This window comes from Dipteris shenzhenensis, chromosome 29, assembly GCF_047967505.1.
Source record: "Dipteris shenzhenensis isolate YYH24624 ecotype China chromosome 29, Dip_SZ_1.0, whole genome shotgun sequence".
Taxonomy (NCBI): Eukaryota; Viridiplantae; Streptophyta; class Polypodiopsida; order Gleicheniales; family Dipteridaceae; genus Dipteris; species Dipteris shenzhenensis.
Window position 1 is genome coordinate 34,626,682 of NC_141624.1, and position 241,403 is coordinate 34,868,084.

General features: G+C 45.1%; 2 protein-coding genes across 3 annotated transcripts; one reads left to right on the forward strand and one right to left on the reverse strand.

Annotated features, from left to right (window-relative positions):
• The first annotated feature begins 3,989 nt into the window (after positions 1-3,989).
• Positions 3,990-205,514, forward strand: LOC147882753 (uncharacterized). The gene is given in 20 exon segments (XM_087400494.1): positions 3,990-4,163; positions 6,484-6,599; positions 14,024-14,087; positions 29,657-29,757; positions 55,445-55,585; positions 78,455-78,557; positions 78,799-78,817; positions 79,265-79,497; positions 100,734-100,841; positions 101,016-101,363; positions 141,450-141,769; positions 141,971-144,312; positions 144,427-144,482; positions 162,616-162,678; positions 162,833-162,898; positions 174,823-174,972; positions 175,228-175,299; positions 175,428-175,496; positions 176,247-176,341; positions 205,360-205,514. Coding segments are annotated over 20 exon segments (4,746 nt in total). The 3' UTR covers positions 205,466-205,514.
• An 8,875-nt stretch (positions 205,515-214,389) lies between these two features.
• LOC147882754 (uncharacterized) lies at positions 214,390-215,422 on the reverse strand. 2 transcript variants are annotated; one of them, XM_087401037.1, is made up of 3 exons: positions 215,031-215,422; positions 214,841-214,947; positions 214,390-214,700 (listed from the first exon to the last, which is right to left on the reverse strand). In XM_087401037.1, exons 1-3 carry the CDS (start codon positions 215,128-215,130, stop codon positions 214,470-214,472), a joined length of 438 nt encoding a protein of 145 aa, XP_087257163.1. In that variant the 5' UTR covers positions 215,131-215,422; the 3' UTR covers positions 214,390-214,469. The 2 variants fall into 2 exon arrangements, with proteins under 2 accessions (XP_087257163.1, XP_087257162.1); XM_087401036.1 differs by having other exon boundaries at positions 214,390-214,703.
• Between the last annotated feature and the right edge of the window lie 25,981 nt (positions 215,423-241,403).

The following is a 241,403-nucleotide window of genomic DNA, read 5'->3' on the forward strand; positions in this document are numbered from 1 at the left end:
TATGGTGGAACACTATGTTTCAAGATGCACACGCTTGATATGTTGAATGCAATGAATAGGCAGGATTCTCACACAGCTTCACATGCTTGGTGTATTGAATGTGATGTCTACCTCCCATAGCTACATATGCTATTGCAACCAAGCCATGGGAAGCATTCTAGAGATACGGCTTGGCCTATATTGGGCAATTTGAGAATGTGGCTTAGTATACACAAAATGAGTACATTATTGTTGCCACAAAGTATGCTACAAAGTCGGCAAAGGATAAAGGTTTACGGAGTAACTTGGCTCATAGCACATCCAAGTTCCCTTAGGATCTATTTTCAAGGATTCATACAGCAACTCTGTAACCTTCACCATTTTCGATACATTCTTCAATGTCGAAGCTCTATTTTGTGTATCCCATTTGATAGCACAAGCAATCACCCCTGTAAGTTCGATATCCCATTTATGCGACAATCCATCTACATTCTAAAAACACAGTCACAAAACTCCTTGTTGTGACAAGATGCCTCTTGTCAATCTTGATGGGAATATTATGGGACCTCTTGCTCACCACTGGAAGGGAGAGCCACCACTTGAGTTGAACGTGATCAAATAAACCAGAAACATGTACTTACTTACTCCCTAGAGGAGCTCTCATCCACCATCCTTTCCCTAGAGGCATAGAATTGGCCAATTTTGCTAGCACAAAACTCCTACCCTTTTCTTTTTTTATTCCAAGAAAATCCACTCAAACCATCTAGATCTATTTCAACATAATCCACCAATTCTCAGGATAGTCTCAAATCCTCCCACTCGTCTACCTCAGAGGAGGATAAATTTATCTTCGCATGAGACCTATCTCCGTCATATTCCAGTCATCCCTTAGTAACATTTGCAAGATCTTATCTTTTAGGAATTTCAAACAGTCACCCTGCTCCTTAGACTCATTTGGGGCATACACACATAGGACATTGAACACAAAACTAAAGAGAGAAACTTTTATTGCTTCTTGTAGTAGATGGCCCCTCTCTTTACACACGAAACACATATCTGCAACGCAAACTTGCTTGGTATGAACCAACCCATTCAACAATTTCATATCCATATAGTTAGGCATTTCTTGGGCTTGATCCCACAGGATCAAAAGAAGCCCTTTTGATGTCAAAAGAAGCCCTCAAAGACTAGGCATGAACAAAAGCTTACCTAGAGTGCGTGCAAGATACTCCAAGTCATCCCCTAGTCACATTGGGAAAGACCACCTAAACCGAACTCTCATGGAATGAAAATTCGTCAATACTGAAAGAACAATGCTGTGGTAGCAAAATTTTATCAATAGTGAAATTGGAATGCCATGGTATGACCAACACCACTACACCAACGAACATGAGAGAACACCTCACAAGCTCATTGCAAATAGCTTCCAAAACATAGCACAATAAAAAGAAACTCTTGCCTAAGAAACGGGCCTCATAACCATTAGAAGGCAGCTCACACAAGCTCATACTAGAACTCAAGCAAGTTCTCAAGCTCGTCGACCGAAGGCACCCCATAGTGAAGAACAAGTAACCCCCCCAATCCCCCTCCACGGCGCCCATCACCAACTTCCCCAACTCCGGCCGAACATGTCCATTGGAACCTCATAATAGAATGAGTGCTTCCTACCCATCTACCTCCAACCTTTCCGATTAGCCTCTTGAGCTCTCCCACAAATATCTGCATGCAGTAAGGCGTGAGCCCCCCTCATCCGATATCTGAGAGGAACTTCTGCAAATGAGGCGAATGACATGAAGGTTGCCTTGCCTTAGACATCTTCTTCTTGTCAAACTTCCCAGCTACCACTTGAACACCCTATTCCTTCTAATCAAGGCTGTCATACATTAGAAGAGCCCACATGCATGCCTCAAAGGCAGAACCTACACTTTCCTCGTAGCAACGAGGACAACTCCACCAATTAGAGCAAGGCCATCAGTACTACCCTCCCTAGAAAACTTATGCATGCACTCAATGAACCAGAGAGCTCAATGGAGTAGCCCTGCCCAAGGGCCCTCCTCATTTCAAACCCATGTTAATAAATCTTAAACCCAAAAATCTTAATTCAAGAAAATACTATAAGAAGGCCTTGAAGACTTAAAAAAGATGTCTTTATTAAAGAGAGCAAGCATTTATTAGTACATGGAGGACATAATATAAAGAAAAAACAAGAAGAGCGCTACTACTGATCATGTCTTTAGTAGAACATACATAATTGTGTCTATATGTGCATCAAAGACACATGTTGATTGAGACTCCATTTGAGCCATTCAATCACTCCACATTCGTTTGTGGAAAGTCAATTTGCCCCATCCATGTATTTGCAACCTCTCCAGCTCGAGCTCACACTGCAAGTTGTCATGATCTATCTTTAATTATGTATGTGCATACTACAACTGATCATGGGCATGAACCAAGTCATCATCATGAACCATTCATTGGCTTTCTAACTACTCTGTTAGGGACCTACATTCTGTAGCCATAGCAGGTCACCCTCTGCCCTGCGTAAATTGTCTATCTATTCCTTGAAAATAATATCACCTCCTCCCGATATCTAGCCTATAGACACACATGAGCTCATATAGGCGATCTTCCATGGGTGTCTTGCTTCTAAAGTGCATGTTGGGTGCTAAGGCCCTTTACACACCAAGCAAACTATTTTTTAAAGAGCATAGGCAGTTTTTTAAAGAATGATCTCCATAAATGGTGATTTAAAACACACAATTTAATTAATTTTTTTAAAACTTACACATGGAAATTCACAAGGAGTTTGAATACTTCACTATAGCACTGCCTCCTTACTAAGGAGGCAATGCTAATAAATAAAGTAAACCATGGTAAGAGGTCGCCCCCATACCCCCCTAAATGAGTTAGGGGGGTAGCATTGGATGGAGCCATCCCCATAGCTAGTGATTCGCGGTGCTACACCATCTTCTAAAAGTGGTTTGGGGGGTGCTCAGGGATACCCCAAACCTCCATTGTCAATGCCGCCCTTAGCCCTCACATCCAGTACAGGTTAGTCGGCACAGCTCACACACAATTTGCCCATCACATGCAGGGGGTGCACAGTCTCAACGTACAGTCTGCCTATTCACAGGCAAGGGCAGCAGCTTCAGTCTATCTGACAACACCTTGCACAAGATGGTGGGCATCCTAGCAAGAGGGGTTATGGGGGCGGCCTCTAAGAGGCTAGGTTCACACAAACTAGCAGCAAAGGAGCTTTGATGGAGGAGTGTCGTCATTGTGCGGTGTTCACACAGCATCGACAATAGCTCCTGGAGAGAGTGTGGACCATCAAATGGTGGTACTAGTGGTCTTGCAGACCATCAAATGGTGCAGACCATCACATGGTGGTACTACTAGGACAACTGTCCCGCCGTGAAAGGCCGTTTACACCAGCTCTGCATTCATGAGAACGTCAGCGCAACTAACTGCTCCAGTTCACTGGATCAACTGACCGTTGGAACAGGGTCCCCAACGCTTGCACAAGCAGCATCTACGCATAGATCAAGATCAATCAGCTTCTTCTCTCCAACAAAATGCTGGTTTTCCAAAGGATCGCGGCCAGATTTCTTTGCAGCACCTATCGAACCTGCAGTATAAAGAATCGAGGTTTCTCAATCGCAGAAGTGCAACCAATTGGAATGCTTTGAAGAGCCCGTGCGTAGGGTGCAATGTCGGAGGGCAGTCCGCATTTTCATTCTGATACATGCATAGGCAGTTACTGTTGCAGGAAATTCATCCCTTGGCCTTTGACAGGCTGAGAGCAGAAGCATTTTTCCATGCATAACCGCAGTGATGCGCCGAGATTGCCAGTGAAGACAGAACTTTCTGTGAATAGGTTTTTTGAGGTTGCGTGATCCTCGATTCTTGTTACACTTGGCGAATGATCGCGCGCTTACAGTTTAAAAAAGATGTACGCAGCGCTTGAGCAGCCGCACTTGACCGAGAAACGTTCGGCAAGCTGTTTGACAATGTCGAAAATCATTCCGCTGAACAGAGTTGGAAATAGAGAGAGGTATAAGGACCATAATAAAGAGAATGAAGAAGGGCAGCTTGCAGGCTTTGCGTCTCGACTTCAAGGCTCTCCTCAAAGACCTGAACATTTGAGTGACGTTGAAGACTATACCACCGCGGGGCATCCTGCTGTTAGTTCTTGTTCCTCCCGTCTTTCATTGTTATGCTATCATGTTTATCTTCGATAGTGCAATAAGGACCTATAAAATTTGACAAGCGGGTATGGTGGCATTAAGTAGGCTTGCTGGTGTCTCTTGTTCTCTGTGGTCAAGCTGAGCGAGAGAAATAGCTCAACGCTCTTTGCTTCGGTTTCACAGCTTCCAGGCGCGTTCAATTTTTAAATGAGCCCAAAGGCATCGTTTATCGTATATATGTGTGCCAATGCGATAATAGAAGATAGTAAGCAAGGAATCTTAAACCTCTTTTGCTAGGTTTGTACTTCCGTGCAATAGCTGATCTCAGTTTCAAAGGCGAAATCCACGAATGTCAGGGGACGTTGAGGTCGACGAGTCTCAGCCAACTGATACAAGGGGAATGCATTTCAGAAGAGATTTTTGACAGAGGATCACCCAACCAAAATACGTTAAGAAATCCAATAAGTGGTCACAGTTCCAAATTAAAGGAGATTGACATAGTTCCAATAAGTGATCATAGCTCCAAATTAAAAGAGATTGAGAAAATCACACAATCAGAATGAATTGTTGCCAAAGTGAAATACAACAGAGCAGGGAGCAAACAATATACACACACGCACATTGAGGCAGATGTGATAAGTTGGATTATGCTAGGCACGGCGGAACCAGCTGCTAAGTCAGCTGCATGTGCATGAGAAGGCTTCAATGGTGCACCTGACTAAGGCCTAAATAAGTAGATCAGCCAAAATAACAGAAGTGGGGAATGACAGAAGTCGGGTAGTAAGCATGGTAGATATGTCCATTGTCAAGTGCCCAAAAATTAACCCCTTCGGCCTTGACTCTCCATCCAGCCAAACTGAGATCAAGAGCTTGCCTGTCTTTGGCAAATCAGGGGGAAAGCAAAGTTCATGCTTGGTCCTCTCTCCATACAGAATCCATAGGCTAGTCTTGCAACTGAAGTTCAAACAACCTGGGTGTCCAATCTTCCGCACTTGTAGCCGCAAACATAAAACTGCAACTAATCTTACCTTGCAGCCTCGGATACTGTAAAAACCTTAAGGACATGCAGATATTTCTATGGAACCTGGATGTAATCTCATTCTTTACGGTTGGCCATATATTTGGATACCACTGTATCCAGAAAGCTATGTCGTCTATTGATGCATGATTGTGTAGGTGGAACTCTTACATGCATTCCCTAAGGCACTGCTGGACAGCTGAGTTGCAGCTCCCTCGCTGTCACCCCTCCTCCCTGCTACTATCCCTCCCCGCTGCCACCCACTTCTCTCCCCTCCCTCTCCTTCCCCACTACTGCCTCCCCCCCCCTACCTCTCCGCCTCCCCCCTTCCGCCTCCCCTCTTTTGTCTCTTCCTCTGGTGCCCCTCCCCTTCTGCCTCCCCTCTGCCATCTCCTCCCCTTCCACCTTCCCTTTCTGCCTTCCCTCTGCTGTCTCCTCCCTGCCCTTGCGCTCTGCTTCTCTCCCCTCCCCCTCCCCCCTTCCACCTCTCCCCACTGCTACCTCTCCCCCCCGCCCCCCCCCCCCCCCCCCCCTCCCCTCTCCTTTCCCTGAGCCTCTCTCCCATCCCAGCCCCTCCCATTGTGCCTCCATCCCTATCTACTTCCCTTACCCTCCCTCCCTCCCTTCCTCTCTCGCTCCCCTCCCTCGGCCCCTTTACCTCCACCCCCCTCTTTCATCCTAGTCTTCAATTTCAAGTTCTTAAATTTGTTTGTGTCGGCCTTCCATCTTCGTTTGGCGGTTGAGTATCCATTAAACCGATCCTCGTCCCCTTCCACTGGCTGCATGGACACATATATTTCTAAAAAGTAGTTGCATTAGCTACCTCCCTCTTCGCATGCATCCATAGGTCCCAGCCCTCCAGGACACTAGATACGCATTGCCTTGCCTTGAGACCTCACCCCCCGCCTTTCTAATGTTCGTTTATTGGGGCGAGGTTTCTTTCAGGTGGTTTTTTATTCTCTTGGCGTTGCGAGTATAGAGCTCAAGGCTAGCCCTTTGACGCTTGGTTTCAAGAAAAAAATTCTCTCACCTTCTCACTAGGCTTTGATATGGAGGAGGGTTGATGGGTCACTTAGATGGAAGGAACACTCGGTAAACACTTCTTCTCTACTCTTGGCCCACTCGGTAAACACTTCTTCTCTACTCTTGGCCCAAGACATGGTAGAGAAAGTGTTTCTCAACTACTTGACTCTGATGGGATTTTACAATCGAATCCTCATGCCATCTTACGTATTGTTTCTGATTTTTGTGCCTCCCTTCTTTTTGCTTCTGATTTTTGTGCCTCCCTTCTTTTTGTAGATCTTAGCACACTTGCCAGAGATGATGCCAGACATGGAATTCGGCAGGCTATTCGAACAAGTGAAACCAGATATGAGAGTCTTACTTGATGCACCTTTTATCAATTTGGAATTTAGGTCTGCACTTAAGTATCTGAGCTTAGATGGGTTGACATCCAATCTTATTCATGATACGGAGATGGCCTTTTTTATAACATTTTTTCATTTGGGAGGCTTCGGAATGGGCTATGCTGAGTGGCCAAGGATTAGCCATTCTCCACTTGGATTTTGAGAAAGCTTATGATAGAGTACATTGGGAGTTCTTGGAGGGTACCCTTCTACGCTTTGGTTTCTCAGATGCTTGGACCAGAGGGGTCTCTTCACTATACAAATCAGCCCACAGCCAAGTGTTTATCAGAGGAGTCAAAACAAAGAGGGTATTAGAATTTAGGCATCTCATGAGTGAGGGCTTCTATGTGGATGTGCCTCCTCTCGAAAGGAGCTCTCTTGTTGTCTTGTCTTTTGTGGTTCCGCATGTGCAATGTTTGAATGGAAGCCCACCAGAGCTTCTTTTTTTTTTTTTTCCAAGAAAAAGACTTCTATTAAGTAAGAGAAAAAACCCGCGAGAGCAAGCTCAAAGCGGAATACATCATGAAATCATAAGGATAAATAAAAAAACCCCTGAGAGTGAGGTGGAAAACAACCAAGGCTGAGGCTGAAAGTGCCACCTCAACCCTGTAGTAGTTTCAGAGAAGAAAGGAGAATCCTTCCATTCCCTGAAGAAAGAAGCCCTCCTAGCTGAGGCTGCACGGGAGTCTCCCTGCATACCTGTCCATACGGCCATCAAAGTATGTACGGTGTCTGTCCAGATACTAGCCAATGTGTGCGAGGGATGAACCTGAGTACCCTCCAAAGCCTCTGTGCATCTGGCTCTCCAGATATGCCAAGATGCTATGCTCGCTAGAATCTCCCAAGAAGTATCACAGAGGCATCAGAAACCCCAATCTACTCTGTCATAAGCTTTTTCAAAATCCAAAAGTAGAATGGCAAGATTCTGGCCACTCTGCATGGCCCACTCTGAAGCTTCCCAGAAAGAAAAAATGTTATAAAAAATGCTTCTGCCATGCACAAATTCCGTATGAGTGTCATGAATAAGATCAGGGAGAAGTGGCTGCAATTGGAGGCTGATAGCCTTGGCCAGAATCTTGTAACAAGTCCCCAGAAGTGTGATAGGCCTCCACTGGGACACTAAATTTCTGCTACCTCCTTTTGGGATAAGGTGGATGAGACCCTCTGTAAGCGACCCAGGCATCTCGCCAGAGTCCCAAATGGCCTGCAGGGCTGAAGTAATATAGTCTCCAATCATATCCCAAAATGCAATGAAAAAGACGGGGTGAGGCCATCTGAACCTGGGCACTTGCCCTTGTGAAGGGCTGAAAGTGCAGTCCTGAACTCTGTGTTGGTGAAAGGTGCATCGAGTAGAACATGCATACCCGGATTCACCAACACAGGGATGCTCTGCCAAATAGCCTGTCTAGCATCCTCTCTATCATGTGTCTCAGGATCAGCAGTAAGAAGGGTGGCATAGAAATCTGAAGCTATGCGTAAGACATCATCAGGCTCTATTTGTAAAACCCCATGTGAGTCAATAAGCTGGGATACACTCTCTCTACTATGTCTAGGGCCAAGAGTAGAGAAAAAGTGTTTATTGACTCTACCACCCATCTGAATCCAGAAGGACTCCCGTGCATGAAAGGCATACTCTGCTCTCTGATCAAGCAATAACTACAGATGAGCCCTTGCTGCAGCAAGGCGCTCCTGAATTCAAGCATCTGAAGGCCGTTTCTGCTCTTTCCTCTGCAAAGTTGCCGACTGCTGGCAAACACCAATCTCACGTCTGAGAATATCTCGTCTCCTGGTACAAGCAACTGAGCGGTAGAAGTCGCTAATACCAGAAAGGGCAGCGGCTACATGTGATGGATATGGCTGCCCACCCTAGACATGAGCAACCCATATCTGCAGGGCTACCTCTGTAAGGTCCTCCTTTGTGTAAAAGGCATCTGGAATCCTGATGCTGGCAGACCGGCCTCTCAAGTGAGGCTCTGAGATAGCCAGCACAACAGGAAAGTGGTCTGAAGTGGAAACCCCAGCAGCAATGCATACCGATCCACCTCTGTCTAGTGCCCAGTCATCTACATAGAATCTGTCAATGCGTGCATGAATAGGCATCTGCTGCCTCCTGTTCGACCAAGAGAACAGGAGGGACTGTGGCTGAATAAGAAAGGCATCATCACACCAAGTATCTCTGCCACAGAAGTGAAAAAGGAAGGCATCCCAAGCTGCTCTCTCCAAAGAGTGAAGTCCGCCTTCTCTACCCCCTTTTTTGTCTGACGGTAACTCAACCAAGTTAAAGTCACCTCCAATCACCCATGAATCCACAATGGGGGCCCAGGAGAGCAAAGTCTTCCACATAAGTACACGTTCCCCTCTAATGTTGGAGGCATACAGGTTAAGGAAACCAACCTTACGCCCTCCAATCAAAAGAATAATCCACTAAGCTCTAGAGGGAATAATGACTCCGTGTCCAACAACTAAGGGGAGAACCGACTGCGAAACTGAAATAGAAGTGCCTCCCCTGGTGCCCAAGGCAGGCGACCAAAAAGTATGGCCAGAAAGCAACTTGCCTGACTTGGCACAATCTCTAGAATCCAGCTTGTGCTCTTGAATAAATAAGATATCAATGGAACCCCCAGTAACACCTGGATGAAGCTGATCCCAGATCAGCTGTCTACGGAGGCGATGTGGGATGCCACCTAGGCCCTGTATGTTTCAACTAATAATCCTCATCGACGGGAGGATGTAGAGTGGAACACCTTACCTGACCTAGTGGCGGAAACAAACCCCTCAACAGGGGAAGACCTCCTGCTCGAGGAGGGAGGGATGGAACCAAGTGGTGGAAAATCAACAGGGGAAAGAACCCTGGCACCTGAAGAAGAAGCCTTGTCAACAGGAAACCCAATCACTGGCCCCCCAAAAGTAGCGGGCACAAACTCCTTCTTTGGGAAATCTGAACCATCTGCCAGGGCTGAAAACGAGTTCCTGTGGAGCAAGCCAGACACCGAAGTGCGAAGGATTCCTTGTGAGGGAAGAGGATCAATAGTGTAAGCTATCCCCTTCCCCCTATCCAAGGGAGGAAGTGAGGAATGCTCTCTATCCTGTGTCTGCCTAGCCGCGGAGACCTCTACTACCTCAAGAAGAGCATCTGGCACCGCTGGATCTAGGGAAGAAGCTGCAACCGGGGAGGAGGTCGAAGATTCAGCGTCTCGGACTGTGCAAGGTGAGACTGGAGGGACAGCTCGAGGTGAAGCAGAGTCCACTAAAGTACCCTCGTGAACTAAAGGAGGGATCTGTACACGTGCCGAAACCCACTGGAGAGCGTCGCGTGCCCCTGAGGTAGGTGGGGGTCGAGGAGCAGGTGATGGACTTGTACCACCCCCCTGTCGAGGCCGAGGAGCAGGTGCTAGACCTGTACCACCACCAACCTGAGGAGGACTGCCAAGCGAAGGTCGAGGAGCAGGTGCTGGACCTGTACCACCCCTCTGTCGAGGCCGAGGAGCAAGTGCTGGACCTATACCACCCCCCTGTCCCCCCTGTCGAGGCCATGAGGCGGTAGCTGTACCAGAGGGCTTCTTGGGCCTTTTCTTCTTCTTGGGGCAATCCCTGGCAAAGTGTCCAATGGTCCTGCATATCCTGCACTGGTCCTATTTGCGTGAAATCTCTACTCTCTGGCGAAAAAAGGAACCATCTGGGCGCTAGATCATAACATGATCCATCTTGAGGCTAGGATCCTTACAGAGGACCCTAACTCTAGGTACCCCATCAGCCTTGGTTGCCTCTGCTGCAGTCAATGGCAACCCAGGGAGGGGTGGGATCTCAGCAACTGCGCCAAAATGCTCCCCAATAACAGAAAGAAGTCGATGGTAAACTTGGGGAAGCCCGGGGAATCTGATGAAGAGCGAAAAGATTTCCTTATCTGCCTCCACTGGGTCGAAACCAATATGAAAGGCTTCAAAGAAGATCTTCCTGTGTCCCAGGTGTAAAAACTCAGCCTTGAGCACAGTGCTCGCAGCCTCTGGAGTGTCAAAAACAACCTGGAAAAAACCTCGTCCCAGAAGACGAACATCTAACAATCGTGGAGTGAGGTCTGGGGGGAGAGCCGCAAGCATCCAGTCTCTCGCTTGGGATCTGGAGGGGTGAGACCCGAAGATGCGTGCTAGCAACGTGGTAGAGCATTCAATCTCTACATCCTTCTTGAGCTGCTGCAACTCGTCTTTAGAAAAGGTAATAGTTTTCACGGCTGGTGGAGGTGGAGTAGGATTGGCTGACGGAGTATCCATCGCCAATCGAGGTGAGGAGGCTGACTCTAACAATTTGGAGGCTCCTTCCGCTCCAAAAAAAAAAGCTGCGAGAGAAAGGGGGGTAGAAAAAAGGGAAAGGTGGTGAGGAGGGAGCGGGAGGAAGGGGCGAGAAGGGGAGGGGTAAAGGGGAGAGGCTGAGAGGCTGAAGGGGAGAGGGGCAGGCTGAGAGGGAGGGAGGGGGCAGGCTAGGAATAGGAAAGGGAGAGGAAGGAGATGCAGGAAGGGGGCGGGCTGAGGGGCTGGGAGGGGGAGGGCTGAGAGGGAGAGGAGAGGGAGAGGAAGGAGAGGGAGGGGCAGGGAGGGGGCGAGGAGCAGGCTGAGAGGGGGAGGAGAGGGAGCGAGGAGTGAAGGGAAGGGGGAGGAGAGGGAGAGGAGGGGGCGGGCTGAGAGGCAGAGAGGGGGCGGAGAGGCAGGGAGGGGGCGGGGGAGCAGGCAGGGAGGGGGCGGAGAGGCAGGGAGGGGGCGGGGGAGCAAGGGGCAGGCTGAGAGGCAGGGAGGGGGCGGGGGAGCAGGCAGGGAGGGGGCGGGGGAGCAGGGGGCAGGCTGAGAGGCTGGGAGGGGGCGGGGGAGCAGGCAGGGAGGGGGCGGAGAGGCAGAGAGGGGGCGGGGGAGCAGGCAGGGAGGGGGCAGAGAGGCAGGGAGGGCGCGGGGGAGCAGGCAGGAGGAGGGGGCGGGGGAGCAGACTGAGAGGGGGAGGAGAGGGACGGGCTGAGGGAGAGGGTGCAGCAAGGGAGCGGGAAGGAGCAGCAGCTCAGGCTTCAGATCGTTTTCTCTCTCATTGGTTTCCCCACCAGAGCTTCTCATTGAGAGAATTTCAGATTTCTATAGTCTTGAAAAAATATTTGGAGGAGACTTTGGAAGTCCCTCAGGGATAGAGAAACCACTATTTCTTTGCTTTCTAGTCATGGAGGAATTGCAATGAATCTATGGAGATCCAGGTCTGGATCAGCCCCTACTTGCCCTCACTGCATTTTTGCTAAGGATTTAATTCAACATTGTTTATGGGATTGCAGATACCAAAAGTTAATATGGAAGGGGACCGGTAGACTTTTCAGTACTTTTGTTCCCCTCCCCTTCTTCGTGACCTAGGGCTCAATGGCTTGGCTTTCTCTTTTGGGGCCTCAGCTTTTTATGAGGTGCATAGCTCCTCTTGGGCTCCTTCGGTTCAATGACGCTTAGTTCATTCATGCTCTGTAGATGATGTTTCCCCTTCTCATTACATACCTGTACATGATACTTTTGGGGAGATTTTAACAAGCATTTCAGCATGGCATGTATGGGGATTCAGGCACAAAGTCATTTGATGGCTCCTAGGTCCACCCTTCTCATACTTTGGCAGAGACATTGTACACACTTCGATGGCCATTTGGTTAAGCATACCACGTGAACTATCTTCCTCGGGGAGTGAGATGGCTCCCCTTTTTTCTTGCAATCCATCACAGGGGTGGCATTTTCAGACTCGAACTTGGTGCTTCATCAGCTCTTCTTGATGGATAGACATGCGGAATTTTGTTTTCCATGCTATGCACTTTCGCCATGATCATTGCTCTTGTGCTTTTTTCATACTTAATAGATGTCTTTTTATTGAAAAAAAAAAAAAAGATATGTCCGATCCAGAGGCAAATGAAGAAACATGTGGAGTGGGAGAGTACCACTCTAGCTCTAGGAACAGAAAGGAAAAATGGAAGGCATAATGGAAAATGGAAAATGGAAAGAAAGTACAAGTGTAAGGCAATAACTAGAATATTCACATGTAGATAAAGCTTGATGTTGATTGATATAAATGACTCAAGACAAGTACAACACTATATAGTATGACACTAGACTCTAGAAAGCCATAGTGTATATGGGATAACTCCCAATATGACACGTGGCATGTCTTGGACTCACTAGACTCTAAAACACCCCCTAGACACCTAGTACACTCATTTTTGACTCACTTTGGCTTCATATTTCAACACCCCCCATGAAGGCAAGGTGAGAGAAGAGAGGAGAGAAGTCACACCCATGACAACATCCAACTATTAGCCTATGCAATCTCAGAGGCAAGCGTGCATGGCTTAGAGGCTAGTGAGCATGGTACAACAGACTCAAAGGCTCATCTAGCATGGCTCAGAGGCCCAACATGCATGGATGCAAAAGATTAAGAGCATGGCTGAGAGGCTAGAGAGCATGGCACAACAGGCAGAAGTCACACCCATGACAACATCCAACTATTAGCCTATGCAATCTCAGAGGCAAGCGTGCATGGCTTAGAGGCTAGTGAGCATGGTACAACAGACTCAAAGGCTCATCTAGCATGGCTCAGAGGCCCAACATGCATGGATGCAAAAGATTAAGAGCATGGCTGAGAGGCTAGAGAGCATGGCACAACAGGCTCAGAGGCTCTACCAAGCATGGCTCAAAGGCTCAACAATGGAGAACTCATCAATAGAAGGACTCCTTTCAATACATCCCCCCATGGCTTCATAACATGAAGTGGTAGGAAGCCACACACAAATAAACAGGAAAACTAATACATATTTTTAAGAGGACTATCCAAGGCAGAGTACCTTTAGACTCAACACACATAATATATTTGCATTCATTTTGGGGGACTACCTAAGGCAGAGTACCCTAAAAAATACATCAAGCTGTAGTAATAAATAAAGAATAAATCTCTTAAGAGTTAGAGCTGTCCTCCAAGTAGCCACTGCTCTTGTGTGCACATTGATGCATGTCGATGAAGGTGTTGATGAAGTCCTTGGCAAGGATACCCCAAAATATGTGTCGATGAAGTCCATGGGGTAGCTACATGGAGCGGCCACGGCGTGACTCTCAAAATGTCGGAGTGAGAGTCACCGATGTTGGAGTAGAAGCTCAAACTTGAGCAATTATGCCCAAGAGGGGCAAAATTCCCAAATGAATGTACTAAAGGGTGATGAAATTACAAGAATTTGGCGGAATCCCTAAAGGAATTACATGCAAGGGATTGGAAATTTCAGAAAAGCCCTAAATAGGAAATTACGGTTTCTACCAGAAAATAGAGCCTATGGCAGCAACGCAGGAGAAATATGTCGACCAAGAAAGAGGTGGCTCCTTCAAGAAATGCGACAGATCTTCATGGAGCTGGGCGGTTGGTGCTAAGGCGGCATGTCGTTGAAGAACACGTTCACGCGCAAATGGTGACTCCAGGAGAAAAGGCCACCCCTCCGCAGATCAATTACTCGTAGGTGTCTACCAACAAATAGGTGCTACAATTCTTCATGTATGGCTGCGTAATATATTCAGGAGCTGGTCCAAATTGCTAAGCATAGCTTGTTGTAGACACAAGGCCCTGCTTGAAGGTTTATGGCTTGCATAATTGTTACAGAAGTTTGAAGAACATTGCCTTGTCTCCTTCAACTCCAGCCCAATGTTGATGAAGATCGTGGGCAACAGGTCGGTGGAGCATCATCTTCCATTGGAGAGGCTAAGGGATGGAAGTGGAGAGAGGACCTTCAAAGGAGGAGGAGAGAAGAAAGCTTCATGGCCTCCCTCTTACCTCATCCTCTTGGAGGTGGCTCTGATACCAAATGAAGAAACATGTGGAGTGGGAGACTACCACTCTAGCTCTAGGAACGGAAAGGAAAAATGGAAGGCATAATGGAAAATGGAAAATGGAAAGAAAGTACAAGGCAATAACGAGAATACTCACATGTAGATAAAACTTGATGTTGACTGATATAAATGACTCAAGACAAGTACAACACTATATAGTGTGACACTAGACTCTAGAAAGCCATAGTGTATATGGGATAACTCCCAATATGACACCCCCTAGACACCTAGTACACTCATTTTTGACTCACTTTGGCTTCATATTCCAACAGCAAATATATTAGGCTACTAACTAATTGCCTACTATTAGTAAGCCTACATGTAAGCAAGCCCATAGATGGGACAAAAAGTCTGTTACATTAAAATATGCTTTTAGAGAAATAAACAGAAGGGTCTACTTGTTTATACAAGTACCTCCTATCTCGCTGTTACTAAGGATAGAGAAGCATTCCAAATAGACTTCTTAATGTTTTAAACTTTGCAAATACAATATAAATAATTGGCTTGGCAAGACATGGATTTGACAAACTAGATTTGGCTTTTTGATTTTTCCTCTTAGGATTTGAAAGAGATAACTAGAGTGGATGGCATAGTTTCATTGTTAGAGTAGAAAAATATTAATGAAGGGGGAAAGGGGCTATTTTAGACACCCTTTAGAGACCTTTTAGGTGGGAAATGTGGAGGGACTATATAAGTCTCTATCCACCACTCATTGTACACTTTTGATGTGACATCTAATCCTATCTACTCCCTCCTTCTTCCTCCTACATGTTGCCTACACTCTCTCTCCCAATCTTTCTCTATCTCTCTCTTTCCCTTACCCTTCTCTCTCTCTTCCTCTCCCTCTACTCCCGTTCCTCACCTCTCACTCCTTCACCCCCTTCCTCTCTCTCCCTCCTACCAATTTTCCTTCCTCCAATCTGAAGGCACACGGTGGAGAGGGAGAGAGAGAGAGGGTAGGCTAGGGGGAGAGGAAGTGATACTCAAAGAGAGACATAATGGAATGGAAATGAAATGACTAGAGCAATGAACCAAAATGAAAGTACTCACATGTAGACCAAAGAGCTTGTAGCTTGATACTTGATTGATTTGACACTAGACAAGTATAGCTCTTATATAAGAGCACACACACACATATGAACACCTATGCATATGGGATAACTCCCGATATGACACGTGGCATCCATAGGACTCACTAGACTAGAACTCACACTAGAACACACTAGAATACACCAAACTGACTCAACTTGGCTTCATATTCTAACATCCCCCCATGAAGGCAAGGTAAGAGACTACAGGAATGGAACCAAGGACAGAACATGACCATGACAAGACTACTAAACTGTGCAATGTCTGAACTAGACATGGCTCCCATGCCAACTCAGAGGCAGAGGCTGAATTCTAAGCATGGTTCAAAGGTCGGACTGAGCATTCATATGGCTTTTACATCCCAAACATGACTCAGAGGCTCATGTCTTAGCATGGATGCATGAACAACTCCGAGGTCTAGAAGACCAATGCACCAACATCCTGGAACTCATATGCCAGGCCTGATAACTAGACCCTATCAATGCCAATACATGGCTCCCACAGCATATCCCCCTCTTGACTCCAAGGACTAACTAGAAACATGGAGTCACACACCATAAAAGAAATACATCATTTTAGGAGGACAATCAAAGGTAGAGGATCTTTATTGACTCAACACACATTATTTATTGCATTCATTTTTGGGAAACATCCTGAGGCAGAGTACCCAAATATTCCTAACCATTATCTATCACTTCAGATAGATCATGTAAAACAATAGATATAGCTCGTTGGTCAGATCCAGTAGACATAGCGTGAAGCTTTTTGAACTTGGCTTTGATCTCCGTGGTGGAAGCAGTGAGGTCAAAGTGATGGAGCAATCTATTGTCCAACCTCACACCGATACAGGCAAGTGCTTTCTCCTAAGATGAAGTGACTTCTCTAGGAGGATGAGGTTCCATGGTATCAACCTTGAAGTAGCTAATTAAGCAGGCTGAAAATAATAACCAGCTTGCAATAGCAATTGGAAAGGCAATAGCAGGAGCAATGGCGCGTAGGCAGCTGCAAATGGTTTCGAGGGCAAAAGAGCAGCTGCAAGTGAGCGGCAGAGAGGGCAAAGGTAGCAGAGAATACAAGTTCTAGCAGAGTCAGGAGCAAGTTTTTGTTAGGAAATGGAGTCAATTTGAGTGACTTTTAGTGTGTTTCTATTGAGTTCTAGAGTAGCACTATACTACTTTATATCCTAGAGTGCCACGTGTCACTATGGGTCTTATTAGGAGTGGTCATGTAAGTACTTTTCTTTGGTTGTACATTTCTTTCTAGCATTCATTCATTTCTTTCCTAGTCATGCTTTTCTACTTTCCTTTCCATTCCATGTCTTGCATCTTCATATGGTATCAGAGCTAACTTCCAAGAGGTTGAGGACATTGAAGCCTCTCTCCCTCATTCCCCTTGGAGGGCTGCTTTCTCTATTCCACTTTGAGCTCCACTCCTTCTCCACCCGAGCCTCACCAACAATGGCTTCATCAAGCAAAGAAGGTGACTGTTCAGTTCGTGATGACTGAAGCTCGTGCTGCTCCATTGCCTCTACTCAGTCTGCTCCATTGCCTCTGCTCAGCCTGCTTCATTCCCCTCTGTTCTGCCCGCCATCCTGCTACTTCTCTGCCCGCCATTCCACACTGCTCAGCCCACTTCATTTCACACTGCTCAGCCCGTTCAATTTCCTCTGTTCTGCCCGTCATTCTGCCGTCTGATCTGCCCACCATTCTGCCGCCTCTCTGCCCGCCATCACACCAGCAGCAACTCCATCTACTGTCAGCTGCCTGTCACCCGTTCTATAGCAAACATTCATCTACTATCAACTGCCCGTCGCCCATTCTATAGCAGCAAACATTTGAGCTCTTCTAGCTGTCCTGTAGAGCTACCTGCCATTCACAAGCTTGTATATTCATAATGGGTTCACTATCTGCAAGTTCCTTGCTAGTGGACAAGTTCACGGGGGAAGGATTCCAAATGAAGGTCCAACTCCTTCTCATGAAGGAGAATGGTTGGTATGCCATTGAAGATGATGAAGATATTGCTACATCAATGGAGTCTTCAACACACAAGATTTGGAAGCAACACAACTCGAGAGCCATCGCAATCATCGGGCTTTGCCTAGATGATTCTTTGACTCATCACATCAACTTCAAGTCGACGGCCAAGGAGATTTGGGCACGCCTCGAGAATATATTTGGTAACAAAATCACCAACTCCAAGGTTTTTTTGAAAATGCAATTTTATAAGTTGAAAATGGAAGCGTGCAATACCTTGAGTGCACATATAGCAAAAATTCAATCTTTAGTTCAACAACTCTCAAACTTGAAGTGTGCCCCGGATGACGAGGACAAAATGTTGTCCTCATGACGAGTATGGAAGGGATCTCTCGCTTTGAGAATGCCCTTAAAGTACTTCGAATTGCATCGAGTACCTTCGAAGATATGGTGTCTCTTCTTCTTGAAAAGGATCGCCGCAACAAAGAATCTTTATCCTACTTATCGGATACTACACAGGCTCTTGCCTCCACCAGCAAATGGAGACCTAGGCCATTGCCTCCACCAACACGAGGAAAGACATTCAAACCGTTTAAGTGCACATATTGCAACAAGCTTGGTCATACGGAGGACAGGTGCTACTAGAAGCTTGCCCAACAACAATCGAAGGATCATGCCGGTTGGGTGGCATCCGCTACTAGTGATGATGCAGACAAAGGTGACCATCCGACATAGGATCATGCTCTCACTGCTCAAATCCGACATGTGTGTCTCCAACATCTAGAGGATGATGGAGATGATGATTCATTTGCTTTCTGAGCATTATATGTGTGGGTACTCTGCCCTGGCGGTGTTTCTAAAAAATGAATAATGTGTGTTGAGTCAATAAAGGTACTCTGCCTTGGATAGTCCTCCTAAAATGTTGTATTTCTTTTCTATTTTTGGTGTGTGGCTCCATGTTCCTCATTAGTCTTTGGAGCCAGGAGGGGATGCACTGTGGAAGCCATATGTTTTGGCTTTGATAGGTCTATTTGTTGGTGCATTGGTCTCCTAGATCTCTGAGTTGATCATGCATCCATGCATGATGAGCCTCTGAGCCATGGTAGAGGAGTATTTTTATGTTATGCTCACAAGCCTCTGAGCCATGCTCACTTGCCTCTGAGATTGTGTGGGAACCATGTCTAGTTCTAGATCGGCATGCACAGTTTTGATGACTGTCATTATCATGACTTTGGTTCCATACCTATAGTCCCTCAGCTTTCCTCCATGGGGGGGCGTTAGGAAGTGACTTTTAGTGTGTTTCTAATGAGTTCTAGAGTAGTACTATACTACTTTATATCCTAGAGTGCCACGTGTCACTATGGTTCTTAACTACCCCTTCAGCTCCAAATGCCTTGCCTAAAGCAGCGCCATTAGCCCGTACAACAGGCCGTACTATCTCGGGACTGTTGCCTACTCTTGCTGCGTCGTACAGACTGCACAACCTGCCGTACAGTCCGTACAGGCTGTACGGACTGTTCCATACAGTATGGACAGTTCCAGCCTGCCCGTACTGATGTGACACACCCGCCATTGCTTCTTCAACCCGTAAGCAACCACTTCATTCTGCCTGCAGCACACCATCCTCCCGAATCACTACCCGAGTTAGTGACACTACGCCATTTTCAGCTGCTTATAGCCTCGATTGCTATGCCATCTAATTCCGTCTACCACTGCTGCTCCTGCCCTCGAAATACATGCCAAAACTGAAGATGCAAGACATGGAATGGAAAGGAAAGTAGAAAAGCATGACTAGGCAAACATAAAGAAATGAATGAATGCTAGAAAGAAATGTACAACCAAAGAAAAGTACTTACATGACCAAGAAAGGATTGAGGCTTGATGATGTGACATGAGAAAGTAGATTGCCTTTATAGGATAGGCACACTCACACTCTAAGTGTCAAGTGTATATGGGATGATGGCGAGGAACCATGGCGAGGCTAAGGAACAGCTGATGGCGAGGCATTTCGGACTGAAGAAGGGGTAGTTGATGGTGGCGAGGTGGATCAGCTCCAAATCAGCTCTCGAGGTGAGGCTAAGGATTGGGAAACTCTACCTTGGAGGAGAGGGTAGCTTCCATTTGCAGGCTTCTCTCATCCTCTAGGTAGAGCAAGAAGGGGAAGATAGGAAGGGAGGCTCTGATACCACATGAAGGCACATGGTGGAGAGGGAGAGAGAGAGAGAGGGTAGGCTAGGGAGAGAGGAAGTGATACTCAAAGAGAGACATAATGAAATGGAAATGAAATGACTAGAGCAATGAACCAAAATGAAAGTACTCACATGTAGACCAAAGAGCTTGTAGCTTGATACTTGATTAATTTGACACTAGACAAGTACAGCTCTTATATAGGAGCACACACTTTTTTTTTTTTTTGATGACACGTGGCATCCATAGGACACACTAGACTAGAACTCACACTTAAACACACTAGAGCACACCAAACTAACTCAAACAATCTACCCCTGCCTGCTGTAGGAAATGGAGTCAAGATGAGTCAGTTTGGTATGTTTCTAGTGTGAGTTCTGGTCTAGTGTGTTCTATGGATGCCACGTGTCACATTGTGAGTTATCCCATATGCATATGTGTGTGTGTGCTCTATATAAGAGTTGTACTCGTCTAGTGTCAAATCAATCAAGTATCAAGCCTATAAGCTCTTTGGTCTACATGTGAGTACTTTCATCCGTTCATTGCTTAGTCATTGCATTTCCATTTCATTATGTCTTTCTTTGAGTATCATTATCTCTCTCCTTATCCTACCCTCTCTCTCTTCCTTCTCCACCATGTGCCTTCATGTGATATCAGAGCCTTCTTTCCTACCTTCCCTTTCTCCTTGCTCTACCTAGAGGATGAGAAAAGCCCGCAAATGGAAGCTCCTCTCTCCTCCAAGGTAGATTCTCCCTTCCCTTAGCCTTGCCATTGTTCCTTGCCATCAGCTACCCTTTCAGCCCGGTCCTATGCCTCGCCATCAGCTGCCCGTATAGCCAGTTGTACAGGCCGTACAAGTTGTACTTATTGTTCCAGCCATACAGCAGAGTAGTGTGTGTTCTAGTGTGAGTTCTAGTCTCGTGTGTCCTATGGATGCCACGTGTTACATTCGGAGTTATCCCATATGCATTGGTGTTTATATGTGTGTGTGTGCTTTGTATAAGAGTTGTACTTGTCTAGTGTCAAATCAATCGAGTATCAAGCCTACAAGCTCTTTGGTCTACATGTGAGTACTTTCATTTTTTCATTGCTTAGTCATTTCATTATGTCTTTCTTTGAGTATCATTATCTCTCTCCCTAGCCTATCCTCTCTCTCCTCCTTCTCCACCATGTGCCTTCACTTGCTTCCCTACATTGGTATTAGAGCTCCTTCCTAGGGCCCTGTGCCTTCTTTCCCTATACTTATTCTCATTCTCAGTGTCGTCTACCGGACTCCATGCAAGCAGAAGCACTTCAGCATCAAGCAAGGACAACGCAGACCAACTGCAAGATAGGGAAACACAGTATCGACGATCGACTTCAACATCAACTGAAAATCTGAGCGTGGAATGTAAACACTTGATGGCTTCATAGAAGACACGCACAAATCCACGTCAATTGCCCGTATGCAACAACCAGGTGGCTCCCCGGACTGCACTTGTCGTTACCCGTACGGCATGGAGATAGTATGACCGGGTAGTTTTTTTAGACCACTGGCTCTCATTTAGTAGAGGCACAGCTTTAGCAGTTGCGAGATGGAGCAGATAGTTGCACTCATATCTGCAAGAGATCCTTGAGAGGACCACAGACTTCTATTGGTACTTGTTCCAATCCGAAGAGTAGTCCCCCAGGTTCCAGTAGTCCTAGAGGAACATGGGCTTAAATCCCGAAAGTGGTCTCTTAGAGTATGAGTAAGCAAGTGTAGGTGCCTTTCATCGACGAGGAGCTTTTGGAGGTCCTCAAAGCCCTTCCTTCTAAGAAGTGCTTGGGAAAGGGGGGTGGGGGGGATGGATTGACAATGGCTGTCTTCAGGAAAGTTCAGGTGCTTCTGGGATCACATTTCAGCAAACCAGCAGCATAAGCCGCTCCCATTAGATTCCCTCTGACTCGAGATGCTCTATTGACCATCTCACGCAGAGGCAGTATAAGCCACTCCTATCCCCAATCCGTTGACAATGTGCTGTCGTGGAGCTACGCCCATGACCTGCATCATAGACGCTGGCGCTGTTTGTGGATTTCCACCGCCCGGTGCCACTATTCAGCAACTAAACAATCCCCAATTTATGGGGCAATCTAACAGCTCACAGGCCAACCAAAAGGCCAGCCATCTCAGCCAAACAAGTGGCCAAAAAGACCAGCTGGTCTGGCCGACCAGTTGGCCAACCAGCTGGCAGGTCCACCGACCAGCTGGCCGACCAGCTGGCAGGCCCACCGACCAGCTGGCCGACCAGCTAGGTCTGGCCTATAAAAGGCATCTGCCCCCACACTCCTTCTGACAGGACATGACCTGCAGCTGTTCCTCTTCTCCTCCATGCTTTGCTGCAGCCCCGCCTGCTCCACTCCTACCTCTTCTCTTCAGTTCTGCTCCTCTCTGCCTCACATTCCTGCCTCCTGGCTGCTCCAGCCTCTCCTCCAGATCTGCCTCACATTCCTGCCTCCTGGCTGCTCCATTCTCTCCTCCAGATCTGCCCTAACTTCTGCTCCTCTGCTCCAGATCTGCTCCTCTGCTTCAGCTCTGTCCCTTCTGCCCAGATCTGTCCCATCCTGCTCCAGATCTGCTCCTCTGCTTCAGCTCTGTCCCTTCTGCTCCAGATCTGTCCCATCCTGCTCTAGATCTGCTCCTCTGCTCTTGCCACCCCTGCCACAGATCTGCTCCTTTTCTTCACCATGTTGTTATTCAGATAGCCTGAAGGTTCCTTCCTCAGAGCATGCTGGTTTTCAGCCATTTCCTAGGGCAGCTCTAGCCCTTCATCTTCTTCTCATCATCGAGCTACACAGAGGACTGCGTTTCGCTCCCTCTGTTGCTATCTTTTCTACAGTTTCTCTACATGGAATCATCTTTCTGATTCACCTCAGCCATGGTCCTTGAGACACGATAGCTTGAGGTTCTTGTATTCAGTTTTTCATATTACCGACAGGCACTATGTTTTCTGAGTTCCGTTCTTCAGTTGTGTCTGAGTATTGTCTACTTTTGATCGCTCCACTACAAACCCTATCGTTTCTCTATATGGTATCAGAGCCATGGTGAGCTAAAGACCCTAGATCTCTGGTGATCTAAAGATCCTGCTTCTTCATGGAGGCCATAGGTACGGGGAGCATCACTCCTATGAACTTATCAGTTTCCTCTTCATTCCGCTGCGCACTAAGGGAGAGAACTCCATCTTCTACTCCCATCCCTCCCTCCCTACCAGAATTCCCTCTTCTACTCCCATCCCTCCCTCCCTTTCAGAACTCCATCTTCTACACCCATCCCTCCCTCCCTTTTCGGTTTTAGGCTTGACACTTCCCATTCCTTCGAACAAGGAGGTCATGATCCTTCACCTCTACCAGATCTCCATCGACATCGACTTCCAGGATCTACAAGTTCTCCCTACGCAGGACCCTTTCTGTTCAGATGTGTCTTGATGACTATTGTTTCGAATTCTTCTACATTCATGGAGGCGGGGATAGACTCCTCTCTCCCGGGTTCAAGATCGGGCACACACTGGATCACTGTTCAGCTACCACCTCTTCCTTTGGTGAAATCCTACCATCTCTGGATTATCAGTGCTGCTTCGACATATTTTTTACCTTTGCTTTTCCCTCCACCTTTCGGCGTTGAGAGGGGGTGGCTTATTCTCTCAAGCTTCACAGTGTTCTTATTTCTATCTGGTATCATACGTGTAACTTCGACACTTGAGGAAGTGAACAATTCCCTTGCAAGGGCACTGCTCTTGTGACACTTCTATTGGGCATTTCACAGGGATAGCCAGCACCACCATCGACATCCCTACACGAAGCTCCAAGCACACAATGTTTGCCCCTCCAAATTGGCAATTGAGAGGGGGTATTCCACAACTAAACAATCCCCAATTTATGGGGCAATCTAACAGCTCACAGGCCAGCCATCTCAGCTAAACAAGTGGCCAAAAAGACCATCTGGTCTGGCCGACCAGTTGGCCAACCAGCTGGCAGGTCCACCGACCAGCTGGCCGACCAGCTGGCAGGCCCACCGACTAGCTGGCCGACCAACTATAAAAGGCATCTGCCCCCACACTCCTTCTAACAGGACAGGACCTGCAGCTGTTCCTCTTCTCCTCCATGCTTTGCTGCAGCCCCGCCTGCTCCACTCCTACCTCTTCTCTTCAGATCTACTCCTCTCTGCCTCACGTTCCTGCCTCCTGGCTGCTCCATCCTCTCCTCCAGATCTGCCTCACATTCCTGCCTCCTGGCTGCTCCATTCTCTCCTCCAAATCTGCCCTAACTTCTGCTCCTCTGCTCCAGATCTGCTCTTCTGCTTCAGCTCTGTCCCTTCTGCCCCAGATCTGTCCCATCCTGCTCCAGATCTGCTCCTCTGCTCCTTCTGCTCCAGATCTGCCACCCCTGCTATAGATCTGCTCCTTTTCTTCATCATGTTGCTATTCCAGATAGCCTGAAGGTTCCTTCCTCAGAGCATGCTGGTTTTCAGCCATTTCCTAGGGCAGCTCTAGCGCTTCATCTTCTTCTCATCATCGAGCTACACGGAGGACTGCATTTCGCTTCCTCTGCTGCTATCTTTTCTACAGTTTCTCTACATGGAATCATCTTTCTGATTCACCTCAACCACGGTCCTTGAGACACGACAGCTTGAGGTTCTTGTATTCAGTTTTTCATATTACCGACAGGCACTATGTTTTCTGAGTTCCGTTCTTCAGTTGTGTCTGAGTATTGTCTACTTTTTGATCGCTCCACTGCAAACCCTATCGTTTCTCTATAGCCACCCCACCCTACAATCCTTAGCTTTCCTAGGTTAGACTAAGGGGGGTTTAGTAGGTTGGGTTAGGTTTAGTTAGTTTGGGACTAGGCTAGGTGAGTGTTAACTAGGGTTAAAGGTTGGGTTAGGTTGTCCTAAGTCAATGTCCTAACATTCTTAGGTTAATGCTATACTAACAATCCTAGGCGACTTAGGATCACTCCTTTTAAAAAAAATAAAGGGAGCCTTTTCACAGCCTCTTTTGAAGGCCTTCCACAGTCCCAATTGGGCTCATTTGGGCCCCGTTTCGAAGCATTGGCCTTTTTGTGGTTCTACACACTATATTAGGAAAAGCCACACATTCGAGCTTTCTCTCTCTCCCATGATAGTCACCATGGCACCCAAGCTTGCCCCTCGTGATATACAGTAATGAGGCTGCTCAGTATGAGCAAGTGCCTACCATAGTGGGTGCATCCACTGGTGGTATGGAAGTTCCTACCACTCAGCCCCTCTCTCTCGCATCTCGAGAAGTGCAGGCAATAGAAGCATAGTTTTTGGATGCCCTTGCTTCTATGCTCCAAGGTGCTTTCCACCAAATAGGACAGCCATTCAGCCAGCAGCTTACACTGCCATGGCTATGCAGGATACCGCTCTTGCCCAAATGGGACAGCAGAGTGGTCAGCAGATCACATCTGCCATTGCTATGCAGGATAAGGGTAAGCAGTCTGCACCCCAACATGGGGATGGGGTGATGATTAGTTTCCAAGACAACGCAGAGGGTTTATGGCTGATGCACACCATGCCTATGCTTTCTAGACCATTGCATGTACCCTAGCATGGAGATTATACTGATTTGCGTGATGCCTTTTCTGTGCCGCAGAGCACTTTCTTGACGGATTCCGGGCCACCTTTTGGCTCACTATTTTCTGCTTCTACACAGGCTGAGCCGTCTATACTAAGCCGACCTTCAGGTATGCATCCATTCAGTACTGCACCAGTGAGTATGCCTGGCTCTGGTTTTGGATTGCAGGGTAGCTGGGAGTGAGTTTAGTCCTCTTCTCAGGCTTTTACTGCACCATCTTTTGAGAGGGATGCCTTTGGGAGGCAAACTCAGCTAGGGGTGCATGCTTCTATGGCTTTGACAATTAACACTTTTAGCCAACACAGCCCGTGCATCAGACGGGTGGTGTTACTATGCAGCAAAATGTTGAAAATGGGCAGCAAGTGACCACGGATGATATGCTTTCAAATGCCTTACGCCCTTACTGGGCTTTGCATGAGGATTTGCATGATGAGATGCCTTTTTGCCAGTATGTGATGTTGGAATATGATGCCAAAGTGAGTCAAAAATGTGTGTTCTAGTGTGAGTTCTAGTCTAGTGTGTCCTATGGATGCCACGTGTCATATTGGGAGTTATCCCATATGCATAGGTGTTCATATGTGTGTGTGTGTGTTCTTATATAAGAGCTGTACTTGTCTAGAGTCAAATCAATCAAGTATCAAGCTACAAGCTCTTTGGTCTACATGTGAGTACTCTCATTTTTGTTCATTGCTCTAGTCATTTCATTTCCATTTCATTATGTCTCTTTTTGACTATCACTTCCTCTCTCCCTAGCCTACCCTCTCTCTCTTTCTCTCTCTCCTTCATGTGAGTCGTAAGCATGAGGATGCTCGATATTTTGGTGGGTACAACAAGAACTATGCAACCATGGACGTGAAGGATAAGCTCTCAGTCCATAAGTTTAAAGGAAACACTCGCACTCCCAATGTAGTTGGAGGAGTCGTTCACGAAGCTGGAAGACTATTTCCACTTCTACCCCAAGCCTGATGAGGAGCACATCATCTTTGCAGGTATGCATATGCAGGATTATGCTCACACATGCTGTCAGTTTCTGAGGGATTCACCTCAAAGGCCAACCATATGGAGGGGTTTTAAAGAATTAATGGTCACTATGTTCGTATCCCCACTCATCTTGGATCAGTACTTGGTGGAGTTCTATGCATTGTTGCAAACCGGTACGGTCCAAGAGTACTTGCAGCGCTTCTGGAGGCTTTCCTTGTTTGTACAAGACGTATCTAAAAAAGGGAGGCTGCTGCTTTTCATCCATGGATTGAGTCCTTCCCTAGCTGCAGATGTGAAGGGACATAACCCTCAGACTATTGAGAGGGCAGCCCGGCTTGCAGACGTATTTGAGCCAAAGTATGCTAGCAAGTATAAGAATGTAATGGGCAGCATGAATGGTACTGCATATGAGGTTGAGAACAAGCCTAAGTTGGGGATTGGAATGATAAAACATTCGCAGCAGCACCATTTCCATGGTTTCCTATTATTGCCCTACTCCAAGCCATACAGACAATCAGATGTCAAGCCAGGAGTCAAGCATACTGCTCGAAATGAAAAAGCAGTATACCAGGGCCATAATGGACAGTAGGAAGAAAGCAAACCTGTGCTTTAAGTGTGGGGAGAAATGGACCCCTGAGCATCGGGATGTGTAAGATGCAGAACACTGGTTCAGCCAAGTTAGCATGACCATTGAACTCTCTGATGATGAGGATTTGGTTGATGCCACAGATTCCTTGGATGCCTCTCATGATGAGACGGCGAGAACACATGCGGATGAGGCTCCTAACACTGGAACCACAAAGGGGACTGATTTTCCTTTTGATTCGGGTGGTGGCCTATATCTTTTCTTGTGGAGCATTAGGTTGCTATGCCTTTTCCTGCATGTGAGGATGCTAGTGGTAATGCTTCTGCGGACAAACAGGAAATTCATTGGGATGCCCAGCCAACACTCTATGCCATCTCTCATCATGGTTTGATGGGTGCCAAAAGTGTTGAACTGAAAGTGATGATTAATGGCAGGACTGTTCATGTGTTGGTGGACAGTGGTAGCACTCACAGTTGAGAGTAGAGGTGGCAAATGGACAGCATATCATCAGCAGATATGGTTGCCAAGATGTAAGGATCAAGTTCTCTAATGAATATGAATTTGCAGGTGATCTCTTGGCATTGGATACGGGCCTAATAGATGCTGTCTTGGGCTGTGTTTGGTTGAAATCATTGGGCAAAATTAGCATGGACTTAAATGCTTTGTCTTTGTCACTCAGCTCCGTGCCTTCTTCACTACAAAAAAGTTGAATCATGAATCCGAGCATATTTTGGATATAAGAAAAGAGAGGATAAAGAAACCAATTGCTGGGAATGGAATACGTCATACATCAATCCAAAATCCACATGGTAGTGACAATAGCACGTGTCACGCTCCTGAGAGCATCGCACAAACCAACATCACAAAACTGGAGCGTGCTCTAAACTCTCTTTGGCACTAGAGTTCAGAATTCAAAGATTATGCTCAAAGGAGAGATTTTTGCTCTTCAAATGGGTGAAGGTGAGTCATTGGCAACACATTTGAACCATATGCAAGAAATCATGAAGCAAATGCAAGGTCTTGGAGTTCGAGTGGGTGATGAGGATGCTAAGGCAATCTTGTTAACAAGCCTTCCATCGGAGTGCAACAAACCGGTCACCATCCTGAGGGTAAACTTTGACTCCTTGAACTTTCATGATGTTGTAGCAATGTTACTAAGTGACGAAAGGAGAGTGGAGATGAGTTTTGTAGGCAAAGGGGAGCAAGCATTTGCAGTCAAAGGAAAAGGGAAGATGAAGGACAGGAGGAAAGAAGATCAACTGCAAGTATTGTGGATGAGAAGGCCATGAAGAGAAGAACTTCTATAAGAAGGCTTATGATGATTAAAACGGCATTGGAAGTAGTTCAAAGGTGTGCTTGATTGAGGACAATAAATCAAATGAGCATGTAGCTGGAAGGAGTTCCAGTGATCGACTTGGATGAGTGCTATGCATTAAGCTCGTGATGAGCTTACAATTTTGGTTTGTTTCACTCGACAGTCTAGTAGCTTTCTTTTTGTCATTTAGTCGTTCTTCCCTACTCAGTTCAAGGGGGGAATGTTAGCTTTCTTGGATAGTTTAGGTGAACCTCGTAGGGGGGAGGACATGCAATGATATGTGGCAGCTCTACATGCAAATATTCAACGTGGTTTTTGAGCAAGGCAGTTCTAGAAGACTTCTCTTCTCTCCTCCGAATTTTCAGCAGATGCTCCTGACATGGATATCATGAGAGTCTTCTGGAACTTGTGGAGGTGCTTGACCTCTGGCGTTTGGTGGCTCGTGACCCTTGGCAGCTATCTGGCGAGTTCATACGCTGGCTCCATCACCTCATGGCAGTTAGCTGATCTATATATGTGGCAACTTCTTCAGACAATAGTTTGATTCTGTGTGACTCCTTTTGTAATAATCTTCTCATAGCTGCTTGTGTAGCAGCTCTTGATAGTGCATGTGTCGTAGCTAGCTCGTGTGTAGCAGCAAGCTCTCGAATAGCCTTGTGTCGGCTTCATTTAGAATTCCGTGAGGCCTTTGTGGCTGAGTGTCTTATTGTCATCTGAGTCCTTGTCAGCTGCAACAGGCCCAGTAGGGGTGAGCAGCCAACAGTCATGTCCTATCTGATCATCAGTCAGGTCTATTTCTTTTATATAATTTGCTCGTCATTTTATGTGTTCACTGTGTGTAACGCTCATCTCTGAAAGCCCTAAAATCTAACAGACTTAATGTAAGGCATGATGTAGCAAACGAGATGGGTCAAGCGGAGATCAAATAGAAATTTTACGGACTGATAGTCTTGGCAAACTGCCCTGGTTTTGGCCATTTGTGTATAGGGACCTAAGGGGTGCCTGGAATGGCTAAATAGTCATAGAGGTCCCACTCAAGAATTATATAGGAAGACACGCATGTAATAGATTTTGTCACAGTGTTTAGTTTTAGACTGTTTCCTTTGGGCTTCCTTTAGCATTACCTGGTCGTCTTCACCTTGTGCGTTGATTCAGGTTATCTTCACATCACCAGGAGCTACCAGACTGTAAGGAAATCTAGGTGTTCCATTCATCCAAAATGATACCCACATGTTTGATGATTCTTTTTGCCATCAAAATGTGCTTCATACTTTCCCCTTGTTATGAAATAGGAAATGAAGTATTCTTTGCAAGGTTTTTAAGTCAGACAGATGGAATGAACTATCGTAGTACATGTTTTTCTGCATTAAGTACTGGCTGCAATTTTCATGCATTAAGAATTAGAATGCTAGTGAAAGGAATGGTGAGTAAATGTTCATTGTCTTGTTATTTCAGTCCTTTCTTCCTGAGATAGTGACCAGCTCCAAACAAAGCAACAGATCTGGCATCGTGAGCAAAATCCAACAGAGCCCAGCACAAGTGCCACAATTTTGGACGTGAGAATTTGTATTCACCACCTAATCCCGGTTATTTATTCATTCAAACTTCCATTTCTAAAATTTTCATTGTGACTCATATCTATTTGTTGATATTCACATTCTGCTTAATAGTCCTGTCTGTTGATGCTATTATGCAATATCCAAAATTGCAACATAGTTCAGGTAAATCAAGAAACAAGTCTATGGATGATGGACCTTTGCTGTTGCAGTAGGCTATGATTAGGTCCTTTGAAACTGGAGGCATGGAAAAGGTAAGCTGGGGAATCAAGTAAATAGCAATGCAAGGGACGGGAGCATCTCAACAGGTTTCAGAAGAGTGCTCCTGCACATGAGAGCCCACCTGAGAACGGGTCTTTCAAGTCGTGCTCTCTGGGTCTCTGGTCACCGGACAAAAAAATCAGTGATTGTCCTCCAACTGGGCTCTGATGGTCCCTCATGGGCTCCTCTACACTTACAAAAGCTGATCTCTATCCCTGGGACTCGAGAATGAAGATAACCGCATGTTTTCTTTTTTTTGGGTGGAATAACCGCATGTTGTTGATTAGGGTGTGCCAAGAAATCTCTGGGTGGCGGCTGAAACCACTCTGAATAGATAGTGGTGCCATTCGCAGATCTCATAGTGTACAGGGCATTTGAATGCAAAATTGTGATCCTCTATCTCGGTCTCCTATGTATCACATAAAATGCATAACGGTCTCTTGCATGAATGCCCTCTCACCGTCCTGTGTATTTGGAACTGCCCAAGCGAGATCCTCAGTGCATGCGGGGATGGAACCTGAGTCTTGCCTGTGGTTCCGTAAACTCCTCCTCTAAGATCCCTAAGTAGTGATCTCTGTAGAAGCTGAGTTTTATCGAAAGCTCCTAAGCTACAATAAATCATCTCGGATGACTTGGTTTACCTCTCCTGAGGTGCAAGCCAAGTCGTGTATATGTGAATCTGCAATAAATCTTATCTGATGACCTAGTTCACCTCACAAGCCCCTATCACTTCATACAAGCACTCTTTCTTGGATGTGGGAAGAATACATGACCTCATCATCTATAATGGTCTGGAAGGATGGTCACTTGCTTTTTCTCACCAACCATCCCCTGACCTTTCACAACTACTTGGCCCCACCTCTTGTGCACTATTCACCAACCACTGATGACATTAGACATACAGCCCTGAAGCTACCTAATGGCCAAGCCCAATGTCATGATGGGCTATGTGCTGAATACACTGCATATGGACTTAGTACCCTAACCGCGATTTTGGCAAAGCTTTAAATGAAGCATCTACATTGGTTTTCCCCACACCTGAACCCTTAACCATCAAATGTTTTATTACTGCTTTCTGCCTAGCTCTGTTACCTCAAGGGTAATAGGAAGTAGATGTTTTATGAACAACTTTCATCTGGGCGACAAACTCGGAGATAACTTCATTCAAGAAATGGGAGCCACAGTCACTCATCAATTCCACCGGACACCCAAACCTCGATATGATCTGATTGTATAAAAGGGTGGCCACCACTTGAGCACTGCAGGTCTTCACCGCCTTGGCCTCGACCCACTTGGTGCCATAGTCTGTCGCAATCAGAGTATATTGATTTCCTCGTCTTGTGGTAGGAGAGATGGGTCCGACAAAATCCAAATCCCATCTATAGAAAGGTGGCACTGGGCTGAAGGGTTTGAGGGGAGATACGCACGCTGGGGAGATACCTAGCCCGCATAATATTTCTAGAAATAGCTTCAAGAGCCATATGACCACACCCTATACCAGTAGGAGCCTCCTCAAGAATGGATTGAGTTTCGTGGGGAAGGACGCAGCACTGCAAGATGTGGTCTCTTCCCAGCATGTAGAGCTGTTTTGTAATCAATTTGAGAGGTGCGGCTTGAATGAGCCGTTTTCTTTTCTTTGTAAGAGTCATCCCTAGTGTAAATTTGCCTATGGATACTAATTGAATGGTGTCAACATACCAAGGCGAGAAGCAATCGACTCAAACAAGCACTCATCCTTTAATGATTGAATTTCAAAAAGGCCCATATGGCTATCAAAGTGTGAACCGTATCAGTCCAAATACCCATGAACACCTGTGATGGGTGTATTTGGGTGCGATCCAAGGCCTCAGTACATTTGGCTCTCCAAATGTGCCAAGAGGAAATGCTAGCCAAAATCTCCCAAGAGGTGTCCATTGAAACATGAGAAGCTCTGAAGGGAGTAAGTGGTACATCCTGAAGAGAGCAGGGCTATATCACCTGCCGGCGGACCGAGAGTGCCCAAGAAGAAGGCTCACCCTCATAAAACACCTGGGGCCCAGTAAGGGATAACCATGTGACCGAGCCTCAAGTCATGAGGAAAGGGGAAGTGTGAAAGATGCTGAGTATCCGAGCAACCCCTTTCCAAACAGTCCTCGCCTGACTGCAGTCCCAAAGGCAATGTCGCACTGACTCCTCTGCAGAATGACATCGAGGACAAGTGGGATCAGCCCCAAATCGTGATCTCCACAGGTTCACTGCAATCCCTCCATGAATAGAAAGCCAAAAGAAAAGAGTGATCTTTCTATTTCTGAGGGATTTCCAGAGCCTCCTCCAGAAATTTCTACGCAAATCTGTGGTACAGCCCCTATCCATATGACTCTCGCATGCCTGCAATCCGATAAGCAATGATGAACCGACTCCTTTGCTTACGAGCACCTAGGACAAGTGGAGTCTATCCCAAACCTAGACCTCCTCCTGTTCACTGCAATCCCTCCATGAATAGAAAGGAAAAAAAATAAAGTAATCTTTCTATTTCTTCAGTATTGCTAGATCTCTAATAGACTCTCTGTAAATCAGCAAAAACCTGATAACTCTCCCAATGAGAGGCTCTGGAAGGTCTCCAACCGTTACAACTAATCTGGAATCTCCATGCATTATTGACCGTGTAACAAAAAAAAGGGAGACTCTTCTCTTGGTTCCCTGTAACAATCCATTCCCACTCTCTAGGGTCCCATTGAAAATACTTTATGGGGACTCCTTCATAGCCGAGATAGAGAGATGAGGGCTCCGATCTATATGCCAAGCAGAGTCCTTGTCCTGTTCCACAAAGCCTATGATCCTAACAGGCTGAAAAGGCATGCCCAAAAGAATATCATCTGGAAAAATAGACAGCTTGCCACTTGATTGTACATCAAAGACCAAGGCGTCCTCCTGTGTTCCCAAAAAAGCAATGACCTAAAGAGGAATACTTGTCCTCGAAAAAGCCCCCATCCAATGTTAACAAACCACATGCATGTCATCTGTATCTACAGAATCATGGGGTAAGGCTGCATCTATCTGAAGTATCATCCCTGTACTTCCTCTGAGGTGACTGAAGAAATGTTGTTGATGATCTTTTGGAAGCCTTTTGAAGGCTTACCAAGAACCTACAGATGCTACAGAGCCTCTCTCCCACTTGGATCACTGCATATAATGAGACAAAGCCTCTACCATGCTCATAAAGTATACTATCATTCCACATGATAAGCTGCGTGTGAATCTCTTTGAGAGAGGAGGGAGGAACTCTTTGAAAGGTATTTTCGAAGCGTGGCCAAGCTTTCAGAATAGTGACCATAAGTGGGGAGGAAGGAGATTTGAGATGGGATGAACTGAAAATCCATCTCTGGTGCTGTCCATCTAGTCTCCACCCGAGGAGGGGTTGCAAGTCTGAATGCAATGAATATTTTTTTTTCCCAAGGCTCATCCCTAGGCGTAAAACCTCTAACCACAAACTTGTAGGCCATTCAAGATTGGTCCACAGATGAAGTTTGGTTGCCCTTAGGATCCACATCCTTGGAAATAGATATGGTCACGGGAAAAGCACAGCACCGACCCATCGAACTAGGTGAAGAGGATTTTGAAGAGCAAGCTGGAATGGAAGAGGAGCGTTGGGCTCTTGGGGGCTAGCCCATTGCAGATGACCAAGATGGAGGAGAGGAAGCACAAATGGTGGAGGGTTTTGAAAGCTTGACCTACTTGAAGTTCATCTTAGATTGGATGGGCACCTTGGGCTCCTTATCTGTTAACAGGGTGGAACTCAGTTCTCCAGATCATGGTGGTGACCAGCCTCCAAGTGAGAGGGACCAGCAAGCAGCAAGCCCTACTACATCTTTGACCCTTGGTCCAGGTGAGCTCGCCAATCACACGATGCCCTTTGGTCTCTGCAACAATCCTCACATGTATCAGCGGATGGTTCGTGCAACTACAGGGGAGGTTGATGCTGAGATCACCAACGTCGCTAGAGCTGATGGGCAGGAAGGTCAAAGGTTGACACACAACATGCATATCACTAACCCTCAAGAGCTAGGTCCAATGTCCACACACGACATGGGAAGCACCAGCCATCAGGGAGGCCACTTCACAATCACTACAGCAGAGCAGACTCACGATACTAATAGTACAATGGAGATCAGTGACAGTGAGGCAGATGATCTAGAGAGTACTAGTTGGGTGGATGATTATGCAGATCAGTTTGATCGAGAAGCCGAACCTGCCAACATCATGACTAATGTTGACCAGAGACCAATGGTGTGGCCACTCCCTCCTCCAAGGACACACAGCACTTTCAGGCATGATGTTGATGTTGGAGATGGCCGGAGCCCCGAGGAAGGAAAGCACCTACGGGGAGTAGTTCACATACGCACTACAGTCAAAGCTTTCTCGAGTGCTGCTGCTCCCTGCTCCCTCCTGCTGCCCTCCTCACTGCTCCCTCCCTCCCCTCCTTGCTGCTTCCTCCCTCCCCCCTACCCTCATCTCCCCTCCTTCTCTTCCACTGCTGCAGCCCCCCCTGCGCGCTGCCTCCTCCTCCCTATGCGCTGCCTCCCCCTTGCGCACTATTGCCTCCCCTCTGTGCGCTGCCTCCCCCCTACGCGCTGCCTCCTCCCTCCCCTCCCCCTTGCCTGCTGCTCCCCCCTGCGCTGCTGCAGCACCCCCCCCGCTGCCTCCCCCTTGCGCGCTACCTCCTCCCCTCTGTGCGCTGCCTCCCCCCTGCGCTGCTGCCAGCCCCCCCCTGCGCTGCTTCAGCCCCTCCTCGCTGCTGCCAGCCCCTCCCCCTCCCTCTCCTCCACTCCTCCTCTCCTCTTTCCTCCCCTCCTCTTCCTTCTTCCTCTCCCTTTGTTGCCCCTCTTCTTCCTCTCCTCTACTTGCTGACTCCTCCTCTCCTTGCTCCTTCCTCTCTCTCTCTCCTTCCTTTCACCCTCTCCCCTCATCTGGAGTACCCCTATTTTTGTTAGGGGTCTCCTGGGCTTCAAGAAAGTGGACGGAGTTCTTTTTTTGGTTTTGAATCGGCCTTTCCCACCTTGATTGACGAATGGGTTCCCATTCAGTCAATCCGTTACCGCCCACACCGGCCGCGAGAACCGTCATTTTCTCAAAAGACGAGCTGCAGCAGCTGCAAAAGGATTTGGAGCATGAGTGTTCCACGACTATCTTCGCACACATCCATGTCTCCCACCCCTCCAGGTCACAAGCTAGAGATTGGATGCTTGCAGGGGATGTAGGTCTAGGGTAGCGTAAGGGCCGTGCAAAGTTTCATCCCCAATAGATAAGTCCACATGCCTATTTGGTCAGTACGTGCTCCATTTTTCATAGGGAGTCACTAGTATTGAGTGCATGCAAAAATGTACGCATTATACCTTCTACCTGGCACATACTAGATCGATTGGCAACCAAATCTTGCATGGAAGGTAGCCTAAGAGTTGTGCAAAGTTTCATGCCCAACAGATAATTCCACATGCCTATTTGGCCAGTACTTGCACCATTTTTGATACGTAGTCACTAGCTGTAGACTTTCTCCAGGAGCTCGCCCCCCACTTTAAGGATGTTCGTTTATTGGGACAAGGTTTCTTTCAAGTGTGCCTAGATTCCCCGGACGTCACGAGAGACTTGCTACAGGCTGGTTTTCTTTTTCTAGGCTTCAGGAGGATTTCCCTTTCAACTGGGCTTTGACCCAATTGAAGAGGACAAGCAGGGAGTTTCTGTTTTCATCAGATTCCCTGGTCTTCCCTCAGTTTATCACCGGCTACTTTCAGTTATTAGCGAGAGGTTTGGTGTGGTAGTAGAGATCCCCCCTCTTCCTGGCGAACCCTCTTCGGTTGCTAAGGCGGTCAGGATGGATGGGGTACCTAGGGTAGGGTCATTGTCTAGGACCCCAATATTTCAGATGACCACATCATGCTACAGCGACCCGATGGGTCCTTCTTCCGCCAGAGATTTGAGGTTGCAGGTCGGCAGGACCAGTGCAGGATTTGCAGATCCTCGGGGCACTTCACCAGAGATTGCCCAAAGAAGAAAAAGAGGCCCAGAAAGCAACCAGCTCGTATTAGCTTACAACAGAGAGCTAGAGCAGGACCTATTGCTCCACAAGCATTGCCTTAGACACGGGCTCCCCTCCCTCCTAGGGCTACCCGAGTCCCTTCTACACCTCGCACCTTCTCTGGCCCACGGTGGGTTCCGGCCGCGGTTAGGCCCTCTACTTCAGATCACACATCCACCGCTTCGGAGGCTACCTCCTTGGAGCCTCGGGAGGAGACTAGTGTTCAGGAGCCTTGTTCGAACCCATCCCTGGATCCGGTAGGAATCCTTCGTACACCCTCCTCAGGACTAGCTCAGTGGAACTCCTTTTCCGCTTTGGAGGACCTCTCTGAACTCCCAGATGATGATTTTGTACCTTCTACTTTCGGAGAGCCAATTATCGGCATCCCTTGTGAGAGATCCTTCTCTCTTTCACCTGTGGACTTTCCTCCCCTTGGACCTCATGTGTATGGCAAGAGGTCAGCTCTGGCGGAGGGTTCTTTTTTTGCCACCAGGTCGGGTAAGGTATTCCAACCCGCTTCCTCCCGCCGATGAGGATAGCCAGTTGGAATATACAGGGATTGGGCGGCATCCCTCATTGCTGTCGCAGATAGCTGATCAGGAATCAGCTCCATCTAGGTGTTTTAGGTGGTTCCCTAGACATCCTTTTTCTTCAGGAACTTTTTGGCTCCAAGTCAGGTAAGCTGCTTTCAGGCCAGACTTTTGGCTTCCTGCCTTGGGAAACAGAGGAGGTACATGCATATCAGTTCTAGATTCTATTCTCCCTCTGATCATTGGACACAGCACCATAACCCTCTCCAAGGCCCAGTGGGTTTTACTTCTGATTGACGGACGTAAGGTTGGTTTTCTCAACCTCTATGCTCCGAACAACAGAGGGGACCGTGTTCTGTTCTGAAAAGAGTTGCTGTCGTGGGCTGACATTGCAGATTCATGGATTATTGGAGGTGACTTCAACTTGGTTGAGGCACCTTCTGATAAGCAAGGGGGCAGAGAAGCTGGTATTCATTCCCTCGAGAGAGCACCTTGGGATGCCTTCTTATTCAAGTTCAGTGGCAGAGATGTTTGGTCAGATGATGCATTTCATATTCAGTCTCAGTCACTTTTGTTTTCATGGTCGAACCATAGGGTGCATATGCCTATCCATGCTCGGATTGACAGATTCTATGTGGATGACTGGGCTCTTGATAGAGGGGGGACAGTTTGCATTGCACCTGGTGTTTCCACTTCCGAACATTTTCTAGTAGTTTTGTCCATCTTAGAGGCCCATCTGAGAGGACGGTCTCACAGTATCAGGATCCTCGATGCCTTATACACGGATGAGACTCTCACAGAGGCAGTCTTGGAGATCTGGGTTTCTCACATGCAGGGGGGGTGGCCGGTCCTTCACATGTGGCCACAGCACTTGCCAGTATCAACAACTTTTATCACTCCGTTGCTAGTGCTCGGTGAGGTGAGGTACTCAGGTGGGACGTTGGTAGCGGCCGGCAGTGGGTAGCCTTGCAGAGGGAGGAGCAGAGACGACCATCAGATGCTTGGATACAGGAGCACCTTGCTGCGGCAAGGGCTCACTTGCAGACATTGCTTGATCAGAGAGCAGAGCCTTCCATGCATGGGAGTCATTTTGGATACAGATGGGAGGGAGAGTCAATAAACACTTTATCTCTACACTTAGTCCCAGATATAGTAGAGAGAGTGTGAGGTAGCTTATTGACTCTGACGGCATTTTGCAGTCTCCTCCAAATACCGTCTTGCACTTAGCGACAGCTTTCTATCCTCCCTCCTTTCCGCAGATCGTGACACATAGGCCAGAGATGTGGCTAGAGAGGAAGTTTGGCAGAGTTTACGTGTGTTGGTCTCACCAGAGATGATATGCTTACTTGATGCACACAGAATTCAAGTCTGCCCTCTCCGCCCTTCATAAGGGAAAATGCCCTGGTTCCGATGGTATTACTCCTACTTTCTTTATAGCCTTTTGGGATATGATAGGTGATCCTATTACTTCAGCCCTACAGGGCATTTGGGACTCGGTTGAGATGCCTGACTCACTGACCGACGAGGGACTCATACACCTTATCCCGAAAGGTGGCAACATGAATTTTCTATCCCATTGGAGACCCATCACTCTGTTGGGCACTTTATACAAAATCCTTGCCAAGGCGATCAGCATCCGATTGCAGCCCCTTCTTTCAGATCTCATCCATGATACTCATACAAGATTTGTGCATGGCAGGAGCATATTTGACAATATCTTTTCCTTTTGGGAAGCCACTGAGTGGGCTATGCAGAGTGGGCAGAGGCTAGCAGTTCTACTCCTGGACTTTGAGAAAGCCAATGACAGAGTAGATTGGGGCTTTCTTGAGGGCTCTCTTCTACGTTTTGGTTTTTCAGATGCTTGGATTAGAGGGGTGGCCTCCCTTTATAGATCAGTTCACAGCCAGGTTCTGATTGGAGGGGTAAGGGGTGACAGATTTCAGATTTCCAGATCAGTTCGTCAGGGATGCCCTTTAGCCCCCTTCCTCTTTCTTTTTGTGGCAGAAGCTATGAGTATCTTCCTTAGATCTCAGGCTGAGCTTTTTGGGTTGAGATTGCCCTTAAGACAGGAGCTGGAGCTTCTTGACTGTGAGTTGGCTGATGACACTGCTATTTTTATCGAGGCCTCTTCGTAGTCACTTGATTCTTTCCGGACAGCCTTGAATATTTTTTGCTCAGCTACAGGGGCACACATTAACTGGCATAAATCCTTCGGCTTTTGGATCAGTGATGAGGAAAGTCCAGACTGGGGAGTTGACCTTGGCTTTTCCTAGATTCAGAGGGGTGTTCGTGTCAGATATCTGGGATGCCAAGTAGGGTTGGGCATCTCTCCAGCACATCAGTTTGCCCCAGTACTAGAAAGTACAAGGAAAAAGCTACTTTTTTGGAGCTCAGCCAACTCGACCATGCCTCTAGAGTTGCGGTAGTGAACCAAGTTCTTTTGGCCACCGCCTGGTTTGTGTGTTCTTACTGGTGCCGGTCTAGGGATTGCATCACTCAGCTCATTAGACCAGTCAGGAATTTTTTATGGAGTGGACTTGATGGCACAGCATATGTTGTAGCGAGGGTGGCCTTGGAGACCATTATTCTCCCTACATCTGAAGGGGGCCTTAACATCATTGACCCGGACTTGCAGTGCAGGGCATTGCTTTGTAAGGTGGTGGTGAGGGGACTCATGCCTGGGCAGGAACCTTGGAAGGATTTCTTTTTTGGACGCATTCAGGCTTGCACACCAACCTTGGGAGATGATTGGGTGGACAGTCCAAGGTGGATCTTTACTTCAGCCCCTCTCAGATCTCCTGCCTCTACTTTCATGTCTGCCATCTTGAAAGCTTGGGGGAGCTTCAAGAACACTCTTCGAAGGGTTCCGCCCTCTACCCTCGAAGAGATTGATAGGCAGCCGGTCATTTGGAATGATAGTATACTTGATGAGCATGACAGACCACTGGGCACTTCCCATTACATGCAGTGTCTAGATGGGAGAGAGGCCCCTCCTACATAGTAGGTACTTGGAAGGCATTTATCAGGCTACCTGAGGATCAGAGACTGCAGTTCGTGAGTCACCTCAGAGGGGTAGCACACAGGGTTCAACAGATAGATGCAGCCATCCGAGTGGAATGGGCAGTTGAGTTTCCTATTACTTCCACCACTTGGATGGGAGCTTTTTCGAGGACAGCAGTTCCTCTACAGGTGATCGCTCTTCGAGGTCTCGGAGAAGATGCACTGGTCTTTGACGTTGGGGATGGAGGTATACTCTCTAGATCCACGGATGATATTCTTCTAGAGGTTGCCTTTCAGCCTGTCAGGATTGCTGGTTTTGTGGACCATGGAGCGGGCTTGGAGTGGTACTTAGACCCCGACCCTCTGCTTTTAGCCTTGGGATCTTGGAGGTTATGGTTGTATGGAGGTGCACCTATCAGGTGCTTGCAGTGGGACCTAGGAGAGTGGGAGTGGATAGATCATAGCCACCGAGAGAGGGGAATTTCCTTTTTTCGTTTCACGGTTGGTAATGCCAGGAGATTTCAGCTGAACAGTAGGGGTTGGGTTCCCTCCAGAGCCCCCCATTGGGACGGCTTCTTCATCACTGCAGATTTGCGTAGGAATTTCTGGAGGAGGCTCTGGAAATCCCTCAGAAATAAAAAGATCACTCTTTTCTTTTGGCTTTCTATTCATGGAGGGATTGCAGTGAACCTATGGAGATCACGTTTTGGGGCTGATCCCACTTGCCCTCGCTATCATTCTGTAGAGGAGTCAATGCGACATTGCCTTTGGACTGCAGTCAGGCGAGGACTATTTGGAAAGGTGTTGCGAGGATACTCAGCATTTTTCATACTTCCCCTTTCTTCATGACTTGGGGCTCGGTCGCTTGGTTATCCCTTACTGGGCCCTCGGTGTTTTATGAGGGTGAGCCTTCTTCTTGGGCACTCTCGGTCCGCTGGCAGGTGATAGAGCCCTGCTCTCTTCAAGATGTACCACTTACTCCCTTCAGGGCTTCTCATGCTTCAGTGGACACCTCTTGGGAGATCTTGGCTAGCATTTCCTCTTGGCATTGGAGAGCCAGATGTACAGAGGCCTTGGATGGCACCAGATACCCTTCACAGGTGCTCACGGGTATTTGGACTGACACGGTTCACACTTTGATAGCCATTTGGGCTAGCATGCAGGGCCCTTCACGGGCAACCTCTTCTAGAAGGATTGTTTTTCTTCGAGTTTGGAAGGGTTCTCCCTTTTTCTCGGAGGTCTCTACTGGATTGAGATGGCACTATCAGCCCCAATTCTTTCTTTTCGGCTCTTGAGCTTTTCATGCATTGCATGTTGTATCCGGTATGGAGCCTGCTCTAATGGTTTTCTTTAATACTTAATAGAAGTCTCTTTTTGGGGAAAAAAAAAAAAAGCTTTCTCGAGTACCCAACAGACACACCTTGCACTAGAGTCAAAGCTTTCTCGAGTACCCAGCAGACACACCTTGCATCCGAAGAAGAAGATGTTAGGGACCTTACCTTGCTTGACTTGTACCTTTCTGAAGCCGACCTCAATATGACAGAAGATGTTCCAGGAACCACGTATGAAGTGGAAGGCGAGGTGGAAGGCTTACCATACTGTGGGATGCTCAAGCAAGCACAAAAGGGCAAAAAGAAGTCCTCTACTAACGCCTCTTCTACATCTCAACCAGTCCCGGAGACCACATCAGCATCATTCCTTCCATCCTGGTTGAGGGAAGTAAGCGGGGACTTCTCCCTCGAAGACACTCCCGCACATGCAAGGTTGGGGGAAGGAGCAACCGGCCACCCCACATCCACAAGTGTTCCCCAGGTAGATCAGGCACGTGATTGGCCGTACCTCAACATCGGGATTGAGGATGACCCATGACATTTGAAGGTAGCAAGATGGGTCTGGGAGCATGAGTATCTTCTTGCTACTTTAACTAATTTTTTCAAGGAATATGTCGACGTATTTGCTTGGTCCTACAAAGATTTAAAGGGAGTCCCGACTGAGTTCATGGAGCACCGCATCGACCTATGCCCAGAGGCAGACCCCGTGATCAAAGGCCCTTACCGCATGAATCCTAATTATGGCAAGGCGGTCCAAGGTGACATCCACAAAATGGAACAAGCTGGGTTAATATATCCCGTGGACTACTCTGAGTGGGTCAGTGGAATTGTAATCGTGCCCAAAAGGGAGACGGACAAGCTTCGGGTCTGTGTGGACTATCGCATTTTGAATGCGGCCACAAGGCAAGATAGGTCCCTCCTCCCCTTCACTAATAGGGTGCTGGAGACAGTGGCTGGTCATGCTTTGTACTTCTTCATGGATGGGTACAGTGGGTACAACCAAGTTTGGGTCTGAGAACAAGATCAGTTGAAGACCATCTTTATCACCCGATGGGGAACGTATGCCTACAGGATGATGCCTTTTGGTCTTCGCAATGCCCCGGCAACATGTCAGCGGCTCATCAACAAACTCTTCCAAGAGAATATTGGAAGGTTTCTTGAGGTATTCTTGGACGATTTTTCGGCTTTCAATGGTAAGAACGCCTCTCACCTAGACCCTGCTGTGCAAACTGATCACATCAATAAGTTGAGATGGGTTTTTGACAAGTGCAGGGAAGCTCTCTTGTGCTTGAATCCTGACAAATGCTTTTTCCTAGCATTGAGAGGGGTTCTCTTAGGTCACATTGTGTAGGCCAAGGGTATGACCACAGACCCAGCTAAGATGGAGGTGATTCTGACCTTGCCCATTCCTCACATGCCTCACGAGGTCAAGTCCTTTTTAGGACATGTGGGTTATTATCGTAGATTCATCCGGTTCTATGCCGACATAGCAGTAGCACTGACAAAACTCCTCCACTAGGAACAATCCTTCCTATGGTCCACACCTCAGCAATTGACATTCGAAAATCACAAGGACCGTTTAGTGAAGGCACCGATCCTACGGTAACCCCAATGGGATACCATTTTTCATGTCCATGTCGATGCAAGTGGGGCGGCCATTGGTGCAATATTAGCTCAACCGGATGCGGAGCACAAACTGGACCTGCCTGTTTACTTTGCCCGTAGACAACTCAACTGTGCAGAATGCAACTTTAGTACCACGGAGCGTGAGGGCCTAGGCATGGTTTATGCCATGACAAAGTACCGGCACTACCTCTTGGGCAGTAAGTTTATTATCATCACTGATCATCAAGCTCTCAAGTACTTGCTGAACAAGCCAACACTTGGGGGTGGATTAAGCAGGTGGATACTTCTTTTTCAAGAATTCGACTTTGACATTGTCGTGAGGAGAGGGGAGGATGTTTGCACCAAACTGCAGATCATTTGTCACGGATCTCTTCAAGTGAAGCACCAACAAGAGTGGAGGATGAATTGCCAGACGCGGGCCTCTCCGAGGTGACAGTGACAAAGGATGATTGCTTGTAAGCAATGGAGTCCATTCCACCGTGGTATGCAAACATTGTACAGTTGTTGTCCACGGGTGAGTTTCCTAAAAGGCTAACCCCATCCCAAAAGAGAAAACATATCATTCAAACTGCCCCCTTTCAAATTGATTGCTGGACAGTTGTACAAGCTAGGTAAAGACCATATCCTTCGGTGGTGCGTGCTCCCTCATGAAACACAGGACATCTTGATGAGGCTCACTCAAGCATGGGGGGTGGTCATATGGCCCTAGAGGCCACTGCTCAGAAGATAATGCGAGTTGGATTGTGGTGGCCGAAGTTGTTCCAAGACTGCTATGCTCATGTGCGCAATTGTGACTCATGTCAATGAGCTAGTCTACCCAACGTGAGTACCTTCCCCTAAAGCCATTCAGCCCTGTGCCCCCTTTCTATAGATGGGGTTTGGACTTTGTTGGACCCATCTCTCCTGCCACTCGAAGAGGGAACAAGTACGCCTTGATTGCCACAGACTATAGCACCAAATGGGTTGAGGCCAAGGCTGCAAAGGCATGCACCGCTCAAGTGGTAGCTACTTTTCTTTATGATCACATCATCTCAAGGTTTGGATGTCCTATAGAATTGATGAGCGATCGAGGCACCCACTTCCTAAATGATGTCATTGCTGACATCACCACCCAAATGCAAATAATTCACAAGACATCTAGTTCATATTACCCTCGCGCCAATGGCTTGGCTGAGAGCTCCAATAAGACCATGTGTCGTATCATGACACGGTTGTGTCTTAATTCTCTTGAGGATTGGGATATTTTGCTCCCCGCAGCTCTTTTTGCTTACAGGACCGCATATAAGGCCAGCACAGGCTATTCACCATTTCAATTGGTTTACGGCCTGGAGGCGGTTATGCCTTATGAATTTCATATGAAGACTACTAGGGTCATTGCTGAGATGGATGACAACTTGGAGGCCTGCACCCTTAAACGGCTGGGGATCTTGAAGCCTTAGAAGAGCACCGACGAGAGGCCGTCCTTGCACAGGAAGTTTGGCAAAATAGACAGCGGGCGTGGCGGCATGATAGGAACCTCCGTCATCATGAGTTTAAAGTGGGTGATTTTGTTCTCTTGTATTCCAGCAAGTTTTTGAAGCGTAAACCTAAATTTGTTAGCGGGTGGACTAGAACTTACTTCATCTCCAAACATCTGCCTAGTGGCGGTGTGTACTTGGCCACTTTGCACGGTATGGTGCTACCAACTCTAGTGAATGGTTCTAGAGTGAAGAAGTATCAGCCTTCGTAAACTCTTCTGGAGGAGTTTGTATATACTCTTTTTAAATAAACAAAGAAAAACAAAAGTTTGGCTGCTCACTTTGGCTTTCTGTAGGTTTCACTCTGTCCTCTTTCACTACATTTTTTCAGGCATTTCTTCCCTTCATGGAATGTCATGGGGTGTAGGCGGGTTCCCTTTAAAGCTTCACAAGAGGTTTGTAGCAGGTGAAGGTATGTTTTACTTACTTCATGTTTACAAGACTTGGGTCATATGTTATATCACGACTCAATCACTTGGAACAAGGATGCATGCCTTGGGACATATGTTATATCATGACTCAATCCCTTGGGACAAGGTTACAAGACTTGGAACAAGCATCACTTGGACAAGGATACAACATGATGCAAGTCAACCAAAAACTTGTGCAATGTCGCATATCTACACTCAAAGACAGATGGGGTGTGGTAGTATCAACACTTACTCACTTTTCTCACTTTCTCTCTCTAGATGCACTCTCTCTCTCTAGAGACCTTTTTCTCACTCTCTCTCTAGATACACACTCTCTCTAAACACACTCTCTATAGAACTTTTTATCACTTTCTCTCTCTAGACACACACTCTCTCTAGACGCACTTTTGTCTAGAGAAATTTTCCCATTTTCTTTCTCTAGACACATCTTCTCTCTCTAGATGCACTCTCTCTCTAGAGACCTTTTTCTCACTTTTTCTCTCTAGACGTACTCTCTCTAGACACACTTTATCTAGAGCACTTTTCTCACTTTCTCTCTCTAAATGCACCCTCTCTCTAGACTCACCCTCTCTCCACAAGCCAACCTAGTGCATAGCCATCTTCTCTCTCCTCTCTCTCTTGGTGCACAACCACCTTCTCTCTCCTGTGCACAACCAACTTCTCTCTCTTGGTGGTACAAAAGACCTTCTCTCTCCTTCTCTCTCCTAGTGGTACAAAAGACCTTCTGTCTCCTGCTGCAGAAGGTCCTTCTCTCTCCTGCCTACATAAGAACCTTCTCTCTCTTGGTGGTACACAGGACCTTCTCTCTCATGCTCTCTCTCTTGTTGCAGAAGGACCTTCTCTCTCCTGGTGGTACAAAAGACCTCTCTCCTGTTGTAGAAGGTCCTTCTCTCTCTTGTCTGCAGAAGGACCTTCTCTCTCTTGGTGGTACAAAAGACCTTCTCTCTCTAGTTGCAGAAGGTCCTTCTCTCTCCTACCTGCAGAAGGACCTTCTCTCTCCTGGTGGTACAAAAGACCTTCTCTCTCCTGTGTGCAGAAGGACCTTCTCTCTGCTGTTGCTCCAGAAGAACCTTCTCTCTTTGCTGCTAAAGGACCTTCTCTCTCTTGGTGGTACAAAGGACCTTCTCTCTCTACTGCTAAAGGATCTTTTCTCTCCTAGTGGTACAAAAGGTCTTTTCTCTCTCGTGTTGCAGAAGGTCCTTCTCTCTCCTACCTGCAGAAGGTCCTTCTCTCTCCTGCCTACAGAAGGACCTTCTCTCTCCTGTTGTTGGAGATGGGCCTTATCTCTCCTAGTGGTGCAGAAGGCCATTCTCTCTCCTGGTGGTGCAGAAGGCCATTCTCTCTCCTGGTGGTGCAAAAGGCCATTCTCTTTCCTAGTGCAGTAGGACCTCTTCTCTATGTGTGTGCAAACAACCTTCTCTCTCTCCTGTGATTCAAAACAACTTTCTCTCTCCTAAGTGAAAAGGACACGCCATGTTCTTTAGCTTTGGTGGAGGAAGGAACAAGGGGGCTCGATGTCCTCTAGCTTCGGTGGTGAAGTGAACAAGGAGGCTCGGTGTCCTTTAGCTTTGGTGGTGAAGCGAACAAGGAGGCTTGGTGTCCTTTAGCTTCGGTGGTGAAGCAAACAAGGAGGCTTGGTGTCCTCTAGCTTCAGGGGTGAAGGGACAAGGAGGCTCGGTGTCCTCTAGCTTCGGTGAAAGATGGACAAAGAGGTTCGGTATACTCTAGGCTTGGTGGTGGATGCAAGAGGTCAAGTCATGTCCTCTAGCTTTGGTGGTGAGAAGCGGTTCCTTTGACTCCCTCTAACAATCACCTCTCTCTTCCAAGTACTCTCTCTCTCCATCCCATCACCTCTCTCCTTCCCCACCCCATCACCTCTCTCTATCATCATGCCTCTCTCTCCACTCCTCCCCCTCCTTCACCCCCCTTGGCATCAGCTATTGTTAGCAGCCCTTGCTTTTTGGGCTGCCCATCTCCCTAGCGGATGTTTTTCTTTCCATTCATCGCAACTTTCTCCCCCTCCTCCGCCAAAGGACTCTCCTCTACAGCTGTAGCCCCCTCTTTCCTCTCCTTCAGCTTCCCCTCACCTCCTACTCTCACTGCCTCCTTCTCATCTACAGCCCCTACCTCCTGTGCCTCTCTCCCTACAGCCCTCCCCCTCTCCCCCTTCTCCCTGCTCACACAGCCCCCTGTGCCATCTCTCCCTACAGCCCCTACCCCCTTGCGCCATCTCTCCCTAACCCCCTACGCATCTATCCCTAGAGCTCGCCCCCCCCCTTGCGCCATCTCTCCCTACCCCCTACTCCATCTCTTCCTACAGTCCCTACCCCCTACGCCTCTATCCCTAGAGGTCCCCCCCCTTGCGCCATCTCCCTACCCCCTACTCCATCTCTTCCTACTATCCCTACCCCCCTACGCCTCTATCCTTATAGCTTTCCCCCCCTTGCGCCATCTCTCCCCCCAGCCCCTACCCTCCCTACGCCCTTCCTCCGTACAGCCTCCAGTCATCCCTCTGGCTACAATCACTCCCCCCCTCCTATGCCATCAGTCCTCCCCCCTGCAAACAACCCCCCTCCTCCTGTGGAGGATTGCCAAAAGGCGAGCGACAAAAAGCGAGCAAGCCAAAAAAAGCGAGCAATAAAAAACAATAAAAGATTTATAAATCCCCCATTTCAGTAGCAAAAAATAATAACTTATTCAAAAGTCCATATGTTTCCTCAATGATAGAAGGTTAAATATGCATATAACTTTCCGAGCCACTAACACTAATTTCACATCATCCATGAGATAGTTTGTATGTTCAATTTCCAATTCATTGTTTGTATTGAAGACAAACCCTACAGTAATTGCAATCAAGTTCTCTCTTTCCACTAGAGTAATTGAGATCATCAATGCAACCTTCCACACAGGTGGGGTGTTTCCAAGGGCTCCTTACATGGATTAGTCTAGATTCCATGCATATGTAAATGCTTAGCTTTTTTAACTCTGTTCACTCTTGGAATGAAACCCATGTTTCTTTGTTATTGGAAAACTATCCTTCCCTAATGATTTATTCTTAGCTCCCACTAATCTAATCAATGCAACAAAGTAACCACAAATTCATATTTTGGTGCATTAAATTTTACTAGATGGTGCACAAAGACATGATAATCATCTAAAGTACGCCTTGCCATTCGATTTGATATGTAACACGACCCTGTTTGGACCTGTAAATCAAAAGATACAAGGATGTGAAAATGCCCTCTTTTGGGCAGGGAGCGCGTTAATGCGCTCCCTGTTTCGGCCCAAAAGAGGGCATTTTCACATCCTTGTATTTTTGCAAGATGTCAACATATGATTTTTTTGGCCCAAAAGATGAGTTTTCAACATCCCTACATCTTTTTATTGTCAAATATAAATGGCATAATGTTACATATCAAATCAAATGACAAGGCATGATTTACATCAATATCATGCCTTTTTGCACCATCTAAAAAAATTGTGTGCATCAGAATATGAATTTTGTGAGATTCTGTCCAATTTTTTGCACCAAGTTTAAAGCAAGGTTTCCCATAATGGGGAGCGAGAAGACGCTATCTATTTTGGCAAAAAAAAAGCCAAAATTTAACATCCTCTACCTTTTAATTGCACTCTGGGGATCACTCTTCATAAACCCATAAAGCATGTGCAAGCAAGCATGTATTAAAAATTACCCCTATTCTTGCAATTTACATTTTCTCATGTAAATGGTTGAACCCATGTATGTGTTTACATTTTAAAATATCTACATATATAAATTACATTAAGTTGCTATTTTATAAATCCCCTCATGCACACAAACAACATGTAAGTCCCCCCACTAAAAAATACCCCTTAATGCATAAAAGTGGTATGTTACATGTTTATGAGTGATCCCCTAGGATAATTGCCAAACCCAAATGGGGTCATGTTACAATAGTCCTTAACTTTAGACTACTCAATTTCAAGAAATGTGACACAACTACTCTTTTGAATACTTTATACTTCAAGCAATTATTTTATAAAAAACTTAAATTCTTTCTTTGCTTGCTTGATTTTCCAATCACTTCAAATAATTGTCGCTCGCTTTTTTGGGCTTGCTCGCTTTTTCTCGCTCGCTCTATTGACTGCTTCCCTCCTGTGCAATCACTTCCCCCCCCCCCTCTTGCAAACAGTCCCCCCTACTGTGCAATCACCCCCTCAGCAATCAGCCCCCGCAATTACTCCCCCCTCCTGCGCAATCACTCCCCCCCTCTTGAGTGGCGGGGGAACTGTTATAACGAGATCATGCAAGACTAGCTATGTCCAGCACTTAGTCAGGGGATGACACAAGTCATGGCGATGATGTGGTCACAAGGATGACACAAGTACATGGTCACCATATGGCATAGTCACATGGGGACATAGTCATCAGGAGGACATATCACCCAGGCACATGGTCATGCGTCAAGGGTCTTCATGTTGCACAGTCATGCTCTGCCAACCTCTGCAGACCTGACTCATTGGTGGCATAGATGTTCATCTGGCGGTGCTTTGTCAGATATAGGGTGTAGATACAGGGTGGCTGCAGGCAGTGCATATGGAGTAGTTACAACACCGACTCGGCGCAAGCTGGCCATTGAGGAGACATGAAGAGACTCAGTGGCGGGATGGCTAAGGATGAGGGGACAGCCAATAGGAGAGAGGGAGGGGATTTCCCATCCGGAAGGCGAGGGTGAAGAGGGGAGATGAGGGGGAGTCATTCAGCATTGTACGGGGATTGAGAATGAGAAGGAGAGAGGTAGAGCTACGAGCTCACCTGTTGCGTTGTTATGGTGTATTGCTACTGTTGCATTGTTGTGGATGAGTGATCTTTGATCTCTGTTCGGAGAGGCTAGTGTATGAGAATCTCTTCATTCTATGATACACACTTGTTCGCTTTGTGCTCTTGTCTACCGCTTCCTCCATTGTGCTCTTGTCTATCGCTTTCTCCGTTATCTGTTATTACTGTTGTTCCTTCATCTCCTTTCTGGGTTTGTTCTTCCTGTTTTTTTCTAGTACTCAACAGTACTCAGCACTCCGTAGCATCTTCGACTAGTGTTATGTCATAGGTTCACGCATTACGCAGTGTAGTGCAGCTGAGGTAGTGCAGCTGAGGTAGAGTTGTGACATAGGTCTACGCATCACCCACTTCACGCTCCTCACATCAGTGACCTTAGGCCTCCAGTAGCGGACCCCCCCCTCAGACAAGCCATTATGCATGGCCCAGTCAGAAGCCTCCCAAAATGAGAAGATGTTATCGAAGATGCTCCTGCCATGCACAAATCCCGTTTGCGTATCATGTATAAGATCTGGAAGAAAAGGTTGCAGACGTAGCATGATTGCTTTTGCTAAGATTTTGTACAAAGTACCCAATAGAGTGATTGGTCTCCACTGAGACACTAAATTCCTGCATCCCCCTTTTAGGATAAGATGAATGAGGCCCTCCGTAAGTGAGTCTGGCATCTCACTCGAGTCCCAAACGCCCTGCAGGGCTGAGGTAATGTGATCCCCAATCTGATCCCAAAATGAAATAAAGAAAGAGAGTGTAAGCCCATCTGAACCAGGACACTTGCCCTTGTGAAGGACAGAGAGAGCAGACCTAAACTCTATGTTGGTGAATGGTGCATCAAGTGAGACTATCATATCTCCAGTCACCAACATAGGTAAGTGCTGCCAAATAACAACTAGAGCATCATCTGTAGCCTGTGTCAGGATCTGCTGTAAGAAGGGAGGCATAGAAATATGTGGCTACCTGCTGCAAGACGGCATTTGGATGTGTCTGTAAAACTCCGTCTGAGTCAACAAGTTGTGAAACGCTCTCCTTGCTACATTTGGGACCAAGAGTAGAGAGGATCTTACCTCTCCTGATACGAGAAACTGAATGATAAAAGACACTAATATCCGATAGGGCTGCAATTATATTTGATGGAAAAAGCTGCCCATCATGCATGTGAGATACCCAAGTCCGCAACACTGCCTTTGTGAGGCCCTCCTTTGCATAGAAGGCATCTAGAATCTTGATACTGGCAGACGACTCCTCACATGAGGATCTGAAACAAACAGAACATTTGGAAAGTGATATGAAGTGGACACCCCAGGTGTAATGCATACTATCCCACCTCTATCTAGAGCCCAATCCTCCACATAAATTCGTCAATCCGTTCGTGGATAGGCATCTGCAACCTCCTATTCGACCAAGAAAACAAGAGTGACGATGGCTGATTGAGTGTAAAAAGCATCATCATGCCAGGCATCTCTGCCATTGTACTGAAAAAGGAAGGCATCCCAGGCTGCTCTCTCTAGGGAGTGAATACCACCTTTCCTACCTCCTCTTTTGTCTGTGGGCATTTCAAACTTGTTGGAATTACCCCCAATGATCCAAGACTCTGCAATGCATGACCAAGAAAGCAGCTCCTTCCATAGAAGGACACGGTCCCCTCTTGAATTGGGGGCATAAAGGTTTAAGAAACCAACCTTTTGCCCACCAATCAAAAGAATGATCCAATGAGCTCTAGAGGGAACTATGATCCCATGTTCAACCACCAAGGGTAGCACCGAAGAAGAAACAGAAATGGAAGTATCTCTCTTGGTGCCCAAGGTGGGTGACCAAAAGGTATAACCTGAAAGAAGCTTACCCGACTTGGCACAATTCTTGACCTCCAGTTTGTGTTCTTGAATCATGAGAATATCAATGGGTCCCCCAGTAACACCTGGATGAAGTTGGTTACGAATCAGCTGCCTACGGAGGCGGTGAGGTATACCTCCGAGGCCCTGAACATTCCAACTGACAATCCTCATCGTCGAGAGGAAGAGGCGGCATGAAAAACTCTACTCGACCTGGTAACGAGATATCCCTCTCCTGGGAAAAATTCCTCCTATCAAGAGGAGGGAAGTCACCTGGGGAAAGCACTCCCACACCTACAAAAGGGGAAGCTCTATCCACGGTGATTAGAACAAGGTGCTTCCCAAGGGTGCAAACTCCTCCTCTAATTCAAACTCTACCATGTCTGCCAAAACTGCAAAAGAATTCCTGAATGATGCTCCTGGTGCGGGTGTGCGGAGGATCCCTGCGGGAGTAGAAGCGATAATCCCCTTGCCTCTATCAAGAGGTAAAGAAGTAGGAGAAAGAGAGAAAGGGGGCTGCTGATGGAGCTCGGCCAAAAAAGTAGCATTAGCTTGGAGTAAGGCACGGGTCTTAGCAACAACTTGCTCCATAGGAGAAAACTCCTTCACATGAACATATGAAGGGACAGGAGCAAGCTCATCAGCACAAGGAACTAGGACAAGAATATCTCATGTCTCTGTAAGGAGGGTCCATGGCGCCATCAATAGCAGTCTCCTGAGGTGAAACTAACTCAACAACTCTGACTGGCACCCAACGGGGGACGACTGGAACAGGACATGCTGAAGGTCCCATTCGCGCTGTAAATGAAGGTCCAAGACGAGAGGCTGTAGCCAATGGTCCTGAGCGAGAGGTTGAAGGTCCAGCAGCGTGAGAAGTGGTAGGATGTGAGGTAGATCTTGAAGTAGGTCCAGTCGAGGTGGTGCTATGAGGCACTACACCCGTGGACCTTTTAGGCCTTTTCTTTTTTCTCTTCCTTGGGCAATCTTTGGCAAGGTATCCAGGGGTCCTACAAATCCTACACTGATCCTATCTCCCAGCGATCTCAACTCTGTCCCTGAAGAATGAGCCATGTGGATGCTGGAGCATGATGTGGTCATCTGTAATGTTCGGTTTTGACTGCCTCTGCTATCGAAGAAGGCATCCCAGGCAGGGGAGATCTCGGTGACCATCCCAAAAGCGGCTCCAATGGAAGATAAGAGTCGATGGTACACTTGAGGGAGGCCGGGGAATCTGAGGAAGAGTGAAAACGTCTAGCCATCCTCCTCCACAGTGTCAAAACCCAACGAGAAAGGTGTCAAGAAAATTCTCCTGGAGCTCAGTGCCAAAGGACTGGCCTAAAGCACTATACCTGCTACATCTGGGGAATCAAAAACAACTTGAAAGAAGCCTCGACCAAGAAGACGAACATCTGTGAGGTGCCCTGTGAGGCCTCCAGGTAAAGCGGTGAGCATCCAGTCCCTGGCTTGTAACCTGGAAGGATGGGACCCATGGATGCGAGCAAAGAGCGATGTCAAGCTCTCCTGCTCTATATCTTTTCGGAGCTGTTGCAACTCATCTTTTGAGAATGTAATGGTTTTTGCAGCCGGTGGAAGCAGGCAAGGATTGGATGAAGGAAAAGCCATCATCAATTGGGGTGGAAATGCCGACTTGAACACTGTTGAGCTCCTTCCGACTGAAACATTTGTTAGGATAGAGAAGAGGGTGAAGGCAGAGGGAGAGGCTAGGAGAAAGAAAGGGGGGGGGGGAGGGCGGAAAGGAGAGGGGCTGAGGGAGGGGGGAGGAGAGAGGCAGAGGTCCGGCCATCCTCCTCCACAAGGTCAAAACCCAACGAGAAAGGTGTCAAGAAAATTCTCTTGGAGCTCAGTGCCAAAAGACTGGCCTGAAGCACTATACCTACTGCATTCGGGGAATCAAAAACAATGTGAAAGAAACCTCGCCCAAGCAGACGAACATCTGTGAGGTGCCTTGCGAGGTCTTTAGGTAAAGTGGCGAGCATCCAGTCCTTGGCTTGTAACCTGGAAGGATGGGATCGGATGCGAGCAAAGAGCAATGTCAAGCTCTCCTCCTCTGTATCTTTTCGGAGCTGCTGCAACTTGTCTTTTGAGAATGTGATGGTTTTTGCAGCCGGTGGAAGCAGGCGAGGATTGGCTGAAGGCAAAGCCATCATCAATTGGGGTGGAAACGCTGACTCGAATATTGTTGAGCTCTGTCCGACTAAAACATTTGTTAGGATAGAGAAGAGGGTGAAGGCAGAGGGAAAGGCTAGGAGAAAGAAAGGGGGGGGGGGGGAGGGCGGAAAGGAGAGGGGCTGAGGGAGAGGGGAGGAGAGAGGCAGAGGTCTGAAGGAGAGGGGCTGAGGGGAGGAGTGAGGCAGAGGGAGGGGCTGAGACAGAAGGGGAGGAGTGAGGCAGAGGCTGAAGGAAGGGGCTGAAGAGGTACGAGAGGCAGGGAAGGGAGGGGGGGGAGGAGAGCGAGGGTAGGGGCTGAGGGGGCAGGGGTAGGGGGCAGGGGGATAGAGGCTGAAGGCGCGGGGGAAGGGGGTGGGGGTGGATGGCAGGGGAGGGGGCTGAGGGTACAGGGGTAGGGGCAGGGGTAGAGAGCGGAGGAAGGGGGCTGAAGGGGCGGGGGAAGAGGGCGGGGGAAGGGGCTTGAAGGGCGGGGGTAGGAAGGCAAGGAGGGGGCTGAGGGAGGAGGGAGAGGGGAGGCAGGGAGGGGGCTGAAGGGAGGGAGGAGAGAGGGGCGGGGAGGGAGGGAGGGAGAGGCTGAGAGGGGGCAGCAAGGGGAGCTGGGGAGCAGCAGCAGCTCATCGGGAAGTACCGGTTGCTTTTGACTGGGTCATTTTGAAGACTAGCCTTGGAGTGAGATGGTGCCAATGGAGAGGCTATGAGAGCGAGGGTAGGGGCTGAGGGGGCAGGGGGCAGGGGGATAGAGGCTGAAGGCGCGGGGGAAGGGGGTGGGGGTGGATGGCAGGGGAGGGGGCTGAGGGTACAGGGGTAGGGGCAGGGGTAGAGAGCGGAGGAAGGGGGCTGAAGGGGCGGGGGAAGAGGGCGGGGGAAGGGGCTTGAAGGGCGGGGGTAGGAAGGCAAGGAGGGGGCTGAGGGAGGAGGGAGAGGGGAGGCAGGGAGGGGGCTGAAGGGAGGGAGGAGAGAGGGGCGGGGAGGGAGGGAGGGAGAGGCTGAGAGGGGGCAGCAAGGGGAGCTGGGGAGCAGCAGCAGCTCATCGGGAAGTACTGGTTGCTTTTGACTGGGTCATTTTGAAGAGTAGCCTTGGAGTGAGATGGTGCCAATGGAGAGGCTATGAGAGCCTACCACTGCGAGCTTGCATGCAATGGTGGTGATGATTTTTGGCTATGATCGTTGACAAGTTGATGACAAATCATCCAATCACCTGAGGCAAGTGGGTTGTCAATAATACAAAGTCGAAAGGACTACTTTAGAACTCGATTGTTTAAGCACCATGACCCCTTTCGAATGCTCGAATGGTCATGTCAGATGACTACTGAACCATGCTTGATTTGGGTCAAACTGATGTCGATAGATCGCTTGTGGTGAACTAAAATTTTTAAGTGTTGTCGATGATGGACTGGTGAGTTGGGACCTTTTCCCCCTAGAACTCCTTTGATTGAAAGAATTTTTGGTGATTAGAATGGTGGTGGCCATACTATTCACAAACTTTTCAATATGGAATGGTCCAGTTGAGAAAGGTGTAGGAAAATAACATGATCCTAAAATGGGTAATCAGAAGCAGGGAAAGTGCAGAAAGCTAAAAGAGAGATAAGGTTGACAAACTTTTCAATATGGAATGGTCCAGTTGAGAAAGGTGTAGGAGAATAACATGATCCTAAAATGGGTAATCAGAAGCAGGGAAAGTGGAGAAAGCTAAAAGAGAGATAAGGTTGACAAGATGGAAATAAATAGCCCCAAAAAAAAAAAAAAAGTTTTGGTCCCCAACGAGATTATAGTTACTAAAAGAGAGTATTCAGCAAGGAAGATTTGAAGTGGGAAATGAGTGGAGTATAATATCTAGTCTTGTTGTTCATACATGGGAATATATATGCCAAATAAAACTTTTATAGCCATTTTTGGGGGATTAAAGTTTTGGAATTATTTGAAGTGCAGACGTGTAGAGTTTTATGTAGTCTTGTTGTTCCTACCTTGCAATATATATGCCAAACAAATCTTTTATAGCCATTTTTTGGGAGTTAAAGTTTTGGATTTTTTTTGTTCTTCAACATGCTTGTGTATTTCTAGAACGTCCTATAATGTGTGTAAATCAGACAATGTACTATTTATTCAGATATGGAGCTGGGCATGGAGGATCAGTGGAGCACTGGAAGAAGCTGGCAAGGAAGGCTGAACTTGAAATGCATTTAGAACAAGAACAGCATCGTTCTGATCGGGAAAAAGATCTTGATTCTATCCATCGGCTCAGATGCAGGTGATTACTTCTCTAATTCTCTCTTAATATTTATGCTGTTCTATGAAAAAATTATCCGTGGATTGTATCATCTTTAAAATTCTAGTCTTAGAATTAGAATTTATCATTGCAAATTCATGCTCGCATGTACAAGATCAATAATGTTTTTTTAACAAGTGGACTGCCAATGGTGGAAATCAAGTACAAAAACTGCTAACACATATACCAACACCTTCAGCGAACAACCACTAGGGTAAGGTACCAAATCTTAGATTACTGCACCGTTGAAGTAGACTACTACTCTTCTGCTATGTGCTCCTCTGTAGGCTTCAGTAGCTGCTCAAAGGTACATGCCTACATCCTCTAGGAGACCAAAAGGAGATGCACATAAGGGATCTTTGTCTGCTGTAATCCCTAGAGCGCTCTGAATTTCTGGGACTTCTACTCCTGTGTCTGAAGCTATATAGCAGCCTTGCAAAAAGAGCCTGCACATAAAGCTCACATTGTTTTGCATCCTTTGTACGCAGTCACCATAGCAAGCATGAGAGAAAGAAAGAAAGAAAGAAAGTGTATTATTGTCCACTAAAGGCCAAAATGGGCCCATGGGACATCAAGAACTCTGCATACAAGATAGCACAAAATCAACGTGCCACAAAGAAGAGGCATCGTCGAATATCATCTAAGTGCTACGTAATACAATGCAAGTGAAAGTACATAATGTCAAATCTGAGCCTAAATACAAAGTAAACTAGATGCAAGGAAACCGCCCCTGGGTGCAAAATGGGGGGATGAGTACAATATGCCAATGCAAAGATACAAGTCTAGGTGTCACGGAGTTTGAGAACCAAAATAATACTGGAAATCCTGTCCATCGACTCTGCCTCCTGCTATGAGAGTACAAATCTGAGCAAAGGTGAGGTGAGCGGCTGGTGGGGCGAGATCTCCATGAGTAAGTCTCCTCCGAAAAGCTGCCATCATCCTGGATCGTCTGGAGATGAAGCGACGAGTATGTCCCCTATGTAACAAGATCCTGCGGCGTCTCCAAACCATCTCATATGTACATCCACAGGGTGGAGGCATGTGTCCTGTGTGAGCTCTGACCTCCTCATGCTCCTCCTGGTCTCTGTCCTCTGGTATAGCGTGTGCCTGAGCTCTATCAGGCTGGGCTCTATCACGCTCTGGTCTGTGCTGATGGTCTCTGAGGTAGTCTCGTCGAAGCATAGTGGCCTCCCTGACATAAAGAGCTAGGCAATGCTGATCCTCGTAGTCCATCACTCGTGAGAGAGGTCCAAAGCCATCCGTGAAGAGACAGTGGAATCTACCTCCGAGCTCATAATACAGCGGGCATCTGCAAATGAAGTGCTCCTCTGACTCCACCTCTCCCATGGTGCAACAAGGGCAGATCCTGGTCTCTCGGCCTGGTCGCCGTCCATCCTCCATGCGTCGCATCCTACCAGCCTCTATCTCGAGCTGATGCGAAGAGACTCTAAGCTGGCCAAGGGCAATCCTCAGTGAGTGGGACATGTGGATACCTGTATAGCCTGGTGGAATGACAAATCCATCCTCTGAGATCCGAAGGAAGTGGTCACGATATGTGGCCATCTTCGTCGGAAGCTGCGTGGGATAAATCCAAGTGCGATACGTATGAAGCTGCAGCAAGTCTGCTCTCGTGACCTGGCTAAGCTCGTGGCGAGTCAACTCGAGATGAGGGGCATCTATGCTGTATCGGAAGGGAGGCAGTCTATCCATGTCTAGTCCAAGAGATGTGAGCCACCTAGTGAGTCTGAAGTACCAGCAGTATCGGGCCCCAGATCGTGCCAACTCCATAGAAGATGCAAGTGCTAACCATGGCAACCGAGCTCTGCCTGCTGCTGAGTCTCCAAACTCCCTAACCCTATGCAAATACATGACCGACTGAAACGCTGCATCCAATGCAAGGGGAGTAGCTCCAAACTCTGCTAGCATGATCTCGTGCGGAACTGTAGCCTTGGCCCTAATGAGCCGAGAGAACATGATGATCTGTAACCTCTCTACTCGTCTCCAATCTGCAGCGCCGAGGTCTCCTGCCCAGAAAGGAGCTGCATACATCGCAGCTGGTCTCACCAATGTATCAAAAAGCAAGGATTTCGTATCGGGATGCTGAAAGTGGGACTGAAAACACTGACGCTCAAGATGAGCCAACGAAGCATACCCTTTACTAATCCTATCTCGTGCTGCATATGTCATGGTGAAAACCGGTCCCCTGAAAACTGCCCCCAAATAAGTGTACTCTCTAACAAGCTCAATGGGCTGTCCGTCATATGTGAAGCAAAACTCATCCGTGCTATAAATACGATCAGAGGTGTTGAAAACCATAACCTTGGTCTTGCCAAGGTTTACGGTCAACCCCCTGTCCTGGCAAAACCTGTGGAGTGCCTCAATATGTGCCTGGAGGCCCTGAGCAGTAGAGGAAATGAGAACCACATCGTCCGCATACAGGAGGATAGGAATGGAGGATCCTGAGAGAGTAGAGCCCACACCGCCTGTCATCTGTATAAACATCTCTAGCTCATCAATATATAATCCAAAGAGAGTAGGAGAGAGCGGGCAACCCTGCTTCACCCCAATCGTGCTACATACCTCCTCTGAGAGCCCTCACGTGTCCGAACCCGACCAGTGACCCTCTCATACAAAGCCATGATAGCCCACTGTATCTCTCCACTGAAGCCCATCTGGCGAATCCTCTGAAACAATCTGAATCGCGGAACTGTGTCAAATGCCTTCCTGAAGTCCACGAGGCAACAATAAAGCCGTTGCCTTCGTGACTTCGCCTCCTCTACCAGTGCCCTGAGTGTGAGGATGTGGTCAAGTGTCGAATGATCCCTGCGAAATCCAGCCTGCCCTCTGGCTCTGAGTCCTGTCATCTCGGCATGGTCATTTATACAGCTTTCCAAAACTGATGCATAGATCTTGGCCATAACGTGGCCAATCATGATGGTCCTGTGATTCGACGGCTCCATAGGGTCCCCCGACTTGTGGATATGTACTATGGTATTGCCTAACCAGGACTGTGGTAGGCCTGTACAAACAGACTCATTGAAGAGACGGGAAAGAACAAAATCTAAGGCATCAATCCCATGGATTACATACTCCGCTTGCAATCCATCATGATCCTTAGCTCTCCCGTTCTTCAATCGGTGGACTGCTGCACGGACACTCTCTGGTGTGAAGAGACTAGATGAAGCTGGCCTAGGGGAATGGGATAAATCGATGGCTGGCTGATCTGGAACATCGTATAGAGCTGAAGTGTATGCAGACCAAACACGTGGATCTGTGAGGGGGCTCTGAGACTTCGAGCGGAGGAATTTTCTCCAGAATTCCTTGGAGTCACAGCTGAAAAGCAAGCTTCTCAGCTCCTCCTCATTCCGGGCTAGAAATTGGCGTTTCTTGCGCCTAACCAACCACTTGTAGTCTCTCTTGGTTTCGGCAAGGAGGGGAGACTTCTCCTTGGTCTCAAGGTGAAGTTTCCTGTGGAGTTCCTTACACTCCTCGTCATACCAACCGTTGCAAGGAACAAGACCAACCGGTGGGGGACTAGACGAATGACATGTGGCAGGGAACGACATGTGAGCGGCAGAAACGAGTGAAGTATGTACAAGTTCCCACAGGTCCTGCGTGGATGGTAGAGCATCTAATAGATGAGGACGGAGTAGGCAGCTGAGGTTCTGGCTATACACATCATCGAACTGGTGGTCGAAATGAACCTCGTAATAGGGTTGGCGGTCATGATAACGAGGGGGGGGTGGGTCATGGGAGACATTAGTCAAAGTAAAGTGGATGAGTGCATGGTCGGTAGAGGGCATGAAGGGGCTAACAGTAAGGCTATGGATGGAAGGGACTAGAGACGGGGGACCTATGATGTAGTCGATCACGCTAGTACCACGCCCAGAAGCAGAAGAGAATGTAGGCATGGAAGACTGTGGCCACCTTGACAAGCCGTTATAAATGACCATACTGTGCGAGGTGAGGAGCTCCAGTAACTGACGTCCCTGATCTGTGGGCTGTACTGTGCAGTCTGATGAAGTCCGACAGAGGCTATCATCGTGAAATGCTGGGAGTATGACCGGATCCTCCATGTAGTCATAAGTGAGGGCCTGTCTGTCTGAGGTCCTCGCGTTGAAGTCTCCTAAAAGGATGACTTCTCCGCGATGTGAAAAATCTGCAATGTCCGCTGAGAGATCCTCAAATATGGACTGGCCTGGTCTAGTGGAAGAATAGATCGACTGCGCCGGGGGGAAGTAGCAAACTGCAATAAAAAGATCTCGCTGAGGGGCTCTGCGGCAAATGCGTACCCACAAGAATCGGGCATGTGAATCCGCTCTCTCCACTGTGATGATCCGATCGAGATGCTCTCTGTACAAAATGGCCACTCCTCCAGATCCTCTCACTCCAAATGTTCGGGTGTGCTGCCTGAAGGCAGATCTCCATGTATACCCTGTCACTCGTGGCAAAGGTCTCTCTGGACTCTCGTGTGTCTCCGTGAAAAAGATGATATCTCTCCCAAAGAATGCCCCCCGTAGATTGCCTGGCTGTGCTGTAAAAGAACCATTGCAGTTCCATACAGCGATGCGTAGACTATCTGACGGGTGGTGTGTCCCATGGGCCCTGTCCCATCAAGCGGTCGTAGCAGGAGGTGGAGGTGGAGAGAGAGAGAGAGAGAGAGAGAGAGAGAGAGAGAGAGAGAGGGAGAAAGAAAGAAAGAAAGAAATTTTATTAGAGTCTTCGGAAGACCGATGGGTCTATGAGACTGAAAGAAAACCTGATACAAATCACAGTAAGGGTGGAGCTACTGAAACGAGCATCATCACCCGTGCCGAATCCTACGAAAGAAAGAGAGAAAGTTTATTAAAGTCTTTGAAAGACCGATGGGTCTATGAGACTGCAAAATCCTGATACAAACAAGCTGTGTGGGTGGAGCTACTAAACGAGCATCCACTCCAATGCAGAATGCAAAATGATAAGTGCTGAGTGTAACAGTGCTACATAGTCATGTCAGAATGATGATTATCTACACAACACTAACATCCTCATCATCAGAGCATCAAGGTGGATGAGGTAATGGGGGCATAAAGTCAAAGATAGAGTGCTGGCGGCTGCCCGCGTGGTCCTGTGTCGCCTCCTGGTCGTAGCTCTGCGTCTGCAAGGGCTATTGTAATCCCTATCGGGGGAGCCCCAAGGAAGGAATATCCACGAGTGTAATCTGTGCATCCATCCTTTGTTTGAGCGTCGTGTTGTTGTCTCTATGTCACGATCATGAAGGGGTCTCGTGGTATGGGAGTCCACATGGTCTGGCTGGAAGATATTACTGATCGAGCTCTGAGTAGTCTATCAAGGAGGTATGCTCTTGTGTCCATGATCGAAGTAGATGCCCCCGGTGTCTGACTGCCTCGTGAATGAATGCGGCTAGGCTTCTCTGGTCTTGAAAGGAGAGAAAGCGGGACAATATCCCAGAACTATCTCTGAAGAGGCAATAGAAGCGTCCTCAAATCTCATAGTATACAAGCCATCTGAAAATGAAATGCTCCTTAGACTCAATCTCCTATATGTCACATAATGTGCATAAGCGCCTCTCCCTAGGCAAATTCTCAGCCCTGAGGTGGTTTTGAGACATAAAAAATTCTATGCTTGCTTTGTAGACTTTTAATAGGCCTTCGAAACTGTTCCATGATCCCGCCTGATCAAAAGGTTACAAGAGATGCAGATTTCAGAGAGAATGATTTGGGGGGTGATGAGCCTATATAAGTCCATTAGAGGGAGAGTTTGCACCCCTGGAGGTCTATTGGATTGAGTTGAGAGCACGATCAGGGTGAGGCAAGGATGGCTCCTCTCAAAATGACTCTTTTCAGGTTCTACATTGATGAGATCACATCTTTTATAGACCATCTCAGAGGCGAGGGATCACTATTGGCTGACCTGATGATACCGATACTACTATATGTGGACAACATAGTCCACAACAGAGGGACTTTAGAGACATTTGGAGGCCCTAGAGGAGTTTTGAAGAGAGAGACACCTGACAGTCAACCTTGAGAAAACCAAGATTATGATCTTCAATACCTCACACGCAGTTCTTCACCGACATAGCTTCACTTACCGAGGTGAGCCAGTGGAGATAGCGCAGTCTTACACATATCTTGGGGCATTATTTATGGGGCCAATTTTCATGATGACCCATGCAGCCATGCATGACTCACATGAGGGTGGGCTGCCTTGGCCTGACTAGAGAGGCAGTGCTTCCAGGTGCATTTCGAGGATTGACCGAAGAAGGGTTGTCTTTTCAACACCCTAGTGAGGCTGACTGACATGCATTTAACACCTTTTTGGGAGAGTGATCTTCTGGTGGCAAAGTGCGGGAGATTTGAGCGACTACAGGAGACTATGCGATCTAGGATGATTCGGAGTATAGGTGGAGTTCGCCATGACACCTCTCCAGGATGATGCCATTTTTCAGATAGTGACATTCCTCCACAGAGTTTGAGCCCTACCCCAGTGGAGATTACAGAGGCTGGCACTAGAGTCAACCAAGTGACTAGCAGCAAGTAGGGAGAAAGTTTTGTTCGATATGATGGGGGTCAATCTCACCTATGAGACGTCTTGGTGAGTGGGAAAAGCAGAGACACATATGAGACCACTAGTGATGAAGCTCAGGACTGCTATGGACAGATCTACCCTCATGAGTACGAGGGCCACTTTGAAAGCAACTAGGATCTATTTAGATGATGACCTTACTCTCCTACAACAAGAGCATAGGAGGGAGGCAATGGTGCCCGTTGTGTGAAGATTTTTGAAAACCCCAAACTCGTCTGAACATATGTACATGTGTGATGTTCAACCTGTGTGTGTGCTTGCTGGCGTTCAATCAGATTTTGTGTGAGCAACCTTTGAGCACTTCATGGTGTCTAGGGACGGGATGGTGTTCATCATATGTGGATGGTCAGTGGGCAATCAAATGCTAATGACTGATGGCATGCAATTGTGTGCACATAGTCAATGAATATGTGCTTAAGTGCCTTGGTGTGTGATTTGAAGGAAAGAGTGGGAGAGTGGTGAAAAAGCAAAAGGTGACGTGGCCATAATCAAAAAAGCATGCATACAGGTGGCTACGTGAGGAGGAAGAGCAAGCTTCTTGACGACGAGCTGGCATGCTACGTGATGGTTGCTTCTAGAGGGAAGAGGATTCAATGCGACTCGATTAAGAGGGGTAAGACGCTGAACAAAAAGGGGGAGGAGTATCCGACGAGATGGCAAGCAGCTGTCGTGGGAGCTCCTTCGATAACTAGAAAGGAGGATCTCAGACGACAGGGAGAGCACTGAGGGGAGGATACGTGAGCTTGGTAAGCTCTGTGAATGAGAGGAGGACAGCTCTGAAGGGGAGAGCTTTTAAAGTTCGAGGCTCGAGAGCTTGAATGTGGCCTGGGAAGGATGGCGCAAGGAGACGTGAGGTCAGGGAGTATCTTGAGAGACTGGGGGCTCTGGAATCCTACTGAGGGAGGCTTTGGACTGAAGGGAAGGATCCGGGAGAGTGGAGCGTGCATCGCGAGACTGTAGCTGGGGGATAGATGCGATGGAGTGCAGGGAAGATAGTGGGTGATAGGAGACCGCGGATCTCTGAGAAGAAAGGCTGAAGGAACAGATGGTTGCTTGTGGGAGCATCAAGAGCATTGAAAAGGTGGCAAAAGGAGAGTTTTGGAGAAGGAACGAGGTCGCGTACGCAGACGGGCAGCGAAAGGAGAGCTTGGGGGAAGGGATGGGACGAAAAAGGAGTTGAGGAGCAGCTGCTAGTGTAGAAGATGGGTGACGAAGGGAGAGGACAAGAGGCCGAGGAGGTCGACGATGACCGGTGTGGAGGGCTCTTGGTCATCGGAGGTTCGTGGGTGGCGTAGGTGAGGTGTTTGAGCTGCAAGCTTGGAGGACTGTGCGTTCTAGGAGTTTCTTGCAAGAGATGGCGACTCTGTTGTGCAGAGTTGGAGGACCTTGGAAAAGGCAGCGAACTTCGTAGGGGGGTTTCCTTCGAAGTGCATGGATTGGAAGCTTGGTTGGAGGAGGATGGTCGTCGCTACAACTATCTCCGCGAATTTCTGGTGAGCAAGAGAAGTTCCCAGTGAGTGGAAGGTCGTGTGAGTAGGAAGCTAAAACCGGTACGTGAAGGTCTACGTACGTGACGGGATGAGGAATTTCGACTGCATGCTTGGCATAGATGGATTCCAGGTGCTTCGTGATGACAAGCTCTGTGGTACAGTGAGCGCTTATTGGAGTCTTGTGGAGACCTTGGCTGTTAAGAGCTCGATGATGGCGAACTGTGATGCTTGAACTTAGCTCACCTCAGTTTTAAGGATACCGATGGTACTATGGGTAATAAAAGGCTTGTAGTTACAGTCCAAAGGTGCAGTGCTTGTGTGTCTATTGGTGTGGGTTCTCTTACAGGGTGGAAGTTTGAGCATACACGGCTGTTAGTTACTTGAGGACAAAGAGATCCGGAGTTGTTCGTCATGGACTTTGTCAAGAAAATGTGAGCATGGTTGTTATGCAATCCTGAAGTTGCCATTTTCTGGAGTTTTATGGTTCATGGGCCATCTATGTTCCTGAGCTTGAGCTCAGTCAGTAGGAGCTTGTGATGGGCTGTGTATTCCACTGGGTTTCTTTCTGAGGTCGACTGGTTCCCGAAGAATGTAACCAGAGTGTGAGTTGTGTCTCGAAGTGTGTAGAGAAAAGGATGCTGAATGAATGCCTTTAGCCTTGTGATAGTGTTGTTCGGGTGTTTTGAACGTGGATGAGAGTGGCTGTGAAGGCGGGTTAGGCTCTACTCTTTTTGTCCATCCACGTTTTGGTGCCTCCACGGAGGAAGTTCACTTCAGTTTACAAGATTGGAGGAGCAGGTGTTTCGAGACGTGTTGCAAGCAATGGGGAGAAATCCACACATGAGAGTGATACAGTGTGAGTGGTGTGGAAAATGTGGTCACAGGAAGGACAGATGTATAGAAGTCCAGCTACGTGTGATCCAACTCCGAGCTAGAGTGCAGAGAGCTTTGAAAGTGCTTGCCCGTAGGAAAAAGAATGCTCTTCAGATGTAGAGTGAGCTTCTTCAGTAGTGTATTTGTTTTGTTGCCTTCGAGTTTTGTTGTGGTTGAGAAAGCCAGGGTGTGTGACAGTTGAAAGATTGTGAGGATGGCAGAGGACTTTCCAGAGTTTTGGGGGATGCCATATGAGAATGCAGTGAGATTCTTGGAAAAAATGGAATTCACAGCACTTATGAAGGATAGGGCAACCCCTCAGATTTTGTTTCAGATCATGAATTATTGTTTGCAGGGAGATGCAAAAGCATGGTTGCAGACTCAAGTGGCTGCCTTCAAGACTGTTCATCCTCAGCAGCAAAATCCGGAGTATACAGTGGTGAGAGCAGCTTTTCTTGCACGGTTTGCACAATTCAGGAGCCCTAATGAAGTATGGAAGGAGTTGTGCAAAATTCAGCAAAAGGATAGTCAGGATGTGGATCAGTATCTGATAGAGTTTGGTAGACTGTGGAGTCTATGGTGTGAGGCTTTAATTCCTGAAGTACCCCCGCAAATGATAAAGAGAGACCGGTTTGTGGCTGGTCTGGAGCCTTCACTCCGTCTGAAGGTGGAGATGAAGAATATTGATAGTTTTGAGGATGCAGTCAGAGTGGCTAGAGAGAAAGAATGGAAGGTCAAGAGACTGAGGCAGCTTGGTATGCAAGAGGAGCCTAAAACCCTGGTCAGTAGGCCAGAAATGATTAAGGCATATGCAGAGAGAGAGCCGGTGTCTATTCCTATGCAGGATGATTCCCTGAAAAAGGAATTGCATGAAGCTGTGGAGCTGATGAAAACATTCAGCCTAAATTGGGTAGAGATTGCAGGAAGAAGCAGAGGTCAAAATAACAGCGGAGACGCTATGGATGGAGGAGAAGGAAGTTCAGCTGGTGCAAGGAGAGTACCAGATTATGTGATGAGCTGTAGACTGGAATTGGAAGAGGAACTTGAGGAGACAGTCACAGATGAAGAGATAGATTTTTTGAGTGAGACAGAGGAAGAGAGCATCTCATCAGAGGAAGAAAGTCAGTTGTCTTCACTGTTGAAGAAGCCGGATGTCGATGATGTAAGGGAGCTGGATATCATTACACTTATGAGTGGAGGCTTGTCAGTTGCTATGGAGGAGGGTGTTGCTCAGCTAGATCTGTGCGAGGTGGTAGAAGAGAGCCCGAGAGAAGGGGTTGCTACCATAGATGGCAGAAATGTTGAGAGCCCATTAAAGGCAGCTAAGGATAAGTCTATGTGTGTAGATGATGATCATGCTCCAGTGTTGAGTGGTGATGATATGCCTATGATGGCTGAATGCAATCAGTTTGTGGTTGACACTGTGATTGTGCATATCGAAGAAGATGAGATTTCAGGTTTAGCAAATGAGGAAGAGAGGTGTGAAATTAGTAGCGAAGATGAGAGCTCAATCATGTGTGACAGTGATGAAGCTGATGTGGCTATTACTGATAAAGTAAAAGACCTACAGTCAGCAAGTGTTGATTGTGTGCATGCAAACTGTGATGAGTATGATGAGGTTAAGATTCAGTGTTTACAAGATGATGGTGATTCAGAGGATGAGATGGATTGTGTTCTTGATGATGCACTGGATGATATGTTAGCATCGATCTCTTCAAAAGAGAATGAAAACACCAGTATGCATGTTGAGCTAGATGGCAGTGATAGTGTGATTGATAATCAGCTGGATGCTTTGCTTGATGATACCCTTGTGGATTTTGCATGTGTGGTTGGCAATGACAAGAAAGAGTATGCTGGTATGTTTGAGCATTCTTCAGGTGGAAGAGATGTTTGTTTGCTCCTGAGTGATCTTGATAATTCATGTGATGGGTTGAGTTTTGCAGCTTCGAAGGTTGAGACAATAGGGTATGTTGAGAAGTCCCTAATCACAGATTATGAGCTGGTTGTGCCCGTGAGATCTGTGTGTGAGGTAGTGACCTCAAAAAATGTAGCTCATGTGAAGATGGGCAAGACTCATGATATAAGTGTGATGGCTGATAGCCAGTGGAGTTGTGTAATATCTAGGCAAGATAAGATATGGGATCCTGGAGGCTTATATGGAAGGAGCTGGTGGCTACATCAAATTGGTGTGTTGTTGATTCCATTTGATCCAGGAGGATGGTGGATTATGCATATCTGGCAGTGGAGGGTTCAAAGTTATCCTTTTGATCCGGGAGGAGAAAAGCAGAGGCATAGAGCACTAGCTTGCTTTGTTTTTGATCCAGGTGGTTTGCCGATGTTCTTCTTTAGCTGCTGGACATGAATGTCACAGCAGAAGAGTAGGGGTTGCTAAAGGTGTGTGAAGATTTTTGAAAACCCCAAACTCGTCTGAACATATGTACATGTGTGATGTTCAACCTGTGTGTGTGCTTGCTGGCGTTCAATCAGATTTTGTGTGAGCAACCTTTGAGCACTTCATGGTGTCTAGGGACGGGATGGTGTTCATCATATGTGGATGGTCAGTGGGCAATCAAATGCTAATGACTGATGGCATGCAATTGTGTGCACATAGTCAATGAATATGTGCTTAAGTGCCTTGGTGTGTGATTTGAAGGAAAGAGTGGGAGAGTGGTGAAAAAGCAAAAGGTGACGTGGCCATAATCAAAAAAGCATGCATACAGGTGGCTACGTGAGGAGGAAGAGCAAGCTTCTTGACGACGAGCTGGCATGCTACGTGATGGTTGCTTCTAGAGGGAAGAGGATTCAATGCGACTCGATTAAGAGGGGTAAGACGCTGAACAAAAAGGGGGAGGAGTATCCGACGAGATGGCAAGCAGCTGTCGTGGGAGCTCCTTCGATAACTAGAAAGGAGGATCTCAGACGACAGGGAGAGCACTGAGGGGAGGATACGTGAGCTTGGTAAGCTCTGTGAATGAGAGGAGGACAGCTCTGAAGGGGAGAGCTTTTAAAGTTCGAGGCTCGAGAGCTTGAATGTGGCCTGGGAAGGATGGCGCAAGGAGACGTGAGGTCAGGGAGTATCTTGAGAGACTGGGGGCTCTGGAATCCTACTGAGGGAGGCTTTGGACTGAAGGGAAGGATCCGGGAGAGTGGAGCGTGCATCGCGAGACTGTAGCTGGGGGATAGATGCGATGGAGTGCAGGGAAGATAGTGGGTGATAGGAGACCGTGGATCTCTGAGAAGAAAGGCTGAAGGAACAGATGGTTGCTTGTGGGAGCATCAAGAGCATTGAAAAGGTGGCGAAGAAAGGCTGAAGGAACAGATGGTTGCTTGTGGGAGCATCAAGAGCATTGAAAAGGTGGCAAAAGGAGAGTTTTGGAGAAGGAACGAGGTCGCGTACGCAGACGGGCAGCGAAAGGAGAGCTTGGGGGAAGGGATGGGACGAAAAAGGAGTTGAGGAGCAGCTGCTAGTGTAGAAGATGGGTGACGAAGGGAGAGGACAAGAGGCCGAGGAGGTCGACGATGACCGGTGTGGAGGGCTCTTGGTCTTCGGAGGTTCGTGGGTGGCGTAGGTGAGGTGTTTGAGCTGCAAGCTTGGAGGACTGTGCGTTCTAGGAGTTTCTTGCAAGAGATGGCGACTCTGTTGTGCAGAGTTGGAGGACCTTGGAAAAGGCAGCGAACTTCGTAGGGGGGTTTCCTTCGAAGTGCATGGATTGGAAGCTTGGTTGGAGGAGGATGGTCGTCGCTACAACTATCTCCGCGAATTTCTGGTGAGCAAGAGAAGTTCCCAGTGAGTGGAAGGTCGTGTGAGTAGGAAGCTAAAACCGGTACGTGAAGGTCTACGTACGTGACGGGATGAGGAATTTCGACTGCATGCTTGGCATAGATGGATTCCAGGTGCTTCGTGATGACAAGCTCTGTGGTACAGTGAGCGCTTATTGGAGTCTTGTGGAGACCTTGGCTGTTAAGAGCTCGATGATGGCGAACTGTGATGCTTGAACTTAGCTCACCTCAGTTTTAAGGATACCGATGGTACTATGGGTAATAAAAGGCTTGTAGTTACAGTCCAAAGGTGCAGTGCTTGTGTGTCTATTGGTGTGGGTTCTCTTACAGGGTGGAAGTTTGAGCATACACGGCTGTTAGTTACTTGAGGACAAAGAGATCCGGAGTTGTTCGTCATGGACTTTGTCAAGAAAATGTGAGCATGGTTGTTATGCAATCCTGAAGTTGCCATTTTCTGGAGTTTTATGGTTCATGGGCCATCTATGTTCCTGAGCTTGAGCTCAGTCAGTAGGAGCTTGTGATGGGCTGTGTATTCCACTGGGTTTCTTTCTGAGGTCGACTGGTTCCCGAAGAATGTAACCAGAGTGTGAGTTGTGTCTCGAAGTGTGTAGAGAAAAGGATGCTGAATGAATGCCTTTAGCCTTGTGATAGTGTTGTTCGGGTGTTTTGAACGTGGATGAGAGTGGCTGTGAAGGCGGGTTAGGCTCTACTCTTTTTGTCCATCCACGTTTTGGTGCCTCCACGGAGGAAGTTCACTTCAGTTTACAAGATTGGAGGAGCAGGTGTTTCGAGACGTGTTGCAAGCAATGGGGAGAAATCCACACATGAGAGTGATACAGTGTGAGTGGTGTGGAAAATGTGGTCACAGGAAGGACAGATGTATAGAAGTCCAGCTACGTGTGATCCAACTCCGAGCTAGAGTGCAGAGAGCTTTGAAAGTGCTTGCCCGTAGGAAAAAGAATGCTCTTCAGATGTAGAGTGAGCTTCTTCAGTAGTGTATTTGTTTTGTTGCCTTCGAGTTTTGTTGTGGTTGAGAAAGCCAGGGTGTGTGACAGTTGAAAGATTGTGAGGATGGCAGAGGACTTTCCAGAGTTTTGGGGGATGCCATATGAGAATGCAGTGAGATTCTTGGAAAAAATGGAATTCACAGCACTTATGAAGGATAGGGCAACCCCTCAGATTTTGTTTCAGATCATGAATTATTGTTTGCAGGGAGATGCAAAAGCATGGTTGCAGACTCAAGTGGCTGCCTTCAAGACTGTTCATCCTCAGCAGCAAAATCCGGAGTATACAGTGGTGAGAGCAGCTTTTCTTGCACGGTTTGCACAATTCAGGAGCCCTAATGAAGTATGGAAGGAGTTGTGCAAAATTCAGCAAAAGGATAGTCAGGATGTGGATCAGTATCTGATAGAGTTTGGTAGACTGTGGAGTCTATGGTGTGAGGCTTTAATTCCTGAAGTACCCCCGCAAATGATAAAGAGAGACCGGTTTGTGGCTGGTCTGGAGCCTTCACTCCGTCTGAAGGTGGAGATGAAGAATATTGATAGTTTTGAGGATGCAGTCAGAGTGGCTAGAGAGAAAGAATGGAAGGTCAAGAGACTGAGGCAGCTTGGTATGCAAGAGGAGCCTAAAACCCTGGTCAGTAGGCCAGAAATGATTAAGGCATATGCAGAGAGAGAGCCGGTGTCTATTCCTATGCAGGATGATTCCCTGAAAAAGGAATTGCATGAAGCTGTGGAGCTGATGAAAACATTCAGCCTAAATTGGGTAGAGATTGCAGGAAGAAGCAGAGGTCAAAATAACAGCGGAGACGCTATGGATGGAGGAGAAGGAAGTTCAGCTGGTGCAAGGAGAGTACCAGATTATGTGATGAGCTGTAGACTGGAATTGGAAGAGGAACTTGAGGAGACAGTCACAGATGAAGAGATAGATTTTTTGAGTGAGACAGAGGAAGAGAGCATCTCATCAGAGGAAGAAAGTCAGTTGTCTTCACTGTTGAAGAAGCCGGATGTCGATGATGTAAGGGAGCTGGATATCATTACACTTATGAGTGGAGGCTTGTCAGTTGCTATGGAGGAGGGTGTTGCTCAGCTAGATCTGTGCGAGGTGGTAGAAGAGAGCCCGAGAGAAGGGGTTGCTACCATAGATGGCAGAAATGTTGAGAGCCCATTAAAGGCAGCTAAGGATAAGTCTATGTGTGTAGATGATGATCATGCTCCAGTGTTGAGTGGTGATGATATGCCTATGATGGCTGAATGCAATCAGTTTGTGGTTGACACTGTGATTGTGCATATCGAAGAAGATGAGATTTCAGGTTTAGCAAATGAGGAAGAGAGGTGTGAAATTAGTAGCGAAGATGAGAGCTCAATCATGTGTGACAGTGATGAAGCTGATGTGGCTATTACTGATAAAGTAAAAGACCTACAGTCAGCAAGTGTTGATTGTGTGCATGCAAACTGTGATGAGTATGATGAGGTTAAGATTCAGTGTTTACAAGATGATGGTGATTCAGAGGATGAGATGGATTGTGTTCTTGATGATGCACTGGATGATATGTTAGCATCGATCTCTTCAAAAGAGAATGAAAACACCAGTATGCATGTTGAGCTAGATGGCAGTGATAGTGTGATTGATAATCAGCTGGATGCTTTGCTTGATGATACCCTTGTGGATTTTGCATGTGTGGTTGGCAATGACAAGAAAGAGTATGCTGGTATGTTTGAGCATTCTTCAGGTGGAAGAGATGTTTGTTTGCTCCTGAGTGATCTTGATAATTCATGTGATGGGTTGAGTTTTGCAGCTTCGAAGGTTGAGACAATAGGGTATGTTGAGAAGTCCCTAATCACAGATTATGAGCTGGTTGTGCCCGTGAGATCTGTGTGTGAGGTAGTGACCTCAAAAAATGTAGCTCATGTGAAGATGGGCAAGACTCATGATATAAGTGTGATGGCTGATAGCCAGTGGAGTTGTGTAATATCTAGGCAAGATAAGATATGGGATCCTGGAGGCTTATATGGAAGGAGCTGGTGGCTACATCAAATTGGTGTGTTGTTGATTCCATTTGATCCAGGAGGATGGTGGATTATGCATATCTGGCAGTGGAGGGTTCAAAGTTATCCTTTTGATCCGGGAGGAGAAAAGCAGAGGCATAGAGCACTAGCTTGCTTTGTTTTTGATCCAGGTGGTTTGCCGATGTTCTTCTTTAGCTGCTGGACATGAATGTCACAGCAGAAGAGTAGGGGTTGCTAAAGGTGTGTGAAGATTTTTGAAAACCCCAAACTCGTCTGAACATATGTACATGTGTGATGTTCAACCTGTGTGTGTGCTTGCTGGCGTTCAATCAGATTTTGTGTGAGCAACCTTTGAGCACTTCATGGTGTCTAGGGACGGGATGGTGTTCATCATATGTGGATGGTCAGTGGGCAATCAAATGCTAATGACTGATGGCATGCAATTGTGTGCACATAGTCAATGAATATGTGCTTAAGTGCCTTGGTGTGTGATTTGAAGGAAAGAGTGGGAGAGTGGTGAAAAAGCAAAAGGTGACGTGGCCATAATCAAAAAAGCATGCATACAGGTGGCTACGTGAGGAGGAAGAGCAAGCTTCTTGACGACGAGCTGGCATGCTACGTGATGGTTGCTTCTAGAGGGAAGAGGATTCAATGCGACTCGATTAAGAGGGGTAAGACGCTGAACAAAAAGGGGGAGGAGTATCCGACGAGATGGCAAGCAGCTGTCGTGGGAGCTCCTTCGATAACTAGAAAGGAGGATCTCAGACGACAGGGAGAGCACTGAGGGGAGGATACGTGAGCTTGGTAAGCTCTGTGAATGAGAGGAGGACAGCTCTGAAGGGGAGAGCTTTTAAAGTTCGAGGCTCGAGAGCTTGAATGTGGCCTGGGAAGGATGGCGCAAGGAGACGTGAGGTCAGGGAGTATCTTGAGAGACTGGGGGCTCTGGAATCCTACTGAGGGAGGCTTTGGACTGAAGGGAAGGATCCGGGAGAGTGGAGCGTGCATCGCGAGACTGTAGCTGGGGGATAGATGCGATGGAGTGCAGGGAAGATAGTGGGTGATAGGAGACCGTGGATCTCTGAGAAGAAAGGCTGAAGGAACAGATGGTTGCTTGTGGGAGCATCAAGAGCATTGAAAAGGTGGCGAAGAAAGGCTGAAGGAACAGATGGTTGCTTGTGGGAGCATCAAGAGCATTGAAAAGGTGGCAAAAGGAGAGTTTTGGAGAAGGAACGAGGTCGCGTACGCAGACGGGCAGCGAAAGGAGAGCTTGGGGGAAGGGATGGGACGAAAAAGGAGTTGAGGAGCAGCTGCTAGTGTAGAAGATGGGTGACGAAGGGAGAGGACAAGAGGCCGAGGAGGTCGACGATGACCGGTGTGGAGGGCTCTTGGTCTTCGGAGGTTCGTGGGTGGCGTAGGTGAGGTGTTTGAGCTGCAAGCTTGGAGGACTGTGCGTTCTAGGAGTTTCTTGCAAGAGATGGCGACTCTGTTGTGCAGAGTTGGAGGACCTTGGAAAAGGCAGCGAACTTCGTAGGGGGGTTTCCTTCGAAGTGCATGGATTGGAAGCTTGGTTGGAGGAGGATGGTCGTCGCTACAACTATCTCCGCGAATTTCTGGTGAGCAAGAGAAGTTCCCAGTGAGTGGAAGGTCGTGTGAGTAGGAAGCTAAAACCGGTACGTGAAGGTCTACGTACGTGACGGGATGAGGAATTTCGACTGCATGCTTGGCATAGATGGATTCCAGGTGCTTCGTGATGACAAGCTCTGTGGTACAGTGAGCGCTTATTGGAGTCTTGTGGAGACCTTGGCTGTTAAGAGCTCGATGATGGCGAACTGTGATGCTTGAACTTAGCTCACCTCAGTTTTAAGGATACCGATGGTACTATGGGTAATAAAAGGCTTGTAGTTACAGTCCAAAGGTGCAGTGCTTGTGTGTCTATTGGTGTGGGTTCTCTTACAGGGTGGAAGTTTGAGCATACACGGCTGTTAGTTACTTGAGGACAAAGAGATCCGGAGTTGTTCGTCATGGACTTTGTCAAGAAAATGTGAGCATGGTTGTTATGCAATCCTGAAGTTGCCATTTTCTGGAGTTTTATGGTTCATGGGCCATCTATGTTCCTGAGCTTGAGCTCAGTCAGTAGGAGCTTGTGATGGGCTGTGTATTCCACTGGGTTTCTTTCTGAGGTCGACTGGTTCCCGAAGAATGTAACCAGAGTGTGAGTTGTGTCTCGAAGTGTGTAGAGAAAAGGATGCTGAATGAATGCCTTTAGCCTTGTGATAGTGTTGTTCGGGTGTTTTGAACGTGGATGAGAGTGGCTGTGAAGGCGGGTTAGGCTCTACTCTTTTTGTCCATCCACCGTGATGGCAGCAAGAGAAACGGACTGCATGCAGGGATGGAAAGGTGATTATTCGAGAGCAAGTAGATAGGGTAGAGAAGGAAGAGAAGAAAGAGGGGGAACTGGACAGCACATGACGGTGTCGGGCCCATGGAATGAGTTCACTAAGTGCATTGAAAATGACTATGTGGAATTGCAACGGCACCCTCTGGTCTGACCAAGGGCAGAGAGCGACAAGAGCACACACTATCGAGGTCTGGCCTATCTCAGTTTTCCTTAGAGGATACCAACAGACGAGGAGTCACACTAGACATAGCCCAGTGGGTCTAGAGATACATGAGGCCATACGTCTCCCGCTACCGCATGAGACTACTCGACAGACGCAGATCCGAGATATTTACGCAGCTCACCATAGAGCCACCACGGTGTAGGCTTCGGCTTTTGAGTCCTAGCTCTCAGTTTGTTCCAGTTTGTATTTGATTTTTGTATGAGCTCTTGAGCTCTTTAATTTAGCAATATTAGTACTCAGCAAGGGCCCTAGCGTGCCCTTTTGCTTCAGCCCATCAAGGCTTGCAAGAGTTTTTCTCTTGGTGTACTTTTTCCCAAAGGCCAGTGAGGCCTCCCGAGGAAATTAATCTCTCTCTCTCTCAATTGACGTGGCTCTCTTATCTTCCTCAGTGGAGGGTCTCTAGAGACACCTAGATGCACTATAGTCCTTTTGTGATCCCCATGATTTGAAGGTCAACCTTGGTAAAACCAAGGTCATGATCTTCAACACATCCCAAGCCGCTATGCACCAGGAGCAGTTCATTTTCAACGGGTCGCCGGTTGAGATTGTTTTGTCATATACATACTTAGGGGTTCTCTTCTCTAGACCTATCTTTACTATGAGACCGGCAATGCAAGCTCGACTGAGCAGAGGATACACTTCATTGACCAGATTAGAGAGGCAATGCTCCCGTTCACATTTTCAGGACCTACGGACCAAGGGCTTGCTTTTTGACTCCTTGGTCTGCCCAGCGGCGGGGATGTATGACAGCCCTAGTTGGGGACCACATCTGTCAGATATAGAGTGGGCTCGGGTGGAGCACCTACAGGTTCTTATGCTATCACAGATGATTCGTAGTAAGCCATCAGCTCCTCACCAGATCATTTAGGCTGAGTTTGGACCATCTCCACTACAGCTTGATGCTGCATTTCATGTTATCACTTACCTATATTGGGTTAGGGGGTACAGAGATTGTACTTCTGGATGCCGTAGATTAGCGTGGCTAGCATTGTCCTCCTCTATGGCACTATCAGGAGCAGGTGATCAGAGATGATGTTTGCAAGCACAGAGAGATGGTTTGAGTGACTAGGACTCCACATGGATAGACCCCCCCCCCCGGTCTAGTATAGTGTTGACGTGCCCTTTTCCCCTCTCCTGTCTCATGAGGTCAACTAAGTCATTCGTGAGGATCTTTTGCAGTTACACACTTTCAAGACCTGGTTGGGACCGAGCGAGCTTCCAGTGAAGCTCATCTTCTACATGGATCTTTGTTTACATATCGCAGGCGGGGGTTTTATCAACCCACTAGGATATACGCAGATCCACCTACCCCACTCACTAAGGATCTCTATTGGGCAGTTTTGGGTCTCTTCACATAGACTTCTCATTGAGAGTGGCCCCTCAGGGTGAAGATGTGATCTAGGGTGGAGTGTTGTCTTTGAAATCATGCTTGTCCTAGTGCCCGCTGCCCATGAGCCTCTTTGTGGCCACTTGTCTACCTCTCTAGTACCGATCCATAAATTGTGGCCAAATTGTGGCCGTTCATAAGAGTGCGGTTCCTATCACTGTGAGGGCAGTCCTCTCTCTAGACTCTCATGTGTCTCGGTATAGAAGATCATGTCCCTATCAGTGTATGTCTCCAAGAACCCCCCGGGATCGGAGCAAAGGGTGCCATTGCAATTCCACAGCCATTTTCAGCCTAGTTTGTGCATTCATCCCGTTGGTCCGAAACCGTCATAATTCCCCCATCTTCCTTCTCCTCCCTTTCTTTCCTGTCTACTCTTTCTTGAATGATCATTTTGCCATCCCTGTAGGCAGCCCATTTCCCTGCTTCTCTTGTTGCCATCACATGCACCATTCCCTCCCTCCGGTGCTCCTGCTGTAGGAGTGTGAGGTCGTCATCTAGGTAAGTCTTGAGAGAGAAAGAGAGAGAAATAAAGAAAGAAAGAAAGTTTATTAAAGTCTTTGGAAGACCGATGGGTCTATGAGACTGATAGAAAACTGATACAAATCAAGAGAAAGGGTGGAGCTACTAAACGAGCATCATCACCCATGCTGAATGCTAAGTGCTAAGTAGTACATAGTCATATCATCAATAGTAATATCATCATCATCGTCATCAACATCATCATCCTCCTCATACTCGGGTCAGTCACCAATAGGGCTGGCTGGCACTGGTCCATGCAAGTGGCCCCACAGAGGTATATGTGTGTCAGGGGGATACTAATATGTAGACAGTGATGGAGCGCTGGCGACTATCTGTGGGTGCCGCCCATCTCGGTCTCCTCGCAATGACTTTGCTCTTGACCAGGGCTATAGTAACCCTTGTGGGCCAAGCCCCAGGCTTGATCAGGGATGGGAGGTCGCTCAATGTGATCTGCATGTCCGTCCGCTGTCGAGTGCGGCGTGCCTCATGCTTTGGCTCTCTGTTGCGTCTGCTATCAGTGACTGTAGGGCACATGCGGTTTGACTAGAAGAACTCTGTGATCTTGCTCTGAGAGGGAACTGGTCCTATGTTTGAGGACTGTCTCTGCATCCTGAGTAATTTCTCTCTATAGCAGACCGCCTCATGGATAAGGCGGTGAGGCATCCCTGGTCTGGGTATGAGAGAAGTCTGGATAATGGCCCAAGACCATCGGTAAAAAGGCAATGGTATCGACCGTGGATCTCGTAGTACATGAGGCATGTAGTGCTCCTCTGACTCCACCTCCTGTCGATCACATAACGTGCATATGCATCTCTCCTTGGGTATCCCCTCAGCTCGCCTGCTCTCATTATGGAGTCGGTGTGATGCAATGGTCTCTGTAGAAACTAAGCTTCATTGGAAGCGCCCTCGGCTCCAACCAGGTCGTGAATGTGTGTAGCTGTGGTAGATCTTCTCGAATGACCTCTTTGACCTTGTGGTATCCTAGTGGGATAGATGGAGCGTCTAAGATGTACTGAAAGAGAGGCAGCCTATCTATGTGAAGCCCCAATCTCTCAAACCACCTACGTGTCAGGGCATATCAACCTCTCTCATCCCCACCATCTGCGAGGCCCATGGATGAACATAGAGCCAACCATGGCAACCTGCGTCGCTTTGCTGTACTAGACCCGTACTGTCTGACTCGGTGTAGATAGGTAATGGTCTAGAGTGCCGCATCTAGTTGCACTGGGGATGCGCCGAACTCGGCCCGAATGATGTGCTGTGGCACTGATGGCTTGCTTCGAATCATCTGAGAGAGCAAGAGGATGTGTAATCGCTCCGCCCGAGCCCACTCTGTGTCTGAGAGATCCGGCCCCCAACAAGGGCTGTCGTACATGCCTGCTGGTCGAACCAAGGAGTCAAAAATAAGAGCCTTGGTCCGAGGGTCCTGAAAGTGTGAGTGGAAGCACTATCTCTCCAGGCGAGCAAGTGAGGCATATCCCTGGCTCAAACGGGCCTACATTGCTAGTCTCATCATGAAAATCAGGCCAGAGAAGATGACACCCAGGTAGGTATATGAGGAGAGATCTCAACCGGTGATCCATCAAGTGTGAACTGCTCGCTAGGCATGACGGCTCGAGATGTGTTGAATATCATTACCTTGGTCTTGCCAAGATTGACCTTCAGATCATGTGACTCACAAAAAACCTGTAGTGCATCCAAATGTCACTGTAGGCCCTCAGCAGATGAGGACATCAGAACCACGTCATCCGCGTATAAGAGTATCTGAATCAGCGTGCCGGCGAGAGAGCAACCAGCCCCTCCTAGTGATCCCATAAAGGTCTCGAGCTCATCTATGTAGAGGTCAAACAAGGTAAGTGACAATGGGCAACCCTGTTTGACCCCAATGATGCTCATAATCTCATCTGTCCATCCAGCACCTATCCGAAGTCTACTTGAAATGACTCTCTCATAGAGTACCATAATAGCCCATATGATCTCCTTGTCATATCCCAGTGTCTGTAGGCATCTGATGAGGCGGGCTCGTGGGACCGTGTCAAAGGCTTTGCGGAAATCCACAAAGCAACAATATACTCTTTGTTTCCGTAACCTGGCCTCCTCTATGACCCCCCTGAGTGCAAGTATGTGATCCATGGTCCCGTGATCACATCGAAATCGTGCCTGGCCCTCGGCTTTGAGCCCCTGCATCTCTGCGAATCTGCTAACCTCGGTGTCAAGTATTGATGCATAGATCTTAGTACATGACATGCCCAATCATAATGGTCCTGTAGTTTTCTGGGCTCGTGGGATCTCCTGCCTTGTGAATGGGCGTGATGGTGTTGAGGGTCCATGTGTGTGGGAAGCCAAGGCAAACCACGTCATTGAAAAGCCTTGCGAGGATCGGGGCCAGGACGTCAATCACATATGCAATAAACTCAATGCATAGCCCCTCATGATCTTTCGCTTGGCCGTTATGGAGCTTCAATGCCACCTCCTTGACACCAACTCTAGTGGAGAGAGAGAGAGAGAGAGAGAGAGAGAGAGAGAGAGCAAAACAATCTTCTTGTCGCACACAAATTGTGTTTACCTTCTTGTGTAGTCAGGATTTCAGCGTTGGAGGCATCTGCTCAAGAGAAAGACATACTTATTGAAAAGCAAAGGAGAAAGATTCACTTGCTGAAATCTCAATTGGGAAGTACAAGCAAGGTGTGCATACAATTGGTCACAAAAACAAAAAAAAAAGGCACTGCTGGTTTGCAAAAGACTTATGTTGATTGATAGTTGAGAATTCAGAATTTTTCCTTTGAAAATGTTATGACACTACATTTCCAGTCTTTTGTTGCCAAGGCAAGGCAGGTATCACGTCCTTGAATTTGTAGGTATTAATTCACAGATTCTTGTAAATTTTGTAAGGGCTGAAATCCTTTTTCTAAATACTGTGCTGCAGAGATTTGGAAAGGAAATAAGTATCCTTAGAAATCAATCTGAGCACATGCAGAAAAAATTTACTTCTGTTGCAGGAGTTAGTGAAAAAAAGGTACTGTCCTCGCATATAAGTCAAGTATAATTAATCTAGCAGTGTTATACCAGGGGCATATATGTTAATGCTGAAAAGATGTAGTCAGAGAATATATGAGTGTTTCAAGATGGGGAATTAGGGGCTTGTATGTGACACCGAAGGCCTTATAGTTATGGAAGTGACTCGTCAGAAAGAAAGGGTAAGACCGGTGAGTTGGGAACCAACAAGAGAAATCTTTTTTTACTTTGATAAATGAAGCAGATTTTGGAGCTTAAGGAGGAGCTCCAACTTTCTGAATCAAGGGTCAAAATGCTGGATAATGAGCTAGGTCTGATCTACAAATGCATTGAAGAGCCAATTGAGATGTTTAACTTGACTGATCTTAACGGGAGAGCTCCAGAACCCATCCAGCAATCCACTGCTGTTAAAAGTCTGAAGAAAAGCTGGAAAAAGCAGGCAAGCTTGGAACATGATGGAGATGTACGAGGTTTCGATGATTTCTCAATGCCAAAGGGTGACTTGCAGTCTGGTGCAAAGGATGTTACCTGTGACTTCATAAAAAAGAGACAAGGAAGAACGACAATGGCAACAAAGATATTACAATTGCGAACAGATAATTCTATCCTGGTCAGTCCATACAAAATTCATTTAATTTGTTTCATTTCCAATTAGCTCTTCCAGCTCCATGGATTACAATGATATCAAGTTGACGATGTTACTTTCCCTCCCTCTCTGCGATGACCACTTTTCTTTAGTGTTTCTGCAAGCATTTAAATTTCCTTATGCACACTGTAAATAGAGTTGTGTCATTATATCAGCTAGTAATATTTTTGTTTCCATACCTCTCTGTGATGAACGTTTTTTGTTAGTGTTTGGCAAGCACATAAATTTCCTTATGCAACTTGCAAAACAGTCGTATCATTTATCATCTAGGAATTATTTTGTAGGGAATACCAATGCAATGTATGAACGAATTGCATTGTTATCAGCTAGAATCCTTTCAGATACCACCTACACACTATGATAAGAGAGTCAAAGGTTTTTCATGTTGGGTTGATATTATCCTTGCGTGTGTGTGTGTGGGTCAGAGGTTTCCCATGCCCTCTTGTTTCTCGAATGTTTTTAGATTGGAAGCACATTATTTCACATTTGGATTGGCATGGCATGACTTGTTGTAAGGCAATTCTTTGAGAGCTGAGAGCATCCACTGTTCACGGGTTGTTTCCCCAGCGTTGGCCTTGCAGGAGCCCCGACATTCATATTTCCTTAATTCCAAAGGGTTCTATTCTGTGGCTGATGTCATTCACGATGATGGCACTCTCCTTTCCTTTCCTTTGGCTGCTGGAAACGATGGTTTAGGGATGCACTATCGCCCTGTATGGCAGGCTATTACTTGTATGCTCCTACCTTTTCACAGCCGGTACCGCCTCTAGAGCTTCAGGATTGGACTCTTCTTTCATCACACTCGTCCATTTGTCCTTTGAAGCTGTCCAATATTACAATGTCCTCTCTATATAAAGTTCTATTGCTTCCACCATGGGCTGCAGCTCGGGCAAGTCAAATTTGGCGTTTGGATCGTCCAGCCAAATGGTGGTGGAAAAGATTGAGGCAGATTTGGCATTCCAAGGTCCCTCTTCGACAATAGGTCTTTTTATGGTGCATTCTCTTGGGGGTTCTCCTGTCTAGACAGCTTCTAGCACGCCTATGTATTGCTCCAACTATTTGTCGTCGTTGTTTGGCTCCAAGGGAATCTTTGTCTCATATTTTGTGGCACTGCCCCGACACCCGTGACTTCTTCGGCCTTCTTTTGCAATGGTTGCGATTGAGATTTCCTCATGCTACCTTCACCAAGTCTTTCTAGCTTTTCGGGATTTATCCTCACTGAGTGGAGTTTGAGTTGTACTTTTCATGGGTTCGCTGCTGGGCACTTTGGACTCTTTGAAAAGATAGAAACCACTGAGTCTTTGGTGATCCTACCTTTTCTACCTTTCTTTTTTTTAATGATCTTTGCAACAATCTCTCTTTGATTGCTTGCAAACTCGTTACATAGATTATAATGTATACTTGTCATATATTGAAAATTTCAGCTAATGTACTCTTGAGCTCTCCTTTTAGGGGAAGCTATTTTGTAATATAAAGCATCAAAATTTTCACCCAAAAAAAAAGTATGTGTGTGTGTGTGTGTGTGTGCCATTGCCCTGTGACTCCTGAATTTCTATTTTTTCTTCAATAGTGGCTCTAAGCCTTGCTTCCTACTGCTTGCTTTGGCAAGCTTTTTTGGCTCTTCGGCATTCACCCAGACATGATTTGACCTTTTTTTCACTTCGGTTCGATGTTGGGCACTCTGTGCAGACACATACAATGATATAGTGGTGTAGGATAGACTAGGACTTGGTCTATTTTGGTTTGTAGTACTTGGGTACTATATATACCAAGCGCTTGTACTTCATTTCATTGAGCATTCTATTGGAGTTTCTATGTGGCCACTTCTTGCTCACTTGTGTTCACAACCTTTCTCCATTTTTCCCTTTATGTGGTATCAGAGCCATACTCACTAGCACCCGGTTCCTGCCTTGCTTCCCGTGACCCAACAAGTTCACCGGTGTCCTCGTGTCTTGCTCCTGTCACCTCAGCCTGCTTGTGGACTTCAGAGCATCTTCGTGAGAGTACTTTCGTGGGCTGTCATTTACTCGTATTGCTCGTGCTCTATCCGCACCCGGCCCATACATCTTCCGTACAACAATCCGCATAGCCCGTCGTACATTTTGTACAGAAATGCGTACAACCACCATGCATTCCGCCCATACATCCTGTACTTGCCCATTTATACAATTGCAGCCCACTTGTGGATCTTTGCTCCAGTCCGTGCTATTTTCTCCAGCTCGTGCATTCTGTTTCACTATGTTTGTGTGTTGCTCGAGCCTGTGCTTTTTTCTGTCGAACAAGTTTCTTTGGTGTACAGGTTTTCTGGCTTCTAGCATATAGGTGCATTTGGGGATTTTTGGTGAGCCCACAGGTACACATTTGCACTTGAGGTGCATTTTGTTGGTTGATTGCAGAGCAGTCCGTTCCACTTCGCAATGGTTGATGCCATGCGTGAAGTGATTGCACAGAGCAGTCAGAGGCACTTCTCGTTTGGTTGCATTCTTCTTTGCAGGTGCATTTGTGGTCAGTGTTGTTTTTGTAGTCAGGATGTCTCAGAATGAGAGCTTTGGTATTATGATGACCGAGGGTGATAAGTTGAAATGATCCATCTATGCCTTGTGATCATTCATGCTCAAGAACATTTTGGTTGGCAAGAACTTATGGGATATTGTGAGTGGTGATGAGACTAGGCCTCTTCCATCTAGTACTAGCTCATCCTCTACCACCACTTCTACTACTCCTGCCACCACTTCTACTACTACTCCTGCCACCACTTCTACTACTCCTTCTACTGCCACTTCTACTACTTCTATTGCCGCTCCTTCTCAGGCACTTTTAGAGGAGTAGAAGAAGTTTGATCGTAGAAATGCCCAGGCTTAATTCTTGATTGCCTCATTAGTGAAGAGGCACATTATGACAACATTAAGTCATGCACAGTTGCAAAGGATGCGTGGGAAAAGTTGGCAAACATGTATCATGTCAAGAGTGAGGCAAGGGTCATTGCATTGACCAATAAGCTCAAGGAGCAGAAGATGCAAGAAGGTCAGACAATCACAGAGCACATTACAAAGATTGTTGATCTTAGAGATCAGCTAGCAAGTGTTGATGAGGAAATAGATGACAAGAAATTAGTATCTATCTCTCTCAACAGTTTGGATCTCTCTTATGGCACATTTGATACCTCTTTGACTATTATGCTCAGGGCAGCCCCTCTCTCGTTTGATGAGCTAGTTGGGTTGTTATTACAGGAAGAGGAGAGGACCTCCAATTTTTCCTATTCTTCCCGTCAAGGTGAGCAAGCACTTGCCACCCAAGGAAAGGGCAAATTTCAGCAAGAAGGAGGTCATTTTCCGAAAAAGAACAGCCATACATATCAGCCCAAGAATGAGGAGAATGCAAGTACAAATCAAGGTCCTAAGGTGAAGAAGGGCAGATGCAATTATTGTAAATAGCCAAGTCATTTTATTGCAGAATGTCAAAAAAGGATTGCTAATGAGAAGAAAAGGCAAGGCACAAGCAGCACTAGCTGAAAATGCAAATGCTCCACCACATACACACTTTGCACAAGAGGACAAAGATTTTGTGTTTGCTGCAGTTCAAGACAGCTTTAATGCAAGGGGGGATTCTAGTGCACATGCTCAGTCTGTTGATACTTCTTTTGCTGCCATTAATAAATGCTATTTGGATAGTGATGATACTAAGCACATGACTCCTAGAAAGGAGTGGTTTGAGGAAATCTCACTTGTTCATGGAAAACAGGTTACATGTGCAAATGATGCATCAGAGGACATCACAAGAGTGAGAGATATTCCCGTCCTTTTGGATTCATGAAAGAAAAAATACGTCCTCGATGTTTGGTATGTCCCAGATTTGAGAAAGAATTTAATTTCAGTTTCCTCTATTGCCCATGATTAACAAATGCTTGTTGAGTTTCAAGATGATCAATGCATGATCAAGGATCCCAAAAAGGGGATGAAATTGTGGCAACAGGTACTTATGATAAAGGGCTATACAAAGCTTGATGCTCAGCCCTATGTTCAACATGCTTTGGCTGTCTCATTTGCTTCTCCAAGTACTTTATGGCATGCCATGTATGTCATGTTCATCATAGCCTACTTGTACAACAATGAAATGGTTCATGGAATGCCAAAATTACAACCGCCAAATACTGAAGTGTGTGAAGTGTGTGCTCTTGGCAAATTGCACCATCTTCCTTCCAAGAAGGATGGCTCAGGTTCCACTAGAGTTTTGCAAATTATACATAGTGATGTATGTGGTTCCATGAATGTGACAACCCATAGAGGGGCAAGGTATTTTGTTACCTTCATTGATGACTATTCTAGATTCACATGGCTTTCCTCATGAAGAATAAATTTGTAGTGTTTTATTGGTTCAAAGAGTTCAAAGACTTGGCTGAGAACCAAACCAATTCTAGGATACAAACATTATGTTCAAACAATGGGGGAGAGTACACATCAAATGCTTTTGAAGGGTATTTGAAGGAAAATGGGATCAAACATCACAAGACTGTGCCATACACACCGCAACACAATCCTATTTTAAAGAGAAAGAATAGGACACTTATGGAAATGACAAGATGCATACTGAAATGCAAGAAAGTGTCAAAGAAATTTTGGGGAGAGGCCATTATTACAGCCACTTACATACAAAATAGATGCCCTACAAAAGCATTGGTCAATGTGACACCTTCTGAAAGGTTTTATGGCTCAAAGCCAAAGGTTCATTATTATAGAGTGTTTGGCTCAGTTGCTTATGCTTTGATTCCATCTCAGCTTAGATCAAAGCTTGATGACAAAAGCATCAAATGCATTTTTGTTGGATATAATAAAGAAAGTAAAGGCTTCAGGCTCTATGATCTTGAAACAAGGAAAATAATAATCAGCAGTAGAGATGTTGCATTTGCTGAAAATAAATGGATGCAGTGATTTGCCACTTTATGGTGATATTCCTTTGGATATAATTCAGTTTGAGGATGATGATATGGGTTCTCTAGAGGATACTCCTTCCTCCTCTCATACTTCAACTAGTTTGCCACAGGTTGACGGTGATTCTACCTCAAATGTTCCAGATGAGCAGCCAACTAGTGAGGGAAAACAGCAAAGGACTCAAACTTACTAAGCATGATGAGGCTGAAAAGTTTGACGGCTCACTTTACAGGTAGCTGGTTGGTAGTCTCATTTATTTATGCTCAACTAGGCCAAACATTGCCTATGCTACAGGGTTGCTGAGTCAGTTTATGCATTGTCCTATTGTCACACATTGGAATGCAACCAAAAGGGTTCTTAGATATGTGCATGGCACTCTCTCTTATGGTTTGCATTATGCTTCAGCTTGTAACATTTCTTTGAGTGGTTTCATAGACTCAGATTGGTCAGGGGACATTGATGATAGAAGATCCACTTCCGGCTATTGCTTCTCATTGGGTTCAGCTTGTATCTCTTGGCTCAGTAAGAAGCAAGGCCGAGTCTCTCTTTCCTCTAGTGAAGCAGAATATAAAGCAAAAAATGCAGCCACTATGGAATGCATGTGGTTAAGGAAGCTTTTGCATGACTTGCATCATGCACAGGATGGTGAGGCAACCTCTCTCCTTTGTGACAGCCAGAGTTGCATTGCCATTGGCAACAATCATGTCTTTCATGCATGAAACACATTGAAAATCATCATCACTACATATGGGATTGTATCTTAAATGGTTTCATTGACCTTATCTATTCTTTCCCCGAGGACAATGTGGCAGATATCTTCACCAAAATCCTGTCAGCACCTCTTTTCACACGTCATCGACATGGCTTGGCGATCAGAGACATTAAGACAATGTGAAGGGGGGGTTGTAAAATGACATTGTTTCTTTTGTACTCCCATAGGTTGCTATATCCACACATGGATGAATTTGTGCAACCATGGTACTTAGGTACAACATCTATTTTTGAGATCATTCCAGAGTGGGGGGATTTGTAGACACATACTCTGATATGGTGGTGTAGGATAGACTAGGATCTTAGTCTATTTTGGTGTGTAGTACTTGGATACTATACATACCAAGTACTTGTACCTCATTTCATTGAGCATTCTATTGGAGTTTTTGTGTGACCACTTCTTGCTCACTTGTGCTCACGATCTTTCTCCATTTGTTCCTTCACTCTGGACTCTGTGAAAAGATAGAAATCATAGAGTCTTTGGAGATCCTACTTTTTCCATGTTTCACCATTTCTGGAGGTCCCTTAGGCAATCCCTTTATGATTTTCTCTTTGTTCGTCACATAGATTACTCTGTTTACTTGTCTTACAATGAAATCTTCTAATATTGTAATTGCATATCTCCTCTTTGGGGATTGCTTTTTGTAATACAAACATGCATGAATTTCACCCCAAAAAAAAAGTGTGTGTACATGTACCTTGTTTCATCTACGCAACTTGTGCGTCATCTTGGCTATCCTTTAGGTTGGACAACTACTCGTTGTCAACAAGATTGGGTCCTCACCAAGCTGAAAAAGAAGTTGGCATGGTGGGATAGCAGTAACCCATTGGAGGTCCAAGTTCGGAGCTGACCCTTCTTGCCCTCGCTGCCTTTCTGCTTTGGAGACAATACAGCACTGCCTTTGGGATTGCAGACAGGCGAGAATCATATGGAAGGGGATTGCAAGACTTTTCAGCACTTTTGTTTGCCTACCTTTCTATATGACCTGGGGATCAGTGGCTTGGCTTACTCTTTCAGGGCCCCAGGTATTTTTTGAGAGACTTGATTCCTCTTGGGCTCTTCACATCCGAGGACCATTTAGTCCAATAAATTTTTGTTGCATATATACAGTTCTTTTTGCCCTTGATGATGTTTGCTAATGTCTACTATCTTGAAGGCTTTCAGCTAGCAGTTTTGCAGTAGCTTGGTCGTAAGGGCTTGAGGTTACTTTCCTTAGAATGCCTCTGCTCGCCAAGGATGCATGGGGGACTAAATATTGAATGTTGACATACACATTCTGGCTCACAAAGGGAAAATGATGCTCGTTTATGCAAGGTGATCAGCCATGGGTCATCATGATGCGTCACTTGATTTCGCATTTGGCCATTGATGCATTTCGCCCCACTGGGGTGGCGAATTTACTAGGATATTCTTCTAGCCATATTGATGGCAAGATTAAGGGATGCCCTTTAATGACTCATGCTTTTTGATTGGAAGCACATACTCCCTCATCTTAAATGGCATGTTTAGGATGCTCTTTGATGGTAAGTTGGTGCGTGCAGCGAGTATACATTGGCCAAAGGTGTTTACACATCCATTACCATACAAGAGCCAAGGCGCTTGTATATTCTTTGGTCCAAAGGAATCCACATTATGGGAGATGTGCTTAAGAATGCAATTATTCTACTATCTTTTCACCGCAATCAGACAATTTGGCTTGGGGCAGCATTATAGATCCCTTTGGTATATAATATCATAGATGATCCATGACTTTCACCTAGTACCTTGTCTTGAGCTCACACATCGTCTCAAAGACCTGAGCTCTTCTTTAGATGATTTTGGTTGTCATCCGTTACTGTTGGGGCTAATATTTTGTTTAAGTTGTACAAGGTTTTGCTGCCACCCCCTTGGATTTTAACTCATGCAAATCACATTTTGTGTATGACACGTAATGCATCGTGGTGGCAAAAAAGATTGTAGTGACTTTAAGCTTGCAAACTCCCTCTGTGCCAACAAGTTTTCTTGTGGCAGGTTGAGCTTGGTGTCGACATATTACTCCTGCTACTTGTCATAGATGTATGGCCTTGAGAGATTCCATGGCCCATCTCTTCTAGCATTACCCTGCGACGCATGACTTCTTATTTTAGCTTCAATAGCTTCTACGGGCACATTTTCCTAGTGCTTCCTTCTGCAAGCTCTTCTGGTTATTTGGGATCTATCCTGTTAGGTAGGGATATGATATTTTCTTCACTTGGGTTTGCTGTTTGGTCACTTGGGACTCTATGGAAAGATAGAAACCAAAGAGTCTTCTGTGATCCCTCCCTAGCCAAATTTCATGTCTTTTGGGCATCTATGTGGCAATTGTTCTTCAATTCTATGTGCTCATGATCTAGAATAGCCTTCATACTTGTCCTATAATGCCATCTTTTGATGTTGTAGCTGCATGTTTTTTGTAATATAAATACAAATAGACTTCACCCCAAAAAAAAAGTGTGTTTGTATCCACATGCATGAATACAAAGAAAGATCTTTTGCAACTCATGTGTGTTATCATTGTATGCTTTGAGAGAGAAGAGGATGATTGAACCCATATGTCTAATACTTTGCTTGTGCCTTATGGCAGCATGCTATGCGTGCTTGTAATGGATACACTTTCCATCATAATGCACTTATTCAATAGTGGTCATGATTAGACTGATGGTACATGCCCCATGCGGGTTAGTTTGATGATTTCACTAGTGAGGTGGATTTGGATTATTCTTTGCACTTATCGGGTCACTTTGCGGTATCTATGACTTTGCATTTTGGCCTGGCCTCTGTAGGTGCAGACTAGGCATAGAACCGTTTCTCTTTGGGCATGCAGGATTTAATCAAAAAATAGCAAATGCAAAGAGACATTTTCATCAATTTACTACTGTTATGCAACAACGTCCATTGTCCCTTGATGAACAATCCGGCTTTTAGGTTGCCCTCCATTGTTTGGTTGAGAATGATCAACGGAAGTTAAGAAAATGACAGTATGTTCTTGTCAGAAAGCAATGTAGGATATGTTGGATAATCCTCGAAGGGGTTATGGTATCCTTTGCCTAAAGATTGAGGGGGGTTGGCCATACAATCACACGTGGCTCTTTCTATAAATGCAATTTGCATAGCGGTCCAATCATCTCATGGAGGTTTCAAGTTTTGAGGAACCATGGTGGTGTGGCAATCTTATATATCAAGCTCTATATATGCGGTATTTTTCTTCCTCCTTGTCCAAGCTCATGAGAGTCGTCTGAGCTCTTCTTGCTACTTCGTAGCAGGTCTAGGCTGTCGCTTGTACTTGGCTGGTAGTAGTGTCTTGAGTCATTGTATCTGGCAACAAACCCAAAAGGGGTGAGCCATCATCCAACACAATATCAGATTGAGTTTTTGGGTTGTCTATTGAGTTGCAAACCTTTCTTTGTAATATTTCTTTCTGAAAATCGTTGAGAGGCAACTCTTGCATATTGACCTCAGACTCTGACATGACGTGTACATGTGATGTAGTGCCCCTAAAAATAGAATCCATCATGTTTACCATACCCTCGTCATCATCTAGCACATCCAGGAGACTATAGCCTTGCTCAAAGTGTGAAGGTATATGCACACCCTCCCCACCCTCCTCATCCTATCTCAAGATTTCACGTAAATATAAGATTTTGTCTCAAGGTTTTGTGTCATAATGGTATCCAATATTAATCACGAACCCAAATAGCATTGACTTACCGATGATCCATCACCACGTACAACACCAACCGTGGGTACTGGTTCGGGCTCCTCTCCATACATCCGCAAATGGCGCATGACAATACGACGTTGATGCCGTACTTCTCGCTTGCAATGAGTGCAATGACAATACAACCTCTTCGTAAGCGCTCTAAATCCCCTAGATGGGCTGGCCTCACCATTGAGTTATTTGCTGAATTTCGGGATTAATTGAGCTTTGTTCTATTGCGCATGATCAATGCTGCTTGGCTTTTTGGCAAATTGCCTCTGTTGTGGAGAAAGGGATTGCTGTCATTATGTGAACATTTGTCAGACTGGCGGCCGATTACACTCATCATTTCTGGCATCTGGACAAGTCTCTTGCTTGGTGGATGACCTGTCTCAAATGTATATGGAACAAGTATACTTTCTTTCAAGCAGTGGGTGTTCTTGTGGTGTTGTTAGGTGGGTGCATTACCTGTGGGTTCTTTGTTGGTTACCAGGCGCATTGTGTTGAAATAAGAAGCCAAAGTGAGTCAAAAATGAGTGTACTAGGTGTCTAGGAGGTGTTTTATAGTCTGAGTCCTATGGATGCCACGTGTCATATTGGGAGTTATCCCATATGCATAGGTTTTCATCTGTGTGTGTGTGCTCTTATATAAGAGTTGTACTTGTCTAGTGTCAAATCAATCGAGTATCAAGCTACAAGCTCTTTGGTCTACATGTGAGTACTTAGATGATATTCGACGATGCCTCTTCTTTGTGGCACGTTGATTTTGTGCTATCTTGTATGCAGAGTTCTTGATGTCCCATGGGCCCATTTTGGCCTTTAGTGGACAATAATACACTTTCTTTCTTTCTTTCTTTCTCATTTTTTTTCATTGCTCGTCATTTCATTTCCATTTCATCATGTCTCCTTTTGAGTATCACTTCCTCTCTCCCTAGCCTACCCTCTCTCTCTCTCTCCCTCTCTCTACCATGTTCCTTCATGTGGTATCAGAGCCTCCCTTCCTACCTTCCCCTTCTTCTTGCTCTATCAAGAGGATGAGAGAAGCCCGCAAATGGAAGCTCCCCTCTCCTCTACGGTAGAGCCTCCCTTCCCTTAGCCTCGCCATGGTTCCTCGCCATCAAGTACTCCGCGGTCCTCGTTTGTGAGTTCAGCTCACTCTCGCATCAGTTCATGGTTCTCCCTCAGCATTGGCGGACATTCTTTGTCAGTTGGATGCCATAAACTTGTTTTGGAGCAGTCTAGCGGCTGCTTTTTAACCTTTTGAGGTCCGATTTCCATGTTTTTTGAAATTTTGGCACTTCCCAAACATAAGCGACCCTGTCCTGCACCTTTTCGAAGGGGAAATTTTTTTCAATTTTTGTCCGTACGTCTGTATGGACCTCTGCAGACGGATGCACAACAGTGCTAGGAGTCCGTACAACTTGTCAGAAGGCGATTCCGAGCAGTTTTAGGCTATTTTTTGGCATTTTTTGCTCAGATTTGGACTACCGTGACCTCCAGCAGTGATTTGAGCTTCCTGAGCTTACCCACAAGTCAATTTGACTGTACGGACACTCTGGTACATTTACTTGAGACTTCCGACAGTGGGGAATACTTTTTTGACACCTCGTCATCTCCGACATTGCGACATTGCGGTGTTTGACTGTCGCGAGTAGTCAACTATCATTTCTTTGATGTCGGTACATTCGGTGACTCTTCGATCGACACATTGAGAGTCATGACGTGATCTCCCTTGCTAGCTGCTCCTATGGCCTTCATCGACACATCATTCAAGGGCATTCTCGCCTGGTTCTTCACCGACATACCTCTTTGCATTAGGATGTGCACACTCTTGTGCGGTAGCTACTTCGGGCTCATGGGTTCTCTGCCCTTGCTATGCATAAAATGAATGAAATATATCTTTACTACTTTCTTGTTTGAGTCGAGGGTACTCTGCCCTAGGTTGTCCCCCAAAATGAATGCAAATAAATCATGTGTGTTGAGTCAAAGGTTCTCTACCTTACTCCCGTGTAGCCTCAGCTAGGAGGGCTTCTTTCTTCAGGGAATGGAAGGATTCTCCTTTCTTCTCTGAGACTACTACAGGGTTGAGGTGGCACTTTCAGCCTCAGCCTTGGTTGTTTTCCACCTCACTCTAAGGGGGTTTTTTATTTATTCTCATGATTTCATGATGTATTCTGCTTTGCTTGCTCTCGCGGGTTTTTTCTCTTACTTAATAGAAGTCTCTTTCTTGAAAAAAAAAAAAGGTTCTCTACCTTGGATAGTCCTCCTAAAAAGATGTATTTTCCTATTTTGTTTTGGTGTGTGGCTCCATGTCTCTCATTAGCCACTGGATCCAGAAGGCAATGCACTGTGGGAGCCATGTATTGGCTTTGATAGGTTTAGAGGGGGATGTATTGTGGGAGCCATGTATTGGCTTTGATAGGTCTCGTTATCAGGCTTGGCCGAGTTCCAGGATGATGGTGTATTCCTAGACCTATGAGCTGGTCATGTAGCCATGCTATAACGTGAGCCTCTGAGCCTATTGAGTCTAAGCCATGAGAGTGCTTGGATCAACCTCTGAACACTCTCAGACTTTAGCCTCTGAGTTACATAGGGTGCACAGTTTGATGACCATCATTATCATGTTCTGTTCTTGGTTCCATTCTAATAGTCCCTCACCTTAGACCATCATTGTCATGTTCTGTTCTTGGTTCCATTCAAGTAGTCTCTCACCTTGCCTTCATGGGAGGGTGTTGAAATATGAAGCCAAAGTGAGTCGAAAATGAGTGTACTAGGTGTCTAGGGGGTGTTTTATACTCTAGTGAGTCCTATGGATGCCACGTGTCATATTGGGAGTTATCCCATATGCATAGGTGTTCATATGTGTGTGTGTGCTCTTATATAAGAGTTGTACTTGTCTAGTGTCAAATCAATCAAGTATCAAGCTACAAGCTCTTTGGTCTACATGTGAGTACTCTCATTTTTGTTCATTGCTCGTCATTTCATTTCCGTTTCATCATGTCTCCTTTGGAGCATCACTTCCTCTCTCCCTAGCCTACCCTTTCTCTCTCTCTCTCTCTACCATGTTCCTTCACATTGCTTCCTTGGCTTGCTCTACATGTTCACATCTGAGGGACAACGTGTTGCATCTTCTATGGACCATATATGCAACCCAAATCGATTGGACTATGTGGAATCAAACATGTAGTGGACAAATGGCTAGCTTCAAGTATTTCAATTTCTCTTTCAGCTTGGTGAGCACCCAACCTTTTTGTTGGTTGTGAGTGAACATCCACCCTAGAGGATAACCAAGATGACGAACAAGTTGCACAGGTGAGCCAGTTTCCCCAAGCCATAGAAGATGATGCCATTCTTTTGCATGCAGTGGTAGAAACTTAAATTTTGAAATTTCACCTATAAGCCAATAGCCGAAATCTGTAGCATATGAGGTTATGAGTACTACTACTATCTCAGTGTTAGGGTGTCCTAGGACCTAGGGTAAGGTAACCTATAATCACGAATGGTGACTAAAAGAAGAATACACCAACATGAAGATGCAAGACATGGAATGGAAAGGAAAGTAGAAAAGCAAGACTAGGCAAGCATAATGGAAATGAAAGAATGCTAGAAAGAAATGTACAACCAAAGCAAAGTACTTACATGATCAAGAAAGGGTTGAGGCTTGATTAATTTGACATGAGAAAGTACAATGCCTTTATAGGATAGGCACACACACACTCTAAGTGTCAAATGTATATGGGATAAGTCCCATAGTGACACGTGGCACTCTAGGATATAAAGTAGTATAGTACTACTCAATAGAAACACACTAAAAGTCATTCAAATTGACTCCATTTCCTAACACCCCCCCATGGAGGAAAGGTAAGGGACTACAAGAATGGAACCAAAGTCATGATAATGACGGTCATGAAAACTGTGCATGTCGGTCTAGAGCTAGACATGGTTCCCACACAATCTCAGAGGCAAGTGAGCATGGCTCAGAGGCTAGTGAGCATACCATAGAAAGCTCATCTAGCATGGCTCAGAGGCTCATCATGCATGGATGCATGATCAACTCAGAGGTCTAGGAGACCAATGCACCAACAAATAGACCTATCAAAGCCAAAACATATGGCTCCCACAGTACATCCCCTCTTGGCTCCAAAGACTAATGAGGAACATGGAGCCACACACCAAAAATAGAAAAGAAATACATCAGTTCAGGAGGACTATCCAAGGCAGAGTACCTTTCTTGACTCAACACGCATGATTTATTGCATTCATTTTTGGGAAACACCCCTAGGACAGAGAGCCCAAACACATCATGCTCAGAAGGTAAACGAATCATCATCTCCATCATCCTCTAGATGTTGGAGACAGACATGTCGGATTTGAGTAGTGAGAGCATGATCCTGTGTCGGATGGTCATCTTCGTCTGCATCATCACTAGTGGTGGCGGATGCCACCCAACTAGCATGATCCTTCGATTGTTGTTAGGCAAGCTTCTGGTATCACCTGTCCTCTGTATGACCGAGCTTGTTGCAATATGTGCACTTGAACGGCTTGAATGTCTTTCCTCGTGCTAGTGGAGACGATGGCCTAGATCTCCATTTGCTGGTGGAGGCAAGAGCCTATGTAGTATCCAATGAGTAGGATGGAGATTCTTTGTTGCGGCGATCCTTTTCAAGAAGAAGAGACACCATATCTTCGAAGGTAGTCGATGCAATTCGAAGTACTTCAAGGGCATTCTCAAAGTCTTTTGGCTCTCTTTGAGTCTATGTGATCCATGTTCAGTCAGTTTTTGTGGGGGGTTTGTCTCGGTGCCTAATACAAAGACACCTGCTCTGGAACCTGGGAGAGGATGCTATGTTTAGACAGCCCAAGACTGTGGATAGCAGGAGAGTGGTGTTCCAGGAGGGTGTAAGTGCATTGATACCTCCGAATTCTTTGCAGGGGCAGCCCATATCCCTTGGAGCGGGAGGTTTTTCCCACGATGAGCAGGTTATAAAGTTGGGACAGCCACGACAATTACTTCCTAATTTTGGTTAGAGACGGTCAGATGTCTCGAGTATTCCACAGGTTTATACTCCTATGGAGATTGTTGATGCATCTTCTATGGACAATTACAGTTTGCTCCCAAGATGCAGAGTGCCTCTTGCACATGAGGATGAGGCTATGCATGGTGAGGAGGATACCTTGGCTAATGATGCCCAGTATGATCCATTGGTTGGTTATGCCAGGACAGATGTGGCTTTTGCAGTTATTGACTCAGGTCATATTGCGCATGGGCAGGAATCATTGATATGTTTGCTTTGTAAGTGCCTCCATGGCCAGAAGCAATCCCCTCGAGCTTGGCTTCATAGGTTTGATACCGTTATGAGAGCTCGGGATGTGATGCGCAGTGAGACAGGTTATGATCTCAGTAATTAGGAGGTTGCTATCCTTCTGAGGTTACTTGCCATATGGTCCTTTATGGACAGGGATGCTTTGCATTGGGAGCTGCATGGTCTTGATGATGTTTGTCTTCCGATACTTGGTTGTTTCAATATGGAGAGGGGGAAGTTACTAAGTACTCCATTGCCTGTATTGGCTCCATACTTGAAACACAGTAGGTTTGACGATCACAGATGAGTTGAGCAGTAGGTTATGGTTGATATGGCAGCCATAGCACTTCATGCATCCATGACTGGACTTGGTTCTCACATGTTTGCCATTGGGGCTACACTTCCGGTTCTTACTTCGGTTGCAGTGGGAGTTGGTAGCATGATTATGGCAGATTTTGGCAGTAGGGAAGTGGTTGTGGACATCAAGTCCTTATGCTTCCAGGAGCAGCATGCAGGCGATGCAGGTTGGGTATACCAGCAGAGGTCTATTGGAGGGCATGTGCTTACGGTCACAGGTGGTATAAAGACATTTTCTTTGCACAGTGACAGTTTGGGTGCTATGGACTTAGCACAAGAGCACGTGGTGGTGAGAGTTCACTCTCCCAGTGAGATCTGGCATGAGATTTGGTTGAGAGGCATCTACAGCTTGTCATTTTCTATCCTGCAGACCTGATGTATGCTAGCAGCTTATCCTCTATGCACTTTGCACATTGTAAAGTGCCGATGGGCATAGGATGACGGTCTGGTCATCTTGTTTTTCAGCCTATGGCTGATTGTATTATATGTGTACTATACTCCCTTAAAGGCACACTGCCTTTAAGTGGGAGGTTGTTGGGGTAAAGGGCAGTGTGCCCGCCCACTTGTACAGTGCCCGTATATACTCATATATATTATGATAGAGGAATAAGCTGGAGTAGCTTTTGCTCCACCACTTCTGGTGTCTCCTTATCCCTTCGTGCGTGCTCTCCTCTCCCTCAGTAGCATCTTGCTAGAGACTCAAAGCTTGGAAACCTGCAGAAGTTAGGCTTGGTTTCTACACACGTGGCCGGTTTGGGGGAAGGGGGAAAGCAGACAAAGATGCAAAAGGGATTGTGCTGCTTCTCCTCCCCGGCTGCTCCATGCTGCTCCCCCTAGCTCTCCCCTTCCTCTAGCCTCCGCCCTCAGCCCTTCCCTCTCCGCTACCTTCCCCCTCCGTCAGCCTCTCTCTCCGCCGGCCTGCTCCTCCTTCCCGCTGCCCTTCTCCTCCCTGCCAGCCTCCCCCTTGTTGGCCTGCTCCTCCCTCCCCTGCTGGCCTTCTCCTCCCCGCCGACCAGCACCTCCCTCCCCTGCAGGCCTCCCCTCCCTTGCAGCACCTCCTCTCCCCCCCGCGGCACTTCTGCCCCCCCCGCGGGTCTCCTCCTCCCCCGCGCATCAATTCTGCCCTCCCCCCCCCCCCCCCCCCCCGGGGGCTTTCTCTCCACCCCCCTCGGGCTGTCTCCTCCTCTCCTAGCCCCTCCCCCCCTTCCTCCTCTCTACTCCTACCTCCTTGCCTAGCCCTCCCCCCCTCCTCCTCTACTCCTACCCCTCTACTCCTCCTCTCTCTATTCCTACTCTCTATCCTAGCCTCTCCCCCCCTCCACCTCTCTATCCTACCCCTAGTCCTATCCTCTCACCCCCTAGTCCTATCCTCTCACCCCCTCCTTTAGCCTTCTTCATCCCCTCTCCCCCTTCTCTCTCTACTAGCAGCATTTTTAGTCGGATGGAGCTCAATAGTGTTCAAGTCAGCCTTCCCATCTCGATTGACGATTGCTCAGCCTTCAGCCAATCCTTGCCCGCTTCCACCGGCCGCGAAAACGGTCATTTTCTCAAAAGACGAGTTGCAGCGGCTCAAAAAAGATACAGAGCAGGAGAGCTCGACATCGCTCTTTGCTTGCATCCATGGGTCCCACCCTTCTAGGTTACAAGCTAGGGACTGGATGCTCGCCGCTCTACCTGGAGACCTCGCAAGGCACCTCACAGATGTTCGTGTGCTTGGGCGAGGTTTCTTCCAGATTGTTTTTGACTCCTTGGAGGTAGCAGGTACAATGCTTCAGGCTAGCTCGTTAGCATTGAGCTCCAGGAGGATTTTTTGACCCCTTTTTCTTTGGGGTTTGATCTTGTCGAAGAAGACAGCCGGATGACGTCACTCTTCATCAGATTTCTAGGCCTTCCTTAAGTGTACCATTGATTGCTACATTCCATTGGAGCTGTTGCCTTTGGAGTGGTTACTGCGATCCCCCCTCTTCCTGCGATGCCTACTTCAGCACAGCAGAGGCAGTCACGTCCGATGGGGTGCCGCGTGTTCGGATCATTGTCTCCGACCCTAACATCCCGGATTACCACATTATGCTTTAGCGTCCAGGTGGCTCCTTCTTCAGACAAAGAGTTGAGATTGCAGGGAGACAAGATCAGTGTAGGATTTGCAGGACCCTTGGGCACTTTGCCAGAGATTGCCCAAGGAAAAAGAAAAGACCAAAAGGATCTAGGGGTGTGCCTCATAGCTTCACCCAACTTGGACCTTCTTCACGACCAGTTCCTACTGCCTCACGCACTGCTAGACCTTCGACTTCACACCTAGGACCATCTGTCTCTCATCCTAGTACTTCTACAGTGCGGACAGGATAGTCGGCACGTCTTGCTTCGGTCGTCCCCCGTTGGATGCCTGTCAGAGTTAGTGAGCCAATACCTCAGGCTACCACTGACGGGGCCACGGACCTGTCTCTTCAGGCAAGAGACATCCCTGTCCAGGTTCCATGTGCAGATGAGACTGCTCCTGATCCTGCTTAGATGCAGGAGCGCTCATCTAGGAAGAACCTTTCTGCAGAGTCCTGTGCTTTACTTGAGAAGGGTGACAGAATTGTGGCTGAGGTCAGGCAGATGTTACCACGTCTGCCTACACCTGACAGAGGTAAGGGGATTATTGGTTCCACTCCTCCTTCCACAGGGCTCCTTCGCACTCCTACACCAAAAGTACTTCTTCGCACTCCTGCGCCAGAGGTACTTCGCAAGAATTCGTTTTCAGTTCTGTCAGACTTGGTTGAGTTTGAGGCGGAGGAGGAGTTTGTATCCTCCACACTTGGGGAGCATATCTTCCAGGACAGAGTTTCCCCCTCAGTAGGGGGGGGGTGCTTTCCCCAGTTGACTTTCCTCCTCTTGATAGGAGGAATTTTTCGCAGGAGAGAGCTTTCTCCGCTACCAGGTCGGGTAGGATCTTCCATGCAACCTCCTCTTGCAAATGAGGATTGTTCGTTGGAACGTTCAGGGCCTCGGGATGTACCTCACCATCGCCGCAGGCAGCTGATTCGTAACCAACTTCATTCAAGTATTACTGAGGGTCCCACGGACATTGCGATGATTCAGGAACACAAATTGGATGCCAGGTATTATTCCAAGTCGGGTAAGCTTCTTTCAGGCCACACTTTTTGGTCACCCGCCTTGGGTACCAGGGGAGGTACTTGCATTTTTGTTTCTTCCTCTATACTCCCCTGGGTGATTGGACACGGGATCATAGTCCCTTTCAAAGCTCAGTGGATTATACTTTTGATTGATGGGCATAAGGTTGATCTCTTAGACATTTATGCACCCGATTCTAGAGGGGATCGTGTTCTTTTTGGGAAGGACTGCTTTCTTGGTCACATTGCAGATGCTTGGATTATAAGGGGCGATTTCAACATGGTTGAAATGCCCTTAGACAAAAGGGGTGGTAGGGAAGGTGGCCTTCACTCCCTAGAGAGCAATGGCTTTTGGATCAGTGATAAGGACACTCCAGTCTAGGGGATTGACATAGGGTTCACTTGGATTCAGAGGGGAGTCTCCGTCAGATATTTGGGATGCCAGGTTGGGTTGGGCATCTCTCTAGCACAATAGTTTGCTCCCGTGTTGGAGAGTATCAGGAGGAAACTCATCTTTTGGAGTTCAACCAGACTTGACCTTGCATCCAGAGTTGTGGTTGTGAACCAGGTATTGTTGTCCACTGCTTGGTTTGTCTGCTCATGTTGGTGCAGATCTAGAGGTTGTATCGCTCAGCTCATGAGACCTATCAGGAACTTCCTTTGGAACGGTTTAGATGGCACCTCAGATTTTGTAGCCAGGGTGGCTTGGAGACCCTCATTCTTCCCACAGGAGAAGGGGGTCTCAATATTATTGACCCGAGCTTGCAGTGTATGGCCTTGCTCTGTGGCCTTGCTCTGCAAGTTTGTAGTATGTGGATCGATGCCTGGACAGGAGCCCCGGAAGGATTTTTTCTCACACAGCATTCAGTCTTACACCCCTTCTCATGGGGGAGATTAGTTGGACAGCAGCAGATGAATCTTTACTTCAGCCCATCTCAATTCCACCCCTTCCCCTCTCATGGCTGCTATTCTGAAAGCTTGGGTTTGCTTCAGAAACATACTTCGCAGAGTTCCACCCACTTCTCGTAAAGAGATTCAAAGACAACCAGTCATGTGGAATGACTTGATTTTGGATCATCATGGCAGGCCACTTGGAGTGTCACATTATATGCAGTGGTCTAGATGGGAGAGGGGACCAACCTCTACTGTAGACGCTTGGCAGGCCTTTATGAGACTTCTAGAGGATCAGAGACTTTTAGCAGTTGGCCACCTCAGAGGAAGTGCACTCAGGATACAGCAGATACAGGCAGCCATTCCGCGAGAGTGGATTGACACTGATGACATGCCGCTTATAGAGTGCACTTGGTGGGGAGCATTCTCAGGGATGGGCATTCCGTTACAGGTGATTTCATTGCAGGATGCACATGAGGATACCCTTGTCTCTTTGATGTTCAGTCGGGAGGCAGACTTATTAGATCTTTTGATGATATTCTTTTGGAGGTTGCATTTCAGCCTGTCAGGATTGCAGGGTTCATGGAGTGGGGCATGGATTCACAGTGGTATCTTGACCCTAATCCTATTCTCCTTGTGCTAGGGTCTTGGAGACTCTGGCTGTATGGTGGTTCCCCTATTATGATCTTGCAGTGGGACCCAGGGGAGTGGGAATGGATTGATGAGGGGCACCGAGAGAAGAGCTTTCCCTTCTTTCGCTACACAATTAGAAATGCCCGAAGGTTTCAGCTCCGCAGTAGAGGTTGGAGGACCTCCAGAGCACCACATTGGGATAGTTTTTAAATTTCCGCAGCTGTGTGGAAGAAATTTTGGCATAGGTTCTGGAAATCCCTCAGGAATAGAAAGATTACTCTTTTCTTTTGGCTTTCTATTCATGGAGGGATTGCAGTGAACTTGTGGAGATCCGGGTTCGGGGCTGACCCTACTTGTCCTCGTTGTCACATGGCATTTGAGTCAGTACAGTATTGCCTTTGGGAGTGCAGATAGGCGAGGACGATATGGGAAGGTGTTGCTAGGATTTTCAGCATCTTTCATACAGCACCTTTCTATATGACCTAGGGTTCAATGGCTTGGTTATCTCTTATTGGCCCACAGGTTTTTTTCGAGGGACATGATTCAGATCCAGCCTTCATTGTACGGCAACACTCAATGGAGTCTTGTTCCCTCCAGGATGTTCCCCTTACTCCTTTCGGAGCTGCTCATGCCTCAATAGACACGTCTTGGGAGATTTTGGCTAGCATTGCAGCTTGGTATATTTGGAGAGCGAGGTGTACAGAGGCCAGGTTCACCCTTCCCAGGCTATGGTTAGTATTTGGACTGACACAGTACACACTCTGATGGCCATTTGGGTGAGCATGCAGGGATCCTCTAGAGCAGCCACTGCCAGGAGAGTTACTTTTTTCAGAGTTTGGAGGGGATGTCCTTTCTTCTCTGAGTTTCCTTCAGGGTTGAGATGGCATTTTCAGCCTCTGCCTTGGTTCTTTATTAGCTCACTTTGAGCTGTTTTTTCCTCATGCATTGCATGATGTACTCCCGCATTTGAGCTTGCTCTTCCGGTTTTCATTTATACTTAATGAAGTAATTTTCTTGAAAAAAAAAAGAAATGAGGCATTGTCCTTAGTAAAGCCTCTCTGGAAGCATGAGGCCCTCCCACATTCGCATTTGGAGGTCAGGTGCAGTGTAAATCAGCATGGAAACCTGCCCAATTCAGGCCTTGGCTCCACGCATGTGGCCAGTTTGGGGGAAAGGGAAAACAAACAGGAGGCATTGTCCTTAGCACAGCCTGTCCAGCAGCATGAGGCCCTCCTGGATTTCCATGGAAAGTTAGGTGCAGTGTGTATCAGTGTAGTTGAGGGATTTGGCGGTAACCAGAAAAGCTTTGAACACATGCATATGCATGTAATAGAATGGACTGTTTCTGTAAGATACTCAATAATACAAAGTTTCCCATTTTATAAAGCTCTCAAATGGACTCTCTAACACCTGCAATTTTTTGAAAACAAAGAGGAGCAGAATGTCATAAAAAGAGATTGATAATTGCTAAATGTTGAGATGGTGCAGAGTAAGCAATTGGGACAAAGGGATGAAAGACTGAAGTCCTTGTTTCATGAAGCAGAACATCTAAGGAAACAGAACAGAGAAGCTATTTACACTCGAAATTCTGCTCTTGTAAGATCCTCATGAAATTTCATTTCCAGTGTCAGTGATTTTGTGTGATGTTTTGATGAATGCAATGTGGAAGGGTGTAATTTCTTCTAACAGCATCATTAGAAAGTATCTCTTTGTTTTTCGATAGCTTTATTATTGAATCAGATGAGCTTTCATGCATTTTATTTAATTCAGTCCCAGATAAGAGAAGCAGAGAAGCTTTTTGAGAAGTTGGAAGCAATGGAGCCACTTATCGTGAAAGCAGGAATCCTGAATGAGCAAGAACATAACTCCATCTCTGAGGATTGTTCAAGTATTCCCGTCACTAAAGTACGTAAGTCACTGGATAATGAAGCGAAACAAAGGTCTAAGAATGATGGATCCAGCAGAACACCCCCAAATAGTAACATGGAAAATTTGACTGTGGTCCCAGCTGATGAGGTCAAAAGTGATGGTGGAAAATTTCCACGAAAGCAAGCTTTTAAAAGGTGGTCCATTATACTGAACAAGATGCGATCAGCCCTTTTGGTGTTTGTATCTAAGGTGACAGATATGTAGCTTTTCTGTATACATTTCTCATTTCAACAGTCTTAAAGTAATCTGGCCATAGGCATCTTTTAAAAATTTTCCATGAAATAAAAGAGAACACACCAAGAGTAAAGCACCCAAGGTAGAAATACATCATGTAGAGCATGGAAGAACTCATGACATCAAAGGACCCAAGTCAAACTTTAGTGCTTGCTTTAGTAGGGCTTAGAGGGCTCGGGTCTATGGTGTAGGCATTAGGGGAGAGATGCATAGGGAAGACAATGAGAGGAATGTAATGGAATGCGAGCTATATATTTGTAATTTTATCTTTGTTGATGATTTGATTTCTTTTGCGCTTGAAAAAAGTAAACTTGGTTTACCCCTTGATAGAGAAGTAAATCATAAAATTGATATATTTCGTGAATATACCCCCCTGTTTGTAAACCCCTTGTACAACCAGCCAATGCTTAAAGGAAAAAAAGCTAGATGGTCTAAATTAATGCAAGAAAGTGATATTCAATTGACACATCGAAATGTGGTAACAGATTTCCTAAACCAAATGCTAATGGTTAATGAATTGAGTTTTACTCAAGTCAAAAATGATTTCCTAGGTTGTCGAGTGAGCTGCTCTCCTCCCCGAGCTCCCTCTGGTGCTCCCATCCCCCCTCTCAGCCCCCCTCTTCCTCAGCCCTCCCTCTCACCCCCCCCCTCCCTCAGCAGCCCCTCCCGCCCTCCCTCCCTGCCCCTCCCCCGCCTCCTCTCCCCATCTCCCCTGACTCCTTCCCCCTCCCTCTCTCCCTCCCTACCCCCGATCTCAGCCCTCTCCTCCCGCTCCCTAACCCCGCCCCTTCCCCTCCCCTCTCAGCTCCTACCCACACCTGCACCCACTCCGTTTCCTCCCCTCTACCCCCGCCCCTACTCTCTCCTATCAGCCTCCCTACCCCCGCCCCCCTGTCCTCTCCTCTCAGCCCCCCACCCCCTTTCCTCTCCCCTCAGCCCTCCTACCCCTGGCCCCTTTCCTCCCCTCTCAGCCGCCCTACTCTCAGCCTCTCCTCTCAGCCCTCTACCCCTCTCTCTCAGCCCCCTTGTCAGCCCTCTATCCCCCTCCTCTCTTCCCTCCACACCTCTTCCTCACCCCTCCCTCACCCTCTAGCCTCTTCCTCTCTCTCAATGGAACTGCAATGGTTCTTTTACAGCACAGCCAGGCAATCTACGGGGGGCATTCTTTGGGAGAGATATCATCTTTTTCACGGAGACACACGAGAGTCCAGAGAGACCTTTGCCACGAGTGACAGGGTATACATGGAGATTTGCCTTCAGGCAGCACACTCGGACATTTGGAGTGAGAGGATCTGGAGGAGTGGCCATTTTGTACAGAGAGCATCTCGATCGGATCATCACAGTGGAGAGAGCGGATTCACATGCCCGATTCTTGTGGGTACGCATCCGCCGCAGAGCCCCTCAACGAGATCTTTTTGTTGCAGTTTGCTACTTCCCCCCGGCGCAGTCGATCTATTCTTCCACTGGACCAGGCCAGTCCATATTTGAGGATCTCTCAGCGGACATTGCAGATTTTTCACATCGCGGAGAAGTCATCCTTTTAGGAGACTTCAACGCGAGGACCTCAGATAGACAGGGCCTCACTTATGACTTCATGGAGGATCCGGTCATACTCCCAGCATTTCACGATGATAGCCTCTGTCGGACTTCATCAGACTGCACAGTACAGCCCACAGATCAGGGACGTCAGTTACTGGAGCTCCTCACCTCGCACAGTATGGTCATTTATAACGGCTTGTCCAGGTGGCCACAGTCTTCCATGCCTACATTCTCTTATGCTTCTGGGCGTGGTACTAGCGTGATCGACTACATCATAGGTCCCCCGACTCTAGTCCCTTCCATCCATAGCCTTACTGTTAGCCCCTTCATGCCCTTTGCCGACCATGCACTCATCCACTTTACTTTGACTCATGTCTCCCATGACCCACCCCCCCCTCGTTATCATGACCGCCAACCCTATTATGAGGTTCATTTCAACCACCAGTTCGATGATGTATATAGCCAGAACCTTAGCCGCCTACTCCGTCCTCATCTATTAGACGCTCTACCATCCACGCAGGACCGGTGGGAACTTGTACATACTTCACTCGTTTCTGCCGCTCACATGTCGTTCCCTGCCACATGTCATTCGTCTAGTCCCCCACCGGTTGGTCTTGTTCCTTGCAACGGTTGGTATGACGAGGAGTGTAAGGAACTCCGCAGGAAACTTCACCTTGAGACCAAGGAGAAGTCTCCCCTCCTTGCCGAAACCAAGAGAGACTACAAGTGGTTGGTTAGGCGCAAGAAACGCCAATTTCTAGCCCGGAATGAGGAGGAGCTGAGAAGCTTGCTTTTCAGCTGTGACTCCGAGGAATTCTGGAGAAAATTCCTCCGCTCGAAGTCTCAGAGCCCCCTCACAGATCCACGTGTCTGGTCTACATACACTTCAGCTCTATACGATGTTCCAGATCAGCCAACCATCGATTTATCCCATTCCCCTAGGCCAGCTTCATCTAGTCTCTTCACACCAGAGAGTGTCCGTGCAGCAGTCCACCGATTGAAGAACGGGAGAGCTAAGGATCATGATGGATTGCAAGCGGAGTATGTAATCCATGGGATTGATGCCTTAGATTTTGTTCTTTCCCGTCTCTTCAATGAGTCTGTTTGTACAGGCCTACCACAGTCCTGGTTAGGCAATACCATAGTACCTATCCACAAGTCGGGGGACCCTATGGAGCCGTCCAATTACAGGACCATCATGATTGGCCACGTTATGGCCAAGATCTATGCATCAGTTTTGGAAAGCCGTATAAATGACCATGCCGAGACGACAGGACTCAGAGCCAGAGGGCAGGCTGGATTTTGCAGGAATCATTCGACACTTGACCACATCCTCACACTCAGGGCACTGGTAGAGGAGGCGAAGTCACGAAGGCAACGGCTTTATTGTTGCTTCATGGACTTCAGGAAGGCATTTGATACAGTTCCGCGATTCAGATTGTTTCACAGGATTCGTCAGATGGGCTTCAGTGGAGAGATACAGTGGGCTATCATGGCTTTGTATGAGAGGGTCACTGGTCGGGTTCGGACACGTGAGGGGCTCTCAGAGGAGGTATGCAGCACGATTGGGGTGAAGCAGGGTTGCCCGCTCTCTCCTACTCTCTTTGGATTATATATTGATGAGCTAGAGATGTTTGTATAGATGACAGGCGGTGTGGGCTCTACTCTCTCAGGATCCTCCATTCCTATCCTCCTGTATGCGGACGATGTGGTTCTCATTTCCTCTACTACTCAGGGCCTCCAGGCACATATTGAGGCACTCCACAGGTTTTGCCAGGACAGGGGGTTGACCGTAAACCATGGCAAGACCAAGGTTATGGTTTTCAACACCTCTGATCGTATTTACAGCACGGATGAGTTTTGCTTCACTTATGACGGACAGCCCATTGAGCTTGTTAGAGAGTACACTTATTTGGGGGCAGTTTTCAGGGGACCGGTCTTCACCATGACATATGCAGCACGAGATAGGATTAGTAAAGGGTATGCTTCGTTGGCTCATCTTGAGCGTCAGTGTTTTCAGTCCCACTTTCAGCATCTCGATACAAAATCCTTGCTTTTTGATACATTGGTGAGACCAGCTGCGATGTATGCAGCTCCTTTCTGGGCAGGAGACCTTGGCGCTGCAGATCGGAGACGAGTAGAGAGGTTACAGATCATCATGTTCTCTCGGCTCATTAGGGCCAAGGCTACAGTTCCGCATGAGATCATACTAGCAAAGTTTGGAGCTACTCCCCTTGCATTGGATGCAGCGTTTCAGTCGGTCATGTATTTGCACAGGGTTCGGGAGTTTGGAGACTCAGCAGCAGGCAGAGCTCGGTTGCCATGGTTAGCACTTGCATCTTCTATGGAGTTGGCACGATATGGGGCCCGATACTACTGGTACTTCAGACTCACTAGGTGGCTCACATCTCTTGGACTAGACATGGATAGACTGCCTCCCTTCCGATACAGCATAGATGCCCCTCATCTCGAGTTGACTCGCCACGAGCTTAGCCAGGTCACGAGAGCAGACTTGCTGCAGCTTCATACGTATCGCACTTGGATTTATCCCACGCAGCTTCCGACGAAGATGGCCACATATCGTGACCACTTCCTTCGGATCTCAGAGGATGGATTTGTCATTCCACCAGGCTATACAGGTATCCACATGTCCCACTCACTGAGGATTGCCCTTGGCCAGCTTAGAGTCTCTTCGCATCAGCTCTCATCCCCCCATTTTGCACCCAAGGGCGGTTTCCTTGCATTTAGTTTACTTTGTATTTAGGCTCAGATTTGACATTATGTACTTTCACTTGCATTGTATTGCGTAGCACTTAGATGATATTCGACGATGCCTCTTCTTTGTGGCACGTTGATTTTGTGCTATCTTGTATGCAGAGTTCTTGATGGGCCCATTTTGGTCTTTAGTGGACAATAATACACTTTCTTTCTTTCTTGAGCCCTCTCTTCTCCCCTCACATAGCAGCAGAGGTTGGTGGACTGAACTTGATCGTGATTGAATCGGCCTTTTTGCCTTGATTGACGAATGGCTTCCCATTCAGTAATCCTCAACTGCCTCCACCATCCGCGAGACAAGTAATTTTCTCAAAAGACGAGTTGTAGCAGCTCAAAAAGATGTAGAGCTTGAAAGCTCCACTTCTCTCCATGCCTGTATTTTTGGGTCTCATCTTTCCAGGCTACAGGCCAAGGATTGGATGCTCGTAGCATTACCTGGAGACCTTGCAGCCTATCTCATTGACGTTTGCCTTTTGGGATGTTGTTTCTTCCAAGTAGTTTTTGACACTCCGGAGTCTTCAGCTACAGTGCTTAAGGATAACCCTCTCATGCTATGCTCTAGAGGATCTTCATCTCACATTTCCATTTGGGCTTTGACCCTGTTGAGGAGGACAACCACATCTTTTTCCTCTTCATAAGGTTTCCTAGCCTCCCTCAGGTCTACCATCGACTCCTTCCCTACCTTTGGTCTAGTTGCAGAGATCCCCCCCCTCCTCGGCATGCCCTCTTCAACAGAGGTAGTCACAGGTTTGATGGGGTGCCTAGAGTTAGGGTCTTAATTAGTGACCCTAACATCATGGATGACATATCATGCTTTAGCATCCGGATGGTTTCTTCTTTCTCTAGAGAGTTGAGATCACAGGAAAGCAGGACTAGTGCAGGATATGCCGAGCCTTGCGTACTTCGCCAGAGTTTGCCTAAGGAAGAAGAAAAGACCCAAGCGGTCTTCTGGTGCCTCCCCTCCTCGTATCGCTCCTTTGGTACCATCTTCTCGCCCTTCTCCTTCGACTTGCGCTACCAAGCCACCTCCAGCATCACATCTTGCTTCGGAAATGCGCCCAGGACCTTCAACAACAGTGCCAATTAGGTTAGCATCAGTTCCCTGTGGGGTACCGGTCAAGAATTTGGACCTCCTTCGGCAGTAGATCTCTCATTAGTGAGTAAGGTCAAGGCAAAGGCTTCCGCACCGACCTCCTCCCAATAGTAGGTCAGCGCTTTCGGTATGCAAGATTTAGCTTCATCCTCTCACACTTCCAGGGAGAGTGGTTCTAATGCTGAGTCCTCAGGCCTCCGCATGCGGGCTAGGAGGCCTCTGTCGAGGGAGTTTTGGAGGTTGGGACCTTTGGATTACTTGGAGATTCCAAATACATACCCCATGCCCCTAGAGTTGACTATTCTGATCCTATAGTCCCAAAAGGTGAGCATCAGCGCGGTTGGGTCTCGAACCCACCCAGTTCGGATCCTCCATTTTGCCTCCACAGGGGTGGCAAAGTGGACTCCTGAGCTCTTCGATGCGATGATGTAGCATGAAGTTTACCAGATGATGGACGAGTAGATGGGACCTCAGGGCATGGATCTTTGGCTCGCTCATGGTGGTTCTGCATATTTTCAGCTTGGCTTTTTCCCAGCAAAGCCAGGGTCAGGTTTGGCAGTAGCAATGATCCACCTGCCACTAGAGATGGTTCTCACACAACTTTACTACTACTAGATGCTCCAACAGTGTGCTGACCTTTTCGGCGTCAATGTTTCTTTCATGTAGTATTGGGCACAGAGGGTAGGGATTGAGCCAGTGGGCTAAAGGAACATAGCATGGAGGAACAGAATGGAAAGCAAATGAAAGTACAAGTGCAAGGCAATGTAACCAAAATACTCACATGTAGATAGCTTGATGTTGACTGAGATGAAAAGACTCAAGACAAGTACAATACTATATAGTGTGAGCCTCTAGACTCTAGAAAGTCACAATGCATATGGGATAATCTCCCATATGACACGTGGCACTGTCTAGGACTCACTAGACTATAAAATAAGTCCTATTGACCTAGGACACACAAATACACTCACTTTGACTGTAAGAGATTACAAAGATATGGTGTTGTAGGCATAAAGTCAACCCTATGGTTGATTAGTAGTACTTGGGCACTTTATACACCAAGTACTTGTATTGTTTCATTTGAACATTTCTATTGGAGCTTTCTTGTGTGTTCACAACCTGTCTCCACTTTGTTCCTACATTTGGTATTAAAGCGCTTCCGTCTCTAGAGCCCATTCCCGTGCTTTCTTCCAGACTCCCGCAAGCTTGGTGCTCCAATGCGCGTTCCTGGTTCTCACATTTAGCACTCCAGCTTTTGCTTGAGGTAGCTCCAAGAATCCAACGGCTGTTTTTTGACCTTTTGAGGTCCGATTTCGACGTTTTTTGAAATTTCGAAGCTGCCCGCATACAAACAAGCCTGTCCCACACCATTTCAGGCAGGGGAAAAAAAAAACTGATCTGTGCGACAGTGTTGCGAGTACGTACGAGTTGTCGGAACTTGATTTCGAGCCCGTACGACTTGTTAGAAGGAGATTCGAGCAGTTTTCGGATGTTTTTGGGTGTTTCTGCTCAGATTTGGACCTTTTTCAGCTCCAATCTCTCCCGGGTGTGTTCTGGCAGCTCCAGGCGTCTCCATACTTCTCCAGGCTCTTCTCTATACATGTATTGTGTTCAGAAGTACTCTCGTCATCACTGCATCTGCTCCCCTGCTCATCTTCTGCTCACCCACTCATCCTCAACATGCCTAGTACCACCCCCCCTCCCCCCCCTGATGCTCCGTGATCCCAATAATATATTCCTTCTCATATAAGGTGATTGTGTTGCACTCACCTGGAGTAGAAATGCTAGCACAGTGGAGAACCTTCGTTCCCACAGGCGATTCCCCACACATTTGAATGTCATCACCTTAGATAACATGCTCACAGAGGGCCTCTTTATGGCTGTGCTGTATGGGTTCCTCCTAGATGTCGACGAAGGCCTTAATATTTTTCAGAGCAGAGTACTCTCGACTTGCTGGGCATTAGGGGAGAATGGGGTCTCAAAAGGGCCTCATAAGGAATGGATTAGGGGAGGATTATGAAACTTAATCTCATCCTATGTGGAGGGGTCATAATGGAGGGTCCAGTGGTTTTGGTAAGCTGGAGGTGGTTTTGCAAGCAATAAAGATGGAGTCGTCAAAAAAACGTTCACTAATCTATAAATATATACAAGTAGTCAGCCTAGAGTTACACATGATTGGTGGTTGGCTTGGTGGCAAGGGCCCAAGGGTAGGGACAAAGAGTTCACGGGTTCAAATCTTGTCAGGCGCATTGAATTTTTGGATAGAGGTGGCAGGTTTGGTGGGTGCCTAAGGTGGCAGCTGCATGGCCGCTTGTCCATGTGGCAAGCCTATATGAGGCGTGGCCTGCTCTGTCCCCATTGTGCCACCTTCTCACTTATGGGAGCCAACCTACTTGCATCGCCCCCTTTTTGACTTTTTGGGCAAGCCATAAATGCACCCTCTCCCCACATTTTGAATTTTGGGGACACATGGCAGCACATGGTTCTCCCTCCCTACCCTTGGTGGTTTTCTTCCCCAAATCCATGGTATTCCTTCCCCCTTTTTCAAATCAAAACTACTTTTTTCAAATGGAAACCACCTATGACCTAAGCATAGTATATGCCACATGCCACCTTCACATACCATTGCCCCACACGTTCTAGCGCTCTCATTGGTACACCTCAAATCCCTCTCTAATCCCTTGAAATTAGTAAGCACTAATTGGAGGTCCTTTTGAGACCCCAAATCTCCTTTAATGGGGGGCTGTAATCTGAGTCCTTGCAATGTGCATGGTCTTCGGCCTCTCCATCGTATCCTCCTTTGGCTCCCTAAAACTTTTAGGGTTTAGGGTTTAGAGGGCCAAGATTAGGGTTTAAGGTTTAGGGGTTAGTGTTTAGGGTTTAGGGTTAAGAGATCTAGGATTAGGATTTAGGGTTTAGGAATTAGGGGTTAGGGTTTAGGGTTTTGGGATTAGGGCTTAAGGGTTAGGGTTTATAGATTAGGATTTAGGGGTTTAGGATTTACGTTTAGGAGGAGCAGTTACAAGGCGGAACTGAGGCAACAATGTGGTGCTGGGCAAAGGCAGAAACCTGCAGCTGATGAGAGGCAGAAATGGGAGCAGCAAGATAGGCGGAAAAAGGAGTTGAGAAGAGCAGCGAATTGGGAGCAGTAAGTCACCATGTTGGGGTCTTCTCCATGCTTCAAGTGAAAGATCTTGGGGCAGTTCCAATGTTGATGACGGGCAAGCCTGGGAAGCAAGATCTCCCTTCAATGTCGATGGAGCATCATCGGTGAGGCTAGGGTGGAGGAGAGGAGAGCTCATGGTGGGAAGTGGGGAGCTAGTCCCTCCATGTGAGAAGAGAGAACCTTCCAATGAGGATGAGGAAAGGCGGCTTCGTGGCTACCCTCTTATGTCATCCTCATGGAGGTGGCTCTGATACCACGTGAAGGGACATAGCATGGAGAAACGGAATGGAAAGCAAAGGAAAGTACAAGTGCAAGGCAATGTAACCAAAATACTCACATGTAGATAGCTTGATGTTGACTGACATGAAAAGACTCAAGACAAGTACAACACTATAGTTTGTGAGCCTTTAGACTCTAGAAAGTCACAATGCATATGGGATAATCTCCCATATGACACGTGGCACTGTTTAGGACTCACTAGACTATAAAATAAGTCATAGGGACCTAGGACACACAAATACAATCACTTTGACTTCATATTCCAACATGGGCGACATTGGTCCAAACACCTGACGAAGTCAGTGAAGTCCGGTTTCCTAGAGCAGGCTTCCACGCACCAGTGAGCCTTGTTCCCTGCCATCCCATCTCCATGAGTTTGATGGTGGTGAGTTGGAATGTGCACGGGCTTCATGGATGACAGGGGCCTTACTCTTTCTTTTCCACAAGCCAGGAGACAATTTTCTTTGGCCTATCTGGCATATTCTCGCTACCATGCTGCTTCCTTTTTAGGCAGTTTCTTGCTTGTTTACCGACCTTTCTCGTATGGATTGGAGATTTGAAGGGACATGTGGAGAGGGGAGCATCACTCCAACACTAGGAATGGAATGGAAAGATGGAAATCATAATGAAAATGGAAAGAAAGTACAAGTGCAAGGCAATGATAACCAAAGTACTCACATGTAGATAAAGCTTGATGTTGACTGACATGAAAAGACTCAAGACAAGTACAACACTATATAGTGTGATACTAGAAAAGACACAATGTATATGGGATAAGTCCCATAGTGACATGTGGCACTCTAGGATATAAAGTAGAATGGTGTCTACTAAAATACACTAGAAACACCACCTAGAGACCTAGTGCACTCCAAATAACTCACACTTTGACTTCATATTCTAACAAGATTTTGATCGAGGCATTCTGGCTTATCATCTTCTTCTACCGCAACCCATGGATTCAAGAGCGTGGTCTCTCTATCTGGCATCTAGACAAACCACTTGCTTGGTGGAAGGTTTGTCTTGGCCGTATTTGGAACAATAAGCTCTTGCTCAGACAGGGGCTTTTCTTATGGTAGTGTTTAGTTGGTGCTTTGCCATTGGGTTCTTTCTTGGCTGCCAGACACATTACTTCTATGCATTGTCCATCTTGTTTGCATGTGAAGGAGACAATCCTCCATCTGCTCTGGACTTGCCTGGTTGCTTATGATTTTCTTCCCAGATTGGGGACTTCTCTTAATGCCTGGCATTTCTTTTGGTAGGTAGTTTTGATTGTTCGGGAGATATACCACTACCCTAGTCTACATTCTGTTTTTTTGTTGGTGTCATTATTGGGCTCTGTGGACTTTATATCATGCTCGTAACTCTCGACTCTATGGATGTTTATCATTTCTTCTATTCCTCCCTACTTCACTCCTTGCAGGATATGCACTTCATGGTGGGAGATCTTTCTATGGCCTAGCCAGAAGTGTTCTCTCACTGTTATTTTTAGTATATGAGTAGTTGTTGTCTCACTTTGAGTCAGCTACAAATGTAACTTTCTTTTAATGAAAGGTTCTTTTTACCCCCCCAAAAAAAGTGTGTGTGTTCTTCATATAGATTACATTGTCTACTTGTCTTACAATGAAATTTTCTGATCTTGTATTTGCTGATCTCCATTTTGGGGACAGCCTCTTCTAATTAAAAAACACATGGATTTCACAAAAATGTGTTTTTGTGTGTGTGTGTGTGTGTGCGCGTGTGTGTGTACCTGAGTTTAGTTATCTGGAGCATGCTGACTTTAAAGCCTTGGTCTCTGATGCTATTCAGCCTCTCTCTCGTCAGATACACATTGGTTTGGATTATGCCTGGCAGGCTTTTGTTGCTCGGATGCAAGCAGTTATTCGAGATTATGGCAAATCCTATATGCAAGCCACAAGGGAGACTATATTCGTCTTCAAAGGAAAGCATGCTCTGATGTCAAGCTCAATTCTCTCTTCAATCCAATGATGGCAGAAAGCTTGCTAAATGGGAAACTCGATCCAGACAACGGGCATTTTTGGATAAAGGCTGCTCTTCCAAGCAATTTTTTTAGAGTTTATACTACAAAAGACAGGCTGCCAATATCTGTCAGATCCAGATGCCTGATGGCTCTTGGTCAACATCTCGTTCAAAGCTTGCTGATTTATGTGTGCAGCACTTCTCCACTCATTTTGGGCATGTGGATACTCTTTCTCCTCGGGTCGTGTCTACACGTCAGCTTCTTTTGCAGCATATTCATCCAATTATGTCTGATGCTCAGGCTTTGGAACTTGAACATCCCTTCACTGAAAGGGAATTGTCTGATGCACTGAGATCCTGTGGTAGATTGAAATCTCCAGAATGGGATGGTCTCACTGTTGAATTTTTTCTTGCATTCTGGGATCTTCTTAAAGTCACCTTGCTGCAAATGGTAAATACAGCATGGCAAAATCAGCAGATGCCTGTGTCATGGAAAAAGGATCTTCTCAAGCTGATTCCAAAAAAGTAGCTATGTGATTCACTTGGTGATTGGAGGCCAATCACGCTCATGCCAGTCATTTACAAGATCATTGCCAAAATGGTGGTTGATCGGATTAAAGGTTATTTGCATGATGGGTTGCATCCCTCCCAATAAGGCTTTGTTCCACGTCGCCATATCATAGATAACATTGCCAATGCTTATATTGGGATTGAATATGCCAAATACACGTAGCAAGATGTTCTACTCTTGTAGGTAGATATTGCAAAAGCCTTTGACACAATTCAATGGGATTTCATCTCGCAAACTATGTGAGCTTTGGGGTTTGGATAAAAAATGCAGCAGGTTATTTACTGGCTTTACAGAGATAGCAATGCGGCTTGCATTCTTTTTGGGGATATCTTTGATGAGTGGACTCTTCGTTGTTCGGTCCGCCAGGGATGTCCTCTCAGTGCTTTACTGTATGCCATTGCTACTCATCTATGCTGCAAGATATTGATCATCTTGTGGCTACAGGATCACTTCATGGCTTGAAATTGGATGCTAATCGCAGCATGGTTGCTCAAGCTTATGCTGATGATTCTTTCTTTACCCCGAAGAATACACCCCATGATCTTGGTGCCTTGATGCAGGCCCTCTCTGTTTATGGTTTGGCAGTTGGTCTTCATGTTAATTTTCAAAAGTCTAAGCTGCTCCCTTTGCATTCCAAAGACTGGCATAGTCTATAATGGCCCGGGGATATCATTCCACCCACTCAGTTTGTTCGTCATCTTGGTTACCCTTTGGGGTGGGAACTCACTCGCCAACAACAAACTGATTGGGTTTTGGCTAAGCTTTGAAAAAAGCTTGAGTATTGGAAACTGGCAACTTGACCTTTGCACGTTTGTCTTCGAGTAGTGCAGTCCATCCTTGTGGCATATATTCAATTTTACTTGCCATTGATCATGTTCACTAAGGCAGATCTTACATCTTTCATGTCTATCTTTATGGAAATCTTCTGGTGATCCAAACACGGCAAAAAAAGTCTCAGGCTGCTTTCGATGCATGTGGGAGTGTTTCCATCTGGACAACTACTAGCTCATCGACACATTGCTCCTGCACTTTGCCACAAATGTTCTACTTCTTCGGAGACTGTGCCTCACTTGTTTTGGCATTGTCCGTGCTCTCGTGAGTTTTTTGATCTGCTTCAACAGTGCCTGCGAGCGAGATTCCCATCTGTTCCATTTGGGAAGTTCTTCTGGCTATTTGGGTTTCATCCATCCAGACCGGAGTTTCATCTTTTCTTCGTTTGGGTTTGCTACTGGATACTATGGACTTTATGGACATATAGGAATTGTTAAGTCTTTGGTGATCCTACTTTCTCTTTGTTTGGCTTTTTTAGGCGTTCTCTGCAACAATCTTTCTTTGATTGCTTGCAGACCCGCTGCATAGATCATGAGGTCTTTTTGGCATGTACTGAAATTTTCAGTTGATGTAATTGTAGCACCTTATTTTGAGGTTGCTACTCAGATAATATAATCAATCAAAGATTTTACCCAAAAAAAAAAGTGTGCGCCTGAGTTTTGTTGCGTGTTCTTCCTCGTGGAAAGCTCTTGGCACGACGACATATTGCTTCCTCTATTTGTCGCAGATGTCTGGCTCCGAGAGAGACTGTGCCTCATCTCTTTTGGCGTTGTCCTTCCTCTTGTGCTTTCTTGGACTTCCTTGGGCAGATTTTGAGAGCTCGGTTTCCTCATATTACTTTTGGCAAGTTCTTCTGGCTTTTTGATGTACATCCAACTAGACAGGAGTTTGATTTCTTTTTTGTTTGGGTTCGGTACTGGGCACTCTAGACTCTCTGGAAGGATTGCAATCATAGGGTCTTTGGTGATCTTGTTTTTTCCAATTTCTCTTTCTTGAGACACTCTTTGCAGCAATCGCTTTTTGGTTGCTTGCAATCTCGTGTCTTTGATCATGATGTATATTTGTCCTACAGTGAGATTTTCTCTTGATGTATTATAGCTTTCCCTTTCTGGGATAGCTTTTTTTGTAATATAATGACTCAAAGATTCAAAAAAAAAAAAAAGTATACCTGTGTTTTGTTTAGGTTTGGTACTGGGCACTCTAGACTCTCTAGAAGGATTGTAATCATAGGATCTTTGGTGATCCTGTTTTTTCCACTTTCTCTTTCTTCAGACACTCTTTGCAGCAATCGCTTTTTGATTGCTTGCGATCTCGTGTCTTTGATCATGATGTATATTTGTCCTACAGTGATATTTTCTCTTGATGTATTATAGCTCTCCCTTTCTGGGATAGCTTTTTCTTTTTGTAATATAATGACTCAAAGATTTCACACACAAAAAAAAAGTGTGTACTTGTGTGTTTTCTGGAGTCCTGCCCTTTTGTAAAATGATTGTTTCATAATATGATGTTCATAGTTTCACCCAAAAAAAAAAAAAGTGTGTAACTCTGTGTGAGCCATAAAAGATGTGGAACAGTCTTAGAAGAACTGAAACACCTCAAATAATGAGGATTTGCAATCCTACGCTTAGTCAAAGTAACCATTTGGAAGCAGAGGAATCAGGTGTTCTTGGGGCAGCCATTGCTCCAACCTTTGAGTATTTTAGAGCATTGTTACGAAAATTTCTGTATGATGCTTGTCATGATGATGACTTGGATGTATCATCTTTAGAGGTGTTTTCCCACTGCTTTTGATTTTTTAGAATAGTCTTTTCTTTAGACTATTCTCATTGTAAAAACTTTTTCTTGATATAAATACGGTGGTTTCACCCAAAAAAGTGTGTGTGTGTGAGTTTCTTTACAACAGGTTTTTGACCCTGTGATTCAAAAATTTTGGGTGCCAACTTATATTAAGAAGAATCACAAGGGCAAAAAACAGGTGGTTTTTATTGACGGTGCAGTTTCTTCATTGCATCTCTTTTTACAAAGCAACAATCTTAAACTAGAGAATGTTGTGTTTCTTCCTCCAATTTGAGGCTTTACTTGTAAATTTTTCCTTTGTACTTATTGGTGGGTTTTTACCTCTTTTTGGGGTTTCTCACATAGAAATATAAGATTTCACTAAAACAAAAAAAAGTGTGTGTGAGTTTCTAGTGAGAGGAGACCAGCTTGCAGCTAGCATCCTGCGTGCCCCTTCCTAATCCTTTTCTTGGTTCCTGCGCCAACCCTTGTGCTCCCATGTTGTGGGTACTTGTCCGTACATTTTCGCGCCAGCCCGTCCGTACTGCGAGTTTTTTTTTTTTTTTTTTGGATGTGGGTTTGTTTGTGTGGTGTGGGTGGGTCAGCCGTCCATACATCCGTATGGTCTGTATGGAATCCGTACATCCGGCCTTTTTTTGGTCAGTCGTCCGTACATCCGCTCGTACTGGCAGGGAATTTTTTTTGGTCAGCCGTCCGTACATTTGTACGGAATTTCGTACAGCCAGAAAAAATCCATATTGTCAGATTTTTCCGTACAAAAATCCGTACTTTCCGTATAGTCACGTCTGTACAATCAGTTCTTTCAATTCGTGCTGTCTGTAGAAAGTCTGTAGAAAGAGTTCTCCGCCTCTCTCTCTGTTTTCCTTTTGTCTTTCCCTTTTAGCTTCTCCTTGTTACTCCTTTTTTCTATGAAAACTGTCAAGACCTACATGCACAAGAAGCAAAAATAGGACTCAGGTCAGGATGACTCGATGCATGCTTCTCTTGAGGCTCAACTGGTTTTTGATGTTATGCATGAGGGCTTTGAAGACACGCGCCGAGATTGGAAGGACTCTGCTCCCACTGTTGGGCTCATGGTGGAGGTGGATGACATCGTTGATCCCGTGCGTGAATACGCCGAGCATGCTATTATTATTTTTTTCCCAGGACGCATGCCTGTTGCAACAGATGTGGAAAATTGGCTCACCAGGACTTTTGGTCGTTGTTTTGTTTGGAAAATGCATTATGCTGCTCGGGGGTTTTTTGAGGTTATTATGACATATGAACTACACAAACAGATGCTCCTTGAACACTCCCCTTTGTTTTATGGGCAGCAGATGGTGCATGTTTTGTTACGCCCTAGCCGAGGTAGCATGACCTCGGAAGAATCAGTCGACATTTCCCTGTAATATATCTATCTCTGTAATATATGTGTTTGCGCTTCATGAAAATGATCGGGAGGGATTTAATGTCAAGGTCCTAGGTGAGGGCTGATAGCACCAGACTAGATAGATATGAGACCAAGGGCCTAGTGCTAAGATTGTGCCTAGGGGCAAGGAATTGAATGCATCCCAAGAGAGGGTTGAAATGTTGCATTAGGAAGGCCCTATATGGATGACATGTGGCATCTAGATCTATCTAGGGATTCGGGGCTTGCTAAGGCTAGAGAGAGAAGAGAAGGATTTGATTTATGTGGATTCATGTAACGTAGCTCTCTGCCTCGCTTGGAGCCTTAGCATGAAATGGTTGGGAGGAGAATCATGGTGCTACTCCCGTGATCTGAAGTAGAGTCTAGATTAGAGAATTTAGGTGACATGTTTTGCCCTGGTCGCCCACCAAGGATTATCAGGCTTTAATTCGCCATCGTTGTCCAGTATGGGTGGAATTGGTTGACTTCCCTCAGCTTGGCTTCTCTTTTACCCAAAATTGCAGCATGGTTGGGTAAGGTGGTGTGCCCTCCGTGGCCAAATGGGAACTCCAACTGATTTTGCATTTTGTGGGATACTGATCATCCCACTCCTGACTCCTATTCTGTTACGGTGAATCAGGTGGATATGGGCAGTGCTTTTTACAAGCTCAAGTGGGGCTTGTTTGCAGGTGCATGTTTTGAATGTAAGAAGTTTGGCCATATGGCTTCTCAATGCCCTCTTGTTATGCACAAAAGGCCTTTGGAAAATATGCCTTCTCAGGGAATTTTTTTTGGTCAGCCGTCCGTACATTTGTACGGAATTTCGTACAGCTAGAAAAAATCCATATTGTCAGATTTTTCCGTACAAAAATCCGTACTTTCCGTATAGTCACGTCTGTACAATCAGTTCTTTCAATTCGTGCTGTCTGTAGAAAGTCTGTAGAAAGAGTTCTCCGCCTCTCTCTCTGTTTTCCTTTTGTCTTTCCCTTTCAGCTTCTCCTTGTTACTCCCTTTTTCTATGAAAACTGTCAAGATCTACATGCACAAGAAGCAAAAATAGGACTCAGGTCAGGATGACTCGATGCATGCTTCTCTTGAGGCTCAACTGGTTTTTGATGTTATGCATGAGGGCTTTGAAGACACGCGCCGAGATTGGAAGGACTCTGCTCCCACTGTTGGGCTCATGGTGGAGGTGGATGACATCGTTGATCCCGTGCGTGAATACGCCGAGCATGCTATTATTATTTTTTTCCCAGGACGCATGCCTGTTGCAGCAGATGTGGAAAATTGGCTCACCAGGACTTTTGGTCGTTGTTTTGTTTGGAAAATGCATTATGCTGCTCGGGGGTTTTTTGAGGTTATTATGACATATGAACTACACAAACAGATGCTCCTTGAACACTCCCCTTTGTTTTATGGGCAGCAGATGGTGCATGTTTTGTTACGCTCTAGCCGAGGTAGCATGACCTCGGAAGAATCAGTCGACATTTCCCTTAAAGGATCTATCTCTGTAATATATGTGTTTGCGCTTCATGAAAATGATCGGGAGGGATTTAATGTCAAGGTCCTAGGTGAGGGCTGATAGCACCAGACTAGATAGATCTAAGACCAAGGGCCTAGTGCTAAGATTGTGCCTAGGGGCAAGGAATTAAATGCATCCCAAGAGAGGGGTGAAATGTTGCATTAGGAAGGCCCTATATGGATGACATGTGGCATCTAGATCTATCTAGGGATTCGGGGCTTGCTAAGGCTAGAGAGAGAAGAGAAGGATTTGATTTATGTGGATTCATGTAACGTAGCTCTCTGCCTCGCTTGGAGCCTTAGCATGAAATGGCTGGGAGGAGAATCATGGTGCTACTCCCGTGATCTGAAGTAGAGTCTAGATTAGAGAATTTAGGTGACAATTGGTATCAGAGCCTTGTGTGAGAAGAAGGGACGGGTGACGTCCTGAAGAGGTGTGGGATCGTCGAGATACCGGGGTGCTGTGACGACGAATAGCGGGAGTCTGTGATAGAAGACGCTCCCGTAAGGCTACTCGACGAAACGAGGGAGCGTAGAATAGCGTGGTGGCATACGGTCGACGCGGATTGGACGTGAAAAGAGAGTCCTTCGACCGTAGTCACAACAGCTCTGCTCTACGTCAGGCTGGCGTCGATGGAGATCCAGCGCTGCCGACGTTGTTTGTGAAGGAATTGCCGACGGTGTCTGGATTTGAGTCCCTGTTTGTCGACGTTGAAGGGCCTGCGAGAGGACTTGGGTCCCTGTAACGACGTGACAGGCCTACAAATCGGTGGAGCGCAGAGGAACACGGGCGGCCGTTTGGTCACGTTGTGCAGCGCGTTGACATGCGGATGGGCTTACGCAAGTGATTCGACGAAGAGCGCAGAAATTGAACGGGATATGAAGCGTAGGCTGTTCGTGAACGACCTGTGACGACGGTCGATAGGCTGGAGAGAGCAGAATTGCGGGAGGCTTTCAACGTGGTACGTGAGTTGGGCGACGCACAAGACCTCCACACAACGGGCTGACCTGACGAAATACGGAGAAAGGATCGATTCCTTTGGTAGACCAACGTACGCAAGTGGCTCGTGAACGGAAGGCCTGCAACGTGACAGGTGATTACTGGTATATCTCCAAGGAGCAGCAGCAGCTCGTGAGCGGTGTGCAGGAGCAAATTGCTCGGGTGAGCACGTAGTCAGGATTTGGCGTAGCGAACACAAAGGCATAGAACCCATGGGCTTCGGGATATCTGGCTGCCTCGACCCGTGCCAGTTTTCGCTTCCTTTAGACAGATTTGGATCGGAGTTCATAGACCAGGGAGCCCTCTGTCACTTCTGTCAATGCTGTATTTTCTTCTCTTGTTTTAGTTTGGTGATGCTCCGCTTGCATATGAGTTTCCAGTCTATGATGCTATAGGGACAGATTATGCCTGTGCAGATGCCTGTATACTTGAGTCTGAGTTAAGTTGCCGAAATTTCCCTAGTATAGGGAAAAGCGCCATCTGTGATATATGCCCGTATTAAATGCTTGATCAGTGTGAATGTGGGATTGCAGGAATTCCCTAGTATAGGAAATTGTGTTCAGAGTGTCAGTACACTGAATTGTGTCAGCTTGTGATTACAGAGTGTTCTAGGGGTGTTTTATTTAAAAAAAAAAAAAAAAAAAGAGAACCCCAAAACAAAACACCTACTGAACTAAATGGAAGCAGAAGAAGGGGCTTCCAGGAGGGACCCTGGTGAATCAGGAGTCCGGCCGACCCAGCAGGGATCGTGCCCAGTAGCTCACACTTTATCTGGCAGGATTGCATTGCTGGAGGATGCCTTGCAACAGTTGTTAGCGCAGCAATTACAAGCCAACGCAGGGCAATCTGAGCTTAGGAGAGCGTTACAGAGTATGTCTGCCAGACCTTCTCGAGAAGAGAAGGGTAAGGCTCCAATGGAACTGGAGTCTAGTGTCCATACGGTCGAGCCTAGAAAGGCTAAAGTGTCGAATATTGCGAATTACAGACCGGAAAAGTATTCTGGTCGGATGAACGACCGTAGCTCCGATGTCATTGAGACCTGGTTACACAAATGGGACGAGGCGTTCGCCATTTGTGAGATCAGAAATGACATCAAAAAGATCCGCGAGGCCACCCATATGTTTAGTGAGGCAGCGGATCGGTGGTGGATTAAACAACAAAAAGATGGCATAGCATCCACTACCTGGAAGGGGTTTAAAAGAGAGTTCAGGAAACACTTCTTACCTCCTGACGAAGCATCCCGAGCTTGGGATCAATATAGGAACCTTCGTCAGAGAAATTTATCAGTGGCAGAATACACTGATAAGTTTCGAGAGAGTGTAATGAAGGTTGACGAACCCCTGCCTCAATCAATCCAAGTGAAAGATTTCATATTTGGATTGAATGATCGAATAAAAATGGAAGTTCGGGCTAAGTACGCGAACACGCTAGATGATGCAATAGCTATAGCCCTGAACTACGAGGATGCCAAGGGCAGCAAGCCAAGTGGGTTTGCACAGGTCGGAACCCAGTATGGGTATCTGAAGAAGTCTGGGTTTAAGAAGAAGTGGGCTAGTAGAGGGAGTGGTTCGCGAGTGGTCAAGCCAAGCAGGCGAGACCGGCTGAAACTCCTAAACCAAGTACCACCATTGGAGTGAAGAGGAAAGTAACTCCAATGGCAGCCCGGGCTTGGTCTAAATCTCCCTTGAACCCAGAACAGCGGGAAAAAGCGAGGAGAGAAGGCTTGTGCTTTGGTTGCCTTCAACCTCATAAGTGGAGAGATTGTCCACGTAATAAAGATCGTCGGATGGCTGAGATGGTGATCTCAGAGTGCGACGTGGAGATGCAGGGAAGTCCCAGAGCGGAGGAGATGCAGATTCAGCTAGCGGGATCTTCTCAGAGGTTAGTACCTTGTTTGTTCTGTGTGTCTGTTACTAAGTTAGTGACGAGTGCACCTGATAACATCCTATCTAAGCCCGCAGCAACGGGGTATACAGCATTCAATGATACGGAGTTAATCAAAATGAAAGGGCAAGTGGCCAGTCATGATGTCATTGTGTTGTTTGACTCAGCATCAACTCACAATGTGATTAGCTCCAAGCTCGTGAAGAGGCTGAAACTAAAGACGAGTCCATCTGACTATGCGTATACAGTCAGGATGGCCGATGGAAGTTCAACTGAAGTATGGGACGAAAGGGTTACCCAGTTGGAGCTTCGTATTCAGGACTATGCTGAGAAGCTTGATTTTGAAATAACCAAGCTTGCTCATGCGGATATAGACCTGGGAATGGCGTGGCATTCTAGGAAGAATCCAGCCATTGATTGGAAAAAGCACGTATATCAATTCAAGATGAATGATGTGCTTTATGTCTTGCGAGGTGAAAGAGATATACCTCAGGGACCGTTGGTTTCCGTGATGGAAATCAGAAAGGCTCAAGTAGAGTTTTTGTACCTTTGCACAGCATCGGTAGAGTCGATGGATGATTCTTCGACTAGCACTGATGTTACGCAAAGTGGTGAGATGGCCAAGCTGGCTAATCTTATAACAGAGGAGTTCTCTGAATGTTTTAGGGATGAACTACCTTATGGGTTACCTCTAGAGCGGAAAGTTCAGCATAAGATTGAACTGATCCCCGGGGCAGAACCTGTAAATAGACCTCCCTATAGAATGAGTTTTACTGAAGAAGCGGAGGTGCGTAGGCAACTGGAAGAATACCTCAAGTTGGGGCAGATTCAACCAAGTTTCTCACCTTTTGCTTCACCAGTGATATTAAAGAGGAAAAAGGATGATACGTTTCGCCTCTGTATAGATTACAGAGCATTGAATAATATCACTGTTAAGCACAGGTATCCGATGGCTCGGATTGATGATTTGCTAGATGCATTACATGGAGCCGTGATTTTCAGCAAGATAGATCTTAAGTGCGGCTATCATCAGATCCGGATTAGAGCCGAGGATGTGCATAAAACCGCTTTCAGGAGCAGGTTTGGTCATTATGAGTTTTTGGTAATGCCCTTCGGACTTACCAATGCTCCAGCGACCTTCGTCATGCTTATGAACGATTTACTACGTCCGTATATCGGAAAGTTCGTAGTACATTTTATTGACGATATCTTGATATTCAGTAAAAGTGTTACTGAGCATCATGAACACTTAAGAATAGTGTTCAGTACTTTGAGGAAAGCCAGTCTTTATGTGAATAAAAAGAAAACTATACTGTGTATGGTTAGGCTTGAGTATTTAGGGTTCATAATTACTCCACAGGGGGTAGAAATGGATCCGAAGAAAGTGGCTGCGATACTAACTTGGCCAATCCCTCAGAGTCTGACCGCTTGCGATCATTCTTGGGATTTGTCCAGTTTTATAGAAGGCATATCAAAGGATATTCCGGAATAGTATCGCCATTGACTGATCTGACCTCAGATAAAGTACCTTTTGTATGGGGACAGAATCAACAGGAAAGTTTTAACACCATAAAACAAGCTGTGGTCTCAGGACCGGTGTTAAAAATAGTTGATCCCCAGAAACCATTGTTCCTAGAAACCGATGCAAGTGGCATTGCGGTAGGAGCAGTCCTCCTTCAAGAGGGAAGGCCAGTAGCCTTCGAAAGCAAGAAGCTTTCTCCCTCTCAAAGGAATTGGCCAACTCATGAATTAGAGCTGTATGCTGTTATCCATGCTTTGAAAACATGGAGGCATTATCTGTATGGTTCAGAGTTTTATGTGGATGTGGATCATGATACTCTGAAACATTTTTGTAAACAGCCTGACTTGAGGGGCCGCCAAGCTAGGTGGGCAGAGCTCATGCAGGAGTTTAATCTAACGATTCGGTACCGAAAAGGAAAAGACAATAAGGTTGCTGATGCGTTGTCTCGCATTATGCACAACCTGAGTTTCACGGTATTAGAGAGTGCTCTAATGACCGAGATCAGAGAAACTTAAAAGGTGGACGAGTTTGTCCAGAGCTTGTGGCCTAAGGCTCATGTGTTAAAACCCGGGGAAAGTGAAAAGGATGACCTGGCATCCAGAAAAGGCCAAACTTATGCAAGATATACCATAAGGGATGGTATGCTAGTTAGAAATGGCAAGGTGGTAGTACCTGGTCAGAATGATCTCAGGCAGAGAGTCATTCGACAATGCCATGATAGCCCGTGTGCGGGACATCCAGGAGTCGAGAAGACATATGATCTCGTGAAGCGAGATTTCTTTTGGCCAATGATGAAAAAGCATATTCATGAATATGTAACACGGTGTTTCTCGTGTCAGGTAAGTAAGGCCGAGCGGGTGAAACCACCCGGACTTTTACAGCCCTTGGAAATACCACTAAGTAAGTGGGAGAGCATTTCCATGGATTTTATTGTAGGGCTACCTGCAACTCAAGGAGGATATAATTCTATCCTTGTGGTGGTTGATCGTCTAACCAAGATGGCTCACTTCATTCCGACTAGAGAGTCTGTTAGTGCCCCGCAAGTGGCGTATTTGTTTATTAGACATATATTTCGTCTGCATGGATTACCTAGATCCATAGTGTCAGACCGAGATGTCAGATTTACCGGTCATTTCTGGACAGCGGTATTCGAGACACTAAGGACTGAGTTGGGAATGAGTAGTGGGGATCATCCTGAGACGGATGGTCAGACGGAGAGAGTCAACCAGACTTTAGAGGATATGCTGAGGGCATATGTGTCATTGAGGCAACATACATGGGACAAGTGGTTGCCATTGTTGGAGTTTGCCTACAATGATAGGAAACATTTATCTACTGGGTTCAGTCCGTTTGAGCTGAACTATGGTTATAGACCGGCCAATCCGACTATAGTTGGAGTACCTCAGAAAGTGCCTAGTGCCACGAACTTTGTAGTTCAGATGCGGGAGATGCTAGCACTTGCGAGAACTAATATCCGCCAGGCTATGGATAGAGCCAAGGTGTATGCGGATGAAAATCGGTCTATAAGAGTATTTGAAGAAGGAGAAAAAGTTTTTCTCAGAATTCCTTCGCACTCGAAGTCGTTGACTTCAGGAGAGTGTGCTAAGTTATCACCTCGATACTGTGGGCCATGGTTAATTCTAAAGAGAATAGGCAGTGTAGCCTATAAATTAGAATTGCCACAGGGGTGTAAGGTGCACCCGGTTTTTCATGTTTCACGTTTAAATAAATTTTTACATACAGGTGACTCACTAATCGAAGGTGTGGTTTTGTTTCAGGAGATAGAGGATATTGCAAGGCACAAACCAACAAGAATCCTGGACCGAGGAACAATGCAAATACGAAATCGGAAGATACCCACGGTGTTGGTTGCATGGCATGGTCAGCCTCTATCCGAAGCTACCTGGGAATCCGTATATCAGTTGCGGAGAGTGTTCCCAGACTTTATCATCGAGGACGCTAATGTCTGAAGAGGGAAGGAATGTTACGCTCGAGCCGAGGTAGCATGACCTCGGAAGAATCAGTCGACATTTCCCTGGATCTATCTCTATAATATATGTGTTTGCGCTTCATGAAAATGATCGGGAGGGATTTAATGTCAAGGTCCTAGGTGAGGGCTGATAGCACCAGACTAGATAGATCTGAGACCAAGGGCCTAGTGCTAAGATTGTGCCTAGGGGCAAGGAATTAAATGCATCCCAAGAGGGTTGAAATGTTGCATTAGGAAGGGCCTATATGGATGACATGTGGCATCTAGATCTATCTAGGGATTTGGGGCTTGCTAAGGCTAGAGAGAGAAGAGAAGGATTTGATTTATGTGGATTCATGTAACGTAGCTCTCTGCCTCGCTTGGAGCCTTAGCATGAAATGGCTGGGAGGAGAATCATGGTGCTACTCCCGTGATCTGAAGTAGAGTCTAGATTAGAGAATTTAGGTGACATGTTTTGCCCTGGTCGCCCACCAAGGATTATCAGGCTTTAATTCGCCATCGTTGTCCAGTATGGGTGGAATTGGTTGACTTCCCTCAGCTTGGCTTCTCTTTTACCCAAAATTGCAGCATGGTTGGGTAAGGTGGTGTGCCCTCCGTGGCCAAATGGGAACTCCAACCGATTTTGCATTTTGTGGGATACTGATCATCCCACTCCTGACTCCTATTCTGTTACGGTGAATCAGGTGGATATGGGCAGTGCTTTTTACAAGCTCAAGTGGGGCCTGTTTGCAGGTGCATGTTTTGAATGTAAGAAGTTTGGCCATATGGCTTCTCAATGCCCTCTTGTTATGCACAAAAGGCCTTTGGAAAATATGCCTTCTCAGATGCCTACCAAAGAAATGATGGGTCAGCCTGTTTTCAAACAAAAGGGTGTCAAGCCTCTTACTCCAGCTCAAGGAAAAGGCAAGACACATGTTGTGTCCAATGGGAATGCCTCTCCCTCTATGCCTTCCACCTCTCAGCCCAAAGGGAAAGACAAAACGTTGCTGGAGGTTTGGCAGACTCTCAGGAAAATTGTCGTTGCTAGACGACCTTTACCTTCTCGCACTTGGAATGGTGCATCCTCGACTGGTCATACTCCTAAAGAAAATTCAAGAGTGGGTGTTACATGGGCAGCTATGACAGCCTGTCGGACTCTCTTTCCCGAAGAAGATATTGTTAGTTTGCTGTCCACTTCTCAACCAGTTGTGACACCTCAAGGCTGCGGTTTGGATCTTGAGGTTGATATGCAGGCCTGATTTCAGTTCTCTCTCTGATGTACATAATCTATAAATATGCTGTCGAAACTTATATGTTTGACACTTAATGTACAGGGTTTGTGTGATGCTTCTAAATGGAAGACAGTTTGGGGGTATCTAGCTTACTCAAACTTATGCAGATGATTCTTTTTTCACTCCCCAAAATATAGAGCAGGATCTTTCTGAGCTAATGCAAGCTCTTTCTTTATATGGTTTAGCTGCTGGGCTTCATGTAAATTTTCAGAAATCAAAATTGTTGCCTTTGCATTCCAAGGAATGGCACTCTCTTTTATGGCCTGGAGAAATCATCCCACCAACTTAATTGGTTCGTCATCTTGGCTATCCTTTGAGTTGGACACTTTCTCCTCGTCAACAATCTGATTGGATTCTCGTAGCTCTCAAGAAAAAACTGGAGTACTGGAAATTGGCAACTTGGCCTCTGCATGTTCGTCTTCAAATTGTGCAATCGATTCTGATGGTGTATATTCAATTCTACTTGCCTCTTATTATGTTCAGCAAGGCTGATCTTGCCTCTTTTATGTCTGAGGTTCTGGAAATCTTCTGGTGTTCTCACCATGGTAAAAAAAGCTTGCGTTTGCTTCAAGTACAGTAGCTTTGTCCTCCAAAGATGCATGGAGGTCTTAATATTCTCAATATCCATCTGCACATTCTTGTCCATAAGGGGAAACTCATGCTGCAGTTTTTGCAAGATTCTCAACCATGGGCTGCCATGATTCGTCATTTACTCTTGCATGTTGAATCTCCTGCTTTTGGTCATTGGCAGCTTTCCCAGTGAGAGTTTCTTTTTGGTTCTATGACAGGCCAAATTTCTGGCTGTCCTTTGGTTTCCCATTTGTTAATGGATTGGAAACATATCCTTTCCCACTTGGATTGGCATGGCAGTGATTCCTTGCAGGGCAACTCTTTCAGAGCTGAAAGTATACATTGGTCTAGAGTGTTTGCCTTTCCTTTGGCTTTGCAGGAGCCTCGATGTTCGTATTTTCTTAGTCTCAAGGGGTTGCGTTTGGTTCAGGATGTTGTTGATGATGCTGGATTTCCCCTTACTTTTCCTTTGGCCACTGCCAAATTTGTTGAGAGTTCACGCTCAACATCATGTGATCATGTGTGCATAGCACCATCACGTGATCATATGTGCATAGCACTAACCTTATAGAGTGCTATAAAGGAAAGGGTTAGATCCCCTAACCCTAACCCTAAAAGGGTTTGTATATATTCTATTTTTTCAACTAATTCTAGTGTACAGTTAGTCATTTGTGGTGTGCTGTCTAGCTGTGCCCTCTCTCCTCATCTCCACTCTTCTCCTCTCCCCTCTTCATATTTTGTCATGGTATCAGAGCTGCCTTGCCTTCCGTTGAGGCATTGCGATTCTAGAGAGAGATTGAAAGAGATTGAGTGTTCTTTCACTTCCGTTGAGTAATAGAGAATTCCGTCCATGAGAGGTATTCTCTTTGAGTTTCTAATCCTTCTTTTGTGAGAGAGTGATCTTCTTCGAGAGACTTAGTGAGTTCTTTGAGAGATTTCATTGTGTGAGAGAGAGATTCTTTGAGAGAAAGTTCCATTGTGAGATGTTTGGTTGAGAGAGATACTCATAAGAATTCAAGTGAGAGTCTTCTGTTCCTGAGAGAACTTAGGGAAATAGATCTTTGTGAGAGCTCCATCATTACGAGTTCCTTCAAGTCAGCTACAAAGCAAGCACAGTTTGGCTCTCCAACTGCTACCGCAAGCAAGGCAGCGTGCATGCTCCAACAACTTCTGTACATCTTTACGGGCTGCTTGCCATCCACGGGCCACGGCTCATCTGCAGCTCTTTGTAGCCAACCGACAGCAGCGACTACAGCATAGAGACCGTCGGGCTTTCTTGACTCCTGTGACACCTTTCTGAGCAACGGCTTCTATCTACGTTGCTGTTGCCTCAACTAGTCTTGGGTATCCTCCAGCACCGGTGGCCGGCTCTCTGCCAACTGATGCGCCTCACGAGCACACACAACCTACACGACCCAGTAGATTCCAGCCCGCAACGGGATCCTCCATACAATAGCCGCATCAACGAGGCCCTCCAAGCCATCTGTAGCCGCGGTCCAGCGATCCACACGCTCAGCTCCTTCCAGGCTCCAACATACTCCTACGCACCAAGCTTCTCCATATCGACTCTGCAACACAGCAGACCCAAGCTTCTAAAACAGCGCTCCAGCTAGAGTTCCAGCAAGCAACGAGTGCTCCTCAATGCCACACCTTCTACCATCGATAGCCCGCTCGCTCAAGCAGCTCACAAAGGCCAGGTAGAAGCTCCTACCGGCCACCTCTCCAAGCAGCCACCGAATTCGCGACCTCCAAAGCCTTTAGGCTCTTGGCACCCGAAGTGCCCGCTTCAACGCCGATGCCAGCCAGCTCTTCATGCAAAGAGCTCCGAGGCCATCGACTCCAACAACGCCACTTGAACTACGGCGACCTCCAAGCATCGTCGATCGTGAACCTCCGTCAGCAGAATCATCAGAATCTTCAAAAGATTCCGACTGCCCATGAAGCAACACGTGGCAGATAGGGTTGGTTAGCAACCTAGGTTTGGTTAGCCACCAGTGGTCAGTTACTTGACACATGGCAGATAGGACCTAACCAGGGTTAGGTTCAGTCAACCCCTAGTTAGGTGGTTTGATCACAATTGTGCCACGTGGCAACGTCATCTTATCTGCCACGTCAGCTGACACGTCACCGACTGCCACATCATCAGCCTATCCCCAATGCCACGTCATCAGTGACACGTCATCAGCCACGTCACCTGCCACGTCATCAGTGCCACGTCACCAGGCCACGTCACCAGCCCACATCATCAAGCCACGTCATCAGCCACGTCACTTGTGCCACGTCATCAGTGCCACGTCAGCATTGCCACGTCACCCTGCTGACATCATCTGTGCCACCTCAGCAGTCCAGTTTAGCACTGACCCTCTGCAGGCACAGTCCCTTGCCAGGCACACTGTGCACACACTGCATGTGCACACTCCTGCCACCTCAGCACAGAGCTTCACTGGCACACCTCTTGCTAAGCACAGTGCCACATCATCACTGCATGTGACTCACAGTGACACATCATCATTGAGCACCATTTGCACTCCTTTTGCCCCTCCACCTAGATCAAGTCATATCTCTTGATCCAGGAAGAATTTGAGGGTGCTCCAAAAAGGAAAGTCGCTCGGTTTTTCGTGCTCTACGCGCTCGTTACATCACGCGCACATTTCGGCACAAGTTACACTCACATTTGAGCCTCGCCGACAAAACCACTTCCTTCACGCACATTTGCCTCTACATCGACGCATCTGACCCAGCACTTAAAAAGAACAAAAGAAAAGGAATTATTTGCTGCTCTTTCATCGATCGACGGTTGGTTTAGATCTAGATCAGAGTAGACTAGATCACCATAGAGGGGACGCTTTGAATTCCCAAAGTTGCCAATCTAAGCCATGCCCGAAATTCCCGACTAGTACCTACTCGGAGTCAATCCATACGCTCACATCCGATTTCACATCATTACATTACCTGAAACCTTACGTTCATCAGTTCAGTGAGCAAACTTCAGAGTTCAGAGGCATTGCAGATTGATTCAGTGGGCAGATAGCACTTGATTTCACACACACATGCCACCATTGTAAAGCCTATTCGGCTATCTCACGGCATCGTGCACATCATTTTTTTAGCCTTGTAAAGCCTCTTGGCTATTCCCGGCATCATTGCCACAAGCCTTGTAACACAGGTCAGATCTTATTTACTGCAGTTCTATCTTCACCGACGGTACAGAGATTTCACTTGGCATCTTCAGTGTATTTGCAGTTGATTCATATAGAGTTTTTCAGGACACTTTTGAGTACATTGTTTGCACCATGTCGACTAGCAACCTCAATCTGGAGGCATCTGCTAAGTTAGACAACTCCAATTACGGTACATGGAAATACCGAATGGAGACCATTCTTGTGCTTCAGGACAAATGGGAGTATGTCGATGGATCTATACCTAGACCATTGGCCGATCCAGCCACCAGTAGCTCTACTCCATCTATTGTCACAGTACCAGCAACGGGATCTACATCTACACAAACAGTTTCCGCACCAGTAGCAGATCCTGCCATTGCCCGAGCTCAAGCAGAATGGGATAAGAAAGACAAGTATGCCTATCACCTGATCAAGCAGAATGTGCAAGATGTCATGCTAGGACAGCTCAACACAGTCAAGACATCAAAAGAAGCATGGGATATGTTCGCAGCTCTCTACGAGTCCAAGAACACATCCAAGATTCTCACCCTAAGAAACCAGATCAACCAGAGTTTCCGCAATAGCAATGAAACCGGTCATGCTTATGTACTCCACATCAAAGACTACAACAATCAACTTGCAGCAGCAGGAGAGACTATGAATCCCGCAGAAATGGTTCAAGTAATCCTGAATGGACTAGGAGAAGGATATGAGAATCTAGTCCAGAGTATTGCCATCCAACGACAAATTCCAACACTGGAAGAACTTCAGTCAGTTCTACTTGGTGAAGAACTCAGGACTCAGGCCATTCAAGCACGTAAAGGTCATTCTAATGATCAGGCATTCACAGCTTCAGACAGAAGCAGAGGCAAAGGCAGAAACAGAGGTAGATCATATCAGAAAAGTGGTCATCATCAACAAAGTCAAAATCAGCATCAGCATCATCATCATCCTCAGCAACATCAAAATCAGCAAAGAGGAAATCATTCCAACCGAGGAAGATTTCAAGGACGAGGGAATGCATCCACCAATGTGTCAAACATTCAATGCAACTATTGTCACAAGTTTGGACACTATGAAAGAGATTGCCGCAAGAAGCAGTATGACCAAGGCGGTCAATCCAGCAGTAATCGAGGGAATTCCCGAGGAAGAGGAAATCATCGTGGTGGACATTCTAGTCACAGTCATTTTGCAAATGAACATGGAAATATGTTTCTTGCAAGTGAGGAATTGCATCAGACTGATACAATGCACCTAGACACTGATTTCAATCCCAAAGAGGATTTCAGCTATCAAGTCGACCAAGTGGAACAGGATCCTTGGTACATCGACAGCGGTGCATCATCTCATATGACAAATCATCAGGAATGGTTCACAGAAATGAAGCCATTAGAAGGTCAAAAGAATGTCATCTACACAGTAGACAATACACCGAATCCGGTTCAAGGGACAGGTGTTATCCCTATGAACAATTTCACTGGTACAAAAGGATTAGTCAAAGATGTGCTCTATGTTCCGAAGCTTAGCAAGAACCTCTTGTCAGTAGGTCAAATGACGGAACACAACTACAAAGTCATCTTCGACGGTGATGAATGCACTATCAGAGACAAATCCAAAAGAGGTCAGCTAGTAGCAAAAGGTGTCAAGGAAGGACGCTTATACAGGATGCTAGCTACAGTACCAGATAAACATGCCATGTCAGCTCAAATGCAACAGATGCCACTATCTGCAAAATGGCACAAGAGATATGGTCATGTCAACTTCAAGTACTTGTTAGATCTCAGAAATCAGAATATGGCAATTGGGATTCCGAAGCTTCAGTTTCTTGGAAAAGTTTGTGAAGCATGCTGCTTCGGCAAACAAAAGCGAACCAACTTTGTCAGAAGTACCTCTCGTGCACGAGGTATTCTTGATTTGATTCATACAGATGTATGGGGTTATGCCCAGACCCGCAGCATCAATGGTTCACTTTATTACTTGACCTTCATCGACGACTACAGCAGATATTGTTGGGTCTACTTTCTGAAAGAGAAATCTGAAGTGTTTGCCAGATTTCAAGAATTCAAAGCCATGGTAGAAAACCAAACAGGCAGGAAGATCAAGGTCATGAGATCAGACAGAGGAGGTGAATACATGTCTTCAGCATTCATGAACTTTTGCAAAAATCACGGCATTCGAAGACAATTCACATGTGCAGATACTCCTCAGCAAAATGCAAGAGCTGAAAGGAAGAATGGGACTTTAGCAGACAGTGCTAGAGCAATGCTTAGTGAAAAGCATCTTCCGAATCAGTATTAGGCAGAAGCAATAGCTACAGCTAACTACTTGCTTAATCGGCTTCCTACCGAACCGATACAAGGTATGACTCCTTATGAAGCATTCACTGGACACAAGCCACGCATTGGGCATCTCCGCATATTTGGTTGCATAGCATATGCACACATACATGATGATCATCGCAGGAACTTGGATGCGAAGTCATGCAAATGCATCATGGTTGGCTACAGTGAAGAAAGCAAAGCATACAAATTGTATGATCCCATTAACCGCAAAGTCATTATCTCCAGAGATGTAATCTTCGATGAGGAATCAAAATGGAAAACCTCACCTACACAGGAGATAGAAACATTGACTTCACAGTCATCTACAGAACAGATTGATGAAGAAGAGCCAGAATTGCTACCAACACCCCAAGCAGCGCCACAGCAGCTCAGACGGTCTACTAGGGAAAGCAGACCACCAGCCAAATTGACATATGCTCAGAAAGGCAAAGCAATTCAAATGGAAAGCACCAACTATGCTCTTATGACTACCATCATGGCTACAAAAGAGCCAGTGTACTTCGAAGACACAGTAGACAAGCCAGAATGGCAAACTGCTATGAATGAAGAAATGGATGCTTTGTATAAAAATAACACTTGGGAATTATGCGACCTTCCACCAGGAAAAAAGGCCATAGCCAACAAATGGGTATACAAAGTGAAGTACAATCCAGATGGTAGTATTCAAAGATACAAAGCCAGATTAGTTGCAAAAGGATTTGCACAACAATATGGCCAAGATTATGATGAGACTTATGCTCCAGTAGCAAAGATGGATTCCATACGATTCTTGATATCATTAGCGACACTCAGCAAATGGAATGTGTATCAGCTTGATGTCAAGAATGCATTTCTCAATGGTTATCTAGACGAGGAAGTCTACATGCAACAACCAGCCGGTTATGTTGAACCAGGAAAGGAGAACAAGGTTTGCCATCTCAAGAAAAGTCTCTATGGCTTAAATCAAGCACCCAAACGTTGGTACAGCAGAATTGATAAGTATTTTGCTGATCTGGGATACATGAAGTCCAATGCAGATCATACTCTCTACTACAAAGTTCAAGGGGAAGATATTACTATTGCACTTTTGTATGTAGATGATCTGATTGTAACAGGAAGCAAGGATAGCTTCATCAGAAAATTAAAACAAGACTTATCTGCAGAGTTCGACATGAAAGATCTTGGACTTATGCACTATTGTCTTGGAATTGAGTTTTGGAGAGATTCAGATAGCACATTCATGAGTCAGCTCAAATATGTTAACAGTCTTCTGAAGAAGTTTCATATGGCAGATTGCAAGATTGCAGCCACTCCCATGGAACAGAGTTTGAAACTTACTAAAGATTCAGAAAAGCCTACAGTCAATGACAGATACTACAGGTAACTCATTGGATCTCTTATATATCTAACAATCACACGGCCAGATATTTGTTATGCAGTAAGCTCACTAGCACAGTTTATGGCAAATCCAAAACAGTCTCACTGGAATGCAGCCAAAAGAGTCTTGAGATACATCAGAGGTACAAGACAGTTTGGGATAGAATACAGAGGAAGTCATCCACGGTTGCATGGATACTGTGACAGTGACTATTGTGGAGATCATGAGACCAGGAGATCGACACAGGGATATGCATTTTTCCTTGGTCAAGGTGCTATATCATGGTTGTCAAACAAACAGCCAACTGTTTCTTTGTCTTCGACTGAAGCAGAATATAGAGCACTCACTACAGGTGCATGTGAGGCTATATGGCTCAGAAGACTATTGTCAGAAACAGATTACTTTGATGAGTCAAAGCCAACAACAATATACTGTGATAATCAATCGGCTCAAGCATTGGCCAAAAATCTAGTATATCACTCCAGGACAAAGCACATTGATGTCAGAGAGCACTTCATCAGAGAAAGAGTGTTACTTGGTGACATCACCCTGCAGCATTGTGATAGCAAAGAAAATGTTGCAGACATCTTTACCAAACCACTCGGTAAAGAGCTATTCGAGACACACCGACTAGCTCTTGGTTTGATGCAGAGGAAGGACATTCCCATTAACGGGGTGTGATGGAATGTAATGCTCAGTTCTTCTTCGATTCCCCAGAATCATCATCTTGAGGGAAGGTGTTGAGAGTTCACGCTCAACATCATGTGATCTTGATGTTGATCTTGAGGGAAGGTGTTGGGAAGGCCTACTTCATGATGTTGATCTTGAGGGAAGGTGTTGAGAGTTCACGCTCAACATCATGTGATCATGTGTGCATAGCACCATCACGTGATCATATGTGCATAGCACTAACCTTATAGAGTGCTATAAAGGAAAGGGTTAGATCCCTAACCCTAACCCTAAAAGGGTTTGTATATATTCTATTTTTTCAACTAATTCTAGTGTACAGTTAGTCATTTGTGGTGTGCTCTCTAGCTGTGCCCTCTCTCCTCATCTCCACTCTTCTCCTCTCCCCTCTTCATATTTTGTCAAAATTTGGCCTTGGAATGCATTATCGTCCACTTTGGCATAAGATTACTTTGATGCTCCAACCTTTTCAGCCGTTGATAAAAGAAAAGGGGGAAAACCGGACAGCCCCTAAGCAATCTAGAATAGCTCAAGACCTTACCCACTCCTCCCAAACCAAAGGAAATGCTCCCTCACTAACAAGACTTTAGATATTTTATCCAAGAGTGAATCATTTAATGGGAAAAAAAGTGATAGGTTTCCAGATAAAAGACACTTGATTTATTCAAGAGAGGTTCTCTTCATTACAAGATTGAAACACTCCAAAGAACACTTCATGTACTTTAGTACGTAACTCAAGGAATAAATATATCACATCACTTCCGAAGTACACCTTGGAATGAATGAATTGAGGCCGGGAACCAAGTAGATCAGAACACCAAGTGAGGCTCTCAATACTAGAGCGCTTACACCACTTCAGAGCAAGGTATCTGGGCACCAGTATCCGAGCACCACTACCACAAGACCCCCTCACAACAAATAATCACAAGACAACACAGATCTTGTTGTTAATTCAGGACAACAATCCCCAGAACAGAGAGCACTCAATCCACCAATGAATCCCACTCCTACGATCAAAATTCCCAAGACGTCACTTCAGAAAAAAACAGTGAATCCTTTGTAGATTTGAAGATACTCCAGCCTGTCAACGCCAAATGAGAACTCCAGCCAGAGATAGGCTGAATCAAACTATTCGATTCTGGAAACTCAGTAGCTTCACACCAACAAACGATCCTTCTCCTGACTGCCAAGAGTCACGGAACAGCAACAAGTAGATACACGATTCCAAGGTCCAAACGTCTTTTTCAACGCAACATCAACTAGAAGCGATCAGCCTAGAAGAATCGAAAGGCTTCCTCTGAGCAGCATCAATCACAACTAACTCTCATACACCTTGCTCGATCAACAGAAAGAAATGGGAATCAGCTCCTTTAGATTCTTGTTCCTTCTTTCCTGACGAACTCTTAACGCCATCTTTGCAGCAGCAAATTGATGCAGACCAGCAAGCTACTTCATTTGTCAAAAACCCACGTACATATCAAGAGATGAATACCTTCGGGAACGAAATGATGAGCGATGGCTTCGCTTTCTTGCTGGTGTCCAGAGAATGCAGAAAAAAAGCTGCCTCCTTTGGTAAGAGATGTCGATCCAGCCCACAATTCCTCCTTGCAATCTTCCACAATCAGTAACATCATTGCATGGCTTCCAACAACCACATCAGGTGTCGATTCTTCCCCCAGGTGGAGCACTGAAATCAGCACGTCGATCATCCTTCTCCACATCGCACAGGTTTCTGGAATTCTCTTACCCATGTATTATTTTCGATTTCTTCCTTGCCTGGAGTAACCTTGGCATACATTCCTCATTTTTCTCCAAAGGTTTTTAACCACTCTCCTTTGCTTACATAGAATCACCCCATGGCAAATTTAATTGCACATTTGGCCCCCTAGGCACACTTTCCACACAATTTTCACATGCAATCTTGCCCTGTATGCAAACCCACATGAACCAGCTAAAAGCCCCTTGACCTGGCAACAACAAAAAAACCCCAAAATCCCATCCCATCATGAACACGGTGACCCGGAAAAAAACCCCACAATTACACATAATTTTGGACATGTGTGACCCCAACACATGACCCTTGGATACCCTTGCTCTGATGTGATTGGTGTACCACTTGGAGATTCATCATCTCCCATTTGGGCCCTTGCAGAATTTTATTCAACTTTAAAAAAATATTTACATCACATCATATATATATATATTTTTTAAATGTCCTTGGAACAAAAAAGCCCCATCATCTGCTAGCTAAGTGTACCTATGTGCCTACCCCTTATTATGTATAGTGCACAAGAGCTTAGTACATTGTTTGACCTATCACCGATTCCTCCATTGCATCTATAGGATCATCTTCAAGACTGAACACTTTCTTTTGTGGGCTTGTCATGCCGTCCTCTGCAGTTTTGCACATATTACTCTCTCTTCTCTTTATAAAGTTCTACTTCCTTCACCATTTATCTTGCAAAAGGCAAATCAGCTTTGGCATCTTAATCGTTCTATGAAATGGTGGCGGAAACGTTTGAGACAGATTTGGCATTCTAAGATTCCTCTCCATCAGCAGGTTTTCTTGTGGAGAGTTTTGTTGGGTGTTCTTCCTCATGGACAGCTCTTGGCACGACGACATATTGCTTCCTCTATTTGTCGCAGATGTCTGGCTTCGAGAGAGACTATCCCTCATCTCTTTTGGCATTGTCCTTCCTCTTGTGCTTTCTTGGACTTTCTTGGGTAGATTTTGAGAGCTTGGTTTCCTCAGATTGCTTTTGGCAAGTTCTTCAGGTTTTTTGGTGTACATCCACCCAGACAGGAGTTTGATTTCTTTTTTGTTTGGGTTCGGTACTGGGCACTCTGGACTCTCTGGAAGGATCGCAATCATAGGGTCTTTGGTGATCCTGTTTTTTCCAATTTCTCTTTCTTCAGACACTCTTTGCAGCAGCAATCACTTTTTGATTGCTTGCAATCTCGTGTCTTTGATCATGATGTATACTTGTCCTACTGTGAGATTTTCTCTTGATGTATTATAGCTCTCCCTTTCTGGGATAGCTTTTTTGTAATATAATGACTCAAAGATTCCACACAAAAAAAAAAGTGTGTGTGTGTGTGGTAGAGAGAGAGAGAGAGAGAGAGAGAGAGAGAGAGAGAGAGGAGACCAGCCATGCTGCCAGCACCCTGTGAGCCCCTCGTTTAGGGCTTCCTGCACCCTAACTTGATTTTTGCCTCAGCCCATGTGCTTCCTCGCCTGTGCTGCTGCTTTTTGGTGCCAAAAAACCACCTCGCAGACCTACTAGTACAGACCCCGTATTCATTCTGTACAGGTCCGTAGTGATCCGTACAGCCTGTAGGGATTCCATACATCTTGTATGGCTGCTCGGGGTTCCTGCGTGTACTTTTACTGCACCCTGCAGTTTCTAGGCGACGTTTTCTCCGCTCCTTCCTCTCTATTTTGCTGTTTTTCCTTTTCCTTGTTCCTTCCTATCCTTTTCTGGCTTTCAGCTACCCTTTGTATCTACTTTTCCTGTTTTCTCCTCTTATATATCAGCCTTTCTTCTTTTCTGTCCACTTCTTTTTTATAAACTATTTTAGCCTTTATCTACTTCCTCTTTTTCCTATCTACCTTTTAATTTCTTCCTATTCAAGCTCTGTTTCTTTCCCCTATCTCCATTTCAATTTATAGGTACTCAATGACTATTATGAAGACATACACGAATAAAAAGCACAAGCAGGATTTGGGTCAGGATGACCCTGGACATGCCGAGGCTGAGTTAGTTTATGATGTGATGCATGAGGGGTTTGATGATACATGCAAGGTCTGGAAGGATCCTTCTCCCACTGTTGAAATAATGGTGGAAGTAAAGGATATTGTGGATCCTGTGCGTGAATACGCCAAACATGCAATTATTATTTTTTTCCCAGAAGGATGCTAGTTAATAGCAGATGTTGGAAATTGGCTAACACGCACTTTGGGGGGCTGTTTTTTTCGTAAAGTGCATTATGCAACCAGGGGCTTCTTTGAGGTGATTATGGTGGGATGAACAACACAAGAAGATGCTTCTTGAGCATTCCCCTCTCTTTTATGGACAGCAGATGGTACATGTTCTCCCTTGGTCGCCTACCAGGGATTATCAGGCTTTGATTAGGCATTGCTATCCTGTGTGGGTGGAAGTTGTGGACTTCCCTCAATGTCTTGCCTCTTTGCTGCAAAAAATTGCACACCACAGCCAAATGGCAACTTGAATAGATTTTGTATCTTGTGGGATACAAATAATCCCACTCTAGATTACATTCTGTTATGGTTAATAATGTCGGAATAGTGCATTTTACAAGTTGAAATGGGGTTTATTTGCAGGAGCCTGCTTGAGTGTAAGAAGTTTGGGCACATGGCTTCACAATGCCCTCTGGTCTCGCACAAAATGCCTCTAGATGCTATGCCTGCGAAAATGCATCCGAAGGATAGTCCTGCCTCTTCTTAGGTTAAGAATAAGTCCAATAGTCCAGCAAATGCAGCCCAGGATAAGGGAAAGCTCCTGCTGCGTTAAATGCTAATGTTTCTGCCTCGATGCAAGGAAAAAACTTTGCAGGAAGCTTGGCAGAGTCCAAGAAAAATTATGACAGCAAGGAGACCTCTTCCCTCTCGTACTTGGAATGGCTCGTCTTCAAGTGGGAACACTGTTGGAGCATTTCAGAACTTAGGTAGTGTGAACATGGTTCTAGTGAGAACATGGTTGTGGTTTGTCTTGTGTGAGTTTGAAAGGTCAAGTGTCCTTTGATTAGATTTTGGTGATGTCATAGATATTCTCTTTTGTGATATCATCATTGATGTCAGTGTGTGTCCTCATGAGTCTATATAATGAGGCCTTCTATTTGCTATCAAAGTCCCAATCAATCTACATCAAGTTCATGGTCCCATCTCATTGTTCATCATGTGATTGCCTCGTATCTCTCTCCCTTCTTCCTGGTTCCTTCATGTGGTATCAGAACCTCTCCTTGTTCAGCTTGTGCTTCTATTCTTCATCTTCATGATGTTGGACCATTGCTCATGACCTATAGCTTGTATTGCTTCACTGTTCCTCATGTGTGCAGATTCCAAGAATCAGGAGCAACCTCGATTGCTCTAATTTCTTTACTGCTCCTTGTTGAGAGAAACATGGAGAATTCTTTGGGTTTCATCGCTACTAAAAGTGCTCTCAGAAGGTTGGGACATTCGAGAACAGCGTGATCATCTTTTGAAGATTCACCCATTACAATTGTTCTTGAAGATGATTCTATTACGATTTGTTTCTGACGAACCGGGATCTGGGTTGTGAAGTTTTACTGGACTATACTCTCCTTCTATGCCTTAAAATGCCTATTGCACAACATAAGTAAGAAGCGATGAATCTTCATCTTTTAGGAGCAGAACTGGAAAATCTTGACGTAGTCTCGCTATTTAGCACGAGTGAACTGAATTAGCTTCTCCTTCCTATCATGTCTATCCGCTAGTTCTACTCTAGCTCTTCAAAGTTCTGCTTGCCTACATGTCTTCTACCGACCATACAGAGTATTCCTGCTCCGAACTTGCGCCACATGCCGATCTTCTCTGTACGAATCATTTTCTGAGGGTCACCAATTATTCCCATATGCTACGAACTGTTGCTATTTCTAAAGCTTCCTAAGGCATTTCTCCACCACTTGCGTGTTGCTATCAATTGATGGACTTCCACCTCCTATAAGAGATCGTCTAGTATACAAAACCCCTTGTGGGGGAGCCCGCGAGACGAGAGCCACTGGAGAGTGGTCCGACATCGTAGTACCTACTAAAATATTGGTGGAGCCACCATGGAGTAGAGCCCAATCACCGATACAAAATCTGTCCGAGCGCTCCAACATCATGCCATTGCTAGCCAAAGGAGAACTGAAGGCTGTCCGGAAGCCTAGTAAACTTGGGCTCGCACCATGGATCTCTACCAGCTGATCACAAAAATGAATTGCTCCCAGGTACTCCTCTACCTGACTGACATCTCTTCAAAAGAGGCTCCTCCTTGCTTATCCTCCATGAAATCTAGGTTGTTGAAGTCTCCTCCAACAATCCAAGTCCACCTCTAGGAGGTAGTCTATGAGCTGCTGCCAGAAGGCCGAGTGGTGCTGTCTGCAAGTAGGTGTGTACACATTCAAGATATCGATCCGGGCCTCTCCTACATGTAGGCCCACCCACACTGCTCGGCCTGGAATGAGCTCTCACTGTGCAAAACCCTCTAGGGCCATCACCTAGGATACCGAAGTGCATACCCCTCCACTCCTATCAACTGTTGGGGACTAAACCTCTGGGCCCCTCCAAGGAGAAGGAGGTGTCAGCGTGAAATGTCTGCTGCTAAGAACATGTGCTCCTAAATCAAGAGAAAGTCCACTGGTCTACCGCCGACTAGAGCCCACTGCAATTCCTGATGGAGAATCAGGTATTGTGGTTGGCTGCATGCACGGTCATGAACCCACATCATCCACTGCAGAGATACCCAGTCAATGTAATAGGTAGGCCTTCCTAGGCTGAAGATGAGCCAATAGTGGATCAAAGACCCGGATCCAATGAATACTCTGCAAATGGAGGGTATTTCCAGGATATGGAGGATGGCCTGAACAATGCAGATGCTTCAGCAATCATGAAGCAGGTGAACAGAAAATGGACAACCAGAAATGGTACCATGTAGATGCCCAAAGATAACATCAAATAGAGCATGAATCCACTGTCCAAATGCATCAGAACGAAGCAAACATTCAAGAGAGCAAAAGTGCCCATGGATGATGCTGCTCCACAAAAGTAAGCAAAAGAGTAGCCTTGCGAGCTATCACATGTGAATATTCAAAATATTTAAACCCTTGTGCATCTTGGGCGAATAGACATAAATGTAATTTAGAAGGCGGCGGACCGCCTTATGATCTGTTTAGTGTGCCATAGGCATTCTATTTGAAGGCGAACATATAATGGCCATGTGGAGAGCTTCCAGTAATCTATCTTATGAAATAGCTTCTGCAAACCCATAGTCTTTCCTGTGGAAGGGAAATATGCCAACCAATGGGATAGCCCAAATGACGCACAATCTGATCAGCAGGCAATATCAATCGAGGCAATAAAATGTGGTGCAATCGCATGCATGGAGAGGAAGGAGTTTCCAAAAAGTGATAGTCAAAGTGATAGGCAGGCATGCAACTCGTTTTGAAGTCTTGACTCATCGATGTTTAATATAATTTGTGCTAAAAATCTAGGGTTTTGGGATTTGATCGACTAAGGAGGGTAAAGAGTTTATGATTTCTTGGTTCTATCAGTTAATTGTATTTCAATGCTTTGGAACAGGTTCATGCGACAAGCCAACTGGAATCGCATCTGAAGGCTGAGACAGACTCGCTCGCCATTTTGGCCTGTAAACTCCGAGATGAAGTTTTTACTGACTTGGCTCCACAATATGGTCAGAGTATGGAAGAGTTAGAGAGCCTCACAGGGGACAACAAACTCGAATGTGAGAGAACACATGAAAAGACAGATTTGGACAATCATACAAGAAGTATGAGGATTAATAAAGAATTTATTCATAAGATTATTTTGGCAGTGAGAGAACAGAAAAGGAAACTATTTGCAGCATCAGATAGAGTTGAGGTGAGACTTTGGTGTTCTAAGTTTTTTAATACTACATTGCTAATGCAAGCCACTACGTTTTTTAAATTCTTTGCACATTACAACATTGTACAGTGACCAATGACAATTTTGAAGTGAAACCACCTGTTTTCTCAGCTAATAAAAAAGGATCATTCTGAATTTTAATTTCACATTTTTGTAAAGCCTGGACCTTTACCTTAATTGCAACTGATAAAGTTGAGAATGAAAGTTGTCACAAAGCAATATTGTGTCTGATGAATGAGCATCCAATATTTATTGCAGGGTCTCAAGAAGGAAAAAATATATTCTGAAGCCTCTCTGTTCAAGAAGCAAAAAAGATTATCAGAGCTGGAAAAAAAACTTGAGAATATGGTATCTGAACAAGAGATTCTATTAGGCCATTTTAAGCACTTGCGCAACGTATTAAGCAGTATAAACATTCATATTCCAGAGGGAGAAATGTGTAATGCCTCAGTTTCCTCATCTTCTCAACTCATATTTGATCAAGGACACCCTGCATGTAACAACAAAGACGTGACCTCACGAGAACCACTTGAAAATGAATTCCTCAAAATTCAAAGTACAGTGAAAAAGATAGAACTCCTTTTGAATGAAAGCAATGAGATGAAGGCCAGGATTTTTCAATCAGAAATGCAAAAACAAGAATTATCTCATCAGCTAACCAGCATGCAAGATGTTCTAAATATTTTCAATATTGGTATTGAAGGAAAAACAACCATCAATGAGAGCTTACTTTCACAGTTACAAGAATTCAAAAGTAGAAAGGAAGGATTAGAATCATATTTTAACGAGTCTTGTGCCCTGCATAAGGCCATTACAAATAATGTGCAGATTATGAAAAGCATTGTCAGTGAAAGCTTGGAGAATGATGGCAATAGATTGCATGGAATGGAATTTGTCACAAAAAATCTGAAAGCAAAAGCACTTTTTGAGAAGGATTTTATTGAGGCTGTAGTTGGAATTCCTGATATCGTATTTAGGATAGATTTATTGAGGAATGAGCAAAAAGAGTTGTCTTCTCAATTACTCAAAGCTGAATTGAAAAGGGAGGAAGCTGAGAATAAACTTTTTGAACAAGACAAGTTTGTGAAATCGTCCCTTGATTCAGAAAGGGAGCTCGAAAATACAAAAAACAGTCTAAGAAATATCTATGCATTACTTGCTTCAGACGATCTTGGAAACAATCAAGGTGAATCAATAAAAGATAGAAGTGAAGACAGTCAGCTAGGGTCTGCTATCATTCATGGGCTGGAGAAAATCAAGACAGACCTGCAGGCAGCTGCTGCTGACAATGCAGTTTACAAGCAACAGGTTGATGGGATGAAAAAGGAGTTTATACTGGCTCAAAATAGTGTGATGGAGACCTTGACATCTGCAAGGACTTTAAAAGAGGAAATTCTCAAGGAAATTCAAGATACAGTAGCTGATAGAAATTTGGAAAATGGTGTCAGTTTGAGTGACAAAGGTGAGACAGAGTTATTCAGAGACTCTGAGTACAGTCTTCTTGGACCCTTTCCAAGTGTGAGAGATTGCCTAGAAGAAATTCAAATTTTAATCAAGGTAAAAAAGACACATCATTCTGAAGAGGTATTCCAGCTAAGAGAACAGGTAGAAACATTGGAAAAGCGGTTGGAAGAATATTCTAATCATTCAGAAAGCTCCAGCATTGACTGGAATGAAAAGGTAAGGTTGCTTACTGAAGAGATCACAAGCATCCATCAACAGAAGGAGGCACTGTCCATGGAGCTCTCTGTTTCGACAACCCAGCTTCAAGAGCTTCAATTGTTGTTCCAAAAAGCTCAAGAGGAGGGACATTTAAAATTTATGATGAGCGAAGAAGAGAAAATAAGACTGACTCAAGCAAGGGATGTATTGGTTGCAGATGTGGAGAAGTTGAGGTTGCAAGCCCATGATCAGAATCTATCATTTGAGGATTCCAAAAGGGAGCTTAATCATAAGATAGAGACTCTTGAAAATGAGATTTCTCAACTTCATGTGAATAATGCTGCCGATGCAGCTGATGAGATGAGAAAAATGATACAGGAAGAAAAAACGTCACATGAAAAAACTATAAAGGAATTTAGAGAGAAAAATGAAAGGCTACAGAATGAGCTATTACAAATTCAGCACAATAAGGATGGTCTAAGTTCAGAGATCAAATCTCTCAAGGATGAAGTAAAGGATAAGGAGCTAATGATCGAGAATGCAGAAAAGGTATGGAACAAAAAGTTTGAAGATTTGCGACAAGAGTTAGCAGAAAGCACTCAGAAGCATGCAGGTTTAAATAGTGAAATTCTGGACTTAAAGAATTTGATTAAAGAGCAGGAACTTGCAGCTAAGGTCCTAAATTCTGATTGGAGTAAAAAGGTTGAGAGCCTTCAACAGGATCTTGTTCGATTACAGCAAGAGAGAGCAGGGTTCCTGAAGGAGCTGGAACATTGGCAGGAACTTTTTACAGAAAAAGAGGCATTTATTGCATCTTCTAAAACAGAGAACCAACAAAAATTGGAGGCTTTAAAAAAAGAGGTTTTCAGGCTTGGAGGTAAAAACCTAGCTCACAATTCATTTTTCATCTGCACGCATGGTTTTCATGAAAGCCTTGTCACACTGCTTTCTGTTTTAAACAGAATATTAACTTCAACCATGCTACTTCCAGGGTATGACATCGCTGACGAGATAGAAAGAAGTAAACGCCAGGCTTCTTCCAAAAAGGTCCATATTTTATGTTTGCAATCTTTTCCTAGAAGCACCAAATTTTCTTGAGCTGTCTGTGATCTACTACGTTATAAACTTGTATTTTAAAAGTAAATTCATTGATGTTTCAAAATATTATATTTAGTATCATTTATCTCATTGATTGCAATAAATTTACCTACAAGTTAAAGCCATTGCTTGTTTTTCCTACTACTTTTTCTTAATAAAGAGTATAAACTTCTGTTAATATGATCCAAATACATGAAGTCAGGATAAAATCATGTGAATACCCTCAGATACATCAAGTAGACATGAAGAGAGGTTGGCATAGCCAATCTGAAGAGTCGAAGTGCCATTGAGGCCTTGTGACTGCTGTGAGTGTAAAGAATAAACACCATTACAAAAGCCACTGTTGCATGTGAAGGATCCTGGACTCTACTCTGTCCATCAGGACATGTATGAAAGTCTGATAAATCACAGTGAGTGACTGGAAGGAAAGATTTGGGTTCCATTGAGGGCCTTACTGCATTTGATCTCCAAATTTTCCATCCAGCAGTGAAATTGGCAACAAACTCCAAAGCCGAGTCTATCGGAGGAATTTGATGTCTGTGAAAGGAGGGCCGTGTTGGATCTAGAATGATAAGCTGGGGGGTCCCCCTAGCTATGAGAAATGCTTTGTCTGAACCTGCTCCCTTTAAGACCTATGGGTCCAAACCACAAATTCTCAAGTGATGTAGAGACGGTGCCTCTCATCATGCTATCGAGCAAATGTGCTATCATAGAATATGATTGTAAGAAGAGAAACAGAAGTAATTTAACAATAAACCAAATTGAACTAAATGATCAACATAGTGTCTCTTATGAATGGATATGGTAGTCTCACGTTAAAACACTACTAAACACAAATCTAAACATGTCAATTCCAAGGATGGGTTTCAATTCTGGCAATGTGTCAATATTGATTTCATGTATGTAACGTGCAATGCTCTTTCAAATTTAGTAACCAACCACAATGAAAGAAAGCATTGGCCTATGCCTTGATATCCCGTCACATTTTGGGCTTATGTTCATCATGGATAGGGTATTACCCTCGTGGGTTGTAATTGGAGTATAGAACAAGAATCAGACTCTGCTCAATGAAGGAGTCTAAGGTCCCTGAGAGGATGGTGCAATAATAAATTTTTGCACCGTACATGTGGCATGTATAAGGTTTAATCTAGTTCTATTTCAAGTTGTATGAATTCATTTCAGTTTCTCAAGCCTTCTCCAACATTGTGTGTTCGCTCCCCGCTCTCACAAACTTTACAAGTGGTATTAGAGTCTGTCTCCCAAGTTGACTTTTACGCAGCACCTGTGAATATATAGAGGTGATCTGTTACGCTCTAGCCGAGGTAGCATGACCTCGGAAGAATCAGTCGACATTTCCCTTAAAGGATCTATCTCTGTAATATATGTGTTTGCGCTTCATGTAAATGATCGGGAGGGATTTAATGTCAAGGTCCTAGGTGAGGGCTGATAGCACGAGACTAGGTAGATCTAAGGCCAAGGGCCTAGTGCAAAGATTGTGCCTAGGGGCAAGGAATTTAATGCATCCCAAGAGAGGGGTGAAATGTTGCATTAGGAAGGCCCTATATGGATGACATGTGGCATCTAGATCTATCTAGGGAATTGGGGCTTGCTGAGGCTAGTGAGAGAAGAGAGGAGGATTATTCACGTGGAATTTTAACGAAGATCTCTGCTTGCTTGTTAGCCTTAGCGAGATATGGCTGGGAGGATAGACATGGTGCTACTCCCGTGATACGAATGAGAGAATTAGATCAAAGTATGTGATAATTGGTATCAGAGCCGAGGCTACAAAGGAGATGGAAGTGGGATCGTCGAACGACCTCAGCGCCAAATCGACGGACTTACTGTTGGTGCAACGTGGTGACGACGGACAATTGGCCTACGTATCGTTTGGCGTGGACTACCTTGACGGAGATCCCATACGGGCCTTTGACGAATTCGGACGTTATCTACGACGGACGGAGGCTTCTGTTTCGTGGTTGGAGTTTGGGGGTCCCGTAAGGCAGCGGCTGGTAACCTGCGACGTCCTTGAATTAGGAGCGGGACACGCAAGCGGTGAAGCTGTGTTGGAGCGGAAGGTTCATGGATAGTCCTTCGACATCGGTACTTGGTGGCTGACCAGATAAATACGAAGCCCAAGGGAAGGTGATGGAATGGACACGCAGGCGTCTAAGCTGGAGCGCAGGTTGACAAGGATTGGAGTGGGCATATGATGCATGTCTGATTTTTTTAACGGAAGTGGATCTGGCTGTCTTCTCCGTTGACGCCAGGAGTTCGTCGGCAGAGGCTTGTTGACTGTTTCGTGGGAGCGATTCGCCTTCGACATGTTACGTGGCAGACTACTGCAACGACGCATCGGATGATAGCATGGAGCACATGATTGATAATTGCTGGGTCCTTCACGTGATCGACGACAGGCTTGGAGTGCTGCTGGAACGGATAGCAGTAGTCGTGAATGGGAAGATCATTTGGCACGTACGCTAGGATTTGGGACGCAGGGTTGGCGCAAGGCAGGCTGGCTAACCCGTGGTTATCTGATTTGGCACACGTGTACTCCGAGTTCTCCAGCTCCGAGCACCCTGCTCGTAACCAGTGACTGAGACTACGATCCAGCGATAGTCTGAAAAGCCGATTGGGCGCAGAGGCGCAGGACTTGACCAGGGAGCTTTCTTTGATCTCCATTAGTTTCGTGTTTTTTTTTTTTTTTGCCTTCTCGATTTAGTAGGGTGATGCGCTACTTCCATAGACAGGATAATGCGAATGATCAGCATGCATGAGGCTTCAATGTTGTAGCAGGGACAGATTATGCATGTGCATATGCCCGCGTGCTTCAAGATTGCAGGAATTTCCCTAGTATAGGGAAAAGCGCCATCTGTGATATATGCCTGTATTAAATGCTTGATTAGTGTGAATGTGGGATTGCAGGAATTCCCTAGTATAGGGAATTGTGTCAGACTGTTAGTACACTGAATTGTATCAACTTGTAAATACAGTTTGCAAGTGGTGTTTAAATTTAAAAAAAAAAACCCCCAAATCAAAACAAAGCAAAACACCCATTGAACAGAATGGAAGCAGAAGAAGGGGCTTCCAGGAGGGACCCTGGTGAATCAGGAGTCCGGCCGACCCAGCAGGGATCGCGCCCAGTAGCTCATACTTTATATGGCAGGATTGCATTGCTGGAGGATGCCTTGCAACAGTTGTTAGCGCAGCAATTACAAGCCAATGCAGGGCAGTCTGAGCTTAGGAGAGCGATACATAGTATGTCTGCTAGACCTTCTCGAGAGGAGAAGGGAAAGGCTCCAATGGAACCGGAGTCTAGTGTCCATACGGTCGAGCCTAGGAAGGCTAAAGTGCCAAATATTGCCAATTACAAACCGGAAAAGTATTTTGGTCGGATGAATGACCGTAGCTCCGATGTCATTGAGACTTGGTTACACAAATGGGACGAGGCGTTCGCCATTTGTGAAATTAGAAATGACATCAAGAAGATCCGTAAGGCCACCCACATGTTTAGTGAGGCAGCGGATCGGTGGTGGATTAAACAGCAAAAAGATGGTATAGCATCCACTACCTGGGAGGGGTTTAAAAGAGAGTTCAGGAAACACTTCTTACCTCCTGATGAAGCATCCCGAGCTTGGGACCAATATAGGAATCTTCGTCAGAGAAATTTATCAGTGGCAGAATACACTGATAAGTTTCGAGAGAGTGTAATGAAGGTTGAAGAACCCCTGCCTCAATCAATCCAAGTGAAAGATTTCATATTTGGATTGAATGATCGAATAAAAATGGAAGTTCGGGCTAAGTACGCGAACACGTTAGATGATGCAATAGCTATAGCCCTGAACTACGAGGATGCCAAGGGCAGCAAGCCAAGTGGGTTTGCACAGGTCGGAACCCAATATGGGTATTCGAAGAAATCTGGGTTTAAGAAGAAGTGGGCTAGTAGAGGGAGTGGTTCGCAGCCGAGTGGTCAAGCCAAGCAGGCGAGACCGGCTGAAACTCCTAAACCAAGTACCACCATTGGAGTGAAAAGGAAAGTAACCCCAATGGCAGCCCGAGCTTGGTCTAAGTCTCCCTTGAACCCAGAACAAAGGGAAAAAGCGAGGAGAGAAGGCTTATGCTTTGGTTGCCTTCAACCTCACCAGTGGAAGGATTGTCCACGTAACAAAGATCGTCGGATGGCTGAGATGGTGATCTCAGAGTGCGACGTGGAGATGCAGGGAAGTCCCAGAGCGGAAGAGATGCAGATTCAGCTAGCGGGATCTTCTCAGAGGTTAGTACCTTGTTTGTTATGTGTGTCTGTTGCTAAGCTAGTGACGAGTGCACCTGATAACATCCTATCTAAGCTCGCAGCAACGGGGTATACAGCCTTTAATGATACAGAGTTAATTAAAATGAAAGGGTAAGTGGCCAATCATGATGTCATTGTGTTGTTTGACTCGGCGTCAACTCACAATGTGATTAACTCCAAGCTCGTGAAGAGGCTGAAATTAAAGACAAGTCCATCTGACTATGCGTATACAGTCAGGATGGCAAACGGAAGTTCAACTGAAGTTTTTTTTTTTTGCCGAAAAAACAGTGCTAACTATATTACTTCGAGAACAAGATACAAAAGGTCAGCTTGTAGCTGACGGGCTGCGTTCACAAATCGGACACAGCCCTAAAAGGTAACAAAATAAAATCACTCTCTCACGGCGGGATAAGGCGAGTGTGAATGAACAGCCATCGGGGTGGTGAGTAGCGCCACTGAAGGCCCTGCGAAGTCTGCTCGAAGAAGAGGCCCTGTGTGTCCCAAGCCCGGAGGAAGCGTCTCCGCTTCTCCCGACCGGGACCGGGAATCTCCCTGAATCTGGTCCCACTGGCCTCTGAGGGTATGAATAATCTCGCTCCAAATATCAGTCATGATCTGGGCAGTCGATAAGGAGGTGCCACCGAGGATCTGCGCGCAACGCGAGGTCCAAATGTGCCACCCTGCGATGCTGCTAATAATCTCCCAGACTGGCTGCCTCTCCTGAACTCCTGTATCAGCCTCTGCTAGGTGCTGCGGGATACCCTCGAGCGGCCCCCACGTTCCCTGTGTGATAAGGAAAGTGGGGTCCTGCTGGCATGCCTCGAATAAGTGATGTAGACCAGGTGCGGTGCTGCACCAACAGAACACCAACAGAACGCGCCCTAAGTGATCACACCTAGCTCTGGTGCTGCGCAAGTGAGAATCCCGAAAGTCCACCTCCACACTTCCTGGGCGCGAGTGCAGCTCCACAGGCAGTGTTTTGGTGACTCCTCAACCTCATGGAAGATCTGACAGCGTCCGTCCTGGCCTATCTGTCGCAACCAGCTCCCCACCGGCGGAAGACCTTTGTGGGCAAGAAGCCACAGGAAGTAGGAGATCTTCCGCGGCCGCCAGCTCTTCCACAAGGCCTTCCAAAAGGCCTGCAAAAAGAATCTGGAAATACCCTGTGCATACCAGCTGGGCCGCTGGGTGGGGGGGCGGCTCTGCATCCTCCCAAGAACTCGCCTGCCCAAAGTCGTGCTGTAGGCAAAGAAGGAGGTCGGCCCCTGTCCTGTCACAATCTCTGGCCAACTCCACTCTCCTGGGTCCCAATCAAGCTCTGACAAGGCCCGCCCCTCCCAGAGCCAGAGTCGCCAAAGCTGCATCTGATCCTGCTCAATGCTAGGATCGGTACACCAGACCTTCCCCAAAAGGCCTACGACCCGAACCCTCTGCCATGGGAGTAGGGGGTCGATGAGCGCATCCTCTCTCCTGAGTCGTCCATCCCCCATAACCGCGAAGAAGGAAATAGAGGAGTCGTCCATACGTCCTGCAACCACCAGTGGGATGCCACGGGGGGTGAACTGTCCCAGCCAACGGTCGTCACCAGGCATGAGGATCTGAGGCTCAGGTGGAACCAACCAATCAGCTAGGATTGCGCCGTCGATCTCCGTGCGTCTCGCCTGGGCTCCACGTGCACCTCCAGCTGCGTCTGCGAGATCAGCCGTCTCCAAATGTCTTTACGTGTCCCTCCAAACTCGAAGGGACCGGGCTGGCCCCCTCATCCAGCCATCCCACCTGATATGTGATCTCTCCCCCAACTGAAGGCCCTCGGCATCTCTGACCTGATCATTCCAGATAAGCGGCTGGCGATCGATCTCCTCCTGACAGCGGGGAGGGGACTGAATGAGACTGAGGCGGAACCGCCTCCAAACCATGAGGAGGCTACGAACGAGTGGGGAACGGGGCTGAGTGAGCAGGGCGGAAGTGAAGATCCACCTGAGGGACGGGAGCCACTCTCCACCTCGGCGCGGGACACAAGAACCGACCCCCTGCTGAAGTAGCATCTTCCACGTCTGCCCCCCCGGGGTCAAACCGCGGATGACTAACTTGCCTAACAAGGCCTGACTCTGAAGCTCTGGATCGATGACCCCCAGGCCTCCCTCAGCCTGCGGAAGAATGACTGTCTGCCAAGCAACCCTGGCTCTGGTATCTCTGAGGCCATCCTCCCCGGACCAAAGGAAGTTCCGAACCAGCCTCCTAAGCTGTGCCACGCTGGATCTCGAGAAACACCAACAGGAAGCCACATACCAAGCCGTGGCAAGGAGGACTTGGTTGACTACCAAGGCACGACCTGCAAGGGAAAGCTTAGCAGTGCTCCAGAAAGCCAGCTTCCGTCGGATGGAATCTAGCACCGGGAGAAACTGCTGAGCTGGCGTGATGTCCAGGCCGACCTGAAAACCCAGGTATCTATCTGTCTGTCCCCATGGGATCCACCTGAAACCCAAAAACCTCCCCCACTGAGAACGCGCCCCGGGGTCTGTGAGAAAACCAACTGATTTGTTCCAGTTGATTTTCGCACCAGCAGCCGAACAGAAGACCTCCAGGGCCATCCTCACCCTCTCCAGCATCAACTCATCATCCTGGACATACAGGGCTGTGTCATCCGCGTACTCCGAGTCCAAGAGCTCCGTGTCCTCCCGGAGGGGAAGGCGAACACCCCTGATCCCTGTAGACCTCGCCCGAAGGTAGTAAGTCATAGCCTCGGCGAAGAAGAGAAACAGGTAAGGAGCAAGGGGGCAGCCCTGACGCACTGATCTCTCCAAGCTAAAACGCTCACCCATCCTGCCTCCAATGATGACTCTGCTAGAAGCTGTCCTGTACAAAGCTGAAATACCCTGAATCCAACCTGCTGGGAAACCTAGCCGCTCCAGAGTCCCCTCCAGAAAGGACCAGTCCACTCGATCGTAGACCTTCTCAAAGTTGAGAAGTAGGATGGCAAGGTGTGATCCGCTGTGCTGAGCCCACTCCGCCGCCTCTGAAAAGGTGAAGACATTATCCAGGATACTGCGATCCTGGACAAAGCCTGTCTGAGTGTCATGAATGAGGTCTGGAAGTAGAGGCCGAACTCTGGCGCTAATCATCTTGGCGAGGATTTTGTAGGCAGTGGTAAGGAGAGTGATCGGGCGCCACTGACGGATCTCCTGTCTATCTCCTCCCTTCGGGATGAGGCAAATCAGTCCTGAGGAGAGGCTCTCTGGCATATAACCGCTGCTGAAAATCCTCTGAAGAGCTGCTAGGAGGGGCTGATGGATCTGGTCCCAGAAGGAGGTGAAGAATGCCCGGGATAGCCCATCCTCACCTGGGCACTTCTGTCCATCGATGGCCATCAAGGCCTCCAGCATCTCATCCGTGGTAAACGGTGCCAACAACGTCGCCTGCATGCTAGGCTGGACCAAGGAAGGAGTGTGCCTCCACACCTCCTCACGGGCACGACGAGTACGAGGAGCAAGCGGCTCCTGCTGAAAAGGGTCCTGTAGAAGTCGGTGGCCAACCCCAAGACCTCTCCCAGATCCGTAACGATGTGTCCCTCCGCTGTCTAGAGACTCCGAAGCTGATCACCTGTGCAGCTCTCTGGCCATGCGTCCTGAAGAACTCCCTGCACATCCGGTCACCCTTCCGAGCCCAGAAGGAGAGAGAGGCGTGATAGGAAAACTCTGAGCGACGCTGGAGTGTCTCCTCAAGAAGGGCTCTGGCTCGAAGGGCTTGGATCCGAAGCTCCTCCGAGCCCGGGGATGCCTGCTGGAGTTGCTGAATGGAGGCGAGGTCCCTCCGAAGAGCTCTCTCTCTACCCCACCACTCCTGTCGAACCTGTAGGGCTGCGAGCTGGCAGATCTGGCTGGACTCCTGCAAAGCCTGCGCCATCGAATCAACCAGATCCGCGCACTCGCCCCAGTCTCTATCCCAAAGACTGCAAATACTTCTGCGCACGTCTTCCCTCGAGAAAATGGAGTCGGGAATCCGGCATGAGCAGGGGGGAAGGGCCTGAGCTACCAAATCTAATGATAAGAGCACAGGCGCATGGTCGGAAAGTGTCGTCCCTAGAACTATACCGGCCTGACCGCCTCTGCTGATGGCCCAATCGCTAACATAAAATCTATCTAGCCTCTCCAGGAGTCTGCCTCCTTCCCTGCGGAAGCCCCACGAGAAGTCCAAGCTCCCGTGCCAACGCCGAAAGGACAGGTCTCGCCAGCAGTCCCTTCCTCCTGTCGCAAAGATAAAAGAGTCCCAAGCGGACTGCTCTGCCTGAGACATACCTGTAAACTCCGGTCCTCTGCCCTGCTGGTCCTCCAAGGTCTCCAGATTGTTGAAGTCACCTCCAACAATCCAGGAATCCATGTCTGGGAGAATCCCTGTAAGTGTCCTCCAGAAGGTGGCTCTACAACGGAGATCTGTGGGAGCATAAATGTTGAGGATTCCAACTTTGGAGCCCTCCAGTTCTAGGCCTACCCAAAGGGCACGACCTGGTATCAACGTGCCATGACCGAAAACTCCCTAGGCTAGCTGCTCTCCCACGGAAGTACAGACACCACCACTCCTCCCCAGTGCGCCGATCGAGGGCTCCCAATAAGTGTGAGAGCGACCAGGGAGAATCTTCCCGCATCTACGGGAGTGAGCCGCCGAAAGCTTGTGCTCCTGGAGCAGAAGTACATCCAAACGACCAATCACTGCTGGCTGAAGTTCCTGTCTCAAAATGAGCTTCCTAGGACCACGGGTGCCAGAAGAGTGAAACCCGTTCACATTCCAGGATACGAGGTGTAGGCTCATGGTGAGGACTGGGAGGCTGCGAACAACTGTCTGCTCGCGGTTGAAGTCGAAGAAGAAGCTGACATTTCGGAGTGGAGGCGCTGGCGCTTATGGGAAGGTTTGGAGGGGGAAGCGGGGTCGTCCTGCCCGTCCTTCAACACCTTCAGCAAAGGCAAGAGGCCTTTGGTACCATGAACGAAAGCTTTCTCGAGCCAGCTCGAGATCTCTGAGGTGGACATCCTATAGAAGGCACGGAGTTTCTGAGGAGTCCAAGCTCTTACATCTTGGGGGAGGGGCCAAGACAGGGGGGGCCTGAGGATCACAATCAGTCTGAAGCGTTTGGCGGCGCAATGCCACCGCAGGCGCACGTCACCCTCGGACCACTGAGTCTCGAGAAGCTGCCCACTGGACGGGCCTATCCAGGAGCAAACCTGAGCATGCGTCTGCTCCCTGAGAGCCTCCCAGACCGAGTCGTATGTCCAGGTCTATTTGCCGTCTCTAATTAACGTCGTGAAAGCAAAGCTAGGGCCATCCCTAGGGGCCAAGGCGGCTATCTTCCCATCCGCCCCTTTGCGGAGCAGGAAGATACTGATGTCGAGGCAAGCAGGGAAGGTCCCGAGGTCGGCCACATCCAAGTAGTCCCAGGGGCCAGATTTGTAAAAGTCGCGGGGGAGCTCTCTCTCCTGAAGCTGAGGCCCGTCAGAGTCTGCCACTGAGGGGCTAGCGGACGGAGAAGCCTGCTCCGGTGGTGGTGTAGACTCAGGATGTCCTGCCAGCGGAGGGGGAGGGGGAGGGGGAGGAGGCTGGGGAATAGGCAGCTCAGACTCCTCAGGGGCAGCTAGCGGAGGAGGAGGAGGAGGGGGAGCGGGGGCTGCCCTCGGCTGAGGAACTGTCGGTGCAGCTAGCTCTGCCGGAGCGCTGAAAGAGGCGGGGGGGGGGAGGGATGGGGTTGCATCTGGAGCTGGGGCTGAGAAGGAGGGGGAGAAGACTGAGGAGGACGAGGAAGGGGCTGAAGCTGCGGGTCGGGAGATATGGGGTGCAGTTGGGGGATGGGCTGGGGCTGAATGGGAAGAGGCTGGGGAGAGGAAGAGAAGGGGACCTGAGGTTGTGGAGGGCGGGCTACCGTCGAAGAAGATGCTCTCCCATGTCCCTGGGGCGGCTACTTGTCGGGTCTCTGAGGTGCAGCTGTAGGCTGGGTAACCTCTACCTCCTTGCCTTTATCAGAAATCTTCTTGTTCTTTCCTCTTTTCCTTCTAACCTCAGTCCAGCCGCCAGCTATCTCTGGTCCGGGCTCCGGCTGCCTCTGCTCCTCCTGGCGTGGCTGCCCGGAGGGGGGGGGAGGGGGCGGAGAGGGGGGGGGCGGGGGAGGCCGAAAAGAGCTGGCGAAGCGTGGGTAAACAGCCGCCAGGTGCCCAAAGCCGTGACACCTCAGACACTGTCCTGGCTGTCCGGTGACTACCATGCTCTGGGTGATGCTGCCGGCACCTATCACGATCTCGATCACTGCCGGGAGAGTCACAGGATCCGCCACAGCCACAGGGACTCGGGGGGCTCCTGCCGTAGTCACCGCATCGGCGAAAGTATCGTGCATAACCCAGCCAAAGTGGGATCCCAGGTCCCTAACAATCGGCCGCAGCTCAGCAGCAAGACCAGGAAAAACTAGCGTCACTGGATGGCGAGGTATACGGAACCGAGCATCAAAATCTACTGCGCTGAATCCACTGTACCAGGGGACTATCATGATAATCTTTCCATCCACTGACGTGGGGGAGCCAGCAATCAGGTTGCTCGCAGCTTTTGCATTGGAGAGTTTAAGCCAGAAGATGCCCCTTCCCATAAGGGCCACCTCCTCAATATGGCCGTCCTCTAGCATGAGAGTGGACTGGAGCCAGTCCCTGATGGCTGATCTGGAGGGGGAATGTCCAATGACTCTGCCATAGACAGAGGTAAGGGCAAAGTCATTGGCAGCCTCCTGAACCCGAGATGATTGCTGCTCTGTTAGGATGACGCGGTAGGCATCTGGAGAGGGAGGGACCGTCTGGGCCTCCGGTTCCGGGCAGGGAGCCGCCATACCGCCAAGACAAACTGCGAGGCTTCCGATGAGGAAGAGGCTGCCACCCAAAAAAGGGGGGGGTAGAAGCGGGAGGGTGGAGCCTGGGTGTGGCGGAAACGAAGGTGGCGCGGGGTGGAGGAGTGGAGGCGGGGAACGGGTGAGGTGGGGAGGCGGGAGCGGAAGCGGGGGCGGGGGAGAGGCGGAGTGGGGCGAGAGGACGGACGGGGGGCGGGGGGAAGGGTGGGACGGAGGGGCGGGGTGGAGCGAATGGCCGGGAGGGGCGGGGGTGAAGGTGGGAGGGGAAGGCGGGGGTGGAACGGAAGGGCGGAGAGGCGAGAGGGGGCGGGGGCGGAAGGCGAGGGGTGAGGGGGCTGAATGAGAGGCGGGGGGTGAGCGGAGCGGTAGAGGGGCGGGGTGGAGCGAAGGGGTAGTGGGGTGGAGCGGAAGGGGTAGCGGGGCGGGGGTGAGCGGAGCGGTAGCGGGGGCGAGGGTGGAGCGTGGCGAGGGGGGGCGGAGCGAGGCGGGGGTGAGGCGGGGAGTGAGGGGTGAGGGCGGGGGGGCTGCGGTGAGGGGGGGGAGAGACGGAGGTGCGAGGGGGGGGTGAGGACGAAGGGCAGGGGTGAGGCGGAGGTGGGGCGGGTGTGGCGAGGGAGGGCGCGGTGGCAGCGGCGGGTGAGGGGAGGTGAGGGCGGAGGGGTAGGGGCGGGAGAGGGCGATGCAAGGAGGGGCTAGGGGGAGGTAGAGGTACGGAGGGGGAGGGGAAGCTCGCAGGAGCTCTTAGTCCACACGACTATGATTCAACTGAAGTATGGGACCAAAGGGTTACCCAGTTGGAGCTTCGGATTCAGGACTATGCTGAGAAGCTTGATTTTGAAATGACCAAGCTTGCTCATGCAGATACAGCCCTGGGTATGGCGTGGCATTCTAGGAAGAATCCAGCGATTGATTGGAAAAAGCACGTATATCAATTCAAGATGAATGATGTGCTTTATGTCTTACGAGGTGAGAAAGATATACCTCAGGGACCGTTGGTTTCCGTAATGGAAATCTGAAAAGCTCAAGTAGAGTTTTTATTCCTTTGCACAGCATCGATAGAGCCGGTTGATGATTCTTCGGCTAGCACTGATGTTACGCAAAGTGGTGAGATGGCCAAGCTGGCTAATCTTATAACAGAGGAGTTCTCTGAATGTTTTAGGGATGAACTACCTTATGGGTTACCTCCAGAGCGGAAAGTTCAACATAAGATTGAACTGATCCCGGGGGCAAAACCTGTAAATAGACCTCCCTATAGAATGAGTTTTACTGAAGAGGCGGAGGTGCATAGACAACTGGAAGAATACCTCAAGCTGGGGCAAATTCAACCAAGTTTCTCACCTTTTGCTTCGCCAGTGATATTAAAGAAGAAAAAGGATGATACGTTTCGCCTCTGTATAGATTACAGAGCATTGAATATTATCACTATTAAGCACAGGTATCCGATGGCTCGGATTGATGATTTGCTAGATGCATTACATGAAGCCGTGGTTTTCAGCAAGATAGATCTTAAGTGTGGCTACCATCAGCAGATCCGGATTAGAGCCGAGGATGTGCATAAAACCGCTTTCAAAAGCAGGTTTGGTCATTATGAGTTTTTGGTAATGCCCTTTGGACTTACCAATGCTCGAGCGACCTTCGTCATGCTTATGAACGATTTACTACGTCCGTATATCGGAAAGTTCGTAGTACATTTTATTGACGATATCCTGATATTCAGTAAAAGTATTACTGAGCATCGTGAACACTTAAGAGTAGTGTTCAACACTTTGAGGAAAGCCAGTCTCTATGTAAATAAAAAGAAAACTATACTGTGTATGGTTGAATATTTAGGGTTCATAATTACTCCACAGGGGGTAGAAATGGATCCGAAGAAAGTGGCTGCGATACTAACTTGGCCAATCCCTCAGAGTCTGACCGCGTTGCGATCATTCTTGGGATTTTTCCAGTTTTATAGAAGGCATATCAAAGGATATTCCGGAATAGTATCGCCATTGACTGATCTGACCTCAAATAAAGTACCTTTTATTTGGGGACAGAATCAACAAGAAAGTTTTAACACCATAAAACAAGATGTGGTCACAGGACCGGTGTTAAAAATAGTTGATCCCTAGAAACCGTTGTTCCTAGAAACCGATGCAAGTGGCATTGCGGTAGGAGCAGTCCTCCTTCAAGAGGGAAGGCTAGTAGCCTTTGAAAGCAAGAAGCTTTCTCCCTCTCAAAGGAATTGGCCAACTCATGAATTGGAGTTGTATGCTGTTATCCATGCTTTGAAAACATGGAGGCATTATTTGTATGGTTCAGAGTTTTATGTGGATGTGGATCATGATACTCTGAAACATTTTTGTAAACAGCCTGACTTGAGGGGCCGCCAAGCTAGGTAGGCAGAGCTCATGCAGGAGTTTAATTTAACGATTCGGTACCGAAGAGAAAAAGACAATAAGGTTGCTGATGCGTTGTCTCACATTATGCACAATATGAGTTTCACGGTATTAGAGAGTGCTCTAATGACCGAGATTAGAGAAACTCAAAAGGTAGACGAGTTTGTCCAAAGCTTATGGCCTAAAACTCATGTGTTAAAACCCGGGGAAAACGAAAAGGATGACCTGGTATCCAGAAAAGGCCAAACATATGCAAGATATACCATAAGGGATGGTATGCTGAAAAGAAATGGCAAGGTTGTAGTACCTAGTCAGAATGATCTCAGGCAGAGAGTCATTCGACAGTGCCATGATAGCCCGTGTGCGGGACACCCAGGGGTCGAGAAGACATATGATCTCGTGAAGCGAGATTTCTTTTGGCCAAAGATGAAAAAGCATATTCATGAATATGTGACACGGTGTTTCTCGTGTCAGGTAAGTAAGGCCGAGCGGGTGAAGCCACCCGGACTTCTACAGCCCTTGGAAATACCACTAAGTAAGTGGGAGAGCATTTCCATGGACTTTATTGTAGGGCTACCTACGACACAAGGAGGGTATGATTCTATCCATGTGGTGGTTGATCGTCTAACCAAGATGGCTCACTTCATTCCGACTAGAGAGTCTGTTAGTGTCCCGCAAGTTGCGGATTTGTTTATAAAACATATATTTCGTCTGCATGGATTGCCTAAATCCATAGTGTCAGACAGAGATGTTAGATTTACCGGTCATTTTTGGAGAGCGGTATTTGAGACACTAAGGACTGAGTTGGGAATGAGTAGTGGGGATCATCCTGAGACGGATGGTCAGACGGAGAGAGTCAACCAAACTTTAGAGGATATGCTGAGAGCATATGTGTCATTGAGGCAACATACGTGGGACAAGTGGTTGCCATTGTTGGAGTTTGCATACAATGATAGAAAACATTCCTCTACTGGGTTCAGTCCGTTTGAGCTGAACTATGGTTATAGACCAGCAAATCCAACTGTAGTTGGGATATCTCAGAAAGTGCCTAGTGCTGCGAACTTTGTAGTTCAGATGCGGGAGATGCTAGCACTTGTGAGAGCTAATATCCGCCAGGCTATGGATAGAGCCAAGGTGTATGCGGATGAAAACCGGTCTATAAGAGTATTTAAGGAAGGAGAAAAAGTTTTTCTCAGAGTTCCTTCGCACTCGAAGTCGTTAACTTCAGGAGAGTGTGCTAAGTTATCACCTCGATATTGTGGGCCGTGGTTAATTCTAAAGAGAATAGGCAGTGTAGCCTATAAATTAGAATTGCCACAGGGGTGTAAGGTGCACCCGGTTTTTCATGTTTCGCGCTTAAAGAAATTTTTACATACAGGTGACTCACTAATCGAAGGTGTGGTTTTGTTTCAGGAGATAGAGGATATTGCAAGGCGCAAACCAACAAGAATCTTGGACCGAGGAACAATGCAAATACGAAATCGGAAGATACCCACGGTGTTGGTTGCATGGCATGGTCAGCCTCTATCCAAAGCTACTTGGGAATCCGTATATCAGTTGCGGAGAGTGTTCCCAGATTTTATCATCGAGGACGCTGATGTCTGAAGAGGGAAGGAATGTTACGCTCTAGCCGAGGTAGCATGACCTCGGAAGAATCAGTCGACATTTCCCTTAAAGGATCTATCTCTGTAATATATGTGTTTGCGCTTCATGTAAATGATCGGGAGGGATTTAATGTCAAGGTCCTAGGTGAGGGCTGATAGCACCAGACTAGGTAGATCTAAGGCCAAGGGCCTAGTGCACAATCTGGCCTAGTGCAAAGATTGTGCCTAGGGGCAAGGAATTTAATGCATCCCAAGAGAGGGGTGAAATGTTGCATTAGGAAGGCCCTATATGGATGACATGTGGCATCTAGATCTATCTAGGGAATTAGGGCTTGCTGAGGCTAGTGAGAGAAGAGAGGAGGATTATTCACGTGGAATTTTAACGAAGATCTCTGCTTGCTTGTTAGCCTCAGCGAGATATGGCTGGGAGGATAGACATGGTGCTACTCCCGTGATACGAATGAGAGAATTAGATCAAAGTATGTGATATGATCCAAAGGCACAAATGACAACTATCATCAAAACTTACTCTACACTGGAGGCACATAGAGAGCACTCCACATACCTCGGTGTAGGAAGCATGCAATCTGAATAGCCTGGCTGATTTACAGCAAGGCAACTCACCTTTTTTTAATTTTGAGAAGTTAGGAGGGCTACAAGAACAAGTGTGCATAATCATGGAGCCCTAAAAAAACAAAAAAGGAGAAAAAGGTTATGAAATTCTGTACAACATTTCAACTATATCAATCCATGAGGGAATATGTAACAGGGCCTGCCACAATTTCCAAATCTTTGTCTATGAAAGACATATGGGAAGTGGTCAAGTTGGGTGGCATTGAGGCTTAGGTGGTCCACACATACCTGAGCTTGTTGCTTTGATGTAGTCCATTAGGGAGATTGAGGGGAGGCTTCTTCCATGTTGATCAAGTTTGCCTTCATTGCTTTGGGATCGTTTGGGTTCATTTTGTATGGCATCTTTCTTTTGGGGGGAAAAGGTCAAAGTGATGGAGCAATCTGTTGTCCAACCTCACACCAATGAGGGCAAGCGCTTTCTCCCGAGATGAAGTGACTTCTCTAGGAGGACGAGGTTCCATGGTATCAACACTTGGAGAGGCAATGAGCAGGGGAAAAGGCAATAGTCAGCTGCAAATGGTGCTTCAATCGAGGGTAAAGGGGCAGCTGTAAATGATGCAGCAGAGAGGGCAAAGATAGCAGAGAATGCAAGCGGGTTAAGACATGCATTTCGAGGTAGGAAAGTATGGGCAAATCAAAGGGCTGGTACGGCTGGTCGTACAACTGTATGGCAGATCCATACGGTGGTGCAGCAACAGTACGACAGTGCAGTCTGGTACAGTACGGGAGTATGACGGATCAATGGTTGTTGTACAACAGATCCGTATGGTGGTGCAGCACGTGGGAGTAGTGCAGGACTGGTACGGCGGTGGAGAATCAGCAGTATAGCAGTGGCAGTATGGCAGGATGGTACAGGGGAACCCGTATGGATCAGTCCATACAGCCTTCAACAACAGCCAAATTCAGTGCATCCCGGGCTGCTGGAGAGGCTTATGGCAAGGCTAATGATGCGGCTTGATGTAGGCCCGTCAGCTCTCGAAGTGAGTCTAAGGATTGGAAGGGAGCTCTACCTTTGAGGAGAGGGGAGCTTCCATTTGCAGGCTTCTCTCATCCTCTAGGTAAAGTGAGAAGAAGGGGAAAGTGGAAACAAGGCTCTGATACCACATGAAGGCACATGGTGGAGAAGGGAGAGAGAAAGGGTAGGCTAGGGAGAGAGATAGTGATACTCAAAGAGAGACATAATGAATTGGAAATGAAATGACTAAGCAATGAATGAAATGAGAGTACTCACATGTAGACCAAAGAGCTTGTACCGATTTGACACTAGACAAGTACAGCTTTTATATAAGAGCACACATACACATATGTACACACCTATGCATATGGGATAACTCCCAATGTGACATGTGGCATCCATAGAACACACTAGACTAGGAGTCACAGTAGAACACACCAAACTGACTCATTTTGGCTTCATGTTCTAACAGTAACTCCAAGTGAGTGGCAACAATTGATAAGACCAGGGTGTGGAACACAGACAATACTCGGATGGTTCTTCGATTACTTTTTTAATTAAGCAATGGCTGACACACACTTGGAGAGAAGAAGAAGATACATGGCTAGACGTGAAGAATATATAAATAAGAGGTAGTGTCTACATCCAACTTTGCGAGGCAGAGCAGTCTCAGAACTAGAGTTCATGTGAGAATGCCTATTTGCCTAAGGGGGGCCTAAGTAGGAACCTTTTAAAAGATACTTCTATAGTGGTGAAGCAAGAAATTATGATGACAATAGCCAGAAGTCATCATTGAGGTCACCTCCTCTCAGAAGGAGGAGAATGTTAGAACCAAAACAAGATCTACCAATTATTGTTGATCTTTGTCCAAGGAAGAGGCATCCTGTATTTTTGTTCTATTGCCATGTGATTCAATGGCATGGGAATGGGTAACACAAGCCAACTATCTGTAACCTCTACCTAGTCAAATGGTAGTACTTTTAGTGCTATATATTTGGCTCATGCCTGTGACTAATAGTCCTACTAATCACGATCATATTCTTATTGATCCCCCTAGCTTCCAACATAGATGTGAATGAGAGGTTGCTCAAATATTGTCCCTTGGAATCATTTGAAGGACTGAGGATTTGAGAGTATGATATGTTTTTTTATGTTTTTTGCCTGCTCTTAGACTGATGAAATCTTATCGAATGAGAAGTAATGGGGATAACTATATGGTCAAATTCTTCACTAACTTATATTTTAAAAGAAGCCCCTTGCAATAATTAATCTCAAAACGATGGGAATTGATTTATGCATCTCTCATGTTGATTTGGAAAACTCTAATGTCATGCCATTTGGTTTGTGCAGGTGAAGGAATTCATTTTAAATGCACTTCCAATAGACCCCTTGGCTTTGAAAGCAGAGAATAAGGTATAGGCTAATTACTAAAAAACTAAAAGAACCCTTGACGTGTGTAATATGTGAGCCTTTTTAGATCAAATCATTGATATTATAGGATAGTTTCTGATAAGTATATAATAAATTTCTTGAGTAATCAAATGTTTTTGCTCATTGTGTACTCCAGATACAAAATCTCAACCCATTGAGAAAAGTAGTGCTATTTCAAGTTGATCTTTTAGTCAATAGCAAGGTAAAAAACCTTTTCTTGTATGTTACTAAAAAAACAAAAAAATCAATTCCACACTATTATAACTAAGTCATGAGATTTAATATCACTATTATAAAAAATCAAAAATCTGTACTTTATATTGTTTGTTCTAATCAAGCCTAGTGTTTTAAGCATTGAACATGTCCTCACACTAAAGCTCCTCCATAAGAAATCATTTGTCACTTTTCAAGAATAATCCTAGAAGGGATATAGCTCACATGACAACGTCCCAATCATATCATTTATCACAAATGAACCCAAGGTGAGGATCACAAATCATAAAATGAGTAATATTTACATAACAAATGCTACAAGGAGTTCCGCTTGTCTTCTATGCCGAGAAAGTAATAATCAACTTGGTAAAATATTTTTGTAGAAAACTTGGATGCTCCTTACAAAGCCTCTATTCCAAGCTATTAGACCAGTGTAGAGAAATGAAATTATATTGTTTCTCAGCACCAATTTATGTATATGGAAGAACTAAAAATCCTATTGAGGAAGGTATTATTTTTGGAGGGACAAAAAGTCTCACTGCCTCCCATCATGGAACCATTGTCACATGGGGAGGTTCTTTATTTGGCTCTACTGCAACATATGTCTTATTATACAAGTTTGACCACGAGTGTATTTTTCTTGCCTTGGACACCAACAATTGATATGAGACCTTTTTTTGTTTTGTGATGATATTCTCCATAGTCCTATGCCTACAAGCTTACCAACATGTGATAATAGGTGCATGATCTAGTTTGGGATAGGGAGTTTCTTTCATGAATCCAGGTAGCGATCATACATTGTCTCTAATTCTTTTATTTTTCTATGATAAATATACCAAAGGACATTCAACAAATATTTACTATTTATGTTTTATGGTAAGACTTTCCATACTCTTATCTCAAAAGATTAGTAACATGCAATGGAAGATGTGCGATCCCATGTAGGATAGAGAGTGTCCATCGTGGATCTAATTAGATGTGATGGAAGATGCATAATCCCCTGCATGATAGAGAGTGTCCATCATGGATCTGGTTAGATATCCTATATTTTGGATGAGTTGATGATTTTTTACTATGATAAACTATGGACATTCAAAAAACATTTACCACAGCTCAAGAACTAGCTTGCCAAGTCTATAGTCCTCTATCAATCGTCTTCAAGAAAGAAAATACAACAACACAAGTTGTCCATACTGGTAGAAAGGACCTTGTCCTTCCATCAAGGAAGAACCATTTTCCTTTTGTCACTGTTGGAATATGAAGCCAAAGTGAGTCTAAAATGAGTGTTCTAGGTGGTCTAGGTATAGTTTTATAGTCTAGTGAGTCCTAGACATGCCACGTGTCATATTGGGAGATATCCCATAGACATTGTGACTTTCTAGAGTCTAGTGGCACACTATATAGTGTTGTACTTGTCTATTGTCTATCACATCAGTCAACATCAAGCTCTTTGGTATCATGTGAGTACTTGTCCATTGCTTTCATTTTCTTTCCATTATGCTTGTTATCTTTCCTTTCCATTCCTAGTGTTAGCTTGCTTCTCTCCCTACCACTATGATCTTTCATGTGGTATCAGAGCCATGTTCCTAGCCCTTCTCTCTCTTTAAAGACCCTTTCCCTTCCAAGAGGTTGAGGTGAGGGAGGCCATTGAAGCTACTCTACCTCATCCTCCTTGGAAGGCTGCCCTCTTCTCTCCTTTTCTTGAGCACTCCCTCTTCTACCCAAGCCTCACCATGCTACCCTCTTCTCTCCTTCCTTAAGCACTCCTTCTACCCAAGCCTCACCATGGTCTTTCTACTCCTTGACCAACTGCTCCAGCCCGCTGCAAACAGGCCGTATAGTCCGTAGGGACTTTACGGATTGTTTTTGTGCAGTCCCACCTGCCCGTACAGCCTCGAAATGCATGTCAACTCCAGCTGCTCCTGCCCTCGCCATGTTGCCTTGGGACTGCCACCAACAATAGCTGCTCCAACCTCGATTGCAGCGCCACATTTGCTTGTTTTGCCCGACATTCTCTTGGAGCTGCTGCCTGCAACCATGGAGTCTTTCAAATCAACTACCATTTTGTTCGAGAAGTTTAATGGTAAGAATTTCCCTACATGGCAAACAAAGATGCGTCTTATACTTATGAAAGATGGAGTGTGAAATGTTGTGCGTTGCAAGGAGAAAAAGCCACAATCATATGAAAAGAAAATCGCACAGTGGAAGAATCTGAATGACAAAGCTCTTTCTCTCATTGGTTTGGGGTTGGGTGATGACGTTATTCATCACTTTGATTTTGATTCCACTGCTCACGACTATGGGCTAAGTTTGAAGAATTGTTCGGCAACAAAATCATCAATTCAAAGGTATTCCTCACACAAGAATTCTCCAAGATGCAAATGAAGCATGAAGACTCTCTTCTTGCTCACTTGAATCATATGGAATACCTTGTCACTTAACTTGCTAGTGTGAAGGCCCCTGTAGGGGAAGATGATCAAGTTGCTATGCTCCTCTCGAGCATTGAGAAAAATTCTAAGTACCGGGAGATCATACCAGCCATGCGTGTGACACAAATGGGTTATCATGATATGGTTGCTATGCTTATTGATCATGACAAACGATATGCAGACCACCCAAGTATCATTAGTTGTGTGATTATTAGTCTCAAAGATGTGAAGGAGAGTTGATCTCCTAGCAAAGTCAATGTTAGTTCCATGTAGCCAAATTGCAAGATCTCATGAGATTTGGTTTTCATCTTCTTCTCCAAAAAAAGTAGCTCCTATTAGAACTTTGAAAACAATACAAAGAGTCAGCAATCTCTAAAGAGAAATTTTGCTTCTCTATGTCCTATCTCATTGGCCTAGGTACTTTGGAAGCAAGTCTTAACAGACAGTGTACATGACTATACAACCAATGGTTCCCTTGTGATCGATGAAGACCTAGAATATACCTGCATCCATGCCTTGTAGAAATGCTCACGTAGCTCTTTCTGGACCCCTCTATATCTTGCTTCTAGATGGCATCCAAGGTTTAGATGGTATCTAGCCACCATGAGGATGGCAGCAAGATAAACTATTGCGCAATAGGACTGCAACATCTGACTCAAATGTTCTAGGAAATGATGCTGGCAATTGTCCTTCAAGGAGAAATCAGGGCATCCTTAGCAAGGTGGAATAGGTCCTTGGATCTCTTGACTCACAACTGTCTCCATATCCCACATGAACACTCATCTAGAGGAAGAGGTTCCTCAAACCGGTGATCTGATTTCTCCCTTCTTGAAGAGATCGCTTGCTAGAGTGAGTGCCTGTAAAATGAAAGTCCACTGCTGGTGGATTGACATTCCTTGCTTGTAAGATTGTACGAATGTATGTTAGATAAATCATCTAGATTACTGTCATCTTGAATTGAGGAGCCAAAATCCATGAGCAGGTTCTCTTGTGTCATTTTGCTGGCTATGAAGAATATAGTTCAATTTTAGTTTATCCAAAATGGGCATTCTTGTGTGAGAAGTTGTAAACCCCTCTTTCCTATGGAGTCGGAGAGGGAGCTTTGTGTGCTTGGGGGTGCAATCAAAACCAGGTGTGGGTTGGGGTTACTTATGTTTTCATAGGGGCGTAGAGTGGTCAGATGGTTTAAAAATTAAGGTGTGGTGTAAAGAGAAGAAAAGTAAAGAGAAGAGAATGGATAAGGTGAGGGAGAAGAATTCTAGAGGGAGGAAGACGTCGTAGGAAGAATAAGGTAGGAGAGATGTATAGGGGAAAAAGAAATCTGGATGTGTACAGGGGAAAAGAAAAATGGATGGCTGTGTGTACCGAGGAATACAAGATGTCTTGGAATGTATCTCTCTCCTTCCTTCACCCTGCTTCCCATGAACAACGACTCCTGTGTGACGCAGCTCGTGCTTTTTTGAATTATTTGATCACATGTTTGGTGTGGTGAGCATGGAAGATTTAGGTTACGAAGGGAACAGAGAAGAGCCCAACCTATGATTGTGTATAAAAATATATACTGAGGGTGAGTTGGTTGATAAGCTTGAAGCAATGATCTTGAGGATGTCTTTTGAGTTTGAGATAGGCGATAGCTATGCAGCAGGGAGCAGCCAAGCGATGGGGATGCCAATGAGAGATGATAGTAGTTGGGAGGTGGTCATGGTCTTGGGGAGCCTACGATAGGGCTAAAAGTGGCAAGCTGTTAGATGTGAAGAGGCAATAGATCAGATTGGAGGTAATCAACGCAGCATGAGTATGTTGGTACAGAAGGTATGTCAGGAAATTAGTTTTGATTGGAAGCATGGTTGCTATTCAAAGATAGGGGCAGAATTTGATGCAATACAATGTATGATGCCGTATATGATGAAGGTGATGTATGTGATAGGTGATGCCTGTGAAAGCTTCCCCCCCCCCGAAAATGGAAATGAAATTTGAGACATAAGTGTTTGAAAAATGATGGTGTGAGGATTTTAAGCTTTGTATGACAGTTTTCTTCCAAAGGTATATCAATGGGCGACATCATTAGAGATGCGTTTTCCCATGGTGGGAATTTTGTGGGAGAAGGGGATATCTGCAAAGTTGTTGGGGAGGTAAAGCGCTTCTTGCCTACAAGGATGTGTTGGATTAGTCAAAGGGAGTCTAAAATGAGTGTTCTAGGTGGTCTAGGTGTCGTTTTATTAGTCAAAGGGAGTCTAAAATGAGTGTTCTAGGTGGTCTAGGTGTCGTTTTATAGTCTAGTGAGTCCTAGACATGCCACATGTCATATTGGGAGATATCCCATAGACATTGTGACTTTCTAGAGTCTAGTGGCACACTATATAGTGTTGTACTTGTCTATTGTCTATCACATCAGTCAACATCAAGCTTTATCTACATGTGAGTATTTTGGTTATCATTCCCTTACACTTGTACTTCCTTTCCATTTTCATTATGCTTTCCATCTTTCCATTCTGTTCCTAGTGTTAGAGTGATGCTCCCCTCTCCACATGTCCCTTCATGTGGTATCAGAGCTATGTTCCTAGCCCTGCTTTTCCTTTCCCTTCCAAGAGGTTGAGGTGAGGGAGGCCAATGAAGCTACTCTCCCTCCTCCTCCTTCCTTGAGCTCTCTTCTCCTCCTACCCAAGCCTCATCAACGTGAGCTGAATGCTGCCCATCTACGACATGCTGTTGTTCACCATCAAATGGAGCTGGAGCTGCTGAGTGGAGCTGGAGCTGCTGCAGATTTTGCTCGCCATTCTGCCCGCCATTCTGAGACCTACGACCAGTGCGGCGCTTATATTACAAGTGGAATTTTGATTTGGTTTCTGAAAGAAAGTTGTAGTACACTTCAAGAGCTACAATTTTGGTGTTTACTTTGTCTTAATCGGAGCTCTGTATCAAAAGTTATTCTATCTGCAAGGTGTGACGAAATCAAGACTGCATTTCATCATCTGTTGATGTTTGTAGCAGCTACTTCCATGGGTATCTTCGTGAGCTCGTGCAGCGAAATATGATCCGTTATCTTCTTCAGCAAACGAAGATGGATTGATGGGTGTGTTTTCTTTACTCATGAAGACATAGACTTGCTCCTGGAGAAACACGGGCAAGCTGCTTCTCACACTAATTTTTGATTTCTCCAATTTCTTCCCCAGATTTTAAAATTTCCAAGGATTTCTATGGTGTAAGGGTTCCTAACTGTCGAAGGAACACATTACTTCAAAATTTTTGGAAAGCCCCAAAATTCTTGAAACCCTAATTTTCTGCTAATCCCTAATTTGCAGAATTTAGGGCTTTTCTGATTTCTGCATCCCTTCAGCTCTATTGAAGCCCCCAGAAGTCATTTGGGGATTTCCACATTCATGTAAATTGATCACTATTTTGCCCATTCACTTGGGAACTTTGCCCCATTTGGGCATAAGTGCTCAAATTTGAGCCTCCACCCCGACATTGCTTATTTGATCGGTGCCTGAGGTACTTCACATTGATCGACTTTTCGATTGCTCGTGGTACCTAAGGCCTGTAGAAGAGTGTGGGATAGAAGAGATGCATCATGACACAAAGAGTGAGAGCACAAGTGAGGCAAAATCCATCACTTACAATGAAGGAATGACCTCCATTTCATAGAAAGAGAGGATGGTGTAGGCACCTCCCCTATATCAGTGGCAATCAGCCCCTACATGAATGGGACTGGCCTAAATCAAAGGAACCTTCCATGTTGGGGCCTTTGGGTTACATCATCACTTAGGTCACACACTAGACCCATCATAGCACTAGATGTGTCTCTACAACACACGCACACACACAAGTGACTCCCCTAGATGCACACATGCACCATAGAGCAAGCCCTTGACCATAGTTATCCCAACATACCCTCCCTCAAGGGTTTGCCTCTTGCAATGTCAAGGATACATCTAGTCTCATAGTTTCTCATGCCATCTCATGGTGGTCACACATGGCCATCTCATGGTGGTCAAGGATAAATCTATGTCTAGGATCTCATGCTAGCAAAGGTGCCCAAGGGTCAAGGTTTACAAAACTGGGATAGACCAAACACATATCACATGGCCTACATCATATGGTGACTAGAGGTGATTTACAAAAGACAAAACATATGACATTCTTTTTGGAGTACTACTCCAGGCAGAGAACCTCAAAATTTGACCAAGTGATGATAAACAAAAATTCAAAGACAAGTTGCTCAAAAGGCAAAGTCCTTGTCTTCTACTACAAAGTTGAACGCTTCTTTTGCTGATGGAGTTCTCTCTTCAACCAGATTTGACATAGTCCTCTTCTTCTCATTGCAAAACTTTTCAGAGTGATTATTCTTTCCACAATATGAGCAAGGGTTGATTCTATAACAATCCTTCTCAAGGTGATTGTTTTTCCCACAGTGTTTACAAGCCTTGAACTTGCTCTTTGAAAACCTCACTGCAAGTGCCTCTGTATGCATTTTGCCCATTCTTGAAGTGTTCTTTCTTTCCTCTTCTTGTAAGGCACTAATGATGCCTTCTAATGAGGGTTGAGGAAGATTCTTCAAAGTAGTAACCACATAGTCAAAATCCTGAGGCATGCTCTTTAAAAGCACTGCCATAGCATCATCCTCAGTGACAAGGGAATTAATTGAAGCTAGTTGTGTCATAATACTTCTCATAGTGTTGACATGGGCAGCAACATTATCTCCCTTCATTTTAAGTTCAAAGAACTTAATTTTCAGATTTAATTTGGAAGTATGAGAGCTAATACCAAACAATATGTCTAACTTGTGCCATGCTTCAAGAGGGGATTCCAAATCTGAAATGTGGTGTACATAGTCATCACCCAAACCTAATGCAATGATGGCATAGGCTTTCTCAATTCTCTTTGCATCTGCAGGTGTAGAAGTAGAGTCAGTGGCTTTTCCTTTACCTTTTGTTGTAGTTGATTCACCTTCCTGAGAGGATTGAGTTCCTTCCTTGACTAAGTCCCATAGATTTTCCTTCATAAGCATAAACTTTATATTCATCTACCAAGTATGGAATCCTTGGCCATTGAACTTGTCAATTTTATAAGTAGCCATGAGAGGGTCTTACCTTTGTCAGGCGGTGTCTACTCTCTTACAACCAGTATCTCTCAACACAAGTCACCTATCTTCAAAATGATAACTATCCCTTTGCAAATGGCACTCAAACATAGACAATGTAAACATCATCACCATAAATGACAAGTACCATGACACTTGTGGAGTCCATTTCGGATTCAATACTTAGTCAAACAGAGATCTATTAGTGCAGCCAGCTAAAACAGATATAGAAATAAAATTTTGACTGGTCAAACCTCTGGGATGGTCAAAGTTTGACCATATTTTGACTATTTCCCCCAAATCGAACAATCTGAAGCTGGAGGGTGCAATCGAGACTGTAGAGAAGGGCATTCAAGGGGCTTTCAGAGACAAATGAAAGGCCTTTAACATCAGAGAAGATCCTTAGGAGAGGATAGGCGAAAAAATGGGCTGCATTGTCTGTGGGAATCCCGCCTTTGACTGGTCTTGTCTTGGGGGGGGTTTCCTAACACTTCCAAAAGTATTACCGGAGCCCTAGGGCCACTAGTGCGAGAAGCAAGACATGCCATAGGTGTCACTGATGGTACGTAGGCGAGTGCTTGTCTATGGTGTCAACTATGTGCAAGCGGTACAAGTGCTGAAGTGATGTGAGCAAGAAGAAGACCAAAGCGGAACAACATCATAAAAGCCAACCCTCGACATGAACAGAAAAGAACTTCAACCACATGACACAGGGTCCGTTGTACCAGGTGAAGGGAGAGGAGGCGATGAGAACACAAGGGGAAGAGATCTTAGAGAAGTGGGCAGAGATGGGGAGTAGCACGGTTCATTAGACCAATACACCAAGAGAAGATACACACGAGGCGAGCTCTTGACTCTAGCTTCTCACTCCTTCACTCTCGCCTCCTGCCCCTGCTAGAATGTCCCTCCCTTTTCCCCGTTCCCCCCTCTTCACCTTCTCCTCCTCTGCTCCCCCCGCTACAAATCTCCTTTCCTTCTTCCTATTGGATGTCTTCCTGCATCCTTATCCATTCCACCATTTGTGGGCCGCTTCGCCCTTGATGGCTTCTGCAATACTCCAACCTGTTTTGGGTCAGTGAATCCCATGCTCCCTGTGTTCTTCTGTCTATTCCATGCGCTCCTGACACTAGTTGGTTGCGAGGATTGGTGCACCACCTGTACCTCTTAACTGTTGGACTGCTTCCCATGTGCACCAACGAGTACCGCCTGCGCCTATGCACTCTGCTGGACTGCTTCCCATGTGCACCAAGTGTACTTGGTGCACCATTGCACCAGTACTTCCCTCTAGTTCCCTCTGATCAACTTTGACCATACTGGGTCGAGGTTGAGGTTTGGCACTCTTCAGCCATGTATTGCTTCCGTCATATCCAAGTCATGTCCAGGTCCTCTATAAGTCATGTCCATGTCAAGTCATGTCCAAGTCATGTCAAGTCATGTCCATGTTTAGATGTCCATGTTTGTTCCAGAGTGACCAAGATGTGAACATATGTGAACACGATGCGACTAGGTATGACCAAGGTCTAACAACTTGGCATGTTGCTGAGGTGACCATGATGTGACCCAGGTGTCACTCTTGGTGGGAGTCCCGGAGACTTTGAGTACAACAGATCCCCTGCCACTATCATTCACCATCCCGGTGAATGACTGAGGGTCTGTGTGAGAGAAAGTTAAGTATAAATTACAAATAAGAAAGTGACCTTGTGGGTGACATCCCCAAAACTGAAAAGAAAGGGCTCATGGCCTTACAACTATAAAACTAAAATAAGACTATGGCTCATGGCTCGCAAAAAGAATCCAAATGTACAGAGCTCGCAAAAAGAAATGCCGAAATGAAAGATCCAGGAGCTACTGCTTGCTGGATGAAGGTCAGGGATGGGGAGGGGGAGGGTGTGGTGGGTGTGCTGATGTTCCGGAGGTGGTCTTTGCCTCTTCCTCAACTGTATCCATGAGGTTGCGGATGTCCTCATATTTGGATTTATATCTGTGGTAGCCAGACCTGTAATGATCACATCGAGATTGGAGAGCAGCATTTTCAGTTTGCAGCCCATGGAAGTTGTCCTGCAACTTGGAATGTGAAACTTGGAGACGGTCCTTCTCCTCCAGAATCTGCTTCATCTGACTCTGCACCACCTCCACCTGTTGATCCACAGTATGCTTGTCTTCTGCCAGTGAGGTGTATTTGTCCTATAGGGCTGCAAGCTCCCTTTGGATCTCAGCCTGTTGGGCTGAATGATTGTCCTCCAAAACTTTCTTGTTGGCTTTCCACTCTGCCTCCTTCGTTGCAAGACACTGCTGAAACTCGTCCTGCTGAGTTTTCCACGCAGCCTCCCTTGCCTGTAGAGTTGCTCCCCACTCCGCTTCTTTCACCTGTAATGTTGTATCCCATTCTTTATGCATGTTGGCTACCTGCTTCTCATGTTCCAAGTGGAGGTGTTGCTTCTGTGATAGAAGCTTGCAAACCTGACCCGTAGTATTAAAGAGGGAGGCACCCATCTGAATAAAGCTGTCATCTATAATGCGCTAAGCCATATGAAGGGATCTTTTAGCCCATGCATACCTGTCCCGATAGGTCGTTCGATCAGCCATGTCGATGAGTTCGCCATATTCCTTGAAGGCTACTTTCATCCCTTCTTGCTTTGGGTCCTCGAGAGCTGCCACCGGAGCTAGTGTGTCGATGTCTAGGTAGCAACTTGGAGCTCGGGATGCTTTCTTGTTGGAAGCGATTGTCTCTTGCAAGGGAAGTGTGAAAATTTGGTCCAGATCCTCCTCCTCCATGCAAACAGATAGATCTCCTGAGGAGGATGCGAAGTAGGTATCCAACATATCATTCTGAGGAAGTGGAGGACAATCAGCTTGAAAAGGTATCTTACCCCCAGCAAAATAACCTCGCCAGGTCGAGTTTCCAGTGGGTCCTGTTCAGCAGCCTCCATACTCGGATCAGGGGTCAGTCGTCGAGACACCCGGGGTGGTGTCTTCGCATCACCAATGGTTCCCAAAGTAAGATTCAAGTTCAATAACCTGTGTCGCTCTGATGCCTCTCCACTATGAGATCCCAAGGCAGAGGTCCCTGCTGCCATAACTTCTGTTCTAGAAAGGATTGACACTTTGCCTCATGCCTCTCCAAGAAAGAGACTCGTGAGTTAGAGATATCGGAGGGGACTCTGTGCAAGTCATTATAATGGTAGGACGGATAGACAAGATGCATTGGTAAGATAGACATCAAATACAATTCTTCACAAGAGGCTGCAGTCCGTATCTGTTGCCCGACGCCAAAAATCCTATGGATCATTCTAAAACCAAGCACAATGATATCAAATATCACTTCATCCATAAAAAGGTGGAAAATCAGCAGATCCAGATGATCTATTGATCTACCAAGGACAATCTTTGAGACGTATTCACCAAGGCTTTATCAAAGGACAACATTTCCCTATGCAGGCATCTCCTTGGTATATAGAATAACTTCTTTCTTCAGAGAGGGATTGATGATGCAATCTCTAAGTGTCAATTCATACTTGCACAATCATTTTACATTATGTAGGGAATTGTTGGGATATGCCCACCATGGATTGATGGGTTATAATCTTGAGTGAGCATTAATGGGTTACAACATGTGTACTGTCTATAGAGTTCTGTATAATTTGTAGAGCTCAGATCAAGGAATGTACTAGTTGGATAGTTCACCACACCAGTTGATAGCATGAGCTCAGGATAGGCATTGAGATAACCCAAAAAAGCAGGCCAGAAGCAGCTGGTTTCTTCATTTTGCTAGTGCCCTTGTGAAAATCCAATTATAGTATGGAAAATTTCAAGCATAATATAAATGCATTTTTTTTCCATGCAGAAAAGAATCATGTGGCAATGATACCTTTAAAAAGTAGATTGACGCAACTTAGGACATTGCAGGTCTTTGCATGATCTGAATATGTAAATCCTATTGTGTATAGAATTAACTCTGGCAAACAGAATGAAGGTACAACTGTCCTATTGATAGAAACGATCTATTAAGATGATCCTTTCTTCTCATAATAAAAATATATCAAAATATGGAAAGTCATAATATAGTATTTCCAGAAGTAAATATAGTTTTGCTCGCAGCTGTTGCTCCGTATGTCAAAGCGTCCCATTTCTTGTTTTGACAGTTTGATTGTCCTGGAGTGAGCCTTGCACAGGATGCACCCAACGTAACCATCACAAGATGAAAAATCATAATATAGTGTTCCATAAGTGAGCATGCTTTTGTTTGCACATATTATCTCAAAATGTCTCATCTACTCTGATTTTCCGATTGTCCCCTAGTAACCTTTGTGCAAATGCATGCAACGTATATCTTCATGGTTTGTGCACGGCAGTTTTGTTTAGACCAAAATGGCATTATGATGTATCAAACTGGTGACATCACAGGCTCATAAGCAGCTGGAAGTGACTGGTCCGAGTGGAGGGCTCTGCCAGGCAGCAATTCATTATTTTTCTATCAATCCACAGCTGGGTGAAATAACATTTGAAAATGGGAACCTACCAGGTTCTCAGTCTTCAAACATGCTCGCTGAGTTGGTATGTGCATCCTTTTGAATATATAAGAGACAAATTGATAACAGACATACTAAACTAACAAGGGGACACTAGGGAGACCAAGGAGTACATCATATGACTTTGGAAATAACTTGATACAATAAAAACAGTAACAAGAGCATGAACCAATTCTATTTCCTACATGTTTTTATTGCAAGAGCTGCACTTGTATTGAACAAGAGCTGCATGATGCTGTTTCTAAACTCTTTAAGCCAATTCACTTATTTTACTTTTCAGACATTGTTACCAACTAATGATGCCCCTATCTATGAGACCAAGGCAGGTGATATACTTGGACTCTCAGTGAAGGTATCTCCAAACTTATTTTTTCAAATCTATTGTGACAACATTGCATGATTTTCCCAACCAGAATTCAATTTGCGTTTCCCTGTTTCTTAGAGTGAGAACTCATATTATCATTTGCATTGTGGTACCAGGTAAAATCTTTGAATGAAAAAAATGCAAGGGAGATTTTGTGTAACACGAATGTTATCCGCACAGATGAGGTATCTCACAATTTCTTTGTTTGGGTTCTTTGAAGTGCAATCAGTTCTAGTCCATCTATGAATGCTGATCCCTTTGGAAATTTCCAAATTTGGCAAATCATCTTTTACCACTTCTAAAGAATCCCAGATTTATCAATCCAGATTTTTTTGTCAATTGAATTAATTTGTTGAGTTTAATTAGCCACACATGTATTTGCGTGTATATTTTCTTTTAGAATCATGCATGAAAAAGGGATTTCAACATAAGGAAGAATGGTAGAAATGGAATTGCATGGAATTATGAATATTAGACGTGGTTGTCTTTTGCCTTTAATAGAGAAAAGTATAATAAAAAGCACATGTGGTCTAGTGGGGGTGTGTGGGGGGCCTTCATGCTAAGCTGCCTACCTCCATACCAAGTCACTCCATTGCCCTTAGCTACACCGAATTTCTAGGAACTTCAAAAGATCAGCGCATTTTCTTCACATAATAGAGAGCATTGTAAAATCTAGCACCTAATGCAGCAGATATTACCTTTTCATAGAGTTCAAGTATGGCCTTTGAAATCCTTTATATGCTTTTTTTGGTATGGTTAATCCCTTAAAGTTTGTCTAAATTCAATGCTGATTGAATTGGTCCGTTTTTAATGTCATCAATGGAGTTATTGCTTGTGTCTTGTCTTGCATTATCCTTTTACAGATTGTGGATTTTTAATACAGCCTGATTTTCAAGGAAAAATACTTGATTTGGGTTTCCATGCATGAATGACAGATAATGGAGGCTATCAAAGGACAGACTATCGACAATTTTTCACTTTGGCCTGATCTTGTGAGTAGCTGGAAATGGGAGAGATCTGCAAATAAAGGGTAAGTGGGCGCCCATATGTCCATCTGTGATTTTGGAAGTGTTAGTAGAACAAGCTGCAATGTACATTCCAGCTCAATAATTTCCTGAGATCCAATAGACTTGCATAATTTTCCCAGTTATATTATATCAAGGTTTAATTACTATTATACTAACAATATCATTAAAAAAAAAATCCTCTTAGAATTTTCTGTTATGTATGAAGAAATAGCTGAGAGAAGAAACTCAAGCCATAGATACATCATTTCGGAGCATGAAAAACCCGTGGCAAAATACCATTCAAAAAGACAGATTAAATGAAAAAACTGATAAGAACAAAGGCTGTGGCTGGAAATGCCACCTCATGCCTGTGATGGTCTCAAAAAAGAAAGGACAACCTCTCCACTCTCCAAGAAAAATTATTGTCTTAGGGACAAAGGAAACCTAAAGATTGCTGCATCCCTGACCAAAATTCCATCAGAGTGTGTACAATATGTACCAAGATACTGACCAAGGTATGAGCTCGGTGGATCTGGGTGCCATCTATAGCCTTTGTGTAGGAACAAGAATGGAGAAGAGTTGTGAACTCAAGAGGACAAGAAGTGAACACAAGTGAACTTCAACTAAAATGTTCAAATGAAACAATACAAGTACTTGGTATATATAGTACCCAAGTATTGGTCAACTATATAGTTGACTTATGGCCTACAACACCATATCATTGTAGATATCTCTACAAATCCCCCCTCAATGATATGGCTGAAGTACTTTGGAGTCTAGTCTCAGTAGTACCGAAAGTACCATGGTTGCACAAATTCATCCACATGTGGATATAGCAACCTATGGGAGTACAAAAGATAACAATGTCATTTTACAACCCCCCTTGACATTGTTTGTATGTCTCGTATCCCCAAGCCATGTCGATGTCGTGTGAAAAGAGGCGCTGATAGGCTTTTAGTGAAGATATCGGCCACATTGTTCTCAGTGGAATAATATGTGAGGTCGATGAAGCCATCTGTAATACAATCCCGCACATAATGATAGTGATTCTCAATGTGTTTCATGCGAGCATGAAATACAAGATTGTTTCCAATAGCAATGCAACTTTGGCTGTCAAAGAAGATCTGAGTTGTGTCACCATTCTGAGCATGATGCAAGTCATGCAGAAGCTTCCTCAACCACGTACATTCCATAATGGCTGAATTCGCAGCTTTGTACTTTGCTTCATTGCTAGAGAGAGACACTTGGTCTTGCTTCTTATTGAGCCATGAGATACATGCTGAGCCCAATGAGAAGCAATAGCCGGAAGGGGACCTGCGATCATCTATATCCCCTGACCAATCTGAGTCTCTAATGCCACTCAGAGAAATGTCACCATTTAGAGCATAATGCAGCTGATAGTAGGTAAGTGTACCATGTACATAATGGAGTACCCTCTTCGTTGCATTCCAATGCGTGACTGTGGGACAATGCATGAACTGAGATAGAAGCCTTGTGGCATAGGCAATGTCTGGCCGCGTAGAGCATAAGTAAATCAAACTACCAACCAGCTGCTTGTACAAAGTACCTTCAAACTTTTCAGCCTCATCATGCTTAGTCAGCTTGAGTCCTTTTTCCAATGGAGTGGCCACAAGCTTACTATTCTCCATCTTAAATTTCTGCAACAACCCCTTGGCATATTTGGTCTGTGACATAGAAATACTTCCTTGGGTTTGTCAAAATTCAATGCCAAGACAATAGTGTAAGAGACCCAGATCTGTCATGTCAAATGTCTGACAAAGAACGGACTGCACTGCTGCTGCAATTTGCTGAGAATTATTGCCAATGAGTATGATGTCATCAACATAAAGAACCAGCAAGACCAGATCTGATATCTATTGTAGAACATATAAATTTGGCTCTGTGTGAGTGTTTACAAAGCCCTGGGACAGCAAGAACTGATGTATCTTATGATACCATGCACGAGGTGCTTGCCTCAGCCCATACAAGGCTTTCCTAAGCTTGTATACCTTGTGCTCTTGTCCCTGAACAACAAAACCCTGGGGCTAATGCACATAGACCTCCTCCTTGAGATCCCCGTTGAGGAAGGCGATCTGGACATCCATCTGGTACACAGACCAACCATAAAACACAGCAAGAGAGATGACAGAGCGAATGGTAGTCATCTTGGCTACCGGAGCAAAAGTCTTCTCATAATCTATCCCCTCTTCTTGTGCATATCCCTTGGCAGCTAAACGGCCTTTGTGCTTCTCAACTATACCATCTGCATAATACTTTATTTTGTAGATTTATTTTGTGCCAACCACATTCTTGCCAATGGGTGCATCAACCAAGTCCCATGTAGCATTCTTTTGAATGGATCTAATCTCAGCTTCCGTGGCCTTTTGCCACTCTGGATTGCCCTAAGCATCCTCAAAGCAGTGAGGCTCAATTTCAGCTTCCATCACTTGGGTCATGAGAGCAAAATTCACTTGGTTGTTAGCATTCTGAGTGCTGGCCATGGTTCTCCCCAATATAGGCTACTAGGCTGGATGAGATGAATGCCTTCCTTATATAGGCGCAGATGGTTGGTATGTGGACCGACTGAGCATGTCCAAAATGGTTGACTCTTGGTCGGTTTCTGCTCCTTCCTTGGCCGACTTTCCTGGCCCCTCCTGGGGCTCAAAACCAGGGCAAGAGCCCTTTGTTTCATTGTTCAGGGTCCAACCCTTTTGACCAGTCTTTCCAAGGCTTGTGGTTGGCTGGCTTAACCAAGCCCCTAACCAGCCTTGTCACTTGGTTGATCCAAGGTGATCCCTGCCCATCATATCACGCCACCTCTAAGGCCTGTTGCAGACCATCAGCTTACCCACGGATCTCGCCATCTGCTGCTGTTGCGACACCTTCAAGTTGCGGGTCATATACTTGCCTACAGGCCCTACTAATGAGCTCAGCATATAGGTGCCTTTTACCTGGGATACCCCGCCATGTTTGCTATTCCAGATCCACCTCTTCTATGTAAGAGATTACAAAGATATGGTGTTGTAGGCATAAAGTCAACCGTATGGTTGACCATTAGTACTGAGCCCATACTCTTGCACTCTCAAGTGCATTTGCAGATACTCTAGATTGTTGGGTGCATTTGTAGTTACTTTACAGTTGTGGATGCCTTTGAGCTCCGTTGGATGCATTTGAGCACTCGTGGGTGCGCTCTTTCAGATTTGGGTTGTGCATTTTTAGTTTGGGATTGCACTTCAGATTGCAGCAGAGTGCAGTGATTGGTTGATGCCATTTTTGCAGTGATTGCATTGTGCAGTCAGTGGGATTTCAGAGCAGCCAGTCGTACTTTGCATTTACAGCCAGTATTAGTTTAGGATTTGCAGGCACATTTGCATTTACAGCCAGTATTAGTTTGGGATTTGCAGGCACATTTGCAGCCAGTTGCACTTTTGGGACTTGCAGTTCTTTTTGCAGGTACATTTGCAGCTTGTGGGTATCTCATTTTGCATCATGTTGACTCTTTTAGACAGTTTTGGCAATTTGTCCGAGGGTGACAAGCTGGATGGACCAAACTATGCCTTGTGGTCATTCATGCTTAAGAACATCTTGGTTGGTAAGGGCTTGTGGGATATTGTTAGTGGGGATGAGGTGAGGCCAGCAGGCTCATCTACATCCAACATAGCTTCTTCAGGTCAGACTACAGGCAGACAGCAGACTGCTATAGCCCCTCCTGCTAGTCCGATAGCATCGACGGAGGAGCAGAAGAAGTTTGACCGCCGCAATGCCCAAGCGATGTTTTTGATTGCCACTGTGAAGAGGCACATTATGACGACTATCAAGTCGTGCAAGGATGCAAAGGCAGCATGGGAAAGATTAGCAAACATGTATCATGTTAAGAATGAGGCAAGGGCCATTGCCTTGATAAATCAGCTCAAGGATCTCGAGATGCAGGAAGGCTAGGCCATCACTGATCATATTGCCAGGATCACTGATCTATGTGATCAGCTCGCAAGTATTGATGAGGAAATACAAGACAAGAAGCTCATCTCTATTACTCTCAATAGCTTAGCGCCCTCATATGGCACATTCGTCACTTCATTTACCATTGTTCTCAGGGCAGCCCCACTCTCGTTCGATGAGTTGGTTGGGCTTTTGTTGCAGGAAGAGGAGAGATGCTCAAATTTTGCCAAAGCCTCTCGTCAGGGTGAGCAAGCGCTTGCCATGGGTGGAAAAGGCAAATTTCAGAAAAAGTTTGAGCCAAAACACAGCCATACAACTCAGCCCAAGGAGGGGAATGCAAGCAGTTCAAGCAAAAATCAGAAAAAGGGCAAATGCAATTAGTGCAAGAAGCCAGGGCATTACATCGCAGAGTGTCAAAAAAGGATTGCCAATGAAAAGAAGAGGCAAAGGGACAGCTCTAGTAGTAATTTTGTTGCCCCCATTGAAACTCGTGCTTCAGATGCACATGGTGAAGCTCATCTTGCCCAAGGTGATAGAGATTTTGTGTTTACTGCATTTAATGAGAAGATGGATGCCAAGGGGGATTTGAATGCTGAAAATCAATCAACAGATGCTTCCCTTGTGGCAAGTGATACATGGTATATCGACAGTGGTGCTACTAAGCACATGACTCCTCGCTAGGAGTGGTTTGAGAGCATCACACCTGTTCATGGCAGACAGGTTACGTGTGCCAATGATGCTTCTCAAGACATCATTGGAGTTGGGCACATTCCTATTCAGCTTGATAATGGGAAAGTTAAGTATATTCGAGATGTTTGGTATGTTCGAGATTTGAGGCAAAATCTAATTTCAGTTTCAAACATTGTCCATGATCAACATATGTTGGTCGAATTTCAGGATAACCAATGCAGGATAAAGGATCCAAAGAAAGGGTATGATGTTGTAGCAATAGGCACATATGACAGATGCTTATACAAGCTTGATGCTCAGCCTTATGATCAGAAGGTATTGGCTGTAGTAGCAAATACTTCCCAGGCTGATTTATGGCATGCCAGGTTTGGACATGTCCATGACAGGGCATTGTCCTACTTGTACAACAATAATATGACTCAGGGAATGCCAAAATTACAACCACCAGCAAATGAAGTGTGTGAGGGGTGTGCACTTAGCAAATTGCATCGCTTGCCATTCAGTAAACAAGGCAAGAATTGGGTCAAGGCAACCAGAGTGTTGCAGATAGTGCACAGTGATGTATGTGGCCCCATGACTATTCCCACGCATAGAGGAGCAAGGTACTTTGTGACCTTTATAGATGACTTCTCCAAGTTCACGTGGCTTTTTCTCATGAAGGAAAAATCTGAGGTGTTCTATTGGTTTCAGGAGTTCAAAGCTATGGCTGAGAACCAAACCAATTCTAGAATCGGAACACTCAACTCAGATAGAGGGGGAGAGTACATGTCACATGCATTCCAAGGATTTTTTAAGCAACATGGGATTAAACATCACTTGACATGCCCTTATACACCACAACAGAATCCACTCCTTGAGAGGAAGAATCGTACTCTCATGGAAATGACGAGATGCATGCTGAAATTCAAGAGAGTCTCAAAGGCTTTTTGGGGAGCAATAATTGTGACTGCTACTTATATTCAGAACAGATGCCCTACCAAAGCTTTGGTTAATGTGACTCCATTTGAGGCTTTGTATGGCTTTAAGCCAAAGATTAGTCATTTCATAATTTTTGGCTCAGTGGCATATGCTTTGGTTCCAGATACACATCAGACAAAGCTTGATGACAAGAGTGTCAAATGGATTTTCGTGGGGTATAGCACTGAAAGCAGGGGATTTAGGCTTTATAATCCCGCTACCAAGAAGGTAATAATCAGCAGAGATGTTCTCTTTGCTGAGAATGAGTGCATGTAGCCCGCTAGTGCAAACTTGCCACCATACGATGACACCTCTTTGGACATCATCCAGTTTGAGGATGATGAGATGGAGTCTCCTGATGCTTCCCCTTCTACTTCTCATAGTTCAAATGGCTTGCCACATGTTAAGGATGGTCCCTCAAATGTTTCAGATTTGCAGCCATTTAATGAGAATAGACAGCCTCATGTTTGGAGGCATTATCAACGTCGGGAGGCCACTAAAGATGTTGATGCAGCTCCGAGTGGTACAGCAGAGAAATCTATTCCACGTTGGGCAAAGTTGACCATTCAAGATGCTAAGGATCAGCCTACTTTGGGGAAAACCAGGGCCAGCACTCAGAAAAATCAGCAAAAGGTCAAATTTGCTTTGATGACTCAGTGATGGAAGCAATGAGCCTCAGAGCTTCAAGGATGCTTAGCATAATCCGGCATGGCAGAAAGCTATGGAAGCTGAGATTAAATCCATTGAGAAGAATGCCACATGGGACTTGGTTGATGCGCCCATTGGGAAAAATGTGGTTGGCACGAAATGGATTTATAAGGTGAAATACCATTCATATGGCACAGTTGAGAAATACAAAGCCTGTTTGGTTGCCAAGGGGTATGCACAAGAGGAGGGGATAGATTATGAGGAGACTTTTGCTCCAGTGGCCAAGATGACCACCATTCATTCTCTCTTGCTGCGTTTTATGGTTGGTCAGTGTACCAGATGGATGTCAAGACCGCTTTCCAAGCACCTCGTGTGTGGTATCAGAAGATACATCAGTTTTTGCTGCCCCAGGGCTTCGTAAACACTCATACAAAGCCAAATCTGTATGTTCTGCAGCAAAAATCAGAATTGGTCATGTTGGTACTATATGTGGATGACATCATACTCACTGGCAGTGATTTGCAGCAAATTACAGCAGTGCAGTCCGCTTTATGTCACAACTTTGACATGATAGATTTGGGCCTATTGCACTATTGTCTTAGCATTGAGTTTTGGCAGACCCATGATGGATTTCTATGTCACAGACAAAGTATTCGAAGGGGTTGTTGCAGAAATTTAAATTGGAGAACTATAAGCTTGTGGCTACTCCATTGGAAAAGGGACTCAAGCTGAGTAAGCATGATACTGCTGAAAAGTTTGATGGCACTTTGTACAGGCAGTTGGTTGGCAGTTTGATATATCTATGCTCCACACGGCCTGATATTGCATACGCCACAGGGCTTTTGAGCCAGTTCATGCATTGTCCCATGATCACACATTGGAATGCAGCAAAGAGGGTTGTCAGATACATCTCCATCACCTAGTCAAGGTGAACTCGCTTATCACACGATGCCCTTTGGTCTCTACAACAATCCTCACATGTACTAGTTCACATACGCACTAGATTCAAAGCTCTCTCGAGCAACGGGCAAGCCCACCTTGTACAGTAAGAGCAAGATGTCACATACCTCACCTTGCTTGACCCGTACCTGTCTCTACAAAATAAGATGTACCCAGAACCATGTATGAGGTGGAAGGATTACCATAACGCGGAATGCTTGAGCAGGCTCAGAAAGGTAAAAAGAAGTAATGTCCCTTGTACATCTCAACCAGTTCCGGAGATCGCACGAGTACCCTTTCCACAATCCTGGTTGCGGGATGTGAGCAGGGACATTCCCCTAGAAGACACTCGCGCACATGTAGGCTTTGGAGAAGGGGAGACCAGCCATTCCACATCCACAAGCATGACCTAGGTGGATTAGGCACAAGATTGACCTCAACATCGGGATGGAGGACGAACCTCGACATTTGAAGATAGCAACTTGGGTTTGGGAGCATGAGTATCTTCTTGCTGCATTAACTGATTTTTTCCAAGAATATGTGGATGTCTTTGCTTGGTCATACAAAGATTTAAAGGGAGTCCCAGATGAGTTCATGGAGCACTGCATTGACACCGAGGCAAACCTAGTGATCAAATGATCATACCGCATGAATTCCAACTATGGGAAGGTGGTCAAAGCTGACATCCAAAAAATGGGAACAAGCCGGGTTGATATATCCCGTGGACTACTTTGAGTGGGTCAGTGGAATTGTAATCATGCCCAAAGGGAGATGGCGGGTGAGCTCTGGGTGTGCATTGATTATTAGAGTTTAAATGCCACCACAAGACGAGATCAATTTCCCCCTTCACTGATAGGGTGTTGGAGACAGTCGGCGAGGTCACGCTCTATACTCCTTCATAGACGGGTACAGTGGGTACAACCAAGTTAGGGTATGAGAGCAAGACCAGTTAAAGAGCACCTTTGTCACCCAATGGCGGATGTATGCCTACAAGATGATGCCCTTTGGTCTATGCAATGCACTTCAACGCATGGTCACCAAACTGTTCTAGGAGAATATTGGGAACTTTCTTGAGGTATTCTTGGATGATTTATTGGCTTTCAATGGTAAGAATGCCTCTCACCTCGACCTGCTGTACAAACAGATCACATTTATTAATTAAGATGGGTTTTTGACAAGTGCAGAGAAGCCCGGTAGTGCTTCAGCCCCAACAAATGCTTCTTCCTAGAATTGTTAGGAGTTCTTCTCTGGCACATTGTCTCGGTTTAGGGGATCACCACAGACCCAGCGAAGATGGAGGTGATAATGACCTTGCCCATTCCCCACACACCTCAAGAAGTCAAGTTCTTTTGACATGTGGGTTATTATAAAAGATTCATCTGGTTCTATGCTGTCATAGAGGTGGTGCTGATAGAACTTCTCTACTAGGAATAGTCCTTTGTTTGGTCCACACCTCAACAATTGGAATAGGACAATCTCAAGGACCGTCTAGTGAAGGAACCCATCCTATGGCAACACCAATGAGATATCATTTTTCATGTACATGTAGATAATCTGCAAGTGGGCTGGCCATTGGTGCAATATTGGCCCAACGGGAGGTGGAGCACAAACTAGATCTACATGTGTACTCTGCCAACAGACAACTCAACGGAGCATAACAAAAGTATAGCACCATTGAATGCGAGGGCTTGGGCATGGTTCATTCCATGATAAAGTATTGGCACTATCTCTTGGGTAGTAAGTTTATTATCATTTTACTGATCATCAAGCTCTCAAGTATTTGCTGAATAACGGGGTAGATTGAGCAGATGGATACTTCTTTTTCAAGAATTTAACTTTGACATTTTAGTGTGAGCAAGCCAATTGCATCAACTTGCAGATCATTTGTCAGTATCTCTTTTGGTGAAGTAGCATCAACAGGGGTTGAGGATGAATTGCCCGATGCGGGCCTCTTTGGTGTCACAGTGCTAAGGGATGAATGCTTGTTTGCTGTCGACTGCTTCCCGCCATGGTATGCAAACATTGTATATTTATTGTCCACAGGTGAGTTTCCTAAAGAGGCGACCCCAGCACAAAAGAGAAAATAGATTGTTGAGGCGGCCCCCTTTAAACGGATTGTTGGGCAGTTGTACAAGTTGGGGAAAGACCACTGCTAGGAAGATAATGCATGCGGGGTTGTGGTGGCCAAAGTTGTTTCAAGAATGCTATACTCATGTACGCAGATGTGACTCATGTAAAAAATATGAACCCAAGCCCTACCTGATGTGAGTACCTTCCCCTTAAGCCAATTAGCCCTGTGGCCACCCTTCTATCAATGGAGATTGGATTTTGTTGGACCCATCTCTCTTGCCACTCGACAAGGGAACTAGTACGCGATGGTTGCCACAGACTATGGCACCAGATCGGTCAAGGCCAAGGCCGTGAAGAGATGCACCACTCAAGTCGTAGCCACACTTCTTTATGATCAAATCATCTCTAGGTTTGGATGTCCTATGGAATTGATGAGTGATAGAGGCACCCACTTTCTCAATGATGTCATTGCAGACCTCATCTCACAATTGCAAATCATTCACAAGACATCGAGATCATATTACCCTCAAGTCAATGGATTGGTGGCTGAGAGCTCCAATCAGACCGTGTGTTATATCTTGATTCGTTTGTGTCTCAATTCCTTGGTGGATTGGGATATTTTACTTCTAGCCACTCTTTTTGCCTACAAGACCGCATACAAGGCTAGTACTGGGTACTCACCATTTCAATTGGTTTACGGCCTAGAGGTGGTTATGCCTTATGATTTTCATATGGAAACTACTAGGGTCATGGCTGAGATGGATAACAACTTGGAGGCCTTACAAAGTTTATTCCCATGAAGAATGAAGCTACTTGAACACTTGTTCATATTATCGAGGCAACCTCAACACTTAAAAGGCCTTACAGAGTTTATTCCTATGAAGAATGAAGCTACTTGAACACTTGTTCATATTATCAAGGCTACCTCAACAATTTCTCTTTAGTTTTTTGTTTGTACAAACACAGAGTCTCTTATATACACAAGTCATTAGCATATGTTGTCTTTTGTATAGTAGCATGGGTCAATGTTTTGCTTGGGTGTAGCCATTTGGTTGAGGTTCAAGTCATTTTTTATATATAGGTATCTTGCCCGACCCATAACTTATGCATTGCTCAACGGAATTCGACAAACTAGGTCTTCAATTGTAGTCCACATTCCAAACTTGAACATGAGACAAAAAAATATGGAATAAAGATATGGCAGAGACTGTTAAAGAATTATGAGTGCTATGTTGCAGCATGCATCTTGAAGAGTGAAAGACTTTGGGATCTAGAAGCTCCGCAGGAGTACTGATGGGAGAATCCTTGCTCAAGAAGTGTGGCAGAATAGACAACAGGCGTGGCATGACAAGAACCTCCAGCGTTGTTAGTTTAAAGTGGTTGATTTTGTTCTCTTGTATTCCAGTAAGTTTTTGAAGCATAAACCTAAATTTGTTAGCGAGTGGACTGGTCCTTTCTTCATCTCCAAGCTTCTTCCTAGTGGGGGTGTGTATTTTGCCACCTTGAATGGTAATGTGCATCCTGCTCCATTGAATGGTTTCAGAGTGAAGCGGTATCACTCTCAGTAAAATTCTCCCTCAGGTTTTTGTATATACTATTTTCACACAAAAAGTGTGTACCTTTTCATTTAGTTGGCTTTCATTTGGTTTTCACTCTTGCCTGCTTTCTCAATGCATTTTTTTGACAATTTTGTTGGGAATGTCAAGGAACTGCCTCTTCTATAGGCACCTAGAGTGCTAGTTTTGTAGTAGTTTGTGTGTGTGATGCCATGTGGCACTTTTCTATTATCCCATATAGTTGGGTGACTTTGTATCTCTTGTACTTCAGTCTATATAAGTGAAGCCTCTATCAATGGAAAGTAATTGAGTAAGCTCTCAAGTCTCTCTATGAGTACAAGCTTCCATCTTGTAACCTAATTGTGCTTGAGTCTATGATTGAGTAGTTTAGCTTCTTCATCATGTCTTTCTTTGTCTTTGTGCCTCCATAGCTTTGTCTTAGTTTAGCCTATCTGCTCTTGCTTCTTAGCTGTAGTGCCCTGGTTCCAACATGTGGTATCAGAGCGAGCTAGTTGTAGTTTCTGCTGCTGCTTGTGTCTCGCCATGCTGTGTCAATTCTGCCCTGATCTCCCTCTTCATTACATCACCATATATCTCTTGATCTGCCTGCCATTCTGCCCTGTTTTCCCTCGCCATCCTGCTCCAGTTCAGCGTGCCATTTCTTGCTGATTGCTAACCCTACACTCTCCCCTAAATCTGCGCACTATCTCCGTGCCCTTTGCTTGCCATTTCCTGCAGCATTCTGTCCACGAAATTCTGTCCAGATATGCGCCATTCAGCTCGTCACTTTCAGCAATCTCAATCATTGCATTGGGCCTTGGAGACAACTATCTACATCATATTTCTGATCTTGAAGACCCTGCTGAAGCTTGGGCTATACTTGACCACTTATTGGTGCAAGTAACAAGCATTCAAAGGTGTCACTCAAGATTTAATTTTTTTAAGTTAGAAATGAAATCTGGAGCACCTCTAGATGCTCACATGAAAAAAATGAGAAGCCTGATGAATCGATTGGCTTCAATCCAGTCACCGGTAACACAAGATGATGCTATGGCTGTACTTCTCAAAAGCATGTGTGAAGAATATGACAATTTGGTCACCACTCTGAAATATGGCCCTGATCCAAAATTTGAGAGCATCATCAGTGCACTGCAGGAAGAGGAGAGGAAGAAGGACAAAAGGACCGATAATAAGAGCGAACTCGATCTGGCAACCAAGTTCAAGAAGGTTTGCAAACATTGTGGCAAAAACAATCATGATGAAAAAGATTGTTTTCGCATCAGACGCACAAGCATTTTTGGTGGAAGACAAGGATTGCGTCTTCTAGTTTCTACATTCTGTTTCTAGGGTGCCCTGCCCGGATCATGTTTCGAAAAAGGACTCTGTAAACCTTTTGCAACCATTATGAGTATGCAAAGGTATCTTATTTTCTTGTCAGTGTGAACCTCTCAGAGGTATCTATGATGTTTTGAGTTAGGGTGTATCCCATATTCTGTGCCTACCCAAGGATGTCCTACTACATGAGAGACATAGAGCCTTGGATTTATCCTTGTCCAGAAAAATTGGCATGAGAGACCATGAGCCTATGATTTATCCTTGACAGTATGAGGCATTTCCTTGAGGGGGGATTTGTTGGGAATATCAAGGAACTAGCTTCTCTATAGGCACCTAGAGTGCTAGTGTCAACAGACTTCGTCTATCCTAGTGCTTTCTTTCGCCTAATTCTCTCCTCGTCGTTGAAAATAGTCACGGGCGATGGCTTTTCAGTTGTTCCTCCCAGCCAATTCTCAGGGATAGTTGTCATCAGATGCATACGTTATTTCATTCATTAGTGCTTATCCATGAGACCCTCATCTCCCTAGATAGTTCTCCTTGCCAAATGTCAACATTTTAGCCACTCCACTTGGTGCACCTTTTTACCCCTCTCTTGGGGCACATTAAAACCCACTTGCCCCTTGGCATTATTGCACATTTAGGTGCACCTAGGCCTTAGCACTCAGAACTGTCTAGTCAATGCCATTCCGCCCTCACCTAGGACCTTGGCAGTTACTTCTCTTGACCACTTTAATTACGCACATTAACTATTACAAAAGTTGGTCATCTAAGAGAAAATGCCGACCGATCTATCCGAGGTCATGCTATCTCGGCTAGAGCATAACATTCCTTCCCTCTTCAAGCATCAGCGTCCTCGATGATGAAATCTGGGAACGCTCTCCGTAACTGGTATACGGATTCCCAGGTAGCTTCCGATAGAGGCTGACCATGCCATGCAACCAACACCGTGGGTATCTTCCGATTTCGTATTTGCATTGTTCCTCGGTCCAGGATTCTTGTTGGCTGGCGCCTTGCAATATCCTCTATCTCCTGAAACAAAACCACACCTTCGATTAGTGAGTCACCTGTATGCAAAAATTTCTTTAAGCGCGAAACATGAAAAACCGGGTGCACCTTACACCCCTGTGGCAATTCTAATTTATAGGCTACACTGCTATTCTCTTTAGAATTAACCACGGCCCACAGTATCGAGGTGATAACTTAGCACACTCTCCTGAAGTCAACGACTTCGAGTGCGAAGGAATTCTGAGAAAAACTTTTTCTCCTTCTTCAAATACTCTTATAGACCGATTTTCATCCGCATACACCTTGGCTCTCTGGCGGATATCAGCTCTCGCAAGTGCTAGCATCTCCCGCATCTGAACTACAAAGTTCGCGGCACTAGGCACTTTCTGAGGTACTCCAACTATAGTTGGATTGGCTGGTCTATAACCATAGTTCAGCTCAAACGGACTGAACCCGGTAGATGAATGTTTCCTATCATTGTAGGCAAACTCCAACAATGGCAACCACTTGTCCCATGTATGTTGCCTCAATGACACATATGCCCTCAGCATATCCTCTAAAGTCTGGTTGACTCTTTCCGTCTGACCATCCGTCTCAGGATGATCCCCACTACTCATTCCCAACTCAGTCCTTAGTGTCTCAAATACCGCTGTCCAAAAATGACAGGTAAATCTAACATCTCTGTCTGACACTATGGATCTGGGCAATCCATGCAGACGAAATATATGTCTAATGAACAAATCCGCCACTTGCGGGGCACTAACAGACTCTCTAGTCGGAATGAAGTGAGCCATCTTGGTTAGACGATCAACCACCACAAGGATAGAATTATACCCTCCTTGTGTTGCAGGTAGCCCTACAATAAAATCCATGGAAATGCTCTCCCACTTACTTAGTGGTATTTCCAAGGGCTGTAAAAGTCCGGGTGGCTTCACCCACTCGGCCTTACTTACCTGACACGAGAAACACCGTGTCACATATTCATGAATATGCTTTTTCATCCTTGGCCAAAAGAAATCTCGCTTTACGAGATCATAGGTCTTCTCGACTCCTGGATATCCCGCACACGGGCTATCATGACATTGTCGAATGACTCTCTGCCTGAGATCATTCTGACTAGGTACTACAACCTTGCCATTTCTAACTAGCATACCATCCCTTATGGTATATCTTGCATAAGTTTGGCCTTTTCTGGATGCCAGGTCATCCTTTTCACTTTCCCCGGGTTTTAATACATGAGCTTTAGGCCATAAGCTTTGGACAAACTCGTCCACCTTCTGAGTTTCTCTAATCTCGGTCATTAGAGCACTCTCTAATACCGTGAAACTCAGGTTGTGCATAATGCGAGACAACGCATCAGCTACCTTATTGTCTCTTCCTCTTCGGTACCGAATCGTTAGATTAAACTCCTGCATGAGCTCTGCCCACCTAGCTTGGCGGCCCCTCAAGTCAGGCTGTTTACAAAAATGTTTCAGAGTGTCATGATCCACATCCACATAAAACTCTGAACCATACAAATAATGCCTCCATGTTTTCAAAGCATGGATAACTGCATACAACTCCAATTCATGAGTTGGCCAATTCCTTTGAGAGGGAGAAAGCTTCTTGCTTTCAAAGGCTATTGGCCTTCCCTCTTGAAGGAGAACTGCTCCTACCGCAATGCCACTTGCATCGGTTTCTAGGAACAACGGTTTCTGGGGATCAACTATTTTTAACACCGGTCCTGTGACCACAGCTTGTTTTATGGTGTTAAAACTTTCTTGTTGATTCTGTCCCCAAATAAATGGTACTTTATCTGAGGTCAGATCAGTCAATGGCGATACTATTCCGGAATATCCTTTGATATGCCTTCTATAAAACTGGACAAATCCCAAGAATGATCGCAACGCGGTCAGACTCTGAGGGATTGGCCAAGTTAGTATCGCAGCCACTTTCTTCGGATCCATTTCTACCCCCTGTGGAGTAATTATGAATCCTAAGTACTCAAGCCTAAACATACACAGTATAGTTTTCTTTTTATTCACATAAAGACTGGCTTTCCTCAAAGTACTGAACACTATCCTTAAGTGTTCACGATGCTCAGTAACACTTTTACTGAATATTAGGATATCGTCAATAAAATGTACTACGAACTTTCCGATATACGGGCGTAGTAAATCGTTCATAAGCATGACGAAGGTCGCTGGAGCATTGGTAAGTCCGAAGGGCATTACCAAAAACTCATAATGACCAAACCTGCTTCTAAAAGCGGTTTTATGGACATCCTCGGCTCTAATCCGGATCTGATGATAGCCGCACTTAAGATCTATCTTGCTGAAAATCACGGCTCCATGTAATGCATCTAGCAAATCATCAATCCGAGCCATCGGATACCTGTGCTTAACAGTGATATTATTCAATGCTCTGTAATCTATACAGAGGCGAAACGTATCATCCTTTTTCCTCTTTAATATCACTGGCGAAGCAAATGGTGAAAAACTTGGTTGAATCTGCCCCAACTTGAGGTATTCTTCCAGTTGCCTACGCACCTCCGCTTCTTCAACAAAACTCATTCTATAGGGAGGTCTATTTACAGGTTCTGCCCCCGGGATCAGCTCAATCTTATGTTGAACTTTCCGCTCTGGAGGTAACCCATAAGGTAGTTCATCCCTAAAACATTCAGAGAACTCCTCTGTTATAAGATTAGCCAGCTTGGCCATCTGACCACTTTGCGTAACATCAGTGCTAGCCGAAGACTCACCCACCGACTCTACCGATGCTGTGCAAAGGAATAAAAACTCAACTTGAGCCCATTGCTGCGGGCTTAGATAGGATGTTATCAGGTGCACTCGTCACTAACTTAGCAACAGATACACATAACAAACAAGGTACTAACCTTTGAGAAGGTCCCGCCAGTTGCATCTGCATATGTTCCGCACTGGGACTCTCCTGCATTTCTACGTCGCATTCAGATATTATCATATTAGCCGTGCGACGATCTTTATTCAGTGGACAATCCTTCCACTGATGTCGCTGAAGGCAGCCGAAGCACAATCCTTCTTTTCTAGCTTTCTCTTTTTGTTCAGGGGTCAACGAGGACTTTAAACAAGCCCGGGCTGCCATTGGAGTTATTTTCCTTTTCACCCCAACGGTGGTACTTGCCTTTACTGGTCCCTCAACCGGCTTCACCTGCTTGGTTTGGCCACTTGGCTGCGAGACACTTGTCTTTGAAACCCATTTCCTCTGAAATCCCCCTTTTCTCGGGTGCTCATACTGAGTCCCTGCCTGCACAAATCCACCAGATCTGCCTCTGGCATCCTCATAGTTCAGGGCTACTGCTATAGATTCATCTAGTGTAGTCACATATTTAGCCCGAACTTCCATTTTGATCTTGTCGTTCAGTCCATAGATATAGTCCTTTAACTGAACCGACATAGGGAGAGGGTCTGTTATGTTCATGACACATTCTCTAAATTTGTCAGTGTACTCTGCCACTGACAAGCTCCTCTGACGAAGATTTCTATAAGCATCCCAAGCTCGGGATTCTTCATCAGGTGGGAGAAAGTGTTCCTTGAATTCAGCTTTAAACCCTTCCCAGGTGGTTGGAGCAACTTGATCCTTTTGTTGCTTTATCCACCATCTGTCCGCTACCTCAATAAACAGGTGTGTGGCCTCGCGGATTTTCTTTAGATCGGATCTAATCTCACAAATGGCGAAGGCTTCTTCCCACTTGTGTAACCAAACCTCGATCACATCAGAGTTGCGCTCGGTCATCCCGACCAGCGTACTTCTTCGGTCTATAATTAGCGATATTGGGCACTTTGACCCTTGCGCACTCTAAGGAATGTATACTGGGCTCTGGCTCTGCTGGAGCTTTGCCCTTATCAATCCTAGACGGTCTAGCCGACAAGGCTTGCACCATCTCCTTGATCTCATTTTGACCAGCATTCACTTGAAGCTGCTGGTTCATAATCTGCTGTAAAGCATCCTCTAATATCGAAATCCTACCAATCAATGTAGGTGCTGCCTGATGTGACATCTATTGTGTAGACTGTACTCTAGACTCACTAGGATTCACTCTTGAATTCTGCCCTTCTGCTTCCATAGGTTCACAGTGGAAGATGGGGGTTTTTTTTTTTTCCTTCTCTTTTTTTTTTTCTCTTTTTTTTATAAAATAAATAACCCAAATAACCAATATATACACCCTTCACTTCTGTCCTGCTTTCCTAGTTTTTTTTTTTAAAAGTGCAGAGATAACCAGACCAATTGAAACAAAAAAAAAAACTGTACGGGGGGTAAGAGCTCCCTGATAAAATAATCTGACGTTGCGGAACCCAGGCGAGCGTTGCCTCACGAGAGAAACCAGGCAGTCCAGTAGTTGGAGGTCCAAGCCCAAAACGATGGCTCAGTAATAGATCTGCATCACCAAAGTCGCCCTTTTATCTTCGCACGCAGGGATGCCAGTAGTTGCCCCAACGACCCCTTTCCAAAATGTGTCGAAGTCCGCTCGAAACCGACGAAGTCAATAGCTTCGTTTACCCGTCACCACCTTGGACTGCTTATCCACCTTAATCAATCGTAATAGACTTCACTACCTACCGTCCGTCTACGTAGCCCCTTCACACACAACCTTCAAAGGCCACGGTAACCTTTGATTTCAATGCTCAGGTATGCATGTCGCTCGCGCTTCCACGACCCATCTCCGCTTACTAATAACCAGCCATATTCCAAAGTGGAACAAACAGGTTCGTTACGTGATACCACAGGTTCGTTACGTGATACCGAATCCTCTCGTGCGCAGTCTGTTCCGATAAGCGCTTGTCAATGTGATAACCTGTCCACGTGCTTCAGTCCCCTGCGCAGTGTCCTAGCACACACAACCGCCGATTCGAATATGGGTCATGCCCATAAGCTCTTTCGACGTCAATCTTCCAAAATCGCTCACTACATGAGCTCTGATACCAAAATGTCAACAGACTTTGTCTATCCTAGTGCTTTCTTTCGCCTAATTCTCTCCTCGTCGTTGAAAATAGTCACAGGCGATGGCTTTTCAATTGTTCCTCCCAGCCAATTCTCAGGGATAGTTGTCATCAGATGCATACGTTATTTCATTCATTAGTGCTTATCCATGAGACCCTCATCTCCCTAGATAGTTCTCCTTGCCAAATGTCAGCATTTTAGCCACTCCACTTGGTGCACCTTTTTACCCCTCTCTTGGGGCACATTAAAACCCACTTGCCCCTTGGCATTATTGCACATTTAGGTGCACCTAGGCCTTAGCACTCAGAACTATCTAGTCAATGCCATTCCGCCCTCACCTAGGACCTTGGCAGTTACTTCTCTTGACCATTTTAATTACGCACATTAACTATTACAAAAGTTGGTCATCTAAGAGAAAATGCCCACCGATCTATCCGAGGTCATGCTATCTCGGCTAGAGCATAACAGCTAGTTTTGTAGTAGTTTGTGTGTGTGTTGCCATGTGGCACTTTTCTATTATCCCATATAGTTGGGTGACTTTGTATCTCTTGTACTTCACTCTATATAAGTGAAGTCTCTATCAATGGAAAGTAATCCAGCAAGCTCTCGAGCCTCTCTATGAGTACAAGCTTCTATCTTGTAACCTAATTGTGCTTGAGTCTGTGTGACTGAGTAGTATAGCTTCTTCATCATGTCTTTCTTTGTCTTTGTGCCTCCATAGCTTTGTCTTAGTTTAGCCTAGCTGCTCTTGCTTCCTAGCTTAGCTTAGCTGTAGTGCCCTGGTTCCAACAAATTTATCTTCTTACTTGGTAACGGTTCTAGGCGGGTGTGCCTGGGTCACCCTCTAAGGCTTCTAGTCACAATCCTTTCTTGGCCCTAGGACACAGAACATAGGACACAGGATAGAGCATGACACAAGACACAGGTCACAAGTCTTTCTTCGGTCCCAGGACATAGGACAGAGCATGACCTAATCACTACCCTACTTCCATAACAAAGAAATTGACTTGGGACCTGTCATGACTCTGTCACTTTGGGTGAAACAGGACATGGCATGACACAATCACCCTTGAACATAAGACGTATCATGACTCAAGGTCGTTTCGTATCCATACTGCAAGAAGGTGTATCAATACGTGTGCTCTGCCTCTCCGCCTCTCTATCGGCGCCCTTTGCACCCTCTCCTCTCTATGGGCCTCCACACACTCTCTCTATATGCATTCTCTCTCTAGATGCACTCTCTTTCTCTACAAACATCTCCCCTCATTCTCTCTCTAAATGCACTCTCTCTCTAGAAACCTATCCTCTTACTCTCTCTCTAAACACAGTCTCTACTCTCTAGAAACCTCCTCCCTCCCTCTCTCTCTCTAGATGCACTCTCTCTCTAAATGTAATCTCTCTCTAGGGTGCTTATCTTGGGCCTCCATCCTCTCTCTCTAAATGCCTCTACCATCTCTATATGCACCTAGTAACAAATTCCTTCTCTCTCCACGTGGTGACAACTCCTTTCTCTCTTCTAGGTGACATTTTCCTTCTCTCTCCATGTGGTGACAAGCTCCCTTCTCTCTCCTCTAGGTGTGCTTTCCTTCTCTCTCCTCCAAGTAACAACTCCCCCTTCTCTCTTAGTGACATTTGCCTTCTCTCTCCACCAGGTGAGAACTCCCTCTCTCCTCTCGGTGACATTTGCCTTCTCTTTCCACCAGATGTGAACTCCCTTCTCTCTCCTTGGTGACATTTTCCTTCTCTCTCCACCGGTGCCTCTCTCCTCAGTGACAGTTGCCTTCTCTCTCCACAGGGACATGGAGTAACTTGGGAAGGAAAAGCATTTTGTCCAAAGATAGCATAGGGAGAGCTAAAAACAACACGGAGGGAGAGGTGGCCACGTGAAGTGGAGAGAAGAGAAGCGATGTAGAGAGGGGTGGGGAAGAGTGGAGAGAGAGGGATGAAGTAAGAGGGAGGTGAAGGGGGGGAGAGAGAAAGAGTGAATGTAAGAGAGAGGTGATGGGGGAGAGAAAAGAAAGAAAGAAATTTTATTAAAGGTCCACGGAAGGCCATACATGGCCTATGGGACACAAAATCATCCGAAAGGAAAATACATCATCAACGATGCGCCAACTAGGGAGAGAGAGAGAGAGAGAGAGAGAGAGAGAGAGAGAGAGGGAGAGAGAGTGAATGTAAGAGAGAGGTAGGTAATTCCACGCTTGTTTACCACTGAAGCAAAGTGACTCCAAGTGACCTTTTGCATCCACCACCGAACCTAGAGGACATCAAACCTCTTTGTTCACCCCACTGAACCTATTTGTTCAACCCACCAAAGCTAGACGAACCGAACTCCTTGTTCACCTCACCAAACCTAGAGGACACCGAACCTCCTTGTTCACCCCACCGAACCTAAGTGAACATGAAGCCAACATGACCCATGAAACGCTCTCCACCAAGCGTGAAGGTGGCTTCAAGCCCCTTTTTGCATCGCCATCTTCAACTCCTCCCTCACCATCTTCCACCCTATGTTGTCCCCTCCTCTCGGTGCCATCTTCCACCCTTTCCCATCCCCTCACTCCTTGCGCCATCTTCCCCTTTGCTGCCCCTCAGCCTCCCTTTGCACCATCTCCCACCCCACGTTCCCTCTGTTGCCCCCTGTGCCATCTCTCCCCCTGGCCTTTGCTGCCCCTCAGCCTCCTCTTGTGCCATTTCCCACTCGACCTCTCCTCTGCTGCCCCTATGCCATCTCTTGCCCCTCACCCACCTCGCCTTTGCTTCCCCTCAGCCTCCCCTTGCACCATCTCCCGCCCCACCTCCCCTCTGTTGCCCCTTGCACCATCTCTCCCACCTCACCTCTCCCCCCTGCGCCATCTCTCCCTGCCTCCCCCCCTCTGCGCCATCTCTCCCCCCCCTCACCTCTGCTGCACCTCTCACCCTTATGCCACACCCCTCTCCCTCTGAATAATCTCGCCCTCCCCCTCACCTCTGCTGCCTCCTCCCTATGCTGCCCTGGCGATTTCCAGCAGCCCTCCCCTATAGAATTCCTATCGCCCTTGTGTGCTTCTCTAGTCCCCCTTCGCCTCTTGCTTTGCCTCAATCATCCTGCTTGCACCGGCTTGTGCCTTCCCCTCTTGCTTGCATCCCCTTTGTGCCATCATCCCTCTTCTGATTTTCAACTCTCTCCTTAGCAGACCCCTTGCTGATGCCAGAGAAACACATCAAATTCGAGCCTCTCCTACCCAAAGACAAACTATTTGTTCCCTTCTACGCAAGAACGACTTCATAGGGATCCCCTTCACTCCTCCCCCAGTAACCCAAGGCACCTAGGCTAGCAGCTCCATGACTTTCCCTCCACCTGGGAAGTGCCCCAAATGCCACAAGGCTTCATGTTCTCCATCAGCCAGCACCAGATTCATCTGTTGCAATAGGTCCTAGTATTAGAGTTATTTTAGATGAGGTCCAGGACTGTTAGGCAGGTGCTTCTCACAATCCATCTAGCCACTCCAATTTTGATCATGGGGGATCAGACGATTCACCCTCTCTTGCTACACCAACAACGGCATCTCGGAGGCATCCAGTGGCCCCAATGGTGATGAGCGTGCCTCCGATCATCCCTTAAGGCTTTGGGTGGTCTTCAAGACATTCCTCGATCCATCTCTCCATCTTTCATCCATGTTATCTACAGGAGAGATCGAGGCACTATCCCTCGCGGGGATGACTATTAGCCCTCAAGTTAGGCTAACAACGGGGTTCCAAGTACAGTCACCAAGTGTTGACTTACTTGGAATCGGTGGAGTTCTAGACCGAGCACCATTTTGTAGTAGTGTACAAGAGATTGCGAAAGATCCACCAATCAATAGTGGCGGCATGATGCACTGAGCGCTGCTACTCTTAGAAGGCGGTTTCACTTAGTTAGAGATGATGCAGTTGTAACAGGGGGTAGAGAAGAGAACAAGAGAGTAATGTGTGGAGTTCTCTTCCTCTCACCTGAGCTTGCTAGGACAGGAAACTATTAAGTGTTTATTGCAAGCTGAGGTGGCTTGATTGTAGATAGATCAATACAAGTTGATTATGTTTGTCTATATACTTGTCTGTGATGGTGAATTGCACTCATTATTCTTTCTTTAAGTGTGTTTAACTCGGTATTCTCCTGTCATTATACAGTTCTCCTATGGACAACTAACCCCGAACTCTGAGTGGTAATGCTGTCATCTGTTCTATCACCCAAGCATGTTATACTTAGGATTGCAAGAGAGAGCATCTTCACCAAGCACTGCACCGGGTCGAGTTAACACCGCGCACCTTACATGATTGATTTTCCTCCAGTGGACGCTCCCTTGTGCACAACATTCATCCGCACTTATGACATGCCCTTAGACACCTTTAGCTCCCGGCATGGTCTGACCCCAACTCTGGTGTCCACATATTTGTGTCTTCACCCCCTCTTGCCATCTAGCTAGCATATGGCGAGTCTCAGATCCTGACATCCTTTCTTGCTAGCTATAAGTGGCACAGAAGGGGGGAAGATTGCCAACAGGCTGTAGAGGGGAAGTAAACATAAGAGGTACTGGCCAGGTATTTCTTTGCGCTCTTGTATTCTATGCCTGGATATTTCTTTATCACATTGAGTGTTCGCCATATATTTAATTCCCTTCTCACCTTGAGTTCTTTTGACTTCCCTCTCTCTTTCATTCCACCTTTCATGCCACTTTTCACAAACATGGCGGGAGGACACATACATGCACATGTGGGCCACAGGTTACCCAAATCCTCCATTAGTGGCGGGCTTCCCCTCCTCCTATGTGGCAGCATGGATCCCATCTCACCACCCATCCTGTTATTGCCTCCACCTTCTTCCACCTCCCCTACCCCTGTCTCCTATTGTTCCCTCTCTAGCATTCGTGCATCTTTTCCTCACTACTACGTCCACCCTCCATCATCTGCCCTTCATGCCTCTCCTGGTGTGGATCCCACTTCTACATGCTCTTCTGGGACCCAGTTGGTGGTCATGTCTACACAAGTGGCGAGTCACCCTCCTTTAACAGATGATTCCTCAAATGCTCTAACATCTTCTCTGGCGATCCCATCTATCGATCTTGCAGTTGTCTCTCCATTGGTCAGCATGCTCACTGATTCTGTTATTGCCATTGTCCACGAAGGAGAGGATTCTCTTGAGCCACTTGGCTCTCCATTTCATGAGGGACAGGTTGTTGCAGATTCTCTGCATGTTTCATAGGTTCTTACTTCATACGCAGCACTGTCTACGTCTTTGGAACTTAGATCCATGAGTTCACCACAGACCGTCCATTCATTTGATCTAAACCTTACATTGGGTATGGGCGCCCCTACCATTGATGTTGCGGTTCGCGGGTCTCCAACACATATTATTCCCTGTTTGGAGATACAAACCCCACACTTATCACTCCGCCAGCCATCAATTCTCATGCCTCCTTGGTGACCGCGTACTAATGCAGTAACTAGTGCTTCAGATATCATATTACACGTGCCGCTACCCCGGTCAACACTCTTCAAGGTTATATCTTTGTTGGTGTTCTTTGCCTTTGCCTGTTGAGTATCTACCCCTGCATGAGATGATATGTCGTCCATTTATCTCGCTTCATCATCAGGGCAATCATTCTTGATGGTCTAACAGACACGTATGCAGGAGGAAGAAAACTAATTTTTCCCCGATAAGGTTACATTGTTTGCTGAGAGCGCTTAGCATTGATCTAATACCATAGGATGAGAATGTACGTACCAAGAAAATCATAAATAAAATCAAAATATGCGACAGTTAATCATTCTACCAAGCATTATTAAGCTTTAGTCATGTCCAAAGGAAATCATTTTATAATGCAAATTTCAAGAATGTAATAAATCATTCCATAATGCAAAGTTCAAGAATGTAATTAAGCACCTGAGAATCGATGAAAAATCAAGTTAAAATGTAATCTAGTATAAAGTAGCTTTGGAAAAGACCCATTACTAGAATGGCTTGACTACTATCTGAACATTCCATACAATAACAAAACATTAATACATATATTGAGCACATGCATATTTTTCTTAAGGCATAGTCTTAGGTTAGAAACATTAAGAACCATATGACAATAGATTTTAGGGCATAAAGTTGAAGAGGATAAGGATTGTGCATGTGCACAACCTCAAACCCTTGAAATTGGATTCTATGCAACAACAACAATAGTATGGAGATAGAGAATGTAAGCAAAAACGTCCAAAAACTAGAATGCATCCTTGAATTTTAGTCACAAAGGTATCAAAGAACAGATAGAAAGAGATAGGATGAAAGTTAATCTATGTTAGAACATGAAGTCAAGTTGAGTGTGTTTTATTCTACTAGGAGTTCTAGTAGAGTCTTATGTGTAAGTGCCACATGTCATATTGGGAGATATTCCATATACGCTTTGGTATTCTAGTGTGTGTTGTTGCCGTCAAAAAAATTCCATTGTAAATGTAATAAGTAGAAGTGAATATGTGTGTGTGGCATTAGTAGAATATAATATGGAGTGGTGAGGGCCCAAGGTTGAGGTGGCAGGGCATGTCCATGTCTTCCAAGTAAGAGGACCCATAGGTGTGTTGTACATAGTCCATGGAACAAATAATATAGTATGGTGAGATGGCATGGAATCTCCATGTGCCACCCCTCCACCTAGGCCATCCCATGAAACATTAAGTGATATATGCCAAGGCCAAGGGGACACATTGTATTTAATTAGTAAAGGTGACAGGGCATCTTAGACTTTCTCATCTATGTGGGCTAGACCCATGTGGAATAGTCCAAGGGATAATATTTTCATAAAGAAAAAGTAGGTTGAGGTGGCAAGGGTCATTTGTGCCAACCCACCCATGGAGTATGTAAATAAGAGGAAAAAATCAAATGCATTCTACACTAGAGATATGGGCCTTATAGTATGTAGAAAGTGCATCCCTCAATTTGTCGACTGTAAATTGAGGGTGCGCACTGCCTTCCACCCACATGGAAGATGCCCTCTCCACACCATGCATGTGGGAGGATGCATTTATGGGAGAGAGCTCCCTCTTCTTTGTTATAAAAGGAGGGGCTATTCCTTTGATGTGACACGCTCATTCTTGTATAGCCACCATGCTTTAGCCTCTAATATATATCTCCATATTTTCCATGACTCTCTCTGTTTCTTGTCTATACCATCATGCCTCCTCCTCCTCCTCCTTCGTTCTCCACACTCACCTCCTATTGATGTTCATACCCTTCCCTTTCTCCCTCCTCCTTCTCCTTCCTATTTTCCCTCTACTCATGTTGCCACTCCCACATCCTCTTCTCCTCTATGGGTTACTGCCTATGCTGTTCTAGCTGGTACGATGCTATCTCTTGGCCGTTTTTTGCCCCAACTGTAAGTTGAGCTGCTGCTACAGCCCATACTACTCTAGCTTTGCTCTGAGCCCTCTCTTCAGCTAGTATTACTGCAACATTTGGAGCAGACATGGAGTATTCCAAGGCTGGAATTATCATTGAAAAGTTTTTTGGTAAGAACTTTCCAACTTGGCAAACCAAGATGAGGCTTCTGCTTATGAAGGAAGGTGTGGAAGGTGGTTAGTGGCAAAGATAAGAAACCTGAATCTGATAAAAAGAAAATTCTAGCATGGGAAACTTTCAATGACAAAGGTCTTTCTATCATTGGTTTGGGTTTGTTAGATGACATTATTCATCACTTGTATTTTGATGACACTGCACATGAAGTGTGGGACAAGCTAGAGTGCTTATTTGGCAACAAAATTATCAATTCCAAAGTATTTCTCAGACAAGAATTCCTTAAGCTCCATATGAAGCATAAAGATTCTCCCAATGCTCATTTGAATCATATGGAATTCCTCATCACCCGACTTGCTACTTTGAAGGCCCTTGTTGGGAAATATCAATAGGTGGTTGTCCTCCTTTCTAGCATTGAGGATATTCCTGAGTATCGTGATATCATACTAGTGCTTTGTGTGGCACGAGATATGTCCTTTGATCAAATGGTTTGCAATGCTTCTAGATCATGAACGAAGGCACGAGGATGTCCCTGAGGAGTAGACATTATATACCAAGGGTAAGAAGCCATTCAAACCTTTCAAATGTACCTATTGTAAGAAGCTTGGCCATATAGAGGACCATTGTTTTCAGAAGCTTGCCAAACAACAGTCCAAGGAGCATGCTAACTTGGCTGCAACTGCAACTAGTGAAGAAGACAATGACACTTCGACACCAAATTTTGCTCTCACTACTCATCTCCAAAATTTATCCTTCCCTCAAGAGGGAGATGAGGATGATGAATATGTCTTTTAAACATGTCCATGAGCTTGATGTACATGAGTACTTTGGCTTGGGTAGTCCTCCAAAAATTGAATGTAACGATCTCTTTGAGTGAATTTAGGTTCTCAGCCTTGGATAGTCCTTCTAAATGATGTTTTGCTATCTATGGTGTCTGGCTCCATGTCACTCTGTTTTGGAGCCAAGAGGGGTATGTATTGTGGGAGCCACGTATTGGATTTGATAGGGTCTCTTTATCAGGCCTGGCCGAGTTCTAGGATGTTGGTGTATCCCCTATACCTATGATCTGGTCTTGTAGTCATGCTAAGACATAAGCCTTTGAGTCATGTTGAGTCTCAAGCCATGAGAGTGCTTGGATCAACCTCTGAACACGCTCAGACTTTAACCTCTGAGTTACATGGGGTGCACAAATTAGTAGTTCATCATTGTCATGTTCTGTTCTTGGTCCCATTCCAATAATCCCTCACCTTTCCTTCATGGGGGGGTATTAGAAAATGAAGTCAAGTTGAGTGTGTTTTAGTGTGTTCTACTAGGAGTTTTAGTAGAGTCTTATATGTGAGTGCCACGTGTCATATTTGGAGATATCCCATATACACTTTGGTATTCTTGTGTGTGTCTATTCTATATATGATTGTACTTGTGTGTCACATCAACACACATCAAGGAGTCTACATCAAGCTTATCAAAGTGAGTCTTTCCATTTTGATCTATTGCTCATTTCCATTTCCTTTTCACTTTCATTATGTTTCCATTTTAGTATTATTTTCTCTCTCCCTAGCTTACCCTTTCTCTCTCACTCTCCCTCCCCACCATGTTTCTTCAATCTACTAGCATCGCAATGTCACTGTGGAAGAGCACCCAAAGTAATGTAAAAAGACAAAAGGAGTGATCAGCTCACCATCTGAGTAATGCAACCTGTATATGTTGTGCTCCGCTGGTCAGATGAGGATAGAAGAGATGATCATGACAAGTTGTGGCTCTGGATGTGGTGCGGGTTGGTGTCATTGAGGAAAGAAATCAATAATAGAGTGTTGTTGGTCCTTATTCTAATCAGTCTGTTTGGGCCTCTCTCTCCCTCTCTATAGAACCTGGGTGGTAGCTTGTCATTTGATGAGCACTACCATCATTCTAGTGGTCTGTCTCCCCAAGTCGAATAGTAAAGAAGAGATGTCTATGGTTCTCCTTTAAGGGTTCACCTGAGGGTGAGTCTATTGTGTTGTCCTCTCTAGGTCTATGTTCCTTTTGTCCCTAGCTTTAGTCACTCGCAAAGAACTCTGTGATCATCCTTTGGGTGGGTTCTAACGGGCCCTCATAGGCTCTCTTTTTCACTCGTAGGAGTCATTCTCTATGTCATTGAGTCTCCAAGAGGAAAGTCGCTATGCAACTGTTGTTAAAGATGGGCCACAATCTTTAATTGGACCAAAATCCTGCTCTTGAATAGACGTTGATCTCTTCCATGGATATCATAGTAGATAGGGCATGTGGATGCAAAGTGCTCCTCTGCCTCAATAAAAGATCCCATATATGGATTTTGAAGAGCATGGGAGATAGTGGGCATCCTTGCTTCACCCCAATGGTGCTACTCATCTCTTCTGATAGCCCTTATGCAATACAAAATGATCCTACCACTCTCTCGTATAAGGCCATGACTACCCAAATAACATTATTTGATATCTACTGTCCAAATAGTGAAATGAGGGGAGCCAATGGGACCGACGAATCAAAGGTTTTCTAAAAATCCATGAAGCAATGGTATACCTTCTACTTCTTTTGTTGACCTGTTCTATGAGGGCTCAAAGCGAGCAAATGTGCTCCAAGGTAGAGTGATCCTCTCTAAAGCCTATCTGACCCATTTGGGTGGCCTATCATAATGGTCCGATAGTTTCTTGCATCTTGAAATGATGGTGTTAATACTCTCCCAAAAAATATATTTGATGGTGTTAATGGTCCAGGGTATTATAGGAAAGCCCTTGCAAAAGGCTTCATTGAAGAGCTTGGCAAGTATCAGTGCATGTATATATGCATATATATTACCCAACCATGGGTCAAGAGTTATTCTTGAAGGCCTTCATGATCCTTTGCTCTCCCATCCTAAATTTTTTTGATGCCTTCTTTCAACCGTGCGATGGAGAATAGAGCGAAGCTATTGTGGGACGAGGGATGTCATGCACAAATTCTCACACACTTTTTGAATAATTCTTCAAGAAAGATTGTAAAGGAATGAGTCAAGAAAGATTGTAAAGTAAAAGTCTCATAAGGTGGTTTGTAACACCTAATTTTCAATCTTGTATAAATTGACAACGATGACTGGATTGTACATATGGTTATGCGATAGCTAGTTTTGATTGGAACATGTAAATGTCCACGGCTGTATTGTACATATGGATCTAGTTTTCGTGGTGGGGCGCGGAGGAAGGCAAGTTGGGGGTAACTTCATAAAGATGAACATAATTAAGTGTGGTGCATCCATTGTGCTTACCTTCAAATCCAGCTATGTAACTTCATGTTTTCTTGAGATGATTCGCTCTAGAATCCTCAAAGCTAGAATTGAGTCTTTTTTTCCTTCAATATACAAATGTACTTTGTTGGTTTTCCTCAAGTTCTCTTTCGACTCATGTTTGTCTGTCACTAAGAAAATTTATTCTACTTGCAGATGGACTCTTGTATGTATCAAATGGCGTTTTCTCTTTAAAAATATTTTCCCAGAGATAAGTGAGCCATTACAAACTTTGACAATAAGACAAGGTGTTCCCAATTAGCATAAAATCATTGTAAGGGGGTATGTTCTCAAGGTTTTAAAAATTTGAGTTGATATTTATCCTCATATTGCAATGGAAATTAGCAAATGAAGGGATCTTGTATCATATGATCATTAGGTGCGATAAAGAGAAGTAAGAATGACTACTAATAGCATTGCGAGCATGTTGCACAATTTTTTTCTTGTACAATAACTTGATATGAAAAATGTGAGGCAAGGTGAGGCAATATATCATTGAAAGTTCCCAAAGATACAGCTTCATGCAAATTGCTTACCCACATCCCACATAACCTCAAGTTTTCGAGAATAAGAATGTCTTGCCACCCTTATACATCTTACCTAAACAATTTTGAAACATTAACTTTGAGACATGATCACAACAATCACTTAAGGTTAAAAACCAAGCCACTGAGAACAAGGGTACCTAATGTTGAGAAATTTTTGAAATTTGTCAACTGAGAAGTAATAAAGGGTTTACATATCTTTAGATAACTTTGTAAATTTCTAGTGTAATTACATGCAAAATCTACATGTAAAGCTACAACACATTTTCTTTAGAATTTAAATAAATTGATAAGTTGACTTACAGTAACATCATCCAAGGACATGGGTGATTTTATCAACTTAACCTATAAAAAGAATATCAATTTTCCTCATCCTTCATTTCCTCTATAAAGGAGTCACTTTTTTCCTTGTTGAAGGCAACTCAAACCTTAAATGTATTATTCTCCATGTTTCAAAAAAATTCTACTAGATCCAAATCTTGATTAATCTATGATATTGGTAGCCATGAATACAATCTCCTTTTGATTTCTCAGTGTGCTTTTGTAAATTTAACTAAATTTGTAACTACAAAAAATCTCAAAGTTTAAAGTTTAATGTCAACAAGATGCAATTTTATTCCCTCTACTCTATCACAAATGGCAATCTTATAATTACTACTGTGGATTTAGTCCATTGACTTGCCCTTGGGTCATTTGGTAGTTAGAATTATTAGAGTTTCCAAAAGAGTGGTAAAGTCTACGAGAACCATGCCACGACAATATGTCATTAGTGGTGGTTAGAGATTTCCAAGGGGTCACAAAAGATGGCATAGCCTCACATGCATCCACCATAGATGGAGGAAATGGATGCTGCTTCTATAGACTACTTTGCCATGTAGTCTCACACAAACAAGCAGTCACCTCACACAGTCCAGGGGAGCCTGCTGAATGTTACTGCATGTGTGTTAGTGCATTCTGAGTAAACACAATGTATGAGTGCCACATAGGACGAGAATGAGGTTGTAGCTTGTGTGTAGTCACTAGGTGGCTTCATTCACACCTCTCTACCTCCTCAGATTAGGTTTGGTATCTAGCCTACGGATTCATATGTGAGCATTGTAGTTGTTGCATTTTCATGTATGTGCTCTTCCTTTCCAAGAGACCTTATAGCCAGTGATGAGCGACTGTCATTTTCATATTTAGCATCTGGAATATATCTCAATGATGTCATTTCATGCAATCCGTAGTGTTAGCATAGCATTATAGATCCAGATGCTCATGAGTTGTCTATTAGGACTTTCTCTATTTTTTGAGTGGTAGAAGTCTCGTATAAAACACTTTTGCGGGTTCCAGATGAACCTTAAAACAATTGCGATCCTACTGCTTGTGTACCTTGCCAACTTCAAAATCAAAGTTGCTAAGGAGATTGATGTTTTAGGCAGAATATGAGGGATAACAGGTGCAGTTTTGCGGTGGAATCATTTTGCTTACAAGATTGGTGAAGATTTGGTGCTGTTTGACGGGAGAAGCATCTGTGAAGCGTATTTGACAGTACCGATCGAATGGAAAGCAAGATCATGACAGTAGTGTCTATAGGAGTAGGATGCATATCCGTGAGTCATCGAAGTAGTAGTAAATGCATAAGAACCCTCAGGGGTGCACGAAATGTCCCAACGGTGTCTCAGGATGATGCTGGTATGGCTCTATCAAGAGATTGATTGTAGCGTGATCTATTCTCTGTAATCAAAACTATGGCATTGGCTTAGTGGTGGCAAACCAACTGTCGACTATGGTACAACTCGCTTCAAGTCGGAGGGAAGTATGCCGGTACTAGTAGAAGGATTGGAATCCATAACCGGAGAAGCAGCAGAAGAAGATGACAAGGATAAACAATTCAGTAGTACCCATAGTAGCCCATGATATTCGAATCTAGTGACACCTCAAGGGGGGAGCCGGAACCATTACGCTCTGGGAAGTGCTGGACCGGGCCAAACGGAGGCCTAAGGAGAGGGTGGCACAATTTCAAACGTACTCAGTATCTCAGGATTTAGTAGGACCAAGCACAGAACTGAACCCCTTCATGAGTTCAGCTTTGGACAACCAAAAATTGTGATCTCATTCAATTCAGACAAACAAAAAGATACGGTAAGCCAATTCAACACAACAATATTCTTAAATCTGGTAGAGCCAAGAATCTCGGTGAGCCGATTAAACCCGATTGCTCCGTGGAATACAGTGGGCCAATTCAATTCAAATACACAAATTAATCCAAAAACTCAGCCAAATTTGGTAATGCAATCAACTTAAAAAGTAGTAGTGAATCTAGTAGTGCCAGCAGTGTCACAAGTGCTGACTCTACTAGAAAATTGCTCAACTTACAATAGAGAATATAATAAAGACTTAGTGCATTGACAAATGTAGAAAATCAAATGAAATCCATGTTTAATGATGATATGTTGGAAATTGAGGGTGTGTTCATGAGTGAAATAGTGTTGAGGAATTACAAAAGAAATTGCATGGTTACATGAAAAATATGTGGTTACATGTAAAAGAAAAATTAATGATCACACTTGAATATTCATTTTTAGAACACATGAGGTCCATAAGGGCGACCATATTAAAAGAATAGCTAGAAGCTCTGCAAAAAGATATGTATGTGGAAAAGAGGTCAAAGCAACTTATTTTTATAGCTTCAATCTCAAAATTAGGGGAATTTGTATTCACAAAATATGAACCATATATATCCAAGGAGCATGAGGCAATTAGTGCTGCTGAAGTGAAGGATTATATGCCTAAGTAGACAGTTGACATGCATATACAGCCATATCTGATAATATAGGAAGAACCACATGTAGGGCTTGTATATTTATGTAATCACACCATTTTTCTTATGATGATGTGTTGTGATTATGTATTTCACGCAATCACATGTACAATCATGCCGTTGCACTATCAGGTGGCCTTGACTTGGCAACTGGATAACTACCGACGGTAGTATTAACACTATTGACGGTAGTTTCACATATATAATTAATATTATTGGTGGTAATATACAAATTATCATCGGTAATACTGTCGGGCTCATTTTCACCAAAAGTGGATTGACAAGAGGTAAAAATTCCTCCTCTCTCTAGGTCTTGGTTGAGGGGTCTAGATCGAGAAGTGGTTCTTGGTCCTGCGTCCTAAATAGGATGGGGGGCTAGTTGGAACCATGACCTAGATGGAGGTTCCCTCAAATCTCCACATAAAGGGGGGATTATTTTGTTGTTTTTAAACTATTTACACATCATTTGTTGCATGCATGCATTGAAAGAATCTTTTGTGCATTGAAAATTATTAGCTTTTAGGAAAATTTTAAACTTTTGCATTGATGCATGATCATTCATTTGAATTTCATGTAATTAAAAAAAAAAGAATGCATAGGGTGGGTATGCAAAGATACAAGAGTTGATAGATAGTGCTTAGTTATTGTCACATGCCTGCCTCCTCACTACTACATGGCAAAATGTAGCGCTTTGTTGGTGTCAAGCATTCAAGATTTCTGCACACATAGTAAGATCTACTCGCAACCAAGCATGGCCTCAACCACTGAGACTAAGCAAAGAGTAGGGGAAGAGATGAGTAAGAGCCAGCGCAAAAGAGTGATAAAAAGCATTCGAGATGCCTTTTTTGTTAGGGCGTGCAATATGGAGGAGAGAGATGGTATCAACCATGTCTAGTTTGGAGAGAATTCGTACTATGAAGAGGAGGATTCACAAGGATGCTATGAGCAATTTGCATTTTGGAGGTTGTGAGGACCTTGTCAACTTAGTGCAATGGGAGACAGATGCCATGATTTGGGTTGACAGCTTTGTTGGAAATGCAGAGACCCACACTTCATCAAAGCATGCAATGTGTGCAATGGGAGACAGATGCCATGATTTGGGTTGACAGCTTTGTTGGAAATGCAGAGACCCACACTTCACGTGGGGGATGGTGGAATGGCTCACAGAGGGACATAAAAGTTTTGGTATTGATCCATTATCATTGGCATACGGATTCATGGTGAGCAATTCTTTCAGATGGAGTTACTTGGACCATACCGCCATCTTGCACTCACCTGTAGTCATTACTGGAGGATAGCATTTGGAAGACAGTGGCTAGCATCAATGCTTGGAACATCTGGGTCACCCATTATAATCAGGTGATGGGAGGGCAACAGGTTCCACCAACATCTACACTTGTCACCAGTGGGTAGGACATCATATTCACTCTGCACGCCTACAGGGAGTGCACTGTCCCAAGCTCACGAGGTGCCATTGATCAACGGGAGAATTTTTGCACGACATGGCCTACAGACATATTCTACACCTTCTCTGTAGGAGATATCCGGTGGATATATAGGCCTCTATCTTGGCTGCTAGCCCCTATTCTAGATAGTCCCTAGGCAGTGAGCCAGGATTGTTGGTTGGCTGAGATAGCCAATTTTTTCTCCTTTTATTTACCATCATTAGCCCTATTTTTGGTAGCTATTTTGTATGGGGTTTTTTGAGCATTAATAGAAGTTTCCTTTCTTTGCAAAAGAAAAAAGCAATATGTAGGTTGTAATCCCGCATTAAAATAACTAAATGAAAGCATTTTCCATTTGCCATTAAAATAGATTAAAGTATTTGCCATAAAAATTGCCATAGAAATTAAAGAACCAACCCTATCATGGATACTTATATGCATTTGCATAATAAGCTCTCTCTCTCTCTCTCTCTCTCTCTCTCTCTCTCTCTCTCTCTCTCTCTCTCTCTCTCCCTCTCTCTCTCTCTCTCTCTCTCTCTCTCTCTCTCTCTGTGTCTCTCTCTCTCACAATTAAAACTAATCTTGAAAGTGAGCCAAATAAAATTTTACCAAAGGTAAGAAATATCACTTTGCACATGCTTCTTCCATCATGTCATCGCATAGGCTTCCATTGCATATGATGGTGACTGGCATTGCCAATTGGCGTGCTCTTGAGCAAGTGAACCTGGTCAAGAGCACCTCAATTGGCATTACCACCTAGAAGCCTATGCGATGGTGATGAGGAAGAATCAAATCTTCACAGACCAAACCCTAAACACAAGACATTTAAAATGCAAGTTAGGGGACTTTGAAGCATGCAATTTAAGCATCTCATGGTTCATGAATCACTATTATCATCATGGCCATAAAAGTTGATTGTTTTTTTATTCCTTTTTGTCCTCCTCATCCTAATCTTTAGATGTAAGACTATCCTCCTCCTCCTCCTCCTCCTCTTGAGGTTTTGGGTGATCGTAAATGGATCAGGAAAGAAAGCTTCTTCCCACTGACTACCAAGTCTTAAATCTCGAAAGAGGGCAAAGCTAAGTAAAAAAAGGAACCATGAATCATCTAGAGTTGGTGGCTGATTCCTATTTTTCGGTGCTTTTCCATCGAATCACGCAAGTTCAAAGTTCTCGATAGTTTTTCCTTAGTTTTTCTTCCAACATTTTATGATTAGCATAAATGTACACAAGCTTCTTAGCTGGATCCTCTAAGAGTCTATTTCACAAAGTACTATGGATGAGCTTGTAGTGACTCTAGTTTCTTTTCAGGTTTGAGTTGGAGCATGCTTGAGAAAGAAACCTCACAGCAATTGGACTAGAAGCTCACAAGTGGCACCGTTCTCATCATCGACCATTTCCAAGTAAATGTAGTTTCTACCAATGCCTACACATTGCTTGATGCAAATAACCTCTCCTTGCATTGATATTTGACTAACTCTTTACAAAACTTTGCAAAATCAATAGTTATTGGGATGATGCACTTGCACCACCTTTTGGAAGTCATGCATCATAATAGGGATCTCTTCAGGCTTCAAGTTCCACCACTCAAGGTTTAAGAGATATCCAACAATATGCAAGGGATTGTGAGCTTGCTCCCATTGAGGCCTAAACAATCGCCATAATTCCTTGCATTTTGCAATGTTAAATGGCCTTCTCTCATTCTTTTGCCCTGGACAAGTGGGGGAACTCTTTGCAAAATGAGAGCTAGCTTTTCCAATTGTTAGAGACTTTGAGTCCAAAGCCTTAAGCACACACAAGATGGGTTCATAACATTTGCAACATCCTCAGACCATTTCCATAATGTAGGTGATCCCAATGCATCTTTCATCTCTTGTACCTCATCCTTTGTTGCACTATATCAGGGTCAACTCTGACATCCATCATTCAAATGCATCACAATGGAACGTCTCTATAAGAAAAATCCTATTCGTTACCAAGGATTGCAATGTGTAGAAATACATGTCAAATCTTGTGGTTGCTGAAAATTGCAGCACAATAGGCCCATCTCGTGATATGAATATCACTTCCAAACATTGCTTTGATCATATCGACTTCACAATATCTCCAGCCTCATGCACAATTTCTTTGACCCATGGCACATGTTCATACCAATCTTTCAAGGCAATATTCAAAGTATGTGCTATATGTAGATGCATATAATTTTTTATACTCCCTCTGCAATATTCTACCAACCTTCTTACAACTCTTTGCATTGTCCATGATGACCTACACCACTTTCTTAGGGCCTATCTCTTGTATAACCTTTGACACTACACTAGCTATATAGGTCCCTGAATTTCTTACATGCAAGGCATCAATTGCTATGTGGAAGGCCTCCCCACAAGGTGACATAACCATTGCATTCAGTAAGGCATGGTGTTTTATGCTTGTCCATCCGTCTGAGACAATTGTGCATCCACCAGTAGAGTGCAATTGCTCAAAAATAGTGTGATTTATGTCATCTTTCTCTTGTTGATATTCTTTTTCTAATAACATTATACGGAACATGTGATATGAAGGGGGCTTGAAGCCCTTGATCCATAGTTTGCGATGCAATTCCATGCATCTCTCATATCCTTGTTATCCACTATACCCAATGGATATCCTAAATGTGAAATAGATCTACCAAGAATGTATTGTGCACTCTCCAAATCTTGAATGCGGATGCTCTTAATGATCATGGGTTGCTTGAATATGTGTCATAGTTGTTGATCTAGATTCATGAGTCATAGGTGGAGATGCATCTTGTATATTAGTAGTTCTTAGAAAATTAAACAGCTTGCGTATTAGTAATTCCTAAAAGATTTACATCCATTGAAGCTGCTGTAGCATGGGCACCCACAAAATTTGTACATCCATCACCTTGTGTGCTTGTAGAGTCTGGTCCACCTACAGATCATGCACCATGACCTTCCCAAAATGATCTCTAGGGGTTTTTCCACATGACTATAACTTCTATGTCAAGCTACGAGCTGTTGCAGCTGCTCCTAGGGCTGCACAATGTTGAATGCTTTTTTTGAGTCACCGAGCAAGTGACCCCTAATGCGAGGTGCTCCCTTAGAGTTTTGTATTCCACGATACTTGCATTTCCACTCAACATTGCCTCTGCACAATTGGCCTTGATGATTGCGCATGAACAAATCTACTTCAATACATTTTTGATTGTGTATTATTTGATGCAACTCGCAATCTAATATCAGGAAAAGTTTTGCCCAATGACACACAATACTTCCATAGTTGTGCTTGTGAAATTCGCCCAATGACCTACACTTCCATAACTATGTTCCCCCCTTATTTGTAACTCTATATATTGGAAACATTTTTGCCCAATGACACACTTCCATAGAAAGATTCACATATGGACCTACAATTCTATAACTATATAATTTGATGATATCTCAAAGCATAGTTTGATGTTCAAGAAGTATAGTTACTATGAAGGGAAGGGGAAAGCCAAGAAGAAAGAGAAGGAGAGTGGATATCTCCATCCTCCTCTTTGCTGTTTAGAAGATCAAGTGTCCTAATCCTTCAAAGATTTGCCTTCCATCACAACAAATCAACACCTCCCATCATCTTCCATCTTGTGTTGCTGCAAAAGTGAGGGTGCTCAAATAGTGGAGTCTCTTTGTGTAAGGGGGGGCTAGGGCTCTTCACATGCACCATGCACCTACTTTAGTTGGAAAGTTACTTTCTTGCAAAAGGGTAGGGCCAATTCAAAGGTAACTACTCATGTGAAGAAAAGACCTCATGCCCTATGGGACCATGTGTAATGCCTCTTAATGATGATTCTTTTGATTTAGGTTTGTGGTCCATAAATAATGATAAGAAATTTATCGCATGTTAAAGTTTTTCTTTTCTTTTAACATAGAGATTGTCATGCATAGATCTCATTTATAGGATTTTATATCGCATATAGTGGGCTGCTAGTCTCATTTGTATTTGATGACAAACATAAGTATTGCCTAGATCTTTTAAAAATGACGTACAACATCAAAATACTTCTTAATCACGTGCTCTACTACTCTTTAATCAACAGTTTTGAATTTCGGTCAATTTTGTGTCATTTCTCGCTGGAAACTAATCTGATATTTTACGAGTGACGATTTTAATGTTGAAATCGAGTCTTGTGCCAAATTTTTTCTCCTTCACGTCTTGCAGATATACTCACGTCTCTCTTTCTTTGAGCATTCAAAGCCTTAATGTAAGAGCGCGAATAAAATGCTCGTACGAGTGAGTTTTGAAAACGGTGTTGACCCTTCAAGAATGCTTCAAACTAATGATACATATGTTACATTGATACAGATCTGCTGTTGCAGGTAACAGCAAAACGCATATAAACTCCTGAGTTCTCCCTTCTATTGCTTCATTAGTCTATACGGCGCCATGGTCCGTTCATCGACACTGGAACTGAGTTTAGGTCATTGGAAAAGACTCATGGAACTGGGTAACATTTGCCGTTGCACATACAACGGTATGCTAGCGGACACGGCTCCGACTGCGGGGATATATGACATGAATAGCTTACGATGACCCTCTTGCATGGAGTGCAGGAACCGCATGCATGCGAGCAGTCAGGCAAGGTGGACCCGGCTGCAGCTGGTAAAGCCTTTCTCGATTTTGAGCTGTTGTCGATGAATCCCCTCGAGGATCCGGCCGCTTCAACCTGCTGCCAATGCAACAGTTTAAAATTGCCAGCGTCCCATAGTAAACTTTGAATCAACTTTGGCTGGGCGTTTTTACACAAAAAATTGACATTAAGCTTATCGCCATTTGTGACGATAGGAATCGGGTTTCTAGCCTTACCGTAGGAATATCTTTAACGGTATCAGAGCTAATTTGCGGTACCGTAGAAAGCATGGGATCAGGAGATGCAGGATTTCGTCTTGCAACAGGTAGTTTCCCTCTTGGCACTGCAAAGCAAACGCAAATATTTGTTCGAAGCCTTTGCTAAAAAGCCCGTCGAGTCTAGTACTGGTCAAGTTCGATGCCTTACCTGCACAGTTAGATTCTGATCGTGAATGAACGAGTGGGATGAGCGATAGGATGACAGAAAACGAAAGCAAGAGCGAAAGTCTCCTGGTGGGGCGGTCCATGTCCTCAACGTCTTCCTTGACAACGATATCCAAACGAGCGAACACGTAGGAGAAAGCAACAGGGCAGACTGAAGCAGGAGCAGAAGCAAAGCTAAGAGGTGAAGAAAGAGAGCGAAGGCACAGAAAGCGAGTGAAGTTGAAGTGGATGAGCTGAACAGGGGTAGTTTAAATAGGTCCCAATGCTATCATTCCCGCAGAGCTTCTCCGACCTGCTCGCTGCCATGCATGTACGTAGCAATATTGAAGCTCGCATCCATTTCCATCTTGTGAGTTCACTGGTTGTTGCGGTTGGGGAGAGGTGAAAGGAAGGAGAGGAAGCAGAAAAGAGGGGTCTCGTGAGTGGTGAGGGGGGCAAGGTACAGCAAAGGAGGTACCGAGACAAGTTACGTCGGCAGCTTCAAAATGGTTGTCAACCACGTGAAGCGTTGGGTTGCTTCTGATTATATAACAAACCCGTGAAGCAATTTAGCAGACGCTGCTTAAAATCGCCCTAAAACCCGTGACACAATTTAGCAGCTCTCCCTTTCCCCGTGAAGGAATTTAGCGGCCTAGATTCGCCCACGATTTCCTGCCCTTGATTTGTACCCACTTAGCGGAAAAACCTTCCGTTATAAATTGCTTGCTGCCAATATCACGAGATATCATCCTACTAACTACGTCCCACCTCACGGGTCCCCTTACACGCTTGAGTTTGAACCTCTCCACCTTTTTACCACCCGGCAAAAAAGATGGATCGGTGTAAAGTATATCCGAGTACACGATCATAGTGGTGATTGAGAAGATCAAGGTATAATTGGATTTTCTCTTCAATTTGGGTTAAAGTGGTCCACATCTCGCTGGTATACGAGGAAGTGTGTAACGAGCCAATGTCAAGTCCCGTGCTTGCAATGTTCATGAAATCTGATCCAAAATTACATGTTATAATTGACCGCATCTATGTGTGTGTGTGTGTGTGTTTCACTATATCTCCACTATATAAATAAATAAATAAACAAATATAAATATAAATAAATAACTATAACTATAAATAAATAGATATAGTACTAGTATAGATTGTTGTAAAAGACTTGACAAAATATGTTTGAAAAAGCATCCGCCCTTTGCACATCATAAAACGATCTGTATAACATCGCTTTTAAAAAAAAAAAGCATCGTTTCGCAACACTTTGCATTGTTTAACGATGCCCACAAAGGTATTATTTTTTCTCTTGGGTATGTAAGTGCTTGGCTAGGCATTCTTTCCTCTTGATTCGATTTGCAACCAATCTATGATACCTTCTCTTTGCCAGCTAATGTCCACTGCCTAGCGTTCAACCTCATTCATGTCTCCATTTGCTATTGGAGTGCATCTTCGATTGGTGGCAACTTGATCATATATTCCTTTACATATGCTCTTTTATCATACATGCTTTAGGCTCTGGTCCTTGATATATAGATGATTCACATAGTATTCAAAGAATGGAGTACAAATTAAACTAGAGCCACACATACATTTATTTGCATCTTAGAAATACACTAAAGAAATGGAGCCCATAAATGATAATAATAACAATAGAAGTACATTGAATAATATTGCATGCATTGTGATAAGTAGTAACTACTTATAAATTGTAATGGAATTTTATTTCATAAGTTTGTAGCAAATACCTAGTTTGAGCATTCATGGTATAGATGAAACCATAGATACTCAAAACCACACAAATCTTGGTTATTATTAATTCACATACAATGGTTGCATATATCATGGGGCTCGTCAGCCTTGTTTTCAAACCACTAGATCTTGATCTCATATATTGCCATACAACATGACCATAGCTACACACCTATTGACTTTTGCACTCACTAAGAGGTAGGACCCTTGTACACACACACACACACACACACACACACACACACACACACACTTCTTATTCTTACACACACACACACACACACACACACGACCCTGTGTTTTCTCTCTCTCTGTCTTTGTCTCTGTCTCTTTCTCTGTCTCTGTCTCTGTCTCTCTCTCTCTCTTACACACACACACACATACACACACACATCCACACACACTCACTCATCCAATTCTTTCTCTACACACACACACACACACACACACACACACACACACACACACACAATCCGTAACTCGACCCCATCACTTACACACACACATACACATATGCACATACTACTACTCTTTAATAAGACTTGGGATAACTCCGCAATCTCAATATGTAATTTTTGGCACTGCTAATAAGTATTTGTGGTAGGACATACATGGGCCACTCCAGACTTGTGATAATGCCCTTTTTTCCTTACTACATGAATAATTATGCCAATTTCCTGATCATAAGTATTGGTTAATCTCGTAAAATGCTTCCCCTAAGCCCTACCCTAGTCATACGCACAGATGGGTTCTTGCCTAGCAATTTTCCTGCCTAATAATTTTGTGGTATCCTCCGATGGCCGAATTTCGATCTTCTTGATAATGAATAGTAAGAAACATTGCTAAAACTCATGACAATAATATATGTTGGAGGCTACTGTCCTAATATAATTGACAATATATGGTATTATGGATAAATATTTGGACAAATAAGTGCGAATATGTATATATACCTTACCTAAGCATTTCATGGTTAGATAAAATGGTGAGATTAGTTGGCAGCATATACCTATTTTACGGTGCATGTGATAGACATTTATTAGGGGGAAGATGGTATCCTATTTCTATAGTTCTTCGTCCCCCTTCTAGCTATCTTGTTCATCCCTCCTCTACTCGTTCCTCACCTTACACTTCCTTTCTCGTCTTGTTCCATGCACTCATGGCCTCTTCTCAGGTTAGTTTGTTTGGCCCCTCTCCTAATCTCTCTACCATTAGTACTACATATTTACTTGCTACGTGATTGGCAAGCTTGGCGGACCTCTCATTCCTTCCACCTATGCCTGTGACACTATCTACTGCTCCCTTAGTCTCCCTCCACTTGGTCATTTTCTTTTAATAAGGCACTGCTACCTAAATGATGCTCTACTGGTGATGCTTGGCCGTGTTGTGTTCTCGCTGTGGGGTAACGTTATAGCTGCACTGGGTGTGCTACGGAATAGATATACTAAGCTTCTCAACTGAGGGCATGCTATACATCGCCTCGGTTGATAGCTCCGGCAGTTCTTTGCGTAGGTTCCTTGTCTGGCTCTCTGGTCCTGTTAATAGTCTCTGCCTTGGCTCCTCTCTTATCCGTGGGTAATGTAATCATAGGAGGTGGCGTTGCTCTCCCTTGCTTAGTTTTCCTCTGTTGTAGATGATCGTCGCATGAGTCCATGCTATGCACTTTTACTCGAGAGAGAGACTTTCTTGCTTCAGCACCTATGTCCTCCTTGATCTACTGTACTCGCTGCCGTAGTCATATTGTGGCTAACGGATAAGAGGCAGTAGATGAGTCGTGTGTTGAGAGTCATAGATTAGCATCTAGTGCTACGTGGTTTGTTTTGTTTAAGGTTACTTGTAACGTATTCTTAGTCATGTTAGCAGCCGTTCGTTGTTTGTTAGTTATAGATTAGTATTAGCGCTATGTTTTTTACACACACAGAGAGATCAATAGTGTTAGCACTATGTTAGTTCTAGGTTAGTTTTAGGGTAGTGTTAGTGCTATGTTAGTTCTAGGTTAGTGTTAGCACTATGTTTTTTACGTAATCCTATAGGTTAGTTGGGCTTGGTTCTCAATAGCAGGTTGTTAGATAAGTCTGTTGCCTCCTATTTGTTGTTAGCTTGTGTGGCATTTAATCTTATAGGTGAGGAACTTTTCTAATGTTCCTTCTTGCATACGTTTGGAGGTACTTGGTGTTAGTGGCTAAGTGTTCTAACTAGCATGTGGTATGGTTGCTTTGTGTGTGAGTCTATAGTCTTGGCTAACATATAGTTTTGTATGTTTACTTTAGCAGTTTCATAGGCGGTAATTATGCTATTTTTTATTTTTATTTTCCATCTTAAGTATGGTAATTAGTCACTAGGCCATGTGGCATAGGTTTCTTGTGGAGACAGTTGCTTGTAATATAATTTCTCAATAAGGTCCTAACACAATAACACATTTAATTATTTCATGCCTCCTATATGGAAGGCCAGATGATACATTTTTCCTTCGGTTGACTTCTCGTTTGCTAAGCTAAAGTTGTCTCCTCCATGAAAGGCCACGTCGTTGCTTGTCTTTATGTGGTAGACGCCTCCTATATGGAAGGCTTAATAAGTCTATCATGCCTCCTCTATGGAAGGCTAGGATTTTTTAATACGTTATTAATGCGTTCTACATGGAATGTGAGTACAGCCTTGGCCTAACCAATTCATTAGTAACCACTAAGCTATGACACACTGTATTATGCTATTATATGACTAGTTAGGATGTATACTTATGAATTGGAAAAGTTAACCTAGGTTACATTTTTTCTGTGTGATGCTAAAACACTATATATTGATACAAAAGTCCTTTCTTCATGCTGGTCTATGCCTCCTATATGGAAGGCTAGGTAAATTTTGCTTCTAGAATATGGCCATTCATAATGCCTCCTATACGATTGGCCAACACTTATGTCGCCAACATTTCATGATGTCCCCTTAGCATTTTTCTATTGATACCACTTTCTTACCCTTTATACTGACAAATGGACATCTCTTTTTAGGACACATCTAGCACTTATACATATTGAAAGACGGACCCTATGTCTGCTAATTGGGATCTTGCCGCTATTACCTTCATCAATACAAAATTAGAAGAGCTAGCTAGAAAATTGGAAGAGGATAGCAAAGATGGATTGACAATGCATCATGCTTATACAAATGCTAGAACACAACCCTATCTTCCCCAAAAATCCAAGAATTTGAGAAACTAAGAATCAACTAGTATTGACCTTACTCGGGACTGTTCCATGAGCTAATTAAAAAAACTTTTTTTTTTGGTTTACCCAGTGTGTAGCATCACTCAATGCAACCTGCACTCTTTTTAATAAGACACTACTACACACGGATCATATTGCGATGTTTAAGTACCAATGTTTAGTGCGCATGGGGCACTAATCGTCGGTATTGGAAGTGCATCTCGTGAAGCGTTGCTATATAGCAACTTTAGGCAAATGTCACTATATAGTGATGATTTCTAAAGTCTCTATATAGCGACGTTTATCAAAATTGTAAGTGTAGCTATATAGCAACGCTGAGATACTTTTTTATAGCGACGTTTTACAGAGAGCTTTTTTTCTCATATCGACCTTAAAAGTTAGTTTTCTCCAATGGCAATTTTTTTTAAATTTTCATACATGTTTGATGTTTTGAGAGAATAAAAGTATGAGAGCATGTACATCAAGCCGTTGAAGCTCATATATTCATGTCCAAGTTTGAGATGAAAAAAATCAATGAAGAGCATTTACATCAACGGTTTCATCTTGAGCTAAGTCTAACGTGCCAAACAAGTCTATCTCTAACTCTATACTGAGTTGATCTCCTATATCATCATCGTACATCATCATCGTACTCTAGCATCGTACGTTCACCTAAAAGTACTTGATCATCTTCTTCAATAAAGTGTGGTGATTCTTGATGATCGTTGTCTTCTTCCTCAATATTGTGATCTGCATCTTCCTCCCATGCGATGTCATTATGCGCATCTTCCTCGTGGCTCATATTGTGATCTTCATCTTCTTCGCTAGATTCATCTGGATCAATTGGATCCGGCATTGGTAGTGGCATCTTCATATCCACATCTCTATCTTCAAAAATTTGCTTACTTTGTGGTGCAACTTGGATCATGTAACACCATTTTAGATTAGAACGATTCGGATGAAAGACCATCTATATTGAAGATGGGTGCCAAATGTCGTCAATTATATATATGAAATTATGCTTAAGTACATGCATCAATGGATCTTTAAAAACGAAAGCTTTGATTAATTAAATCATTAGTATGCACCTGCTCATAGTACTCGCGAAGAACAAAAGTATCACTTTTATCAGTCCAAAGTTTGGTGGAGTCTATTGCAAAGAAACCACTACTATCTTTTCTCACCGTCGCATGGGGACAAGCGATTTCAAACCTGGTCCACAAACAGGACAAGCATGGTACCCACTTGTAACAAGTCCTGCACGTGTGCATGAATGTGTTAGTATAAGACATGCGTGCGAAAGAGAGTCATAAAAGCATAATCCTATATTATACATGTAGAGACACAACCACGTACCTGCGCACTCTCCATATCCTGGGTAGTCATGCATGGTCCACATCAAGATACCCCTGACCAAAATATCATTGGTATGTCTAGGAGCTCTAGAAATATCAAAGACCCGCACTCCTCTCCATAATATCTGTAACTCCTCTATCAAAGGTGCCATGTACACGTCCATATTTTTTGCCTTGTACTTCCCTAGCACAAGTAGTGCAAGGATGAGGTGTCCCTTTTTTATTGTTAGCCATGGTGGGATATTGCAATTCACCACAACTATGGGCCATGTCGACCAAGATGTTGAGCGTAACCCGAAAGGATTCATGCCGTCCATGGTGAGCCCAAGATGTAAGTTGCATGGCTCCCTCGCAAAGTTCGACCATTGATTGTCTATGTACTTCCAAGCTGCACAATCTACGGGAATCCTCAATGTGTCATCAGTGGACTGATGAGATGCATGCCATGTCATCAACTCCGCTATGGATTTGCATCGGAACATGTGCTATGCTCACCCTGTAAGTCATCTCTATATCGTTGTTCTCCACATTTTGGACAACTAGCCAAATCTCCATGCTCACGATGAAAGAGAATACAGTCATTATGGCAAGCATGGATGGTATCATAATCCATACCCATGGTTGTTAGCATCTTCTTCGCTTCATCTCTTGATGCGGGCATGATATTTGGTGCAGGTAACATCTTCTGGAGCAACCTATCACAATTCAAACATACATAGGCTTCGAATAATGATGATTCGGTACACGAATCCATACATGATGATTCTCAAAACAAAGAATATCCAAATAATGAGTCAAATTAATGCAAGAGCTAACCTCATTAAGGCCGAGACACTTGTATCCAACCACCCATACTTTACTTGCAGATTCAAGATTGAGAGACAAGCACGTAGTTTAGACATCCTAGCACCCTTGTACAACTGTGTTGATTGCAACTCTCGCATTTTGACCTCAGACTCTGACATCAAGTGTACATGGGATGTAGTGCCCCTAAAAATAGAATCCATCATGTCGACCATACCCTCGTCATCATTTAGGAGACTATAGTCTTGCTCAAAGTGTGAAGGTATATGCGTACCCTCGTCAGCCTCCTCATCTTGTTTTGAGATTTTGTGTAAATATAAGATCTTGTCTCAAGGTTTCGTATCATAATGGTATCCAATATTAACCACGAACTTAAATAGCTTTGAGAAACTGATAATCCATCAACACGTGCAATACCAATGGTGGTATTGGTTCAGGCTCCTCCCCATACATCCGCAAGTGGCACATGATAATATGACGTTGATGTCGTACTTCTCGCTTGCAATGAGTGCAGTGACATAACAACCTCTCCATAAGCCTTTTTGTGCTCCCGGGCATTGGCGCATCATCTAATGAGCTTCCACTCGTCCCTTCCATCTGCACACTTATAAAATCACAACGTAAGTGCAAGGAAATATATTAACAGTAATAAAATAGCATCTATGAGCTTCTTTTTTAACTTTAAACAATAAGGGTCCTGAAGCATTACTATATAGCGACGTTTTGCTCTGTTCCGTCGCTATATAGTGACAATTTGCTCTGTTCCATCGCTATATAGCAACTGACCAGTGTCGCTATACAGCGATGTTGTGGGCTAAAACTCGAAACCCCGTGACACGACGCTTTCTTTAGCAATCTCTATTCTGAGAAAAGCAATCTCTCCTTCCACCTATATCTGACGACCTCACTTTTCTCCTCTCTATTCTCCACTCGTCACCACTAGTCACCCCTCTCCTAACACTTGTGCTCCCTCTCCACCCTTCTCCCTCTTTGCTTGTGTGAAAATAAGTTTTTCAAGAAGGTGAGTCTCTTTGAGCAATGTAGGTTCGTTTTTTGTGAGATTTCATTTTGTGAGTGTTGAAGCATGTTTCTCCTTGTATTTCTAAGGCTATGTGCTAGTTTTCATGCTTGATTTTCAAGGGTTAAAGACAAAAAATGAGATTTTGTAAATGAAAGAAGACTCACCTCTTCTAGTCTTTTTTGTATTTCTCTTCCTCCTCTTTCTCCTTGTCTCCTCAATCCAATCCCTTTGAAAAGTTGCTTATTTAAACTCCTCCTTCCTCTAACTAGTTATTTGAAAAATGGTATGTTTTCTCTCTTTTGTAGGGCCAGTCCACAAAACATCGAGCGGGACTATTCCACGTAAGAAAGTGCTTCCTCTTTTTTCCTTTTGTTATTTTTGTTATTTGCATTGGCCTGCAGCTAGCACTTAAGTAGCTGCAGTGATGGGCGTGGGAACCCTCTCTTCCTCTCTCTTTCCCTCTCTTCCCTCTTCTTTCTCTCTTTTTCCCTCCTTTCCTTCTCTTCTTTTTCCCTCTTCTTTTTCCCCTCTTTCAATCTCTTTTCCCCTCTTCTTTTTCCCCCTCTTTCAATCTCTTTTTCCCTCCTTTCCTTCTCTTCTTTTTCCCCCTCTTTCAATCTCTTTTTCCCTCCTTTCCTTCTCTTCTTTTTTCCCTCTTTCAATCTATTTTCCCCTCTTCCTTCTCTTATCTTTATGCTCTCTCTTTTTCTTTTATGCTTAAGCTTTCTCTCTTTTTCTTTTATACTTATATGCTCATGTATAAGCATAAGCATATGCTTTGTTTCCTTTCCCTCTTCTTCCTCTTATGCATGAGCATAAGCATATGTCTCCTTCTCTTATGCTCATGCATAAGCATAAGCATGAGCATATGTCTCCTTCTCTTATGCTCATGCATAAGCATAAGCATAAGCATGAGCATATGTCTCCTTCTCTTATGCTTATGCTTATGCATGAGCATATGTCTCCCTCTTTCAATCTCTTTTTCTCTTTTCCTCTCTCTTTCCCCCCCTCTTTCCTCTCTTTCAATCTCTTTTTCTCTCTTTTTCTTTTATGCTTAAGCTTTCTCTCTTTTTCTTTTATGCTTATATGCTCATGCATAAGCATAAGCATATGCTTTGTTTCCTTTCCCTGTTCTTCCTCGTATGCATAAGCATAAGCATATGTCTCCTTCTCTTATGGTCATGCATAAGCATAAGCATGATCATATGTCTCCTTCTCTTATGCTCATGCATAAGCATAAGCATGAGCATATGTCTCCTTCTCTTATGCGTATGCTTATGCATGAGCATATGTCTCCCTCTTTCAATCTCTTTTCCTCTTTTCCTCTCTCTTTCCCCCTCTCTTTCCTCTCTTTCAATCTCTTTTCCTCTCTTTTTCTTTTATGCTTAAGCTTTCTCTCTTTTTCTTTTATGCTTATATGCTCATGCATAAGCATAAGCATATGCTTTGTTTCCTTTCCCTGTTCTTCCTCTTATGCATAGGCATAAGCATATGTCTCCTTCTCTTATGCTCATGCATAAGCATAAGCATGAGCATATGTCTCCTTCTCTTATGCTCATGCATAAGCATAAGCATAAGCATGAGCATATGTCTCCTTCTCTTATGCTTATGCTTATGCATGAGCATATGTCTCCCTCTTTCAATCTCTTTTCCTCTTTTCCTCTCTCTTTCCCCCCCTCTTTCCTCTCTTTACTACTAGGCTATAAAACATTAATTGTAACTAATAGGGGAAACCGTAATTTTAACAGTAGCAACACCACATGTTGTGTAGGAGGGGGGGTGGAGGTGGTGGTGGGGGGGGGGGCAGGGGGTGGTAACGAGGACTGAGGGGGGGGGTACGGGGGGGCACCCCCTAGTCGCCTCCTCAAACCTTGTTTGCTCCCAGCCTCCACCACTCACCCAGCCTCCTCCACCCACCTTGGCCTCCTCTCGACCTTGCTTGAACTGTTCTTTGCCCATGCCGACCTCCCCCACCCGTTGTGGCTTCACCCACCCCCTCATCCACCTGCGTTGGCCTCCTCCCACCTCCCATCTTCACCTACCTTGGTGGCTGCCTACCCCAACCTTAGTCTCTTCATCCCGACCCGAAAAACAAACAAATAAATGAATGTTAATTGTTTAAAAAATAATTAACTTTGTTTTTTTTTAATAAGTCAATTTAAATTTACTTTTAGTTTTTCCAAAATTGGCTTTATGTTTATACTTTTGGATTTTTAAAAAGTAATTTTTTTAAAATTAAATTTATTTTTTTTAAAATAAAAATTTATTTAATTATCTTTTTGTTTTAAAATACTATGATTTAGTTCAATTAAAATTAATTTGGCTTTTATTAAAGTTGCAACAATTTTAAGAAGCTTGATTTGATTTGTACTTTTTGAAACTTTTCAAGATATTCATGCATGAGTGTAGAAACATTTGCATCGGTGTGCTTCTAGCCTATGTTCTTGTATCCAATGGTTATAATACTTTTTTTAGGCCTTAAAATTTATAGATTTAAATCCTTTAAAAGTATCATAACCATCGAATATCATTTTCATGGTTCCTGTTTCTTGCCAGGCATCATAATTGGGTGTTGAAAAATATGCTTCATTGTGCTTCTAGCATGTATGCTTGGCTTCGATGGGTATGATACTTTGTAAAAGATGTGAACTCACTTAGTTTAAGGACTTTGTAAAGTATCACCCATAAGGTATCATTTGCATGGTTTGAAATGCATATTTCCTTGTTTTTATCATGCATCATGCATGAGTGTTGAAAGATATGCATAAGTGTGCTTTTGGGCTGTGTTCTTGTCCCCAATAGGTATGATACTTTGCATAGATCTTAAACTTACTTATTTTAAGGCATGTGCAAAGCATCATACCCATCGGATATCAATTTCATAGTTTGGAATGCATTTTACATATTTTTTACTAAACTCTCAAAACCCTAAACCCTAGGCCCTAAAGCCTAGGCCCTTAATCCTAGACCCTAGATCCTAAAGCTTATGCCTTGAATCCTAGACCCTAGACCCTAGACTCTGGACTCTTATCCTTATACAATAACCTATAGCCCTAATCCCTAAACCGTAAATCTTAGACGCTAGGCCATTAACCCTAAATCCTAAACCTGACACCCTAAACCCTATAACCCAAACTCTAGATTCTAGAATCTAAACTCTTAACCTTACACACTGACCAATAATCCCTAAAACCTATACCCTAAATTCTAGATCTCAAACCCTAAACCCTAGATTCTAGACTCTAAAATCTTAACCTTATACACTAACCGATAAGCCCTAAATTTCAACCCTCAACTTTAAACCTAAAACCTAGACTCATAAGCTTGGATGCTTGGTCTTATATCCTAGACACTAAAATGTAGATCTTAGACCCTAGAACCTAGACCCTAGGCCTTAGAACCTAGACCTTAAACCCTAGACCATAGATCCTAAACCCTAAATTACAATCCATTTATAAAATATATTGATTTGTGCAATGGGCTATGTGCACCAGCAACCTGTTGCATGTGCAACAGATTGAGTGTACCCCAACGTGTTACATGTGCAATAGGTTAGGGGTGCATATAACCTATTGCACAAATTAAGAAAATTTGATGATTTGTGCAATAGGTGTGTGCAGCCCCAACTTATTGCATGTGCAACAGGTTAAGTGTAGCCCCTATTGCATGTGTGCAATAGGTTGTGTGCACCCCCAACCTGTTGGATGTGCAACAGGTTGAGTGTATCCCCAACTTGTTGCATGTGAAATAGTGTGGGGGGTGTAGACAACCTATTGCACAAATTAAGAAAATTTGATGATTTGTGCAATAGGTTGTGTGCACCCCCAACTTGTTGTTGCAAGTACAATAGGTTGGGGGTATGGATAACCTATTGCACAAATTAGGAAAATTTGATGATTTGTGCAACAAGTTGTGTACACCCCCAACCTATTGCAATAGGTTGGTGTACCCCCAACCTATTGCATGTGCAACAGGTCGGGGGTGCATATAATCTATTGCACAAATCAAGAAAATTTGATGATTTGTGCAATAGGTTGTGTACACCCCAACCTATTGCATGTGCAATAGGTTGAGTATACCCCCAACATGTTGCATGTGCAATAGGTTGGGGGTATATAACCTGTTGTATAAATCAAGAAAATTTGATGATTTGTGCAACAAGTCTTCACATCCAACTTGTTACATGTGTAATAGGTTGTGTGCACCCCCAACCTATTGCATGTGCAACAAGTTGGGGTGCACCCAACTTGCTACACAAATCATTGAACTTTCTTGATTTGTGTGACAAATGCATTCCCTCCCCTCCCCCCCCCTCCCGTGAGTCCCCCCCTCCCCCTCTTCTCCCTACTCTCCCCCTCCTCTCCTCCCTCCCCCCTCCTCTACCCCTCCACTACCTCCCCCCCTCCATCACCTCTCCCTCCACCTCCTAACCTCCTACTTCCCCCAATTGACAACACAATATAGGATAATATATTGTATTCCTTATTCTTAAAAAATGGTGTATACTATGTGGCATCCACATAAGAAATCTTATGTGGCATCCATGTAGAACACATGTGCATCAAAAATATATTATGCAATCAAATGGTGTATCTATACACCACCTATTCGGCCATATTTGTGTGGAGGTGACCATTTTGTTGCAAATTTATCCATCATGATGTATTGAGTGGATGTCACCACTTACAACTTTTGGGAATTTTTAGCTTTATTAGGCCATATTTGTGTCGAAGTGAGCCATTTAGTGCTCCAAAAGACCTGATTTTGAAGTTTACCAAGTGATATTGAGTGGAGGTGACCAGTTCGAAAAAAAAAGTCCAAACAAAGCGAGAAAGTCAAAAAAAAAGAAGTGTGTTATGCCCTTATCTTAGAAGTTTGAATGATTTGATTTCTATGTGAGCAACATGATTTGACCAGACCCTTCAATTGTGTGAGCAATGCCATGCTCTCACAATACGTGACTATTCTGTTATGAAGGAAATAATCTTCAAGAAATTTTTGTTTGATTTAAAGATTGACTCCCGGAAAACATCAACTAATGTTAGAAGTTATGGTTGCATTGTGTGGTTCTAATGTGATGTTAATGCCTCTGAGAGTGGAAAATATATATTAATAAGCTAAGACAATATTGTCAAGTTTAGGTGTTGGATTAGTGAGATACTATACTCATTGCATCCAAGGAGAGAATCATTGAATACCATTATTTACTTGAAAGGATATTTACAATATGATTTCTTCCAAGGATGTTTATTCCGTAGTCAAGCCCTTAATGACTCTCAACCATGTTATGCTAGGAAGATGTCAAACAAGGGGAGAGGATGGGGACTTGATCTTGTGAATAGAATGCATCTAGAAAAGGCATGGGTACACTTTTACCATGCTTGAAGTGTTTGTGGATGGACTACAACATGTTTATGACCCACGGTATGAGACTATACTATGTAATAGTGTTACTGCCTTGATTAAGTATTGCTAGTCTATCTAATGGTGGACTTTCTTTTAGCACTATGGCGGAGTTACTAAAAATTGCCACATTTGAGTTTAAGAAATAGGACACAAACTTGATGATGTTTTACCCATCAATGCAATTTTTCAAAAACTTGGATTCAATCCACCACAATTTCATGGGTTTTATAGTAGATGAGTCCAAATCCAATTCGCAAGTTCTTAGGACTATGTATATGTATAATGGAGGTCCAAACAATGTCATTGACGAAAAGAGCGATCATGTGTTTTTAGCTATTGACCTCTTCTATGGCATATGTGACAACCACCACAACCTAGCTTGATATCATGGAGTTTTCGATTATGCTAACTATGTCTTTTACGTGACGGTTTACATAATTTTGGGATATTTGTACCCTTTGATAGGAAATGCTATGTGGTTGTAGTTTTTGGATTGTATCTATCAAAACCCTCTACATCTCAAAATTTTAATGTTTATGGATCAAAGAAATGGATGAAAGTGCATGAAGTTTATTTGAACATTGCAACCTCACTCAAGAGAGAGCCCTTGTAACTTTGTTTGAATATTTCATTGAAATAAACTACATGGATTGTAAGTTTGAGGGTTGCAATTGATGTTACCTATGATGTATGACTCTAAAAAAGGCAAAAAATCTCTCAAACTCTCTTTTAAAAAACTCGTCAAAAAAATACCCCCTGGCAGAGGACCTTCTTGACTCTTATGATGCTGATCACAACACCGTTCTTATCATTCTAGTATGCTTGATGTCGAAGCCTCTTGGATGGGTATTTTGGTTAAGAAAAAAAGCAACCACGATGACTCTTGCCACCAATGAATAGTCTATGAGTACTTCGTTGATGATAGCTTCTCCAACATGTAGGGGTACCTCATCACCAAGGTGGTGGATGAGAGCATGCGCATCTATCTTCGATTCATCTCCAAATCCATAAGAAGAGTTTTGGGTATGTCTCTCATTAGTTCATGGCTTGAACAATGGCAACCTTGGAGTGCAGAAGTGGACCGGATGACTTGTGTAATTTTCTTGCACGCAAGCGTGCCATCGGCACAAAGTGGGTTTACAAATTGAAGCAAAAAGCCTAGTCTCGGGTGAAGTTCCAATCCCCATGCTCCAACCCAAACAGGAAGTCAGAGCAGAGGGTTAAACGAGTGCAACAGGTGGCACAAGCAAGAAGAGGAAGCATGTGCCCAAGAAAGAGAAGATGGGAGATTCAAAGTACAAGGCCAGTTCTCCCCCCAAGGTTGCGAGCAACAAGAAGGAAGAGGCTTCTCAGCAACAAGAAGCCTCAACAAAAAAAAAAAGGCTTTCCACCAACAAGAAGTCTCAACTAAGCAGTAGAAAGAGGAATTGTAGGTGGTGCTTGTGCCCCCAAAGCCTGAAGCTGAGCCTATATGAGAGGAGTTGCTCAAGGCAAAAAAGCTAAAGAGCGAGGACAAGACCTCTACCTCAAGACCCCCCATGGCCCCCAAATTGTTTTTATCCTTATCTCCTTCTACCGAGTAGTTTTCTCCCCTCGACCCTCTCCTCACCCAAGACACCTACTAGGACCATAAAGCCACTAAGTAGCACTGGCAAACAACTCATTAATATATGTGGTTTGCGATCAAGGGACTCAGCTACTTAGTGAACCACTAGCTCCCACCCCAGGTACTCCCTCACAACTTGTTTGTGCAAAGCAAGTATCAGGAACAATTGGCCACTTACTTCCAGAAGCAGATGGATATTCTAAATACTAGCCAAAGAAACCTCTACTCAGAGCGAGATAACCTCCGCATGATGCTTGACGATGAATGGATAGTTCACCATGAGCTTATGGATGACAATGGCCAGCTACAGATAGCACACTCGGAACTCAAGGTAGAATACTCGAATCTCTAGGTCAAGTTCAAGAGATTGCACAAGGGCAAGTCCAAGATGGTAGCCAAGTCACTGCGGAGTTAGCTAGGTTAAAAGAGAACCCGAACCTTTTGCTTCCATCATAGTAGATGCAAAAGGCTAATGAGATGTTATGAGAGGGAGAGGGAGGGAGGGAGGAAGAGAGAGAGTGAGTGTGTGTGTGTGTGTGTGTGTGTGTGTGTGTGTGTGTGTGTGTGAGAGAGAGAGAGAGCGAGATGGATACTTGCAACACCTCACATCTTGCAATTTTTTTGACACAAAACCCCTCAATGGATACTAAGACTTCCTTTGCTACTGTAAAGGCACCAATGTTTACAAACGTGAAACAATAAATAGTGTACAAAAGAATGCAATTTGGAGGGTTGGGAAATTCCCAACCCTACAAATCACGTTCTTTTGTACACTTTTTCTTGTTACACATTTTGAAACATTGTTGCCTTCATAGCATCAAAGGAGGCATGAGAGAGAGAGAGAGACGCCAAGGGAGGGTGAGGAGCAATGAAGAGTATATTGCATACGAGGCAAGCAAGAGGAAGTGTGAGCATACGGTGAGAGTGCTCTCAACGGAAGTGGAATGGAAGAGGGGGAGAGAGAGGGAAAGTCAAAAGAGAGCCACAAAAGTTTTGGTGGGTGCAAAACACCCTAATCTTCTATGTCATCCAATGTCTTTGAGTATTGTACATAACCATGGTTAAGGCACAGTGGCCTTTAACCCCCAAAACCTCCCACTTAAACGACAATGTGCCTTTAAGGGAGAATAGCCATACAATCCAATGCTCATCAATACATGATAATACTCAAACCACTAATGTCAGCATATCTGTAGGGTTATCATCTATATGAACCTTGACAAGCTCTATGCACTTGTCCTCAAGTACCTCCCTGATGAAATGGTACCTGAACTCAATGTGTTTGGTCTTTGCATGAGACCGGATTCCGTGCTAGTTGAATAGCACTCATGGAATCACTATGCAATGTCGCTACACCTATATGAATCCCCAAATCTCCCACTTGCCGATAAAACCATATAGCCTCCTTGCAACCCTCTATGGCTGCAACATACTCAGCCTCTATGGTAGACAAAGCAATGCACTTCTGTGCAAAAGACATCCACGACACTGCACCACTTGCAAAGGTGAACACATAATCAAATTTGGATCTCCTACTATCCACATACCCTGCATAGTCTGAATATGTGTACCCAAGTACACGCATCTCTCCTATGCCAAAATAAATGCACATCTCCTTGGTACCCCTCATGTACCTCATGATACACTTAACTACTTCCCAATGCCTCTTTCTTGGATTAGCCATATACTCGCTAACAAATCCCACTACAAATGCAACGTCCGATCTAGTAGCTATCATATCATGCATAAGACTCCCAAGTACTGATGCATAAGGAACCTTGGCTGTCATGGCCCTCTCCTCATCTAATTTGGGACTATCTTCCAAACTCAGTTTCACATTTGGAGGCAATGGAGTACTTACTACCTTCCCCCCTCCATATTGACATGTTGCAACACTTTTGTAGCATACTCCTTCTGTGAAAGCCAAAGGAGTTTCCTACTCCCGTCATGCATGATGCACATACCAAGAATATAATCTGCAGGTCCCAAATCCTTCATGTCAAAGGCCTCATGCAACTTGGCCTTCAATGCATATAGCTCATAAGTGTTCTTTCTAGCCAATAGCATATCATCCACATAAAGTGCCAAGAGTATTAGGCTATTATCCTTAGCCCTTTTAGTGTAGAGGCAGTGATCAATCTCACTTCTTTTGAAACCCTAGGACTCAATGAGAGCATCAAAATTTTGATACCATTCTCTAGGTGCTTGCTTAAGGCCATAGAGACTCTTTTTCAGCTTGCATACCATATGTTCTTTGCCCTTTCAAAGCCTTCCGGCTGTACCATGTACATTTCCTCATGCAGATCCCCATGCAATAAGCTATCTTGATTCATCTGTATAAGCTTCATATCCTCTGCTGCCACAAGTCCAAGTATGCATCTAAATGTGGTCATCTTCACACAACCAGAGAGAAGATCTCATCAAAGTCCACACCCTTCTCTTGCTTGAATTCTTTAGTAACCAATTTACATGGCAATGCTTTCTTTCCATGTGGCAAAGAAACCAAGTCCCAAGTCTTATTTTTCATGAGTGAATTCATCTATGATTGCATAGCATACTCCCACTTGCACTGATCCTCATGCATCATAGCCTCCCTGTAGCAAGAAGGCTCCCCGCAATCAGTAAGCATCACATAGTTTGCCCCTCGAACAAATCTCTCAGGCGGTGTAGACACTCTAGCTGATCTTTCTCAAGAGCATTTCAGCTTGTTGTCCCACCTGCATATCAGCCACATTTGGCTCATCATTTCCACCAATAGATGATCCCTGGGGTGCCAACTCCCTTTAGTAAGAATATCTATCAAAATCTTGAGTATGAGATGAATTTAACAATATGCCATGAGTATAAATTAGTCAAATTAGCATGGTTGTGTTCTACACAAAAAGAGGTTTAAATATGTCTTTACACTTTGAAATTTAGGTAACACATGAAAAAGCTACATTAATTTGAAAGGAGATGGGTTTTCATATTTTAGTGTATTTTTTGTTTTACCCCCCCTCATCCAAAAGACCCCCCCCCCCCCTTGGGCCTGACAGATTATGAAAAATATATATAAATCTTAAAATCTTGCATATTTTTTAATGTACATACCTTATATTTTGTGGGAGGGGGGACATGAGATTGTCATATTTTTCCCTTGCATATTTGAAATGTTTTTAGGAAATCCATGCATATTCTATATGGACCTTGTCCCCCCATACCTTGGATTTTGGACGAGGGTAGTAACATATTACATAATGAGTTGGCACCCCAAGAGATGATTCATCATCTGCCCTTGATTGTGTACAAAGCTCTTCTCACACATGTGCTCACATTTTTAAAAATAAATGCAAACCCATTTTCAAAATAAAACTTTATGTCACCTGCTTCCACTATGTCACATGCATAGTTATTTCCAAGATGCACACAACCTGTCCTTCCACTGTCATAAGTGGAGAACCATTCCCTATGGGGAGTAACATGGAATGAAGCACCAAAATCCAAAATCCAAGCCTGGGAATATGGATCATCTAAAGTGGTAAGCAACTCTACAGGTAGACGACATGAAGAGAATGCCATTGTCAATATCATCAGTGACTGCAATGATCTCCTCGATCTTCACTTTTCCTTTGTCCTCCCTTGGGATTTCTTCCTTCTTATTTGCACCCCAATTTGCAATTTTTTTCTTATCCTTTTACTCTCTTTTTAGCTTGTAGGAATCCTTTTTCATGTGGCCCTTCTTGCCATGATCGTGACACTCAATGTTCCGTGCCTTGGATTTGCAACGAGACTTCCCTCTTTCTTGGGACTTCCACCTGAACTATGATCTGCCCCTTTGCACATTTAAGGCTACAATCCTGCTTGTTGCCATCCATATACTTCCATCTAATCTCCTTGGCCAACAAGCTACCCACAACATAATCAAACTTCAGTACTACACCAAGTGCGGGGTTATTGAACAACTGTACATACGGAAGGTATCCCATGAGGATGGCAATGAAGACAAGAGTAATATTGCTGTAGTCTCTGCATCAAAATTCAGCTTCTAATCCTTAAGCTGGATGAGAATAATATTGATTCATTCAAGTGAGAAGCAGTTGATCCCCCTTCCTTCATCTGCAGCTCAAACAACCTCTTCATGAGGTAAACTTTATTAGAGGCAGTTTCCTTCTCATAGGTGGCACACAATTTCTTCCACAAATCTTCTGTTGTCTACTCATTTACTACTATGAAATAAACTAACTCTACAAGATGAAGTCTAACAGTAGACTTTGCTAATGCATCCAACTCATTCCAATCATCCTCAGACATATCTGTAGGCTTAGATTCACAAGGGTCTAATATGCTTCTTTTGAATAGGCACATCCCTTATTTGCTCTTTCCACAAAGAAAAGTTTGTTCTATCAAACTTTTTAATGCTGAAAATCTCACTTTCAGACATGGAAGAGGATGCCATGATGCAAAAAAAAGCAAAATCCCAATTGCTAGTACTTGCAAGAGGGAAATCACACCAAATATTAGGTGCACCCAAATATGTATGTCATAGGTAAAATCACCAAACCTCAAAGGCTCAAAGCATCAAAATGCAGCTGACTCATGTGCATCTACTATGCATCCATATAAACAAATTTGCCCCAAAAGAAAATGTCAACCAAACAATGGCAAACCCAATGCCGATAAGAGCCAAATGCCTCAAGCATAAACATCGTCCATGGGCATAAGCATCATCAATGTCTCATCCAAGAAAGCATAGCACAATCAGTGCATCAACTACAATGTATCAAAGTTGTCCCTTAGCATAAAATAGCATCTGTGTGCTAAACGTCCATCAATAAAGCATCCCACAAGTCAATTTGGGCCTATCAACACATCCAACAAGGATCACAATGCATCCAAATGGCCTGTAAAGCATCCACTGCAACCCAATGCACACCACTAATGAGTGCACACGGCTTAGACTGCAACCATAGTGATCTGCATAAGGTATGCTTAAAATCACAGCCTCAAGTTAATGATTGCTACTGAAAGTAAAACCTAAGATGCCTCAAAACCATTGCAATCTTTGTATAACGGCATCAATGACATGACCTGTGCTTTTTGTGGCTCAAAGAATACTTTAAAAATCACTCTGGATGTGAAGTAAACCTAAGTCAAAGCTTGTAATTGACTTGTAAATGAAACCTTAGGAGCCTAAGGTTCAATATAAAAAAATGACACGTGTCAAAAATCAAAGGTTTGAACCTTTGAATGGATTTTTAACAGAGAAACAGATGATTCGACGTCTCAAAGAGACAAAAGATCTCCAGGTCTGCACAAGGGATGACTGATTGGGGTTTTCAAGCCTCTATGGAACAAACGGTTTCAGAAACCATGGTCCCAATTACCGGGTCCAATACGCGGATTAAAAAACATTTTAGCAAACCGATCTATTTGTAAACACCACCGTAGCACAAATGATGAGCAACACAAAAGTTTTAGAACCTCTTGAGTCCACTGGAACTTATAGATTTGTGAATGGTTACTTCAAACTAAAGTTCCAATACACTGGTAGAAAAAACGTTGAAGTAGAGACAGCGAGTCAGAAATCCAACGAAATGATCCCAAATTCAAGAATGAAGGGGTTTTCAAACTCCCAAAGTGCAATGGACACCAAAAGCAAGCAATGGTTGCCTCTACAAGTATTCCAGACTCTCAGTCACATCAAAAGGAACAGGGGAATCATCAAAAAATATATTTCTGCTCCAAAACCACTTGCAGGCTTGCAAAAAACCACTCAGAAAATCCAAAATGACTTTTCCAAAGGTTCCTTTTAGGTCTCTACACACCAGGATGCAGATAAAGTCACCCACAGAGCTTCTGCTTCCTCCCACAGAGCTATAGCAAGAGACTTCGGGCTCTAAGCATGCACACGGGCTTAGCTAGACCAGCCACAAGCATTAGATAAACCACTTGGGCTCTGATACCAATTGAGAGTGCTGTCAACGGAAGAGGAACAGAAGAGGGTGAGAGAGAGGGAGAGCCAGAAGAGAGCCACACAAGTTTTGGTGGGTGCAGAACACCCTAATCTTCTATGTCATCCATATATATATATGTATATATGTATATATATATATATGTATGTATATATGTATTTGAGTATTGTAAATAACCGGGGTTAACCCCCACAACATACACAAGCACACAACACTTGGCTGGGTCATCCCCAAGGGGATTTGAATGCGGGTAGCTGCTTAGGAGGGCTAGTGGCCAAACCAATTGAGATGCCACTAGTTGTTGATGAAAAACCCCTTGTTGTTGGGGTCCCAACCAAGTTTAAACCCTCTATCTAGGTAGGTTAAAACCACAAATATATCACCAAGGAAGGGGCCTCCTCCCCCCCAATATCAAGTTTTAAAATTTTAAACTTTGAATTCCTCCTTTCCTCCAACCAACTTCGTCTCCCTCTTCTAGTAGCCTCCATGCCCACCTACCTCCTCCTTCGGCTCGTTCCGCTTGCCTATTCCTACCTCCTCCCACCAATTTTCTCCTCCCGCCAATCTGTTCCTCCTCCTACTGGCCTACTCTTGCCCCCACCGACCTACCCTCCTCCCACCATTTTCCCCCTTCTCATACCTCCACCTATAGGATAAAAAGGAGAACTTATCAGTAGGAGTGCAAGTGCCCAAGGAAAAACCTTTGGGGTTAAGGGATAGGAAACATCATCTACAATCTATTGACACAATGCCATTATGTTTTAGTACTCAAAAGAGGAGAGTCTAGGCTTCTAAGTGAGTATCAATGTCTACCCATAGAGCATTCTAGTCTTAAACATTCATAGTGTTGCTTGGTTGTTTCTAAGGATTCCTTTTTTCTCTTGCTTATTAGGAACTTCATGGAGATGTGATAGGAATAGGCATGGATAGCATTGACAACATGTACCATATGAAAAGTTTTTTGAAGCTAGCTCATGTTATTGAAGGATGTTAGACACAAAGGCTTGCGCATGCAAGTTGTTTGAGAGCACTTCAAGGGCATTGTGGATGCAAGGGAGATTCTTGGAGCTTGGGATGTATGTGTAAGCCATGAAGCTTACATGGCTATATTCAAAATCTTCAAGTTCAATATTTCAACAAAGTGTCTTCCACATCCTTTAATGTTACATCAGCCATAATCGCGGTATCATCTGGTGTGGTTACGGTGAAGTGGGAAACCAGAGGGACAGTGCTTGCATTAATATGGAGTGCAATGTTAAGGCCTAAAGGGCAGTAAGGTACTAAGGTCCTATATGGACATGTGGCACTTAGGTGGGCTCCAAGTGGCAAGCACTGGGTTCAAGGGAGATTCTAGAGAGAGGCTCCACAAAAGGAAGAAAAGAGAAGCAACTCAAAGAGAGTTCACATATGTAGGCAAGAGGTAGCACTTTAGAATCGTGGCTGGGTGGAGAATCTTTGATGAGCCCTTTTTTTGGTCTCGTATCATTGGTATCAGAGCTAGAGGTATTGGAGACTAAGGCAGTAATAGGGCGTGCTGCTAGAGTACCACCAAGGTGGGAAGCTAGTAATAAGAGACCTACTTAGTATTGCGCAGTGCGGGGCAACGCGAGCGTCTGGCAGCAAGACAAAACATTAATGCAAGGCGCAGTGAAGGCGACAAGGTAAAAAAGCTGTAGTACTTCCAAATTTCGTGCATAGAGTGGCCGCATGCTTTGCGAAGCGCTTGGGCTCCAACCTCCAAGACTCAAGACCCAAGGGTCCTAGTCAGAGCTACGCGTTGTAGCCAAGGGAGATTGAAATAACTATGTTATTTCTTACACAGCAGGTGCGCTACCATGAAGGAGCCGGTTGCCGTCATCTTTATTGCCGTCATCATTATTGTGGGGCTAGCGCAAGAGTCAGAGGTAGTAAGAGCCACTTCTATAGAGGTAGTCAGAGCTACGTGTGACATTTCAGTAGTAGTAGCACGTCGTTTCATTTTGTCGATTCTTCATTTCATCATCTCTGCCTTCTATTGCCAAAGTTTGGAAAGGCCACATCATTTAAAGGTCTCATAACCTTTGAAAAGAAAAGAAAAAGCCACATCATTCCTTGTTTTTTACCCCTCTCTCTCTACATCCTCTTTACCTCTTTCTTTTCTATTGCCCTTCAATCCCAAGGTGCCCTAATCCTTCTTAGCCTCACCAAATTCAAAGAAGAAGATTGAAGTGAGGACTTTGAGATAGAAGAAAGCGGAAGAGGTCGGAATTAAAAGGAGATTTTAGGGATCGAGTTCGAGGAAAGCGAAGGCGAGGTCAACAATCAAAGAAAGCGAGATGACTTCGAAGACAAATCCAATGCCTCGAACAAATACCAAGGAAGTGGGCATCACATTTTTCTCTCTGATATAAAGTGTTTTGATTTATTATTTCTTGAAAGTATGCATTTGTTTTTAAAAAAATGACAACTCCAAAAAGGGATGATATGATTAGGGAGGCCGAGGAAAGGGCTAGAAAGGGAAAAGCAATAGTTGGAAAGGAAATACATGAGGAGGTACAAACTAAAACTCAAGAGGATAACGTGGAAATGGAGGATATAGACTACGTGATTATGGAATTCCGTATACGGAATTCACTAAACTTGAAACTCGAATGCAAAATATAGAAATATAGCTAGGAGTTATCAGTGATACATTGAAAACCCTAGTTGAAGCTATAACTAAGCTAGCCGATTCTCAATCAGTAACTATTATTGAAAAATCACCGATTCCTCCTAATCAAGTTGAGAGGCCTACCTCTTGACTTAGAGACACCTCGAACATCCTTAACGACTTAAAACCGCCAATTTTCAATGGGGAAGAAAAGGACCATAATAAAGATGTGATTAATACATTCTTGCAAAAGTGGCAAGACTTCCATCGACTCATGAATACTCCTCCTGAAAATCAAGTCGTGGAAGCAAGTCTTTCCCTTGGAAAAAAAGCCTACAAATGGTGGATGAGCCTCAGGGAAAGTGATAGAATTCCTAGGTATTGGACTGAGTTTGAACAAGCCTTCCTAAAAGAGTTTTTACCAGAAAATGAATTAGAAAGAGTGTGGGAGGCTTGGGATAATTGTACTATGGGTAAAAATACTCTAGTCCAGTACATAGCGAACTATAGGGAGGAAGTCCTTAAGTTGAAGGGAATTGATGAATTCCAAAAAATAAGGGGTTTCGTGAGAGGTCTCAAAGATACTTATAAGGTTGAGGTGAAAAGAAATTCTCCTAAAACCTTTGAGGAAGCCATTAAGTATGCCCAAATATACGATGATACGACGGGGAAATTCAGAGTTAGAGCTTCAGAGCAAACAGGTTTTCTTCCAAAGTTCAATAAATTTCCCAATTTGAAAAGGAAGGGGCACTTTAAGAAGGAGGTTCCTCAGGTACCACCTAAGAAACCTCAAACACAAAATTATCCTTTCTTGAAGAAAGAGGATTATGAAAGGACCAGGCAAGAAAATCTTTGCTTCAGATGTTTGGGCAAAGACCATGCTGCTTGGAACTGCCCTAAAAATAAACAAGCGGGATCTAACGCCCCAAATAGACCTCCACAAAAACAAGTACATGTAGTGCAAGTGTTGCCGCTTAATGGTACTAAAAAGTACATTGAGGTAGAGGTCTGTCATGACGATAGCACCCACATGTGCTGTCTATCATCAACAATGTGGCAGCCCACCTTTGGTCCTCATGATTTAATGAGGATGCATAGAAAATGAAGGGGCAAAGAGTAAGAGTGATGGTCGATGATAGTGCAACACATAATTTCTTGAACTACTCGTTAGTTAAGAAATTACAATTGCCTAGGAGTCCCAGTGTCCATAAATATGTGGTCTTTTTAGCAAAGGGCAGTGATAAAAAAGTTTGGGACTCCATGACACATGGTGTAGAGGTGGATATTCCAGCTTATCAGGATGCCTTGGATTTCCTAATCATGCATCTCGACCGAATAGATGTAGTGCTTGGTCAAGAATGGCTGTATAGTCTTGGGCATCGCTTAAAGAGGAGTTATCTTAATAACTCCATTATGTTTAAAAAAGAGGGTAGAGTCTTCCAGATTCAAGGAGAACATGATGTGCCTAACTCTCCTCTTATTTGTTCGATGGAATTGGAACGACTACTACACCAAGAAGAATGCGAGGTATATCTTTGTAAACTTACTTTTATTGGTGATTTTATGTCTTCTGCATCGGAAAGAAGTAATGCTGTTTTTGATAATGTTAAAAAGTATGAATCTTCTTTCTATGATTTAATGTTTGAATTTAAATATGTTTTTCCATCTGATTTACCTCCTAAGAGAGAAGTAGATCATAAAATAGTTTTAATTCCTAGATCTACCCCTATTTGTAAACCCCCATATAGGCTTAGTGAAACAGAGGAACGTGAGGTCGAAAGACACCTAACACAATATCTTAGGAAGGGCCAAATCCAACCAAGTAGCTCACCTTGGTCTGCACCTGTTTTACTGGTAAAGAAAAAGGATGGTACTATGCGTTTATGCATAGATTACCGAGCACTAAATAAAATCACCATAAAAAATAAGTATCCTATGCCTCGCATTGATGAGCTCTTTGATCAATTGCAAGGGGCAAAATACTTTACTAAAATTGATTTAAGATCAGGATATCACCAAGTACGAATTAGGGAAGAGGATGTCCCAAAGGCATCATTTTGTACTAGGTATGGGCATTATCAATTTAAAGTAATGCCATTTGGACTAACAAATGCTCCAGCAACTTTCATGACACTTATGAATAGTGTCTTAAGACCATATCTAGGGAAATTTGCTGTAGTATTTTTAGATGATATCCTTATTTATAGTAAAACTAGGAAAAAGCATTTGGAACATTTGCGAAAAGTGTTCCAGCTGCTTAGAGATAATTCACTCTTTGTTAAAAAATCTAAATGTGAATTCTTTGCAAAAGAAGTGAAATACTTGGGACATATAATATCCCAAGAAGGGGTTCATATGGACCCTGACAAAGTAAGGGCCATATTGGAATGGCCACATCCTACAAATCTAGAAGAATTACATATATTCTTAGGTTTGTCAGGATTCTATACGAGATTCATCCTAGATTATGCTAGGATTGTTGTTTAGATGACGGACCAGCTTAAGGGGAAGGGAAGCACCTTCATATGGGATGAGCCTCAAAGGAGAAGTTTAAAAAAATTAAAAGTAGCTATAGCAACAACTCCTATCTTAAAAGTAGTGGATCCCAATGAACCATTCGTGGTTGAGACAGATGCTAGTGATTTTGCTG

What these genes read in the sequence shown, in the direction of transcription:
- LOC147882754 (XM_087401036.1), bottom strand. Translation starts at nt 215,130, where the DNA reads ATGGACCGCCCCACCAGGAGACTTTCGCTCTTGCTTTCGTTTTCTGTC. An exon ending in ATCAGAATCTAACTGTGCAG is followed by an intron (nt 214,948 to 215,030) that starts GTAAGGCATCGA and finishes TTTGCTTTGCAG; the next exon opens with TGCCAAGAGGGAAACTACCT. An exon ending in CCGTTAAAGATATTCCTACG is followed by an intron (nt 214,704 to 214,840) that starts GTAAGGCTAGAA and finishes TTGCATTGGCAG; the next exon opens with CAGGTTGAAGCGGCCGGATC.